We start from the raw sequence: 288,358 nt of genomic DNA on the forward strand, positions 1-288,358 counted from the left end.
AAGATGCAGCAGCAGAAGAGGACTCAGCCGAGGAGGTTATGGAAGAGGATGGAGTAGGAGGAGTAGAGGAGGTGGCAGCAGGCCTGCCTGCAAGTCGTGGCGGTGTCACCAACTCCTCTGCAGAGCCACGCATTCCATGCTTGGCAGCCGTCAGAAGGTTTACCCAATGCGCAGTGTAGGTGATATACCTGCCCTGACCATGCTTTGCAGACCAGCTATCAGTGGTCAGATGGACCCTTGCCCCAACACTGCGTGCCAGGCATGCCATTACTTCCTTTTGCACAATCGAGTACAGGTTGGGGATTGCCTTTTGTGCAAAGAAATTTCGTCCGGGTACCTTCCACTGCGGTGTCCCAATAGCTACAAATTTTTTGAACGCCTCAGACTCCACCAGCTTTTATGGTAAAAGCTGGCGGGCTAAGAGTTCAGTCAAGCCAGCTGTCAGACGCGGGGCAAGGGAGTGACTTTGTGACATTGGCTTCTTACGCTCAAACATGTCCTTGACAGACACCTGACTGTGGGCAGATGAGCAGGAACTGCTCAAGGCGAGAGACGGAGGGGCGGATGGTTGAGAGGGGGCAAGGAGGACAGCAGTGGTTAACGTGGCTGAAGATGCTGGACCAGGAAGAGGATGGCGGCTTTGAGTTTGTGTGCTGCTTGTACTCATGTGTTGATCCCATAGGCGTTTGTGATGTGCGATCATGTGCCTTCGCAAAGCAGTTGTACCCAGGTGGGTGTTGGACTTCCCACGTCTCAGTTTCTTTTGGCACAGGTTGCAAATGGCATCGCTGTTGTCAGAGGCCGACACACAAAAAAAATGCCACACTGCTGAGCTCTGCAATGACGGCATTCTGGTGGTGGCAACAGCATGCGTTCATTGGCGTGCTGTCTGGCTGACCCCGGGTGCCGATGCATGCTGTCTGACTGTGCCACTAGCTCCTTGCGACGACCTCCCCCTACTTCCAACTCGTCTCCTCCTCCTCCTCTCTGTCTCCCTATCTGAACTTTCCCCCTGTTCTTCTTCTCTTCTAGCGGGCACCCACTTGACATCCACGGACGCATCGTCATCATCAACCGCTTCACTTGTATCTGACAACTCAGCAAAGGAAGCAGCAGCGGGTACAACATCATCATCATCACACCGTACGTGTGTAATGCTGCCTGACTGAGACATATCCCTGTTATCTACATCCTCTGGCAATAATGGTTGCGCATCACTCATTTCTTCCAACTGATGTGTAAATATCTCCTCTGACAGATCAAGTGAAGCGGCTGTGGTGCCACGACGGCCCCTGCGGGGTGGCCTGCCTCTGCCTGTCATTTTTTTTTCGATTAGTGGTACTATGCGTGCAAGCTATTGTGACAACAGATATGAGTGGCAGTGGTGTGACACTGTGCCCTGGCAGGCCCTGAAACGCACATTTGTGAAGGAAACTGACTGCTATTATATTACAGTCCAAAAAGTTTTGTTGTTTTTTTTAAATGCAAGCTATTGTGACACCAGTGAGCGAGTGGTGGCACGGGGCAGGCCCTGAAACACACACTAGTCAAGGAAACTGACTGCTATTATATTACAGTCCAAATATTTGTTTTTTGTTAAATGTAAGCTATTGTGACACCAGATATGAGTGGTGGCACTGGGCAAGTGGGCACAGTATACGCTGTGAGCCTGACACACACGCTGGCAGACAACTAACTGCTATTCAATCTATTACAGTCAAAATTGTATATATTTTTTTTTAAATGTGCACTACTGTTACACCAGATATGAGTTGCACTGGTGTGACACTGTACCCTGGCAGGCCCTGAAACGCACACGCGTGCATGCTTTGTATTTTATGTGATTGTTTAAACTGCAGAATTTTCTCTGATGAAGTCCAAGTTGTATGGACGAAACGCATTAGATTGCAGTTATTTTTAAATTTTACCGATTGAATTCTTCAAGGCTATTTACTGCCTTTTGAATAAAGATTTTTTTTTTACATTTCAATTGGCATTCTTCCATTTCCTGTGAAAGACAGAGCAACCTATCCGTGGAAGGCAAATACCATTTCAGCCCATTGTGGGCTTAAAGGCGCATTACCCTACACCATCTCGTGAGTGCAATCTTTGTGGGTTAAATCCAATTATTGTTAATGTACTTCACTATGTGCTATGTATTCTTTTTTTTCTAGTTATTCAGCTGTATCCCATTTTTGTCTATACCCATATCTGTATTTGAGGTTCGTTTGGGGGAAACCTCTTGGGAAGCTGTATCCATCTTATACGCAGTTAAGTACCTCTGCATATTCCTACCATTGAGTTGGTTAGGTGTACTTGTGTATATATATTTTTTTGTGTATTTTTTCATACATACACGCGTGAAGGAAACTGACTGCTATTATATTACAGTCAAAAAAGTGTTTTTGTTTTTTTAAATGCAAGCTATTGTGACACCAGTGAGTGAGTGGTGGCACTAGGCAAGTGGGCACAGTATATGCTGTGAGCCTGACACACAGGCTGGCAGGCAGGCAACTGCAATTACATTACACACAAAAAAAACAGACTGATGTTCTAGCCCTATAAAGGGCTTTTTGGGGTGCTGTCCTTACAGCAGAGATCAGACGAGTCCTTCAGGACTGTAGTGGACACTGAATACACTAGCCTAGTTATCAATTTCCCTATCAAATCAGCAGCAGCTACACTCCTCTCACTAAGAATGCAGCTTCACAATGAATGTAAAATGGATGCTGTCCAGGAGGTGGTAGGGTCTGGGAGGGAGGGTCTGCTGCTGATTGACTGGAATGTGTCTGCTGACTGTGAGGTACAGGGTCAAAGTTTACTCAATGATGACGAATAGGGGGCGGACCGAACAGCGCATGTGTTCGCCATCCGTGGCGAATGCGAACAAGCGATGTTCGCCAGGAACTATTCGCCAGCGAACAGTTCGGGACATCACTATTAGGCTGTAAGAAAAGAGTTTTCATCTAAGGCAAAGAAAAGGTTTTTTTTACAGTGAGAGCAATAAGGATATGGAATTCTCTGCCTGAAGAGGTGGTTTTATCAGAGTTTAAACTGAAATTGGATAAATACTTGCAAAAACAAAACATACAGGGATATAATTTCTAATTAGTGGGGTAATAGCTGCTTGATCCAAGGAGACATTGGACTGCTATTTTGGGGTCAAGAAGTAATTTTTTCCTAGTTTGTTGCAAAATTTGAAGCGCTTCAGACGAGGTTTTTTTGCTTTCTTTTGGATCAACAGCAAAAACATATGTGAGGAAGGCTGAACTTGATGGACGCAAGTTTCTTTTCAGCTATGTAACTATGTAACTCCTAAGTAAACATTTATTTCTGATAAAACTTTTAACTAAATGTTGATATTACTTTAGTACTGTATATAAGATGGAAGTGGCAGAGGTATGGTGCAGAGTTGATATAAAATAATAAGGCAAATAGACATTTTGAAGGAATTGATCCTACCTACCCAAAAGAGTTAAATTTCCCCATCTAGGACTAGTAGAATACAGTTAAGCTAACAATGTTGCATGGTCGAGCTGAATCATAGTGTGTTTCATCTTAGTTAATTGTATACCCAAGTAGGAGATGTAGTTAGGTATCCAGTTAAAAAGGTAACTATTTTTATGATATTCCACCGTAGAATGATATAGAACAATAAGCATTGCATGCATTTTGCCAGGATTGTTTTTTGTAAAACAAAACCATTATGTAGTATTCCAGGAGGTGAAGAAATCCTGGCAAGGGGCATTGAGGATTTAACAGATAAAAGATGTTATTATTTTCAAACAATGCTAAATTTGTTTTCATCTGAGGGAATAGAAACTCAAGTAATCTGAGGGTCTTGTTTGATTTTATGATTAAGATAAAATTTAAAGGAAAAAGTGGGCAAACTTGTATGGTTCCATTAAAAATCAGAAAGGCCTAGAATGCTTTTTTTTTTTTTTTCAAAGAAGCAGCCCAGGTAGTCAAATGTTTTTTGGATGGGTATGGGTTTCATTTTTGAGATTATTCTATCTCAAAGAGTAAAGAAAAGCTTTTAAATTGACACTATAGTCGCCAGAACAACTACAGCTTATTACATTTGTTCTGGTGAGTATAATCATCCACTTCAGGCTTTTTGCAGTAAACATTGTCTTTTCAGAGAAAATACAGTGTTTACATTACAGCCCAAGTATACCTATACTGGCCACTCCCCAGATGGCTGCTAGAGATGCTTCCTGTGGCAGTGCTGCACAGTGTGCATCACTGCTATTCAGTGTCTCCACCCTCTGCATGGAGACACTGAACTTTCCTCATAGAGATGCATTGATTCAATACTGAGGAGATGCTGACTGTCCAGTGCTGTGTTTGGCTCTGCTCCTGATCTGCCTCCTTGACAGTCTTAGCCAATCCTATGGGAAAGCATTGTGCTTGGCTCAGAACAACACTTCTGATTATGTCAGCCAAGCAGGCAGATCAGAGGTAGAGCCAGAAGCTGCAGAGTTGAACAAAAGTAAGATTTTAATATATTTACGGGGAGGCAAGGGGGTCTAGATGGTGGTTTTAACACTATAGGGTCAGGAATACATGTTTGTGTTCCTGACCCTATAGTGTTCCTTTAATGTCAACCCCATCTTGTTCAGCAGGCACGATCAAAGGGAGCAGAGAATTTTATCTGGTAGCGGGTAGCCATTAATGCGATGTATATTTTAAAACCTGCATTTAAAAGAGATATGGATTTTAGGGAACTTATATGCATAGCATACTCTGACATCCCTAATAAGTCCTCACTCAATACCTTTGATTATTTTTGATACATGCAATTTCGCAGCCTAGCATTCTCTCCCATCATGCAACAAGTAGGCACATCACCAATTACCCATTGAACAAGACTGCATGAGTTTGCCAGCTAGAAAAGTTCCGATATCAGACATTTATTCACTAGTGACACACTCAACCCACATCACTTTACCATACATCTCTGCATAGGAATCAGGCCTGTTCTCCCCTTCCACCCCTCCCCCCACACCAATGTCTCATAATTTGGGGATTAACCAGCATGCTTTGTGAGAACTCCTAAGTAAACATTTCTTCCTGATAAAACATTTAACTAAATGTTGATATTTCTTTAGTACTGTATATAAGATGGAAGTGGCAGAGTGTCACGCAGCCCACCAGGTCCGCTCCTCTCAGAGAGCAGCATGGTTCCCAGCGGGCGCGCATCATTGCGGCAGCATTCCCACATGCTAAAGGGAATACCGCCGATCTCTTACCTGCTTGAACGCCGCCTGCCGCCACCATAATCCGGTCTTAGATTTAGTTAAGGGTGAGATTCATTCATGTGGTTCTACCTGCAAAGAACAATGTATTCTCCCAGTTAAACCTATAGGTCGTATCAATGTACCCACTGCGGCTCCCTTATCCACAGCGGTCCCTCCGCAATACATGCATGTCGAGAAAGTGTTTAACAAAACTAATGTTGAAACGTTACCCCCGCACTTCCGCACCAACCTTATGACTGTGCCAATTACCTTCTTCTAGGTACTATGCCACCTAAAGGAAGGGTGTATCCTCTATCCCCCCATGAGAGTGAAATCATGGAAAAGTATATCCAGGATGCTCTTGCCAAGGGTTTTATACGTAGGTCTTCCTCTCCTGCAGGTGCAGGTTTCTTCTTTGTGTCTAAGAAAGAGGGAGTCCTACGACCGTGCATTGACTATAGAGGCCTTAACGTCTATCCAATTCCTCTTATCATGGAACTATTCGATAGACTTAAGGGGGCCACTGTATTTACGAAATTGGACCTCAGGAGTGCATATAATCTGGCCAGAGTAAAAGAAAACCATGAATGGAAAACCACATTTAATGCCTTTAGGATTGTGCAAAGCTCCGGCGGTTTTCCAAGACCTAATTATTGATGTCTTAAGTGAATATATACATTCTTGTGTTCTAGTCTATCTAGATGACATCCTTGTTTATTCCCCAGACATTACTACTCACAACGTTCATGTATCTTAAGTACTTACAACACTGTTACGTAATGATTTAGATTGTAAACTAGAGAAATGTTTATTTCACAAGACAATAGTACAATTCTTGGGCTATATTATTTCAGCCAAGGGTTTTGAAATGGATCCCAAAAAACTTGAGGCAGTCTTGCAATGGCCCAGACCTAAAGGCCTTAAAGCCATTCAAAGGTTCATCTGCTTTGCCAACTATTATCTCAGGCTTATAAAGGGATTCTCCTCGGTCACATCCCCCATTACTAGTCTCACATGTAAAAGGGCTGAAACCCATGTCTGGTCTCCTGCAGCTCTGTCTGCCTTTGAGCAACTGAAGTCTCTCTTTTCAACTTTTCAACTGCCCCGGTGCTCATGCATCCTGACCCTTCCAAGCCTTTTGTATTAGAGGTTGATGCTTCGGAGACAGGGGTTGGAGCTGTCCTCTCTCAACGCGAGTCCCAAGTCACTCCACTCCATCCTTGTGGTTTCTTCTCCAAAAACCTATCCCCAGCAGAGGTTAATTATGATATAGGGAATAGGGAATTATTGGCGATAATCCTGGCTTTGAAAGAGTGGAGGCACTTATAGAAACATAGAATGTGACGGCAGATAAGAACAATTCGGCCTATCTAGTTTTTAAAAATACTTTCATTAGTCCCTGGCCTTATCTTATAGTTAGGATAGCCTTATGCCTATCCCACGCATGCTTAAACTCCTTTACTGTGTTAACCTCTACCACTTCAGCTGGAAGCCTATTCCATACATCCACTACCCTGTCAGTAAATAAATACTTCCGGATATTATCTTTAAACCTAAACCTTGGTAGAGGGAGCTAAAGTTCCAGTTATGATTATGATTAACGGACACAAGAATTTGGCCTAAACACCTCTCGTTTAGACAGGCTAGATGGTCCTTGTTTCTTTCTTGTTTTAATTGTATTATCACGTATAATAAGGCTGATGCCTAATCACGACAGTTCGAAACCGACTCAGATTGGAATCTAGAGGTTGTTTCTATCATACCACCAGAACGCACAGTGGCTACCACTATATTAATCATGTCCTCCACATTGATGGACAAGGTGCATAATACCCAAACCCAGGCTCCTGATGACAAACCTAACGATAAATTGTTTGTGTCACCTACAGAGAGGACAGAAATACTCTCCTTGTACCATGATACCAAGTCAGTCGGCCATCCAGGAATTTGAAAAACATTTCTGGTGGCCTTCTATACAGATGTCACTTATTATGTCCAAGCATGTACTGTTTGCGCTATGACCAAAACTCCTTGTAAACTACCATGTGGTCTCATACAGCCACTTCCTGTTCCTGAAAAACCTTGGTCCCACATCGTAATGGATTTTATCGTAGATCTACCACCATCCAAGGGACATACCACCACTTTAACAGTGGTAGATTGTTTTCTCGAAATGGTCCATTTAATTCCTCTCCGTAAGTTGCCTACCTCTGCTGAATTACTCCAGATCATTATTAAAGAAATATATAGATTACATGGGTTGCCACAAGAAATTGTATCTGATAGAGGAACGCAGATTATTTCACGATTTTGGAAGAAGTAATGTTCTGAGCTTGAGGTCACATTGTCTTTTTCTTCATCCTATCACCCCCAGGCCAACAGGGCTACGGAAAGGGTTAACCAATCTATAGAGGGCTTTTTGAGGTGTTTCATATCACAAAATCATGACAACTGGTATGACCTCTTGCCTTATGCTGAATTCACACGTAATAACGCTACACACAACTCCTCCCAGCATAGCCCTTTCTTTGTTACATGTGGTAGACACCCCCTTGTTATTCCTTCTCAGTTTCTTGAGACAGGATTACCTTCTCTTGGTTGCCACCTTCATGATCTTCAAGATATGTGGAAGCTTGTGCAGCGTGCTTTGTCTTTGGCTTCCTCTCGTCATAAGATCTATGCTGACAAACATCGCTCTATGGAGCCTAGTTATGTTGTTGGAGACAGGGTCTGGCTTTCCACTCGCAATATCAGATTGAAGGTTCTGACCATGAAGTTGGCGCCCAGGTTCATTGGCCTACATGTGATCTCCAGGAAAATGAATCCTGTGTCATATGATTTGGCGCTGCCCCCGGCCATATGATGTATCCCTGCTTAAGCCCTTGTTGTGCAACCGTTACCCCAGGCGCTCGTCTCGTCCTTCTCCTGTGTCCATTGATGGCCGCGACGAGTATGAGATTCAGTCGATTGTAGACTCTAGGTGGTCGCGGGGTGTGTTGCAGTATTTGATTCATTGTAAGGGTTATGGGCCGGAGGAGTGTTTGTTGGTTCCTGCCTGCGACATTCATGCAGCTCGTTTGCTGCGCTCTTTTCATGTCCGGTTTCCCAATAATCCGGCCCCTTCCCGCCCGGTGGGTGGTTTTTGGGGCGGGGGTACTGTCATGCTGACTGCCGGGTCCGCTCCTGTCAGAGAGTGGGCGCGCATTGTTGCGGCGACATTCCCACACGCTAAGGGGAATGCCTCCAGTCTCTTACCTGCCTGGTCGCCGCCTGCCAAGTCTGCTCATACCCGGAAGCGGTCTTAACGGCGGCACGTCGCGGTCCGGCGGCATTCCCACGTGGTTATTAGAATGCCGCCCATCACTCACATGGTGGTGGCTCCTCACCCTCCCCTCACAGCGGCCGGCTTCTTTAGCTCTGAAGATTTTAAGTGTTTTTCTATTTAACCCTTAAAGTGCCAGATCTATTTTATTATGTCAGTGTATCTCACACACACCCATGATCACGTGCTTCCCTGCAGCCAATCAGGGAGTACCTTAGACTATAAAAACCTGCTTTGTCCATTGCTCTGTGGTTTCCATTGTGGTTATCCGAGAGCGTGTTCCTTGTATTGATTCTTGTGTCATTGACCTTGCTTCCCTTCTGACTATCCGATCTCTGTATTCCTTGACATTTGCCTTTGCTCATGACTATTCTTATTTCTCTATTCCTTGACTCGTGGCTGGTTCATTGTTTCTGTTATTTCTATGTCTTATTCTTGTATTCTACTGTCTTGTGGTTTTTTCCTTTATACGTTAAATCCAGCCATTCTAAGGCCCGGTAATACATCTGAGGAATTGTCTCTATATTTACTTAAGTTTTGCGTGTTGGGCATCAGCTATTCCTGACACAGAGGTATGGTGCAGAGTTGATATAAAATAATAACGCAAATAAACATTTTGAAGTAATTGATCCTACCCAAAAGTTTTAAATTTTCCCATCTAGGACTTGTAGAATACAGTTAAGCTAACAACTCTCTGTGGTAGAGCTGAATCATAGTGTGTTTCATCTTAGTTAATTGTATACCCCAGTAGGAGATGTAGTTAGGTATCCAGTTAAAAGTCGTTTGGTGCCTTTAAGCTGTCCATTAAGTTGTAGTTGTGCTAGTGACTATAGTGTCCCCTTTAACAAACAACCATTTCAAGATTGAAGGAATACAATTCTTTAAAAGATTTTCTGTATGTGAGGAATGCCTATATAACAACACCTTTGACTTTGTGCTATCAACCTTTTCTCCAATTGTTAATGAAGAGAAAGATATGTTAATTCATCTTCCTGCCTTTTTACATATTGCCAGCCTCTGGGTGAAGGTGAAGGCAAAGAAGGCGGGGAGTCAGAATAATTATCTATTTGGATGACATTGTAATAATGTGACTGTAAGGTTATAACAGAAATGTTGGAACTGAACAGCAGAAATTTCGTTGTATGTACCTCTTTAAGAAAATTCCACAAAATAAATATTTGTATGCAGATTACTTTACGCAGAATAAGCAGGTAATTAGTTGCGAAGGAACAGTTTAGTAAAGAATAGCCAGGGTAATTGAAATATTTCAGGGTAGTAGATGCAGAACATGCAAAGGAATTGAGTCTTTAAGCAGATTGTCAGAAGTTCACAGAGAAAGTGAGAACAGCAGCAGCTTAGGTTAGTAGCAGGATAGAGTCTCTTAATAGTTTCCAGTTATGGTTATAGTTGGGTTTGATTACCGTAATAGGACTGAACAATCCCTTTTAATGTTGTTTTATGATGGATGAGGGAATTCCTTTAAAGGACCACTATAGTGCCAGGAAAACATACCCGCTGGGCTCTAGGGGGAGGAAGGGGTTAAACTTACCTCTTTCTCCAGCGCCGGGCGGGGAGCTCTCCTCATTCTCTCCTCCTCCTCGGCTGAATGCGCATGAGCGGCACGGGCCACGCGCGCATTCAGCCAGTCTCATAGGAAAGCATTTAGGAAAGCACAGTGAGAAGCACGCAAGCGCCTCTAGCGGCTGTTAATGAGACAGCCACTAGAGGCTGGATTAACCCTAATAAAAACATAGCAGTTTCTCTGAAACTGCTATGTTTAATGAAAAAAGGGTTAATCCTAGCTGGACCATGGAACCCAGATCACTTCATTAAGCTGAAGTGGTCTGGGTGCCTATATTGGTCCTTTAAGAGTAGTCGGTTTCCAATGGGCAGAAGTCAGCAAAATTGGAGAGTCAAACAGAGGTCGGTACACAGAGGTTCAAAGGAGTTTGAGTGAAACTATCACTTGTAATGTAAGTAACAAAATAACCTAGCGTCTAACATGTGGTGCGACTTCCCTATAAAGCGAGAAAAGATTGCGTCACAAAGGGGGCAGAGATTCCAGTTGGCAAAACCCAGAATTTACTCCGGGGGATCGCCGATCACTAAATTCTGACAGTGGCTTTGTTATGCCAACAAATAACTTGTACATAGAGCTTATTTTAAACTATAGTCTACTTATAAGCTCTAAAAATTTGCTACTAATTTCCAATCAAACAAGAAAGTTCTTGGATTTTCTGGTGGGTTCTCCCAAGACAACAATTAGTTTGCAACAGAGTATATAAAAATATAAATAATAAAAGAAAGTAATCAGAACTGTGTTAAACAAAAAAATTATTTACAGACTTAACGAAGTATAACTAAACTGCTTAAATCCAAGCTATATTTCTGGCACCACTTCCTTACATAGCTCTCCAACTACTGAAAAATAGACCTTTAACCCCTTAACGCCGTTACGGCGTTCCATGCCGTCGCGCTTTAAATGGGCTTTAAAGCCGTTGCGGCGGCATGGAACGCCGTAACGGTTTAAGCCCCCAGGAGCCAGCAACTACTCACCTCCGCCGCGATCCTCTTCTGGGGGGCTGCCTGAGAGCCCAGGCAGCCTCCCTCCGGCAAATGAGGCCCCCGGGGGCCATGTGATCGCTCTCAAAGAGCGATCACATGGCCCCCTATAGCTGGCTATGGATCTGCCAGCAGGGGGACTGTTTGAAATATCAGACAGTCCCCCTGCTGGTAGGAGGTGTAAAAAAAATAAAATAAACATGTTTAAAAATAAATTAAATATATTTTAATATATATATAATATGTATATATATTATATATATAATATATATACATATTATATATATGTAACGTCATGCAACGTGTATTTTAATATTAATATAAGTATATAAATTAATATTAAAATACACTTAGAATGACGTTACATATATATAATATGTATATATATTATATATATAAGAGATGTACATATATATATTATATATAAATACGTATAATTAAAATAATAAATAAATAAAATAATAAAATAAATAAATAAAATATTGAAACAAAATTTAATATAAATTATATATGCATATGTAATTTCATTCTAACTGTATTTTGTTATTAATATATATATATCGGTAACAAAATACACTTAGAATGACATTCTATATATATCTATCGTTGTATAAAATACAAATAACCGCAAATATATATATATAGATAAATACATATAATTACAGAAAAGATTACATTAGTATACACGTAGAATTTAAATACCTATAAATGCATATATATTAAAATTCTACGTGTATATTTAAATAATCTTTTAACGTAATTATGTGATTTGATTAATTAAAATTTGATTGACATGCCTGACAACACAGGGAGAAAGTGCAGAGAATTTAATTCGCAAGCACTATATTTGACCCTGTAACTCTCCAAGACACCATAAAACCTGTACATAGGGGGTACTGTTTTACTCGGGAGACTTCACTGAACTCAAATATTAGTGTTTCAAACTGGTAAATTGTATTACAACAATGATATTTTAAGTAAAAGTGACGTTTTTCGCATTTTTTTACAAGCGAACGGCACTTTTATGGTCTATATTATTGTTGTAATATGTTTTGCGGCTTTAAAACACTAATATTTGTGTTTAGTGAAGTCTCCCGAGAATAACAGTACCCCCCATGTACAGGTTTTATGGTGTTTTGGAAAGTTAGAGAGTCACATATAAGGCTTGCATTTCATTTTTTTCACATTGAAATTTGCCAGATTGGTTATGTTGCCTTTGAGAGCGTATGGTAGCCCAAGAATGAGAATTACCCCCATGATGGCATACCATTTGCAAAAGTAGACAACCCGAGGTATTGCAAGTGGGGTATGTCCAGTCTTTCTTAGTAGCCACTTAGTCACAAACACTGGCCAAATATTAGTTTTTTGCTTTTTTCACACAAAAACAAATATGAACGCTAATTTTGGCCAGTGTTTGTGACTAAGTGGCTACTAAAAAAGACTAAACATACCCCACTTTCAATACCTTGGCTTGTCTAATTTTTCAAATGGTATGCCATTATGGGGGTAATTCTCTTTCCTGGGCTACCACACCGTCTCAAAGGTAACATTACTAATCTGGAAAATTTCAATTTGAAAATGGAACGTTCTATATTTGACCCTGTAACTTTCCAAAACACCATAAAACCTGTTAATGGGGGGTACTGTTGTACTCGTGAGACATCGCTGATTACAAATATGCACATTTTTTTGCAGTAAAACCTAACAGTATTATGACATTCACAGCTAAAATGGCAGACGGAAATACAAATTTAAAAAAAAATCTTATTTTCTCACCTTTTTTTTTATTTTATTCATAATAAATTATGTTCCATATATGAATAGTTAATGATAGATTAAAGCCCTGTTTCTCCTGAACAAAATGATATATAATAAGTGTGGGTGCATATAATTTGAAAGAGGGGAACTACGGTTGAACAGACATATAGCGCAAATTCCAGTTTTTGTTTACATTTTGTTTTGATCAGAACGTGCACTATTGACTCCGTCCTGAAGGGGTTAAGGTCGGGTTGGAGTTATTCCAACAATATTTTGTTGTTGGATTCTGCTCAAAAAGAGCTACTGTGGTAGCTAAAATACATTGAAGCATAGAAAGGAAGAGTAACATTAAGTTCACTGCTGGAAGTAGTGAAGGCGTCTGACATGCTTTTGGAGAGCTTGCTGTAAATGCACATGAAAGAAAAGAAATGCTCCAAAGAAGAAGTAAATCTTTAAAAAAATATTTTAGTTTATTTGTATTTTGGTTGTAGGATAATTTTTATTAGATTAGTTTTCAGAATCCAAAGGTCAGCTGGTGTATTCTGCTAAAAATGGGCAACTGAATAAAGAAAATGAAGATAGGAAAATTTTGCTATATTTTTGGCACGTCGGGAATTGCAGTAAAGGCTGAATACCTTCTGGATGTATTAAATGTAGTGATGGGTTGGAATTCCGGGTTTACGAAGAATTTTTTTTTTACAAAATTGATCAAATCTATTAAATGTAGTTGTCTATAAATAGATGTATTTGCATTTGCAGGTTCAAGGACCATTTATGTTTACTATGATTTAGAAAGTTCCCCACTATATATTCTCTTATAAGGTGATGGAATAACTGAAGTGTGGTCAACTAGGCAATGGTTTACACATCTTCACGAGATGAGTTTAGATTTTCCAGTGATTCAAGTGATGCTATCATCAGAAAAAATATTAAAGAATCCTTAATGGGACCTTACTCATTGCATGCTGTTGAACTAACTAAGTTTGGTGGCTTGTTAAGTTTTCTAAAACTGAAAGGGACTTTTGGATTTAATGTGATTTTATTAGAAGTCTGCTTGCTAGGATAGTTACCACAGCTAATTTCAGATCAGCCAGATTATATATATATATATATATGTGTGCTGGATCGTGTGTATTGTATAAATTGCCCACCCCCCCAGCACCCCATTTATGCATGTTCAGGTGAGTGCAGCCCCCTGGTTTTATATATATATATATATATATATATATATATATATATATATTACACAAGATCCAGTGCACTCACTTATACACTAAACAGCAACCTCAATGTTGACAGATTTTATTAGTTTTATTTTTTTTTTAAAACACCTAATCTAGGCAAAAATAATGGGGGTTTAGTTACATTATATGATCAATGTACCCCATCTGTGGCAGGTCCTACTCTAACAGCCTAATGTCTGCTCTTATGAGATTAACCTACTTACTTGGGGGGGGGGGGGGGGGGGGAGGGGGAATCCATCTGGGGCTCTCTGCAGTACAAGGCTAAATAGGGCCCTGGGGTGAGGCCCTGTGACAGGGAGGGGTTAGACTCCCAAATATATATATATATATATAGTCTATGGATAGTTAATACAATGTTAAACAAAAATCTGCACACCAGTCAAGCCATAAGACTTGCTTTTCCCATAGAAATCACACATCTGCAGTAATGTTACTACCGCAAAGGATTCTGGGTGAGCATATGCAAATTAGTTTAACAAAGAATCACATTTTTGCCTCATTCCATTTTAAACATGGATTCCTTTTAGTCTGTGTTTGCTGTATACAACAACTTGGAACACAACTTAAGAAAAGATGCAAAACCAGTGAACCACTCATGGACAGCTGTTTCGTTATTAATGCAACTCATCAGCATGAGGTTGGTTGCTGGTTTGCTTATTGAGGCTTGGTAGTGCTTGGGAAGCAAAATCCAAATAGTTTATGGTGGGGAAAAATTGTGTATATATACAGTCAGGTCCATAAATATTGGGACATCAACACAATTCTAATCTTTTTGGCTCTATACACCACCACAATGGATTTGAAATGAAATGAACAAGATGGGCTTTAACTGCAGACTTTCAGCATTAATTTGAGGGTATTTACATCCAAATCAGGTGAACGGTGTAGGAATTACAACATTTTGTATATGTGCCTCCCACTTTTCAAGGGACCAAAAGTAAAGGACCACTCTAGGCACCCAGACCACTTCAGCTTAATGAAGTGGTCTGGGTGCCAGGTCCAGCTAGGTTTAACCCTTTTTTATATAAACATAGCAGTTTCAGAGAAACTGCTATGTTTATATAAGGGTTAAGCCAGCCTCTAAATCCTCTAGTGGCTGTCTCACTGACAGCCGCTAGAGGCGCTTGCGTGATTCTCACTGTGAAAATCACAGTGAGAGCACGCAAGCGTCCATAGGAAAGCATTGTAAATGTTTTCCTATGCGACCGGCTGAATGCGCGCGCAACTCTTGCCGCGTGTGCGCATTCAGCCGAATGGGAGGAGAGGAGGAGGATCGGAGGAGGAGAGCTCCCCGCCCGGCGCTGGAATAAAGGTAAGTTTTAACCCTTTCCTCTCCCCAGAGCCGGGCGGGAGGGGGTCCCTGAGGGTGGGGGCACCCTCAGGGCACTATAGTGCCAGGAAAACGAGTATGTTTTCCTGGCACTATAGTGGTCCTTAATGGGACAATTGGCTGCGCAGCTGTTCCATGGCCAGGTGTGTGTTATTCCCTCATTATCCCATTTACAAGGAGCAGATAAAAGGTCCAGAGTTAATTTCAAGTGTGCTATTTGCATTTGGAATCTGTTGCTGTCAACTCTCAATATGAGATCCAAAGAGCTGTCACTATCAGGGAAGCAAGCCATTATTAGGCTGAAAAAAACAAAACAAACCCATCAGAGAGATAGCAAAAACATTAGGTGTGGCCAAATCAACTGTTTGGAACATCCTTAAAAAGAAAGAACGCACCGGTGAGCTCCGGAAGACCACGGAAAACAACTGTGGTGGATGACCGAAGAATTATTTCCCTGGTGAAGAAAACACCCTTCACAACAGTTGGCCAGATCAAGAACACTCTCCAGGAGAACACTCTCCAGGTGTATGTGTGTCAAAGTCAACAATCAAGAGAAGACTTCACCAGAGTGAATACAGAGGGTTCACCACAAGATGTAAACCATTGGTGAGCCTCAAAAACAGGAAGGCCAGATTAGAGTTTGCCAAACATCTAAAAAAACCTTCCCAGTTCTGGAACAACATCCTATGGACAGATGAGACCAAGATCAACTTGAACCAGAGTGATGGGAAGAGAAGAGTATGGAGAAGGAAAGGAACTGCTCATGATCAAAAGCATACCACCTCATCAGTGAAGCATGGTGGTGGTAGTGTCATGGTGTGGGCATGTATGGCTGCCAATGGAACTGGTTCTCTTGTATTTATTGATGATGTGACTGCTGACAAAAGCAGCAGGATGTATTCTGAAGTGTTTCGGGCAATATTATCTGCTCATATTCAGCCAAATGCTTCAGAACTCATTGGACGGCGCTTCACAGTGCAGATGGACAATGACCCGAAGCATACTGCAAAAGCAACTGAGTTTTTTAAGGGAAAGAAGTGGAATGTTATGCAATGGCCAAGTCAATCACCTGACCTGAATCAGGTTGAGCATGCATTTCACTTGATGAAGACAAAACTGAAGGGAAAATGCCCCAAGAACAAGCAGGAACTGAAGACAGTTGCAGTAGAGGCCTGGCAGAGCATCACCAGGGATGAAACCCAGCGTCTGGTGATGTTTATGCATTTCAGACTTCAGGCTGTAATTGACAGCAAAGGATTTGCAACCATGTATTAAAAAGTGAAAGTTTGATTTATGACTGTTAATCTGTCCCATTACTTTTGGTCCCTTAAAAAGTGGGAGGCACATATACAAAATGTTGTAATTCCTACACCGTTCACCTGATTTGGATGTAAATACCCTCAAATTAATGCTGAAAGTCTGCAGTTAAAGCCCATCTTGTTCATTTCATTTCAAATCCATTGTGGTGGTGTATAGAGCCAAAAAGATTAGAATTGTGTTGATGTCCCAATATTTATGGACCTGACTGTATATATACACAATTTTTCCCCACCATAAACTATTTGGATTTTGCTTCCCAATCACTACCAAGCCTCAATAAGCAAACCAGCAACCAACCTCATGCTGATGAGTTGCATTAATAACGAAACAGCTGTCCATGAGTGGTTCACTGGTTTTGCATCTTTTCTTAAGTTGTGTTCCAAGTTGTTGTATACAGCAAACACAGACTAAAAGGAATCCATGTTTAAATACCCTCAAATTAATGCTGAAAGTCTGCAGTTAAAGCCCATCTTGTTCATTTCATTTCAAACCCATTGTGTTGGTGTATAGAGCCAAAAAGATTAGAATTGTGTTGATGTTCCAACACAGATCTGCAAATCAGTCAAGTCATAAGACTTGCTTTTCCCACAAAAATCATAAATTTGCTGTGGTTACAAATGCAAAGGATTCTGGGTGGGCAGACTATTGAGCTAAGAAAAGCTTACAGGACAAGAAGTGTTTATTACAATACTTTAAGTTGCTAATATTGGTCTGTATTTTATCCTGGAAGTGAAACATAAGTATATTGTCAGACATGAATTTGGGTACAATGACATTCTTTACCTGCATACCGAGGATGTGGACTTGATATGATACTCTTAGAATCTTGGAATGGTAAAAGGTTTTATTTTTCACTGAGCTCAACCTGGCGGTGCAGGGTTTAGTTTATCGGCTGAGAGTGATCTGTTAACACTCTCGGCCAATGCGCTAGCACTAAACTGCAGTGCTTTGCTCAGAAGAGCTAATGGAAGCTCTTTGTTATAATCTTATATGTTCTAGATTTAGAATGAATTTTTGACTAAATTTTTAATTGTGATAATAATATGAAAATTATTTTTTACCTTTTAGATGTAGCAGAGTTCCTGAGCAGATATGGGGATGATTTAATCCAGCAATCAGGTAAGTACAACTAAAAATCCTTTATTTTAAGGACAGGTAATCCAGAACAAAGATGCATAATGAAAGCTCTGTTTTTTTGTTTTGTTTTTTGTCAATCTTTCTTTTATTGAAGCATTTTTGATGGGGTACAGAAGAGAAGGAGGGAAACGCATAGTTTGATTACAGTAGAGGGTTTAAACATTGTCAGCTTTAAACTATTACATTTCTGGGATAGCGATGCTTCGTTTTTTAATAAATCAGGTTGAGAAAACAGGCTCATGAATCAGTCATAGAAAACAGGATTTTAAAACAGGCGTTTAAATCAAATTATTAAATCAGGCTATTAAATCAGGCTATGAAATCAGGCTATGAAATCAGGCTATGAAATCAGGCTATGAAATCAGGCTATGAAGTCAGGCTATGAAGTCAGGCTATGAAATCAGGCTATTAAATCAGGCTATTAAATCAGGCTATTAAATCAGGCTATTAATTCAGGCTTTTAACGACATGACATTAAGCATGCTAGGCTAGTAGTGAAAACGTCAGTTTTAGTCACGCTTAAATGTGTGATAAGTTGTATAGTATTATGCTATATAGACAGGCTAGTACATTTTACTTATAAGCGGTACATAGGCTAAATTTAAAGAGGTCGCTTCAGCACTATCCCCTCCGCCGACCGGGGTCACCCCTTCTGCCTTTGTGGGGAGTCGACTTCTTGACGGTCCTGGCACCTCATACACGGGGGGGTCCCGTTCCTGCATGGTACCTGCTCTGCCTGTTTTGCGTGGCTGGGGGCAAATGTCCGCCAGAGCTGGTATCAGAGTATCGTCCAGCCATGTCCCTCTGAGTGTCTCGTTGGTGTTTCTGGGGCTGCAGCTGCATGCCAATAGGTTTTTCTCTCTTGGTCCTCTGAGGGTCTGGGTCAGCCATCGTGGTGTGCTTGGTGTCGCTAGCTTGTGTTCGTCGGTTCGTGGGTCAGTTTGTCTCAGGCTGGGTGGGAGGTAGGTAAGAGGTCTGTCTCAGCGCCTTTTAATCCCATTTGTCAGCATTCTTTGATGGTGGTCAGCCGACATATCACTGGGCCGGCTGTGATTTCGAAAGGCTTCTCCCTCGCTCCGCTTGCGGGTAGGTCGCGCACATGGCTGGTGTGCGGCGGCCATCTTGATGAGGAATGCCCTTTGGTCTGCGGCAGGGTAGAGATTTGCATGCCCGCTTACTGCACCTCTGGTTGCCCGTGCAGACCGGGATAACCCCCCCGGTCCAGAGGGGGGGGAGGCCAGGTACCGGCCGGAGACCCGGGCGAGCGGCCGTCTCGTCCCGGTTCAAGCTCCCATGCGCCCCAGGCCCTTATCGGGACGGTGCTGGCGGTCTTGGCGGGTGTCTCCGCGTACCTCTGCAGATGGGGGTCAGGTTGGTTGCTGTTTCGGTGAGCTGGGTGGACTATCGCTAGCGGTTGTCGCCGGTTTTCCAGTCCCGGAGCAGGAGCTCAGACAGACGCGTCTGATCCCGCCGGCGCCCCGGCCCCGCCCCCAGCTCTGTTTTTTTTAAATAATAATAATTAAGCCCACTTACCTTTGTAAAGCTCATTAACATTAAAGATGAGTTATAATTTGGTGATTTGGAGAAAGAATGTCCAGGCAGAAAGAGTTATCCAGTGTTTCAAAGCCGGGTCAGAATCCAGCAAGTCATGAGATTTGTTGGACTTACTCTTAAAATGGAGCGCTTGGTTTGCCGTCATCAAATGAATTCACCCAGGAAAGTCAGGAGACAAGATGCAGCACTGGAAATATCACAGTTATCAGCATGTCAAGACACAGAAGGCGCACGTATTTATAAGGAACAGAAAAACCATTGGTGCCTCTTTTAAAGAGACAAGATAAAAAGTCAATTTTAAATCTATACAGCATAACAATACAACACTCCTGAACAAAAGCTTTTGGTTCTCACTGTACTGTGTAGGAGGCGTGATGCATTGTGTGTTTCTGTGTGTGTAAGGATTGCATGATTGTGTGATTGTGTGTGTGTGTGCACGGGGTGCATCGAGTGTGTGTAAGGATGAATTGTGTGTTTCTGTGTGTGTAAGGGTGGCATGATTGTGTGTCAATCTCTCTCCCTCGTCACTCTCTTTCTCCCCCTCCCTCCCTCCCTCGTCACTCTTTCTCCCCCTCCCTTGTCACTCTTTCTCCCCCTCTCTCCCCCCTCCCTGTTTCTTTCCCCCCCTCCCTGTTTCTTTCCCCCCCTCCCTGTTTCTTCCCCCCCTCCCTGTTTCTTTCCCCACCCCCTCCCTGTTTCTTCCCCCCCCCTCCCTCCCTGTTTCTTTACCCCCCCCTCCCTGTTTCTTTATCCCCCCTCCTCCCTGTTTCCTTCTTCCCACCTCCCTCCCTGTTTCTTTATCCCCCTCCTCCCTCCCTGTTTCTTTATCCCCCTCCCTGTTTCTTTATCCCCCCCTCCCTGTTTCTTTATCCCCCCTCCCTGTTTCTTTATCCCCCCTCCCTGTTTCTTTATCCCCTCTCCCTGTTTCTTTATCCCCCCTCCCTGTTTCTTTATCCCCCCTCCCTGTTTCTTTCTTCCCCCCTCCCTCCCTGTTTCTTTATCCCCCCCTCCCTCCCTGTTTCTTTATCACCCCCCTCCCTGTTGCTTTTCCCCCCCTCTCCCTGTTTCTTTATCCCCCTCCCTCCCTGTTTCTTTATCCCCCCTCCCTGTTTCTTTCTTCCCCCCTCCCTCCCTGTTTCTTTATCCCCCCTCCCTCCCTGTTTCTTTATCCCCCCTCCCTGTTTCTTTACCCCCTCCTCCCTGTTTCTTTATCCCCCCTCCCTGTTTCTTTATCCCCCCTCCCTGTTTCTTTCTTCCCCCCCTCCCTCCCTGTTTCTTTATCCCCCCTCCCTCCCTGTTTCTTTATCCCCCTCCCTGTTTCTTTACCCCCTCCTCCCTGTTTCTTTATCCCCCCCCTCCATGTTTCTTTATCCCCCCTCCCTCCCTGTTTCTTTATCCCCCCTCCCTCCCTGTTTCTTTATCCCCCCTCCCTCCCTGTTTCTTTATCCCCCCCTCCCTGTTTCTTTATCCCTCCTCCCTCCCTCCCTCCCTCCCTCCCTGTTTCTTTATCCTCCCCCTCCTTCCCTGTTTCTTTATCCCCCCTCCCTGTTTCTTTCTCCCCCCCTCCCTGTTTCTTTCTTCCCCCCCTCCCTCCCTGTTTCTTTCTTCTCCCCTCCCTCCCTGTTTCTTTCTTTCCCCCCCTCCCTGTTTCTTTATCCCCCCCTCCCTGTTTCTTTATCCCCCCTCCCTCCCTGTTTCTTTATCCCCCCTCCCTCCCTGTTTCTTTATCCCCCCGTTTCTTTACCCCCCTTCCCTCCCTGTTTCTTTCTTCCCCCCCTCCCTGCTTCTTTATCCTCTCCCCCCCCTCCCTGTTTCTTTATCCCCCCTCCCTGTTCTTTATCCCCCCCTCCCTCCCTGTTTCTTTATCCCCCCTCCCTCCCTGTTTCTTTATCCCCCTCCCTGTTTCTTTACCCCCCTCCCTCCCTGTTTCTTTCTTCCCCCCCTCCCTGCTTCTTTATCCTCCCCCCTCCCTCCCTGCTTCTTTATCCTCTCCCCTCCCTCCCTGTTTCTTTATCTCCCCCCCTCCCTGTTTCTTTATCTCCCCCCCTCCCTGTTTCTTTATCTCCCCCCCCCTCCCTCCCTGTTTCTTTCTTCCCCCCTCCCCTACCTGTGTTGTAGCGTGGCCGAGCTGTGTACTGTCCGCGGGTACAGGGAGCTTTTGTTTCCTGTATCCGGCGGACTAACAGGAAGTGCACACTCAGTGTTCACTTCCTTTTAGTCCGGCCGGGTACAGGAGACAGATGCTCCCTGTACCGGCGGACTATACCGCGCTCGGCCACGCTACATTGAGGGAGTGACAGGAGGGAGCGCTGAGCGCTTCCCTCCTGTCAGCCCCTCTCCTCTGGCTGCGCCCGGGCGGTGAGCCCTCATGGACGCACCAGCCCGGGCAGAGCTGCAGCCGCCTGAGGCTCTCTGCAGAGCGCTCGGGCGGCTGCAGCAAAAGGGGGGCCGGCGGAGCTGGGGGGGATTTCCCCATTACCTGTCCCCCCCGCATGATTTGCTGGGGGGGATACGTCCCCCCCATCCCCCCCGGTTCCTACGCCCATGGGGAGGTGTGACTGAAGCTGGATAAACAAATGAATTTAACTCCCAAATGTCCTAGAATTGAGCAGGCATAAGCTAGACACCAAAACGGCTCCATTAAGCTGTAGTTGCTCTGGTGACTATAGTGTCCATTTAACGCATAATGGGTGTTTAGTTTTGCAACAGTAAGTGCTTCATCCTTTGCATACACTTACTTTAAGAAATATATATAATATTTTTTTTTTAACTCACCAAATGCAGGGCTGTCAAGAATATATTTGGCCAGCTAATACTTTGCCTATATAATGAACTTATAACACAAAGTAATAGACCAGTGATGTCTACAATGATCCAACCAATCACTTTGCTCTTTTCCTATGACGTGTGGGGCTCATAAATTTATATTTTTTCCTGTTACCTACTTTGTGTGGTTAAGGAGTGGATCATTAGAATAATCTTGTCCATAGGTGGAGTGGTCTTTTTAACAGTATTACCTCTTTCCCACAATGCTTAAAGGATCACTATAGTGTTAGGAAAACAAACTTGTTTTCCTGGCACTATATATTCCTTAGGTGCCCCCTCCCGCTGGGCTGAAGGGGTTAAAACCCCTTCAGCCACTTACCTTTATCCAGCGCTGTGCTCCCTCGGTGCTGGTGACCTCTCCTCCCCCTCCGACGTCAGCTCCCGAGTGGAGCTGAATGCGCATGCGTGGCCAGAGCCACGTGCGCATTAAAAATGCCCATAGGAAAGCATTTTTCAAAGCTTTCCTATGGACGTTCTGCGTGCTCAATACAATTTTCACATTGAGCGTCGCGGGAGCGCCTCTAGCGGCTGTCAAGAAGACAGCCACTAGAGGCTGGATTAACGCTGCAATGTAAACTGCTATGTTTACATCTGAAGGGTTAAAATCTGGGGGACCTGGCACCCAGACCACTTCATTGAGCTGAAATGGTCTGGGTGACTATATTGGTCCTTTAAACTTTGACTACTTCTGGCCAATGCTCTCTGCAGTATTGCCAGCTAAGAGCAAATGAAAATATATTTTTTAAAAATCGATACTTTATCGGTGTTTCAGAAATGTTTGCTTTTTTAGATTTTCATTGTATTTTCTTTTACCACCACTAATGTGTTCCAAAAACAGGATGTTGTGGTGTTTTAATATGGGAATTGCAATTCCCTTGAAAATGTAGGAGGTTGTCACCAAATTGAAATTTCACAAATGTAAATCTGGGATCTTTTCCGAGAAAGGGCAGCTAGTGGCTTACCAGCAGTCATAGTTCACAAGCGTGTTTGTTTTGTTTGTATTCTATATTAATATATGAAAATCGTTGCTATTTTTTCAGATTTATGTGTTGGTGAACATCATACGACATTCTATGTTTTTTTTTTTTTTTTTATGTACCATTTAACTGGAAACCTGACATTTTCTTAATGGGAGACTATTTTTATGTATTTTCTTTTTTAATATATAGATTTGATAGGAATGTCTATGTAAAGTAAAAAATAAATAAAAAATAACCAAAGTCTAATACATGTCTCCTGAGTCTTCTAAACTAAAAACAGCATTTCTGAAAAATAAAGATTTATGAGCGGTAATCTATGGCAGTTCGGCAAAGGACTGCCACTCTCACAACTCGCAAGATCTCCTAGTCTATGTAAACCTTTCCCGTACATTAGGTTAGAGTAGACAATTCCAATGATATCCTGGTGGTTATAGCACGTCGTCTGTCACGTCATCTGTCATAACACTCTGTAAGTCTCTGGCACTAAGGGGGTTAAGGGTTTTAAAAAGTTATAAAAACAAGGTTGCGTTACTCATATTTCACTCCTCCTTGCTGTGTCGTGACTCCGAAAGGGTTAAGTGCAACACCAAATATAAGTCTCCGCCCAAGGTTCAGGGTGACTGTGCAGCCGGTGAATGGGGCACAAATACAGGAAGGACGGCCCAGATCGTCTACCACCCTCCTCTCCTCCCACTGCCGGGACATTCCCACCACACGGGGAAAGTTGTCACGTCCTCTACTGTGTTTTTCCCCAGTGCCTGGAAGAGAACATTGTCCGTGGTGCCGCCGGGTGCTGATCCAGTTCGGAGCAGTGTGTGAGCTGACAAGGTAAACTTAACTCCCGACCTCACAGATACATTGTATCAGCTGACACTTCGTTCCATTTTAATCATTGGCCAGAGCTGGGTGACCACCGCATTCTAGGTGACAGCCAGCCAGCAGACTCGATCAGATAAGGAGTAAACTGTTTCATTTACTTTTTTTCATGATGATATATGTAGTTGGGAAGATATTTTTTTAAACACCCCTTTGCCTACTACTAGGGATTACAGTGATATATATATATATATATTATTTTTATTAGCACATTTGCACAATCTAGTAATTTGTCTTTTAACATGGTTTATAAGACAAGAGACATGTCTAAAGAGTTCTGCTGTTTAATTTGCCCGTATTGAGTTTTTAACCATTTAGTTTAGCCACAGGGAAACTCAATCTGTCATTCAAACTTTTTTTTTCTTGCAAGCTTTTTATTATTATTATTATTATTATTATTATTATTACAAATATAATAATAATAATAATAATATTTATATTTTTTAAAATATATTTTATTTAGCTTACTTGGGTTCAAAAGATATCCTTTCTCCCCCATTTTGTGTAATAGGGGTTAAGTACAGCAACTTGGTTAATTGTATCCCTTATCCCGGGTAAATGTGTGATAATCTCTCATTTGCAGACTGTCACTTCGTTATGTCCCCTTGTTATTTGGTGTCTTCATTCATAGAATGTTTGTGATTGTGTACTTAGATATGATTTTTCCATTTCATGATCAAAATATTCCAGTAAGTGCTAATATGGTCTTGTGTGTACCTCAACTAAAATAGTTTTTATAGCATGGTGTTATCTTATGCATTTAAGTGTGGGTTTTTTTGACACTGTTTTTTTTCATATATGTATATTTGTCCAGGACATTGGTTTCCCATTTCATAGTTAAATATTCATTTACTGACTACATATGAAACTGTACAACCATAACAAAAGAAGTCATTAAGCATTTTAGTCCAAATGTATAAGTAGAGCATTGCACACGCAAGAGATTTAAAGGACCACTATAGGCACCGAGACCACTTCAGCTCAATTAAGTGGTTTGCGTGCCAGGTCCCCCTAGTTTTAACCCTGCAGCTGAAAATATAGCAGTTTCAGTGAAACTGCTATGTTTACACTGCAGGGTTAATGCAGCCTCTAGTGGTTGTCTCCCTGACAGACACTAGAGGTGCTTCCGCGATTTACACAGAGTAAAACGCACTTTATTTGACGCTGGACGTCCTCACGGAGTCCAGTGTCAAAAAAGAACCCCATAGGAAAGCAATGAGTAATGCTTTCCTATGGGCAGCTTTGAATGCGCGCGCGTGCCTCTGGCCGCGCATTCGGCTCCATTCGGGAGCTGGCGTCGATGGGGGAGGAGAGGTCCCCAGCGTGGAGGGAGCCCGGCGCTGGATTAAGGTAAGCAAATAAATGGTTAATTAACCATATACTCGCCGCGGAAGGGGTGACTAGGGCTCTGTAGCATTAGGAATACATATTTGTATTCCTAATGCTATAGTGTTCCTTTAATCCTAAACATCCCATCAACAGTTTGAGTATTGATCTTTGATATTTAAAGGGACAGTATAATCATCAGAACCACTACAGCTTAATGTTGTGCTTCTGGTGTTTATAGCCTGTCCCTCCAGGACTTTGAATGTAATTGCTGCCTTTTCAGAAAAAATGCAGTGTTTTCATTGGTGCCCAGTAACACCTAGTGACAGTCACTCCGATACCCACTAGAGAAGCTTACTAGTCCAGTGCTCTACAATGTGTGCCAAGTATTCCCCATGGAGATGTTTTGATTCAATGTATTTCTATGAGGAGATGTTTATTGGCACAGCGCACCGTTTTGCTGCACATGCGCAATAGCCTTCCAGTGCGTTCCTATGGAAAAGCATTGGATTGACTAAGATTGATGATCAGATTGATGATCTCTGCCATGGAGGCAGAGACAGTTTAGCAAGACCGACGTGGTGTGAAAAAAAGTAAAATGTACTTTTCAGCATGATTGGAGCCATCACCTAAAATGCCACTTTAGGACTAGAGTGTCAGTAATGCATGTTTGTATTCCTGACACTACAGTGTTCCTTTAACATTATGCCATACAGTAATTTTCAACTCCAAGTCCGCTCAGAGTCAAAAATAAAATATTATATCTTTCATCATATCTAATCATAGCTGTGAGCAATTAATATAATATTGTTCCATTATGGCAATGACTCAACGTTTCGCATAATGAAAATATTATCTTTTTTTACACAACCCCCAGTTTCTTTTGTCACACAAGTTTGTTTATTTTTAATTTTTTTTAATCTTTTTGTTTTTATTTTTTTATTTTTTTTGTGATGTACAAATACTGTCTGTATATAAAACAATGTGAAGCAGGTTAGTAGCAGGCATGCGAATAATTTGCTATGCAGGTAATGGCATTGATAAAAACCTAACCACTTACTGTAAAATGAAAATGCTTCATAATCACACCAATTTGAGTAGGAGTTCCACAGTAGCTTGAAAATGGATATCTTTATAAAATAGAGAAAATGACCATAGCATCAGACTTATTTATTTTAGCATTTGCAAGACTCCAGTTTCTGTATCTGATCATTATATATTTACATCTTAAAGTGACCGTTTAGTCATATTAACAACTTCAACTAAATTAAGTTTTTATAGTGCTCGGATGTCCTGGCGCATTCTTACCTTCAGGGGTTAAACCGTTCTCAAACGTTGCCTCCAGCGTCGCTATCAGCTCCCCTTCTTGTGGCATCTGGCTTCTGACATTTCAGAAACCGTGACTCCCCATTAACAAACCTGGCTTGGAAAGAAATGGACATTTTCCAAGTCAGTTTTAAGAATGGGAAGTCACTGATTGGCTGAGTGTGTCAGCTGACCACCGCTGCCCGGTGGCACTCCGCGATTCCCGAGTCTGAAATTAACAACAGCAGCGCTAGAAGTAACTTTGGGGTTAAATCGTTCGAGAATGGTTTAAGCTCTGAAGGTAAGAGTGTGCCTGAGGACCTCCTGGCACCATTACAACTTAATTTAGATTAAGTTGTTTTGGTGCCTGGAGTGCCCCATTAAGCACTAAGAATTAGACAGATCACTTCATAGCATGACATGTCTGATATTTCTGTGGTCAGTAAAATAGAATAGAATAAAATAAATAGAACCAGAACAAAAACGGTAAGGGCTGGGGAAGGGGGATGGGGGGGGAGGGGGGAGGGGGGTATTCTTTTCACTTATACATTGGAACTGTGCTTTAATTCTATCAAGACCATGTTAGAGAAAATATTTTATTGAGAGAGTTGTGACATGTGGCTTAGTTTAAATGACAAATGTAGGCGATGTAACTGATTCATGCCATTGAAGTGGTTATAGTGCCTGAAGTCCCTTTTAGTGGTGAACTGTTTTTAATGTTTATCCCCCTCGTGATGAATGATGGACCTGGTCCGTCATGCTGGGCAAGCAGTTAACGCCGGATGACGGACCGGGTCCGTCAGGCGCTAAAGTTAACCCCAGATCGTCTGGATCATGATCCACCTCCCTGCTCTTCCGCATCCAGTGTGAAGTGCAGGGAGACGGATCAGTGATTATCTCCTTCTCCCTGCAAAAAAAAAAAGTTAAAGTAAAATCCCATCCACCCTTTCACCTGCTTTAATAAAATTAACCCCTTCCCTGCCAATTGATCACGGACTATAGTGATCAATTGGCAGGGACTACATTTTACTGTCATCTTATTTTTTATTTTATTTTTTTAACTCTAGAGGGTCAACTTTTCCGTCACACATACACATACACACATACAGTCACACTGACACATACACATACTCACTGACAGACACACACTTGCTGACAGACACACACATACTGACTGACAGACAGACACACACATACTTGCTGACAGACTCACACATTTACACACTTACTTTTCATTATTGCTCCTTACCTAATGGAGCCAATGTGGGGCCTCTCCCTGGGATCCTTCCTGCTCCTCACTGCTACCTTGCGCGGTTTAGGGATGCCGGGTGCCGGAATATGACGTCATATTCCGGCGCCCGGCTTCACTTCAGTCAGCGTGCGCTAGGGAGCAGTGAGGAGCTAGAACATTGAGCTCCCTCGCTGGCCCTCCTCCCGGCCGGGTCAGTGTTAGCAGAGTAGTCACCTGCAACATGGGGGAAGCAGGTGCCTACCCTGCTATAACACCAGCATGTACTCGCGGCTCGCTGGGCCGCAAAGACGGTCCTTGTGGGCCCCATGCGGCACACGGGCCGCAAGTTTGACATGCTTGCTTTATGGTGTTGTCATAATATGTAGCCTGCTCAAGTGCTCCAAAGTGGTACACGGACACATGAAAACCCTCCATGAAAATTCACACTTAAAAACCTGAACTTGTCACGTCTCTTTTACAGCACTGTAACTTCACAAAATAGTGTCTAGGTCATACATTGGGCATATTGTTTTACTCAGAATATGTAACTGAGCATAATTTGGGGATTTTTGTGACAGTGGTACATATCAAGTGTAAGAAATACTCAGCAAAAAGGCAACATATATGAAAAAATGCCATATCCCCCCCTCACCACATATATTGACATAAATTGGTGAAAAAATGGTGACAAGTTACGGCACAATATACACCATGTAAGATACCCTGGGGTGTCTACTTTATCTAATGAAAGCCCTTTGTGGGGTTATTTGAACAATCACACTAATATAATACCCTAAAATGAGACATAGGCCCGTCAAATCCATCTATGAAAATTCTAACTATAGAAACTGAAATAGCCTTGTCTCTTATACGGCATTGAAGCTTTACAGAAAAGTACCAAAGGCATACAATGGGGGTATCGTTATACTCAGCAGATGTAGCTGAACACAATATGTTGTGTGCAGGAATAGCACACACCAGCTTTACGAAATAAACATTACAAAAACCTTGTTATATGTGTACATACCAAAATAGAGAAACAAAATTTTACTCCAATATTTTAGCAGAGATTGGCAATGAAATGGCTGTGTAAAAAGTGTCAAACTAACCTTAGGTAAATATTCCTTGACGTCTACTTTATATAAATATATACACTGTTCAAAAAAATAAAGGGAACACTTAAACAACACAATGTAACTCCAATTCATCACACTTCTGTGAAATCAAACTGTCCACTTAGGAAGCAACACTGAGTGACAATCAATTTCACATGCTGTTGTGCAAATGGGATAGACAGCAGGTAGAAATTATAAGCAATTAGCAAGACACCCCCAATAAAGGAGTGGTTCTGCAGGTGGTGACCACAGACCACTTCTCAGTTCCTATGCTTCCTGGCTGATGTTTTGGTCACTTTTGAATGCTGGCGGTGCTTTCACTCTAGTGGTAGCATGAGACGGAGTCCACAACCCACACAAGTGGTAGTGCTCAGGTAGTGCAGCTCATCCAGGATGGCACATCAATGCGAACTGTGGCAAGAAGGTTTGCTATGTCTGTCAGCGTAGTGTCCAGAGCATGGAGGTGCTACAAGGAGACAGGCCAGTACATCAGGAGACGTGGATGAGGCCGTAGGAGGCAACAACCCAGCAGCAGGACCGCTTTGTGCAAGGAGGAACAGGAGGAGCACTGCCAGAGCCCTGCAATATGACCTCCAGCAGGCCACAAATGTGCATGTGTCTGCTAAAACGGTCAGAAACAGACTCCATGAGGGTGGTATGAGGGCCCGACGTCCACAGGTGGGGGTTGTGCTTACAGACCAACACCGTGCAGGACGTTTGGCATTTGCCTGAGAACACCAAGATTGGCAAATTCGCCACTGGCGCCCTGTGCTCTTCACAGATGAAAGCAGGTTCACACTGAGCACATGTGACAGACGTGACAGAGTCTGGAGACGCCGTGGAGAACGTTCTGCTGCCTGCAACATCCTCCAGCATGAACGTTTTGGCAGTGGGTCAGTAATGGTGTGGGGTGGCATTTCTTTGGGGGGCCGCACAGCCCTCCATGTGCTCGCCAGAGGTAGCTTGACTGCCATTAGGTACCAAGATGCGATCCTCAGACTCCTTGTGAGACCATATGCTGGTGTAGTTGGCCCTGGGTTCCTCCTAATGCAAGACAATGCTAGACCTCATGTGGCTGGAGTGTGTCAGCAGTTCCTGCAAGACGATGGCATTGATGCTATGGATTGGCCCGCCCGTTCCCCAGACCTGAATCCAATTGAGCACATCTGGGACATCATGTCTGGCTCCATTCACCAACGTCACGTTGCACCACAGACTGTCCAGGAGTTGGCAGATGCTTTAATCCAGGTCTGGGAGGAGATCCCTCAGGAGACCATCCGCCACCTCATCAGGAGCATGCACAGGCGTTGTAGGGAGGTCATACAGGCACATGGAGGCCACACACTACTGAGCCTCATTTTGACTTGTTTTAAGGACATTACATCAAAGTTGGATCAGCCTGTAGTGTGTTTTTCCACTTTAATTTTGAGTGTGACTCCAAATCCAGACCTCCATGGGTTGAAACATTTGATTTCCATGTTTTAATTTTTGTGTGATTTTTGTTGTCAGCACATTCAACTATGTAAAGAACAAAGTATTTCAGAAGAATATTTAATTCATTCAGATCTAGGGTGTGTTATTTTTGTGTTCCCTTTATTTTTTTGAGCAGTGTACTTTTGTGTGGCAATTTATTTTTCTGTGATGGCTACTAAACCTACAAGACAAACATACCAACTTCTAAAATTGTTGCAAATTTAAATTTTATTTAAGTCCTTGTATTTTGTGAACTGTAACTTTCAAAATAAGCAGAAATTCTATACATATGATGTACTCTATAACTCAAGACACATAAATGAATTTATTCTGAATTACTTTTTCTAAGCTGGACATATTATGCACACACTATTATTGCCAAAACTGTGAAATGTAATGTAATTTTTTTGGGGGGGGGCGCTTTTTTTTTTTTTTTAATATAATTAATGAGAATGTATATGTGACATCAAATTAAAGCCCTGTTTGCCCTCTAAAAAACAATGTTTAAAGGACCACTCTAGGCACCCAGACCACTTCAGCTTAATGAAGTGGTCTGGGTGCCTGGTCCAGCTAGGTTTAACCCTTTTTTATATAAACATAGCAGTTTCAGAGAAACTGCTATGTTTATATAAGGGTTAAGCCAGCCTCTAAATCCTCTAGTGGCTGTCTCATTGACAGCCGCTAGAGGCGCTTGCGTGATAATCACTGTGAAAATCACAGTGAGAGCACGCAAGCGTCCATAGGAAAGCATTGTAAATTGTAAATGCTTTCCTATGAGACCGGCTGAATGCGCGCGCTGCTCTTGCCGCGCATGCGCATCCAGCCGAAAGGGAGGATAGGAGGCAGAGAGGAGGAGGAGAGCTCCCCGCCCGGCGCTGGAATAAAGGTAAGTTTTAACCCTTTCCTCTCCCCAGAGCCGGGCGGGAGGGGGTCCCTGAGGGTGGGGGCACCCTCAGGGCACTATAGTGCCAGGAAAACGAGTATGTTTTCCTGGCACTATAGTGGTCCTTTAATATGTGTTGGTGCAATAAATGACAGAGATGCAAATTGCATTTGAACACAAATAACAAAAAATGCAAAAATGTCTTGTGTCCTTAAAGGACCACTATAGTGCCAGGAAAACCCTCGTTTTCCTGGCACTATAGTGCCCTGAGGGTGCCCCCACCCTCAGGGTCCCCCTCCCGCCGGACTGGATGGAGAGGAAGGGGTTAAACTTACCTCTTTCTCCAGCGCCGGGCGGGAAGCTCTCCTCCTCCTCTCCGCCTCCTCTCCTCCTCCTCTCCTCCTCCTCTCCTCCTCTACGGCTGAATGCGGCAAGAGCAATGCTTTCCTATGGACGCTGGCGTCTTCTCACTGTGATTTTCACAGTGAGAAGCACGCAAGCGCCTCTAGCGGCTATGTTTATAAAAAAAAAAGGGTTAACCCTAGCTGGACCAGGCACCCAGACCACTTCATTAAGCTGAAGTGGTCTGGGTGCCTATAGTGGTCCTTTAAGCATAAGACAAGCTTCTGAAGCTGTGTCCTTAAGGGGTTAAATGCCATGAACACAAACATATATTCCTGACACTATAGTTCTAATATCCCTATTTAGGCCCTCACCCTCCCTCTGTCAGGAAAGTAAAAGGGTTAAAACTCACATTTTTCTCTTCGTGTTTGGCCCCTGATCCACCTCTTCACCTCCTTGATCTCAGCCAATCACAATGCCTTCTCATAGGAAAGCTTTGGATTGGCTGAGATTGTCAATTCTGATAATCTTAGCCATGGAGGTGGGACATCTCAATTGAGAAAGTTCAGCGTCTCCATGCAGTGCGTCAGTGCTGCACACTGTCCAATGCCGACACAAGAAGCATCTCTATTGGCCATGTTTACTTTTAAAAAGCCTGCAGGGACTGTGATTGTAAACTTAAGACAATCCCACCGGACAGTGAATTTTAAACGGTCTCCTCCTAGTTCTAAGGTGCATTCACTAACGTCAAAAAGCTGTAGTTGCTTTGGTGACTATAGTGTCCCTTTAATGCTATAAAAGAGTCTACAACCCCTTCATGCTGCAACGAGCTACATTGATAGGCTAAAATGTTAGCTGTCACTCTTAGCCAATCACATGTCCCATTGCTTGTAATGAATTGGTATAACAGAAGGAAGTGTGTAATCTCTACCTCATGCATTCCTCCATTAGAATCTGGGCTGTGGGTGGCCGGGGATGCTTATTAAGTGTTAAGCTGCTTGAGGACTGTTCCACAGGACTTCAGGGGCTAAAACCAATGCAATAAGATGAAATGGTTATATTGCTTCCAGTGTTCCTTTAAGCTGCCTATAGAAAAAAATGAATACATTGTTTAATGATCATATGCACATCAACTGGCTAACATGCATCAAAACAATATATTTTATATATAGAAGTCAAACCTCACAACTTCATAAAGTTGTCTGTCTCAAAAACTAAATACTATATAGCACCTTCTGGGTTCCTAAAAACATATTTGATGGGCTCTTTTTTATAGGTAAGTGGATCCAAAATCTAGCAAACATTTGTTATAGTGCAAATTTTGGGTAGATTGAACAAAATTACATTTAATAGCGCTTACCTAAATCAATTCTCATAGGAAATATTCTAATACAGATACCCCATACATTATTGCAAATACAAATGTACCTTTCAACATAAATCTGGGTGCTTAGAGCACATAGTGTGATTACAGAGTATTTTGTTAACTCTTCATTGATGTCACTCATAGTCTTTACTACTTAAAAGAACACTCTAAACCCCTAAAGCTGAAGTGCTTTAACCCCTTAAAGACACATGACATGTGTGACATGTCATGATTCCCTTTTATTCCAGAAGTTTTGTCCTTAGGGGGTTAAGGGTGAATAGTGTGCTCCCTCTTTTACATTTTATAATTGTCTGCTATTAGAGAGGCAGGAGGGTTGGCTCTTTGTGCTATTGGACAAATTGAAAGGTAATGGTTCTTGTAGAGGATTGTTAGGACGGTGTGGCAATTGCCGCGCATTTGCTTTGAAACTAGTGCTTCTGATTGGTGAGGAGCTACAATGAAGATTCTTCAGCCGTGGATTAAGTAGTAACTGCTTTATTTTGCAGGTTATGGTGGTAGATGAGGCATAATACACTCGTCAGTGCTCCATTAGTATAAATATATTTATTTATAACACTGGAGAGTTCTTTTAATAACAGCATTGATAATTTTTGCTTCCAATATTTGGTATCCCTTCTTTTTTGCCAAAAAGACCATCGTAGATCCCAATTTTAGCAACTATTTTCCATGGGTTTTAATCTGCTGAACTATATTTTGTTAGGTATCAGTGGCCCAGTTGCACGTCGACCTGCACCAACAAAATAACTAACAAAAAAAAAAAATAGGAATGGGAGATTTTAAAGCAGCTCTGCTTTGTCATTTTCTTTTTGTTTTAATTCTTTAATTTCTTTTGCATTTCTCTTATTCCCGCTCTTCAATTATACCACCTGTTGCCCCCAAACCATTATTTTATTACTTTTTTTTTTTATTTATGGACCCATGTCTTTATTCTATTTGTGCCTAATGTTCCGCAAATCACATGCATTGTGAAGCATTTTCTTGCCTTTTGCTGGTCATGTGCTTATAATCCGGTTTCCAGGTGTTTTACACAAGTCCATATACACTTGCTTTTGAGGTTCTACAAAACCAGACACCAGTAGGAGGTGAGTACTTCGAGACTAGCCCTGACAGAGCTTGAGTGAGGAAGTGGAGCTTGAGTGAAGTTATGCCTCTGTCAGGCAATACAAAAAGGGACAGTGGTGCTACATAGGGTACAGCAGGAACGGCGATGTTTACATGTCAGGGTTTAAATGCCTCTAGTGTCTGTCATACTGACAGCCAATGGAGGTCCTTCCACAGAATCGCCGGTTGAAACTTGGAAATTTAAATCACAAGCCTATAGGAAAGAATTGTATTGGCTGAGATTCTCAAGATTGATGATCTCCGCTATGGAGGTGGGGCCAGTTATGATGAGAGCAGCGTTACATGGGTGAAAGGTAAGTAAAATACCCTTGTATGAAGGTCCAGTCACCTAAACAGTGACTAAGACTCTATAAATTGAGTTGGGAATACACATTTGTATTCCAAACGCTATAGTGTTTCTTTAAAGGACTTCAGCTTGCAGATTACAATAGAAATTGGCACTTTGATAAATTAACCTTGTTACACCGCTATGGTAGTCAGTCAGACAACTGGTCCTGTTACTTCCTGGTTGCTTAGTTCAGTGGCGCTAAACTCAAGAGGCAGCAAATACTTCTCATTGAGCTGCATTCTGAAGTCTATGATTGGACAGCCACATAAAGTCTGGACAGGGTTAGAAGAGGAGGGCTTGCAAAGGCTTTAGACAAGAGTGCTACAGTTTTTGCAAACTATATATAACCCCAATGAAAAAAAATGCATAGTTAAATGACTGCATGATTTTATTTGGGGTAAATCTGCTAAACAGTGAATTTGTTTTTTTTATTTGGGCAGGATAGTGTCCCATTTAAGTACTAGTGCATTTCAGTGTTAGTAATTTAAATATTTTCCAGTTGCAAAACGAAACGCTCATGCTTATTTCTCAGCAATTCTACTCCTCCCTATATTTTGTAACCTTATGAGTAATTCATCTGTTGAAATACTTTTTATTCATTTGTCAGCATGCATTTTTTGTTTTGCTGAAAGCTGATCTAACAAGTATGTTGCAGGAGTAGTGGTTTAATCCAGTAAATAAAAGGAGCTATGCTTGGTGTTTTTATATAGTACAAACCTTTTGGTAGGCAATACTAGGACATATAATACATATCAAACCGCATTTCTTATTATATTTTGGGCAGCTTTGGCAAACCGTTTCCAAAAATAAGTCCCCACTACAGACAGCAATGACTCAAAATCATTAAGATTAACTGTGTTACAGGAACTATTGAAATTCAGGGCGACGTAGGTAGATTTTAGTGAGGAACAGGAAAATCTGATTATAACGTTTTCATTAGCTCATTACCTTGATAAGTTATCCTCCTGCTTGCACTTTGACAATATCGTGTACATCATTCGTGTTTACCGAGATGAATACATTGTAAAACATCAGAGATAGAAATACTACAGTTACTATTTAAAGTTTAAATGTCACTTCTCAGGAAGTGACAGTTCTTCGTTGGTAAATGCTATTTAGATTTTTACTGTGAAGAGCAATGGAGGTAAGTAAGAACATAATTATCTATGTTGCATCTCCATTTCCACTTTGTTACTTCGTAACACCTCTGTACACGTGCTCGAGCATCTAGACAGAAAATCTGTATGAATGAGCCCAATGCAATCTAAAACTTTCTTTTCTGAACTCTGCGAGCACTGCAATGCTTGCGTTAAACTAATTTACATTTCCTGTCTATTAGGCAGGGCATTTAAATAATAGGGGAAGAAAGTGAATTCTTTTTTTTTTTTTTTTGGAAGGGGGGGGGGAAGAGTTGTTAAATTGGTTTATCTAGTTGGTTGTATGTTTTTAGCTGTATGGTTACAGGTTGAATATGACCTGACAGTATACTCTGGTACCTGAAAAAGAGCTGAAAGGACCACTATAGTGCCAGGAAAACAAACTTGTTTTCCTGGCACTATAGTGCTCTGAGGGTGCCCCCACCCTCAGGGTCTCCCTCCCGCCAGGCGGAAGGGGGTTAAACACTCACCTTTCTCCAGCGCCGGGCTCCCTCGGCGCTGGGGACTCTCCTCCTCCTTCCGACGTCATCGGGGCAGAAAGCACCTTTGCGGCAAGAACCGCGCACGCATTCAGCCAGTCCATAGGAAAGCATTCTCAATTGGCGTCTTCTCGCTGTGAAAATCACAGTGAGAAGCGTGGAAGCACCTCTAGCGGCTGTCAATGAGACAGCCACTAGAGGCTGGATTAACCCATATGTAAACAGCAGTTTCTGTGAAACTGCTATGTTTACAGCAGGCATGGTTAATCCTAGATGGACCTGGCACCAAGACCACTTCATTGAGCTGAAGTGGTCTGGGTGCCTATAGTGGTCCTTTAATCCTAGTGCCATTAAGTCACCCTTCAGGATATATTAATGTACACTAAAAACAGATGGTGTATATCAACTAACTAGTGTAATAAGGTGACAACCAATTTGATAAATATCTGAGATGGGGGGAGGGGTGGGTGAAATAGTGTGATTAAGTTTTTATGCAAATTCAGTATTAAATTGATCCTATCATGACTAGTTAATTTTAAAGGGACACTATAGTCACCAGAACAACTACAGCTTAATGTATTTTTTTCTGGTGAGTATAATCATTCTCTGCAGGCTTTTTGCAGTAAACACTGTCTTTTCAGAGAAAAATGCTGTGTTTACATGATAGCCTAGGGATACCTCCACTAGCCACTCCTCAGACGGTGCACAGTAGAGATGCATTGGTTCCCCACAGAGATGCATTGAAAGGGAGAATTGTGTGTACAGTCTGTATCTCTGTAATGTAGATAGTGCCTTGTTTTTTATTTTTTTTAAAGGAACACTATAGGGTCAGGAACACAAACATGTATTCCTGACCCAATCTAGCCCACCGGCCTTCTTGCCCCCCTAAACATAGCAACAACCTACCTTTATTCAAGTCTGTTGCTGCTGGCTCTACCCCTGATCTGCCACCTTGGCTGATATCATCAGAAGTGTTCAGCAAAGCCAATCACAATGCTTTCCCATAGGAGTCTCAGCATTGGATTGACTGAGACTGTCAAGGAGGCAGATCTGGGGTAGAGCCAGCACAAGCCAAACACAGCCCTGGGTAATCATCATCTACCTATACAGATATATTGACTGAATTCATCTCTATGAGGAAAATGGTGTCTCCATGCAGAGGGTGGAGACACTGAATGGCAGTACTACAAACTGTGCAACACTGACCTAGGAAGTGCCTCTAATAGCTATCCGAGTACTGGCCAGTGGAGGTATCACTAAACACTACCTTTTCTCTGAAAACACAATTTTTACTGCAAAAAGCCTGATGGGGAATAATTATACTCACATGAACAAATACAATAAGCTGTAGTTCTGGTGACTAAAGTGTCCCTTTAATTTTTTTATTTTTTTTTGCTGCCTTAGACTCTATCAAGGACTTATTTCCATGCTTGTATATGAAACCAGGGGGCTGCACTCACCTGAACATGCAAAAATGGGGTGCTGCTAGGGGCCAATTTATACAATACACAAGATCCAGCGTACTCTCTTATCCATTAAACAGCAACTACAATGTTGACAGATTGTATTAGTTTTTTTTTTTTTTTTTTTAAACGAATACAATATGTCAACATTGTAGTTGCTGTTTAGGGGATAAGTGAGTGCGCTGGATCTTGTGTATTATGTCCATGCTTGCCACAATCATATAGTGACACGTTAGTAATTTGTTAAAATGACTGTCGCTATCATTGGTGATTACCAAATGTTTCCATGTACTGAACAAGCTTATATTCTTAACGCTATAGTGTCCTGAAACTTATTTAGGAACCTTCCCATGTGAGGGTTTGAAAGGTGTTGCGTATCTCCACGATAGCACTTCACCTTTTTTTGCTGAGATCGTCAGTGTAGATAATCTCAGCCAACCCAATGCTTCGCCATAGGGCAACATTGGGATGCTAGTCTGCAGTTTCTCTTTAGTGATGGAGCATTGTGTATTGTAATTGAATGAGCTAATGGGCTTGGGTCCCCCACTCCAACAACATGGGTAGAAAAATGGGTAATAATTACTCAGGTTGCTATCTCTGTTCCCTTGGTTACTATCTGTTTCAAAGCCAGGATAATGCATACCTCATTAATTTATTTGCAAAGATTTCTTGCATGTAACCCACTAGAAAGAAAATGGAGTAGCTTTAAATGTTCACGATCATTTAAAGAAGACCTATTGCCTTCAACCACATGTGTTTTGTGACTGAACTAGATTATTTAACCACTTCCCGACATTAAGGTGTGCTATACTGTCCTACAAAAGGAGGGCTTTAACGCCATTAGGGCAGCATAGATCAGGCCTTACCTTCAGCCCTTATACTTACCTTCCTCATCGGATCTGATCGAGGGACTGCCTGACCACAGATTCAATTGGCTTGAATCCAACAGATTACCTGCACTTCCTGGGTTGTCAGACAGATCCCCTAATATATATATATATATATATATATATTTTTTTTTTTTTTTTTTTATTTGATTCTACATGTATTTTTATGTATGATTTTTACATAATTATGTGGTATGTGATTTGATTGATTATATATTGGGGTATCTGCCTGACAACAAAGGCAGAAAGTTTTGAAAATTTAATTTGCAAGGTGTCATGAAACCTGTAAATCTGGTATTGTTGTACTCGTGAGACATTGCTGAACAAAAACGTGTATTTTAATGCAGTAAAAGCTAACAGTATTCTGACATCACAAATATATTTCCATGCAGACTAAGAAAATAACATTTCTTAATTTCTCACTTTTTTTATTTTTATTCATTTTAAATTATGTTTCATATATTTGATGTGAAATGAAAGCTCTTTCTCCTGAACAAAACGATTTATAATAAGTGTGAGTGCACTTAATATGAAAGAGCTAAATTACAGTTAAATATATAGCTCAAATTCTAGATTGTTTTGGTTCCGAACTTGAACAATTGTCTCCTTCCTTAAAGGGTTAAGTCGCATTATTTCAATCCACTGTTAATCCAATACCTCAGCAAACGTTCCAAGTTCTTCTAGGTGTTACCATAAGTATTAAGAGTTGCCTGCAGGGGATACACACTTGTTAAAGGGACACACCACTGCCTAAAGAAATCAAACAAAAATCACTGTTTAGTAGCTATATCTCAAATGTAAACATGCATTTAGTCTTTTTTTTTAAGTTTTTTTTTTATCATTATATCAAAAACCATGCAAAAAGATTTCTTGTCTGAAGCCTTTGCAAGCCCTCCCCTTGTTCTACAGCCCAAACTCTGTGGCTGCACAATCGAAGGTTTCCCAATGCAGCTCATTGAGAAGTCTTTGCAGGGCAGGTGCTCTGGGCAATTACCTGCTTCTTGAGTTGAGTGACATCATGTGAGGGGGGGAAGAGTGGTATAACAATGTTCATTTGTAAAACTTCCAATTTCTATTGAAATCTGAACGTTTTGTAAAATAGGTCGGAAAAAGGGGGACAAACTCCACATACATAAAGCACTTCAGCAAGCCAAAGTGCATTAGGTTTCAAATCATTTAACAGTTTAATAGATATTCCCTCAAATAAAACATGCATATTTTTGTTTTGGAGTAACGAAACTTAGTTTACAATAGCTGACGATCTAGCATCTGCTCCTCTTCTTCCATGACACAATTTCTTATTTATGCCAGAGAACTGACCTATTAATTAGAGGCTTCTTTTTGAGCAGATTTAAGGGCCAGCAGCTACCCAATCATCCTCCTCAGTCCGCTGTACTACAGCTCATTGCAAAGCCTAAAGGCAGGCACGCTCAGGACAAGTGCCTACCACGCGTTACGAAAAAATAAAAAGTTGTAATCGGGGAGATGAAAAAAGGAGAGGGGGGCAGGAGGCACACACTGTTTTTTTTTTTCTTTTTTTTTATAAAGCATTTAATCAAGCTGTTTTTAAAGTTCCTTTTTAATTGCTGATGTTTTTCCGTACTTACAATGAAATGTTGAGCTGTTTGACCTTCTTGTTTAAAGTGTTTTAGAAAAAAAAAAAAATGGCAATGCTAGTTTACTAAAAAAAGAAAAACCTGTAGATATCACAATGGGTTCAAGTAGCGTAAAACTCAGAAGGTTATATCTCATATAAATAAGTAGCAACAAAACCACTAATATGATAAAAGAAAATAGCTGTAGTGTAAAGTACAAGATGTTTTCCGTGATTTAATATATTCCTGCTATTTAAATTGTGAGCGGAGCAAAGTAACCTTTTGTATGCCAGCACTGCTTCAAGCTGTTGCTGAACAATATGGCAGCCCCCTTTTTTTTTTCTTTACTGTTGGAGGGGTTAAACTGATTGCTGTTTGCAGCATTTTGCTACCAGACTCCGTTCTGTGATAAATAGGCCACATGTGCATCTTTAGATCGGGGTGTTATATTTAGCTTGCTAATGTATACTTCTCAGGCTCGTCTCACTGCAGAGTTGGAACGGGAAACCTTGAAATGTGTTTTCATTCTTCCGTGCAAGCTGTAAACTACTTTGGCTTAAGGCAAGCGTGTCTTCTCTAGGCCTCCATTTTTATTTATTTTTTGTGTTTTCTTGATAATGCTATTGATTATTGGGGGTAATTGATTTAAAAGAGTGGTGTTATCATGCTGCACAATGACATCACAGTGTGTGATATTGTTGATTTGTCGTAGCAGGCAATGAGTTGTATATGTACCTCTTAATTTGAATTTACATGCTATTCTCAAACTTCGTCTTTAATGTGATGATAAATAAATTTATATCCAAAGCGCTCTGTAAACGTATATTCTGTAAAATGTATTCAATCTTTATTCAAATTGTAGCAAACTTTTAAAACCACTGGTTGTCTTTATGAAGCCATAGCATTTTTTTTTTTAATTTTTTTTTTTATTTATTTTTTTTGGCCCTACAATGTGCTAACCCCAAAGCTGGTGATGATATGGGCCATAAAGTATGCCAGTTACTTACAAGCTGAATAATCTAGTCGCTTTTTTTTTCTTTTCTTTTTTTTGGGAGGGAGGAGTTAGGGAAGGACATTTTGTATAATTGTAATATCTCTCTATGCATTGCGATCTCCGAACTGTTTTTGGTATAGACATAGTTTAATCTGAGAAACAAAAAACATTTCCTTGTATTTAATGTCATTTATTTTTTTGTTTGTTTTGTTACTTTTTTCTTTAAAAGTAGCTTAAAGAAACAGTTTGATCACCATAAGAACTTCATAAACATAAAGTTGCTATGGTGCCAGGATGTTCTTGGCACTGTCTCATCATTATGGGAGTCTGTATTCCAGCGCCAAATCTCCCCGTCTCTTTCATCTGTGTTCTCAAAATCTTTAAACTGGAAGGCACTTGCAAAGTCAGCCAGCGGCACCGCTGGTTGCATGAGAGTGGCGAGCTGATGCTCTTAGTCAATCAGTAACTCCCCATTCATAAAACTGTGTTGAAAGGAAACTTACCTTTTCCGAGATAAATAGATGATTGGGGAAAATAAATTAATAATAATAATCTGTCATCTGTATAGAGCAGGAAGTGATTGAGATTTCACAATCCTTATAATCTCATTGTCTTTGTTTTGTAAATAAATGTAAGTGTGGCACATGCATTTCAACTGAAATTGTTTACTAAAACTTGCAACAGGGTTGATGTTCCAGGAGGGATAAGCCAAAGGGCAAATGATTTAGATAAATTAGAAAAATGGTCGGAGCTGTGGCAACACAATGTGGATAAGTGCAAGGGCGCAAACCCAAGAGCAGAGTATAGAATATTTGATACCCTTCTAACCTCAACATCTGAGGAAAGGGATTTGGGGGTGATTATTTCTGATGACTTAAAGGTAGGCAGACAGTGTAATAGAGCAGCAGGAAATGCTAGCAGAATGCTTGGTTGTGTAGGGAGAGGCATTAGCAGTAGAAAGAGGGAAGTTCTCATGCCATTGTACAGAACACTGGTGAGACCTCACTTGGAGTATTGTACGCAGTACTGGAGACCGTATCTCCAGAAAGATATTGTGAAGGAGTATAAGCATGTGTGGGATAGCATAAGGCTATCCTAGATGTAAGACAAGGCCAGGGAATAATTAAAAGTATTTCGAAAATCGGGCAGACTAGATGGGCCGACTGGTTCTTATCTGCCGTCACATTCTATGATTCTCTGTATGTCAGGGTACCTGAAGTCTCTACCTCTGAGAGAGGTAGAGACTTAGAAGTTTATCCGTCCAGAAGGGCTGTTTCCTCCGTCCCTCGCGGTCCTCCCGGTCATTTACACGCCGGCCGCGAGGGATCCACTTCCTTTTGTAACACGACGCTCAGCAGTCGACGTCATGACGCCAACCCGGACCGACCTGTCACTCAATTGTCTGGAAACTAATCAGGACTCGTCGGAGGCGTGTCTACTCTCCTGAGCCAGGGTATTTAACAGTGCTTCTCCCATTTGCTCATTGCCCTGTCGTGGTTCTAGCCTGTCTAGTCACTCAGCGCTCTTGTATTCCAGTTATCCCTTTGGTTCCGACCCGGCTTGTTTGTATTACCCTGCTTATCTCTGTTACCCTTTGACTCGGCTTGTTCCTCGCTTACCTGTCTTCTCGTTCCCTCGACCTCGGCTTGCCTTTGACCATTCTCTATATCTCCGTACGTTAGTCCGGCCATTCTAAGGTCCGGTATACGTACCTTTCTACTGTCTGTACTCTGCGTGTTGGATCCCTGTCCCGATCCTGACACTGTAAAAGCCAGCTACATTTTAAAGTGTTTCTGTCATCGTACTCTCATTCTTAAAATGAAAGTATATACCTTTTGCTATTGAGAATCGAAAAATTATAATTTCTATCATGGTTAATGATTATGCTGGTTGCCTTGACTTGTATGCAGACAATTGTGTGAATGGAGAACCACTCTCTTAAAGGCATTGGAAGGAGGAAGAATGTTCCATTGCAGAGAATGGGGTGGGGGGGGGGGGGGCATAGGGAGTAGTGTAAGGGGTTTTATACACTACTGCATGTATAGCCAACCTTGGGCACTCCAGATGTTGTGGACTACATCTCCACTGATGCTTTGGAAGCATTATGGGAAATGTAGTACAAAACATCTGGAGTGCTGAAAGTTGCTTAGAGGATAATGCTAGGATCCAGGCTTTGCAGAGGAACGTCTTGAAACACCGCCAGATGTGAGATATAACAAAAAAATAAATAGAACGGAACCCAAACAAGGTCCCTAATTGGGAGAGTTGTGATGAGAAAGGAGTCCCTACCTTTAATAATCCTAGGGATATAAGGGGATAAAAATAGTCAGGAAGAAAAGACAAGGTACGGGGATTAGATGTGTAAATACACATGCAAATCCAAACAACTACTAAACAGGGAGATAGCCAAACGAAAAATGGTTGGTACTAATTGCTCCAAACTGTAAGGTTGTAACAGTATAGGTAGATAGAGGGAAAAGTAGAGGGTAAGGGGGAGGAACACCTCCAAAGGGGGAAAAAAAAAAGAGAACAAACTAAATCCCCCATAGACAACAGCCCCCAATCCCAATAAAGGACCTACTTCCTAAGAGAGGTCCCTAAAACTATTATACCTCGGCACAGTGAAAATCACAAGTGCCTACCTATTACCCTTCTGTCTTCCTGGCTAAGTAGCTAAAAATACAAATTAACTTAACTTAAACTAATCCATAAGTGCTACCTAAGTAAACCAACTGAACAAAATAAATAAAAGAAAACTCGACGCGCGTTTCAGCGTGCTAACACGCCGTCGTCAGGAGTAATGAACCTCCGTATGGCTTTATGCTCGTTTATATAGGGATTGTAACGATTAGCCTATAACAATTTGCCGGTGTGTATCCGACGTGTGTATTACCCCTCCGTAACCTGCGGTTCGTTGATTGGTCGCAGAGAGGCCAGCCCAGTTTCCTATTGGATAGCCGCTTGGACCATATGACCGCAGGCTATTACGGTCCGATTGGACAGTACCCACGTGGGGGCGTAGGGGGGGGGGGAGTGGCTTGATCGGGTCAATCAGTGACGCCGTTATCCTTCCCAAGTGACTCCTCCCATGTGGAATGCGGTCTACGTAAACTCCAAACACCTAAGGGATCCTCTGGTGACGTGGACTGTCAAACCTGATAAGACCTCCCATATTGTCCGTGTCCCGAGCAACCCATCATGGTACATTGACGGGGAATTTTGGCACATAAACGGGAGGTCACAGGGTATGGCTAGCCAGCCAGAGTTTATAGTCCAATTGCCACAGTATCCTAGTAGTACATTACTAGGACATCAATAAAGAGGATTCTTATTAGGTGTAATGACACATAGCCATATAGAGAGTATGTAGGATGTTCCCAACGTAAACCGAAAATACATAAGCGAGAGCCTAATGATGGGAGTATAATAAAGGAGCCTGCTGTAAGGGAGTATTAAGAATTACATAAATCTCCCTATTTTACAGCATAACGGGTGAATCTGGTAAATTGTGGAGAAAACCACATACAAGAACTGTCCAGATTTATGATCCTTATATTAAATCTCGCACCAGAGTAAAAGTGAAGCATGCGGAGGATAATATATACATTTACTTGAACAGTAACTATATACAAGTGTCCAATCTACTTATTATATACATAGGATTTGTGAGGGATGTCCCTAACTATATATTACATCTAAAAGAGTGATCATAAAAAAGCGGAAAATGAAAAGCCCTCATTTAGTCCAGCGGGGGAAAGGGTCTTCAATCTGTAGATCCAATAGGACTCACACTGTCTCAGTTTCGTATCCCAGTCACCTTTTCTTTGAGTCTGAGGGATATGCTCAATTCCCATAAACCTCAATTTTTTAGATGAGTTCTGATGGTGTATTTTAAGGTGGCGGGATATGGGAGTTTCTAGCGGTCTCCTAACTGAATTCACGTGTTCCATGATCCGCAGTTTAAATGCTCTAAAGGTTTTCCCCACATATTTGATACCACATGAGCAGGTTAGTAAGTAAATCACACCCTCTGTTCTGCAGTTAAAAAATGATCGAACAGGGAAAACATCTGTATTGTTGCTGTCAGTGAATTCCTTGGACTTCCTTTCCATAAATTCACATGCGCTGCAGTGCCCGCATTTATACGAGCCTTTCGGTAGATAATTATTGGTGCCTCTTTTCCTTGGTGCCAGGTGACTCTGAACCAAAGTGTCTCGAAAATTTCTTCCCCTCCTTGCCTGGACAGTTCTTGTATGTGGTTTTCTCCACAATTTACCAGATTCACCCGTTATGCTGTAAAATAGGGAGATTTATGTAATTCTTAATACTCCCTTACAGCAGGCTCCTTTATTATACTCCCATCATTAGGCTCTCGCTTATGTATTTTCGGTTTACGTTGGGAACATCCTACATACTCTATATGGCTATGTGTCATTACACCTAATAAGAATCCTCTTTATTGATGTCCTAGTAATGTACTACTAGGATACTGTGGCAATTGGACTATAAACTCTGGCTGGCTAGCCATACCCTGTGACCTCCCGTTTATGTGCCAAAATTCCCCGTCAATGTACCATGATGGGTTGCTCGGGACACGGACAATATGGGAGGTCTTATCAGGTTTGACAGTCCACGTCACCAGAGGATCCCTTAGGTGTTTGGAGTTTACGTAGACCGCATTCCACATGGGAGGAGTCACTTGGGAAGGATAACGGCGTCACTGATTGACGCGATCAAGCCACTCCCCCCCCCCCCCCCCCTACGCCCCCACGTGGGTACTGTCCAATCGGACCGTAATAGCCTGCGGTCATATGGTCCAAGCGGCTATCCAATAGGAAACTGGGCTGGCCTCTCTGCGACCAATCAACGAACCGCAGGTTACGGAGGGGTAATACACACGTCGGATACACACCGGCAAATTGTTATAGGCTAATCGTTACAATCCCTATATAAACGAGCATAAAGCCATACGGAGGTTCATTACTCCTGACGACGGCGTGTTAGCACGCTGAAACGCGCGTCGAGTTTTCTTTTATTTATTTTGTTCAGTTGGTTCACTTAGGTAGCACTTATGGATTAGTTTAAGTTAAGTTAATTTGTATTTTTAGCTACTTAGCCAGGAAGACAGAAGGGTAATAGGTAGGCACTTGTGATTTTCACTGTGCCGAGGTATAATAGTTTTAGGGACCTCTCTTAGGAAGTAGGTCCTTTATTGGGATTGGGGGCTGTTGTCTATGGGGGATTTAGTTTGTTCTCTTTTTTTCCCCCTTTGGAGGTGTTCCTCCCCCTTACCCTCTACTTTTCCCTCTATCTACCTATACTGTTACAACCTTACAGTTTGGAGCAATTAGTACCAACCATTTTTCGTTTGGCTATCTCCCTGTTTAGTAGTTGTTTGGATTTGCATGTGTATTTACACATCTAATCCCCGTACCTTGTCTTTTCTTCCTGACTATTTTTATCCCCTTATATCCCTAGGATTATTAAAGGTAGGGACTCCTTTCTCATCACAACTCTCCCAATTAGGGACCTTGTTTGGGTTCCGTCCTATTTATTTTTTTGTTATTTATAATTGTGGGTTATTCCCCAGTAGGGACGAGTTAGTAGGGCTTTTCTCACTTTTTTCAGATGTGAGATATGTATTTGTTTGCCAAGTTGTAACTCCACCATTTTTTCCAAACAGATTATGCAGATTTTATCCATGTTTTGCACACACAATTTGAGCTGAACCTTATATATACTATTTGTTTAAAAAATTGAATAGGGCATTGCCTTGTAGTTTCATTTGAGCATGAACTTGACCTCCCATGTGAACCAAAAAGGGTAGTTTTTTTTTTTTTTTAACACTTATTTTATTTAACCAATTTAATTATTGAGTTTGTCATTTTTAAACCTTGTTGCAACTCTTATAGATTTAACATTGTATCACTCCCAACTGTATGAATTTCTGTGTTTACAAATCTTTTTTTTATTTCTAGTAAAATGTGTCTATAGTTCTGCTTTGGAACGTAGTAGTAGCCTTTCTGTTTACAAATCTTTTTGTTTTTTTCTTTATATTGGCATTAAAGGAAGTGGTTTTCTTTTATGAACTTTCAGTGTATAACTTGGCTTTCTAACAAAGTATGAATAAATTATAATACTTTTCTTTGGAAACCTAACAGCTTAGCCCACATGATGATATGTTTTCATTTTTGAACCAGAATGACATCTAGGACTGAAACTATTTTGGAATCCCCCTTATTCTATATACTTAGCCACATAATTACCTGTGTGTGTGTGTGTGTGTGTGTGTGTGTATATATATATATATATGTGTATATATATATATATATATATATATATATATATATATATATATATAATCATACTTAACCCCTTAAGGACACATGTCATGATTCCCTTTTATTCCAGAAGTTTGGTCCTTAAGGGGTTAAAGGACCACTATAGTGCCAGGAAAACAAACTTGTTTTCCTGGCACTATAGTGTTAATAGGGTCCCCCCACCCTCATGGCCCCCCTCTCGTCGGGCTCAAGTGGGGTTAAGGGGTTAAACACTTACCTTTCTCCAGTGACGGGCTCCCTTGGCGCTGGGGACTCTCCTCCCTCTTCCGACGTCATCCGCCGGATGCGCATGTGCGGCAAGAGCCGCACGCGCATTCAATCAGTCCATAGGAAAGCATTTCTCAATGCTTTCCTATGGACGGCAGCATTTTCTCACTGTGAAAATCACAGTAAGTAGCGCCTCTAGCGGCTGTCAGTGATACAGCCACTAGAGGCTGGATTAACCCTAATGTAAACATAGCAGTTTCTCTGAAACTGCTATGTTTACAGCTGCAGGGTTAACACTAGGTGGACCTGGCACCCAGACCACTTTATTGAGCTGAAGTGGTCTGGGTGCCTATAGTGATCCTTTAAGGGCTTGATAAATCCAAGGTCGCCATGGTGACTAGAAATTTTGCCAGCCCATTGAGCGGCTCTAGGTCAGCACCCCAGAGGTGACCGGAAGAGTTAGTATAGAAGTGGATGCTAAGGGAGCTGTAATCTTCCACCCTGAACCCCAGGGAAAGGATCCATACTGCTTCTCCCAAATGTAGGGAGGCTGGGGGAATTATTAAAATAAAAATGTAATGTATGTCTGTCAGTCAGTATGTGGGAGCGTGTGTTTAGATGACTGTCCCCCCTCTCATCACATGGTAAAGGTGTTTTACTCTCTATTTTTCACCTTGACTGGGCTGGCTCCTCCTCTATGACTGAGTCAATCAATCTTAATGATATTGGCCAAGCCAATGCTTTCCCATAGGAAAGAATTTGGAGGCTATTGCGCATGCGTGGCAAAATGCCAGCACCTCCTCATTCAATCAGTGCATAACTATGGGGAACATTCAGTGCTCCATGCAGACTGTGGGGACACTGAGTGTAGGTGCAGCACATTGTTCAATACTGGGCTAAGAGGCACCTTCTGAGTGACTGTCACTAGAGGTGTTTCTAGACTGAAAAGGCAGTGTTTATATTATTATAAAAATAAAACTTGCAGGAAAAGGCATAAACACCAGCTGTAGTGGCTGTGCTGACTCTAGTGTCCCTTTAAGAATTGCATTTTTGTAATTTAAAATAATACTTAATTAGCTTAGTCTTTTTTTGTTTGTTTGTTTGTTTTATTTTTTTGCTGACTCCTAGATTCCAAGCAAATTTGTCAAGCCCTGATGTACATAGTATTTGAATGAATGTAATTTAACCTTCAAAAATGCTAGCATTATATATATTTTTTTTTCTCTTAAAGTGAGCATTGTTTGTGTTTTTTTTTTACATACACTGTATATCTGTGTCTATAATTAATGTTTTTCATTTAGTATAATTGCACTCTTATCCATTTTAGACCATTTCTGAATTGTGTATTAGAAATAGGTTTATTTAATTTGGCGTTGGTGTTATAATTCCGTGTTCTAAGAAAAGCATTCTTACGTAAAATCACATAACATTGTACATACTAGTTATATTACCTTTATTTTGCTGTGTCATACCTTATCTTTTGCAGCAAACACCCATCAGCTATTATGCTAGTGGAATTGCAAGCAAGGCTTGTAGACACACAAGTTTATCCACTTTTACATTTTTGTAACATAACAAGCCGTCATGAATTGACTTGTCCTTTAGGAGGAACTGACGGCCTGGGCACAAGCACTATGGCACCTTATAATTTCAAAGTTTTGGCCACAATAGCTAAACTGGAATCTTCGATTTTGGCCTATAATTTTAAGTTCAGAATTTTCACTTTTTTCAATAACTCTACAAATGTTGCACCAATTGCTGAGTTTAGCATGCATTGTCTTCAGTCTTTTTTTTTTTTTTCAAATTTGAATTTTATTGAAAGATTTTTCATTTTTCTCAACAAGTAAGGGGTAAGGGGTACAGAAAGGAAAAAAGGGGGCAGGGGGGGGGATAAAGGGGGTGATCACGGATCCATAAGATTTTATACAATTACACATTTCATACTATACACAGTGCCACATATTATTATACATATACACTATACACATATGCCACATATTATTCTACATCCTAGGAACAGCATTTTGTGGTGTATCATATGGAAATTCCTACGGTGTAGCCCACCGAAAGGTAGACCTCATCCCTATCGCCTGTTTACTCGGCTTGTGTGGTGATCCATTGCTGCCAGCTATAATGAGCATTCCTGATTTGTTTGGTTGTTTGTGCTGACATCAGTTCATATTTCAAAAACTTTCGAATATTTTGATGCAACAGTGGTAATGGTGGGCATGTGTTCTGTTTCCAGTGAGTGGCAATGAGGTTACGTGCGGCCATTATTATTATTGCTAATAATTGTTTGTCAGGTTGGGAGATATCGTCAGGCATTAAGAGAAAGAGGCATACCCTCGGTGTTAGTTTTAGTGTCTGAGAGTGAATTTTGTTCCATAGTGCCTTAATCTCTTCCCAAAGGGGGATAATAAGAGTGCAATCCCACCAAATGTGGGACATGGTGCCATTGCCTTGGGCACATCTCCAACACCGATCCGAGGTGCCCGGGTAAATTTTATGAAGCCTATCCGGTGTCAGATACCACCTAAATATTAACTTCTTATGGGCTTCTATGTGGGAGTAGCAGGAAGTAATTCCTTTTAACGCTAGTAACGATTTTAACCATTGGTCATCCGTAAAATTTAAGCGAAGTTCTTTTTCCCATTGGGATTTGAATTTAAAGTCTTGGATAGGGAGTTGTTCGTGCAATGCTGAATACCCTATAGATAAAGTCTTGGCTTTAACTGGAGTTCCCTGGCATCTATTATACAGTATGAGTGTGTGTTTACTGGGGGCCTGCTCCCTGTCCACATACTTCATTACTTTATCTTCTACTATGCTTTTTAATTGCAGATAGGGGAAGATATAGGAGTGAGGTAGTTTATGGGTGGATTGTAATTCCGGGAATGGTATGATACTATCTCGTCTGCATAGGTCAATAATACGTAGGGCTCCCAAATCTCTCCATTTATTCAGCGATAGCCAGGGTGAGATCGATTTGAGCGCTGTTAGTGGAGCCCAGGGTAAAAATTTATGTTCCGTCTTGCTATTCCGGTGTAGGTAATCCTGATTGGTCGTTGTGTACAATACGCGTCAAGATATGTTTCATTCTCTCAGCCAGGATTTTAGCATAAATTTTCGTGGCACAATTTAGAAGTGATATGGGTCTAAAGTTTTGACATAGCGTGGGTGGTTTGCCCGGTTTCGGCAGAGTGGAGACGTGGGCCTGTAACATCTCAGGTGGCATGGTGCCCGTGAGAAAACAATGATTCAGGAGCTTTGTGAGAGAGGGGGTGAGATTTTTAGAGAAGGTTTGGTAATAAATATTGGGGAGGCCATCTGGGCCCGGTGATTTATGTGCTGGCAACTGGCCAATCACTGTTAACAGTTCTGTCTCGGTGATTGGTTGTATGAGAAGATCAATTTCTGTCTGTGTTAATGTGGGAATGTGGATCGAGGCTAAGAATTTTTGTATCTGGGTCGCAGATGGGGTATGTGTGTTGGCGTCTTCTCGGAGATTGTATAGCTTTTTATAGTATTGTGCAAATTCGTCTACAATATGTTGGGGATTAGTCACTTTGCAGTTGTTTGAGGATAGTAGCCATGCTACTCGGGAGTTGGCCATGCGTGATTTTAGCTTGGACGCCAGTACGGAACCGGATTTGTTCCCATGGGCAAAAAATTTATATTTACATCTCTGTAGTATATAATTGGTTTTGTCCAGGTCAATTTCATGCAGTTTATGTTGGAGGTCCCTCAGTTCACTCTGTTGTTTCAGTGTAGGGCTTGTTTTGTTGGCGTGTGTGAGGGTTGTTATGTCTTTGATAAGGTTATTATATGTTTCTTCCCTTTTCTTTTTTGCGCGGCTTGCATGTTTAATAAATAACCCTCTGACTACTGCCTTATGAGCCTGCCAAATCATATCTATGGAGGAGTGTTGAGTGTTGTTTATTTCGAAATAGGAGTCAAGATCTTCCTTAATTTGGGCTAGTATATGGGGATCTTTCAGGAGTGTTTCATTAAGACGCCATGTACCCCGACCTATATTAGAAAATTTCTCTTGTATTGATATGGTGATAGGAGCATGGTCAGACCATGTTATAATTCCTATGTGTGCTGCTTGTATGTTCGGTGTTGTGGATGCGTGAATCAGGAAACGATCAATACGTGAATATGAGTTATGAACCTGGGAGTGAAATGTGTAGTCTTTGTCTGAAGGATGTAAGACCCTCCATATATCTAATAGGCCTGCTGTATGTATTGCTGTCCTGAGTTGTGCTGCTATGTTAGAGCGCTTTTGAGCTGATGCTCTTGCGACCGAGTTCTCGGAAGTTGTATCTAATCCACTATCTAGGACAAAATTTGTGTCCCCTCCCATAATCAGTGTCCCGAACGAGTGGGATTGAGCTAATGAAATTATCTTGTTTGCATATTCCACTTGATTATCGTGGGGACCATATACATTTAAAAGCGTGTATGGTGCATTATTTATGAGACATTGTACGAGGAGGAATCTACCTTCTTTATCCCGTATTATTTTATGGGTCGAGTAGGCCACATCTTTATGTATCAATATTGACACCCCTCTTTTCTTCTTAATATATGCTGTGTGAAATCCCAGCGGGAACGATTTGGAACAAAATTTAGGCATACTAGATTTCAAAAAATGGGTTTCTTGAAAGAAGGCAATACTCGCTTTCAATTTAACTGCTTCTGCTAAGGCGAGCCTCCTCTTGTGAGGGGAGTTCAAGCCTTTGGCGTTAAGGGATAATATGGTTAAAGCCATGGCCAGTCCTGGGTTGGGGTTAGTGTGTCAAGTGCCCATAGAGGGATCTCGACCTGTTCACTGTCCCTGTCTACTTGTACTATATACATCGTCACCTTTAAACATTGTAGATGAAATGGAATACCATAGTCTGACCTATTACAAATTACAAGTCGCCTCTTATATGGCGTCTGTGAGTACTTGCTTAGGACAATTGGAACAATTAGGCGTAAACCTGCTTGTGGACCTCTGGGGCTAATGATATTCAATAAGAGTTGCTTTTCATTGGTACATGAGAATGGAGTCCGTGATGGGGGGGGGGGGGGGGTAGGGTACGGAGGGAATAGGTAAAGAACTTTCAGCTCTAAGGCAACTATATACAGAAAGACAGACCAGGACATAGTGTCCAGTGTCAAAATAGAAAATATCGGCCCTATGGAGCCAGAGTGGGGGAGGGCAATTGTAGATAATATGGTTAACCTCTTATGCTTTTAGAGTGTGTTTGGAAAATAGTAATAATAATAATTCCAGCCACCTCTGGGTGGTTATCAGTCTATCTCATAAGACCCTCATATCATGGGTACAATTAAAATGAGAAACCACGTCACCGCTTTGTTACCTAGCAATCAAAGGTGCGTCATAAAGGGGAAAACATAAACATATAACGCATATTAAAACATTCTAAACAAAGCATAGCATATGTTAAATAACTAAATTAGTGCATATGACCAATCTCACGTGTCTCCGTGCGGCCTCATTTAAGAGGGTAAGGATTACACTGCGCCAGCCGGCAACTAGTGTGTTACAGTCTCATTTATGTCTTGTTAGTTGAGACCAGTCCTTAGAGATTTTCGTGGGCGATTTGCGTATGTCACTCGTGTGGGTATTATCTTCCGCGTGTTCAATAGCAATGTCCCAGTCTTTCAGTAATTTCAGCCCATCCGGTACTGACTTTATCTGGTGCTCCGAACCGTTCTTCTTGAGAAGAAGACACGTGGGGTAGCCCCATTTATATGTGATTTCGGCATTCCTCAGTGCCTTGGTAATCGGCATAAATTCTTTACGTTTCATAAGGGTGGCGGCTGATAAGTCCACAAATAATTTGATTCCCGTATATTGCGCCGGTATATTATTGGCTATCCGCGCCGTACGCATTATCTGTTCTTTGGCCGTAAAATGGTGCACCCGGGTGATCACATCCCTGGGTATAGATGGTGCCAGGAATCTTGGTTTCGGCAGTCTGTGTATGCGATCTAGGCAGAGATCCCGATCTGTAAGTTCCGGGCAAAGGGTTTTGAAGAATGTTATGGCGTAGTCCCGTAACATAGACGGTCCAATGTCTTCAGGTATTCCTCTTAGACGAATATTGTTGCGCCTGTCTCGGTCCTCATGATCAGCTATTTTAGCTGTGAGGAAGGCGACTTTCTCCTCTAATGAATCATGGGCCCCTGCCAGGGTGTTATGGGCCTCAATGATCTCCTCAGACTTGTCTTCTAATAAAGAAGTTCTCTCACCAATTGCCTGGATATCTGCCCTTACATCACGGGCCAATTTAGAGAAATCTGCTTGCAGAGATTGTTGCAGCTCTTGCAGCATTCTGTGGAGAGTTGTTTCCGACGCTGGGAGAGCCGTTCCCAGTGAGATGGAAGTGCTGTCGCTCCTGTCAGAGCACGCTGTGGGTGAGGAAGGGCCGCCGGCGCCATTTTGCGGAGACCGTCGCGGAGATGTTAGTGCCGCGATCTTCAGTGTAGCCGGGCGCAGTTTGTTCTTTTTCGCTGTTCTCTGTGCCATGGCGGTTCAGGTAACGGGTGGTTATGTTTGGTGGCTGGTAAAGGTCGGTAATGCTCTTCTAATCGCTGTAAGTTTGATACCCTCGTTGGAGCTGACGGCTCACACAACCATTTCCTCGAGCTGCCAGGCCACGCCGTCTTCAGTCTCTTTTATGGCATATTGGACATGCTATGCTTCAGAAGCATGATTTGATGTGAATTCATTTTGAATAGAACATGCAGAGAGCTCAGAGTAGCTGCAATCTGGAGATATGAGGATGTTTGTAATATACTAAAAGTACAAGCTCTCCTAATACCCCACTGCAATTTTGTGAGTAACTGCAAAACCACTGATTTAAAATGTTAAAGTTGAGGATAGGTAAAAACTGAAACTGAACCTGATGTGCCAATTGGCATAAAAAAACAAACAAACAAAAAACAGTTGAGGGAATGGTAGAATAATAGTGAGCGGGGATCTTGAACTGAAAGTGTGGAGTCGGGGGATTGAAGAGCAGCATAGGTTATAAAGTGGAGACTAAGCAACAGAGGTCAATACAGAGAGAGATGGTCCGTAAATGGCAAATAGATTGACGTACGAAGAAACTAGAAGCAACCTGTTGGAAGAGAATAGAATAAAATAAAATTTGGATACTCAGAGTAGGCAAACAGGATTTTTCTATGGAGCTGTAAAAGGCAGTTGATTTAAAAAGCAAGAAAAAAATAAAAAAATGATTTGACTACTGCAAACTACTATACTTTTTTTTCCCTTTAAGACCAGCTGCTGCCTATCCCCCTGCTACTTGCATGAAACATATCAGAATGGTGTGTGTCAACTCGCAGGATTTAGGATGAAAAGTTGGGGTTATATTAGGACATATGATGGTTGGGAGGTGTTCACATTGCTGTGTGCTTACATTTAATTTAGTTTAAGGGTTAGGCTGTGGGTTTTGTGTGTTAGTTAGAGGTTGTGTTTTAAAGTAGGAGTTAGCGGTTTTCATACAGAATACTGTGGAGAGCAGCTAGTTACATTCTTAGCATGGAATGATGATACTTGCAAAAACTTGAGTCTGGTAGATTTAGAATTGCGTGAATTATGGATGCACCCCACAAGTGTTAGACTGCAGATGCTGGCAGTTACTTTGTACACGCTTGGTGAATCTATATTAAAAACCTCCCCTGAATTCTATTAGTAGCCGCCTTAATGTTCTTACTAAATTCCCTTCCCTGTTATTATCTGATCCATTACACTCTTGGTACCCTCTCAAAACCCACTTAGAGCCCTCTTTAAAGTAGGGAACTCTCTATGCTTAATATATGTCTAGGCTTGGTAGATTAAGGTTGGAGATCGAGGAAGGGAGAAAGAAACTGGAACAGAGATAATGGTAATGTTCCCTTATAATAGGGAGTTTGTGACCTCACAAAACAGTGACGACCTTCTCCCTATAAGCTATAATATTGTATGTCTGTGTGGGTTTTATCACATTTCTTTCCAAAGCAAATATTAACCCTTTAAATACAGTGGGATTTGCGATCATCTGAATTTCAAAATGTTAATCAGAATAGCGAGGGAAGAGAATCTTGACCAGTCGTAGACTCCCATCAGCCTCAAGCAGCATCTGCTGCAGTCAGATTACACTGGATGCAGGGAAGCTGTATTCAAAAGCTATGGCAAAAGAAGGGAGGCTAATAGTGTATATATCCGTGTGTATATGCATACTGGCCAGCATACATATACCACCACTACATATCGAAACCCACAAACACAACCCTGTAATTCAATGCAAACATTATATATAAACACGCCATTCCTACATACAAACACACCTCAGCATTCAAACAAACACTGCACACGAATACACAACTGTAATCAAAGAAGTACTAGCACACAACTGCATTCAAAGGTCAACACTGCACACAAATATACCACTGCAAGCAAAACAGTGGATACAAACACAAGGCTACATTCACACTAGGGATCGACCGATTATCGGCCGATATTCTGTATTTTCGTTAATATTGGTATCGGCCAAAAAGATGCCGATAATACATATCAGGACCGCCGAGTTCAATACAAGCCCGGTGGTCCTGTGAGGCCCAGCAAGCTCTTACTTACCTTCCCAGTAGCTTCCTTCAGCTCCCCTGTGTAAATCTCGCAAGTCCCGCGGCTGTCTGTAACGAGATTATACCACAACACGCAGGATCCAGCTAAACAAAAGACAAAACAGAGGGAAGATACGTCTACCGGTCCTTAGAGTTGCCGGACTCGACGTATATAGGAGAAGTACAGAGTCAGGAACGATCCGAGATCAAGGGCACTAAGAGACAGCGTAAACTAGAACTAGCCGGGGTCTGGTACACAGTAAACAGTGAGCCGGCAAACAGAACAGATAAGGATAAAGAGTAAACGAAGTCAGAATACAAAGCCAAGGTCAAAACGAAGAAACACAACTGAACACCACAAGCGCTAAAGGGAACTGTAGCAGAAACCACGATAGGGCAAGGAACAAAGGGAAAGAGGTAAGTATATATAGCCAAACATCTATTATGATTGGTCCCTGTCATATCCACACCCCCAAAAGGTAATTGTATGGGGAGTGTGGCATGACAGGGACCAATGGGAGACCTTTTCTAATTAGGCTCCCACTGTCCCTTTAAGAGCGCGCCCGAGACTCGCGGCGCGCTCTTAGTGTCAGGCGGGACACGTGACCCTTCTCGCGGTCACTGCCCGCCCTCCATTTCCAGCCGTTGGATGAGCCACGCGCGGCTCGTGCAGCAGCTGAGCCACGCGCGGCTTGAATAGAGGACCCCGGCCAGCACCCGGAAGGGTAAGTACCGCTACACTGTCAGAGCATTGCCACGGGTTACCATGGTAACGCTCCGCGTGGCACGCAGGCCGCAAGAGTTAGACAGGGGAGCTGATGGGAGATGCTGGGAAGGTAAGAGCTTGCTGGGCCCCCACTGCAGAGTCCATGCCACTGGTCCACCAGGGAATGCTATATCTCCCCTCCCTGGCTAGGTAACAAGCAGGGAGGGGGGACTGAAACAAAACAATTAAAAATAATGTAAACTTAAAAAATGCCTCCTCCCTCATTTTACACAAATTACATACATACAGAAACACACACACTACATTCACTATACGCATACAACACACACTGAATTCAATTTACGCACACTACACACCCTGCATTCATTATATACACACTACACAAACACACTCTGCATTCATTATATACACACTACACAAATACACACTGCATTCACTACACAAACACACACAGCTCCCCTGTCTAAACACACTGCATCCACTACATGTGGCATGTATATTTTGTGCATTTACCTTTTAGAAATAGTTTATTTTTTCAAAATGGTAAATGTACAGAATATCGGTAAGTTATCGGCTATCTGCCTGGAATTTCACAGATTATCGGTATCTGCTCTAAAAAAATCAATATCGGTCAATCCCTAATTCACACATACACTCAATACAAAAACACGCTTGCAACCAGACACTGCTCTCAAATACAACCTTGCAAGGATGGGCAAATAGTAGATATCCAGTTAGCAAAGCTTTTTGGGAGTTGTACTGGTCAGGATTACTAGTTGATCCATCACGTAGAACTGCATCACACCTAGGACTAATGGGTAACGTCTTACCGGGCCTTAGAATGGCCGGACTTAACGTACCAGAGAATATTTAGAATACTTGCCGAGGTCGGGGACACAGAATGAAACACAACGATGAGGGAAAGCCAAAAGTCAAGGATACCATAATACAGGGAAGTCAAAACGAAGCCAAAGTCAATGACCAGAAATAAACGCTCAAGAACACCCTCTCGGGCAACCACCAAAGGAAACCACGACAGGGCCCAAGGTGAGGGTGAATGTTACAGCACTACAGTTAAGGATCTACATTTTGGCAATCATTTTGCTAGAGGGCCCAAGAGATGTCTTGCACTGGGGCTCTGTACATTGGCTCTGCTACTGGTTCAACCATTTTAAAATGGTTTGACCACTTACCTAGGCTCTGTCAGATCTCCGCCACTGACTTCCCTGCTCAAGGAGTTTCAATTAGCTCTACAGATTGCAGGGCCATGCTCATTGGCTGACCGTTTCTGCTGTGAGCTCTCTGTTAATGATGGCAGCTCTACATGGCCAGGCTTGGCTCAGGACAGAAGCTTCCAGCAGCACTAGTGGTGTTGGTGGCTGTCCAGCGGGCCCCAGGTAAGTTGTCAAACTAAATATATTCCTCAAATAACAAGGGACTGAAATGTCCATGTAGAGCGGAAGGGCCAGAAATCTTACAGTATTAGTGAAACTCCTTAAATATGATAAATACTGGTGGGACAGCACCCATAGCCCCACGGCTCTATTAACAAAGAACATATTATTATTTTTATTTTTTTATTTTTTATTTTTTTAATACAAATTTGGGTTTTATCACCAAACACTGAATTGTAGTGTGTTGAATACCAAATTACAAAATTTAGGCAATACTACCTAATTTTGGAAAGATTTCCATCTCTGTAAATTGTCGGTTAGGTATTTTTAATTGCAATGTATCCATTTCACTTCAGTTTTAATTCCCTTTAATTCAGTGTTTATTGAATAAACCTCAGTATCCATGACTGAGTGTATATGGACCGGCCATTTTTAAACCTCTTGTACTTATTATAGTCTAACATGAAGCAAGATGTTACGTTGTACATTGTCTAACTGCCTGATGAGCACTGAGAATGCACAGTTGCTGTTACACATTTATTTAGGTATTTATAAAATATTTTAGCAGGAAGGATACATTGAGATTTATCTTGTTTTCAAGTATGTCCTGGGTCCACAACACATTGCATTGTTACAATATTGTACAATAAAATACAAAAAACAATATTAATACAAAATAAATACAAAATGTAACATAGAACGGGTAGGAAATATATAATCAACCATGACACGTGCATTCTGTTTTGAGATATGTAGAAAGGGATCTCTTAAAGGACTTTAGGCTTGGGGAAGATTTGAAAGTGTGCGGGAGGTCGTTCCATAATTGTGGTGCTCTGTAGGAAAAGGAGGATCGGGACGCTTATTTTTGTATTGAGGTAGACTAAATAAAGTGCTGGTACTGGATCGGAGGTTATAGGAGGTAAGAACAGCATTCTGCTCATGTAGGGCGGGAGTTTCCCAGAAAAGCTCTTAAACACAAGGCTGGAAGGATGAAGAGTGCGTCAGGATTCCAGCGACAACCAGTTTAGTTATTTTAACATGTCACGATGGTGGGTCTTGTAATTACATTGTACCACAAATCGGCAGAACAAGTTAGACAATGTGTTGAGTTTATTAAGGTGGGTTTGCGGTGCAGATGCATATACTACATCCCCATAATCAATAATTGGCATCAGCATTTGCTGTACAATCTTTTCCTTTACTGTACGTCTTAGGCAGGATTTGTTTCTGTACAGGGCACCTAGTTTTGGAGAAAGTTTTAATGCAAGTTTTTCTATTTGCAGGCCAAAAGATAGATTGGGGTCTAACAACATACCCAAGTATTTGAAAGAGTGGACTGCGGTCAGTGTGCTATTTGAATTTGTTTTTGATGGATAGGTGGGAATTGTGTAATTTGTGTAATTTAGGTACTGTTCCAAAGATCTAGGTATTAAAGCAATAGTGAATAAATGCCTCTAGCAAGACTTACGAGCTGTGTCTCAGAGTCTTGTACACCTAAAATAAAATGCTTTCATATCTGTATAACTTACCATTGATATATTTTGTTAGGCTTGTTTACTCTATATCATAGTGATATACATAAATATAAATGCTATTTTAATATGGTTACTTTATCTTCACTTTTTTGGGGTTTTTGAATGTCTTTATCTTTTTTCCTGGAAAATTGCCTGAAAGGTGTTGAGGTGTGTGGTTTATTTATTTATTTTTTTCCCATATACATTTTTAGATTGAAAATGCCACTTATGGCTGAAAATTATATACCGTAAGAAGGGAAGGAGAGGATGAGAATAATGTGACTTTTCAAATCACAAGATCTCTAGTTATCTATAGATCATGATTCATCCATTAAACAGCCGCCTTGTGTGCTGTTACCGATTGTTTTTTTTTTTTTTATTTATTTATTTATTTATAATTTTTTTTTTTTTTTTTAGAAATTTCAAATCAAGGTGAATGTGTCTTCTCCTTTAACAAACTGCTATTGTAGCTTCAATTTTCAAGTCAGTTGTCAGAGTGTGAAAAAGAAAATGTGCCACTCATATGGAGTTATCCATTTGTGTGATTGGTCGGCACTCAAATTGAACCCAAACTGAGCCAAAATAGCCAAAGTAAAAACATAGCGGTCACTTTGTCTGGCTATTTTATTGTAAAAATATGTAAACCTTTCTCATCGTATACACTTTAGCACACAACCCCGTAGTTCTGCCAAAGAAATATGGGGTCTACGTCTGTCAAAAAAATGCATTACCGTAAGGGACATTATAGTCACCAAAACCACTTTAGCTTAATGAAGCAGTTTTTGTGTATCGATCAGGACCCTGAAGTTTCACTGCTGAATTCACTGCCATTTAGGAGTTAAATCAAGAGAGTAATTTTTTCTACATGACAGTGACCTGGGCAGTAAGTACTGCAGGTGCATGATCTAGACACCAAAAGTGCTTAATTAAGCTAAAGTTGTTTTTGTGACTAATGAGTCCCTTTTTAATGCTTGTGCAAAGTTAAACTCACAGCCATCAACTAGATGTAAAGTCCAAATTTTGACTTCAGTAGAGTTTGGAGGAGCAGTCTAAGCACCATAACCACCACAGGCAATGTAGTGGTTATTATGGCCACAAGACTTGAAAATGGTCTGACTATTTACTGTAGAATGGTACTGAGTGTTTTCGGTTATCACTTAAATTTAAGCTGTCACAATTGGATTACTTTGACATAAATCCCCCCACCACCCAAAAAAAATAATAATAATAATTGAATACATCATATACCACAGATATACGTGATTATTCTTTATAAAATTGTGAGATATAAACGCTTCTCATATCAGATCCAGTGCTACCATGTACTTATCTTGGTGGGTATTACACTTCTGTTGCTATTGTGAGCAAAAGGACGCCCTGTAGGGGATCCCATCTCCTCTCCTTGTTACTCAATTCTTCGGCACAGGGTCTATTTGGGCAGTGGAGTGTCCCTTTTAAATAGGTTTTTAGTGTGATAATATTTCTTACTCTAAAAAGTGCATTGTTTGCATTTGTTTAGGTTGAGTTGAAAATGTGTTAAAAAGTCTATCGGAACGATACCCCCAATATTGGTTATAAACACAAAAAATGCAAGTAATCATTATTGGTACAATGCTCGATACGTAATGTAAAGGAATATGTACCCTACCCCCCACCCTTTTCATTTCTGTTCCCCACCCCAATCCCCAGACAAAAAAAAACCAACAGATATCGACTAGAATGTAGAAAATGTTTATTTGCAATTAAAGCAGGTGGAAACCACCAACAGATATCTGATATACACGCTTGAACTATTTGCCTACCGTAAAAAGCACACGTATGTTTTGTGAAATTTGTACTACAAACTTTAACCTCTCGTTTTCTTTTCTGTACCCCCACCCCATAAAACAAAAATCTTTCAAAATAAAGAATTTATAAAAAAAAAAAAGTGCATGATAAGTACCATTTAAAAGAGCACTATAGGGTCAGGAACACAAACATGTATACCTGACCCTATAGGGTTAAAACCACCATCTAGCCCCCCTGTCCTCCTCATGCCTCCCTAAAAATAGTAAAAACTTATATCCAAGCCTGAAGCTGTAACTCTGCATGCTGTTTGCCTCCGAAAAACAAGCTGTCTGCTGACATCATCAGATGTGGTGGCCTGATCCAATCACAGTGCTTCCCCATAGGATTGCCTGAGACTGACAAAGAGGCAGATCAGGGGCAGAGCAAGCATGATTCAAACACAGCCCTGGCCAATCAGCATCTCCTCACAGAGATGAATTGAATCAATGAATCTCTATGAGGAAAGTTCAGTATCTGCATGCAGAGGGCGGAGACACCAAATGTTTGGATGCATTTTAGGCAGCCACGACCCAGGAAGGATCTCTAACACCCACCTGAGGAGTGGCCAATGAAGTTATCACTAGGCTGTAATGTAAACACTGCTTTTTCTCTGAAAAGACAATGTTTACAGCAAAAAGCCTGGAGGTAACGATTCTACTCACCAGAACAAATTCAATAAGCTGTAGTTGTTCTGGTGACTATAGTGTCCCTTTAAGTCCTGTTCTGTTTTAGCACTATGAATGTTCTCTATTTTGGCTCACCTAAAAACACACTATCGTCCGCTACCCCCAGTGTTCAAAGGGTTCAAAAACCAAAAACCCTCTACAGACTAACCTCTTTCCAGGGTCCAGTTTGTTTCCTCTTTTAAAGAAGGATAATATATTACTGAAGTAACTCATATTATTTATAACTTATTCTATGTTCAAGGTTTGTCATGTTTACCTAATGAGAATTATGGGCAATATAAAAGTGCCATAGTTCATATATTGCTGGAATTGCTGTGAAGACTGTATTTATCTTGAGAAATGCTGAGCGGAGTTTGTTACTGGTGCCAAAACCTTTTCATACTTGGAAATTTCCTTTATATAATTTTATGTGTAATTTTTGGGAGTCTTTTTGAAGTCACTTTAAATTGTGGTTTATTGTAAAATCTATTCTTACTGCAAGAAATAAAAGGAAGCTAAAATACCATTAGACATGGCATAAACACCCCCCTTCCCCCCCCCCCCCCCACAAATTCTATGAGGTTTGTTCACTAAAACCTGAATTGCAATTAACTCTAAGATATTAAGATATCGGAGTTGGAGAGTTTATTTTCCAAATAGACTTTCTCAGTTTTGCAATTTTGTTTCCTGAATAAAACTGAGTGGTCGAAATGTATATATTTTTTTTTCACGTATAATATAGTATATCTTTGTTTTTTTTCCATGACGTAAAAAACTGAAAAATTTAATCGCACACATTTTGCAGTACAAGAACAATCTAAAGGTGTACAATGGTAAAATGCAGAAAATTCATGACATCATATTACAGGAATGTCACTGTAACGGATCGACGGGCACCCCGACTGAGTACCTCCGTTGATGGATGCTCCTAGTGCTTCCCAAGGGCTACAAGCACTCCACCAGACACCATAAGCACCGCAGACCCCACGAACCGCCACAGCTTGGTTGGGGTCCAGGGGGTAAACCTCTCCTCCAAGATAGTGAAGCAGGAACAAGCTCTTACAAGAGCTTAGTAGAGATTACAGCAAGGGAATATGCAGAGCATAGCAATCCCTTGTAGCAGATTCCCCCAATAAGAGACAACACTTCAAATTGAGGGTGAAGAAGAACTGACTGTGCTGGCACACCCAGCCTGGTTTTTATTACGGTCTTGCACATACCGGACCGCCCACAGTGAGGTATAAAATAACCAATAAAATAACAGTTACAACCCACAGTAAAGTCCTTCCCTCTGCCTGTGATACAATTATCTTACACAATGGGAAATTTAATTATCACAGGCAGAGAAATACAGTTTTTACAAATATACTATAACTTTAAAACTATACATCACTTTCACATATTCACAATCAATCCATTCAGGGGAACACCATATGAAAAAATGGCACGAATCAGACCAGGGGTTCAAAAGTTAGCAAAAGTATTAATAAAACCCACTGCCAGCATGGCTTTCTGGCCCAAACCAGTTTCACAAGAGTCCTCTATCCTGGAGACAATGGAGAGGTAATCCAATTATATCCAGGGATAAAGGCAGACTCCATTGAGCACATGTTAGCAAAAGACATAAAAAGACACAAAAATACATAACTCCTATCATACTGAACAGAACCCCCACATTCAACCCATCGCCAGATGGCTTGGATCTGAGCGCTCAATATATCCGAACAGCGCTCAGATGCCACAAACACAGTCAAATCGCCATGGAGTTTAAGTTTAGCATGGGCTGATGAGAGGGCCATAGTCTGAAAGGGACATACACAGTCCAATAGAATTCCATATGCTGCTTAAAGGGCCAGTGGCAGTATAATAAAATACAGTATGCCCAAATGTTGCACTTGAAGGGCCAAATCTCCCAGGGACCATAATCACAGGGCAGGAGGCGGGCAAGCAGCCCCCTCCAAAAGCTCATGGCAAACTCTGTTAAAGGGGTGAGTTTGCTACAGTCACGTTGTGGAAAATCATGGTGAGATCCCAGCATTCTCTGTGACATTACCTCCTAGTTGCGAGTATTTTGTAAGGAGGCAATCACAGGCTGCAGTAGGGGACGGTTTGTGACTTCCCGTGTTTGGCCAGATTATTTCTTGCGGCTACCAGCATGTGCATTATGAGGCATTTAGATGGGTTTTGAATATCTGAAGGGAACATACCTAGGAGTGTCCATAATAATTATACTTCACATGCCTAGAATCGGCAATTTAATTAGCAAAAAAAAAGAGGAGAAGGAATTAGACTCTGACAGGATCTTTATGACAGATTGCAAATATGATTGACTAAATATATAAAATCACCTGTATAGGGCACACTTGGAGGTCTTATGTGAGTTATAGGGTTGGCCAAAATTCAGAGTAGGGTTTGAGGAGTCAATACATTTTTTTTTTAAATGTATGTATGTATGTATGTGTGTGTGTGTGTGTGTGTGTGTGTGTGTGTGTGTGTGTATATATATATATATATATAAATAGTATTTACTATAACTATTAATGAACCAATTTAAAGGATATTCCATACCATGAATACTTACTGTATGAAGATTTGTTTGACTAGTAGGTACGGAAGATGACCTATTTTAAATTGGCTCCATTTGCCACCTGGCAAAGTCGGACTCTTTCGATTGCATTGTTCGTAACATTAGTTAATGTTTGAGGCTCTAGCGCTCACATTTCTTCCCATTAACTTCCTCCAAAGTCACCCCGTGCCAGACAGTGCATTTGGTACTGTGCAATTGGCAATGAGGAAATATCTGTAGATCTCAAGTACCCTGAGAAACGACAGGTTTCCTTAACCCCTTAAGGACACATGACGTGTGTGACACGTCATGATTCCCTTTTATTCCAGAAGTTTGGTCCTTAAGGGGTTAATGACTAAGCTATTTCAATGAAAATGAACTTCGTCCTACATGATGAGTTTATGAATAAATTCATTTTTTTTTCCTCTGGCTCATTCGTTCTTTTGTGAAATTACCCATGATGAATCTCCAAGGTATAAGATGTACCTGCAACAAAATAATTGAACTACTAATAAGTTATTTACCTGTCAAAGCCTACTCTGAATTTTGGCCCACCTTGTATTTAAACAAGTCAATATTTCATTTGCCTTGTCTGGATTTTTAACAAGACTCTGGAGGGTGGAGGTAATGCAGGCCAGGAACCCTGCATGCAAGGCCAAGTGAGATGTGTATGTAATATATACTTTTTTTTTTTTTTTTTGCAATTCTTCCACTTGACCCAGTTGGATATATTTTACAAAACATGTAAACTACTTCCCACTGTCTTTAATGGAATGTCTAGACATTCCATTGTTACCCTGTGTCACGCACGGGGTGTTTAGTCATAGTGTGATTATCACATTAATTTCTGTATTAGGTTGATGAGTAATAGACCTATCTTTACACCAGATAGGATTTTATAACATGCATATATTCCAACAATATTTGAAGATTTCCACAAGATGTTGTTTATATGTGACATCTATTTTTCCAAATGAATAAAAAATAAATAAATGTAAACATTGTTTTGTGGTTATAATTTACTCTTCGGTAATATGCATAAGATATTTAATATTATTAAGGATGACTACACTTTTCTGGCATCCGTCGTCATACAGGTAAAAATGTAAAAGGTTTCTCCAACCCAATTTGTGTTTCACCATTGAATAATGACCTATTGGGTATTATTGGTTAGGGTTCCCCCCCAAAAAAATTTTTTCAGATATTTTAAAAATAATTATTATTTTACTTAATCAAGAGCCGTGCGGAAGTTCAATCAAAGGCTTCTCATATATAGAAGCATTTGCTTGGACCATTTAACATGCTCAGAGTGTGCTCTAAGCCAGCAAGCTGACAAGAAAAGTGCAATTACGAAGGGAGGCAGGGGAGACATAAGCTCACCTTGCAGGCTCTGCCTGCAAGAGAAGCAGTGAAGGTCTGTTCCAGCGCGCTGTGTACGACATACTTACAATTTGCACAGAATTGACATTAGGTAGCCTAGAACAAAGTTCTGGTATGCTTTGGTCACGTGTACTGGGGTTGCAGCAAGCCCCTGGTATGCAATAATTATCAAACTCGCAGGATGCGTGCGGCCCACAATGAATATCTTTGCATCCCAGCAAGCCGCAATTACATGCTTACTGTTAAGGCAGAGTAGGCACCTGCTCTCCCCACTTTGCAGGTGCCTACTCTGCTAAAATTTACCTGGCCGGGGGGAGAGGAAGCTGGCAGTAGCAAGGGAGCTCAGTCGGTTTTTCCTGTGCCTCACTGCTTCCTCGCACACCCTCTGTAGTGGTGTAGTGGAATATGACGTCCTTCCGGCCTGGCATAACTAAACTGCACATGTGAGGAGCAAGGAAAGGAGACCTCCAGAGAGAAGATCCCCAATGGAACCAATTGAGAAGCCCCACACCAGCTCCCAAAGGTGGAAAGCAATCAGCAATAAATAAAATGTTTGTGTGTGTGCAAGAATGTGTAAATCAGTGTGTGTGTGTCTCAGTGAGAGTGTGTTGGTCAGTGCTGCGATGGCCGCGACTGGACAGTGGAGGACCTGGAGGTGGTTTACATTGCCATAATACAGACTGGGGCTGTGGGGGCTGCAGAGAGTGTTACTTACCTTTCCTGCAGCTCCTGCCAGCTCTCTCCTCCTCCGCGCCGTCCGGACAGCTCTTCTGTCAGCTCCCACTGTAAGTCTCGCGAGAGCCGCGGCTCTCGCGAGACTTACACTGGGAGCTGACCGAGGTGCTGAACGGACGGCGCGGAGGAGGAGGGAGCTGGCAGGAGCTGCAGGAAAGGTAAGTAACACTCTCTGCAGCCCCCACAGCCCCAGTCTGTATTATGGCAATGTAAATTGCCATAATACAGACTATTGACTCGAGTATAAGCCGAGTTGGGGTTTTTCAGCACAAAAAATGTGCTGAAAAACTCGGCTTATACTCGAGTATATACGGTATATCTCAATTATGTCTATATGGTGCCTGGAGTCCCTGGCTGCTGTCTTGCGTTACATAGTTCAAGGGTTTTGGAATGTTTGAACAGACGTTGTCCCCCACACTTCTCAATCATCCTTCTGGCTCTACACTGATTTGCCTTGGTCACCGGGGATAGGATAAGCACATTATGTACTGTTATGGGCAGTTGGCAGTCAGTGATGGGCTGAAAGTGTCAGCTGATGCTCTCAGCCTATAACCAATGCTCAAAGCAAACTTTCCAGATCACGGCCAGAGGAGAAGGCAGTGTGGACAGGCACCCATGGATATTAAACTGTTTGTAAATGGTTTAACCCTGTAAGTTAAGACCGCTCCCAAGGACATCAACCCCCAAAATGACTTAATCTAAATAAATTGCTATGGGGCCTGGAGTCCAAAAGAGTGTTCCTTTAATAAGAAAAATAATATATATATATATATATATATATATATATACCTAGATTAGGTGTTTTTAAAAAAAAAAAAAACTTTTACAAACTAATAATCTGTCAACATTGAAGTTGCTGTTTAGTAGATAGGAGAGTGCGCTGGATCTTGTGTATTGTTTATTGTATAATATGGCCCCCAGCAGCACCCCATTTAAGCATGTTTAGGTGAGTGCAACCATCCCCCCATGTTTCATATATATATATATATATATATATATATATATATATATATATATATATATATATATATGTGTGTGTGTATATATATATATATATATATATATATATATATAGTAATTCTAAAAAGAAATAAATAAAATTCAAAAACAAAACAATAAAAAATAGGAAATAAGAATCAAATTTATAAAACAAAGGAAAAAAAGATATCCTAAGAAATGGATAATTTAGAAAAGAAAAAAATAAAGGGAGATAAAAAGGATTGAAGTTTGATAAATTAGTACTCACCTCTTAATGTGGTTGGCTAAATATCCAGAAGTCACACCAGATGAAGAATTCAGACTGGATGTCACCTGGTCAACGAGGAGCACTATGGAGGAACAGTGAAAGCGTTACACATCTTTGTTTTTAAAGTGGGGCATTATGAAGCCACATATCATGTGAAGTGTATCCGCTAATAGTCTACATTGATACCCGTGGGCATCAAAGGCCTCAATTTTAATATTTTTGTGTAAACATTTCAAATGACTTATCTCCAGAAGCCACCAGGGATGTCTATGGGAATTTAATAGATAAATCATTTGGAAAGTTTATCCAAAAATATCTGAAAAGCTTAACCCAAAATATTAAGTTGAGGCCAAGGTGTTCAAAAGGGTTACCCACTTGGTCTCCTTTTGCTTCAGGAGATCTTTCCTGCCGCCCTCTCTCTTTAAGGATGGGACAGAGTTAATGGCGGTTGTGCAGTAGTTCTCTATACCGATGGACACATAAAAGCCAATCTTGTTCCAGAGCTTGTTAGAAGTTCCATGTTTCATCTGTTTTAACGTTTTTTTTTCAATTGCATTTTTAATGAAACACCGCTATAAATCCACAGTACATTAGCTTTTTTTTTTTTTTTTTTTTTTTTTTTAAAAACCCACAAACCATTAAAAATAACATCTGTAATGGAACAAAATTGTGTTTGTATGGCTTTTTGTTGTTTTGTTTTTTAAATGCACTTTTCATTGAAAGGATTGCAGATTTGAAAATAAAAAAGCAGCAAACCTACATAATGGAACTTTATTTATTTTGGTAGGAAGAATATATATAGAGATTTATCTTTTCACTTATCTCATGATTGTGGAGTTTACACAATGGCAAACATTGAATTGCATATTTTAATATGTATTGGACCATGATGTACTTAGTGAAAATTATAATTGAAATGCTTATGTGTAATGCAATTGAACTGTTGTAGGTAAACTTTTTTTTATTTTTTATTTTAATCTGACTTTAACCCCTTCTCTCACATATGTGTATACTTGCTAGATCTTCTTTTTCATTGTAAAGCAAGATCTAGATTGACAAAAAAAAATAACTCAACATATGCTATCCTTAGAGCTGCAGTGCTGGTCTTCGCCTGGTAGCTTGAAATTCACTTAGTTATTTTTATTTTTCAGTAGCACTGCAAAAGCCTGCCTCACTCCATTTAATTGGATACGATAGTAATCAAAGTAACTTTAGCTCAATCAAACCATTTTTGTGTATAGATCATGTCCCTGCAGTTTCTTAGCTCAATTCTCGGCCATTTAGAAGTAAAATACCTTTTGTTTCTTTTTATGCAGCCCTAGGCACACCTACCCTGGCTGTGACTGACACCGCCTGCATGGAAACAAAAATGTCAGATGTAACTTAATTTAGTTTGTATCTCCTGCTCTGTACATTGGACTTTAATTACATACAGGAGGCTCCTGCAGGGTCTTACAAGCTATAAATAGAGCAGGAGACACACAATTCTAATTTAAACACAATTTGAAACAAAGGAAGTGTAAACATTAGATGATTCTTTACAGGAAGTATTTAGAATGGCTGTGTAAGTCACATGCAGGGAGGTGTGACTAGGGCTGCATAAACAAAGTGATTTAAAGGGACTCTATAGTCTACATATAAAAGCAAGAAAGACAGGTCCCCCAGCCTTCCTTCTTGCTTTTATATGTACTTGCAGCCCAAAAAAAATATTTTCAAGGCTTTTTTATATTAAAAACTTACCTCCATTCCAGCGCCAAGCTCCCAGCCATGCCGCGCCTCCTTTTTCGTCAAAATGACAAAATCGCGGGGCCCAATAGGACGCTTCTCTGAGAGAAGCGTCATCGCGATGTGGTGCGCATGCGCTGCACCAATCGCGTTCTTCATAGAGCGGCATTGACTGCCGCCCTATGAAGACACTCAGCGCTTTACCGCGGAATTCGCGTTCGCGAGCTGAGCTGAGTGACAGCTCAGCTCGCTGTGTGCCAGCCCCCCTCCTACTCCAAACTTTGCATGCAAACACTATATATAGAGATTTCTCTATATATAGTGTTTGCATACAAACACACACATATTGTTAAACATACACACACACTTTAAATAAATATTGTGAAACACATACACACTCTATTTCTACTTCTTTCTATTTATCTATTTCTTTCTATCTATCTTTTTCTATTTAATTCTTTCTATCTATTTCTATCTATTCCTTTCTATCTATCTATATCTATCTATTTATATCTATCTAATGCTTTCTATCTAGCTATATCTATCTATCTCTTTCTATCTATCTAATTCTAACTACCTATCTATCTAATTCTGTCTATTTCTAACTACCTATCTATATCTATATATCTATTTCTATCTCTATCTATTTCTTTCTATCTATCCATATCAATCTATCTCTATCTATTCCTTTCAACCATATACATCCCCAAATCCATCCACTCCCATCATCCATACCATCCATCCATTCCCATCATCCCCAAATCCATCCACTCCCATCATCCAAATCCATCCACTCCCATCATCCATATCATCCATCCACTCCCATCATCCATATCATCCATCCACTCATCATCCATATCATCCATCCACTCCCATCATCCACCCACTCCCATCATCCAAATACATCCACTCCCATCATCCATATCATCCATCCACTTCCATCATCCAAATCCATCCACTCCCATCATCCATATCATCCATCCACTCCCATCATCCAAATCCATCCCCAAATCATCCACTCCCATCATCCATATCCATCCCCAAATCCATCCACTCCTATCATCCATCCACTCCCATCATCCATATCCATCCACTCCCATCATCCATCCACTCCCATCATCCATCCACTCCCATCATCCAAATACATCCACTCCCATCATCCAAATACATCCACTCCCATCATCCATCCACTCCCATCATCCAAATACATCCACCCCCAAATCCATCCACTCCCATCATCCATTCACTCCCATCATCCAAATCCACCCACAAATCCATCCACTCCCATCATCCATATCATCCATCCACTCCCATCATCCATATCATCCACTCCCATCATCCATCCATCCTCACCCACTCACCCTCAGTCACCCACCCACACTCACTAAATACATTTACTTACAGTTTGAATCCTCTCCTCCTCCTCCTCCTCTTCGGTCTTCAGCTGTCAGCTCAAGCCACTCCCACAGCAGTGCTGACAGCCTCAGCACACAAAGCTCGTGCACAGTGCTTTGTGTGCTGATAGCACGTCTGAAGTATTCACCCATGCGTGAATACGTCAGACGTGAATGAGGCCTTTTTAGGGCCTCTGAACTCGGAAGTCCCTCTGGTGGCCGTCTGATTGACTGCAACAAGAGGTGTTCCAAGCTTCCAATGTAAACACTGCATTTTCTCAGAAAATACAGTGCTTACAAGAAAAAGGCTGCAGGGAGCTGTAGCGCTCACCTGAACAACCTCATTAAGCTGAAGTTGTTCAGGTGACTATAGTGTCCCCTTAACTCCTAAATAGCAGATAATTGAGCAGAGAGACTGCAGGGGCAAAACTGTTTAATTAAGCTAAAGTTGTTTTGGTGACTATAAAGTCCATTTTAGTTCTAGCAGATTGGGTAGAGTGAAGGAACCGATTTCAGCACAATGTCAAAATTACTAATTGAAACTGTTACGTCTTCATATTGGGTAGATATGATCTTAGATTTGCTGCAAAAAGCAAGTATATTAATATTTTGTGGTCTTTATCTAAAAGACCAATTTAGATGTAATAGATGACCATGGTCCCTGGCGACCTTGGACTCCTCCTAATAAAATCCAAATTTAAATATATTATTTATTTGGGAAAGTGGTTGCTCGCAAGGTTTCCCAGAGTTAAACTCCAGAAGCATGGTGCCCTCTTTTCTTTAAAAAACAAAAACAAAAAAAACAAAGAAAAAATACCTTGAAAAAGTGCAATTATCGGGAGTCTGATCCTCTTTGCTGACATCAATCATGATGACATTTGTTTAAACAGATTCTTATGATATAAAAGCACTGAGCACACAACACACAACATGCATGACAATCATCTGTCTTCCAAAATGATTCTTTGAGATGTTTTTGCCATATTCAGTGTTCTCATAAGACACCACCCTATAATTGATATAACTATTCTTTTATGCTTTTTTTTTTTTTGCTTTTTTTTTTCTACATGTGCATGTAGATTGGGTTTTCCTGCAAAAACTTTGTACTTTGATCTTGAGCAGTAGATTGGGATTTAGCATGCCTCCTAACCATCTTGATATCAGTGGTATAGTCCAGATTTTCAGGTTCTGTCCTGAATTTTGGTCCCTGCTGTCCCGCTTTTGGTGACACCAGGTAACAATCCCCAAATATCATAAGATGTCCTTGCACTGTGATTAGGTCACTAGGACTTTGAGGGTGGACTCATACTGTGCTCCCTGCATGTCCTACCGTCAGAGGGAAGGCCTGAATGATGGACAGGTAGTCTTGCATGCATTAACTCCAGTGTGATCTGCCATTAACTGTGGCAGACGCAATCACACCAGTGACCCGCCCCATTACCTCCCTCCCGTCAGCATCCCAATTCTCAAGACGGTGTTGGGAGGTATGGTTTTAGGGGTGGTTTAATAGAGCACACAGGCCAGACTTTATTATCATGCAGTCAACTGAAAGCCTGAGATCTATAGAACAGTTTACAAAGGAATACCTCATTGAAAACTGTGTTAACAATTTATTGTATATACCCACAAAGAAAGTATGCATGTACTTGTTTTCTGTGGTGGTATATTAAAAACATAATCGCTTGCAAAACCTTCCCCTCTCTACCTGACACAGGCTTTTACTCTGTGCTAAGAAATACACCAGTCTGAAGCTTCGTATTGCACCTAACAGCCAGCGAGGTGTTTCTTCCCCCTTTTATAAAATGTCTCAAATAGGAGAGACTCCAGACTACACCAGTCAGCAATGTGACATATATCATTTGTGTTTTCATACAACATATGACCCACACTTGCAGTATTTATCAGTTACCTGTATTACACCCATAATAAATATATAATAATAATAATAAATATATATATTGCTAGCAGCAATATGTGCAGAGACCGTTAGATGCAGCCATAAAATCTTTTGGACACCCGGAAAAAATTACTGTTCAAGCTGTACAATGTGAACTTAAAGGAACACTATAGGGTGCAGGAACACAAATGTTTCCCTGATACTACAGACTACAAAACTGGACAGATAGTACTATGGACAAAAAAAAAAAAAATGAAAAATAATAAATAATATACAAAACACAAATAGGTAAAAACAACTGAAGCTGTTCCACTAATGAAGGTGGTATAGTGAGTGCCCCAAATAAATTGTAGATAGAATATAATATAATTGGTATACTTGACTCCATAGCCTGTATTCAGAATCATACAGGATGACCGTTTTATAAATTGTTGTTAAATAGGGAAACACTCTGTTTTTAATATGGAGTTGTGTTAGATATACTGTGGTACCTAAAAAGCTTGAGCACATTACCTATAGTGGTAATAGTGTAAAATGACTTTACCTCCAACACAATGATCCTAGTCTGTCTCAGTGAATTATTGTTGATAAATTACACTAAGTATTAGATGTAAAGTTGCAAATAGGCATACTTTCAGTCATTGGTATAATTTTATCAATGGCAAAAATTGCTCTTTGTAGATGTTGCTGTTGATAAATTGTATATATAACACATGGAATATGGCTAGATCTCCTGCTGATAGTAAGGAGAAAGGTCTGGATAGTAACAAATACTAAATGGGGTGGGAGAAATGGGGGGTTAGAAAGGTGGATCAGGGACAAGGGGGGGGGGGGGAGGTTGATACAAGGAAATACAAGACAGAAAATAACTTTACCTATTTGGCCTTCAAGGGCACCCTTTACCCCTAAATAAAAAAAAGCCCTATCCTATTGAGCAATGCTCGTCACCCCAACCACCCCTGTGTTGAAATTACTAGCCAAATCCAAAAAAGCCTAATTACCAATAGCACAAATAAAACATGAGCTGCTTTAGCGAAACGTGCGTCAGGGGCTTTGCTGTTCCCACTCATTATCTTATGCAGAGCCACTTGGCACCAAATACTTAATACCTCCACCATTGGAACACGGCACTTTTATTTGTTTCAGTTGTTTTAACCTATTTTTGTATATTATTTATTATTTTCCATTTTTTTGTCCATAGTACAATCTGTCCAGTTTTGTAGTCTGTCTTTGTCTTTGTCCCATTTTGGACTTTTTAATTTGTATTTATTAAAAGCTTATCATAGGTATTTTACTTTCTTAGTATTCCATTTTTTAACACCAGGTGTTGCATCCTCCTTTCGTTTCTTGTTTGTTTATTGCTCACCACAGGGGTTATCCTCCACCCAGGAGGCATGCACATACTTTAGATTTTCCATCTTTGTTTCTTTTTCTTTCTTCCTTTTTCTATAGTCTCATATGTAGTGTTAAAACCACCATTTAATTGGCATACTTCACCTCCCTCCCTTGAGCCCTTATTTCCAACTGTCCATTGGCCCTACCCCCAATCTGCCTCTTTGGCTGACCTCATCAGAATTAATAAACTCAACCAATCCAATGCTTTCCCACAGCGAACGTCAGATCGTCAAGGAGGCGGAGGTGCGCCAAACTCTGCCCTGGTCAATCAACATCTCCTTATAGAGATGCATCTCTACATCACAGCACTGTCCTGGGGTGCACCTCCAGTGGCCGTCTGAGGAGTGGCCGCTGGAGGTGTCCCTAGGCTTTAATGTAAACACTGCCTTTCCTCTAAAAACAACAAAAAGCCTGCAGGGACATTACGCTGTACTTGTTCTGGTGACCATAGTGCCCCTTCAATGTACTTGATTCATTCTTTTTATTTTTATTTTCCAACATAGATATTATATTGGTCATATTTAACTTAATATTTCAAACAAGTTTTTTTTTTTTTGTCCGTTTTTCATTTGTTGCTTCTAAAGAAAGATAAGCAGTACATGGAGACAGGTTGGCGTGCAATTGTTACGCCATGCTTTTTTTTTTTTATCCATGGACCTGGGGTTAAAGTTTTCCTCTAATCCTTCAGTTTAAGCATGACTTGTTTACTTGTAAAGCTTGTTCTCCCTGGCTTTAACTTTGAACATTGTGCATATGAGGAAAAAAAAAGCTATTTTTATCTTTTTACTTCACTAACACATACCTGGGTGTAGGAGTGCCATTATCTCATAAACATAGTAATTAAACCTTGATACACTGTGGGCTATAAATAGCATATTATAAATATAATAGTTTCCATTTTTCCTGAATGTGAGTTTAGAGCAAACGTCCAATCTTGTTTCTTTTTCTGTTTCTTTTTCTTTTTCTTTTTTGCTTTTTCCTTTAGTTTATTGACCAGTAGATCCTATCCTAAGAAAGCAATCAATTTTGGAATTAAATTATAAGAATTATTATACAACTGTGTTATTAAAATTCTTATCCTAAATAACTACATATTATAAGAATCTTACTGTGCAAAAGGTCTCCTGGGGGCTATGCGAACACTCAGTCTAGAAAACCATAGTTCTGTATTACTCTGTGACAACAAAAAAATCAGCTAGTTAGAGACATCTTTAAAGAATGATAGCTATTCAGGGCCCAAATATTCCCCAGGGGGTAGTTATCCATGTGAAGTAGGTACATGAGCATTGTCTGTTTATCAACGTATGTTACTGGCAACAGAAGCAAGTATGGAGATTCATAATGTGACAAAATATTTGTAAGTGCTAAGGAACAGATCTCTAATGTAGAAAGGAGGTCCTAGCTGAGTGACCTATCGTGAAGGGATGCATGCTAACGAGAGGTTCTAGGTAGGTTGGGAACCGGTCATATAAGGACTGTTTACTGAGAGAGGTACATTCAATGTTAGCGAAGTTTGTTTCACACGAAGGTGACCTTTCACGAGGGAGAGGAGGTTGACATATAATTGAAATGAGTTGTGATGGTGTTTTAGAAATAAAAGAAGGTAATACCTGAAAAGGTGAGTTTCTGGGATGGAGTAGATGCTGGGATGTTGTAGTTCCTATGTGAAAGTGGAAGGAACACTTGCAATGTCACCAGATCAGCCTTTCACCCACATGATGTTGAGGTTTTATGTTATTTTATTTGATTGCTTTTTTGTTCCTCAATGTGCAACGTTTAAGTTTGAGGATTGAGGATCAAGAAGTACAAAGTGGTAGGTAATTCCAAAAGTAAGTGATTTCACATAAGTAATCTTAGTATAGTGAATCCATACATCTGTACAACAGGAGCAGAAGCATAGGGAATAATTCCAGTTGAAGTAGTAAATGCTGGTTAAGCACCATTAGAAAACAAATGCCATATGTGTGACTCAGTGAACATAGTACCTTTTAATTACCTTTTATTACATAGTAAAATATGCTTTATCACATTTACAAATCTCAGCTTGTTCTAACGAGTGGGTAGTTTACCTCTTCAGTATTACTTTGGCATACACTGTGAATATATTTATATCAAGAGAGAAAGAAGGTAATTAAAGGAGTTTACCAGGCACCATAACCACCAATACTTACTGTCCTGATGATATGCAACCACTTTATATGTGTTATATGGAGCCTGAATTAATTCTGGTCCAAAAGCGTTAGCAGAGATTTGGCACTGCCGTATTATCCTTACCTGTGCACATTTTTTGGACGTTTCAGGAGGACGGTGATCTTCCCTCATATGACATGTCAAGATGATGGAGTGGGTTTTTGGGTCCAAAGAGCACTTTATAACGTACTCTCTATTAGTCTTAAATTATTTTTAAAGGATTCCGTAAATATTATAATTAGGGACTTTTAAAGATGTAAAGATGACTACTCCCTACTTTGCCTCCTATAACTTGCTTATAGAAGTTATTGATCATGCTAATTTATATACATTATTTAGTACTCAAGAAGGCTTTCTGAGCATCTCAAGGCCCTTGTGAATAAAAATAATTTGAGCATAGGAGGATTTTTTTTTTATTTTTTTTTTAGATTACTGTTTCTGAACTGTGAGGAATCCACTTGTCCCCCTGGGGGCCAAGTCTATAGTAAACACAGTCGATTGTGCTGTTTGTTACAAAATAATTGTCCATAAGTATGTTTATTCCTACCCTGAAGCAAATCTTACACTCAAGAATGTTGGGTGGGAATGAGAACGGTTTCTTAAAGGCACACTATAGAGTTAAGAATACACACATGTATTTCTAATAATGTAATGTCATAATATATTTTTAGATTCAGAGCCCCCCCCCCATTATTGAAAAAAGAAAAAAAAAAAGCTGTTTTACATAACTTTTTAATGCCTTGGTATGCTTTTCTACAAAGTTGAAAGCTTAACATTTTCCAAAATGTCTTGGTAGCTAAAGCATTAAGATTTCCCTTCAGTAGAATCACATCTCAACCCTTAAAAACCAGCCCCATACCACTATTCTTCCCCCACCAAACTTTACAGTTTGCACAATGCAGTCAGGCAGGTAGCAGCATCCTCCTGGCATCTGCCAAACCACACTCGTCCATCACACTGCCAAACAGAGAAGCATCATTTGTCACTCCACAGAACACGTTTCCACTGCTCCAGGTGGTGCAATGTTTCAGCCCCAAATGTTTTCGGAGAGAGTACTTTGTATATGCCATATCCCAGCTCAATGTGCTTTATGGTCTGTATATAGAGCACTTTCATGCATGAAAAAAACTTGAATGAAACTATGTGGTACAGTCATGGGTACCCCTAATTAATTATAACAAAGAATGGTGGTGCGATGAATAGGGTAAAGAGACCATGAAAGGGAGTTTGTTATGCAATAACCTATTTTATTGGGAGACTATAGTCACCAGAGTAACTACAGCTTAATGTCGTTGTTCTGGTGAGTATAGCTGGTCCCGGCAATCTTTTTGAAGTAGACCCTTTCTTTCAAGAGAAAAAACAGTGTTTGCACAACAGCCTAGGGACACCTGCAGTGTCTACTCCTCAGATGGCTATTAGAGGTGCTTCCTGGGGAAGTGCTGCAGTGTACAGCACTGACATTCCATGTCTCCACCCCCCTGCATGGAGACACTTTCCTCATAGAGATGCATTGATTCAGTGCATCTCTATGAGGAGATGCTGATTGTCTAGGGCGGCGTTTGGCTCTGCCCTCACATCCCGCCTCCTTGGCAGAGATCATCAGAATTGGCAATCTCAGCTAATCCAATGCTTTCCTATTGGAACGCATTGTGATTGGTTGAGATCATAACTTCTGATGATGTCAGCCAAGGAGGCAGATCAGGGGTAGAGCCAGCACCAGCAGACTAAAATAAAGGTAAGATTTTACTATATTTAGTATTTGTATTCCTAACACTATAGTGTTCCCTTAACTATCCCGAAAGTGACAGTTGTCATTTATTTTACACTGCATTCTGATATGTTTCAACCATAAGATAGTTGAAATGATTTGAAATTTTTGGTAAGGAAAAGGTTAATAGAATAAGCCCTTTGGTTCTGAAATATTTTTAACCCAAGGTTGCACATTTACAGCATTTGTCCTTTGGCACTGTTCCCAAATTCAAGACTGATAATACATGTGTCCAACACCCTAAACCTTTGAGTAGTAACCTGATATTTACTTATTCTCTATCTTATGTAACCTATTAATGCTAAAATATATTTTGGGCAAGTATAAAGGACATTGTGCTTCCATTTATTTTGTTTTAATGTAAATTGATTTGTGAATTTAAAATGTCTTTACAACATCTTGTGTTTGAGTTTTTTAATTTATTTATAAATTCTTTCATTTTGCCCTATAAAATGGTTGTTCATATTCATGTTTTTTACCTTATGTTTTATTGTAATATCTAATCTGTTTAAATTGTCTTGTCATCACTGTATAAAAGTAGGGGTGTTATTTTATGGGGTTCATTGTTTGTAGCAGTATGATACTGTTAATTGGCTAATATGAACAAAGTTTACAAAGTAGAGTACTTTCTATTTACTGATTAATCACTTGATAATGGAAAATTTAAGACATATTTAAAAAAAAAAGTAGAATAATCATATTACATAGTAAAATCAAATCCACTTTACCATTGCTGTTAACGTGTAAAGAAGGCACCTTTTGACCATTATTTCTAAACAATAGAAATGAGCTCAGGCGATGGCTAACTGAGTGTGTTTATTTCAGAAACTTTTTTTTTTTTTGTAGTATGCAAATAACCTTGGATGGGGAAAAAAGCAAAAAATATTACATATGGTAATATATGGGCTTACACCTCTAGCAGCAAAGTAGTTAACCCCTTAATGACACATGACATGTGTGACATGTCGTGATTCCCTTTTATTCCAGAAGTTTGGTCCTTAAGGGGTTAAACACATTAAATATGCTAATGCCATTCTTTTTATGGTTAATTATACCTTAAAATCTAAGCTCCAGGCACCATAATCAGACAACCAAGTAATAACCACCCCCTCCATCCGTTTTTGAATAGTTTGACCACTTACCGTTTGACAACTGGGTACCACTCTGTGCCTCCACTACAATCTCCCAATCTGTTAGCAGAATCTTTCATTGGCTCTCTTAGGAGTGAAGCCCTGCAATGTTTTGTTGCATTTTTTTTGTACATTGCTTTTTAATTACTTTCTATTTTAAAAAATGAAACAATTATTTATTTTTGTTAAATTTGGTGCACAGTTCTGTTTGGTGCCACTGTGCGGCCCTTCATCTTTTCTACTGCAGACGCGTTTGCTTCTGTGTGCATGCAGAAAACCAGCATAATAACCATTCAAATGAAATGCTGATGTCATGATATGGTTATAAACACCAACTTTCAATTATAAATAATTTGGGGTTTTTTTGTGGGTCAAAAAAGGGAAATTTATGTGTTGTCTTTTGTTAGTTGACAAGGGCGCCATTCCCCTGTTTCCCCTTGTTGGTTTGCTAGATGATGGCTCTTCGATGTAGGCAGGTTTACGACACCCAGCTTTGGATATTTAATTTGGATGTCAATCCTGCTGCTCATACAGCGCAACAGCTGTCCACTTTCAGCCAATAAATGAGAATTTCACAGTGAAACAATGCACATCCATGACCACTTCATACCACTGAAACGTTTTATCAGGTGCTGAAATGTGGACAAAACCCAAATGTTGCGTAGCAATATGTATAAAGTCTGGGGCTCAAAACAGCATTTATATATACAAAACAATGATTAAAAAAAACACAAAAAAACAAAAGGGATCTGGGAGGGCTTTTTAATTCTATCTATCTACATGCATAACGATCTACGTGCATAGCTATCTACATGCATAGCTAGCTAGATATTTATTATTATTTTATTATTTATATAGCGCCATCAGATTCCGTAGCACTGTATAATGGGTGGACTAACAGACATGTAATTGTAACCAGACAACTGGACGTACAGGAACATTGAGTTGGAGGGCCCTGCTCAATGAGCTTACATTCTAGAGTGAGTGGGGTATAGTGACACAAAGGGTAAAAGTAGGGGTACGAAGTAGGTTGTTAGAAAAGTATTCACTGAGGGCTTAGTAGGTAATTTTGACAGTTGCAGGAGATGAGTCATGGGGGATGGGGGATAAAACCTGCTAACAGTTTAATTGATATGCTTTCATAAAGTAAGTTTTCAATGATTTTTTTTGAATGAATGGGGAATGGGTGAAAGTCTTACGGAGAAGGGAAGGAAATTCCACAGAGGAGGTGCAGCCCTGGAGAAATCTTGGAGGCGAGCATTAGAGGTGGGAGTACGACGAGAGGATATACGTAGGTCTATGGTTGAGTGTAGGGGCCTCGACGGGACATACTTGTGTATTAGGGAGAATAGGTAGGTAGGTAGGTTGGAGTAGCATTATGTTGGGACTTGTAAGCAAGCACCAGAATTTTAAATTGAGTCCTATATCGAACTGGAAGCCAGTGCAGGGACTGACAGAGTGGGGAGGCGTGGGAGGTGCAAGCGGACAGGAAAATGAGCCTATTCATTATAGATTGCAGTGGTGCAATCTGGGAACACGTAAGTGAGAAAACAGCATGGACCAGCACCTTAGCCACATCTGGAGTTAAATGCGTGCTATGTTTTTGAGATGGCAGCGACCGGATTTGGCGATTGATTAGACATCAGGGGTGAAGGAGAGGTTGGAGTCAAAAAGAACACCCAGGCAGCGAGCCTGCAAGGTAGAGGTGATGGTAGCATCGTTGACTTGGAGGGAGACGGACACAGGAGTGGAGCAAAGACCAGAAGTTCTGTTTTGGACAGGTTGAGTTTAAGGAAGTGAGCAGCCATCCAGTTGGAAATCGCAGAGAGGCAGTCAGAGACTGAGTTTACCAAGGGAGGCGGTATAGATAGAGAACAGTAGGGGCCCAAGGACAGAACCTTGGGGGACACCGACAGAGTGGTTGGGAAAGAAGAGTCAGTGTGTCTGACTGCCTGCCTCTGTGTGTGTGGATGTCTTCCTGTGTGTGTATGGCCGTCTGACTCTGCCTGTGTGTGTGTGTGTGTGGCTGTCTGCGTGTGTGTGTGTGTGTGTTTATCTACCTGTAACTGTGTATGTGTGTTACTGCCTGGTACCTGTGTGTTTCTGCCTGATCCTGTGTATGTGACAATCTGCCTGCAACTGTGTGCATGTGGTGGATTTGACTGTGTATATGTATAACTGTGTGCATCTGACTGTGTGCACATAACTCTGCAAAAATATACACATGCATTCACACACAGGCTTAAATGCATGTTTTTATCTGAATTAAATAACCATCACATACATCCAAAACACACATATCACACACTGTTAATACACCCATTACAAATATCACACACAGCCAAAACATAGCATACATATCACACACAGTCATCACAAATACTATCACATACACAAACAACACAAACATTACATCATACATGGATGACTGGGGAGGGCGCTGTGAAGATTTTTCGCACAGGGCGCCTAAAGGCCTAAGGCCGGCCCTGTAAACACAAACTTATACACACATATACTAAAGATCTCTCTCTCATACAGCATGTCTGCAGGTTTTTGCAAGATGTTTTTTTTTTTTTTATTTGTATATATACTGTTGTGTATTAATGTTATGTTAGAATCAGCAGATGGCAGCATTAGGAAACTGTTCCCTATTGTCATGTGATACCTTATCGTATCATTCAAAGCTATGGTTGTTGATGTTATAAAAAGCAAAGAAAGTTGTGCTACAGGTTAATAATGTCTGTGCCTTATACTAATGCATACACTGATCAGCCACAACATTAAAAACACTGACAGGTGAAGTGAATAACATTGATTATATCGTTAGAATTTGAGTGAGTTTGACAAAAGCCAAATAGTGATGGCTAGACGACTTTGCCAGGGCATCTCCAAAACTGCAAGGACAACTGGTGAACTGGCATAAGTCTCATTGATGCATATACAGAACAAAAGCTGTGTGCTCTGATCATACAGAGAGCTGCTGTAGTGCAAACTGCAAAAAAACCTTAAAGGGACACTAAAGTAACCAAAACAACTTTAGCTTAATGAAGCAGTTTTGGTGTATAGATCATGCCTCATTTAGAAGTTAAATCACTTTGTTTATGAACCCTAGTCACACCTCCCTGCATGTGACTTGCACAGCCTCCCTAAACACGTCCTGTAAAGAGTAATCTACAGTTTACCTTTCCTTTATCCTAAATTCTGTTTAATTTAGATAATGTTTTCCCCTGCTATGTTATTAATTGCTTGCTAGACCCCGCAAGAGCCCCCTGTATGTGATTAAAGTTCAATTTACAGAGAAACAGATACAATTGTTTAAGGTAAATTACATCTGGTGGAAAGTGAAACCAGTTTTTTTTGTTTTTTCATGCAGGCTGTGTCAATGAGAGCCAGGGGAGGTGTGACAAGGGCTGCATAAAAAGAAACAAAGTGATTTAACTCCAAAATGGCAGTTAATTGAGCAGTAAAACCTGAGAGGCATGATCTACACACACAAACTGCTTCATTAAGCTAAAGTTCTTTAGGTGACTATAGTGTTCCTTTAAATGTACACTATATGTAACAATATAGATCATGCATCTGCATGTTTTGGGATATAGATCATGTCACTGCTCAGTTCTCTGCTATTTAGTTAAATCACTTTGTTTATAAATGCCCTAGTCACAACTCCGTAGATGTGATTTGCGGAGCCTTCCTAGACACATCCTGTATAAAGAGATCAAATGTTTACATTTCCTTTCCACATTATGTTTAATTTAAAATGTATTGCCTGCTCTGTTTATAGCCTTATAGACCCTGCAGGAGCCTCCTATGTAGAGCAGCAGACTAAACCGTCTAAAGCAAGTTAACATCTGATTGAAGATGAAACCAAACAAAAGTGATTAACTCCTAAATGACAGAGAATTGAGCAGAGAGATTGCAAGGGATTGCAATTGTACAGCAGAACTACTTCATTAAGCTAAAGTTGTTTGGATGCCTGTAGTGTCCCTTTTAATGCTGGCCATACTAGAAAGGTGTCTGAACACACAGTGTATCACAGCTTGCTTGCATATGGGTCTGTGTGGCCACAGATTTGTCAGATTGCTTATGATGACCCCTGTCCATCACCCAAAGCACCTTCAATATGGAACGTGAGCGTCAGAACTAGACCATGGAGCAATAGAAGAAGCTTGTCTGATCTAATGAATCACATATTCTTTTAGTTCAGGTGGATGGCCGGCTGCAGGTGCCTTGTTTATCTGGGGAAGAGATGGCAGCAGGAAGCACTATGGGAAGAAGGCAGGCAGTGTTATGGTCTGGGCAATGTTCTGCTGGGAAACCTTTGGTTCTGGCATTCAGGTGGATCTTACTTTGACACGTACCACCTATCTAGAAATTGCTGCAGACAACGTACACCCCTTTATGGCAGCGTTGTTCCCTGATGGCAGTCTCCTCTTTCAGCAGGATAATGCACCCAGACACACTGCAAGAATTGTACAGGAATTGTTTGAGAAACATGACAAAGAGTTCAAAGTGTTACCTTGGCCTCCAAATTCCCCAGATCTCAATCGAATTGGGAAACTGTGGGTTGTGCTAGAACAGATCCAATCCATGGAGGCCGCACTTTACAACTTGCAGGACTTAAAGGGAAACTCCAGTGCCAGAAAAACGATCAGTTTTTCTGGCACTGGAGGGTCCCTCTCCCTTCCACCCACCAATCCCCGGTTACTGAAGGGGTAAAAAACCCTTCAGTCACTTACCTGGGACAGCGGCGATGTCCCTCGCCGCTGTCTCCGCCTCCGCGACGCTCCTCCCAGTGATTGTGTCGGCCGGTGGGCGAGACTGATCTCGCCCGCCGGCCGAGGAGACCTAATGCGCATGCGCGGAAATGCAGCGCATGCGCATTACGTCTCCCCATAAGAAAGCATTGAAAAATCATTTCAATGCTTTCCTATGGGGTTTTGAGCGACGCTGGAGGTCCTCACACAGCGTGAGGACGTCCAGCGACGCTCTAGCACAGGTTTCCTGTGCTAGAACCCAGGAAGTGACCTCTAGTGGCTGTCTAGTAGACAGCCACTAGAGGTGGAGTTAACCCTGCAATGTAATTATTGCAGTTTATAGAAAACTGCAATAATTACAGTTGCAGGGTTAAGAGTAGTGGGAGTTGGCACCCAGACCACTCCAATGAGCAGAAGTGGTCTGGGTGCCTGGAGTGTCCCTTTAAAGGATCTGCTGCTAATGTCTTGGTGTCAGATAACACAGGTCACATTCAGAGGTCTTTTCCTTTTACCTATCTTTTATTGTTGCAGTTTAGGGTGCGTATTTTCAAAATAGAAACAACATTAACTAATAAATCTAGTGCACAAGGTGAATTCTAAAAAATCATTCCAGAGAATTTGTTATGATTGTGGGGAAAATCGCAGATGTAGTACATGCAATTTCCAAATTGTGTCATCAAAGTGAACGTGCAGGTCATATACAGAAAGTTGCCAAAGAAAAACCTGTGAAAATAAAAAACAATAGAGGTGAGTATAACCTTTTATTAGGGTTCCCACCTTTCTTGGGAAAAAAATGTATGGACATGCTAATTTGCATAATTAATTTATGCATGACATGAAATTGCATCAGAGCATGTTACATAACACATAATAGTAATATCAAATACATTCTTTAAGTGTGTCAGTCGCTCTACTTTGTGTGTTTGTGGTAATGTCTATGTAATATTGTGTTGTTTGTTTAGCAGCAATGCAGCATCCTAGCAGGGCCGTCATTAATGCATGCAGCTTCCCCAAGCCCAGTTACTCCAAGGGGGCCCAAGGCTGCAGCCCTGTGGGCTCTGCTGCCCTCACTAAACTCTATTTATACCCCTTGGTTCCGCCTGTGCAGCCGGAGGCCCACACACAATTTAGCCCATTGGCTGGGCTTGTATCAGCAAGGGACCGGTTGGGCACTGTAGCTCTGTAACAGCACAACCAGGTCCCTTTACTTTTCGGCAGTGCTGGAAGGAAGTGACAGCAGTGAGTCACTTCCTCACAGAGAAAAAGAGAGCCGTGTGGGAGGGAGGAGGAGGCAGGAAGAGGGGGGCTGAACTCCCAACAGCCTCAGGCACCACATTAGAACCCAGGGAAGCTACTCTACAGCAAAAGGTACACAACTGGAGGGTGGGTTTACAAGTGTAGATTTTGCAATGTATGTCTGTCAGCGTGGCAGTGTATGTGTGCATACAAATGTCAACACTACACACAAATACACCCCTGCCTTCAAGCTTCAACACTACATACAAACACACCTCTGTATTAAACAACATGATTATATACAATATGCAATGGGGGAAATGGGGGCAAAACAATTATTGTACCAGGGTCCTTTCTACTTTAGTTCCACCACTGCGTTGGAGTAGAGGGCATGTTTGCATGCCAATAAGTTAGGGGGGAGGAACAAGGGGGGCCCAAGCAAATCTTTGCCCAGGGTCCAATCAATATTAAAGACAGTCTTGCATCCTGCTAACATTCCACATCAGTTTTAATGGTGAAATGTCTCCAAATATTTATTCAAATAGCTACATGAATGAAGGTCCATACACTGAGGTTGTAAGTGCAAATTAGAAGTAGATTCAGACTGTGCATATTCCTTCATTTCAGGAGGTGGCCAAAATAAAAAAAGTTGAAAAAAATTCAAACCATTTGTAGTGTGCCGAAATCCACCAATCTTGCATTTCTTTGCTTTAGACGAAGCTCAAATAGTGTATTAGCAGTAAAAGCTCAAATAGTGTATTAGCATATGCATGACTGTGTGTACTGTACATTCACTTACATTCATTTGCATGAACAGCCAGACATTTAATGTAAATTAAAATAAATACATATACATATATATATATATCTCATACTGAACATTTACAAAAAAAAAAAAAAATATATATATATATATATATATATATATATTTAAATGTTCAGTATGATATATATATATATATATATATATATATATATAATATGTATTTATTTTAATAAAATAATAACAAAATAGAGAATGGGAGTGTGAAAAACCATGTCACAAGATAGAACACTACAAAACTCTGTGGATATCCCAAAAGCCCACACTAAAATCAATAAACCAAAATAAGTATGTGTCAAATATGAAAGACATGAAAAATAATGTGAAAGACATAAAAAATATTAAAATATCCACAATAGTAAAATACAGTAAACATTGATATTTTGAAGTGATACGGGGTAAAAGCATACTCATATATGACGGAGCCAACTCAGGACCCGCTCTAGTCTACAGCACAGATGGGTTAGTAAAGCAACAGTAGCCTTCCTCGAACTGATATATGTATGTAGACCAAAACAGAGAACATTGAACAAACGGAACCTCCAATGGTGTAGCATAATTCACTTATATCTAGATGGCAATATAGTCCTAATGTAGCCTCTCACCTGAAATTAAGTATATGTGAATAACAGAAGACCTCAATTGATATTAAAAAAGATATGTAACTTATTAGATTACCGTATATACTCGAGTATAAGCAGAGTTTTTCAGCACATTTTTTGTGCTGAAAAACCCCAACTCGGCTTATACTCGAGTCAGTGTCTATCTATATTATGGCAATTTACATCTATATTATGGCACTTTACATTGCCATAATACAGACTGGGGGCTGTCAGCGAGCGCTTACCTCAGCTGCTGTCAGCTCCCTTCTCCTCCGCGCCGGTCCGTTCAGCACCTCTGTCAGCTCCCAGTGTAAATCTCGCGAGAGCCGCGGGGTCATAGTGCAGCTGTCGCGAGACTTACACTGTGAGCTGACAGGGGAGCTGATCGGACCGGCGCGGAGGAGAAGGGAGCTGACAGGAGCTGCAGGAGAGGTAAGTAACAGCTCTGCCAGCCCCCTCCCCCCCCACTGAACTGCCAATGCCACTGGACCACCAGGGAAGGAGAGCCCCCCTCCCTGCCATGTATCAAGCAGGGTGAAGAAAAAAATAAATATTAATAAAATAAAATAATATTTATAAAATAAAAATAATAATACAAAAATATTAAAATAATAATTTAAAAATAAATAATAATAGAACAAAAAATGATTAAAATAATAATTAATAAAATAACAATAATCAAAATGCCCACCCCCCACCAACGCATACACAAACACACACTGCATCACACACACACTCACACTTCATTCATATACACACACTGCATTCATACACACACTGCATTCATACACACACACTGCACTCATACACACACACTGCACTCATACACACACACACACACTGCACTCATACACACACACACACTGCATTCATTATATACACACACTGCATTCATACACACACACTGCATTCATTATATACACACACTGTAAATAAATATTCAATTAACATAATTGTTTTAGGATCTAATTTTATTTAGAAATTTACCAGTAGCTGCTGCATTTCCCACCCTAGTCTTATACTCGAGTCAATAAGTTTTCCCAGTTTTTGGGGGTAAAATTAGGGGCCTCGGCTTATATTCGGCTTATACTCGAGTACATATGGTAATTCTATAACAAAAAAAAATACAATTTAGAAAAAACAATATAAAAATGTGATAACTGTTTGATTTTGGGTCTCCATACATATATCTATATTCTATAGCAATGATATTTCAGTTTAGCTGACACAAGCCTTCCTTTAACCAATATATGTATGTAGACATGATGTGGCAACTGACTGGATGTGCGGGTTAAAGGAGAAGTTGGACTCGAAGAGGAAGCAAATGCATCAAACAATTTACTTTTTATATAGTATGTCATCCAAAGTATATTTCCCCCTCTCCCCCTTTGGGGCTGAAGGGGTTAACCACTTACCTGAATCCAGCGCCGATGTCCCTCGGTGCTGGGTCAGGCTCCGCCCATGCTTGGCGGGGGAGATCTAATGCGCATGTGCGACAATGGCCGCACGCGCGCGTTAGACCTCCCCATAGGAAAGCATTTTTCAATGCTTTCCAATGTGGAAAATCTGACGCTGGCGGTCCGTGAGGACGTCCAGCCAGATAACAGACCAAAGGTTGGTTTGGATTCCGGAAGCCCTCTAGTGTAGACAGCCACAGAGGGCAGACTTAGAGCTACAAGGTAAACATTGCAGTTCTCTGGAAACGCATTGTTTTACATTGCAGCAGTAAGTGCAAAAGAATCACAGCACCCAGACTACTTCAATGAGCTGAAGTGGTCTGGGTGCCTACAATGTTCCTTAAGCTTATAATCTTGAAGCTCCACCACCTGGAAAATATATCTAAACCAAACCTAAATCTAAACCTCTTAATTTATATTTTCATATTTCCATAGTAAAAATTATTTTGTTTCTTTTGTCAAGTGCAAATCCCACCAGAAACCAACATTGTTTTATTGTATAGGAGCTGAAATTCTACAGTTGGATAGCTAGCTAATCTGTAGCATTGGACTTTGTCGACTTTAGTGTCATGTTGTTAGATAATAGAATTGCATGTTTGCTGACGGTGTAGGATTGCTAGGGAGAGCACAGTTCATAAATGAAGATAAATAGAGCAATATTGTTTTTCTTTGCAGGTTAGCTTTGCAGGTTGCAGAGTGTTTGCGTTCTATTATATAATCCGTTCAGTGAAATATTTTTGAATCCATATTAAAAATGCATCTGCACTATTAATCTGGCATATGTAATTTAATTCCAATATTGAAATAACAATTCAGTATAGTGTGCCACAATGGATTAGATTTCAGACACAATGGAATGGTTATTTGTATTGATTTATTTTTATTGTTAATCCTGACTCGTTATATAAATGGCCATTTTCCAGTTTTGTTGACTAAATTTTCTCTAATTCTTTATGTGTATAACTTAATAACTTAATTTGGGTGGGGGGGCTTCAACACTAAAGGGAGCAGACGCATGTCAGCTAAGCTCCAGAGGCTTTCACTGAACATACAGTGTTTGGGGCATTACCCTGATTCTGCCCAAGCTTGGGACCTGCACTTCAGCACTTAATGTGGAAGAGAGCTAAGAAGCTTAAAACCCTCATGGGAGAAGGCTTCCACAACATCACCGACCTCCTGCAACAATGGCCTAGGCCTAAAATGGTGCCGCAGCCAGATCCCCACTATTCCTCCTCCGAGGAACAACTGCTCGATGCACCTGGCGATATACCTCATGCAGAGGGTCTAATCACTCCTCAACAGGGGGAAGACCTGACAGCCCCAGCTAATAAGGGGGATATCAAGGCTCTCATTGGACAACATTGGAGCCTTTTTCAACGCTGATCTCAAAATAATGCGGGAGGATATCACAGTGGTAACAGCCAGAGTACAGGCCAACGATGACAACATGTCCTCCATAGCCCAAAAGCAGACTGGCACCAGTGAGCTAATACAACAACTTCAGGAATCCCACAAATCCATTGTCATGATTACTGTATGACCCAACACGCAGAACTATGTAACACACCATGAACAAGGGCAGCATATACCGGGCCTTAGAATGACAGGACTTAACGTAATAAAGAATGGTCAAAATACTAGCTGAGGTCAGGGACACAGAAAGACACAATGAAGAAGCAAGCCAAAGGTCAAGGATACCATGAATAAGTGAAATTCAAAATACAAGCCAAAGTCAAATACCAAGAAGATCTGAAACAAGAACCACAACCGGGCACTGACCAAATGCTATTTTGAGTTTAAATAACCCTCCTAAGGTTATGATTGGTTGTACATTGTTTTTGACACCAAAATGTGCGTGCACACACACGTTGGAATTATCTTTTTTGAGGACAGAAGCGGGGCTATAATGCTTTGTGGGACTGCAGCGGCCAGCATTTATTAGAACGCCGCACCGTTCGGGGATCGCTCCACGAGGGTGCTGAATGGCAAGCTGACTTGCCTCAGGTAAGTAATTTATTATTTTAACAGCGTTATATATTCCATGTACTGCATGGTTTTGTTGATCGATCCATCTGGAATGTATATTGTAATATGTAATTCTGTAAGACATGCCCTGTGGATTATTGATGAACAGTGGGGGTGGCCAAAATGCAAGGTTAAAATAAGAGGAAGGAGAAAAACGGTAGATTAGACCATTTCAAAATCAATTTAGCAAATTGAGAACATTTCCTTGCAGAAATCCATGCTCCTTTCCATCTCTGCTAAATGTTTTATTTTCTGAAAGCCACAAAATTTGTTGATGGTTTATGTAATGTAAAATGTGTCATGCATTACCGCAGCTGTATTTGCCTTGGAATTAGCTTTTGACATCAAGATTGAATCATGTTCCATAGGTACAGAATGTTTGCTCTTAGCTCTGCTCATTGCCCTTCTGCAATGGCAATAATCTTCTTGCTTCCAAACCAGATCCTTTGTGTTGTTTTAAACGTAAAAATCCGCACCTATTTCCCCATTTTAATGTAACAATAGAGGACTTGGGTTTTATGTTCTATAGTTCTTATAAATTATGGTTATCTGCTTGTGGGATTATCAACACTTGTTATCATCTCGTGATTGCCTGAACAAACACTTCTATAGGCCACAGGTACATTCCATTTGCAGAGACAATGATAAATCATGTTTCATTTTTATCCACCATCTTAATAAAAAATAGAATGTCAAATAAATATACATGGTATCAGACCTAAATATACTTGGGACTCTATCAAACGAGAGCACTATAACTGTGTTGAAGATTTATCCTAAAATCCTTTCACTTTGGCATTGTTTTGTCTATCTTCTCCTTTCTTTTGTAACACCCCAAGAGGCTGTAGTTACGACTCGTGTCTGGCTTTCTTCACAGACTATGTTGAAATTCAATGTAATGTACCAATTAAATCTGCAATTTATACCTATTTATTCCTATGTAATGTATATAATGTATATAATGCCTGTTATTGGAATCTTGAAAACTATAACACGTATAAAGTATTAAATAAATACATTTTATATATATATATATATATGTGTGTGTGTGTGTTTTATATATATATATATATATATATATATATATATATATATATATATGACTCAGACTGACCATGCAGCAATAAGACTTTTACACTGTTTCCTGTATTAAATTGATATTATATCCTAAATTTTTTTCATTAGATGTTTGTTCATCTACATGCATTTGATGTACGAGTGAAAAAAAGATATAACAATATTTTGAAAGGACATTCTAAGCAACAACACTAAACTTTTTGTAGTGGTTATGATTGCAGGAATGGTTAGATAACCTTGGTCTCCCACACTGTCAGCAATATGTGCCAATGAGAATCAATATATTTTGCTATTAAGTGTTTAGAAAAATTCCCCTCTCTGTCTCATTAGAGATTTTTTTTTTACCTGACGCTAAAGGAATCAAGGTGAATTGTTAGTGTAGGACTCACCTAAGAGGTTTGCCTTGACATGGCAGGTGAGCTTCCACCTAATGACCATTGGAGTAATACTAACAACCTCCAGTTATATAAATATGGATTTGGGGTAGTGCGCAGGTAACTTGTTTCTTTGTGTAAAGCTTTGTTTGTGGAGTATGCTGAACTGAGAGAGCTTTCATGTGGATACAAGCAGGTTCTAATCAAATAGTGACAAAGGTCCTCAACTAGTGCACTATAAAGTTCTACGTGGAACATGCAAGGATCATACATAGTTATTTAGGACACATTTTCTAGATTTAAAAGGACATATCTTCTATGTTTAGTACTGACGAGTGACGAGAGAAGGAGAACTCTTCTACAGGCAGTTTTTTTGCTCTCACGGCAACTTCTGCACAGGTGTCACTATTCCCTAAGTCAGTAATGGCGAACCTATGGCATGCATGCCACAGGTGGCATGCCAACCCATCTGTGGGCACGAGGCCATAGGTCTCCGGGGGGCGCTGGCGCTGGTCGGCAGCAATGCAGATAATGCTTTCGTATCGGGAGGACCTGGAGGCAGGGGGAGGGATCTGGAAATAAAGATTTTATTTCATTTTTTGTAATAAATGTTTATTAAGAATTTTGTTGTTTTTTACACATAAAACATATACAAAAAATTCATTATGAGTATCATAACAATGAGTATATTATACAGATTTCAGTATAAATAAATAATACGTCGGAGTTATGATATATCCAATGGCAATAATAATATTAGAATTTAACAAAACAAAAAACTGACGAAATTTATTAAACAAACAAATACACCCACACCCCATCAGAGTAGGAGAGAGTTGCTGATTATGTCGTATCAAAATTCTATCCACAGACTAGCAAATACCTCACATACCAGTTGTGATAAACCATATGTCTCGATCACCTTTGACACTAATAAATATATATAGATATATATGTGGCCGAAAGTTGATATAGTTGTTTCTAATGTGTTGCATGGCCAATCGATTCCCACAGATAAGCCGTTACTAAGAACAATTGGCCTTATATTTAGGAGAGCTTTGATAATAGTTCAGAGAATAATTCTTCTTTCTTTTTTGAAAGAAATCCCATGTTGTTTATTAGACCTTTTTCCATTGTCACCTGGAACCTAATTTGCTTAATTAAGAGAGATTTTTGGAAAGAAATAGACGATCTCCAATTTCTGGCAATTAAAATTTTAACGCCCACAAAACAATGAGTAGCAATTGAAACATCTTTTGTTAATTTGAAGTTCCAATTCAAATGCAGAAGAGCTATTGCCGGGTTTTGCTCTAATGATCTGTAAGACAATGTTTGAAAAGTAGAGAAAGCCCAAGACCATAAAGAGCGAACCATCGGACAGGACCACCATATGTGTATATAGGACCCTGTGTGGCTTCCACATCTACAACATGTAGGGTCATAGTTCTCATACATCTTAGCGATTCTTGCTGGGGTGAAATACCATTTAAAAAGAAGTTTGAAATGGCATTCCACGAAGTTTAAACAATGGATATGTTTGGCGATATGAGTTAGTGAAATACACCAATCCGCCTCGGAAATCTCTATATTTAACTCCTGTTCCCATGTTTTAATAAGTTTATAAGGAGTGACATTTAATAAATCCACCAAATGGTTAGCAATTGAAGTAACCTTGTTTAAAGACTTATAATTGAAAATACTTTTTATGACATTTTTATCAATATACTTTTTTATTCGAAGGTAGGTGAAAATTTCCCGACGAGAAATATGTAGAATATCAACAATCTGCTGGAAAGGAATTATATTGTCTGCTATCATAAGATCGGAAATTCTCATCTTATCTCATCTTATCAGTATCTGCCCAATGGCTTAATGAAAGATCTTCAATATTTATCTCTAATAGCTTAAGTCTAGTCGATCTTGGTATACGTTGACGAAAACCCAAATTTTTCTTAATTTCCTCCCATACCTCTAAGGATTGCAACAACGTAGTGGAATTAATTTGAGACCTATTGATTTTTTTAGTATCCTCTATCCACATAATATATTGCAAATTCGAGGTAGGGGAGGCATCAGACTCTATAATAAACCAAGGTTCTTGGATCATCAAAGGATCTTGTAATAAGTATATATGTCTAATCATATTAGCATAATAATTATAGGTAATATTTGGGACATTTAAACCACCCTTCGATACTTTTTTTGACAAAACTTTTCGACTAATCCTAGGGGTTTTATTCTTCCAGATAAATTTAGAAAAACCTACTTGTATCATTGTAAGCCATGAATTTTAAATTTTAAATGGAATCATAGAAAAAAGATAAGACCACTTTGGGAGTATATATGAATTAATAATATTTATTTTGCCCAACCATGAAGTTTCCAAGTTTTTCCATGTTTTTAGTTTCAAGTTTGTGTGTTTCATTAGATATAAAATGTTCTTCTCCATTGTATTATTTATGTCTGATGGAATAATTAAGCCTAGATAAATCAGTTAATTTTTAGTCCAAATAAAATTAAATTTATGTGATAGAGTTTCTATAGTAGAATTATCTATATTCATATGTAGGGCAGTAGATTTCATAATGTTTAGCTGAAAATTAGAAACCTTAGAGTATTTATCTATTTCCTGCATTAAATATTGTAACGAAAGTTCTGGAGAGGTAAGAGTGATTAATGAGTCATCCGCATATAAAGAGATTTTTAAATCATTGTCTTTTATTGAAACACCCTTAATCAAGGGATTGTATCTAATATAGATAGCAAGAGGCTCGAGGGACAAGATGTACAATAATGGGGATAAAGGACACCCCTGCCTCGCACCATTACGCAGATCAAACCAACCAGCAACTATATTAGGTCAGACCGAAAGATTTTATGTATAGGTGAGAAAAAAAATGTGCTACTTGCAGCACCCCACCCCCTCATACACAGCACTCATACCCCCCACAAACACAGCACCCCCCTCACACACTGCACTCCTCAAACACACACACACCCCTCACACACACACTCTGCAAACATAAACACATACACTGCACCCCTCAATGCAGTATGTGTGTGTGTGTATGTGTGTATTCAGCAGTCTGTATGTATACAGCAGTCTGTGTGTAAGTTTGTGTATTCAGCAGACTGTGTGTACGCTGCATTCTGTGTGTGTATGTATTCAGCAGTCTGTATGTATTCAGCGGACTGTGTGCGTGTATTCCGCAGTCTGTTTGTATGTATTGTATGTATGTATGTATGTATTGCATTTGTTGGAGATACTAATACTTACATAGTTACATAGCTGAAAAGAGACTTACATCCATCAAGTTCAGACTTCCTCACATTTGTTTTTTGCTGTTGATCCACTTCAGTTTTACAATAAACTAGGAAAAAAAATCCTTCTTGACCCCAGAATGGCAGTCAGATTTATCCTTGGATCAAGAAGCTATTACCCTACATTGAAAAAGTATATCCTTGAATATTCTGTTTTTTGCAAGTATGCATCTAGTTGCTATTTGAACATCTGTATGGACTCTGATAAAACCACTTCAGCAGGCAGAGAATTCCACATCCTTATTGTTCTTACAGTAAAAAAAACTTTTCTTTGCCTTAGACGAAATCTTCTTTCTTCCATTCAAAATGCATGACCTTGTGTCCTATGTAAAGTCCGGTTTGTGAATAGATTTACACACAATGGTTTGTATTGGCCCCAAATATATTTGTATAATGATATCATATCCCTCACAGGCAATGTTTTTGTAAACTAAAGAGGTTTACATTTGTTAACCTTTCTTCATAGCTGATATGTTCCATTCCTTTTATTAATTTTGTAGCCTGCCTCTGCACTTTTTCTAGTGCCATAATATCCTTCTTTAGAACAGGCTCCCAAAATCGCACAGCATATTCAATATGTGGTCTAACCAGTGATTTATAAAGAGGCAAAATTATATTCTCATCCCGAGAATGAATGCCCTTTTTCATGCATGACAATTCCTTACTGATTGACATTGCACATTGTTGCATAGTTTGTTGTCTATAACAATTCCCAAGTCCTTTTCGTGTGTTGTTATCCCTTATTCGCTTCCATTAAGGGTATACATTGCTTGTGCATTCTTTATGTTGAAGTGCATAACTTTTCATTTTTATACATTAAATTTCAACTGCCATGTGAGTGCCCAGTCCTCCAGTCTATCTAAATCCCTCTGCAGCAAAGTAATATCTTGTTCACATTATATTACTTTACAGAGTTTTGTGTCACCTGCAAACACTGAAACATGACGTTCAATTCTTTTTTCAAAATCATTTATAAACATGTTAAATAGAAGAGGTCCCAGAACAGAACCATGAGGAACACCACTTGCCACTTCTGTCCAGCTTGAAAATGTACCATTAATGACAACTCTTTATACTCTATTTTAAAGCCAATGTTCTACCCAAGAATAAGAATTTTCATCTAGACCAATTTCTTTGAGTTTGAACACTAATCTATTGTGTGGAACTGTATCAAATTTCTTGGCAAAATCCAAGTAGATCACATCCACAGCAACACCCTGATCTATACTTCTACCTACTTCTTCGTAGAATGCAATCAAGTTAGTTTGACATGACCTGTGCTTCATAAAACCATGCTGATTTTTGCTGATAACCATGTTCTTCTCAAGGAATTCTTGAATATTATTCCTTAATAACCTTTCAAATACTTTACCAGCCACAGAAGTTAAGCTCACAGGTCTGTTATTTCCAGGCAAGGATTTTTAACCCTTTTTGAATATAGAAATCACATCTGCCTCCCTCCAATCCTCCGGAACACTTCCTGAAAGAAAAGAATCTTGAAAGATTAAAAACAGAGGTTCACTAAATTCTAATCTTAGTTCCTTAAGTACTCGTGGATGAATACCATCAGTCCCTTGACCTTTGTTTATTTTAACTTTCTTTAGTTGCTGCAGCACCTTGTCTTGAGTTAACCAATTACAGTTTTAGCAGCAATTATTTGCACATCTATTGCCATGGGTTCTTCCTTAATATATATGGAGGAAAATTGTTATTTAACATTTCTGCCTTTTCCTGGTCTATATTAACTAACACCCCCATTCCAGTTTTTAATGTACCTACACTTTTACTTTTTGTTTTTCTAATAAATATAAGCTTAATTTATATTATTATTTATAATTTGTATCAATGAACTATCTGTTGTGTTCTTCTTTTAAAACAAAAGATGTTAATTAGTTCGGACAACTGTATGAGTTTTTTGTTTTTTTTTAAACTTAAACCTCATTATTAAGATTTAATTGCCGTGTTGGCACTTTGAGGGAAAAAAACATTGGCATGTATTGCGGTTTGGGCACTCGGGCTCAAAGATTTGCCATCACTGCCTTTAATGTACTCCTGCGCTCTTCTGGGGTTTTAAAATGATGGAAGGACACATATCACTCTCTTCTGATGCAAATGTGGTGGCAAGCACGCAGGGCCTATTAAGTTAGAGGACGGCAGAAATGCACACACTCATTTTCACTGATGCTAAATACACACACATATACAAGCACATAGCAACATACATATTAGTGCATTAACCCCCTTTCTGTGTGTCATAACCTTACTTAAGGCCATAACTGTAATTTTGCCACCGTAATTCTTCTATCTCCGCTCCTGGTACTTTGCAACGCCTGGTCCTATTTGTGGTCTGAATCTAGCCCTGTTCTACTGTTCATAGTTTAATTTATTAAAAATTTTATTACATGTTAGTTCCTATTTATTGCCAAGTGTAAGATCTTTATTGCTTGTCGTACGCAAAGAGAATGTGAATTCCACATCTACCTCCATTCTCTACCATCTGGTTCCCACTGAAAGCTCCAATGGCCACTAATGAAAAGTAGATGGAACTTGAATTAGTTATTATTTAGCTCCAACATATTCCACAGAACTTTACAATAGGTAAACAAGACAAACAATTCTAACAAAACAAGTTTGATATATGAGAACAGTAGCTGAAACTTACAAACTGAAAGAATGAGGGATGAATGCACAGAAGGAAGCAAGGGAATCAAATGATATGTATACACTTCAGTGGCGGCTGTATACTTTGTGTTGCCTCAGGCGAAGCACAAACACAAGGCTGTGACAGGGTGCAAGTGGGGTGGCTGTGACAGGGTGTATGTGGGGTGACAGGGTATGGTAGGGGCTGTGACCGGGTAGGGTGGCTGTGAGAGAGGGTGGATGTGACAGGTTGTGGAGGGGCTCATAAATACACTTTAAAAAAAAAAAAAAAAAAAAAATCCTTCACCCATTCCCTGGTGGTCCAGTGTCTCGGTACCTAGAGGTCCGGCGGACAGGTTATCTGGTCTGCAGCTCCGCCGGGTGCAGACCTTCAGACCACATGGTAAGTCTCACGATCTCTAAAAGTATGAGAGCGTTGCTGTGGTAACCCACGACAACACTCTGATACACTGGAGATCGGGAGACCGTTCAGTCTGCAGCTCTCCGCCTGGCGGAGCTGCAGACTGACTGTTGTGCTGGGCGGCTCTCGATCAGCGGCGGCATAAAGGGCAAGCTGCCGGGCCCCCTCCTGTGTCGGGTCATCGGTCAGAGACCAAAGACCCGACATGTCACTCAGCCCTAACCTGACCGAGGCCTTAGGCGCTCGCCTAATTAGAGAGCCGCCTCTGATGCACTTGTAGGGTATGCAGTAGACGAAAAGCAGCAGAGGAAGGTTGTAAGGAATGTGGAGTTAAGGGCTGATCTGATAGTTCTCTAATAATAAATGTATTTGTATTATACTTTTAAGCCTTTCCTAAATGTGCTGGTACTGAATGTTAATTTTATTTTTTGGTTTTTTATTTGTTGGCTTGGTATTTAAAAAAATATAATTATTATTATTATTTATATAGCGCCATCAGATTCCGCAGCGCTGTACAAAGGGTGGACTAACAGACATGTAATTGTAACCAGACAACTCGACTTACAGGAACAGAGGGGTGGAGGGCCCTGCTCAATGAGCTTACATGCTAGAGGGAGTGGGGTATAGTGACACAAAGGGTAAAAGTAGGGGTATGAAGTAAGTTGTTAGAAAAATATACGCTGAGGGCTTAGTAGGTAATATTTGACAGTTGCAGGAATGATACATAATTAATAGCATATGCTATGTTTTTCTCTTTCATACATTTTTGTGAATTACTGATCAATACAGATTTTTTTTTATTTATAATGCTACACTGAGCAGTGGGTAAACTACAAACTCTCTAAATAAATTGGGACAAATATTCTAACTGAGTCCAAGTCCAAGGTTCTCAACTACTCTGCACCTTTCGCTCTCAGACTCATCTGCTATTTACGACACCCCACTTGCCAACATATTCTGCAGCACTGTACAATAAATAAAAATAAAGATGTACATTAGGTGAAGAAGGCACTGCCCAAACAAGCTTACAATCTAAAGGGAAGAATGCCAAGAAGTGATGAGATCAAATTCTCTGTATATTCCTGAAGGAAGAGAGGGTTTTTTGGGAGGGGAGCACAGCGGATGGAAGATAGCAGATTAAGGTTCTAAGGAATGAGAAGTTAAGGGTTAACCTCAGGAGTTATGGGGCTTCTCTAAAGAAGTGTGTTTTTAGGGATTTTTTGAAGGACTGGGAAAGTTGCATGTGCCACAACAGGGCACATCATTGTTTTTTTTTATTATTATTCTTTATTTTTGTAGTGCACAAAAAATACATACAATTTTGTCAAGCCCCAACAGCCAATGACAAAAGATTCACAATAGATAGCTTACATGTAGTAGGGCAATGAGAAAGACATGCACAATTTTTAAAAAGGTATAACAATAGGGTTAATGACTTGCTTTGTACATTTTGTATGATTATAGGCATTATATAGACATTTCGGCAGGAGTATGCAACCTACGAGACAAAGCTTTGCTTAAAATGTCACATGAGCTGCACTATTTTATACGTTAACAGGTTGGTGCGATGAATGCCAGAAGATAAGCAAGTGTGATTAGTAATAAAAGTTATGCTAATTTATAATAGTCAAACAGTAATGGTAATAACGTGCTTCAACTTTTAGTGCCGATGCAAGCGTTTCAATAACGTAACCTTTTCATGGCAGATCAAAACAGCACATTTTATAAGAGTAGTAAGTAGCAGTTGGAGACAGGCGTAAATCCCTAGGGATGCCCCAGGCCGGTGACCCTTAGAGCTTGGGACAGTAGTGCTATGCTATGCAGGCCTCAGCAAAGAGGGTTAACTTTAAAGCAATAGGCCGCATGTCTAGAGGTGCATTTACTGAGCAGCGTTATGGTAGCCTTCAGGGAACGATCAAGTAAGCCACCCTCGCCTCGGTTTGAAACCAAATAGTAGCGTTATCCTGTATTGTGGCCAATGTCGGTTATTATTGGAGCTATATGTCTGCCCTACTGCCGTTCCCTGCACTATGATAGCTAGGAAATAGAGAAAAATCAAATAGGAAAAAAAAAACAAAAAAAAAACAAGGAGACAGGAGCTCAGAAGCCTGGCCTATAACATAAAGTTAGTATAAATCTAGAGCTTTTTCAGTAAGTCACCAGTCATCCGATTCCCCTGTTTTGGAAGAGCCAGGAACGTGATGGTGGGCATTGAATTGGGCTGTGCGCTCTGGGGGTCCTGAGTCCACCTTTCTGCATGCTCGGGCGCCTCCTGCCCCAAAGTTCTGTGTGTTCCTTCACTGTGTCCACCAGCAAATAGCGGAGTTGATTATCTGGGCTATGGTCTTCTCAGCGCCCGTGAGCAGTGCTGACTGGTGAGATTCTCCTGGTAGGGAAGTGTGCAGGTGCATTTTTGTGCCCCTCCGAGGTGTCGCACGGCGGAGCTCCGGCTGTGCGGTAAGGCGGGTTTGCGGCGATGTGGTGCTGCTTTACGTCTGGGTGTCCGGGGAGACCGCTGGTACAGGGTGGGCGCTTCTCCTTACTTGGCCCCTGTCTTATGTGAGCTGCCGTTTCCACTTCATGTGGCATTGTGGCGGATGAGTGAAACGCTTTGGGTCTGCGCTCTAACCGCCTCCAAAAGTCTTCACAGATCTTATTGAACCTGGCCTCAAAGCCCTCTCTCCAGGCCTACAGGCTCTCATGAGGTTGTGGCTCGGCGGCCATCTTGGTTACTGTATGCAAGCTTTGTTCCGGCCGGGTACTCCCCTGCTGTAGGTCTGAGGGTTTTTCCAACTGGGACCGGGATGACCCCCACCGGTCCAGAGGGGGGGATGCTGGGTGTTTGTATAGTTGCTGCTCAGTTTGGTTCTCATGTTGCTGTTTCTCCCAGGCATCAGGCCGCCTGTCATGCTAGGCCTTAGGTATGGAGTGTGGCAGATCTCGACGGAAAGTCACTTTTTTGGTGTCCACGAGCTCCCACTCGATGCAGCAATAAGCCTCCGTTATGTTGGTCTGTAAAAACCACAATTATGACGAGTTTTCATTGCTTTTAGGCTTAGCTGTGCCAGAGCTCTCTGCAAGTATGTCTGCCCCCCCCCCCACTAGTGTTTTTAAGTGATAAATTCTGCCATATTCGCCAGCTTTGTCTCAGACCTGCGTAAGAGAGAACAAGTCTAGAAAACATGACTTACAGCTTGACTTGGTATGTGTGTGTGTTTGTGTGTGTGTTTGTGTTTGTGTTTGTAGATCAGTATCCATCATCCATCCATGTGTGTTTCATTGAGATGAAATGGTCTTGGTACCATCAGTGGTCCTTTAACCCCTTAAGGACACATGACGTGTGTGACACGTCATGATTCCATTTTATTCCAGAAGTTTGGTCCTTAAGGGGTTAAGCAGTATGATCATCTTGATAACTGTTACTGTTATTTAAACAGTGAGGGAAGTGACTTGGATAGTTTAATGCTCAAAAGGTAAGGATATCAGTCCTTTAATCTAGGGAAAAGGTATCCTATAGGGAATCCATTTGAGATTTATACAGATTAGTGAAAAGGGCCCGTGTCTTACTTTTGTTAAGATTATTAGTATTACACAACCCCATATTGCTGAAGTTCTTGGAAACACCTTAGGATTTCAAATTTTAATCAATATATCAATTGCAAATTTGTTATGAAGATACAATTTTGCATTCAGATAAATCCATAATTGTCAGAATTAGAACATAAAACATGAGCCAGTGTTTCCAGAGATAAAATAACCAGAAGCGTGAGAGAGGAATTCCTCTGGTAGTGCCATGGAAAATGATGAAGAGAAAAAAACCTGAGTCTAACATTTCTGCCGTAGGCTTGGAGTAAAGAATTGCTTTATAGTGGGACCTGGAAAGCTAAATAGTAGTAAAAAAAAAAATGGTTAATGAATCTCCAATTAAGCCTAGTGAAGGAATCTAAAGACCTCAAAATGCAGGAAATTGTAGAGTCTGCAATGAGGTGGTGAGTGTTGATGACTTTCCTCATGCTGTCAGGATCTTGTTCCGGAGAATTCAAAATAGGAATGTGGTTTTAGCTTAGTCTCAGGCAGTTTAGCATCTGTTTTGAGATTGCAATTTAAATAGTTACTCCAATCACCATGACCATTTCAGTGATTTGACATGGTCATGGTGATAGGAGTCAGGATGTACAGTCTTCCAGCTTGGTACACTGCACATCCAAGGTTTTATTTTTTTATTTTTTTTAAAGGTTTTTAAATTGTGTACTAGGAACTAGTTGAACACCTAGCCAGTGGCGGATCCAGAGCCTGATTTCGGGAGGGGCACTTGTAGATTATTTCAAGAAATAATCCAGGCACAATAACCACTACAGCTCAGTGAAGTAGTTATGGCGCAAGTAGTGCCAGGATCCCTTCCCAGAGTAAGTAGTCAAACCATTTAAGAACAGTTTGACAACTTACCTGGGGTCTGCTGGGATATAGGGCATAGGAGCAGTGGTATGTGTTAGGGGTGAAGTGTGTGTGAAAGGTGCAGTGTGTGTGTGCGAGTGCGTGAGGGCGGCAGTGTATGTCAGGGTTGCAGTGTGTGTGTTAGGGGGCAGTGTATGTGTGGGGCAGTGTGTGTGTGTGTGAGAGATCTGCAGTGTGTGTGTGTGTGTGAGCGATGCAGTGTGTATGTGAGGGTGGCAGTGTGTGTGAGAGTTGCAGTGTGTGTATGGGAGCAGTGTTTGTGGGGCAGTGTGTGTATGGGGCAGTGTGTGTATGGGTGCAGTGTTTGTGGGGCAGTGTGTGTATGGGTGCAGTGTTTGTGGGACAGTGTGTGTATGGGTGTGCAGTGTGTGTATGGGGGCAGTGCTTGTGGTGCAGTGTGTATGGGGGCAGGGTTTGTGGGGCAGTGTGTGTATGGGTGCAGTGTTTGTGGGACAGTGTGTGTATGGGTGTGCAGTGTGTGTATGGGGGGCAGTGCTTGTGGTGCAGTGTGTGTATGGGGGCAGGGTTTGTGGGGCAGTGTGTGTATGGGGGGCAGTGTTTGTGGGGCAGTGTGTGTATGGGGGCAGTGTGTGTAGTGTGTATATGGGTGCAGTGTTTGTGGGGCAGTGTGTGTATGGGGGACAGTGCTTGTGGTGCAGTGTGTGTATGGGGCAGTGTTTGTGGGGCAGTGTGTGTAGTGTGTGTATGGGGGCAGTGTGTGTATGGGTGTGCAGTGTGCGTATAGGGGGAAGTGTTTGTGGGACAGTGTTTGTGGGGCAGTGTGTGTATGGGTGTGCATTGTGTTTATGGGGGCAGTATTTGTGTGGTAGTGTGTGCAGTGTGTATAGGGGCAGTGTTTGTGGGGAAGAGTTTGTATGGGGGCAGTTTCTGTGGGGCAGTGTGAGTATGGGTGTGCATTGTGTGTATAGGGGGCATTATTTGTGGGGCAGTGTGTGTAGTGTGTGTATGGGGGGCAGTTTTTGTGGGGCAGTGTCTGTGGGGCAGTATGTGTATGGGTGTGCATTGTGTGTATGGGGGCAGTTTGTGTAGTGTGTGTATGGGGGCAGTGTTTGTGGGGCAGTGTGTAGTGTGTGTATGGGGGGCAGTGTTTGTATGGGAGGGAGGAGGGTAGGGAGGCTTTTTAATTATTTTTTTATTTAATAAAATAAATATACTTTATGTCCCCTCCCTTCTTACCTTTACTGGGAGGAGGGGGGACATTTCTGGATCCCCGGTGGTCCGGTGGGGAATCCCTGGTGGTTCCAGTGGTAGGATTGAACTGTAGCCCGCACTCACTCTCGTGAGATTTGGAGCATTGCCGTGGTAACCGCTCCCGGGTCCTCTCTCCCTCTCTTCCCCCGCCAGCTGCCAGAACGGTGCCTGCGGACCGCGGAGGGAGATCTCTGATCTCCCTCCCTGGTCCGCAGGCACATTGCAGGGCTGGCGCTTGGACAATGCCAGCCCTGCATTAGCCGGCAGAGGAGAATCTCAGGGGGGGGGGGGAGATAGCCCCGTTGCCCCCCCAGATCCACCACTGCCCCTAGCTCGCGTGACATTGGCAGCTCAGAACTCTGTTCCTAGCCACCGAATGTCAGTTCTGTGCAAAGACACCATCTTTTGTCGGCATGCATTGCACACTGGGAAACAGGCTTAATAATCTTCCCCCTTACAGGCAGAGCCCTCCTAACCCATCTGTTTTTAATCTTCCCACCTCCTTCCTCCTTCTTCCTCTTCCCCCTCCACTCCCAGAAAGCATAGTGCAAATACATCATTAGACACGTTTGTGCTATATTCGGGGCAATAGAACCTTGCAGAGAGCACTGAAATAGTTCTCCTTGCAGGCTGTGCCCTAGGTGGGTTGTCTTGGCTGAATGGCAGTCATCCTGGTGCGCATTCAGCCTGTGGAATGTTATAATAGTGACCTCTATAATCCTAGTGGGAAAACTACCAATAATGGAGCATTACTTGAACATTATTGCTAAAGCTTTTGAATGAGAGTTTTCTCAAAGTGATGCATATCCTTTTAAGAAAGCAGTCACTAGAAAAATATATTGTAATATCAGGGTGATGTATTTTTGGCTGTTGAGTTCATTCCTTTTTTTTGTGGTGTTACAAAAACCTGTCTAATAGATTTCTGTACCATTTAGGATTAACAGGTGCATGTATTGGTTTAAGGATTTTGGTTTAAACCCTGCAACCTTTAAACTCATAATAGAGATATTGAATTCACTGAATCAATGACTTGAGAGGAAATTGTTCCTCTAAAACTCTATATTCATTGACTTAGAAACAAATCCTGGTATGTTTCATTGTTGACAGGAAAACATCATTTTGCAATTGTCTCTATTGTTAATTTTATACCAGTAGAAACATGCATTGTGAACATTAACTGTGATCTCTGTCCCTTTTATCCTAAAGGGGAAAATGTGTACTTTTCTTTTTAGTTTACATTACATTTGTATTTTTTTTTTATACTAGAACTTTCACTGCTTTTTTTTTTTTTTGCCCAGCATTTAGATTTGCAAACCACTAATTAAACGTGATTGGCATTAGTTATCTCAAAGTACTGTGTTAGTTGTGGAAAGGACAGGTTTAATGTCATTCCATGAAGCAATTGTTCTCATAGTTATTATGGAAATCACATTTAAGAATAATAAAAACCATGAAGTGAATAACCATGCAGAATTAATCGCGATGTGACCACTAATGAAGTACAGCCATATCCCATGTTTTGTTTTTGTGAACAAAGCATTTTTAAAGTTACACTAACACTTAAAACCATAACATGATATTAAAGCAACATTCCGAGCACAATACCCACTACAAAGATAAGGATGAGACAGCGCTAGGTAACTTAAAAGCAGCAACCTATTAAAAGGGGATCCCTCAGACCCTTTAAAACTAGATAAGTAAAAAACAATAGAAAAGGCTGCGCTTACAATAAAAACAAATTCGGAGTAAAGTCCAGAGAAAAAAGAAGAAGAAGGAAGTCCTGCTGTAGTATTTCTGGTGTCAGATGAGCCCTGGTACCTCCCATAGTAAGTAGTGGCATGACAACTTTTCTAGGGTCAACTGAGTGTCACCACCTTGCCTCCAACGAGGAGTGTCTGTTACCTTCACAGTGATAAACACTGCAGTGCAGTGTCGGCCCATTAGCTGAGAGCATAGCTTTGGGTCAGAGCTGTGTGAAGGTGTATGGTAGTCCAAGAGTAATCCATCAAAAAAACACTAATTTAACATATGGAAACAGGGCAGATGCCTCCAGGTCACTGGCTAAAGGGCTTGTGGGCTGCAGTCTTAACATCATAGCTCTTCTGCTAAAGCAGGTGAAGGCGTGTTTGGATATATTTTGGTAGAGTAGTGCAGGAGTGAGGCAAAAATTCTGAAAATATTGGGCTGATCATGACATTTAAGATGAACAATAAATATTGGTTATGAGTGAGGAAAATAACTGTAAATATTTTATGGTGTGTTATTGCTCTAGAACAGTGGTCAGCAACCTATGGCAGATGTGCCATGCCTGGCACTGCAGGTGCTTAGGGATGGTACTCAAGGCTGCCAAAGCCAAACAGGCTTTGACCTATCAGGAGTTCCAGTGAGACTTCAAACACCTGCTAGTGCAAACCGAGATGTAATTGCAGGTGGTGAGGGACAATCCTCAATTTACGTATTGCAGCATTTTCTCAAATCACTTCCTCCCAGCACTTGTGAACGGGAATCCTACTAGAGTAGAGCAGCTCGCAGCAGCTATCGCAGCTTCTGCACTTTTTAAATCCATTTTTCAATTTGCTGTAATTCCCTGTTTCACAATTTCACATCCATATTCTGTGGTTTTCATCATTTTGGAGGTTCTCATGTCCCTCTATTTCTCGTACCAAGATACTGTTACTGTGTGAGAGGTGCCGTAGTCTGAAATATGTGCTTTCTTGTAAATTCACGTGGTTGACTCACCCTTATCAATGTGTCCTGGCACCTCAGGCACCACACACATCATCATTATCACTCTCTCAGTTTGTTAAAGGGGCACTATAGTCACCAGAACAACTACAACTTAATGTACTTGTTCTGGTGAGTATAATCATTATATGCAGACATGTTCATACAAACATTGCCTTTTCAGAGAAAAGGCAGTGTTTACATTGCCTCTAGTGACACCTCCAAGTAGCCACTCCTCAGCTGGCCACTGGAGGTGCTTCCTGGCTCAGTGCTGCACAGTAGGCAGCCCTGCCATTCAGCATCTCCACGCTCTGCATGGGTACACTGAATTTTCCTTTTGAATCCTTGTCCATTGAATCAATGCATCTCTATGAGGAGGTGCTGATTGGCCAAAATGTCGTTTGGCCCTGCTCCCTTGCCGGTTTTAGCTGCTAAAAATCTGCAATTCTGATGTTTTATTACTTTACAAAGTTTTGGGTCATCTGCATCCTTTTTCAAGATCATTCAGAAGTATGTTAAATAGAAGCAGTCCCGAAACAGAACCCTGAGGGACACCACTTACCACTTTTGCCCAGCTTGAAAATTTACCATTAATAATAACCTGTTGTACTCTATCCTTAAGCCAATGTCCTACCAAAGAGTAAGAATACTAATATATTGTGAGGAACCATATCAAATGCCTTGGCAAAATCGAAGTACATCACATACATTGCAGTTAAAGGATTAATTATAGATACATTTTAAACTTCAAGGCTGTAGGTCTTTTTCCTAACAGGGACAGTCTTAAGCCTTTCCAAAGTCTGTAAAATAAGTAGAATTAGATTGTTAGCCTATGTACCACAGGACAATCTCAGTGGCAAAGCACATCATTATTATTATGTTCGTAAAGATATCAGCACAGATACTTGAGGAACATGTTCATTTTCTTCCAATAAAAACACTTCTAGACTTGTTTTTATAAATGTATTAACAGTATAAAACACCAAGTAGTAGCGTAGATGACACTAAATCATTTTATAACATAATTTAATAAAAATACAAGACTCTTCCAAGAGTCCAAGATAAAGATTCTATTTGTCTGCATGACATGCATTAGGAAAGACTATTCAGAAGTGGACTTACCGTACCTTTTGCTGTGTGGGAGTTATTTTTTACACAATCAACTGTCAACAGCTGTAGATCTGCCACCCTATTTTTCCAAATACTTTTTTGTTCTTTTGTTTATATTTTCTTAAGAGCTAATAGCAGTATATTTACAAATGATATGCAGAAGCCTAAATTGCTTCAGTGTGAATAGTTTTGAATAGTAACTCAAAGCAACAAGCCAATGTATGTAGACAGCATTTAGGTAGCATTCACAGCATCCTTAATGGTTTATAGTATTAAAATAAATGGATACTGCGTGATCTACATTATATGTATAATGATGCATGTAAATAATATATAATAAAAAAAGACTAAAAACCTGTTAAAAAAGACCAACTTTATTTATTTTTTCTTTTAAGAAGAAGATAAAAAAATCTGCATCCGTTTCTGATTTATTTTTATTTTATTTATTTTTTATAAAAATTGGTCATGTTGTCTGTTTTAAAAGGTAGGACAACACAAAAGTGGTCAGAAAGATAAAACCTTTTCCTTTAAAGGCCAACTTTCCAAGTCTAAATAACTCAATGAAATAAATTAAGCACGCAATTATAAAAAAATGTTTAAGAGAGCAGACACAACAATATTTTAATATTTTTACAAACCATAAATATATGATGAACTGCATCATAGGAGATTGTAAATATTTTTGACTGATTTAAGTATTGAATTCAATTTCAGTCATGGAGTACACAGCAGCAGGAGCATCCATGTGTAATCCTGATATGGAATTTGATCGGAACGTACCTCGAATATGTGGTGTATGTGGCGACAAGGCGACTGGCTTTCACTTTAATGCAATGACGTGTGAGGGATGCAAAGGTTTCTTCAGGTGAGTGATGTCTGAGTATATAATATTTCCAATTTGTGTCTTCGCTTAACTTTTTGATGTTATTGGAGGCCAGCGTGATACATTAACATTATTTGTTGCATGTTTATGATTTAATAAGTAAAAAGTTTCTAAAAAGGCGTATGTCCATTACTAGCATAACTTTTGAAATAAATAGCGTTGCAAAATAGTCACAACATTTGTAATTCTGTAAAATGTTATTTTCTAATTCCAACAGCAATACAGACTATAAGAGGGATTATTAAACTCCATCCATTAATAGTTATAAATATAAAGATATAAAATGCATTGCACAGACATACTAGGACAATAGACCACATATTGTCATTTCTTTCTACACAAACTATATTGCACACACCAGAGTGATTCACTTTAATCTTGGTACTTTAATGAAAAGCCACTTTAAAGAGGAATTGTCGCTTCTGTTGGATTCATACCTTTGAAAATAGATTGAAAATTAGCTAAAATTTGTGTTTACTTCTTTTTAATTGAATGTTCTGTTTTTTTGGACTGTGTATTAAACATTTAGCAAATTACATTATAATCCAGTTCAGACAAGGCAAAGCCAGTGCAAAAATTATGAATGAAAAGGAGAAATAGCAACATCGTATGCATCCTCTAAGCTGCCTGCCAGTTGCAGGATCAAACGCTGTGTGGAATTTTACTTTGAATTTTATTGTTCACTCCTCACAAATACAACTTTGTTCAAAATAGTGACATCTGGGGTGGAGCCTAGCCGGTAAACGGAGCAGATGTGTATTGCCAGTGCTCTTGACTTTTGGCAGTTTTTGGGGCATCTACTCCAGCTTTTAAGCGACTTAATCTACTCACAGATACCTCTCAGATTGGGCATGCCCTACTAAATAGCCTGACACTTCACACGAGGCCACAGTCTGCAGGTTACACGAGGTACTGATTGCGGCCTGCCACAGATGGGGTTGAGGAGAGGCGGCTGATCTCCTTAAGCTTCAATCCTCCAGCCTGTTATCCCGGGTACCACTGGGCTATTCTGCACCAACTACACTGCTCCTACCTTGTACCGCAAGTTCGCCGCAGCACTCTGCAAAAAAGATGGCGGCTTCCCCATGATTGGCTGAGCAGGGTCTGCGTACATCCCATGAGCCTCATCAAGGCTCTACTGCAAGCATGCTTCTACGCCTACATGAAATTTTCCAGATCTTCTGGATGAGGATCCTGGAATGACAGGAGCTGGCTTACCAACACAGCAAGGGGGTCGAGAGGAGAGCAAGCTGCCGAAGCCAGTTGGATCTCCTCAAGGTGATACTGTTGCTCAAGCACCCCACACATCGTTTACCCACCGTTCTAGGCCGAGAACCATCCCAGGCACAGCCTCACTGCATCGACCTCCTACACAGAGGACAACACGCCGCCTGCGATTGGCAACACCTGGAAGGGGGAAGGACTTGGCCCCTGAGCGCACCCGAGTCTGAGGGTATATAATGCCGCCCCTCATACAGGCCTAGAGCCATGGAAGAGCCATGTCATGGCGCGAAACCGCAGTTCCCTACCCGAACTTTCTAAGCTGCATGCCTCCTTTGCCAGTCTTAGGGATCGGCTGATCCACCTGCAATAAGGGCGGCCATCGTGTATTCTGCAACACATATCTGAATTATTATTTTTTATATATATTTTTTATGCTTTAATGTTTATTTTCATGTGTTTCTGAGCTACCCTTTCTTAAAGTTACATAGGCTGAAAAGAGACATGTGTCCATCAAGTTCAACCTTCCTCACAATTGTTTTTTTGCTGTTGATCCAAAAGAAGGCAGAAAACCCCAGTTTGAAGCACTTCCAATTTTGCAACAAACTAGGAAAATAATTCCCTATTGACCCCAGAATGGCAGTCAGATTAATCCTTGGATCAAGAAGATTACCTTACATTGAAAAATTATATCCTTGAATATTCTGTTTTTGCAAGTATGCATCTAGTTGCTGTTTGAACATCTGTATGGACTCTGATAAAACCACTTCTTCAGGCAGAGAATTCCATATCCTTATTGTTCTTACGGTAAAAAACAAATTTCCTTTGCCTTAGACTAAATCTTCTTTCTTCCAGTGTAAATGCATGACCTCGTGTCCTATGTAAAGTCCTGTTTGTGAATAGATATACACATAATGGTTGTATGTTATCATATCCCCTCTGAGGCAAAGTTTTTCCTAACTAAAGAGATTTAAATTTGTTAACCTTTCTTCATAGCTAAAATGTTAAATTCCTCTGCCCGCCTCTGTACTGTTTCTAATGCCATAATATCCTTTAGAACAGGTGCCCAAAATTGCACAGCATATTCAATATGTGGTCTTACCAGTGATTTATAAACAGGCAAAATGATCTTCTCATCCCGAGAATTAATGCCATTTTCATGCATGACAATACCTTACTGGCCTTAGCCACTGCTGATTGACATTACACATTGTTGCATAGTTTGTTGTCTATAACAATTACGAAGTTCTTCTCATGTGTGGTTATCTCTAATTCGCTTCCATTAAAGGGACACTATGGTCACCTGAACAACTTCAGTTTAATGGGGTTGTTCAGGTGAGTACAATAGCTCCCTGCAGCCTTTTTCATGTCAACACTGTATTTTCTAAGAAAATACAGTGTTTATATTAGAACCTAGGAACACCTCCAGTGGCAGTCACTCAGATGGCCATCAGAGGGACTTCCGAGTCAATTCCTGCCTGATTCGCATTCATCATGTTTGACATCTTCAAGCTTGGCTGAAGACATCAAACGTGCTATCAGGACACAGGAGGCACTGTGAACATGCCTGTGTCCTGTAGTAACCCGGAGCCTGTAAGCAATCAGAGCCGACAGTGTGGGAGAGAACGATCTCCTGCACACAGCATCGGCTCGAGCTGACAGGCAGAAGGCAGGAGGATGCAGACATCTACTGACTGCAAACAGTAAGTACACTTATTTTAAAAATTGAGTGTGAGTGTGAGAGACAAGAGATAGATAGAAGAAATATAGATAGATAGGTAGTGTGTGTATGATTAACAATATTTATTTACAATTTGTGTTTGTATGCAAACACTATGTATAGAGATCTATATATATATGTATAATGTTTGCATACAAACTTTTGGCTTAGGAGGGTTGCGGTAGGAGGGGGGCTGGCATAAACAGTGAGCTGAGCTGTCATTCAATGCCGCTCTATGAAGATCCCAGATTGGTGAAGCGCGAAGCTACGCATGCGCAGCAGAAAGTGATGACGCTTCTTAAAGAGTCCTGCTATATTGTCATTTTGACGAAAAAAAGGGGGCACGGTTTGTCGAGGAGCTCGGCGCTGCAATGGAGGTAAGTTTTAATGATAAAAAGCACTCTGATTTTTTTTTTTTTTTTTATTGGGAAGCTAATATAAAAGCAAGAAAGAAGGCTAGGGGACCTGTCTTTCTTGCTTTTATATGTTGACTATAGTGCTCCTTTAAGAGTATAAGTTGCTTGTGCATTCTTTACGCTGAAGTGCATAACTGCATTTTTCTACATTAAATTTACCGGTAATCTGCCATTTGAGTGCCCAGTCCTCCAGTCTATCTAAATTCCTCTGCAGCAAAGTAATATCTTGCTCACATTGAATTACTTTACAGAGCTTTGTGTCACCTGCAAACACTAAAACATGACTTTCAATACTTTTTTTCAAGATCATTTATAAACATGTTAAATAAAAGGGGTCCCAGAACAGAACCATGAGGCACACCACTTGCCAACTCTGTCCAGCTTGAAAATGTACCATTAATGACAACTCTTTGTACTCTATTTTTAAGCCAATGTTCTACTCAAGAACAAGAATTTACATTTAGAACAATTTCTTTAAGTTTGAACACTAATCTATTGTGTGGAACTGTATCAAATGCCTTGGCAAAATCCAAGTAGATCACATCCACTGCAACACCTTGATCTATACTTCTACTCACTTCTGCATAGAATGCAATCAAGTTAGTTTGACATGACCTGTGCTTTATAAAACCATGCTGATTTTTGCTGATAACCATGTTCTTCTCAAGGAATTCTTGAATATTATCCCTTAATAACCTTTCAAATATTTTCCCAGCCACAGAAGTTAAGCTCACAGGTTTATAATTTCCAGGCAAGGATTTCGAACCCTTTTTGAATATAGGATCCACATCTACCTTCCTTCAATCCTCCATAACACTTCCTAAAAAGAATTTTGAAAGATTAAAAACAGAGGTTCACTTTTTTTTCCCACACTTGGTTCCTTAAGTACTCGTGGATGAATACCGTCAGATCTATTCTTTATGAAATACTTATTTTGCAGGGGGCGGGGCAGTGCACTTAAATAGTTGTTGCTCTCCACTCTCAAAATGTACCTTAAACTAAATTTAATCTTATACATGTTGTATATTTTTAATGTAGACACATGATTGGTATGTTTGAAGAACCCACATCACTCAACACAGTGTAGTATGATTTTCCTATTTTGAGTGCTTTCTTAATGTGAATTTTGAGCTTCTCCTCTCCTAACCACTAGTGGAGGGAAGTGTGGGTAATTGTCTTTTTTATATGTCCACACTGACAGCCCACTTATATTGTAATATTTGATTTTCTTTTTCAAGATAATCAAGTGGAACGGTTTTGCTGTCCATCTTACCACATTTGGCCTTTGGACTTTAATGATAGAAATAAAATAAAATTTCCACTTTAAATTAACTATAAACTAAGCAAAATCATTATATAGTTAAGCTCCCAATAAAAACAAAAGCCAAGTACATTATCCTTACAAATACAAACACATTTTCCCAAGGGTGCCATTTACAATGTGTGTATTTAGAAGAAGCCCATTTCACAACTACAACAAGTCCTCACTTGCCAAAAGTGATATCAGATCAGGGGGAGGAGAAATAGATTTTTTGAATGGTGTATTAAACTGCAATGTGTACTGACCCAAATTGACCTTGGGCAAGTAATATTATCCCTGTGCCCAACAAGCGCCCAAATTAGATTGCTTAGGTTTTGTAACATTCCCAGTTACAGTTTACTCTGGGTATTTATAGATTGCTTTGCAATGGGAATGAAGGCTTTATTGATAATAAACTTTGGCCAATAGAGGCTAAACAGAGCAAACACCACAAGCCTAACCACGTTTGCCAAACATAGTGCATTGCTTGGTATGGGCACACATATTAAATTAAGTCTGTCCTAAACTCCCTGTATGTTGTACTGATAGAACTTTTGATAACGTCTTTAAAAAAGATGGTTTAACAAGGACATCATGGCCCCCATACACACACACTGCCCCCACACACACCATACACATTCACATACCACCCCCCCACACACATTGCCCCACGCACATACACTGCCTACCCATACACACATTGCCCCACACACCCTACACATTCACACACTACACCCCCACCCACACACACACTGAACCTTTCACACACACTGCACCCCTCACACATTGCACCACTCACACATCACTGCTCCTATGCCCTACTACAGCCCCATATCCCAGCAGACCCCAGGTAAGTTGTCAAACTGTTTTTAAACAGTTTGACTACTCACTCTGGGAGGGGGTCGTGGCACTCTTGGCACCATAACCACAAGATCAGGCTCTGGATCCATCCCTGCATCATGGTATATGTGCACTAAACATTTGTTTGGTCACTGTTAAGTCAACATACCCCATTGTTTTGTTTTTGTTTTTGTTTTTTAAAAATCTCAATTTTTCATTTTATTTGTTCATGAAGTTACAAACATGCAGGTACCAGCTTGACAACAGGTACCAGCTTGATCAAGCATGACCTGACCATCAATATTATGGCAAATGGCAGAACTGCACCTTTTGAGTTAACGTAATAGAGAAAATCTCAAGCATAATATGTCAGTAAACAGGTCAGACATTCAGAGAGTGTTTAGATAGTATGGTTGGGATTACATGATAGTAGAGAATGGCAGAGATTGTCAAGATCACTGCACTGTGTGTTTGAAACAAATAACATAATAAAAAATAAAAATCAAGCAATTCAGATATGTCTACTTGGTGTTTGGCTATTAGGACTTGAGCACGTAAACACCAAAGAGGAAACTCTTCACTGCACGTGTCATCAGAGTTATACTCCATGCGCGTCTTGGTAGTGAGTACGCTATCTACTGGGCCATACTACAGTATTATAGCATAGATAACTTCAGAGTATCCTTAGACATTATAGTGTCCGTATAGTGTCCGAACACGGCATTCTAAAGTTAATGCAAGAATACTCAGTACTGTAATAGGTATAAAGAAGAGCTAACATTAAAAAAACAAACAAACGTTTAGCTAAAAGGAAATTCCTGTGCCAAAGACACCCCTTAACACTACCTTCACCACCATCAGAGTAGGTATCAGGCTGTGGCCTCAGTTAGGGTTAATAATGTTAACTATTAGTATATAAGAACAAACTATATGTTTGATGTGGTCTATGGCAAACTATCTCTTGATACTGTAGGTTTTAGACTTAGTAGGGTGACCATGCCTGGCCAGGCTCAAATTGGCATTGCAGTGTGGTTACAGGCACTCCTTCAGGTTACCACAACGGGTAATATTCATGTATAGCCACCCTGAGGAGCTACCCATTGGACAAATTAAGAGCCACCTCGCTTAGCATAGTACACCACAGAATGTTGTGCACTTGGTTGTGCGACCCAGAACTAAAAAACGAAAACTGTTAAAAATCAAACCTAATATGTTCAGAGTCCCTTGGGACCTCAATTGAGATCAGTCTCTGTGTCAGAGTGGAGAGCCCCACAGAGGGACCTGCAGCCTTGGCAATTAGTTCCTCCCCATCTTTGGTTTGTCTCCTGCCGGGAATGCGGCCCCTTCTGTCCATTATAAGGGGGTAATTGCAGGGCACAAAGAAATTCCGTCGGGCTTTTGTCGGCCGCCAGGGTCAGCATCATGTCTTTGCGAGGCACCACCAATGTTCCTGAAGCTTCCCAACGGTACCATGCTGTGTTCCCTTAAAAGCTTTGTGACCGGCATAAATCTGCGCCTCTCCATCAGAACTGAGAATGTCAAATCGTCAAAGCCCGTAATGGTGGGTTGAGTCCTGAAAAGGGGTTGTAAAGCCGTTTTGACAGCAATGTCTCGAGTGACCGCAATGATATCTCTGGGTGCATCCGTAGGGGTGGTCTGAGCCCTTCTGATTTGGAACACTGTGAGACTAGGCAATGCCTCGCTGGCACATTTCACCCCCAGTGCCCCAGTGACCTTATTGGCAAAGTCTAGCAAGGCCTCCAGGCCCACCATTTCCAGGGCCATTCGTATCCTGACGTTCCTCCGGTGGGGCTGTGCTTCTAGCAAGGCATCAGGGCGGCTGAGTTGCTGTACCCATTGAGACAGAATTTCCACCCGGTTTTTAGTCTCCGTGATCCGGCCCTCCCATGCCTCCTCTCGGGTCTCCACCACAGTTATTAGTTGGGTTAGGCCCCCCATCTCAGCCTGTACACCCACCAGATCTGCCTTCCATACCTCCCGGAGATCTAGAAGGAGCCTATTAATATTGCCCTTAGTGAACGGAAAGGCATCAGTGTCTGAGTCGGTCTTTCTGTATACTCCGCTCTGGACCTGTGAGGCAGTGGGTCTCTCTTCGTCTTGGGAGAAGTCTGAATCATTTGAGCCTTGTGGCCTTTCCTGTGCCATTTTAGGCTGGGCCTGCGGTTGCAGTCTGTCGAAGGACCAACGTATGTCTAGTCAGCGGGAGCCCTCTGATTGAGCTATCTTGCGATGTTTGCGAACCACCTCTCTGTAGGGGGGTTCACGTCCGTGTTTGTCTAATTTTATCTCAAATCTTTTCTGTGGCATTCAAGGTATTTGCGGTTAGGAAGCCAGAGCTCCATATTAATTATTATTATTATTATTATTATTATTATTATTATGATATTTATATAGCGCCGTCAAATTCCGCAGCGCTTTACAATGGGTGGACAAACAGACATGTAGTTGTAACCAGACAAGTTGGACACACAGGAACAGAGGGGTTGAGGGCCCTGCTCAATGAGCTTACATGCTAGAGGGAGTGGGGTAAAAGGACACACAAAGGTAAGGATGGTATTAGACTAGTGACAGTTGCAGAAGAGGAATCATATAGACACATCTGGTTTGTTGCACTGCTAGCCACGCCCATCGCAGATAAGGATTTTGATGTAAAGAATATTTATTTTAGGAGCTAGGATTCTGCGTCTGCAAAAAACTAACCAACTTATTTTTTGGGTGTATTTTCCATGTCTATGACTTCTGTGAGGAAATGTCAATTTTAACAGACCCCATTGTTAAATACATTTTTTTTTTTAAAACAGCAAAAATTCTGTGGCAGAAAAAGCTCTATCGTCCACACACCTAATGTTCCCAACTATTATATATGGCTAAAATAAATTAGTATAACATACATAATAGCAAAACTTATTTGTTTTTTTCAAATCATATTTCATATAAATTGCATACATATTGATATACTTCATTTGATGATTGTACATTATTTAACAAAATGAGACTTTTTTTTTTCATGTAAATATCCTTTACATAATTTAGCAACTGTAATTACACCAACCATTTAAGTGCTAGTGCTGTATTGCTAATTACCTCCTTCAGACAGAGTACCTTACAGCATAAACCAATTAATAAAAACTGAAAACAAATGTTTGGCAACAACTAACAATTTTCTCTGTTATTGGGATTGACAAATTATTATTTTTTACCTGCCTACACTTGGTAGATTTATAATCTAAATGTCAAAACAGAGTGGCTGGTATTAAGGGTGCTACTGTATATAATAATGTTTTACTTGCACATCTCTACATAACAGTGTTCTTATCTATCCTCACTAATACACAAATATGTCCAATACAGCCCACCCCATACACTCAGATGAAGATCTGTGTCTATCCTCCCGCACCCCTGACACTTACTCTCAAGACATTTCTAGGACTGCACCGTTCATATGGAACTCCCTTCTCTCCTCTAATATACTAACCATGAGTAGACCATTGAATTGCTAAATTAAGTTGGCCATTTTTGCTTGCATTTCTTTCAAGTCACAATAACTTACTGTTTAGTGAATCGTTCCCTATGTATTCCATGAAAATACATTCAGCCCTGTGTGATTTCTTAGTATTCAAGGTAACTTGCTATTCATAGGTATAAAATAGGATACACCTTTTTTTTTTTTTTTCTTGTGGCTGTTTTTTTTTATTGTGTTTGAATATACTCTCACAGCATGTCAACCATTTTCTTCTCAGCATGCACACTGCAGTGAAATAACTAGACTGTAAACAGTAATGAATGTTGAACCATGCTTCATACGGTAATTAAGTTGGATATGGGGCAAGTCATACACTTTTATGACAGTGTTTAATAGGTGAGATGTCACATACTCCAGGGAAAATATAACCATCAGCATTTACTATCATAAAGATACTGTATTTTTTCAATAATAAACAATAGTGGTATGAGAGCACTTTTATTTTTCTTACGGTTGCAAGGACTCTGGCTCCACCTTCTCGGGTTTGACATCAGCAAATCAACAAAAAAGAGATTCCATCAGTCCTTATTTTGAAAAAAACATTTCTCTTTATTGACAAAACAGCAATGTTTTAACTGTGTGTCTTTATCAAGCAATGTGGACCCCTCCCCAAGCCACACTTGGTTTATACCATCTTAATCACCACACAATTAATCACATACCACAATTAATCACATGATCAAGTAAGGCATGTGCAAAGCCCAACAGTGATAGTTTCCATAGTGATATAACCATTGTTATGTAAACAATATCAAAGTGCATCAACAACATCACAGAAAAATCACCCAAGGCAATGAGATATATAAAGTGCGTAATACATCTGTATGCATGTAATAGATCGGTATCCAGAAATGAGGATTATAGTGCATATTGCAAATACATATTAAAAATATACTTACCGTATATACTCGAGTAAGTTTTTCGGCACATTTTTTGTGCTGTAAAACCCCCACTCGTCTTATACTCGAGTCAATGTCTGTATTATGGCAACATTGCCATAATACAGACGAGGACCGCCGGGCTCATTACAAGCCCGGCGGTCCTGTTGGGGGCTGGCAGCGAGCTGCTACTTACCTTTCCTGCAGCTCCTGTCAGCTCCCTTCTCCTCCGTGCCCGCCAGCTCCCTTCTGCTCCACTGTAAGTCTCGCGAGAGCCGCGGCGTCTGAGTGTTGCCAAGGGTGATTTACAGTGGAGCTGACAGGGGAGCTGACTGGCACGGAGGAGAAGGGAGCTGACAGGAGCTGCAGGAAAGGTAAGTAACAGCTTGCTGCCAGCCCCCCTCCTGCACAGTACACACCACTGGACCACCAGGGAATGAGAGCCCCCCTCACTGGCCATGTATCAAGCAGGGAGGGGGATGAAAAAATATAATTACAATTTAAAAAATATTAAAATAAAATAAAAATATTAATCATATATATATAAATAAATAATATTAAAATAATAATTTAAAAAATAATAAAAATGCCCACCCCCCACCAAAGCTCTGCAGCACATACACACACTACACTCATACACACACACTGCACTCATACATACACACACACACTGCACTCATACATACACACACACACACTGCACTCATACATACACACACACACTGCATTCATACATACACACACACACACTGCATTCATACATACACACATTGAATTCATTATATACACACACTGTAAATAAATATTCAATTAATATAATTTTTGGGGGATCTAATTTTATTTAGAAATTTACCAGTAGCTGGTAAACCCTAGTCTTATACTCAATACATCAATACATTTACAAAGTCAATACATTTTCCCATTTTTGGGGGGTAAAATTAGGGGTCTCGACTAATACTCGAGTATATAAGGGAAATGCTTGAAGTTTTTGAACATACACAAAATTTTAAAATTTTAACACTTAATATGTATCCTATACAGATTATATTTATTTTAACTAGAAATGTTTAAACACCAGTAAAGGAGAGGTAGATCATTTGGGAAATGCATTTCTATCTTTATTATTTGGATTTTAGTTTTCACACATATATACACTGACACACAGATGCACACACCTTGACACATATGAAATAAAGAAAAAACATTGACCTAGGAGCCATAAGTTTAACCCATAGGTCAGTGTTTGAGGGGAAAAAAAGCCCCAATAACTCTTCCCAATGGGGAATAACCCACAAATTATAAATAATAGAAAAGTATGGAACCAAAGGTCCCTAGTAGAAGAGTTATTCAGAAGAAATCCCTATCTTTAATAATCCTAAGGGTATAGACAGTAAAATAGACAGGAAAACAAATAGAGGAGCCAGGGTAGAGGGGGTGAGTATGACTGAATACACACAAACCCTAATAATTCCTTAACAGAGAAATTTTGTTGAAGGCTAATAATTAAGCTTAAATCAAATAACATACAGAAACTAGATAGAGGAAAAAGTGGGTACCTAGATAGAGATAAAGGTACCTAGATAGAGGAAAAAGTGGGTAAGTGAATAAGAAACTCCCACCAAAACCTAATCCCATAAGGGTCCACTCACTAGGAGAGGATCCTATAGCTAAGTACCTCGGCACTGTGACAATCACAAATGCCTACCTATTACCCTGTTCCCTTCCTGACTAAGTAGCAAAAAGACAAATTAAATTAAATCCATAACGTGCTACCTAAATGAAAAGAAAATGCAATTGAAAAGAAAAGAAATAAATAAAACTCGACGCGCGTTTCGGCGTGCTAACACGCCGTCGTCAGGAGTAATGCACTGCGGTGTAACTTTGTTCATTTTTATACACATTGTAACGATCATGGTTGCCAGGTGTGTAGCCCACGTGTGTGCACTACGTCACTTTACCCGTCCGCTGATTGGTCAGAAATTATCAGTGTATCCTGATTGGTGTCCTTTCCGGACCATGTGACCAGGGGGCGTGTCGGTAGGTAAAGTGGGGCCCACATGGGGAGTCCATCAAGTTGAGTAGGAGTGGTATAAATACGTCACTTAGTGACGATACCATCAGTCTTAATAGCCCTCCCACTAAGTGGGACGGCGCCTGCATAGAGGAGACCCGCGTCAAGGAAAAGGGGAGTGTCATAACTCCGTTACCTCGGTAACGAAAAAGACAGTCCCTTGTGAACTCCTACATTCTCTAGGACATCGTAAATGCTCAGTTTCCTTACAGTTTCTGTATGTTATTTGATTTAAGCTTAATTATTAGGCTTTAACAAAATTTCTCTGTTAAGGAATTATTAGGGTTTGTGTGTATTCAGTCATACTCACCCCCTCTACCTTGGCTCCTCTAATTTTTTCCTGTCTATTTTACTGTCTATACCCTTAGGATTATTAAAGATATGGATTTCTTCTGAATAACTCTTCTACTAGGGACCTTTGGTTCCATACTTTTCAAACACCTTGACACACAAACATACACACTGGCACAAACACACCGACACACCGATACAAACACCTTGACACACAAACATATACACTGGCACAAACACATACACACTGACATGCAGATACACACACACTGATACACACACACACTGATACACACACACAAACAGAAACACACAGTGACACATACACACCTTGGCACTCAGATATACAAACTGTCAGGTACACATTGACATACAGATACACACACTGGCACATACACAAACTCAGGCTCACACATTGGCATACAGATAAACACAGTGACACATGCACACCTTAACACACAGATGTATAAACACACACACAGGTCATAATGTTTATATTTGCAATCACCCTCGTGTAAGGTTATCTTTTTTCTGTAGGAGGGTGACTTGCTTGGAGTGCTGCTGGGGCTGAAGTGCTGTTGGATGCTGCTGGGGGCAGAAGTGCTGCTGCTGGGGGCTGGAGTGCTGTTCTCTCCCTTCTCCTGCCTTCTCTCCTGTCCTGCTCAGCGCACTTTTTGCCTGGGAGGAAGTGACATGCTATCAGTTCCTCCCAGCATCCCACATTACAGAGGCATGGTCGCGTTCTTAAACGACCATGGTGTCTGACCGGGCCCCTGTTAAACGATGCCAATCATGTGGCCCTAAGTTCATGAGCCACCCATTGGGAAAATCTTTGCGGAACCCCAATTTTGTTATCGCGGAACCCTAGGGAACACCAATTAGGAAAAGCTGCCCTAGACAAAACCATGACTAGACAAAGACCCCTTTGTGGGTCAAAACGTTGCCCTTGTGTGTGCTGTTGCCAAATAAATTGAAGAGCTGATCACTGAAAAATAATTATTGGAGTGCTGAACCCTTTTCTATGTGTTGGACTTCTGAACCCAATGTCTGAAGAGAACTACTTTTTATTTATTTTTTTCCTCCTTCTTTTCTCCTGGACCTATTAGCGTGTGCTGTTTTTTTTTTATAAATTTTTTTTTTTTTTTTTTTTATCGAAGGCAGCTGGTTGACTTGAAATGAATAGGTTAATGACTTCTGGCAAAAGGTAAGTAGGGACATGAATTCTCAGCCATGGTTGAATTAAGTGCACATTGGGCTCAGTGCTGACAATTATAATGGGCCTAATTACAGAAGCTTATCGACAGAAAACACTTAAACTCATTTTATTGGGGGAAATTAAGTCAGATATAGAAAAAGGGACCAAGTTGAACCTTTGTTGCTTTGGTATAGCACATGTAGTTACAATGAATCTGATCCTAGAATCTTATATGTTATTCACATATTACCAAATTAAGTCCCCAAAAGGTTTTTCTTGTTGTAAGAACTTTTTATGGAACAGGAAAAATTACCGGCTGGGGTATTCGTGTTTGGGGTGGAATCGGGCTTGAGTAATAAATTGGAATAATTCTAGTAAAGCATGGATAGAATTTGAACAAAAGGCTTTTAACATACCCATTATGGTGGGTCCTTCGTTATGTAAAACTCAATCGGTTTTAGAAGGTAAACCTCATCCTACGGCGGGGTGCACCTGTAAAACTATAAGGACATGTGTAAGCAGGAAGATAGTTCCCTCAGGGTTTAGAGAGAGGGGCTATCCAGAGGGTTTTTTTCTCCCTGTGGTCCCATACCCCAGATTAGGTAATGTTTTTGTTAGATTATAATAGAGTATCAATGGATACCGGTCAGTTTGAGAACTACTTTCATATTATACTAATGCCAGTGGCCTACATATCGCTGTTGCAGGGGTCGCAGCTGCGACTGGGCCCATCACTCTAGGGGGCCTGGCCGCCCTGTGGACCCCTGCGACCAGGTACCTGTGCGGGGCTGCCATTCAAGGGGTTCATCGGGTGGCCCATGCTGTTAAGGCCACCCGATGGAGATGGATTGTCAGGGGGTCCGGTCAGTGCTGGGCGCTTTCACAGCGCAACCGGGTCCCCTGTGATGACAGCACTGCTGGGAGGAAGTGACTGCCCCAGTCACTCCTCCCAACAATAACACAGAGCCCGCTAGGGAGGTAGCAGAGGAGGGAGTCAGAGTGGGAAATCTGGCTCCAATCAACCTGAGCCACAACTGGACCCCAGGGAATGTCACCCCCCTGCACCTAAAAGGTAGGAAACAGGAGAGTGATGTAAACATTGTTTGTTTGTGTGTGTGTGTTTGTGTGTCTGTCTGTGTGTCTATGTGTCTGTATGTGTGTGTGTGCCTGTCTGTTTGTATGAATGTATGTGTCTATGTATGTATGTGTCTCATGTGTGTGTCTGTCTGTCTGTCTGTCTGTGTGTCTGTCTGTATATGTGTGCTTGTCTGTCTGTATGTATGTGTCTTTGTATGTGTGTGTGTCTATCTGTATGTATGTGTGTCTTTCTAAAGTACAAAATTCTGGTATTCAAAAATTGAATATTTCAGAAAGGTAAGAGGGAATAAGACAAAGTTGATAGATTAGCTCTAAACCTGGAAAAAGGAATTCCCCCAAATCCTGTAAAACATAAATAAAGTACACCATAAAATATAGTGTGGGTCCCCTATACACTGGATTATTTGCTGCCCCTATACACTGGATTATTTGCTGCACTCTATTTTTATACTTTTAATATTTTTAATTAAAAAATGTATCTGTTTTATTTACATTTCCAGTTACTTTTTTTCAACACTGGCACCATTGCAATTCAATATTGAGCAATTAGTTCCTTATACTGATATGCTCTGTTACATATCATACTTATCTTTTATATATAAAAAGAATATTATCTAACATAAGTACCATCAGCCCTGTGTTGTTTTCACAAGCAGGGTTAGGGTTACTTATGCTATAGGTACTCCATATAGGACTTCTATATTACTTTGGACTTTTCTATTTCTCTGGACTTTTCAATTTATGCTATAGTTATTTCACCAAGGACGTTTATATTACTTTGGATTGTTTTATCTGTATTTTATCCCTTCTATATTATTTTAGCTCCTGGATACACACACTATATTTTATGTGTGCCTGTCTATGTGTCTGTGTGTCTGTATGTATGTGTCTGTGTGTCTGTATGTATGTGTCTTTGTATATATGTGTGTCTTGTGTATGTGTCTGTGTGTGTCTGTATGTGTGTATGTGTCTGTATGTATCAGTCTGTCTGTTTGTGTGTGTGTCTCTATGTGTGTGTGTGTATGTGTGTGTCTGTTGGGGGGGCACGGATCAGTTTCGCGCTGGGGCAAATTTTGATTGATAACACAAAGCACTCAGTTAGGTCTTATAGCAACTCTTACAATTAGCTTGATTAATTTGGCTAAGATATCAATACCAAAATATTGGAGGCAAACACCGATTCCATAATTTGGGGAATTGCTTTGTTCAGTTGACAGGATTTGCGAAATGGAAGACATAATACTTTTAACCCCTTAAGGACCGGACTTTTTTTGCGATTTTGTACATTTGCGACCAGGCATCTTTTTGACACTTTTGTGGTGTTTGTGTTTAGCTGTAATTTTCCGCTCTCTCATTTACTGTTCCCATACAAATTATATATTGTTTTTTTCAGGACAAAAGGGGCTTTCTTTACATACCATTATTTATATAATCTCATGTAATTTAATTTTAAAAAAATGAAAAAATATGATGAAAAATTGAAAAAAATACACGTTTTTTTGAATTTTATGTGAAAAATCTTTTACTCATCTACAAAAGCGAATGAAAAAAACTGCTAAATAGATTCAAAATGTTGTCCTGAGTTCAAAAATACCCAGTGTTTACATGCTTTTTGCTATTTTTTTGCATGTTATAGGGCTATAAGTACAAGTAGGATATTGCGGTTTCAAAACATACATTTTTAAAATGTATCAATAGTGACATTGTAACACTATTATCTGTCATAAATTGCTAAATAACACCCCACATGTACATATTTTTTTAAAAGTAGACAACCCAGGGTATTCAATATGGGGTATGTCCAGACTTTTTTAGTAGCCACTTAGTCGCAAACACTGGCCAAAGTTAGCGTTCATATTTGTTTGTGTGTGAAAAAAGTAAAAAACTAAATTGAACGCTAATTTTGGCCCGTGTTTGTGACTAAGTGGTTACTAAAAAAGACTGGACATACCCCATTTGTAATACCTTGGGTTGTCTTCTTTTGCAAATGGTATGCCATCATGGGGGTAATTCTCATTCCTGGGCTACCATACGCTCTCAAAGGCAACGTAACCAACCTGCCCATTTTCAATGTAAAAATATTTGACCCATATATTTGACCCTGTAACTTTCAAAAACGCTATAAAACCTGTATATGGGGGGTCCTGTTCTACTCAGGAGACTTTGCTGAACACAAATATTAGTGTTTAAAAACTGGAAAATGTATCACAACAATTATATCATCAGTAAAAGTGCTGTTTGTGTGTGAAAAATGCAAAAAAAGTCACTTTCACTGACAATATCATCGCTGTGATATGTTTTACTGTTTTGAATCACTAATATTTGTGTTCAGCGAAGTCTCCCGAGTAAAACAGTACCCCCCATGTACAGGTTTTAGGGTGTCGTAGAACGTTACAGGGTAAAATACAGTGATAGCAAATTAAATTCTCTGTACTTTCGGCCTGGGTTGGCAGGCAGGTCCCTTAAATTGCAATCAATAAAATAACTTAATTATGTAAAAATATTACATAAATATGCACGTAGAATTTAAATATATATGCATATTTATATATTTGAAGTCTACGTGTATATTTATATAATTGTTTATGTAATTTTGTATATGGACATATGAATAGTTCGCATTCTTTTTATTTATTTATATATACATAGATATATATACAATTTCATTCTAAGTGTATTTTGATATAAATATATATATATTAATATCAAAATACAGTTAGAATAAAATTTCGTATAGATATATAATTTTTTTAAAATTTTTATTATTATTTTTAATTTTTTAAATTTAATTTAAATTATTTATTATTCATATTTTATATTAATATATATATACAATATATATAGTTATTATATATATACGTGTGTAAATTAATTATAAGTGTATTTTATATTAATATATGTACATATTAATATAAAAATACACTTAGCATGACATTATATATATATGATATATAGACATATATTATGTAGGTATAATATATGTCTATATATCTTATATATACACATATATAATAATAATTTTTTTTTTATTAACTATAACTTTCACATTTTTTTTTATTTTACAGTTGCAGGGAGACTGCCTGTCAGCACAGACAGCCCCCCTGCAGGCAGAGACTAGGACACCTATTGTGACCATGTGGTCGCCCTGTTGGGCGATCACATGGCCACAGGGGTCCTAAACCGCCATGGGGAGACTGTCTGGGCTGCAGGCAGTCTCCCCACACTGGGAGCACCGCCGATCGCCGCCGGGGGAACGATGGCGATCGGGTAAGTACATTGGACGGTTAGGACGGTTCAGGACCGTCACCGGTCGGCAACGCAAAAATGCCGATGACGGTCCTGAACCGTCCTCCGTCCTTAAGGGGTTAAGCAAGGGCAAGAGCAGGGAAAAAATAACAAAAGATGGTTACCTTGGATTATGTATAAAGAAAGTGATGAATGCAGACGATTATGACATTGATTGTGAGGTGACTATATGGCTGGTTATTTGAACACTCAATACGAAGGAAAGATCGAACTCTGAATAATATGGGTTTATACAACTGATCTTCTGTAAAGGAATGAGAGAATAAAATGTTTATATAGAGTCTGTGTTTGCTGTATACAACGGCTTTGAAACACAACACATATATATATATATATATATATATATATATACACACACACACACAAAATCCAGCGCACTCACTCCTCATTCATTAGACAGCAATTTCAGGTCTCACAGAATGTAATAGTTCTATTTAAAAACACCTCACCTAGGCAAAAATAATGGGGGTTTAGTTACAGTATAAGATCATACATTGCATAAGCCGGCCACAACGTCAATGTACCCCATACTTTGCAGGTATAGCAACCTAATGCCTGCTCTAATGAGATTGATCCAATTACTTGGCAAATTCTTCCTCCTGGGACATTCTATATATATAGTATTTTATAAATCAATGCACCTATTCCATGGGTATGGGCCTGGAGTTGCACCTCTGTTAGCCCCTATGTTAATCCTATGTTCTCAGCAACACAGTATAAAGAAACAAATATTTTGTAGTTTGCCTGACAAGTTAATTTCTCCAAAACCTTACCCGCATTGCCTTAAAATAAAGCATTCATTTTTATTCTATTTTTCTTCGTAAATTAAATAGACTATTTCAACTGAGCATTTAACATGGAAGGTTTGGGAAAATCGTGGTTACCCTAGATTAATGTGCCAGACAAACTACAGCTTGTTTACTTTATTGCTGAGAATTCAGGTCCCTAGTTATCTAAACCTTGCCACAACCCATTAACCTACCGTATTCATTTCAAATTAACCATCTGCCTTCATTAAATACACACACTAAGCAACATTATTATAAAATCTAGCACAGAAATGTACTTTTTAACTTACTAAGCTTATTAAAAATAGCTTCGTAAAAATACCTTTAGCATGCATGTAAATATTTTATACCAGGTTGAAAAAAGTAATTTTGCTGCAGTGAAATAAGCAGAATGTGAAACATGTGTACATGACAGATGTCAGGCATTCAAGATTACGTTAATGATTCTGTTTGTCCTACAGTTTGAGCATAATATCAGCATGTATAGAATGATCTAATCTCAGTTTGTACCTTTAACCACTGAACAACCAAGACTCTTTTGAGATGAGGTGTACCAGTGACTAAGTATGTGTATATATATATATTGAGAGAAATTGGGGTTTATCTTGATATCCTGCATGTATATATAACACAACATTAGATATGAATAAAATGTAAAAATGGGGAAAATAATAGTTTAATATTTCAATAAATTTTTTGAAGTTATTAAAACCAAATATTGCAAAGAGTGAGTTATGGTTTTAAAGCCATGGAAAATTTAGTATGCTGAAATTACAACGTTAAAGGAACACTCTGGCCACCATAACAACCTGTCTCAGCCTAGCGCTCTGGCTCCCCCCACGCCCACAAATTTGATACTGAATACATTGAGTATAGTCGAAAATAAAATTAAATATATAAATATATTTAAATATAATATACTTTGTATATTGGGCTATCTTAAAATATGGCACATGCGTAATGCAGAAATTGATTTTGCAGATACAAAACCATTCTTCGAGACAAATGGATTGTGTCATTATATGCATATAATGGCATGGTAAAAATTACTTTCCATTAGTGATTTTCTGTATTTTGTATGTACGTGTCAGTTAAGTTGCAGTAAATTTGATTGCAAACCTTATTATAGCAGTCTAATAGGTTGACGCAATCTGTATATAGTATATATTAATTTCCATGTAAAAACAATGTAATTGGCCATTGTTCTGAAAGTCCTGCCCAGTTGCTTAAATAAATAACAGCATAAAAGTCCAAGTAGAATGCGTTGTCCAAACCACCTCTCCGGTAGACTCGTGATTTTTAATGTCAGTTTGATATCCGTAAATGTTTTTCTCCTCACTCGCCATGCTCTTACCACATCTGTTCAGAATATCCATGGTATCACAGCTGGATTTTAGCTACACATCGTGGGTAATGATTTCAATTCTCTGACTATCTGTGAGAGCAATGTGGGATGTGGTGTAAATATAACCGTACAATTTACAAAGTACTCTTTTATAATTCTGTGGCTCTGCAGGAATTTTGTAATGCTGTGCCAGAGTGGAAAATGTAATAGCATTTTCTTTAAATAAACTAAAATGGCTCCACAGTGTTGTGGTGCCTTTCCCCAGAAGTACACTAGCGGTTGTTTTGAATAATATTTTCAGAGACATGGCATTTTTAGACATTCATGTGGCTCCATAACAGTTTGCATAACCAGTCCTTGTCCTGATCTTGGTTAGAACGTGTTATTTTTCCAGATTCTGAGCAGAGATCATTCTTATTCTTCCATGCTCCAAAATACTACTTTACAATCCTGCCACATCTTTTTTTTTTTTTTGTTTATCTGTGGTTCCTACTTTCCTGTTTTGTAAATCATGTTATAGTAGTTTTTATCTGGCACACCGAAATGTTATGTATTTTTTTATTTTTTATTTTTTTTTATTATCTTTAGAAGGGGACACGTGTGCTTTGCTGAGGTATCATGAAAAATAAGTAATGACATATACAAGCACTTTAATGATACACACATTGTGTTTTGTACAGTAACACATCACGTAAAAACAGTAACTGTATTCAGAAACAAATGCATGGACTTGTGTCACAGATAAAATGGACGTAGGCACATTAATAATTTATAATACGAAAACCATAAATGCTGGCTCCATATTCCAATGCAGTAAGGTATTTATGACCGTAAGGTCGATAAATTGAGGTGTGGTATAATCCCAAGAAAGTTTACTATGCAGTAGAAATTGCTGGTTTCTGCACAAAAAAAGCAACAGAATGGCTAGAATATTTTTAGCTAGTGGATGAATTTTTTGTAAAGGTTTCAGATTTTGTGAACAATAATTTGCAAATGTGTCGATGAGGATGATTGAAAGGAATACGCTAAACTCCATAACCACTACAGCATTGCATGACAGGGAACGCGGTTTATGAATAGTTTGACAGTCACATGGCTCTTTAAGGAATGAGGGTTAAGAAGCACGTGCTGTGGAAAATGACATAAGCAGACATATTTTGGTGTTGAAGACTGAAATAAGGAGGAAAAGGCAGATGAAGAAACAATTAGCAATAGGAACACAGAAAATAGATGAGGGAGGAGAATAGGGAGGGTAGATTGTAAACTGAAGGACATGGCCCACTTCACCTACATATGTCAAACTTGTCTTTTTTAAAAAATCTGTTGTACAGCACTGCACAATATGTTGGCACTATATAAGTCACTATAATTGTAGAGTGCAAAGAAACAAGTGAAGGATATGTAGAGGCCAAAAAGTACAACAAAGCTCACACTGAGCAGTGGGTTGAACTTTGGGTACTAGAAAAAAAACTCTACTTTCTGTCACACTGCTTGAAAACCATTTGTCAAAAAATTGAGGAAATGCACCGTTTTTGAGTGTCCACATTTATGGGTGTCCAATGAAAGATCCCACGCTGGATGCCATATACCCTACATACAGCTCCAACTCATTTTTCAATTTTTTTATTTTATGGCAAATTCTAAAAGAATAAGGTTGAGCAATCCAATAGCATTTGTTGACTTGCTAGATTGTGTGAATAAAATATTTTTTGTTGTTTTTAAAAGCAACAACAGACAAAGGGTGGGCCGTAAGTGTTGAAGGACTACTATATTTTAGAGATAGCTGGCATACCTATACCTTTGTGTATTATTTTAAAAACTAGTGTTTTCCACCTTATGCAGTGTTTGTTTCCTCAACCAGTCAAATTTCATACAAATAGTATATTAATTTGAGCCAACTTTCAGGACATTTTAGTGGGTAAAGTCTAAAAATATAAGTCCATTTGGGCAAGGACTACTATATTTTAACCTCTCCGCCACATGTCGTGGGGGAAGATGAGAGCAATGTCCTAATGAAAGTTTTAATGTAAAACTGAAAAGTTGTCAATAAAAGTTAAGCTTTAGTTTTTAAAAGTCTTCCTCCCCCCTTTTTTGTGCGACAGGAGAAGCATGAAACGGAAGGCAAATTTTACGTGTCCTTTTAATGGTGATTGCAGAATAACCAAAGATAACAGACGTCACTGTCAATCCTGCCGGCTGAAGAGGTGCATTGATATTGGCATGATGAAGGAATGTAAGTAAAAATTTGCAGATTTGTGCATTTTTCACAACTGTTGTTTATCATAACAGAATAGTAATGATTCATAGGGTACAAGTGTACGATAAAAAGAAGCACCAGCTTTATTTTTGATCATGATTCCAAGCTTTTTGGAACTTTGCCTTATTAATAGATATTGGTAGAAGATACCAATGACCATGAAATGTTGATGGTCCAGCCCCTAAAGCAAGAGATTGGTAGAACGTATCTTTGTGTCTCCAGACTACATAATGTTCTAGGTTTGACTCTACAAACCGCCCACTGATTTGGAGCATCTATATCACCCTTCTGTTTCTAGTTATGGTATTTGCATGCAAAACCTATTAAATGAAGAAAATCATGATATTCAAATTAAATCTGTAAGTAGACTGTTTTCAGTTACAATAATATGTGCTTCTCTTCAAATGGTCACAACATGTAGGACCCCATTTAAAAGAAATGTGGCTTGCATATTATCCCTTAAAATAATGTCTGGTAAGACCTCTACTTGTTTTTCTTTACTAAATACCAATCAGACCGATGACTATGCCATGTTTAATGCCAACTAAAGGTTTGGTTCCAGTGTAAATATTGACAGTAACAATGCAGAGATATGCAGCAGTTTTAATCATTTTGGTTGAGGGTATACTCACTTAACTTGATTTGTGTTAAGTTGACAACTCACTTTTAAAGTATAGACTAAATTAGCTGGGTTTGAAATAAAGAATACATGACTGCTCCCTGGATGCAATATTTTGGGTGAAATTTTTGGGCACCCTTAAAAGGCATAACTAAACAGTGATTTAATCATTTGTCTTTTTTCTACTGGACCTTTCCCTCTAAAGGAAGGCTGAAGATGCTCTCCACCAGCAGTAGCTATACTAGCATTTTTTTTATATACCGTAGGTTTTCTTATTTACTGCTGTGGTAACCCAACAGAAGCAGAGAGCCCAATAACAATACATTGCATGTATAAGTAATGAGCAGACTTAGTAGGCAATGTTGAATACTTACTGTTTGCCAAAAAAAATCACGTTCAAAAGGTCTTGGCTACGGGAATCTGCCTTGGTCACTTATTAATCCCAATTGAGCTAAAGATTAAGCTTTTATTTACCAACAAACTGATTATAAAATGTGTATTAGAATTTGTAGTGCAGAACAATTTTATTGCTGTTGAAATAATGAGCAGGTCATGTAATTTAAGAAATCCTATGCTTATGTTTGTGTTTGTATATTTCAAAAGAAAAGTTAATCAGATCTGTGGGAAGTAACAGGCAGCGTGTAATTATACATATTATAATTATAATTATACGGTTCTGCTTTCTATCATTGGAACAATGTTAGAAGAAAAATATGAAATAAAACCTCAGAAGCACTCATACAACAACGCTGTAGACATTTTGACAATTAAATACATTTGAGAAAGTGTTCTATCAGCACAGGAACAGGATATGCATCATATCATCACCCTCATCATATACGTTTACGATTACGTTATTTACTAACATTACCAGAATGCTTAAAAAAATCCTGGTACAAAAATGTTGAGAAAAAATAATGCTTATCTAAAATATAATGAAAGGAAGTCAGATCAGCATATAATGTTTTAGAGAGTTCCTTCACACTCAAAACCCTTTCCTCTATATATGCTAGAACCTCCAACCTTTTTTCCAATATATATTTTTTATTGAAGTTTTGTCATAAAAATACCAGGGAATACATTCTAACAGTAGTGAGACCTAGTGCTTGACTTTTGTGTAGACAACAATGTGAGTACGTTGTACAGTTGTTTCATACATTATACAGTGTTTTCCATGAGTACTGGTCTTAACCCACATGAGAGCAGGAACTAGCATCAATAGACATTCAGATATAGAACACATCACAAGATTGGTTTGTACAGAAGAGAAAATTGGTTCGTTAGACATGCGATATGGCATCCTACCTCCACTACTTCGTTACTCAACATACATGGTCTGCAAACGTATCCACGCTAGTTACAACATTCGGCTTAGGTTCGTCAGAACCGCCAACCTATTTAACGTGATACTCAAACGATCTACCCTTTCATTTCCAACATCTGCCACAAACCTATTGACCAATGGATCCAATAGATGGAGTTGAGAAAAGAGAATAATACTATATGCAGGCTGAGGATGATCTGGTTAATGCTCACATGAGACACAAACAAAAATAGAAAAAAAAATATAACATAATTTACAGTACAGTGTGCACACACATTAAAGGATCACTATAGGATCAGGAACACAAACATGTATTCCTGACCCTATAATGTTAAAACCACCACCTAGCTCCCTGGGCCCCTCATGCCTCCATAAATATAGCAAAATCTTACTGTATTCAAGCCTGAGGCTGTAACTCTGCATGCTCTTTGTCTCAGAAAAACAAGCAGTCTGCTGACATCATCAGAACTGGTAGCTTGACCCAATCAGAATGCTTCCCCATAGGATTGGCTGAGACTGACAAAGAGGCAGATCAGGGGCAGAGCCAGCATGATTCAAACACAGCCCTGGCCAATCAGCATCTCCCCATAGAGATGAATTGAATCAATTAATCTCTATGAGGAAAGTTCAGTGTCTGCATGCAGTGGGAGGAGATACTGAATGTTTGGATGCATTTTAGGCAGCCATGACCCAGGAAGGATCTCTAAAAGCCATCTGAGGAGTGGCCATTGAAGTTATCACTAGGCTGTAATGTAAACACTGCATTTTCTCTGAAAATACATTGTTTACAGCAAAAAGCCTGAAGGTAATGATTCTACACACCAATAAGCTGTAGTTGTTCTGGTGACTATAGTGTCCCTTTAAGGTTTCATATTTTGCTTTCTTCTACTTGTAGCCACGAAATGTATACTACCTGAGAGCATAGGATAATGTATTTTTTTACCACTGTAGCAGAAGCAGAATACATGCGGAGTCTAGCAGCCACATGTTGTGCCTGTGCTGATGTGCTAGAGTTGTGTCTTGTAACGATGGCCTCAATTTTAAAAAGCATTCCAAATGACCCAATACTACGAGAAATGTAGTTTCCAATTGATTTCTCTACAGAAGTCACCATTAAAGTCCATGGGGATTTTCGTATATAAATCATTTGGACATTTTTCGAACTGTATTGAATCATTTGGAAAGCTTATTAAATCAAGGCCAGTTGTGTCCTATCATTCTTGTGTCTGCTGCTTTCCTGATTTTCCTAATATGCTTTCCAAGTATTGTCCACACAGACTCCTTCCTGAAATAGAAATAGAGTGTGTGTCCCAAGCTTCAGTTACTTGTCACTGTGATTATCGAATCAACAGTATTAGAGAACTATGCAACCCATATTTGTCGCTTTCTTATCTGGTCGGTGGCCTTAGGTCTTACACTTTCTTAAAACATTTATCTAGTTAAGTGTTTGTTTGCTGGCAGATCAATGCTGAATGTTGACTAGGTTGTTATTAACATCACTATTGTTTGATTTTTGGCAGATGGCTTTTTGAAGTTGACTGTCAAGGAGCATCCTTTTATATCCAAATGCCAGTGAAAGTGGAAAGTGGATTTTTTCTTTTTATCAGTGCAGAATAGCTCAAGCTGACTTTAAAAGTTCTTATGCCAGTGTATTTTACCCATACTGGATAATTAATGATAAGAGTATTTTCCCCACGCTATTTTACTCTATACTAGGTACTTAAAAATTAAATTGAATATGAGCCATCTCCAGGCAGCTATTTTGAACCTACCTGCAATTAGCATGTAGGATGCTCTATCAAATGTATTCTTGCTGTACTTGGCGTGATCATTTCATATTTCATTTACAGCACTGCATTTCAACTTTTAATGAGTCCTCTTATAATATATATTTCAACAATGTGGCATTGCACTTGGTGGAACAACAAGACTGATCTCAGAGTTTTGTTGGGGAAACAATTGGTTCTATTAAAGTGAGCTCTTTTTAAATTTAATAATCGTAGACACCAATATAAGATGCAACTAAATTATTTAAGCAAGAGTTTCAATAGTTAATAAAAGATGACATTTCATGGAAATTTCGAGTGGTTCATATTCAGGAACTGTAGGGATATTTAAAGTTCATCAAATTTTACTTGTGCCTCTCTAATCAGAGTCTTCAACATTTGTCCAGAATTACAGTTGGTACTTTAACCCCTTAAGGACCAAACTTCTGGAATAAAAGGGAATAATGACATGTCACACATGTCATGTGTCCTTAAGGGGTTAACCAACTGAGCTTTAGCATCATCTTTTATCTATGGTTATTTACTAAAGTGAAAACTTTTAGAAATTTTAAGGGAATTTCAAATGTAAGAAAAGTACAAAATAATAAGTGGGATTAAAAAGGGGGGGGGGGGGGGGGGATTCAAATTTAAGGCCAAAATATCTGAATTGGAAAAATGCTTCCAGTTTGAATATTTTGGTCCAAAACATAAAATTCACTTTAAATTCCTGATGATTCTGACTGTGAATAACCCTGAATGTTTTTTTGTTTTTCCATATTTATACTGTACAGGGTTGATGAATATTTTAAGGCCTTATGAACCATAATGTACTATTGTAGTATAATAGTATTTTTTTTTTTTTATATTTTTTTTTGTGCAGTCATCTTAACAGATGAAGAAGTCCAGAGGAAGAGAGATATGATCATGAAGCGTAAGGAGGAGGAAGCATTGAAAGAGTCAATGAAACCTAAAATGTCTGAGGAGCAACAGAAAGTTATCAATATACTTTTGGAAGCTCATCGGAAAACCTTTGACACAACCTACTCAGATTTTAACCAGTTCAGGGTAAATTCTTGAGAATTTGTATTTAAAGAAGTGAAACTATTATTCCAATATGTTTAAAATGTAGCATAATAATTTTTAATAAATTAATTTTACCTCAAAAAATTGTCATACTGCCGCCAACTACAGACATTTTAAGAACTTGTTCCAGCCGCATTTATTCTACTTCTTGAAGACATAGGCCTTGATTAGTAGCCCACAAATAAAGGCGTAGATTCAATATTTTTGGACAAGCTTTTTAAATGATTTAATATTTTGAAAAATATTTAAATATTTTAGTATTTTGATTTTAATTTTTTTGATATATTAAAAAAAAAAAATATATATATATATATATATTTTTTTTTTTTTGAAAAAAGATTATTTTAAAAGTTCATCCAAAGGTTTTAAATCTTTTGAAAAACGCATCCAAAAATATTGAATTTAGATTCACTTTCCCTAAAATAAGGCGGGAGGTTGTTTATATACAGGTTCATCATTAAACTGCAAATTGTTTATAACATTTTTTACCATTAAACCAGTATAGTATATGTATTATGATTATAAGAAATATATTATTTATTGTAATAAAAATGTTAGAAAGTTTAAAATGTCTTTCTGTTGACACGTAACTAGAGATATGACAAATGCAGAACATTGGAAAAGTACATCTGTGTTACCAAGGGTTTCTGAATACAGTTAATTGTTTTTTGTTATAATACAATTTGAAGCAGTGGCAATTCATTATCATAAGTCTGTTTTGAATGAAAATAATATTAATAAAAATGCACTAAAGAGGATTGCTGTAAAGTACGTGTGTGTTTTGAAGTAGAATAGAATTGTAGAGGGAAGAAATTAAATATATTTTTCAATGAGCAATTATGTTTTACTAAGTTCAGGGAATAAACAATTAATTATTCCATATATATCTGGATTGCTACGACCTGTACTGGCATAGTCATCATCCTTGATGGTGTATTAATACAAATTATAGACATGAATCACTGGCCTATCTACTCTGCCCACTATAAAATTAGTTTTCAAGAGAAAGTATTGCAAATCCAAAGCAATTTTGAGTTTTTCAGACGCTGTGACCAATTTTATTATATAATTGAAATTAATTATTACGTATTTCATATAATAATTGTATGTTATGTACTGCCTGAAGCCAATAAATCTACCCACACCTCAGTAGGGCTGGTTAAGTCTTGAGGTACATCATGTTACTTTGGGCTTGTATTTGGGCCACTGGAATCTCTCTTGCCTTTATTTATTTTTGATTTGAGACAGGTTTTCCATGGCAGTACCAACCTAATGTGGTGATTATTGATCTAACAGTGCTCTTTATTGTGATTATTGATTGGCTAAACGGCAAATCAAAAAGTCTATATTTTGACTGATACGGACTGTGTCATATGGCAAAAATAGAATGATATAGGAGTGTGCACACTATAATGTAGCAAAAAACAACTTTCACCTAGCACAGCATAGGTATATAGATTGCTATGGTTAACTTAGCCAGTGGGCAGAGGCGTAACTAGAATACCCACAGGATCTCTATAGAATTGCTTCTGCAAAGCCTTTTACAACAGCCATCGATGGTGAGGGCTACTAGGTAATTTCAGAAGTTGGTGGAGGAAGCTCTGTTTTTTGTCATCTTCAGAATTTACTATAAATCACAACACAATCAGCATGAAAATGTATCCACGTAAATATGTGCCTTATTGCACTGCATTGCCAGTACATTCTTGGCTAATGTAATTGACTTTATTGCTTGTGATATATATTTCTGTCCTTCTTTTCAATAAAGTCATTTTTGACTGCATACATTGCATGTAAAACTAATATACAGCTCTTCATATTGATTTTTCTGCAGCCTCCAGTTAGAGAGAAGGAAAATCCTTTTAGAAGAATTACACGATCATCATCTGTACACACTCAGAATTATTCATCTGACTCTGAAGCATTTAATTCATCTCCAGGTAATTGACATGGTTTAGATTTTATTTTTAAATATAATGTAACATAGGCCATGTAGCTCAGACAAATAATAAACTTAGAACAAAAAAAATTATAAACCTAAAACAGTGTGAGATTTAGAGGGGGAAATCACACTCTTGGGTAATCAATTAAAACGCTTAAAAGAGCAATAAATTAAAGGCATACTATAGACACCAGAACAACTAGAGCTTATTGTATTTGTTCTGGTGAGTATAATCCTTACCTTCAGGCTTTTTGCAGTAAACACTGTTTTTTCAGAGAAAAGTCAATGTTTACCTTACAGCCTAGGGGTACCTCCACTGGCAACTCCAAAGATGGCTGCTGGAGGTGCTTCCTGGGGCAGTGCTGCACAGCATGCAGCACTGACATTCAGTGTCTCCCCCCTCTGCATGGAGATACTAAACTTTCCTCGTAGAGATGCAATCTCTATAAAGAGATTCTGATTGGCCAGGGCTGTGTTTGGCTTGTGCTGGCTCTGCCCCTGATCTGCCTCCTTGCCAAGCTTAGCCAATCCAATGCTTTGCTATGGGAAAGCATTGTGATTGACATGGATTATCACTTCTGATTATATCAGCCAAGGATCAGATCAGGGACAGAGCCGGCAGCAGCAGACTGGAATAAAGATACAATTTTACTATATTTAGGGGCAAGGAGGGCCCAGGGGAGCTAGATGGTGGTTTTAATACTATAGGGTCAGGAATACATGTTTGTGTCCCTGACCCTATAGTGTTCCTTTAAGCTTAATGGTGAAAGCTTGAGGCCTAAAGGAACACTATAGGGTCAGGAACACAAACATGTATTCCTGACCCTATAGTGTTAAAACCACAATCTAGCTCCCATTGCCCCTCCTTGCCCCCCTAAATATAGTAAAATCTTACTTGTATGCAAGTCTGTAAGCTGGTGCCTCTGTCCCTGACCTGCCTGCTTCTGTTGACATCATCAGAATTGATTATGTAAACCAATCACAATGCTTCCCCATGGGATTCAGAGTGTCAAGGAGGCAGATCAGTGGCAGAGCCAGCACAAGTCAAACACAGCCCTGGCCAATCAGCATCTCCTCTTAGAGATGAATTGAATCAATGCATCTCTATAAGGAAAGTTCAATGTCTGCATGCAGAGGTTGGAGAAACTGAATGGCAGTGCTGTATAGTGTTCAGGACTTCCCCAGAAAGCACCTTGTGTAGCCATCTAAGGAGTGGCCAGTAGAGTTATTACAAGGCTTCTCTGAAAAGACAGTGTTTACTGCAAAATGCCTGACGGGAATGATTCTATTCACCAGAACAAACAAAACGGGAGAGAACTGGAAGCCTGAAAGGAGCACTCAAAGGCAAGGGGTTAACCCTAGGGGAACTACCAAAGTAGTATGCAAAGGAGAGAGGAGGTTGAGTGCCCTAATTTGATTAATAACTTAATGTGGGAATCGCCACCATAAAGGTAATAAACTTAAACTTAATGTGGGGATCGCCACCATAAAGGTAATAAACTTAAGGTTATGAACTTGGTGAAAGAGGAACTGTTCAGAAGTTTTCAGTGTCCTCAATACAGAAATCTATTTGCGCAAAAACAATTATTTGCCCAGTTGAGAGATATAAATAAGATTGTATGCAAGAGCCTACAGGATAACGTCAGCAAAACAATTGCTTATTCGTATTGACATGGGGCTAGTGTAATGCACAAGTGCAGCGTCAATCTTAATAACTAGGTAGTGGTGAAAGGCTGAGACCTCCTACATGGAGATCGCTAATCTGCCCAAAGCTTGGTATAACACCTAGTTAACAATGTATCAATGCTAACATAGTTAGTAATAGGCAGCCTTGAAAGGTGCCTAGTAAAAGCCTTATATGTGAATATATGCCGGGGATCGGTCACGGTCAACAGTAAACCCCAACAACGACAATTATTTAAGTTTGATTAATACATAACCTTTAATATAGTACTTAAACTTGATGTGGGAATCGCCACCATAAATGTAATAAACTTAGTAAAAGAGGAACTGTTCAGAAGTTTTCAGTGTCCTCAATACAGAAATCTGTTGCGCAAAAACAATTATTTGCCCAATTAAATAGGCAGCCTTGAATGGTGCCTAGTAAAAGTCTTATAAGTGAATATATGCCGGGGTTCAGTCACGGTTCAGTCAACAGTAAACCCCAACGACGACAATTATTAGTGCATGAAATCAAAGACTAACAGCTGAATAGGAGGGACGTATACAAAGAACCGGCAGAATGGGCAATAAACGGTGAAGTAATGCGGCTAGTTCATAACAGAGAGAACGCAGCCGTTGGTCCTTGTCCCTCCAACAGGAAGCTGGAAGTCAGCTCGAGAACCGGAGTGCCACATAGACCGTGGTACGGGAAAGTTAGGTGTAGCAGTAAATGGCAGCAGCAGTGGATCATCGAGAAGCCCCTGACGCGCGCGTTTCCCCCGCAGCTCATCAGAGCTCATCACATATAAGGCTTTTACTAGGCACCTTTCAAGGCTGCCTATTACTAACTATGTTAGCATTGATACATTGTTAACTAGGTGTTATACCAAGCTTTGGGCAGATTAGCGATCTCCATGTAGGAGGTCTCAGCCTTTCACCACTACCTAGTTATTAAGATTGACGCTGCACTTGTGCATTACACTAGCCCCATGTCAATACGAATAAGCAATTGTTTTGCTGCCGTTATCCTGTAGGCTCTTGCATACAATCTTCTTTATATCTCTCAACTGGGCAAATAATTGTTTTTGCGCAAATATTCACCAGAACAAATACAATGAGCTGTAGTGGTTCTGGTGACTTTAGTGTCTCTTTAAGCAAATTACTCACTGCATTGTTGGTAAATCAATCTGTCATTGTAGGGGTGGCGAGAATGAGATGCTGCTTGATGTAGAATCCACTCATTTAGAAGCTTTCTCTTGTCTTTGGCCACAAGGAATCTGTCACATTTTGCCTCTAGATCCTGCCACGTGAGATGTGCAGTATAAACGTAAAAAGAAAATGCAAATGCAAAACACAAAAAAGTGAAAAATGATTCTGACATTTGAAGTTCTTGCATTTGTTGTAAATACAACTGAAGCTTCTGCAGTGAGTTCATCCTAAACAAAGAAGTCACTTACAGGGATTCTATAGTGTACTCCACCCGATACCATGTCTCTCAGTGCTTAGGTTGCCGCTCCGCCTCCTCCGATGTCATCCGATGGGGGAACCTAATGCGCATGCATTGCCTCACTGTTTTCCTATGGGGATTTCACTGACACTGGATGTCCTCATGCAGAGCGTGAGTACGTCAAGCATCATTTAAGGAACTCAGAGTCTAGTAAACTCCCGGAAGTGTCTTTAGCTTTAGCTCGATAACTGCAATCAGGGACTGGGAACTAAAAGCAGTCTAGGAAATAAATTCTATACCAGCCCAGTAATGCGTCGCGCCAGCATAGTGTGCTGATATAGAGGGTGAAAAAATGTAAATTGAAAACTCTTACTCCAACGAAAGAACGCATATAGGGCTTCAAAATAAACAAAAGAACGCCTTTATTTTAAGTAGACGTACATTTGCATGTAATCAATGTTTCAGTACAACTACTTTGGCCTATTAAGGACATTTTAGCAATGGGACTGAAATGCTGAATGTCTGCAGTTGCACAACTGAAAAAAAAATGAAGTGATCTTGTTTATTTTGAAGTCCTATGGGTGCGCTCTTCACTTTGAATATGTTATTGTGCATGAGTATGCAACTAGCAACAAGACTGGGCCAATACGTGCTCATTACATATATATATATTAATGAAATTTATGTGTGTATTATGCATATATAAATGTATATTACTATATGTGTAAATATTATAGGCATAATTCTATGTTACTAATACACACATCAATATACATGCATATATATATATATATATATATGTGTGTATTACTGTCAGGATCACATCAATTTACATCTATTACGTTTACCTCGTTTAGTGTATCTTGTCTCCAATTGTCTCCTTCTTTTCTCTTACAGCGACCCTTGTGTATCTTTTACTTCATCCCAGCCCCGGTGTGTTTCTTTTTACCCCTCTCCAGCCTCTGTATTTCTCTTTCCCCCAGCCCCTTTTGTGTTGTTTTTAGCCCCAGCCACTTTGTCTCTTTCTCCCCTTCCAAATCTCATCTGTGTGTCTCTTTCTAACTCCAGACTCTGTGTGCCTCTTTCTCTTCTCCCAGCTACTCTCTGTCTCTTTTTCCCCAGCCCAGCATGGCCTCCCACAAATCTTGTGTCACTTTGTTCCCCTTCCCTACTGTATGTCTTTGTCCCCCCAACAAACCTTCTGTGTGTCTCTTTCTCCCCTCTCCTCCCTGTGTCTCTCTTCCCCATCTCCTCCCTGTGTCTCTCTCTTTGTTCCCCTTCCCCTGTGTCTCTATTACCCCTCTGTCTCTTTGTACCCCCATACCCTGTGTCTCTATTACCCCTCTGTCTCTTTGTACCCCCATACCCTGTGTCTCTCTATTACCCCATCTGTCTCTGTGTCCCCCCTTGCCCTGTGTCTCTCCATTACCCCTCTCTTTGTCCCCCATCCCCTGTGTCTCTCTATTACCCCTCTGTCTCTTTGTCCCCCCTCCCCCCCAACCTGGTGTCTCTCTAATACCCCTCAGTCTCTGTGTCCCCCCTTCCCCTGTGTTTCTATTACTCCTCTATTTGCCCCCCCCCCCACCTGACCTTGTCACAGGAGGACTGAGGGAGGGGCAGAGCTAACTACCATGCTCCCTCACGGTTCCCATGATTCCCAGCACAGCGACATCATAGAGTAGTGATTACTCTATGATGTGGCTCTGCTGGGAATTATGGGAACCGCGAGGGAGCATGGTAGTTAGCTCTGCCCCCTCCCTCAGTCCTCCTGTGCTGACAGTTTGACAGTTGTACTGCTGTCAGTATCAGTGAGTGTGCCGCCGAACAGGTTAGGCGGCCGCCCGGCACACTCACTGATACTGACATAAGTCATGCAGCACAGGAGATGGGGCCGCCGGCCGCAAGGTAAGTATCCCCCTCAGAGTGTGCCGCCGGACCGGCCACCCGGCGGCACCGACATGCGGCCGGTGGCCGCGACATTATTAAAATATAGGGAGCAGGTCTCCCTCTTTATCTCCAGCCCCCAGGTGCCGCGGCCCACCGGTAAATTTCCCGGTATCCCGGTGGGCCAGTCCGGCCCTGATTGCAATGATTTACATTGCAGGTCTAAGGGGGACAGGGACTGTGCACCCAGACCATTCTATTAAATTGAAGTGGTCTGGGTGCCTGTAATATCCCTTTAACCAAAAATATCTAAATCTTCTTGGGGTACTTGGAAACATTCTCCGCATATCTCTATTTCAGTAGTAGTTGTTGTAATATATCTATAGTGCTATCTGCAAATTCAAATTTTACTGTGGAATCCAGATTTAAAAAGTTAACAATGATTTTGAAAGCAGTTTGTGAATAATTTCTAATTGTTAAAGCAAAAATTGATTGTTCTTACTAGTCAGAGCCAGGATTATTGGAAAATGTTAACAATGTAAAAAAAAATATTGACCTTGATTTTCCAATATTTGTAGAGTAAGTTAAAAAAAACTGTTTGTTAAAATAGCCCCATTCTCTACTTCCATTGATAAAATAATATGTCTGCTTTCTAGGCTGTTGACTGTTGTTTGTGCCCAATGTTTGTGTTTGATTCATGAGACCTTCGGTTGGAAAAAGAAAAAAAAAAGAGAGTAGACATTAGCTGTTAATAGAACAACCCCTTGATGCCTAACCACTATAGTTTATTGTAGTGTTTATTTTGGAAGAGCATTCTTCCTGCAAACATTCCTGCATAGCTCCCTTCATTATAAATAAACAAAGAGAGTGTACTTTAATTGTAGATATGTGGCGAGGTAAGGCGAAGCTGAGAAACTTTAGGTGGCCTATTAAAAACAATTTATGAAGCTAAAATGTAATTTAGAACATCACAAAATATCGTATTTACACAGACTGATTTTGATAAAACATAACAATATCATTTTTTTTAATACAAACAAGTAATGAAGTACAATTAAGGGAAAAACAAAAGTAAATATAAAATGAGTAAAAATAAACATGTTTTTTTGTAGTTTGAAGATACTTTATTGTGAGTATTATTGCTGTGGAACACTGTTATGCACTCAAGAGACATGAACAATATAGGATAGAAAAGAGGGATTTGGGTGCAAGATAGGGACTGTCCCTAGGAACACTTGGCAGGTATGTGTGATGTCAGTGGGTATGGCGGTGGAGCCTGGAAATAAAAAGTGAAGAAAATAAAGAAAATGGCTAGAACTTAAAAGGTATGTTTGTAGGGATAGCTTCTTGGCACCATAAGTGCCACAAAAAGCTGTATTGGTTGTTGTGTTAGAATATTGTACATGTACTTTCAGCAGGAATTGTTGGCCTATACTCTGATTTATTTTTTATTTATTTTTTTAACTGCTTCTATATTCCACACCACACTAACTTTGTAATAGAACACTTTAGTAACACTAGAACATAACATAACACAAAATATTAAGGGGATTCTATAGTGTTAGGAATACAAAGTTGGTCCCCTATGGTCCCCCCTCCCTGCCACCCGACATGTAAAGAGCTGCAAAAATCTTTATTTACTCACCCGATTCCAGCGTTGGGTCCATGCGACGAGGGGCGCTAATGCTCATGCGCGTCAAATGGCAGCGAGCGCATTAGGCCCTCCCAGTAGGAAAGAATTGCTTCACTGCTTTCATATGAGCATTTCGCTGATGCTGAATGTCCTCATGCAGTGCCTAGCAAGCAAGAAGTGCCTCTAGTGGCTGTCTGACAGCCACTAGGGGCAGTTTTAGTGCGGCAAACTAATCATTGCATTTCTCTAAACCTGCAGTGTTTTACATTGCAGGACTAATGGAAACAGGGACATTGCACCCAGACCACTTCAATCAGATGAAGCGGTCTGGATGCCTACAGTGTCCCTTTAAGGACCAAATATGATAAAGCTCAGTTTGTAAAGAGTGATGTTTTGGAATCTTATGAAACATAAATATGTGTTTTTGGTTTGTTTGTTTTTTTGTTTTTATACAACACATTTTTTTTTAACCGATATAAAAAATTGATGTAACACTGTTATATGCCCCTACATCTACAAAAATTGTAAAGTAAGTTTCAAATCCATTTTAAAAGTAATTATTTTCACTGAATCTTTAGGCTATCCCAAACACTGATGAAAAAACTATTTTTGTTAAACTGTGTGCACCAGAGCCAGACAGAGGTAATTCATCTTCTCGTCACTTTGGTGGTGGACTGGCTAAAACAGTCACTGAAGAGACTTAAACTCTGATGAATTGCATTTTTTTCATTTTCAAATTTGTTTAAAAAATTACCTGCATATCAGTGTAAGTCTAAACGTACCAAACCCCCTGATTAGTGGACAAACATCTACATTTGTAAGAAGCAAAAAGAGCTTTTCTACAGCCCAGCATGTTTTTAAATGTTGACTCATAAAATAAATTGCGTGGGAATAATTGGTATTGCATGGGCTCAGACAATAAACACTTCTTGGAAATCTTGGCTTCTCTGGGAATAATCCATTGTTCTTAAGAAAGCAAGACAAAAGTACTCTAGATCATATTTGGAGACAATTCAAATGAAATGAGAAATTCCCTCAACAGAATTGTACTCCACTAATCTAGTATGAAGTAAATTTATTAAATGCATCATAAATTCTATGCCTCCATATATTTTAGTTATGAAAGCAGCATTTAAGCCCTGAAAAGGGAAAAAACTAAAAAGAAAAACAGAAAACAAAACATTGTGTGATTTAAAAACTAGAAGTAGCATGACACTATAGTTATATTATTATGAATGTATTGAAGTCCAGGAAGACACACAGGAAGAAAATGAGGAAAAAAACACAACAAAATAATGACAAAAAAAAATAACCTGTTACACTCTCTAGGTCATAGATATCCTCGAACCATCCATGGTAGACAGTGTAACAGAATGGAATAACATTTAGTGTAGCCCACTTATTCATTTTTTCCAAGCTTTCTAAATAAACACAGTGGCTAGTTTTTTTGGGTTTTTTTTTCTTAAAAAATGGTCATGTATATTATTATTGCTTTATTTCAGATTTGCTACATGGAAATTAATAAATGGTTAATTAAGAGTTTGTTATTGGGTCGTGAACACAAGGAAGAAAGATAAATTAAGGTGACACATTTGTGTCAAATCATAAGATTTTATAGTATGACACACAGACGAGTCACACAGAACAAACATCTATAAAATATGAAACCTGGAATTTAGGGCCATTTTCATTAATTATAGTTAATTGCATCCATGTCCATAATGTGGCTATACCAGCTGCCATGTGTCAAACAGATTAAACATATTGTAGCCCTTTGACAAGAGCTTATGTGCTGACCTGATTGAGAAACATAAAAAAAAAGATACAAACCTTTATTAAATCACTATAAGGATAAATGAGAGACAAAAATCATACATAACAGTGTCAAAAGTGTAGTGAAGGTGCAAAAGAGAAACAAAAATTAATAAAATTGGACAAACTAATGGAGCCTTATTAAAGTACCAGTTAGTTCTCCCACTTTAGAATATAGACATAATAGCGGGTAAGCCTGATTAAATACTATGTTGCAAAAAGTTGCAGTAATTACAAGTAGGTGTACCAAGCTGGGTCTACAAGTTGGGATAGGCTGATATAGCACCAAATATGCAGTATAAATTATAGTACTAGGGGTAACTATATATCCCTATTACTGGGATATAGTTATAGGGGTAACTTTACTTCCACTGCTAGTCTCCCAATTGCCATTATCGTCAATTTGGGGTTCACTGCCTTGGATTTCCCCATATATTCCTTAAACCTTCTCACGGAATTGATTTACCCTTTCAAATTAAGGTGACTTCTAGTCAGTAACACTAGTATTATTTTTTTTATCTATAACTACCTTCCTGACTACTCTCTATAACTTATACTGCATTTTTGATACTATATCAGACTATCCCAACTTGTAGACCTAGCTTGGTACATCTACTTGTAATTACTGCAACATAGTATTTAATCAGGCTTACCCGCTATTATGTCTTTGCTAAAGTGGGAGAACTTACTGATACTTTAATAAGGCTCCATTAGTTTGTCCAATTTTATTCATTTTTGATTCTTTTTTGCACCTTCATCACACTTTTGACACTGTTATTTATAATTGTTGTCTCTTATTTATCCTTATGGGGATTTAATAAAGTTTTGTATCTATTTTTAAGGTTTATTTTTCCATTGTTGGATCAGCACTTTTCATTAGGGTAAAGGGATTGGTGTTGGACTTATTTTTTGCAAGTCTGCTCTAACCTTCTTACTTATTTCTACGTTGGGTTATGCTCTAATTACCCTACAACCGCTACAAACCCAGTGACAGATTTTCTCTCACTGTGTTTGTACCTACCTTGGACTACCTTTCCAAGCATCCTATCACCTGGCATGCATGCACGCCAGATGAACACGACCCCTTTACAAGCAGGTATGTCGCCAGTGATGCTAATTTAAAACAAATAACTTTTCAGAAAAAAATTGTTTGGGCAAACCAAATGTTCTCACCATGCAAAACTCTAATTCTAATTGCATCAGGGGAATGTCCGACCATCCTCCTTCACACACCTGTAGACCTGTTCTATGTGGCTGACCTGGAGAACTTATAGAAATAGTTGTTTTAAATGAGTGGGTGATTTAATGAGATAATAAGGCAGAAGATGGGAATGCTAAGTTGCTTACTTGTCAAAACAACTTAGACAATTTCTTTATTGAAAAATATTCAATGAATGCAGTAGCTACGATTTGGTCCAGTTTTATTTTTGTTTTTGTTTTATGACACTTTTTTTTTTTTAACTTACATTTGTACATTGTTACAACCAAGGTCATTGTTGTAATTTGAAATAGAACATGACTCAATGAATGTACCATATGTTGTGTCATAAAAGTTTTGACTATTAAACACCTACCAGTTACTTGTTTATGTGACTCACAAACAACAGGTTCTGAACTCGTTGTCCGCACTTGTGGCATTAGCAACATCATTTTTTATTGTTTATCTTGGAAACTAAGCATGGGGATATAAATAAAAAAAAACTTAAACCCTTGATTAAACCAGGATGTAATCGATCAAAATTCTGCACAGGATTGGAAATTGGAAACACTCCGTATGGAAATCACTCCCATGCAGTTTCATTGTATAGAGAATAGTGATGTCCCGAACGGTTCGCTGGCGAACATAGCATGTTCACGTTCACCACCGCGGGCGAACACATGCGATGTTCGGTCCGCCCCCTATTCTTTATCATTGAGTAAACTTTGACCCTGTACCTCACAGTCAGCAGACACATTCCAACCAATCAGCAGCACACCCTCCCTAGCAGACCCTCCCACCTACTGGACAGCATCCATTTTAGATTCATTCGGAAGCTGCAACCATTTTATTTTTTCAATGTATTATTATTATTTTTTTTCAGTGCATATAAATGTTACAAGCAGATACTCCCCCCAGACACTCTGTATTACTGCAGATACTCCCTCCAGACACTCTGTTTTACTGCAGATACTCCCTCCAGACACCCTGTGTTACTGCAGATACTCCCCCAAGACACCCTGTGTTACTGCAGATACTCCCTCCAGACACCCTGTGTTACTGCAGATACTCCCTCCAGACACCCTGTGTTACTGCAGATACTCCCTCCAGACACCCTGTGTTACTGCAGATACTCCCTCCATACACTCTGTATTACTGCAGATACTCCCCCCAGACACTGACACAGAGCAGAATAGGGACTGTTCCCCCTACATAGGGTCACTTGGCAGATATGGATTGCCACCTATCCTAAGGATCCCTGATACACACTGACACAGAGCAGAATAGGGACTGTTCCCCCTACATAGGGTCACTTGGCAGATATGGATTGACACCTATCCTAAGGATCCCTGATACACACTGACACAGAGCAGAATAGGGACGGTTCCCCCTACATAGGGTCACTTGGCAGATATGGATTGGCACGTATCCTAAGGATCCCTGATACACACTGACACAGAGCAGAATAGGGACTGTTCCTCCTACATAGGGTCACTTGGCAGATATGGATTGACACCTGTCCTCAGGGACCCTGATACACACTGGGGAGGACCTACTGTCCTCCCCCCGCCCCCACCCCTGCATGGTGGGTGGGGGCCATGAAAATAATGAGGGGGGGGACCTCCTGTCCTCTCCCCCGGCCCCCACCCCTGCGCGGTGGGTGGGGGCCATAAATCACAATGGGGGAGGACCTACTGTCCTCCCCACGCCCCCACCCCTGCGTGGTGGGTGGGGGCCATAAAAATAATGAGGGGGGGGCCTACTGTCCTCCTCTCGGCCCCCACCCCTGCGCGGTGGATGGGGGTCATAAATCACAATGGGGGGAGGACCTACTGACGTCTTCTTTTTTTCTAAAATCTTCTTTTTTCAGCCCCAAAAAAGGCCAAATAAAAAGCCATAAGAACCGACGCAATTTAAAAAAAAAAAAAAAAAACGAGCTCAAAAAATAATAATCCATCTTCACCCATGGAGGGCTCCGCGCAGACTGAGCTCTGCAGGGCGGGGGAAGGCTTATAAAGCCTTGCCACGTCCTGCAATTAGGCTAAGAACACTCTGATTGGCTGGTTTTACACAGCGTGGGAAAATTCCAAAGAACTTTCCCACGCTGTGTAAAATGACACAGAGCACTCTGATTGGTTAGATTCCAAACCCACCAATCACAGTGCTTTGTGTCATTTTACACAGCGTGGGAAAGTTCTTTGGAATTTTCCCACGCTGTGTAAAATTACAAAGAGAACTCTGATTGGTTAGATTCCAAGCCCACCAATCACAGTGCTCTGTGTCATTTTACACAGCGTGGGGAAATTCCAAAGAACTTTCCCACGCTGTGTAAAATGACAAAGAGAACTCTGATTGGTGGGCTTGGAATCTAACCAATCCGAGTGCTCTGTGTCATTGATTGGTGGGCTTGGAATCTAACCAATCAGAGTGCTCTGTGTCATTTTACACAGCGTGGGAAAATTCCAAAGAACTTTCCCACGCTGTGTAAAATGACAAAGAGAACTCTAATTGGTGGGCTTGGAATATAACCAATCAGAGTGCTCTGTGTCATTTTACACAGCGTGGGGAAATTCTAAAGAACTTTCCCACGCTGTGTAAAATGACAAAGAGAACTCTGATTGGTGGGCTTGGAATCCAACCAATCAGAGTTATCTTTGTCCTTTTACACAGCGTGGGAAAATTCCAAAGTAAAATGACACAGAGCACTGTGATTGGTGGGCTTGGAATCTAACCAATGAGAAAAAAAAAAGTGTCATTTTACACAGCGTGGGAAAGTCCTTTGGAATTTTCCCACGCTGTGTAAAATGACAAAGAGCACTCTGATTGGCATAAACCAGCCAATCAGAGTGTTCTTAGCCTAATTACAGGGCGTGGCAAGGCTTCATAAGCCTTCCCCCGCCCTGCAGAGCTCAGTCTGCGCGGAGCCCTCCATGGGTGAAGATAGATTATTTTTTTTGCGCTCGTTTTTTTTTGTTTTTTTTAATTGCGTCGGTTCTTATGGCTTTTTATTTGGCCTTTTTTGGGGCTGAAAAAGGTAGATTTTAGAAAAAAGAAGACGTCAAATGGTAAGTTGAATTTTTCTTTACAGGTTAGTTATTTTATTCCCCCTTCACTATTTTTTAGGGTGAGGGGGGTAGGTAGGGGGTAACTTTTTTGGGGGTGGGGGGGGGTGACTAGGGGCTTGGGGACCCCTAGTCACCTTTGATTTGGGGGGGGGATTTTTATTTAGGGCCCCCACCCACCACTCAGGGCTAGTGTACCTTCTTACCGACTCTTGTGGGTTAAAATATTTTGGCAAGACAATCAGACCGTTTAATTGTCTGATCAGAGAGCATGTTAATTCAGTGAGAAGAACCTTAGAGACCCCAATTTTTCTACATTTGAACCAATGCTATATTAATTCATCAACTGGTATAAAGTTCATGGGACTGAAATGGAAGGGTGATTAGGACAAAATAGCCAGACAATGGGAATCCTATTGGATTTACAAGTTTGGTACTCTGTCTTCGCTAGGTCTGAATGAAGGTTAAACCCTTCTTGGCCTTTCTACGACTCTCCTAGGAGAGTCTATTGAGAGATATAATTTGCTATACACTTTTGTTTTCTTTGTTCTTTACATATAAGGTTAAGCTGCTTACGTCTTTTTCTTGACTATTGATTGTAACCATTGGTCACACCTTTAGCAACTTATTAATGTAGATGTTTAGGTTTCAGTTTTTAGATGTGATGTTTTCGCCTTGCATACCAATCATCAGCTGAGTATTTTATATATCTGTCAGTGGTAATAGTTAAACGCCTGTTATTACTGTAACCTAAACCTATTTCTATCCTACCTATCTTAACTTTGTCTGAGGAGTGTTTCTTCTTTCTTCTTATACCTGATTACACTCCAGTTTATAGAATGGCAGTAATGGGTATCAAAAGGACAGGATGTAGCCCTGCTCCCATCCTTCCCCGAGGGTCGTTCTGCTTCATAGTGCCACTCCCAATTTCTGGGAGGGAAGTGTGTTGCTTCAGTATTTGCATTGCCTCCGGGTGCTACAGGGTTCCACCTTCCTGTACCGCTAGAGTCAGGTGTGGCTTGCCGCGGATGGCATGCTGGTGGGATGATGCCATGGATTGGCTGTGCCCAGCCCTGTCTCCTCCCGCCATACCCTTCCCTTCTCATGTTTGGAATCCTTACATGGACAGTGACTAATAGGAATGTAAGGCGGATAGTGGTTCACTTACTAAGGGTGGTACTTTTTTTTTTTTTAATGCACTTTTAGTCACACAAATAAAAGTTGGTTTAGGTAGGCATTGGTGGGTCTCCCACGGTCCCGTGGTTTCTAGGGTCAGCGTGTCTGGCTAGGACTTTGGGGTTTGTGGCTGTTCTGAGAACGGGGAAGACCCTCCTCATCTTGTACCTTCCCCATTAATTGTCCCTATTATATATACACAGTGGTACCTCGGTTTACAAACGCCTTTCAGTATTCCATTGAAAATAATGCCTTGGTTTACAATTTGTTTTTGCAGTACAAAGCAAGTTTCCCCAGGATGCTTTGCACCTGGGAGGTTTATAGCGCTGCCGCCGTGTTTGAGGTGTTTGAGCGGCTTTTGCATTGAGTTTTGGAGCCATTCTGGAATTTTTTTGCAGTGGTTTTGGGACTTTTTAAAAACTTTTCTGGTGCATTTCTCAAGAGGTGGAAAGGTATGGAGCTGAGCTTCGACATTTGCATGCTTTTTACTGTGTGTTCTGCATTGTGGGTTGGTTTCCATGCCAGCTCATTTTGATTTAAACTGATTAATTGGTTTTCAATGCATTCCTATAGGAAAACGCATTTCGGTTTACACATTTTTCGCAATAAGAAACGTCCTGGAGAACGCATGAAATTCGTAAACCGAGGTACCACTGTACTAGTAACTCTTGGTTTTTGAAAGGATTTCTTCTGAATTAATACGTTTCCCTGATTTGGGGCTTATTAGCTTCATTGTGCTTTTAATCAGCCTGTGTTATCCTGTTTAATAAACATTGTGGTAACTGTTACTAGGACTGCTTGGGAATTAGTCCTGCCCTTGTGGTAGACACAGCTCTCATAGCAGTTACCCACAGGCTTTTTCCCAGAACCACCCATTTTCTGGTTTCAGCCTACCCTTCTCTTTTATATCTGGCAGCCTGTGGCTACCTTGCATATATTAGTGTAAGGCTTCCTCAACCTCACCTCAGATATTTTATATAATAGAATAAAGTTATTTTCTACCCACCTTAGTCAATTAAGGTTGTTTTTATATTTACTGCCTTCACCCCTCCCCCCTCCTCCTTTCAAAGTGTCTTAATACACGTCAGGTTCCTTTTTTGTTTTATCTCATAACTGACTTTTGTAAATGTTGTACCTGCACATGACCATTGACCTCATATGGCCCTCTGAAGCATTTATTGTGATTATTTTTTACTGTTTATCAATTCTGGCCTCACTTGTTTTTTAGTCCTTGTATTTTAATCTCTATCCCTTCAACCTGGGTTTCTTTCTTGACTACTGTACATGTTTAGTGGTTACCTTTTTCAATTCACCATAGGCAATAGTTTTAGTATAAATTACAAAAAGTATTTTGCCTTGGCAGCTATTCCCGTACCTGTTAAACCATGTGTTGCTTTTCCACTTGGTATCTTCCTCAGTCCTAACCTTAAACTACAATTTGTAACACAGAAATTATCTCTATTTTCTAAACATTATAAAATTGTGCACCAGGAATTGATAATATCTATACAATATTATATAACATTACTAATACATTTTACAATTTTCTTGCCACCTTCTGAATGATATATGCTTAGGGGGTTAATGCTAACATCACTATGGCAACCACAGAACTTGATCTCAAACATGGCTAGGATTTGTCCTCCAGTACATGACTCCTTCATTACATTCGGTAGATGAAGTTGTTATGGTGCCTAAACTGTCCCTTTAACTATATTATTAGTTTATATATTAATGACAGGAGGCATTCGGGTGTACTCTTACCTCAAGGGATTAAACTTTCCTTGAACGATTTAACACCTAAATGAGCCTCTAGCGCCGATCTGAACTTCCCCCAGGTTATATAATATATATATACTATTTTATTTTACACTGTTTTTAACCTTTATTGAACTTTATTACAGGCAGCAGGGGGGCTACCTGTCATTCCAGGCATCCCCCTGCTGGCACTGCTATGGACGGCTATTCCGTCCATGTGATTGTGAGGTCCTTGCAAGGACCTCGCGAACACTTGGCCCAGGAAGGCCAAATCGACAGCAAGTCGTCCCGTCCACCCCCGCCCCCACCCTCCCCATTGCGATCACCAGTGGGGGATCGCCAGTGAGCAGGTAAGTCCCCTGGACAGCGGGGACATACTATGTCATCTGCCGGCATTTAGAGCCGGGTCCCCAAGGACGACATAGTACGCCCGCCGTCCTTAAAGGGTTAAATATAATTTACTTTGTTTTGCTACACATCATGGTATCACGGGTCCTAAAATTTAATCAGAATGAATTATTTCATTGGGATCATTTCCTGTAATTACTGGTTAGATGTTATTAACATAGTGTATAACCATTTATTATGGGCTTCTCCTGAAAAGTTAATTATCAGGTGGATATTGCCAACCATTTTTAAGTGGCCAATGAAGCCTGCCATTGTATTAGTCACCAAGCTTATTTTTTTTCATTGTTCTTTCTTTTGAAACAGACATATTAAAACATTTTAAATATATACAAATGAAAGTTAATTCTTTGATGAAAGGGTTATTCCAAGCACCATGACCACTTCAGTGATTTGGGAGGTATATGTTGTTGCTTAGATTTGCATGAGTTGCGAGATTGGGCTAGGACTGTATGTGTCAGGATTGGGATTACCCCTGCCGACAGGGAGTGGGATATTAGCCAAAATAGAAGGAAGAACAGGATACCTTGCGTATACCGGACCTTAGAGAGGCCGACCTAACATATGCCTAAAAAGGCAAGAAATCGTAGTAATAAAGGATGCCTAGGTCAAGGAATACAGAGATACACAAGAACGCGAAAACAAGCCAAGGTCAAAGCGATACAGAGAGTCCGATTAGTCAAAATACGGAACCAGGTCAGCAACAGGAAAAACAGAATAATAATAAACACACGCTCAGGCTAACAAGAACCACAACAGGGCAATGACTCCCAGCAAGGTGGGAACTTATATAGGGCTAGAAATGGACACCATCATCACCATGCACCAGGACACACAAAGGGGTGTAACCTGTGCAAGGCGTCCAACACATATGACATCACTAAAAGGTGAGTATAAAGTGTAACACCTACAGGGTCCTATAATTTCAAAGGACGCCTGTAGGTGGCGTGAGGTTGCAATGGAAATCCGTCAATCTTGCAGATAGTGCAGAGCTGTCTACAGTTATGTGGAGAGAACGGCGCGTGACCTCTGAGCTGGAGGTATCCAGGAATGTGGCATTCACCCCAGTAAGAGCGGCGTGAGACCGGGATCTTTGTGGCTGCCACATAGCACCCCTAGATATGACAGTATGTCACATCGCCTAAGGGAAGTGCCAGTGGTAGGAGCCCGAGTAGCCCTTTACACTGCATTCCAATACATGACTTGCATAGAACCAATAGTAGTAACATAAGACAAGGTTTTGTGACATTTAAATTATTTTAATAGATCTGTTTCAAAATAAATTACAATGGAAATAGTCTATGCTCATTTTTTAATACCCTGATAGGCTTCATTGACCACTTAAAAATGGTTGACAATATTCACCTGGTGGAGACCCAGGTAAAAGGTAAAAGGCTTTGAGCCGGGATAATCTCACATCAAAACCACTAGAGTAGGGTTTAAAGACACATCGTGAATTATGCTCTTTCAAACTGCATCATGAAATCTCCAGCTTCATTAACTTTGGAGGCTATTCTAATAGAACCTGGTTAACTGTTGTCTGAATACACTTTCTAAAGTTGTGAAGTATACATCATGCAGAGGGTTGTAAAGCTATATTTAAAGCACTTTTTTGATATAACACACCTCGTTGACGAGTTTCGCTCTAGTTTCCTCATGCAGAGTGTAATTTACTAAAGTGACAATTTACTGTGATTTCAAAGGGAATTTCCCAATTTTGTTTTGTTTGAAACTTTTTATTGGTTTTCTGGATTGACAGGAGATTAATTTACAATATAGAAAGTAGTACAGCATCAGTGTACAACGACATATGTGTAAAAAAAATGCAGTCGTCAAATATTATATAGTGCGACATGAGAAGGATATAATACACATTGCACAAAAACACAGTCAATCCTGTTTGCTAATGTCAATTAAATTTAAGGCTAGAGTAGTTGAATGTGAAGCATAGCGGGTTTAGAGAATTTTTCCAATTCGGCTATTTTGACCTCAAGCTTGAAATCCACTTTGAAAAACCCTGATAATGTAGGAACAAAAGAACAAGAAGCTCCACTGGATGCTTCCATATTGCTTTAGTATGCCTATTACAGTGATGGCGAACCTTTTTGAGCCCGAGTGCCCAAACCGCAATACATGCCAACTTTTTTTCCCTCAAAGTGCCAACATGGCAATTAAACCTGAATACTGAGGTTTACGTTTAGAAAAAACTACTCGTACAGTTAACAACTTTTGTTTTAAAAGAACACAACAGAGAGTTAAATTATAAACATTTAAAATAATGATATAAATTAAGCTTATATTAGTATCTCCAACAAATGCAATACATACACACAGACTGCTGAACACATTCACACACCAACTGCTTAATACAAACACACACACCGAGACACAGACAGACTGCTAAATACACACACAGCCCGCTAAATACACGCACACTGCTGAGTACGCAGGCTGCTGAATACACGCACGCAGTCTGCTGAATACACGCACGCAGTCTGCTGAATACACACACACACACACACACACTGCTGAATACATAAAGACTGCTGAACACACACACATATACTGCATTGAGGGGTGCAGTGTATGTGTCTGTGTGTAATGTTGTGTGGGGGGTGGGGTGCTGTGTGTGGGGGGTTGGGGTGCAGTGTGTGGGGGGTAGGGTGCTGTGTGTGGGGGGGGTAGGGTGCTGTGTGTGTGGGTGGGTAGGGTGCTGTGTGTGTGGGGGGGTAGGGTGCTGTGTGTGGGGGGGTAGGGTGCTGTGTGTGTGGGGGTAGGGTGCTGTGTGTGGGGGGGTAGGGTGCTGTGTGTGTGTGGGGGAAAGGGTGCTGTGTGTGTTTGGGGGAAAGGGTGCTGTGTGTGTTTGGGGGAAAGGGTGCTGTGTGTGTTTGGGGGAAAGGGTGCTGTGTGTGTTTGGGGGAAAGGGTGCTGTGTGTGTGTTTGGGGGAAAGGGTGCTGTGTGTGTTTGGGGGAAAGGGTGCTGTGTGTGTTTGGGGAAAGGGTGCTGTGTGTGGGGGGGGTAGGGGTGCTGTGTGTGTGGGGGGGGTAGGGGTGCTGTGTGTGGGGGGGGGTAGGGGTGCTGTGTGTGGGGGGGGGTAGGGGTGCTGTGTGTGTGGGGGGGTAGGGGTGCTGTGTGTGTGGGGGGGTAGGGGTGCTGTGAGTGTGTGGGGGGGTGCTGTGAGTGTGGGGGGGGTGCTGTGAGTGGGGGGTAGGGGTGCTGTGTGTGTGGGGGGTAGGGGTGCTGTGTGTAGGGCTGCTGTGGGTAGGGGCCCTGTGTGTAGGGGGGTAGGGGTGCTGTGTGTAGGGGGATAGGGGTGCTGGGGGTGCAGGGGTAGGGGTGCTGTGTGTAGTGGGGGTAGGGGTGCTGGGGTTAAGGGAGGGTAGGGGTGCTGGGGTTAAGGGGAGGGTAGGGGTGCTGGGGGTAGGGGAGTAGGGGTGCTGTGGGTAGTGGGGGTAGGGGTGCTGTGGGTAGTGGGAGTAGGGGTGCTGGGGGTAGGGGTGCTGGGGGTAAGGGGGTAGGGGTGCTGTGGGTAGGGGTGCTGGGGGTAAGAGGGGTAGGGGTGCTGGGGGTAAGGGGGTAGGGGTGCTGGGGGTAAGGGGGTAGGGGTGCTGGGGGTAAGGGGGTAGGGGTCCTGGGGGTAGGGGTGCTGTGGGTAGTGGGAGTAGGGGTGCTGGGAGTAGAAGGAGTAGGGGTGCTGGGGGTAGTGGGAGTAGGGGTGCTGGGGGTAGGGGTGCTGGGGGTAGTGGGAGTAGGGGTGCTGGGAGTAGGGGGAGTAGAAGGAGTAGGGGTGCTAGGGGTAGTGGGAGTAGAAGGAGTAGGGGTGCTGGGGGTAGTGGGAGTAGAAGGAGTAGGGGTGCTGGGGGTAGTGGGAGTAGGGGTGCTGGGGGTAAAGGGGGTAGGTTATTAAATCAGTATCCCCCCCCTTCCCTTCCCTTCCCTTCTTGTTACCTTTGGTGAAGGGGAGGGGGGAACACAGTCATCCCTGGTGGTCCGGTGGTGGTGGTATGCAGGACAGGACAGGTCCTGCAGCTCTCCTGTCCTCCCGCGCGATGCTGTGTGGAGCGTTGCCATGGTAACACGCGGCAACGCTCCACACAGCTCGCGGGAGGACGGGAGAGCTGCTTCCTCGATCCCTCCCCCCTGCTTCCGGTCCTGCCGACACGGAAGCAGAGTAGGCGCCTGCCGTTTTGGGCAGGCAGGCGCCTACTCTGCAGTGATGGCAAAGCTATGGCCGCGTGCCCACAGAGAGGGCCCGGCGTGCCACCTGTGGCACGCGTGCCATAGGTTCGCCATCACTGGCCTATTAGAAGGGTTGTGTAATAGGTAGATACCTATCTTTTAACCCCTTAAGGACCAATCTTCTGGAATAAAAGGGAATCATGACATGTCACACATGTCATGTGTCCTTAAGGGGTTAAAGAACTACAAATACACTGTCAGCTTTAATGATTAATGGATCATAGTTCAGCAACAGTTGAACTCTTTTGTCTATTGTTTTTTTTTTTTGTTTACAGTATTCAAAAACATTTGCTTCTCTTGCTAAAACCACAAAATACAAATCAGTAAAATACAAAAAATGTGGTGATAAGCGTGAAGCAAAGTGAAATCTATTAGGTGTTCCTCACCAAACACACCCGAAATAAAAAACAAAACAAATAAGTGTAGAATCCCAATGTATAGAAAAGATCTATCTCCTCAGTTACACAACCTCGTGTACGTAATGTAAAGCCATATAAGACATGAGGTATGAGGGAAGGGATGGTAGAAAACTCACAAGAAGTGAAGAAATTCCAGGCATACAACTGAAGACAAAAAACATATAGGATGAAAATCCATTAGAAAAAAAATGCATGAGAGAGAAAATATTTCTCTATAAATAATATCTATCTGTATGTATGTATGTATATACCGGTATATTTATATTATATACACACACACACACACACACACACACAAACATTAGACAAAAAAGGGGAAAAGGACACAATCAAAAACCAAAGTATATACAGAGATAACTAATATGTTATTATTGTGTGGTTTGTTAGGATATATCTATGTGGGTACCAAAAAGACCGTACAAATGTTCTGCATTAGACTCGTAAGCTACAGAATAGCTACAATTCATAACAAAAAAGTAACAAATTAGCATCACCAAGTGGTGTGTCTAATATCACACTGTAATATTGAGTGGAATTGTAGCAAGATACCGGCTTGGAGCACACAGATAATATATACTATAAATCAGATTTAAAGGACTACTATAGCCACCCAGACCACTTCAGACCACTTCAGCTTAATGAAGTGGTTTGGGTGCCTGGTCCATCTAAGGTTAACCCTGCAGCTGTAAACATAGCAGTTTCAGGGAAACTGCTATGTTTACTTTAGGGATAATCCAGCCTCTAGTGGCTGTCTCATTGACAGCCGCTAGAGGCGCTTCCGCGCTTCTCACTGTGATTTTCACAGTGAGAAGACGCCAGCGTCCATTAATTGAGAATGCTTTCCTATGGACTGGCTGAATGCGCGCGCGGCTCTTGACGGAAGAAGAGGGAGGAGAGTCCCAGCGCCGAGGGAGCCCAGCGGGGGAAAAAAGGTAAGGGATTAACCCTTTCTTCCCACCTCAGCGCCACGGCACTATAGTGGTCCTTTAAGTAACAAAGCTGAGCTGTCTATATCTTAGTAAGTGAGATTCCTGTGCCTTCGAGGTCAACTAATCTTATCATGATTTTCCCCAACAGTCCAAAACTATCTCCCACAAAGTAATATGAGGCAACGGAGTCTCAAAACAATCAAAAAAATGATCAAAAACAAAAATGTATTCAACATGTGGATTATATACATATATCAATATAATAAGAAATCACCATCAGTGGTATGATACCTACATATATAATGTTAAATAAAAATAAGGTAAAATGATAAAAAGTTAATTTATTTAAAAACAAAAAAATATATATTTTCTATTTTTTTGAATTTACATGTGGAACATGTTTCACATTCATAAAAACCCTGAAGCTGTGGACTAAAGCTATCTTGTTTCGTGGTAATAGAGGGGAATAAACTTGGGGCTAGCTGATTCTTTGTTTTTGGCTCTTTTATATATAACTATTATCCTGGATAATTGTCACCAAAATGTCATCTTTTATTTTAAATACGGACCAATGTTTATTTAAGATTTTTTTCTGTGTTTTGGCATATTGTGTATAACAAAAGCATATTTAAATCTGTCATTATTGTGCCATGTTTGTTTTAGTAAATAGATCTGACCTTTCCAGGTTCTTAATAGCTAATTCCTACCTTTCCATTTTATCCTTACTGTATCCCTTATGTGCATATCTGCATATCTTGTTTTCATTATTTGAGACTGGGTTTCAAAAACTTCCTTAGCTGAGCAGTTTATTCTCATCTGAATTAATTGAACCCTAAGTGTGCTGGCCAGTCACAAAGGATGATGTACCCACAATCTGTGGGTTTGAAAAATGTTTTGGATTTAAGTGTACCCTCTTCCACATTGAAGAAATCAATGAATTGAAGACATTCTAAGAAATCGATATGTTCCGGGTGAGAATGAAAATAAGTGAAACCTAAATTGTAGTTGTTCTGATTGATATGGTTAAAAAATCAAACTAAATCTGCAAAATCTCCATCCCATGTTATGAGTACGTCATCTATGTAGCACCGCCACAGGACAAGGCCACCCATACAAGAATCCCCCCAACCCAACATGTGATGATTCCCAATGGGACATGTACAAGTTGGAATCATCACAGGTCGGGTTTGCCTAAATATATTATCACATCTGCAGTGTCACATTAATGTGACCTAGCCAGAATCTTAACTATTACTTGGAGCTCGAAACTGGGGCCCCAGTGGTTGGGAATAGTGCATCAGGTCCCATGAATTGCCATAACTGCACCATCATTCCCAGTACAGTGGAGGCCCCGTTGACAATGAGAAGAGTATAATGGCGTTTTGCAGAATTTGTTATATGTGCAGTGTCAATTTAAAGGAACACTATAGGGTTAGGGATACAAACATGTATTCCTGATCCCAAAAGTGTAAAAAACACTATTTAGATGTCTGCCCCCTCCCCTTCCACCCTTAAGTAGGGTGAAAACTCACCTCTATTCCAGTGCCGTGGGGGTCTGCCGGCACTGGTTCGGCCCCCGCCTACCTCCTTGGGTGAGATCATCACTATTGACAATCAACCAATCAAATGCTTTCCCATAGGAAAGCATTTGGAGGCTAATACACATGCGTTGCAAAATGCCACACTGGACAATCAGCATCTCTTTATAGATACAGCAATGCATCTCTATGAGGAACATTCAGGGTCTCCGTGATGTTGTGCAGCACTGACCTAGGGAGAACCTCTAGTGGCCCACTTAGTGAATGCCACTGGAGATGTTCCTAGGCCGCAATGTAAGTGTATACAGCAAAAAGCATGCAGGGACATACTATACTCATTTTAACAATTATATTAAGCTGTAGTTGTTCTGGTGACTATAGTGTCCCTTTAATAATGTGGCACAGAGCTAACATTGAAACTAAAGAATTATTTGACAAGTTAATGCCATGTATTTAATTAGGACCCCTTTCATAAAAGGCTAAGGACCACTGGATTAGCCTATAATAAAAAAAGAAAAACTTTTATTAAAAAGTTTATGCATTAATACTACATTTTAAAGTATTCTTCTTAAGTATGTTTTCTGTTTGTTCTATGAATTTCTAAATGCCTTTCATGACACTCTGGGGTTAGCTTAATAAAAAGGCCTCTAATACAAAAGTAGGACACAAATTCTAAAACTGTAAACCATTGGGATATCCCTACTAATTCTAATGAAGTCCATGAAATCTCTTAGATTATTGCACTCCTATGTTAAATATTGTCATTATAGTGCAGCTCTGTACCTTGTAGTTTTCATGAGATGGGGTTGACCCATTACATATAACTATGGCCCATGTTAATGTGAATAACAATAGATTGTGCTTCATCTTTCTCCACAGAACCATCGGAATACAGTTTCACCAGCTCACTGTTTGGAGCTTATAGCAGTGAGAATTCACCCTTTAGTAACGGAACATCAGAGCTGTCAATGCTCCCTCACGTTGCAGATCTCGTTAGTTACAGCATCCAGAAAGTCGTCGGCTTTGCAAAAATGATACCTGGATTCCAGTGAGAAATTTATTGATGTTTTTTCTTTTTTTTTACCACAAAAAAAATCGCCCTCAGATTAAACAAACAAATGTCTACTTTACCATTTCCACTCAAAGTATATATGTTCTAATTCGAGGGAAATACATCTGAGAAAATGTATATGATAACAAGATCTATAAGACTAACAAGTCCTGATGCAGTTCTCATTTTATTGTTTTATAATTAATGTTTCAAGATGTGGCACTAATGTTGGGCCCCTGAGAAGTTTGTGATTTTGATTGAATATGACTCTAAATTCACGTAGCTTTTTCAGTTTTCCAAATTAAAAATTGGTTCAGCTGGCCATAGCTGCAGACCCTCTTCCTTAAACCTTGCATTTCACACGTTTTGCAGTCAACGGAGTGCCCAGGCATGTGAGTCAAAATCAGTCATTGGGCCATCCAACCGTTCCCTCTGATGCTGCAGTGCATGCAACAAAAAATGTATAGAAAAAAAAGCAGGGACCTACCAAATACATGGCTTATTTGACAAACAGCCCACTGGGATCCTTGTTTGGCTGGCTCTTACTACAACACATAAAATACACTCTCCTAAGTAGCACTCAATGTAATATTCTATTTAAAATATCATCATTTAACACACAGTATAGAGCATTTGAGAGAGAGAGAGAGAGTGCGTGCGTGTTGTGTGTGTTGTATGAGTTGTGTGTGTGTGTTCCTGATCCAGTGTTGTTTTTTTTTCGTTAAACCCTAGAGACCTTATTGCAGAGGATCAGATTGCCTTACTGAAGTCCTCTGTCATTGAAGTCATAATGCTGCGCTCTAACCAGTCATTTAATCTGGAAGATATGTCTTGGACATGTGGTAGCGAGGAATTCAAATACAAAGTTGATGATGTGACTCAAGGTAAGATTTATATGTTGGAGGTTTTCTGTATAGTTAATGACAGCTCATCTGAAGCTTTGAAACACTACCTAGATCTTGATAAAAACAAACAAGCAGCCAGCAGTTCTCCAAAATACATGCATTCATTTATATAACGAATAAAATGATGGGACTACAAATAAGTTTAATTTAATTAGGTGTTTATGTTCTGCTGTTTGAGCAGTTTGCACGGGAAAGTTTGCAGACACACATATATTTCATCTGTGTATAATACAATCAATAAGAGCAGTGAAAGTTTAAAAAAAATCTTAATATAATTTTTGTGTTGGACATGAGTAAGGGTGGTAGCGTTCTGAGATATAGTATTTTAACTTTTGAGCTAGATACTTGACCTAAATAGGAGTCCAGACACTAAGCTGGCCCTATTTAATGGTTTCCCCTCTGGCTTGCTGCTGAATGGATCGAGACTGACATTCTGTTACAAGATTTGCATGGCCTCCCGTCTTGGCCTGACATGGAGAGGTAAGAGAAGGGCTTATATTATTATTATTATTATGTGCATTATACACACACACACACACACACATTACTTACAGCCAGCACACCCGACACACACATTATTTATAGCCAGCACACACATACAACACTCACCCAGCACACACCAGACACATGCAATATACAGCCTGCACACACCAGACACATTCAATATACAGCAAGCACAGACCAGATCCACATAACATACAGGCAGTATACACTCAAAATACAGCCTGCACACACACCAACACACACCAGGCACATACAGCCAATACACATACACACAACATATAGCCAACTCACACTAGGAACACACAACATATAGCCTACCTTTGCACTCAGCATAGAGGCAGCGTGCGCATGCACGCTAGCACACACATACAGCCAGCACATACCAGACACTTTTGCCGGCACACACAAACATTACATACAGTCAGCACACACTATGTACAGCCAACACACACACACATACAACCTACAGACAGCCCACAAACATTACATACAGCTAGCACACACTACACACAGGCAGCACACACATTACATACAGTCAGTACACACTATGTACAGCCAACACACATACACATACAACCTACAGACAGCCCACAAACATTACATACAGCTAGCACACACTACACACAGGCAGCACACACATTACATACAGCCAGCAAATACCACACAAATTACACCAAGCCAAAACACAGCACACAAACACTATGGGGAAGGATAGAAAAACCTAACTCCAAAATTTTACACATTAAATCCAAATGGAAAAAAAATAGCCTGTTGTGAAAATTGTAATAAAATTGCTTCTTCTAAAATTCAGTTTAGTGAATAACCCTACCATTGTAGATCTAAGCAGGGTACCCAAACTTTCTAATTTTACATTTTTTTGTCAGGACAAGTAGATTGTTGTGACAGACAAGTAGATCTATTTCTAGATTTCCACACCCCTGCTTCCAGTAACAAAAAATAATCACTAAAACATTTTTCATCAAGTTTGGTCATCTAAATTTTGCAATTTAGCTGATAATTCACCACAATGTGCTTTTTGTTTCCGTAAAGTACCCTGTAATGAAATGAATAACTGTGAATCGAAATAGAATATTAGATCGTTTTAGACAATAGGACAATTTGAAATCTTCTGAATAAGATATGTGGAAAAATGGTGCAAGGGACGTACTCAAATGAGGTATTATTTATGAACCAGTTTACTTCCTTTCAGTTAGTTGTCTGCCAATGTATACACAGTACAAACAACGCACTAAAAATGGCCAGAGGGTTAGCCTACAATACATAAAGCTAATCCGAAGAATGCACGTATAGGCTGTATTTTCTTAGTGTTTTGCTTCATGCAAATATAGAAGCTGACTTCATAAGTCCTTGTTGTGATCAAACACGCATTTTCTGCTGTTAATCATTTCCCTTCTGTCTAATGAGTCCATATGTTCACAAGGTGCTTGGCTTTCTTATTGGTGGAGCCGAGATATGATCTGTACCATTTAACTTTAAAATATGGATTGCGGGCTAGAAAGGACATGGACAGGTGTGAGAGAGGTGTTATTTTAGAAGCTGATTTGCATTCACTCAGCAATGAAATATATATCTCTGTCTCAGTGCAGTAGAGCAAAACTCCATTCCAGTTGTTGCATTGAAAATGTTTGCATGGAAAGGGACGTATTCACTCAAAGTTAATGCTAAAAAGAATTTCTTAAATTGCTGTGTGTGTTGCAAAGATATGCTATATACTTTAAAATCTAATGTGAAAATCCCACAAGTGAGAATGCTAATGGTAGAGATAAGTACCAAGTATTTAATTTGATTTCATTTTTTTCTCAACCTAATGTCATTTGATATGTTGTTGTTTCTGCAATTTTAAATTTGCTGGAGTCAATCCTATTTTGTGAATCCTATACAAACTCACACAATAGGCTTTCATGCTTTTGCAGAAGAATATGTTGTCATCCCAACTATTTGCTAATGCTTCCAGCAGACAAATAGAGTGCAAGGGTAGCTACAGAAAAAAAAAGCGTATTGGGAGGACACAATTTCTCCTAACTGCCCTGACATACCGGAGGTGGGGACATGTCTGCTAAAAGGTTGAGCAGGTAGCATTCAATCACCTGGTAATATCCCATCATTTTACTAGTTCAGCTGTGAATAATAATGGTATGGGGGACCTGTTTCTAGTACATGTGAGTCCTGTCTTTTGTAACATCTTGACTTCCTTCCATTTCCTGCAATTTCTGGATTAAACATACCGTATTTTTCGCTCTATAAGATGCACCACACCATAAGACGCACCTAGTTTTTAGAGGAGGAAACCCAGAAAAAAAAATATTTTGAACAAACTATCCCATAGTGTTTTTTACTATGGGAAAGTTTGTTCAGAATATTTTTTTTTTCTCCCCTATCCAATAGTGTTCCTTACCACCCACTCCCCTCTCCTGTCCCATAATGATCTTTAACCCTCCTCCCCTATCCCATAGTGATTTTTAACCCCCCCTTCCTCTGTCCCATAGTGATTTTTAACCCCTCCTCCCCTGTCCCATAGTGTTCTTTAACCCCCACCCCCTTGTCCAAGTGTTCTTTAACCCCCTCCTCCCCTTGTCCAATAGTGTTCTCATCCCATAGTGTTCCCCCCTCCTCTCCCCTCCTCCCATATTGTTCCCCCCTCCCCTCCTCCCACAGTGTTCCCCCTCCCCTCCTCCCATAGTGTTCTCCCCCTCATCCCATAGTGTTCCCTCCTCCCATAGTGTTCTCCCCCTCATCCCATAGTGTTCCCCCCTCCCCTCCTCCCATAGTGTTCTCCCCCCCCCCCATAGTGTTCTCCCCCCCTCCCATAGTGTTCCCCCGTCCCCTCCCCTAGTGTTCCCCCCTCCCCTCCAATAGTGTTCTCCCCCCTCATCCCATAGTGTTCCACCCTCCTCTCCTCCCATAGTGTTCTCACCCTCCCCTCCTCCCATAGTGTCCCCCCCTCCCATAGTGTTCTCCCCCCTTCATCCCATAGTGTTCCCCCCCTCCCCTCGTGTTCCCCCATCCCCCCTCCCCTAGTGATGCCCCCTCCATCCCTCCTACAGTGTTCCCCTCCTCCCATAGTGTTCCCCTCTCCCCTCCCCTTGTCCCATAGTGCCCCCCCTCTCCCCTCCCCTTTTCCGCCCCCTCTCCCCTCGTCCCATAATTACTTACCTGTGTTGTAGTGTGGGACGGCTTCACAGCGCGCACTGCGGTACTGAAACTTCAATTTCAGGTTCCGGTTTCCGGCGGGACTGAAAGGAAGTGCGCACTCAGTGTGCACACTTCCTTTCAGTCCCGCCGGAAACCGGAACCTGAAATTGAAGTTCCAGTATTGCGGTGCGCGCTGTGAAGCCGGCCCACACTACAACACAGGTAAGTAAAGCTTCATATTCGCTCCATAAGACGCACAGACATTTCCCCTCACTTTTGAGGGGAAAAAAGTGCATCTTATGGAGCGAAAAATATGGTAATTGTGGCTGGTTTTTCCCCTAACTCCCACCTGTCATTGGATTGCACAGTATAATAAATAAAGAAGATTTATCACTGGCTTCCAGTGATGGGTATCAGGTGAATGCAGTTAAATAATGATTGGCATGTAATAGGAGCAGTGTTAGAAGTAAACAAGGGGGTGATCTGCCAGTAGTTAAATGTGTTGATCCACGCACTGTTAAGAATTTTTTTTAAATGTATTTTTATTTTTAGTAGTTTATATTTTAGACATCACATTGAAATCTGGTGGACATTCATGTATTTCCGGATGCTGTTATCCAAAGCTGAACATTGATGAATAGCGAGATCAATGTCAGGATTTTGACTTCTGAATGCCCCCTGATGGCAATGTTTTTTTTTTTTTTTTTTTTTTTTTTTATTAATCTAGACTGGGATCATTCAAGCATTACAAAGGAACTTTGTTGATGTTATATTATATGTTATATTAATGCAACAATAAGCATTTTAGTGTTATTTGGTTTCTTACTTTTGACTCGCACTGTACATTATCAGCATTGCTTACAGACTACCAGATTATACATTGTAATTGCCTTACAATTATACACTCATTGGTTAATTCATATCTGATTCCAGCTGGCCATAACATGGAGCTTCTTGAACCTCTGGTTAAATTCCAGATTGGCCTGAAGAAATTATGTCTACATGAAGAAGAGCATGTGCTTTTGATGGCCATCTGCATTCTTTCACCAGGTAAATTGATTATAATGAATGGTCTCTAAGCTTATGTGACAAAACTGTACATTTAATTGAGGGGGCCATCTAATTTAAACTTCCACTTACATTCTAATATGTAAAGCAACAAACAAGTTGGGGAAAAAAAAAACTTTCCCAAAAGTTTTTTATTGGACCACCATTGATTGATTTCATGTTGATAGGGGGAAGTCTAAGAGTTTCTTTGAAGAAATTAAAAAGTGCTATTTCAAGACATTGTTTTTATTTTATTTTTACAAAATGCACGAAGTGTAATTATTTGGGATTAGAATCCATGCATACCTCTTTTCGTCTTCAAAGAGGCAGCAATAACAAACAGCCAGTAGAGATTGTTTTGATGTTTTATTTAATTATGTATTGATTTATATGTCTATTCAATTTCTTTTTCTTTCCTTATTTAAAGACCGTCCAGGTGTACAGGACAAAGAACTTGTGGAAGCCATTCAAGATCGCCTCTCCTTGGTACTACAAACTTACATTATGTGCAAACACCCATCACCAGGAAGTAGATTACTCTACCCAAAAATGATCCAAAAACTGGCCGATCTCCGCAGTTTAAATGAAGAGCATTCCAAACAGTATCGGAATCTCTCCTTCTTGCCAGAAAACAGCATGAAACTCACGCCGCTAGTGCAGGAAACTTTCGGCAATGAAATCTCTTAAATTAAGACATTTGCTTATATTGATGTGTGAGTAATTGGATTTGTCCTAGACAATAACTGTGACGGCAATTCATATTAATTCTTTTATTCTGGGAAATGTTTTGGAGTCTTTTCAATCAAAGGAATAATTTGTGGCAGTTGTATATAATGCATAATATATTTAAGCTGATATCTATTGACAATCTAGGATGGGAACAAAGCTTTCTATTATTCCCTGCTAGAAACAATGTCTTTGTCCTGTATTTTTATTCTGTAGTGCTCCGATTGAGAATATTTGTCTTGGGTACCTTTAAAACTTTAAACTACAAACGCACAGACATGCATACACACACATATTTTTTAGAGATTTATTTACAAAATACATATTTTTTTAGCTTTTAAGAATCAGATTTGTCAAATATGTGCGCTAAATGCCAAAAGAAACTTTAAAGCCTTAATTAACCACAAAATCATTTATTTTTTCTACAATATTTACAACTTTAATAAGCAATCTTTTCCAATTATAAGCAAAGTAGACATAACTGTGTCATATCCACTTAAAATACACACATTAAAAATATTTAGTGATAGATTATATTATTAAAAGAATATATTTGAAATATGTCTGTCTATATATATATATATATATATATATATATATATTTATATATTTTCTTATGAGTACAGGGAAAAAAGCAAAAACATTTTGCATCTATTGTGTTAAGACACTAAGGCCTATATCACAATCCTGTATTGTTAATCAGTTGATATTGTTTTCTGACATTTGGCCAAAATTACACCACTATTAACAAAGCAATCCCAATCCAAAAATATGAACTACCGTATTTATCGGCGTATAACACGCACAGGCGTATAACACGCACCTCATTTTTAGAAAGAAATTCCAGGAAATTTCCCCCCTCATCCCATAGTATTCCCCCCCCTCATCCCATAGTATTCCCCCCTCATCCCATAGTGTCCCCCCTTTCCATAGTATTCTCCCCCCTTTCCATAGTATTCTCCCCCCTCCCATAGTATTCCCCCCTCCTCCCATAGTATTCCCCCCCTCCTCCCATAGTATTCTCCCCCCTCCCCTCCCATAGTATTCTCCCCCCCTCCCCTCCCATAGTATTCTCCCCCCCTCCCCTCCCATAGTATATAGTATTCTCCCCCCTCCCCTCCCATAGTATTCTCCCCCCCCTCCCCTCGTATTCTCCCCCCTCCCCTCCCATAGTATTCTCCCCCCCTCCCATAGTATTCTCCCCCCCTCCCCTCCCATAGTATTCTCCCCCCTCCCCTCCCATAGTATTCTCCCCTCTCCCCTCCCATAGTATTCTCCCCCCTCCCCTCCCATAGTGTACTTTCCTCCCCCTCCCCTCCCATAGTGTACTTTCCTCCTCCTCCCCTCCCATAGTGTACTTCCCCTCCTCCCCTCCCATAGTGTACTTTCCTCCCCCTCCCCTCCCATAGTGTACTTTCCTCCCCCTCCCCTCCCATAGTGTACTTTCCTCCCCCTCCCCTCCCCTCCCATAGTGTACTTTCCTCCCCTCCCATAATTACTTACCTGTCCTGAAGCGTGGGCCGGCTTCACAGCGTGCACCGCGGAACAGGAACTTTAATTTAAGGTTCCGGTTTCCGGCGGGACTGAAAGGAAGTGTGCACACTATTGTGCACACTTCCTTTCAGTCCCGCCGGAAACCGGAACCTTAAATTAAAGTTCCTGTACCGCGGTGCGCGCTGTGAAGCCGGCCCACGCTTCAGGACAGGTAAGTAATTATGGGATATCGGCGTATAACACGCACCCACGATTTTTCCCCTATTTTCAGGGGAAAAAAGTGCGTGTTATACGCCGATAAATACGGTAGTTATTCAGCCGATAACAACACAAAAGACAGAAAATGTTTTTTTAAATGCTGGTCTAGATTTTGTTTTAATCATCAATATCCCAATGTCTAGCTCTAAAGGCTGATTATCACAAAGTTAACTACAAATAAAAATTGGCCCATTTGAGAGGTTTTTGATTACAACACACTCTCAATGCTATGAACATCCAATATCATTGATAATAGTATGTGACAGGTGTGCCATTAAAGGGACACTATAGACACCGACATGGGGCACTTTTGGTTTATAGATCATGCCCCTGCAGTCTCATAGTTTACAGTCTCTGACATTTAGGAGTTAAATAACTTTGTTTATACAACACTAGTCACTACTCCCTGCATGTGATTTGCAGTCTTGTCAGCCTTCCTGAGAAGTAACCTAAATATTCTAGGTTTCTATGTTGCACGTCTGTTTAATCTAGAATTTATTATCTCCTGTCCTGTTAATAGGCTCCAAGATTCTGCAGGAGACTCTTGTGTGTGATAAAAGTTCATTTTGTAGAGCAAGATATGAAAACTTGTAAAGTAAGTTAAGGTCTGATTGAAAATGAAAAATGTATTATCAGGCACAACAAGGGGAGGTGTGGCTAGGGCTGCATAAACAAAAACAAGAGTGGTTTGACTCCTACATGAAAGAGAAATGATCAATGAGACTGCAGGGGCATGACCTATACTTCCAAACTGCTTCATTAAGCTAAAGTTGTTTTGATGCATATAGTATTAAGAAACACATAGAATGCAATATCCATGAAGAACACAGGTGAAAGACCTGTGTTCTTCATGGATATTGCATTCTATGTGTTTCTTAATTTACCTCCACAGGACATTGCAGGTGTTTTTTGCATGTGTGTTTATTATACCATCAATTATGCTAGTTATGTTTAGTTAATGTACTTATGTGTGCTTTAATTGATGGAATTTATTAATGAAGAATCATTAACCTTGCAAGTACATGTCATCAAGTCAGTAGGTGTTTGTTGTGTTCATTCTGCTAATGTAAATATTTTTGGGTGTTTTTTATTTGTTAGAAATGTACTTTGTAAGTACTTTGGGTGTTAAAATTGCTACAATTTCCATTCTGTTCTATTCTTAATTTAAAAAAATGATGATAATGTTTTGCCAAGTAACCATGTAACTCCTTTTGCTGTGTTTTGCTGAGGGGCAGTTGACCAGAGTCAGTTGTAAGCAGCGAGTCAGAGATAAATAACACCAATACATAAAATGCAAAGAGCACATTGTACAAGCAACAATCTTCAGTGATTCTAGAATTCCGTGCTTTTTATTATAGAACACCCTCTAGAGACAGAGAAAAAAGTTTAGAATCAAAATGATAAGGGTAAAAAAAAATAATCAAACCTCTAAGTAAAAGTTACCTACCTTGCCACATGCTGTACATGAGTTGGGGCCACAACAAAATTGAGTAGCAAAAAAGCAACACAAACCTATTGATATCAAATTGGTAGCACCAACTCGTCTCTTTGTGCTGACCATTACTGACTCTTTAATGAATAAGTGCCAAAGGATTTAGTTCTGCAATATCCGTGAAACTGGTGAGGGAAAATATTACATTTCATCTCAGGCTACATTTATATTATCCTGTATTATTTTAATTGAATTTTTTAACAAACGCTAATTAAAGGGTTAAAATTACTTGAATAATGCATCCTAATATAATGCATTTTTGTGTTTCAGCCATTTTTTCACATTCAACATTAATATTTTTCAAAACCCCTTCGCCTGAGAATTGAATGTTTTTCTGTTGGAATAAATATAGACATAAAATATGAATCCATTTCTTCATCATAAAATACACAACCTTTATATCGCTTGGTAATATTGCTCTATTGTGGTAATTGCACATGTAATTGGTTGCAATAATAAATAAATTAAAACCTTCATTAATTTAAATGACTGCTCTTTGAACATAGTATATTTGACCCTAAACAGAGTTCCAATGCAGATAACAAGGAATCCTAAACCATAAAGTTTGCAAACTGCTATAAATAGAAATTACTGCCTGTATGAAATGAAAGGGTTTATTCATGAAACATCAAAATGTAGGACATTGAAAAGCAAATTAAAAACTGTGCCTGTAGTAGAATTGTAGAATATCAGCTATTTAAAGGAGCACTATAGGGTCAGGAACACAAACATGTATTCCAGACCCTATAGTGTTAAAACCACCATCTAGCCATCTTTTTTTAACATTTACAGAGTTTTTCACTGATGTGTGAATTTTCAGGAATTCAACGTGAATTTCAGATTTAAGACTAACATTGCAAACTAGAAAAATGTGTCCAACTCAGCTATGATTCCAATTTGGCGACTTTGTCCTTTTATTTTTGAAATTCCCACTTTAGTGATTACCAATGTATGTTTATATTTTATTAAGCTCAAAAATCTTTCTGGAACTGTTGCTGAAAAATGTTTGTTTGTTTTTCCTTTTCGGGACATGCATTTTTAAGGTTAAAGTGGCATAGTAGTGTCTGTAGTAATAAATACTATACCATTAATAATAATAGTCTAGTAAAGACTAGAAGAAGGATAAACAATTTCTGGCAATCTCACTCCCCTGATTTGTAGTTTCTATTAGTTTATCTATCCTACCAGTTGGCTTATTGAGCTTTATAAGGACAAATAGCTCACAGCAGCTCTAGTGATGAAGATTGTGAAGCCCTTAAAGGGGCACTCCTCTGCCCAAATACAAATAAATCAGTTGCTATTTAGTAGATATATTCTGAATGAAAACATGCTTTCATTTAACTATGGATTTTTTTATTGGGGGAATATAGCTAAAAGCAGCTTGTAATAACTGCAGAACTTTTGTCTGTATCCTTTGCAAGACTTCCCCTTTTTTCACAGCCAAGACTTCTTTGACCGTCCACTGATTTAAAAGCCAAATGAGGAACTGCACTAATCCATCCATAGAAATCTGTGTACAACCAAACCTAGGGCCAGCACCAAGGCCCAAAAGGTAATTTGTATTCACAGAAAAAGGAAAATGGTCCAGTCACTACCATGGTTTAGATAGGCAACTTTATTGGAAACAAAGTTTTGACCAAAATGGTCTTTTTCAAGCTTGGACTGACTGCCCAGTCACAGACTTCCCAATGCAGCTCACTGAGATGTTTTTGGTAGGGCTGTGGCTCTGTGCAAAACGCCTACCTTTTCAGTTTAGCTTCACGGAGTTAAACAACTAGGAATAATAGGGCTGGTTGTCTGACAGTTAGATTGGTGTAACCAGGTTGATTTCTAAAAGCTCCAATTTCTATTGAAATATAATTTTTTTGTTCCATGAAAATAAGGACACATTGTTCCCACAAGCTAAAGTGCTCTAGGTGTTAAGAGTGTTGCGTTAAGTAAAGATTTGTAACTGTTTTAGTCCGAGATAATGAAATGGATGGATGCTTACCAGTTAGAGATGCTGAACGTCCGTGCACAATCCACCCTGTAATATGAATTTCCGATAGCTGATCTTTTAACATGGAAAGAACATCCACCAGCATCAATAGTGGTTTAAATGCCAGGGACGTTGAGCAGTGCATCAAATGGTTAAATATAAAAATTGGTTCACATTTGCTTCATTTTAAACCTTAGAACCTGTGTATTTAAACGACAGAAACTTGATTTTAAATGTATACATTGTAATTATAGAACGCTACCCAAGCACACCAAATTGTTGTACTTTAAACGGTTTGTTAAGTAGCTCGCAAGGCTGGTTTTGAAGTGATCGTGATCATTATTGCAGATAATCACAGAATGTTTACAGTTTTTTCTTTTCGCAACCTTTTTATTCTTCTTTCATGTCATGTTTTTCTTCCACAAATTGCAGTCACTGGAATCATTATACTGGTATTTTTGGAATATTATATTCTATATCCTATGTAATGCCAAATTTATTACAATAACCTTCGATATAATTATATTGAGTATAGCTCCTGATACACAGAACATATTTGCAATTCATAGGGTTATACATGCACTTATCATTCTAACAATATGTTGACTAACATAATACTTAAAAGTTCGTAAAGTGCAAGCAAGTATGATGTGATAACTTTACTTGCAGTTACCTTATCTTATCTTCATCTTAAAATTAAATAGAAGTAAATTATTGAAAGTGCTAAAATACTAACTAATTTCAAATTTTTATGACATTATATAGAGGTAAACAGAGAAAGGATAGGGGGCACTCCCGAGACCTGAATTTTGTATGAAAGGTGCTGCCGCTGTGACCAAAACTTCATGAATGAGAGAATAAATAATTGCGGTGCACTCAGACTACAAAAAATATAAGAAACAAAGAAGGCTACTAAAATGCCTAACTAAGTATAAATATGGGGATTTGGTTCCACCATATGGCCATATAGAGGTAAAGCACAACCTGCATTCAAATATTTTATTGTGTATACCTAATTGTGAAATAAATATGAATAATAAAATACTATATATGTATTTATTTCCTCTTAATTTAAATTATTAAACAGTGTTTTACTTGAATCCTTAAATTTTAACATTCAAAGAATTTAGTTCACACGCAAATATTCCTGAAGGAAAATATTTTTTTAAATAGTAAAAAATATATTTTTTAGTAGTTTACTTGTATACAAGAAACTCAAGAAGTGACCTCACTTTTTTTTTCTTGAATTTCCTCATATCTTCATTTTAAGTTACAGTGTAGCTCTCTTTAAAATTAAAAAAAATGAATTTCACCGTAACCTGGGACTTCTTTGTCTTATGTAAGGTAATTCAAGAATTGGGCCACATCAAATTCATGTTTGTGCCAAAGGGAAGTACTATGGATTGTCACCTTAAATATTTAGATGCTGGAACATTCATATCTTTTCTTGCATGTTTGGGAGAGGAGCGGGCATTTTCTCAATGTCCTAGAAGCCAAAAACGTTATGATTGGCTACAGGAATGTCCCTTTTATTTTCCACATCAAGAAAGTGTTGCGTTATTATTTATTTTAGGTTACTTTCCGTTATTTCTCAACAAAAATTAATTTTTTGTATATTTTATGTTCACATTTGTACATTCCCATATTTTTAAGCTATAATTTTTAAAAGAATATTATTATTATTTTTTTTTTTACTGAAAAAGTGTGATCGTCAATAGATTTTGTAGTTCTACATCTTTTTGTACAAAATCGAACTCCGTAATCCGTGTCCTTTTTTAATAATCATAATGGACAAACTGTCAATAAGGAATAGTACATAACGAATACCTAGGATGAAAATTTTCCTATCAGGACATGTATAAATTTACATATCTGGCCACAAAGTGCACACCCATTGCCTAGCCGTATTTCTGAAGCTTATACTTTTACTTCTTATAAAAAAGAAAAAAAATGTGGCATAGAAGAAATTTAATACCATCTAGCACAACTTCAATGGTTAGATTTGAATAGTTACTTCAGTAATTCAGTAATGTTTGTATTGCTGTTTAATGAATGCACCTTAAAGTTACAGAATTGTTCCATTTATGTGAACATGATTGAGCTTGATTGTCGTTGATTGGATTGTGGTTGGTGACATCTGTTCCTTTATAAAGGAGATTATCCAGAGCGTGCACTGTCAGCAGTCATATCTTGGATCCTAGATACCCCTGAGTTAGTTTACATATTTACACTAAGATTTGCTATATTTGCATACCTTCATCATTGGATTCTCTGATTCATAAATAAACAAAAACATCTACCAAAGATAATAAACAGCCAAAATTGCATGACAAATATACATTGTTCGGGCAATGATCTTCCAATGTTCTTTAGTATTGGGCGCCCTCTGAAGACAGAAACCTAATTTGCAAGAGAAAAAAAAACCTTGTCTTCTTGTTTTATAAATAGTTTTTGTTCTATAAGTTCCCAATCAGCGGAAAGTCTGTACACCAAAGATAGTGGCGTTGGAAAGATTTCAAACAACATTTTTTCACTTTTTTTGGGGGGTTAGACATTTTAAATTGCCAGTTTTTCATTTGCTTGAGTTAATTCCTAATTTATGTTTTTTAGGGCTCATCTAAGCAGCTGAGCTTAAGGAGCCTTCATGTGATTTGCCTTCCAGTTTAAATGCTTCAATCCATTTTGACTCATTTTTTTTCTGTTTTATTTGGTTATGCTGTCTATGCTGATCAGCTGACCATTTTCCTTGCCACTGCACACCAGATTCAGATCAGTTGCACCATAGTTTGTTCTCCGACAGCAAGGTGGACACATGCCCATTTTCTACCTTGTATTAATCCTAAAAAACATGCTTGTTACACAAGAAAGCATTAGGGCTAGTCAATTATTGTGTTGGAAAAAAAAACACTTTTAGTGTTCTTTGAAATTAGTTTAATGGAAATATGTACTTCGTATAGCTTATTCTTCATAATTGGATTCTCAGTAAACCGCAAACGTTCAAAGCACTTTAAAAAGTTACCTCAAAGGAAAACTAGCATTACAAATACAAACCTGTATTCCTAACACTATAGAACCCCTGTCCATTCAGATCAGTTGGTGCCCCATGTGTAATAAAAATTAGATTTACAAACGTTTTCCTTATTGGGGACTGATGTACCTGTACGATGAGCACCACGCACACATCCAATTCTCAGTTAATTAGGTGCATTTGGTCACCTGACTTAAACGCGGCCGTTGCTGGAGAAGGGACTCTAGTGACTGTGTATTCATTGCATACTGTAAACCTACTCAATCTAATGTCATGGCTCACAGAGTGCTTTTGCACATATTGAGAAGATGTGGCTAATGCTAACTGGTGAAAAACAACTTGTTCCGGCTTTATCATATATATTTGAGCTTACTTGTTGAACAAACATGACTTATAGATTCCATTTTGATGGCATACCACATTATTTTATTTAAAAAAAACTCCTTGTGCTTCACATACACCACTATATGTATATGTTATACACATATTCCATATGCTTCTTGTTCATAACCACCAAAGGGAATGAGTATAAACAGCACAAGGTTTGAAAAACAGACATTTGACCTATTTTTTGGTATAAATTGATTTCATTATAGAAAGGCAAGGATACAGCAGATGCAGACAAATATGTGGTCTTGAATCTAGTACAGATGTCCTGACTAACCTATTCTAGTGCTTACAATATGGTTTCTCAAATATCTGTGTCTAAACGAGGAACTGTCATTTCTGTGAAAACTACACCAATGAAGAAAACATCGAAAAGCGCCCATAGTGTGTATTCGCTAATTTTTTCACCATGATGCTTTTGTTTTTGACAAAAAAAAAACACAATCCAGTTTATTCTAGACACAACCAGAGTAAACTGTAATGAAGAGTATAACTATTATTTAATTTCTCCTATTTGTATTCTTTATCTATGCTGACTACCAGGTACAATGGCTGACAGGGAGCTAAGATGGAGGTCCACCAGTGGGAATATAAACTGGTGTGGATGTCTACAATTCTTTTTATTTTCCACAGCTCACAATTACATATTTATTAACCGAGGGATAAGTAAACATAGAAAATATAATATTAAAATTCTTGCCCTGTAATAAAGATCCATTGGGCACAGGATTTTCAATATATATTTCACTTTTTGTAGTCTTGATTTAATGATGTAATGATTAAATTAATGGATGCAGGATGCAGGAGCTTATTGTTACTGAAGAAACAATGTTGTTATTATTACTATTTATCTAGTTCTAACATTTACTACAGCATTTTCCAAATATAGAATGGGGATATTTGACAATAATTAACTGACAAGAAATAAAGATATATTTCTCTTATATTATCAAGACATATATAGCCAGGTATGTGTGCACAAAATAAATGTGTCTCTTTTACTTGTTAATAGATTTTTGCAGGTATTCTAGCAATAAAAGACTTGGTAGTGCAATTGTGTTAATGGTGATCTCATTATAGTGAGTCTGTAAAAACAGGTTAACCTGATTCTATAACAGCTCCTAGAGCCATAAATATATGCTATATACAGTTCCACCATCACTGCAGATTCTTAGGGGTTACAGTAATGTAACACACATCCTCAAGCAAGATATTCCTCTTCCATGACACTAGCATGATGGCTACAGTGCACGCGCATTGTTATTGGATCAGAGTGACGTATATTACTCCATTAATATATTCCTCAGGGAAGTTTTGAAAGAGAGCACCGTAATGGTGAGCAGAAAAAAGCATTTACAAGTGTTTTCTTGCTCGTCCTTTTACCTCAATCCTTTTGATTGACAGGTGAATGCAGGTACCGAAATCTTTAAGGTGAACCTGTTATGAATACATTAAATCACCTTAAATTGCTCCCATATATATATATATATATATTGAATGCACTATATATCATAGTTACATAGTTACATAGCTGAAAAGAGACTTGCGTCCATCAAGTTCAGCCATCCTCACATCTGTTTTTTGCTGTTGATCCAAAAGAAGGCAAAAAAAACTGCTTCCAATTTTGCAACAAACTAAGAAAAAAAAACAAATTCCTTCTTGACCCCAGAATGGCAGTCAGATTTATCCTTGGATCAAGCAGCTATTACCCTACATTGAAATATTATATCCTTGAATATTCTGTTTTCGAAAAGATACATGGTGTATTCAGTGTAAAATAGATTTGCTTATCCTCCGTTGCTTCGCCACCGTCTTTATGCATCGTAGGTGTTACGCTTTGTGCTCCTCTTCTCTTCTACTTGGCTATTAGAAAGCAAACAAAATGTTTAGCTTCATTGTTTTACCTTAGTATTTCCGGAAAAGTTTAGATGGGTATTTTCTTTTGCGCAACCTATGTAATGCACCTCACATAACTATGTTCATACGAAGGTCTACAGACACAGATAACACAATTCCTACATTAAATAAAAAAATTGCTCATAAACGTTTAGATTTACTTAAATAAATGTTCTCATGAAATATATATAATGGTATAGTAAATATGTGATTCTAAAGTAATTATCGTTTCTTAGCAAACAAATAACTTCAAATGATGTCAAGCTAGGGCAGCTTGTCAAACTTGCTGTGTTTAATGTACAAAAAAGTTGTAAGTGTATGTATATTAAATGTATTGTGCAAAAATAAAATTTATTTTTTAGATTGTCTGTCTAGATTGTAAGTTTATGCTATATATATATATAATATATATATATATATATGAAAAAAATATTTAATTATGGTTATTAATTACAGTTTCGCTCTTTCCTTGCCTTATCTTGTAACATTTAAACTCAATGTGTGAATGTGATACCTAAATATAATGGGGAATGAGACTAAATTATGGATTTCATGCTGTTAATAATAAACTCTGTTTGTGGCTCTTCCTTGAGTTGTTTTTCATGTTGTGTTTTGTTTTTTTATGAAAATTATTATTATTATAAATTATACATTTTAAATTATTTTTTTATTATGATTCTGTCTCACAAGTCTTTTTAAATACACAATTCTTGTTTAAGATCCATAAATGACAAGCTTCCATTAGGTGATATACACTACTTTTTGATGAATCTCTAAGTTTCATGACTAATGTTATAACAGCAGACAAAAAGTATCTGACACTTCACTATTCATTAAAGAAACACTACAAGCAACATAATCGCTACATGGCGCTTTAGTGGTTATGGTGCAAAGAAGTGCTCTGTAATCCCTCACTGTAAGTAGTAAACCGTCTTTAGAATTGTTTTACTTCTTACCTCCACAATGTCCTATGGAAAGCAATATCTCATAAGCAGTATTTTCTGTTAGCTCTCCTCAACTAACCGGGTTTAGCCAATGAGCTTAGCTCTGAAAGAGAGCTTTCGCCTCTTACGAAAGTAGTGCTCTGCAGACCAAAGGTAAGAATTCAAAACGTTCTAAAACAGTTTGACTCCATACAATGGATGTCATACTCCTGACATAATTGTTCCTTTCTAAGGATACTCCAAATGCCATAACCGCTACAGCATGACCCAAAGGTAAGTTGTCATACATCCGCATTACCATACCAAATATAGCATCCTCTAGTGATTATGGTGCATAGAATGTCCCTTTAAGAAGTCAATGTGCACCAGCTTTTTAACTAAAATGGATGTATCTTGGGGTAGAATCTATAAGTTGGTTACTTACTAAACATGATTTGCAAAATAATGTAATGTTACGGACTCATCCTGCCTATGTATGTTACAATGAGGTACAGGCAGAAAAGAGATCTAGCTGTTAGAAAGGCTTCTCTGAGACGTCTGTGATTGGACCATGAGAGGACTGCTGTGACGTTGGATGGAGGAGGTTAGAGCAGGATGATTCACATGTGTGTATCTGCATGTCTATGTGTGCATACCTGTGTGTTAGTGTGTGTGTCAGTGTGTATACATTTGGTAGTCGTGGCAATATTGCCATAATGGTTAACGCATAATTAGTAATACACATTACAGTTAATAACACCAGTCGGTTGTGGTGTGCCGGAACCGACAATGCAGTAGGCCTGTAATAAAAAGTGATATGAAGAGAGACCAATAACGTTATATGAGTGAGGATTGGAGGCCTTAAAAAGGGGATCTAAGCCCCTCTCACAACTACAGGCACAGCCTTAAATTTGTGGTCGGGGCAATATTGCCGTAATGGTTAGATAACGCATAACTAGTAATAAACATCATAGTTAATAGCACCAGTTGGTTGTGGCGTGCCAGAACTGACAATGCAGTGGGCCTGTAATAAAGAGGTAAAAAGAAGTGTACCATACAACCTTTATTTGTTCTACAATACCTCAGTTACTTGGATAAGTCACGAAATCCCTTTAAACGGTTCTGGTATATATATGTATAAGTGGCTGATTTCCAGCGTCCCATTGACTTGATGATAGGTGCCGGAAAGTGGTAGGAGGAAGCAGATGGTGCCCCTGTGCGGAAAGAGTGGCCTAAGTAGTGAGTTGAATTAAGGCCAAGTCTTGTCAAAAGCATACGAACATAAAGCATAAATTTGGCAGGAGTGAGTGTGGAACTGTGCAATTCTATTATTGGTTGGTATGGTTGTTTGTAAATGGTGCTGAAATATTTAACCAAAACCTTAACTGGGCACCATTTGTTATAGATAGGGTAGAAGGTTATGTTGACTGGGCGCCCCATCTGGCTGGTTTAGAGTGGGGAAGTGAAAGGATTTAGTGATCTATAGATTCATGGATATTTAAAGTTTAACCCCTTCCAGACCTCGGATATATCAGGTGCGTCCGACAAAAAAAAAACGTCCTTAAGGACCGCGGACGTACCTGATGTGTCCTGGGGTGATTAGAGCTCTGGAAGCGATCATGATCGCTTCCAGTAGCTCTAATGGTACTACAGCGATGCCGCCGGCGATCGGTTTTCTTCTTTGGGGGGACTCTCTGGACTCTTTTTTTTTTTTTGGCATAGTTTGGTGGTAAAATGGTTGCATGAAAAGAGCATGAAATGAGTCAAAATACCCCAAGTTTAATACCATAGGTTTTCTTCTTTTAAAAAATATATACATGTGAAGGGTTATTCAGGGATTCCTGACAGATATCAGTGTTACAATGTAACTTGTGTTAATTTTGAAAAAAATGTTTTGGAAATAGCAAAGTGCTACTTGTACTTACAGCCCTATAACTTTCCAAACAGCTAAGAACATGTTAACATTGGGCATTTCTAAACTCAGGACAAAAATGTAGAAACTATTTAGTGTTTTTTGGCGGTTGTAGATGTGTAACAGATTTTGGGGGTCAAAGTTAGAAAAGGTTAGTTTTTTTAAAAAATTTCATAATATTTTTTATTTTTTTTATAGTAAATGGTATCATATGATGAAAATAATGGTATCTTTAGAAAGACCTTTTAATGGCAAGAAAAACAGTATATAATACAGTAAAAGTAAAATTACAGCTAAACACAAACACAGCAGAAATGTAAAAAGAGCCCTGGTCCTTAACAGTAAAAAAATTGAAAAACGGTCTGGTCACTAAGTGGTTAAAGGTAAACTGTAGAAGTAGATTAAATAGAGGTGAACTCTCTTGGTCATAGGAATCCATAAAAAGCTAGGTATATGGCGGTTTTAATTACCATATTGTTGACAGGTTTGAAAGGTGACATGACTAATAAATCAGATAGAGGGTAATGTATAAGATTTTGGATTCATTTCAGTTTAATTTGGTGGTTTAATTTGGTGGTATGATAGGACTCCTGTTTTGTGAGGGTGTTGTATCAGCATGTGATGTTGAATGTTAGGTAGAGTTTGATAGTGTTAAATTATAATTTTTAACTTAAGGTGGCAAAAGGAAGTAAATACTCTGTATCAAACATGTCATGAATTTGATGAGAAGCCCTATTGTATAATTTCCTAGTGTTAACCGCGAGTGCTAGGTGGGTAAGATTCAGTGTGTGTGATAATAAAACATTTAAAGCATTAATATGTCTCAGAATGGAGGGGCAGGAGTAGCCAGAAAGGAAGTGGATTGGCAGAGTATCGCGAAATGACCACAATTGGAGACGAGACAGGTGATCAGCCAATACCTTAGTGACCCCTGGGATGTGAAAATAAGTAATGAAAACTGATAATTGTACACCACCCAAGTGAGTCTCCTCAAAACCTCATAACAACCAAAATGATGCTGGTCTTTGTTTATCATGTGGCAGACAGCTAGGTTGTCTGAGAAGCATCTTACCGATTGACCTGCCCAGCATGGACCCCAGGCAATTGCTGCCACAACTATTGGGTAAGGCTCGAATAAGGCCGATGTTTTAGAAAACGTGCGTTCCATTTGCCGACACCGGAACCCGGAAGTAGCCGCAATAAGTGGCATAAAAGACCAGCAAGCAAGACAGAAGACATCACTGACTGAGGAAGCCCCACATTAGGGGCGAAACGCGTATCAGGACCTTGGAGGACATTTGTGCCTAATATACTCAAGACCAGTAAGGACTTTTTCAAGCCTACCTTATCTGCACTTTATTTTTAGGTGCTTTCCATGGACTTTAACAGCCACTTGGCTATTGGACATTGCTTCTTTTAACTTTATGTTACCTAAAGCAGTCCTGTGTAATTTTTATACTATTTATCAATAAATTGATGAACAAGAAAGAAGTTGTTTCTCCGCTGTTCCTGTTATCTCCAGAACAGCCCAAGAGAGGATAGGGACGTCCTACTAAGTGTCCCACTGCCCAACTCATGGGAGCCTTATGATTTTATTTGGCTCCCGGCTTGTGAGTACAAGATCTATATATCTTCCTTTTTCAAACCCATAATTTACTGTATTACACTATATGGTTTTATGTTCGTTTTCTTTTAGGAAGTTATAAGAAGTGTGATCCACCGTTTGTACGTATTTCAATTGTTATTTTTAAAGTGGTTTAAGGGGTCCCACTTAGGTGGTCACAACAATCTGTGTTGTCGCACTTTATCACTTTCTCTACTGTATTTATTTTATTTGTGTTTTAGAAAACTTGTTAGGGACTTGACTTCATCAGTCCCAGGACCCCAGAGCAATTGATTGCCACAGATGGCTGTAAAACCCGAATTGGCCGCAGCATCTGTCCAGAGTGTCGGGGACTTGTCGGAGATTGGGGAAGATTTATTGAGCCATGCACCCACCCTAGTTTCAAGAATGGCGCATATGGCAGTGTCCATGGTGGAACATTGCAAGGAGAAACCATCAGAGGGTATGTGGGGGTTAAGACTAGGAACCATGGAGGAATGTGGTGCTGATAGGTCAATGATCAATCTATGTTTATGTGAAGATTTACCAGTGACTATAAAAATACGATTTGTCCCCCAAGAAGTAAAAGGAGGGGACCTAAAAGGCCCAAAAACAATTCCCTGTTCCAGCTTAGTCTTTATCAATTATCCACTGATTCTGGATCTGCTAGCGCTGCCTGCAAATTATTATATCCCAGCGTAACAGATGGCAAGTGTATGATACCATTGTGAAACCCCCGCAATAACCAATCAAAGAGAACGTTAACCATGTGAGGTTTAATACCATAAATAGTTCAGCTAAACACATAACATTAATACCTGTAAGGTAGGTTTTAGGGAACATTGTACTTGGCATGAGTTCGGAAGCAGTAGGAACAAACTTGCAATAACCTGCAAGCACAGAAACCGCAAGTACCCACCTTAAAATTATTGCACATTTGGGACTTGCCCAAAAAATCAATGTCCCTACCCAGCTTATCCTCAAATACCTAACCAGATTTTGCAGGTGTGTAAGAAACCGCACGGCCCCGATAGACTTCTGCTGTGTTAGGGTGCAAATTCGTTGAGTGGGACATGGATGTGCAAACTGCACAAGCCGAAGTCCTAAGGCCTGCAAAGTGTCTGCAGAATAACTCTGTATATAGTCTACTCCAATCCATACTGAAGTTAAACCGAGTCAGAGCTGCAGACACTTTTGAAGAAAGTGAACGGTGGTAATCATAGAAGGCCGTACCACCGTACTTGTGCCCCAGATCCCCAGCTTGTGCATATACAGATCCAGTTCCTCTTGTTTCTTGGGATAGACAGAGCAATACCCATCCCTACATTTGGAAACCTGAGACATACTGAAATATACACTTACCATTAATGTAAAACCAAACCAGTACTGGCAGACTAGCTATTGCCAAGCGGCTAAAAATTCCACTAAAAGGGTGACATGTGAGGCCCTGCTAGTTGCCAAGTGGCTTGAGAGGCTTTAACTTTGCATTGGCCCGAAGGTATTTTGAGGCACCAAATGTTGTGGCGGGGTGTCGGCCTCTCTGTGACAATTAAAGCAGAAGATAGTATGGGAGTGACAGGTGAGGCCCTATCTATGCAACCACGCAAGGCGGATAACTATGTTTTGGAACGATGGGCGTATACCTATGAGTATGAGAATGGGTGTTGGCCTCGCAGGACCACTAGCCTATGGCATAGAGGCCGGAAAATATACACTATTGGACACCTGGATTCCTAATAGCCAATAACGCAGAGCAATACACATCCCTATATTCAGGAACCTGAGACATACTGAAATATACAATTACCATTAGTGTAAAACCCATCTAGTACTAGCAGTATAACTATTTCCAAGCAGCGAAAAATTCCACTAAAAAGGGGTGACAGGTGAGGCCCAGCTTGTTGCCAAGTGGCTTGAGAGGCTCTAACTATGTGTTGGCCCGAGGGGATTTTGATGCCACCAAACGTTGTGGCAGGGTGTCAGCCTCTCGGTGACAATTAAAGCAGAAGATAGTATGAAAGTGACAGGTGAGGCCCTCTCTATGCAACCATGTGAGGTGGATAACTATGCGTTTGACCAATGGGCATATACCTCTGAGTATGAGGATGGGTGTTGGCCTTGCGGGACCACTAGCTTATGGCATAAAGGCCAGAAAACATTCTATTTGGACACCTAGATCCCTGAAAGCCTGTACTCTCCACTAATAAGGACTATGAACTTAGAAATTGAAAATGTCCTACCTGGGACATCTGAAATGATGATTCTCTGTAGGAGTAGAGTAAGGAGGGTGTGGGTAGTAACGTACGGCAACCTAAAGATGAAACCGTAAAATAGTATCTGAGGATGTGGTAAAAGGTGGGCCAGATCGTGGACCCAATTAATATAGCATAACCTACCCAGATTGCTAGACATAAAGTGCAATTTGGAAAATGCTGCCACGAATTGACGAATGCCTCTTGAAGTGTTTTCCAAACGGGAACAATTCCCCTGAATAACAGTTCTGATCCAAACCTGCGGGTAGAACATTAACAAGACATCTAGATGTTAATTAAATAGCAGGTTTTAGTAAAATTTTAAAATAAACATCCCCTCTTATCCACTATTACAATATGCAAATTTAAACTGTAATATCGTCCGTAACCAGTAGAGGGCACCTTAACCTAAAATCAGTCAAATACATATTCAATTTGTATCTATTTGTGGAGTTGCTGGATTTAGATATAACAGACAATCAGGAGTAATCGTGTGAACGTGACCATCCTTGCAGGGTTGTATGTTTGTGTTCCTGTAAGGGTGTGTTTGTATGTACTGTTGTTGTTTGAATACAGGCATGCATTTGTGTGTAGTGTTAATTTTTTAATGCAGGTTTTTTTTATATATACAGGGAGTGCATAATTATTAGGCAAGTTGTATTTTTGAGGATTAATTTTATTATTGAACAACAACCATGTTCTCAATGAACCCAAAAAACTCATTAATATCAAAGCTGAATATTTTTGGAAGTAGTTTTTAGTTTGTTTTTAGTTATAGCTATTTTAGGGGGATATCTGTGTGTGCAGGTGACTATTACTGTGCATAATTATTAGGCAACTTAACAAAAAACAAATATATACCCATTTCAATTATTTATTTTTACCAGTGAAACCAATATAACATCTCAACATTCACAAATATACATTTCTGACATTCAAAAACATAATAAAAACAAATCAGTGACCAATATAGCCACCTTTCTTTGCAAGGACACTCAAAAGCCTGCCATCCATGGATTCTGTCAGTGTTTTGATCTGTTCACCATCAACATTGCGTGCAGCAGCAACCACAGCCTCCCAGACACTGTTCAGAGAGGTGTACTGTTTTCCCTCCTTGTAAATCTCACATTTGATGATGGACCACAGGTTCTCAAAGGGGTTCAGATCAGGTGAACAAGGAGGCCATGTCATTAGATTTTCTTCTTTTATACCCTTTCTTGCCAGCCACGCTGTGGAGTACTTGGACGCGTGTGATGGAGCATTGTCCTGCATGAAAATCATGTTTTTCTTGAAGGATGCAGACTTCTTCCTGTACCACTGCTTGAAGAAGGTGTCTTCCAGAAACTGGCAGTAGGACTGGGAGTTGAGCTTGACTCCATCCTCAACCCGAAAAGGCCCCACAAGCTCATCTTTGATGATACCAGCCCAAACCAGTACTCCACCTCCACCTTGCTGGCGTCTGAGTCGGACTGGAGCTCTCTGCCCTTTACCAATCCAGCCATGGGCCCATCCATCTGGCCCATCAAGACTCACTCTCATTTCATCAGTCCATAAAACCTTAGAAAAATCAGTCTTGAGATATTTCTTGGCCCAGTCTTGACGTTTCAGCTTGTGTGTCTTGTTCAGTGGTGGTCGTCTTTCAGCCTTTCTTACCTTGGCCATGTCTCTGAGTATTGCACACCTTGTGCTTTTGGGCACTCCAGTTTGAAATATGGCCAAACTGGTGGCAAGTGGCATCTTGGCAGCTGCACGCTTGACTTTTCTCAGTTCATGGGCAGTTATTTTGCGCCTTGGTTTCTCCACACGCTTCTTGCGACCCTGTTGACTATTTTGAATGAAACGCTTGATTGTTCGATGATCACGCTTCAGAAGCTTTGCAATTTTAAGAGTGCTGCATCCCTCTGCAAGATATCTCACTATTTTTGACTTTTCTGAGCCTGTCAAGTCCTTCTTTTGACCCATTTTGCCAAAGGAAAGGAAGTTGCCCTATAATTATGCACACCTGATATAGGGTGTTAATGTCATTAGACCACACCCCTTCTCATTACAGAGATGCACATCACCTAATATGCTTAATTGGTAGTAGGCTTTCGAGCCTATACAGCTTGGAGTAAGACAACATGCATAAAGAGGATGATGTGGTCAAAATACTAATTTGCCTAATAATTCTGCACTCCCTGTATATTATGTTGGTGTTTTAATACAGAGGTGTGTTTGTATGTAGTGTTAACGTTTGAATGCAGGGGTGTATTTGTGTGTAGTATTGGCATTAGAATACACATACACCGACACATGCGGAAACACAGACACATATACAAACACTTACACACAGATACACCCACTTGCATACATGCAGACACACATATACAAACACACACATACAGAAACAGAGATACACATGCAGACACACAAGCACACCTAGAGATACAGATAGACACACGTGCTGGTCAAACCAGTTTCCTAACTTTTGGGTGCAAGATGGTGGCTTTTCTGGGGTACAGTTGGATATGCTGGCTGTTGGGAGTTAGAGGCTGTCTCTCACTGTTCACACCCCCACCTTTCTGCCTTCTCTGTGTCCTCTCTTCCGGTGTGCCTCAGTCTGTATTATCTAGGAGGAAGTAACAGGCTCCTCCTAGGGCTGCAGTGTATGACCTGCCCCTTGGAGACACATGCCTATTGGGTGGTTGTCCTAAGTGCTTGGGCCTACGAATGGGCCCCAGTGCAGCTGCACCAGCAGTGGTTTTGCCACTGTATATTGTGCTGTATTACCAAATTAATATTTGTGTACATTACAAGATACAGTTGTGCTCAAAAGTTGGCATACTCTTGGAAAATTAGTAATATATGTACCATTTCTAAAGATAACATGAGTGAGCAGGCAAAACACATTAATTTTATTTCTTATGGGATTCATATTCCCCTGTAGGTTACAAGAGAATGGCACGATCATAAAACAAAACATGGCAAGAAATAAAATGATGCCTGTATAAAATTCTGCATACCCTTACTTCTTAATACTGTGTATTGCCCCAGTGAGAGAAAATGTGGAATGGTTGTTGAGGGAAGATACATTAGGCCTGATTTACTAAACGGCAGCCTGAGGTTTCTCAATTAAATGCCCCAGGGAGAGATTTTAGGTTTGCAAGATACATTGTTGGTACTCTGCAAACCATGGTAAGGGTCCCTGTGGTGGAGCATTTGGAGAGCAGGGTGGGCCAGTGCTCCAATAGCACTAGTTGCTATATAACAGCCAGATCAGAACTTGTATGTGAACTAATTGATACTCACCTGTAGCTCACCTGTATTCTACTCACCTGTACTCACCTGTATTCTACAAGACCTGGTAAGACTGTTCAAGAGGGGAGCTGAAGAGCTGCAGCTCTATACACAAAACACCAGGGACAATACATCCAAAACCAGGGGGGCATTCTGGTCTAACAGGCCTGGGAGAGGAACTAATTGGTCAGATTATACTGTGAAATGTTTCAAGTGCAAAGAGGATGGCCATTTGGCCAAGGACTGTCCATTGAAGGATGAACCTATGGAATGCAATATGGGCAAAGATGAGGGAACACATTCATTTTTGTTCAACTGTTATGGTGCTATTAACAATGACTATGATAATAACCCTCATAAATGCTGTGTAACTGTGAATGGAAAAATGTCTAAAGCATTACTTGATTCAGGTAGTATGGTTACGTTGGTAGCAGAGTCTATAATACCTTGTGTAAAACCTGATCATGTCCAGAAAATAGGCATTATCTGTGTTCATGGTGATAAAAAAGAATACCCCACTGCGGAAGTAAATATTGGAACCCAGTATAGGGATTTAAAGTACCGAGTGGGTTTAGTACCTAGATTAAAAACAACAAATGATACCGCACTCAATGATATTGAATATAAGTAATTGCTCTATTTAATAATTCATTAATTTTACAAATATAATAATATTTAATTATATATATGCAAAAAAAGAATAAGAAAATACTATAAAAAATAAGCTTTGTGGAAATGATATATCTTGTGACAACCAATGTTACTCCATGTGTATATACAGATAAACCCCTACGAAATCCGACTTACTTAATAACAATAGTGCTAAACTGCATTAAGGTATTCGAGAGCCCAGATTGCTATCTGAAAGATTTCTTGGAAAAATGCAATATATACAGTCCCAGTGTGTACACACTATGATGTTTGGGTGGATCTCACCAATATTTCCATAGAGGCAGGTCCTGCTACAGGTAAAGCTGTGGTATGTACAATTCGATGGTACAATGAACTGTTCACAGTCTTTGTAGTTGTATCTTTGTAGTTTTTTGTAATCCTGTTATTTCTCCCTGGATGTATATAAGGTCTCCCCGTTGTCAGTGAGGTACCGTCTCTCCAAATGTCGGTGTAGGGTGCTGGGCCAGAACAACAGTCTATTGGTCCCAAAGCCAATTTAAGAGAAAGGGGGAGGACTTGGAGTCCCAATTTTACCTTCAGTCACATTTTATCTGGCCTGAGTCTACCTCATAGTCTCTTGTTGTTGACGTACGTCTCAGTCTCCTAACTATTCTCATCTGTTGAGTCTTGACGCTCTAATTGGGCAAGTTGGGCTCTTTGAAATCTATCCCACCATTCCCATGCCTTCTTCCAGAACCTTTATGAGGGTCTGCTTGCTCTGGCCATGGTTTCATAAAGTTTGTATTGTCAATTATTGGGATATAGGAACTTATGTGTGGGGGATTTGGTTGTAACCAATTCCTGCTGATGGCCATAAGCACTGCAGAGGTAACATGGTATATAAGATACCTCTCAGTTTTGGGTAAATGGGTTGGCATATTTTGCAGTATCTTATTATATTGAGTGTATCTGCCCATTGTTGCTCTAATGCGGGGCATGTCCATCCCCTTTTTTTTTTTCGGGTTTATGTGTTTCATTTGTATGGGAACTAAATACCAGCGATATAGTATTTTCCGTGCAATCTCTATATGTGAAGTGCTCAGCATGAGTTTTTTTTATTTGCACATAATATTTGTGCCCACTGCTCATCCATCAATTTTTTACCCAATTCCTTTTCCCACGCCTGCACAAAGGGGTGGCTATGTGTATCAGGTGGTTGATAAGAGCAGTTATATAGAGTGTACATTATTTTTTGTGGTCTCTTTGTGCGAAGGCACATTGTTTCCAACTCAGACGTATGTTCCTCAGTCTCTTTTGTAGGGAGTACATTTTTATTTTTCCCGAACCAAGATCTAATCTGCCTATAGGCGAACTCTGCCGAATTGGGTAGTTTGTATGTGCTTTGTAGTGACTTAAATGGGACAAGCAGCCCTTGTTCTGACAGTTGGTGAAGGTGTGTCACGCCACGTGTATGGACCGATATTCATAGAGGGTGTCAGTGCCGTAAACGAATGGAGTAGCAATGCTGGTGATAGGGTCATGTTGGAATTGCGTGTCATGTTGTACTTATACCATTCTTTCAATGTTATGGATGTTAGTGGTGACATGTTTTTGTACTTCTTTCTGTGTTATGGCAGCAACCAGGCCAGGGATTTTATGTTGTGGCCCTCAGTGTATTCTGCTTCAAATACCGTCCAAGGAACTGGTGTGGCATGCTGATGTAGTGCCATAATAAAAGGACTTACGATGGACGTCCTGTAATAAGTAAGGATGTTTGGCAGTCCCATGCCCCCCTGTCTATGTCTATAGGGGAGATAGATGATCCTGGTCGCTATTCTTGGGTTTTTAGACGCCCATATGAATGTATTGAGAAGTTGCTGAGCCTCTTTAAAACATTTTTGGGTAATGCTATCTGTAGGTTGCGGAACAAATATTGAAGTTTAGGAAGAATTTGCATTTTTACTGCAGCAATTCTCCCCATCCAGGATATGTATTTTCCCTTCCAGCCTAGTAGCTGTTGCTTTATTGTTTTGAGAGTTTTGGTGTAATTTTCTCGGCGCAGACTTTGAGCTTGTTTAGTGAATTTTATGCCTAAGAAGGTGAGGCTATTGTGCCTCCAGTCATAAGCATGTGCCTGTTGTAGGTCTCTGAGTAGTTGTGGGGATGCGTGGAGACACATTGCCTGCGTCTTTTTATTGTTTAATTTATAATAAGAACAGTCGATGTACTGTTGTAGGAGGATGTGTAGGGCAGGTATGGAGGTGGTTGGGTCGGTGAGGGATAGCATTACATCGTCAGAGAACATAGTAATTTTATATTATATTGTCTTTGATTTTTACCCCTGGATCAATTTGTTGTCCTGTATTGCTTGTGCTAGGGGTTCCACGACAGGGATGAAGAGGATCAGGGATAGCGGACAACCTTGGTGCTTGCCGTTCGACACGTTGAAGGGACTTGACACAAAGCCCCCGTTCATTACTTGGGCGGAGGATCTGGAGTAAAGTGCTGTAATTAAGGATAATATTTGTGGAGGGAAGCTGAATTTCTGCAGAACGTCTCTAAGGAAGTTCCAGTGCTTTCTCAGCATCCAGAGACATGAAAACCCTGGGCTTCCTGGAGGTTCGCTGGCCATAAAATAAACTATACATTTTCCTCATACCGTCTGCTCCCTGTCTTCCGGTTACGAATCCTACTTGTTTGGGATGTATTAACGAAGTGTCAGGATCGGGACAGGGATCCAACACGCAAAGTACAAACAGGACAGGGTACGTATACCGGACCTTAGAATGGCCGGACTAACGTACGGAGAGTAAAGAGAATGGTCAGAAACAAGCCGAGGTCGAGGGAACGAGAGGACAGGTGAGCGAGGAACAAGCCGGGTCAAGGATACCAGAGGGAAACAGAGTAAGTCAAACTAGCCGGGTCGGAACCAAAGGAATAACTGAAATCGCCAGAGCACTGTGTGACTAGACAGGCTAGAACCACGACAGGGCAATGAGTGAATGGGAGAAACAGGTTTAAATACCCTGGTTACAGTGAGTATACCCGCCTCCGACGAGTCCTGAGTGGCTTCCAGTCACTTGAGTGACAGATCGGTCCGGACTGACGTCATGACGTCGGGCAGCGTGCGTGACGTCATAAAATGAGACGGATCCCTGGCGTGAGCCGGCGTGAGAGTGTCTAGGAGAGCCGCGAGGGATGGAGGAAGCCGACCTGCTGGAGGAGCAAACTACTAAGTCTCTACCTCTTTCGTAGGTAGAGGCTTCAGGTACCCTGACAGTACCCCCCCTCTCAGATACGCCCACCGGGCGGAAGGAACCGGGACGAGACGGAAAGCGTGAGTGAAACGCCCTGCGAAGGCGAGGAGCATGAACATCCTCTTGTGGTACCCAACTTCTCTCCTCAGGACCATATCCCTTCCAGTCGACCAAATACTGTACTCTCCCCCGAGAGATACGAGAATCAATGATGGAGTTAACCTCATACTCCTCCTGACCCTCCACCTGAACAGAGCGAGGAGGGGCGATCGTGGAGGAGAATCTGTTACAAACTAGGGGTTTCAACAATGAAACGTGAAATGAGTTAGGGATGCGTAAGGCAGCTGGGAGAGCTAGACGATACGCCACTGGGTTAATTCAAGTCAAGATCCTGTAAGGGCCAATATATCGAGGAGCGAATTTCATGGAAGGAACTTTAAGCCGAATATTCCTAGTGCTTAACCATACTCTATCGCCTGGAACGAAAATCGGAGCCGCCCTTCTACGTTTATCGGCGTGTTTCTTAACCAGCATAGAATTGTGTAGAAGAATTTGTCGAGTCTGATCCCACAACTTCCTCAAATTGGCAACATGTACATCAACCGACGGTACACCTTGGGAAGGAGAAACCGAGGGAAGAATAGATGGATGAAAGCCATAGTTCATGAAGAAGGGGCTTGAATGAGTAGAGTCACAAACGAGATTGTTGTGCGCAAACTCCGCCCAAGGAATCAAACCGACCCAATCGTCCTGGTGTTCGGAAACAAAACAACGTAGATATTGCTCAATCTTTTGGTTAGTACGTTCAGCAGCTCCGTTAGACTGGGGATGATAGGCAGAAGAGACATTTAATTTAATACCCAGTTGAGAACAAAAGGATCTCCAAAAACGGGAAACAAATTGGGACCCTCTGTCAGATACGATTTGGGAAGGTATCCCATGTAAGCGAAAAATCTCCCTCGCGAATATCTCTGCCAACTCTTGGGAGGATGGAAGTTTAGGCAAGGGAATGAAGTGGAACAGTACAAAAAAATCAAGTAAAAAAATGGCGCTGTACAATTAATAAAAATAATTAGAATATCACAACAAAGGCTAGCAAGCACTAATAAAAGTGAAAATAACTCTAAAACCACTCCAATAGTATGTGCAGAAAAAAAGTGCGCAAGGGAATGAAGTGGGCCATCTTGGTGAATCTGTCAACCACGGTGAGGATAACAGTCTGTTTTTTAGAGATAGGTAGATCGACAATAAAGTCCATGGCCAAACAAGACCATGGTTTCTCTGGTACCTCTAAGGGATGCAGGAATCCACTTGGGAGCGTATGAGGTTGTTTGGTCTTAGTACACACTTCACACGCAGCGATGAAATCTTTAGTATCTTTACGTAAAGCAGGCCACCAGAAGTCTTTAGAAATCAAAGCATAAGTCTTGCGGATGCCAGGATGTCCCGCCATCTTGCTGTTATGGAAACATTGCATCAGCTCCAGTTGAAGAGTAGGAGGAATGAAATGTCGACCCTCAGGAGTCTGTTTAGGTGCTAGATGTTGCAGCTTAATGATCTCGGCCAGTAACGGGGAATGAATCCTGAGATTCGTATTAGCAACAATCTTGCATTTAGGAACTATAGAAGAAAGAATCGGTTCAGATACAGTGAAAGGTTCATATTGTCGAGACAAAGCATCGGCCTTAGAGTTCTTAGAGCCAGGTCTGTAAGTAAGTACATACTTGAAATGAGTCAGGAATAAGGACCAACGAGCTTGCCTAGAGGACAAACGCTTAGCCTCCCCAATATAGGACAAGTTCTTGTGGTCCGTCAAAATAGTAACCGGATGTAAGGTGCCCTCCAATAGATGTCTCCACTCTTTCAAGGCTTTAATGACTGCTAACAATTCCCTGTCTCCGATGTCATACCTGCTCTCAGGACCAGAAAGTTTCTTGGAAAAAAAACCACAAGGATGTAACGGTTTATCCACCCCCAACCTTTGTGAGAGAACGGCACCTACTCCTGTCTCAGAGGCATCGACCTCAAGTAGGAACGGCAAGGATGTATCAGGATGGACTAATATTGGAGCAGAAGCAAAAAGTTCTTTGAGATTTTTGAAAGCAACGAGAGCTTCAGTAGACCAAGTCTTAGTATCAGCCCCTTGTTTGGTCATATTGGTAATAGGTGCAATAATAGAAGAGTAACCCTTAATGAAGCGCCTATAATAATTGGAGAACCCAATAAACCTCTGGATAGCCTTGAGTCCCTTAGGCAATGGCCAATCTAGAATAGACTGGAGTTTGTCAGGATCCATCTTAAAGCCTTCCCCAGAAATCACGTATCCAAGAAAATCTATCTGGGTCTGGTCAAAGCTGCATTTCTCCAATTTGCAGTATAAGCCGTGTTGTAGAAGTTTGTGTAATACCTTTCTGACTTGTCTATGGTGGGTCTCAATCTCTCTAGAGTGTATGAGAATGTCATCCAGGTATACAATAACACAATCCTGTTGAAATTCCCTAAGAACCTCGTTAATTAGATCCTGGAATACTGCCGGTGCGTTACAAAGGCCAAAAGGCATGACCGTGTACTCATAATGCCCATAGCGGGTATTAAACGCCGTCTTCCACTCGTGACCTTTTTGAATTCTCACCAAGTTATATGCCCCTCTGAGGTCCAACTTGGTGAAAATCTTAGAACCTTTTAGCCGATCAAAGAGCTCGGTAATCAAGGGGATCGGATAGGCATTCCTAATGGTTATTTTATTCAAACCTCGGTAATCAATACATGGTCTGAGTGAGCCATCCTTCTTTTTAACAAAAAAAAATCCAGCCCCGGCGGGAGAAGAGGATCTCCTAATGAATCCCTTGTCTAAATTCTCCTGAATATATTCCTCTAAAACAGAATTCTCTTTAATGGATAGAGGATATACATTACCCCTGGGGGGCATGGTGCCGGGCAAAAGATTAATTTTACATTCAAAGGTCCTGTGTGGGGGTAGTGTATCAGCGTTCTTCTTATCGAACACTGCTTTCAAGTCTATGTACAGAGGAGGTATCTGTCTCTCTGTAGACTGGGTAGAACTATCTGGTGTGTTAATCATAGCCAATGGAGACACCCTGCGTAAACACCTCTCCTGACAACCCTGGCCCCATGAGATTATCTCCCCTAATTCCCAATCGATAATAGGGTTATGTCTCTTTAACCATGGGTAGCCCAGGACTATGGGAACAGAAGGAGATGAAATGAGCATAAGTGATAAGTTCTCCTCGTGTAAGATACCAATAGTTAAGTTAATGGGTATAGTCTCACGAGAGATAACAGGCTCAAGTAAAGGTCTACCATCTATGGCCTCAACGGCCAAGGGTGTATCCCTTAACTGGGATGGGATAGTGTGTTTAGTAGCAAAGACTTGGTCGATAAAATTCTCAGCAGCTCCGGAATCTATCAAGGCCATGGTCTTTAGCATTCCCTTCTCCCACGTTAAAGAAATTGGTAGCAGAAGCCTGTGATCTTTATAATTATGCGTAGAGGACAAAATAGAAACACCCAAGGCCTGTCCTCTAGAGAAACTTAGGTGCGGGCGTTTCCCGAGCGAGTCGGACAATTCAGACGCAAATGACCTCTGGCTCCACAATACATACATAAACCCTCCCTTCTCCTGTACTGCCTCTCCTCTTCAGAGAGGCGAGTATTGCCTATCTGCATAGGTTCAGGATACAGTGAGGTATTGGAATCAGGACTTTGAAATGTAGGGGCTAATTTAAAGGCAGGTCTGAAGTTCCTCTCTCTAGTATTCTGTATCTCTCTTAAACGCTCATCAATACGAGAAATGAACGAAATTAAGTCCTCTAAATTCTCAGGAAGCTCCCTAGTAGCAACCTCATCAAGGATAATATCTGATAGCCCGTTCAAAAATACATCTATATAAGCCTGCTCATTCCACTTGACTTCTGCCGCCAGAGACCTGAACTCTAGTGCATAATCCACAAGTGTTCGGTTCTCCTGTCTCAGGCGCAACAGTAATCTGGCTGCATTAACCTTCCTGCCAGGAGGGTCAAAAGTTCTTCTAAATGCAGCTACAAAGGCATTATAATTATATACCAATGGGTTATCATTCTCCCATAGTGGGTTGGCCCATCTCAGAGCTTTCTCAATGAGTAGGGTGATAATAAATCCAACTTTCGCCCTATCTGTGGGATAGGAGCGAGGTTGTAGTTCGAAGTGGATACTAATCTGGTTCAAAAAACCACGACACTTCTCCGGTGAACCACCATAACGTACAGGTGGGGTAATACGGGAAGAGGCACCTACAGTGGCTACCTCTAGGCCAGAACTTACAGGAGAGATGGAAGTAGTATGGATCTCCTCAGGTGGGTTATTGGCACGAGATAATAGCGCCTGTAGTGCTAGTGCCATCTGGTCCATTCTGTGTTCCATGGCGTCAAACCTGGAATCAGAGGGACCAACCTGACTGTTTGTACCTGCAGGATCCATTGGCCCTGTCGTAATGTCAGGATCGGGACAGGGATCCAACACGCAAAGTACAAACAGGACAGGGTACGTATACCGGACCTTAGAATGGCCGGACTAACGTACGGAGAGTAAAGAGAATGGTCAGAAACAAGCCGAGGTCGAGGGAACGAGAGGACAGGTGAGCGAGGAACAAGCCGGGTCAAGGATACCAGAGGGAAACAGAGTAAGTCAAACTAGCCGGGTCGGAACCAAAGGAATAACTGAAATCGCCAGAGCACTGTGTGACTAGACAGGCTAGAACCACGACAGGGCAATGAGTGAATGGGAGAAACAGGTTTAAATACCCTGGTTACAGTGAGTATACCCGCCTCCGACGAGTCCTGAGTGGCTTCCAGTCACTTGAGTGACAGATCGGTCCGGACTGACATCATGACGTCGGGCAGCGTGCGTGACGTCATAAAATGAGACGGATCCCTGGCGTGAGCCGGCGTGAGAGTGTCTAGGAGAGCCGCGAGGGATGGAGGAAGCCGACCTGCTGGAGGAGCAAACTACTAAGTCTCTACCTCTTTCGGAGGTAGAGGCTTCAGGTACCCTGACAGTACCCCCCTCTCAGATACGCCCACCGGGCGGAAGGAACCGGGACGAGACGGAAAGCGTGAGTGAAACGCCCTGCGAAGGCGAGGAGCATGAACATCCTCTTGTGGTACCCAACTTCTCTCCTCAGGACCATATCCCTTCCAGTCGACCAAATACTGTACTCTCCCCCGAGAGATACGAGAATCAATGATGGAGTTAACCTCATACTCCTCCTGACCCTCCACCTGAACAGAGCGAGGAGGGGTGATCGTGGAGGAGAATCTGTTACAAACTAGGGGTTTCAACAATGAAACGTGAAAGGAGTTAGGGATGCGTAAGGCAGCTGGGAGAGCTAGACGATACGCCACTGGGTTAATTCAAGTCAAGATCCTGTAAGGGCCAATATATCGAGGAGCGAATTTCATGGAAGGAACTTTAAGCTGAATATTCCTAGTGCTTAACCATACTCTATCGCCTGGAACGAAAATCGGAGCCGCCCTTCTACGTTTATCGGCGTGTTTCTTAACTAGCATAGAATTGTGTAGAAGAATTTGTCGAGTCTGATCCCACAACTTCCTCAAATTGGCAACATGTACATCAACCGACGGTACACCTTGGGAAGGAGAAACCGAGGGAAGAATAGATGGATGAAAGCCATAGTTCATGAAGAAGGGGCTTGAATGAGTAGAGTCACAAACGAGATTGTTGTGCGCAAACTCCGCCCAAGGAATCAAACCGACCCAATCGTCCTGGTGTTCGGAAACAAAACAACGTAGATATTGCTCAATCTTTTGGTTAGTACGTTCAGCAGCTCCGTTAGACTGGGGATGATAGGCAGAAGAGAAATTTAATTTAATACCCAGTTGAGAACAAAAGGATCTCCAAAAACGGGAAACAAATTGGGACCCTCTGTCAGATACGATTTGGGAAGGTATCCCATGTAAACGAAAAATCTCCCTCGCGAATATCTCTGCCAACTCTTGGGAGGATGGAAGTTTAGGCAAGGGAATGAAGTGGGCCATCTTGGTGAATCTGTCAACCACGGTGAGGATAACAGTCTGTTTTTTAGAGATAGGTAGATCGACAATAAAGTCCATGGCCAAACAAGACCATGGTTTCTCTGGTACCTCTAAGGGATGCAGGAATCCACTTGGGAGCGTATGAGGTTGTTTGGTCTTAGTACACACTTCACACGCAGCGATGAAATCTTTAGTATCTTTACGTAAAGCAGGCCACCAGAAGTCTTTAGAAATCAAAGCATAAGTCTTGCGGATGCCAGGATGTCCCGCCATCTTGCTGTTATGGAAACATTGCATCAGCTCCAGTTGAAGAGTAGGAGGAACGAAATGTCGACCCTCAGGAGTCTGTTTAGGTGCTAGATGTTGCAGCTTAATGATCTCGGCCAGTAACGGGGAATGAATCCTGAGATTCGTATTAGCAACAATCTTGCATTTAGGAACTATAGAAGAAAGAATCGGTTCAGATACAGTGAAAGGTTCATATTGTCGAGACAAAGCATCGGCCTTAGAGTTCTTAGAACCAGGTCTGTAAGTAAGTACATAATTGAAATGAGTCAGGAATAAGGACCAACGAGCTTGCCTAGAGGACAAACGCTTAGCCTCCCCAATATAGGACAAGTTCTTGTGGTCCGTCAAAATAGTAACCGGATGTAAGGTGCCCTCCAATAGATGTCTCCACTCTTTCAAGGCTTTAATGACTGCTAACAATTCCCTGTCTCCGATGTCATACCTGCTCTCAGGACCAGAAAGTTTCTTGGAAAAAAAACCACAAGGATGTAACGGTTTATCCACCCCCAACCTTTGTGAGAGAACGGCACCTACTCCTGTCTCAGAGGCATCGACCTCAAGTAGGAACGGCAAGGATGTATCAGGATGGACTAATATTGGAGCAGAAGCAAAAAGTTCTTTGAGATTTTTGAAAGCAACGAGAGCTTCAGTAGACCAAGTCTTAGTATCAGCCCCTTGTTTGGTCATATTGGTAATAGGTGCAATAATAGAAGAGTAACCCTTAATGAAGCGCCTATAATAATTGGAGAACCCAATAAACCTCTGGATAGCCTTGAGTCCCTTAGGCAATGGCCAATCTAGAATAGACTGGAGTTTGTCAGGATCCATCTTAAAGCCTTCCCCAGAAATCACGTATCCAAGAAAATCTATCTGGGTCTGGTCAAAGCTGCATTTCTCCAATTTGCAGTATAAGCCGTGTTGTAGAAGTTTGTGTAATACCTTTCTGACTTGTCTATGGTGGGTCTCAATCTCTCTAGAGTGTATGAGAATGTCATCCAGGTATACAATAACACAATCCTGTTGAAATTCCCTAAGAACCTCGTTAATTAGATCCTGGAATACTGCCGGTGTGTTAATCATAGCCAATGGAGACACCCTGCGTAAACACCTCTCCTGACAACCCTGGCCCCATGAGATTATCTCCCCTAATTCCCAATCGATAATAGGGTTGTCTCTTTAACCATGGGTAGCCCAGGACTATGGGAACAGAAGGAGATGAAATGAGCATAAGTGATAAGTTCTCCTCGTGTAAGATACCAATAGTTAAGTTAATGGGTATAGTCTCACGAGAGATAACAGGCTCAAGTAAAGGTCTACCATCTATGGCCTCAACGGCCAAGGGTGTATCCCTTAACTGGGATGGGATAGTGTGTTTAGTAGCAAAGACTTGGTCGATAAAATTCTCAGCAGCTCCGGAATCTATCAAGGCCATGGTCTTTAGCATTCCCTTCTCCCACGTTAAAGAAATTGGTAGCAGAAGCCTGTGATCTTTATAATTATGCGTAGAGGACAAAATAGAAACACCCAAGGCCTGTCCTCTAGAGAAACTTAGGTGCGGGCGTTTCCCGAGCGAGTCGGACAATTCAGACGCAAATGACCTCTGGCTCCACAATACATACATAAACCCTCCCTTCTCCTGTACTGCCTCTCCTCTTCAGAGAGGCGAGTATTGCCTATCTGCATAGGTTCAGGATACAGTGAGGTATTGGAATCAGGACTTTGAAATGTAGGGGCTAATTTAAAGGCAGGTCTGAAGTTCCTCTCTCTAGTATTCTGTCTCTCTCTTAAACGCTCATCAATACGAGAAATGAACGAAATTAAGTCCTCTAAATTCTCAGGAAGCTCCCTAGTAGCAACCTCATCAAGGATAATATCTGATAGCCCGTTCAAAAATACATCTATATAAGCCTGCTCATTCCACTTGACTTCTGCCGCCAGAGACCTGAACTCTAGTGCATAATCCACAAGTGTTCGGTTCTCCTGTCTCAGGCGCAACAGTAATCTGGCTGCATTAACCTTCCTGCCAGGAGGGTCAAAAGTTCTTCTAAATGCAGCTACAAAGGCATTATAATTATATACCAATGGGTTATCATTCTCCCATAGTGGGTTGGCCCATCTCAGAGCTTTCTCAATGAGTAGGGTGATAATAAATCCAACTTTCGCCCTATCTGTGGGATAGGAGCGAGGTTGTAGTTCGAAGTGGATACTAATCTGGTTCAAAAAACCACGACACTTCTCCGGTGAACCACCATAACGTACAGGTGGGGTAATACGGGAAGAGGCACCTACAGTGGCTACCTCTAGGCCAGAACTTACAGGAGAGAAGTAGTACGGATCTCCTCAGGTGGGTTATTGGCACGAGATAATAGCGCCTGTAGTGCTAGTGCCATCTGGTCCATTCTGTGTTCCATGGCGTCAAACCTGGAATCAGAGGGACCAACCTGACTGTTTGTACCTGCAGGATCCATTGGCCCTGTCGTAATGTCAGGATCGGGACAGGGATCCAACACGCAAAGTACAAACAGGACAGGGTACGTATACCGGACCTTAGAATGGCCGGACTAACGTACGGAGAGTAAAGAGAATGGTCAGAAACAAGCCGAGGTCGAGGGAACGAGAGGACAGGTGAGCGAGGAACAAGCCGGGTCAAGGATACCAGAGGGAAACAGAGTAAGTCAAACTAGCCGGGTCGGAACCAAAGGAATAACTGAAATCGCCAGAGCACTGTGTGACTAGACAGGCTAGAACCACGACAGGGCAATGAGTGAATGGGAGAAACAGGTTTAAATACCCTGGTTACAGTGAGTATACCCGCCTCCGACGAGTCCTGAGTGGCTTCCAGTCACTTGAGTGACAGATCGGTCCGGACTGACGTCATGACGTCGGGCAGCGTGCGTGACGTCATAAAATGAGACGGATCCCTCGCGGCCGGCGTGAGAGTGTCTAGGAGAGCCGCGAGGAATGGAGGAAGCCGACCTGCTGGAGGAGCAAACTACTAAGTCTCTACCTCTTTCGGAGGTAGAGGCTTCAGGTACCCTGACACGAAGGGATTACTGCTGCTACTCTGGTGGCATAGAGCTTAGCTAACATTTTTGTGTCAGTGTTCAGCAACGAGATGGGCCGTACATTTGAGGTTTATTGGGAGGTTTCCCAGGTTTCGGTAAGGTGGCAATGTGTGCCAGTAGCATCTCTGGTGGCACGTCACCCAACGCTATTATGTGGTTCAGAGTCTTAACTAGTTGTGTGCCTATTGTGGTATGAAAGGTTTTATAATAGTTGTTCATAAAGCCGTCAGGTCCTGGTGACTTGCCATGGGGTACTGAAAGAATCATTTGTGTCAGCTCTCATGGAAAGCGGGTTCCTTTTGGGCTTGCGTTAGCGTTGTGAGGTGTATCTGAGAGAGGAAGCATTGTATTTCCATGTGTTTTGGTTGGTGTGTCTGTGAGTCGTCTTTTAAATTGTAAAGCCCTTTATTATAATCGGATATTTCCGCATTGATCTCTTGAGGGTTGTAGGTTTCCCCCCATTGTGGTTTATTTAGAATAAGGAATCCTTTACTGGGCTTGTTTATGTTGTAACAGTGAAGCCAGTGAATTGCTGGCCCTGTTGCCTTGCGTGTAGTGTCTTAGTTATATTTTTTGGAGATTGTGTGCTGTCTTTTGGAGAAGCAGATCATTGCTTGGGTACATGGTGTATTTCTAACAGTGATGTAGCATTAGGGTGCTGAAAGTGGGTATTTGTAAGGTCCCACAAGTTTTTAAGTAAAGTTAGATATTTTTCCTGGGTACAGCGTTTGACATAGGACGCTCTGCTAATAAACAGCCCCCTAATAACTGATTTGTGGGTTTGCCAAGTAGTGGTAGGTGAAAGCTCAGGAGCCGTATTGGTCTGAAAATAAGATTGTATTTCATTTTCTAGTTTAGCCTTAAATTCCACATTGTTCAAGATGGTGTCATTCAAGCGCCATGGAGCCTTCCCTCTGTGTTTAAACTGGTCGTGGAGCGTAAGAGACATCGGAGCGTGGTCCAACCACACAATATCTCCAATTTGACAGTTTTCAACCAACGGCATCACATCTCTTGACACCAGGATGATGTCTATTCTAGAGTGTGTTTTATGGACTGAGGAGTAGTATGAATATCCTTTATCATTGGGATGGTGGGTGCGCCATATATCATATAAGCCATCTTCGGATATTAGTTTGGTGAGAACCTTGCATTGTGGTAATAGTGACTTAAACCAAGGGGTGAGTGTAGACAACGTTGTGTCCATGTGTGGGTGCAGAACTTTGTTCAGGTCACTGCATATCAGCAGGGAGTTCATGATTTGTCTGTGAATTGTATTTAGCACCTTATGTAAGAAGTTATGTTGATTGTTGTTCGGGCTGTATATGCCCACTAATGTGTATAGTACATTGTTAATATTACAGTGTAGGATGAGGTAGCATCCCTGGGGGTCTTTCCTTATCTGTAAAAGTTCAAACGTAAGTGATTTGTGGAATAAAAAGGATACCCCCCTTGTTTCAGAAGTGTGTGTGTGTGTGTGTAGCGTGGTATTGGATCGTGTAGGCCTGCTTCCCAAAGACAGGCACTTTGCTATGGGCGAAATGGGTTTCTTGCAGACAGATGATATCTACTCCATCCCTTTTGGCACTGTCTAATACGACTCTTCTTTTATGTGGCGTGTTCAGCCCTCTAACATTATGGGATTGTATCTTCATAATACAGGAAGGTGAAAGTAGTTTTAGCTGTGACATGGATTATTATGGATTATCATGGATTCTATAATATGTTTAGTAGGTAGGTCCAGGTTTGGACTCCTGTATACATTCATGTCGGGTCATCCGGTAAGGGGGGGGGGGGGGGGGGATGCGAAAACTTGGAGAAAACAGAAACAAAATATTTACAAAAACTCCCATTATGAGGTGTGATACATGTCTGTGGTCCCTGGGGGTGGGGGGTGGAAACTCTTCGTCTCCGTGTAGGTGGCTATGGGTCTTGTTGAACCAGTGTAGCTTAGTAGGGCAATATGAGTGGGCAGCCTTAGTAGGAGTAGTACCGCTATACTTGCTGTGTGTCAGGGGTGTACCGTGTATTCGCTGTAGGAAGTTAAACGTATGGTAGCCACGTGGGCTAGGTGCCATGTCAAAATAGTTACATAGATTCAAGCAAATTTTTTCATCTACAATACAATGTACCATGTGACTGCATGTGTATGAAGTTAAATGTATGGTAGCCTCATGGGGTGTGTGTCGTGTTAGAGTAGTTACATACATGCAATCATTAGTTACTTCCTATACAATCTGTAACATTTAGCTGAGTAAGACACAAAGCCTCCACCAATATATTGTGGGAACATTAAATGCAGTGTACATTGTTGCTCATATTAGGGAGAGGTTTTAGCCAGTCAGGATAACTGTGCGATCATGCTGTAAGTATAGGGTCTCTCTGTTGTATTACTGGGACTAGAGGTGTAACCCAGGATGCAAGGTACTCCTATATCTCCCTCATCAGAGGATAATGTAATTGGGTGTCAATATGGTAACTGGGTCTACCCTGAGTCCAATGTGCATTAAAAGTGTCGGCAAAGTTAATCTGTCATGTGTGCACGTTAGAATGTGTGTGCACATGCATACTTGAAGTCCTTATCGTGCATCTCTCGTTGAGGGAGCTCTGTTCCATCAGGCAGCCTGACAGTGAGGTACGGGTTGCTCCATAACCCCCAGGAGTGCAGGTTGCGGTGGCCATCATCCGGTGATGATATTAAATGTGTAGCTCCATCTTTGGTCACCAGCATCTTGGTCGGGAATCCCCAGCAGAATCGGATGCCATGTACTCTCAGCGTGCCAGCAACTTGGGAGAAGTCCCTTCTCCTGTACAGGGTGGAAGCCGATAGATCTGCAAATAATTTGATATTGGGAAAGTCCTCCAGAGGTTTCACCTTGTTCTAACTCGCCCAGAGTATGTGCTCTTTGATGTGGTAGTAGTGGGCACGCATCAACACATCTCTCGGGCGGTTTCTGGCAGAAATCGTGGGTGTGGTGTGGGAGTCGATGTACTCTGTCTGTCTATGAGTAGCATATCGGCCGGTATTTCGGGAGCATAGGCTTGGAGAAGGCCTCTGACGTAGGCCTGTAAGTTTTCAGGCAGTATGGTTTCTGGAATCCCCCACAGGCGCAGATTATTCCTGTGTGCTCTGTCTTCGAGGTCTGCTAATTTATTATTATTATTATTAATATTATTATATTTATAGAGCGCCATTAAATTCCGCAGCGCTTTACAATGGGTGGACGAACAGACATGTAGTTGTAACCAGACAAGTTGGAGACTGGGTGAGCATCTAACGGAGGAGGGAAGCGAGTTCCACAGGAACGGTGCACCCCTCGAGAAATCTTGAAGGCGAGCATCAGAGGTAGGAGTACGGACAGAAGATAGACGTAAGTCTTCAGCAGATCTTAAGGGCCTAGACGGGACATACTTGTGTATAATGGAGGATAGATAGGTGGGAGCAGCATTATGTAGAGATTTGAAAGCAAGAACCAGAATTTTAAATTGAGCTCTATATTTTATAGGAAGCCAATGTAGGGACTGACAGAAGGGTGAGGCATGGAAGGTGCGGGCAGACAGGAAGATGAGCCTCGCTGCCGCATTCATTGTGGACTGTAACGGCGCAAGTTGGGAGCACGTAAGACCACTGAGAAGCGGATTACAGTAGTCAAGGCGAGAAAGGATAGTGGAATGGACCAACACCTTAGTCGCATCTGGCTTTCAGTAGGGGCGGATGCGCGCAATGTTTTTGAGATGGAAATGACAGGACTTGGCGATAGACTGAACATGAGGCTTGAAGGAGAGGTCGGAGTCAAAGAGAACACCTAGGCAGCGAGTCTGTGTGGTGGAGCTGATGGTAGCACCGTTGACTTGGAGGGAGACAGACACAGGAGTAACAACACTTGAGGGAGGAAAGACCAGAATTTCAGTTTTGGTCAAGTTTAGTTTAAGGAAGTGGGCAGCCATCCAGTTAGAAACAGCAGAGAGGCAGTCAGAGACACTGGTCAAGAGGGACGGGGAGAGATCAGGAGAGGACAGGTAGATTTGCGTGTCATCTGCATAGAAATGATATTGGAAGCCAAAGGAGCTAATGAGTTTACCAAGGGAGGCAGTATAGATGGAGAACAGTAGGGGACCAAGGACTGAACCTTGGGGGACACCAACAGAGAGGAGTTGGGGAGGAGAAACAGAGCCAGAGAAAGAAACACTGAAAGAGCACCTCTGTTGCAGTAAGTTTTTGCTCTATTTGTTCCAAATGTGTGGCTAAGTCGTTATGGGCATAGGCAAATTTATCCATCTTGGACTCCACATGGGAGGTTCTTGTACATCTTTCCTTAGCGAATCCATCGAGTGTTGCCAGGTTGTTATCAGCTTTTGAAAGAGGGCATCAAGTGCCGTTTGTAAATGGCTTTTGGTGAGTTTCAGGGTCTGGCTCGTTCTCCGCGGGTGCTTTAAAGTCAAGGCCATCTGAGCCGGTGCCGCCATCTTGGGAGAAGGGACGATTTTCTGCTTGCTCGTCTTGTGGTTTATTTCCAAAGAAGTTAATCTTTTCCGCTTTAGAAGAGTTCTTTTTGCTGAGCCATAGTAAGGAAAGGGGAATGTGAAGTGCCCTAAACGTCAGGATGGTGATGGATTGTTGACACTGTACGCCGGAGCTAGGAATTATACGTACATTACTCTCACCGGTTAGCCATGCCCCCCACATTTTCCACTTCTTAATAAGTGATTGAACAGTACTGACTGGCATGTAACCAGCCCCATGCACCAAAGGTAATATATCTCTGAATATGCAGCCTTTCAAGCAAAACTAGACATGTGCTATTCGTTTCGTTCCGAATGGCAATTAAGACAAATTTGGGGAAATTCTGACATTCGGATACATCCAAATGTCCGAAGTGTCGAAGTGCCGAAGTTCCGAAGCACAGTATTGCCCAAGTACTAATATACCCAGTGGAAGAATAAGGAATGTTACACTGTATACAAGTTTAAATAAAAAGTATACAAACATAGCCAGGATTCAGCTGTAAGCATTTGCAACACTTGCAAAAATCAAGTAACATACATTCATATAAAATGTAAGTTACTTAGCCAGTCAGTGGAATGACAGGGAGTTATCTACTTATTCATTCCAAATTCCCACGGTATTAGGGATCTATCTACTAAAAGGCTGAAAGATCTAAATTGGTCTTTCAGCCAAATTTACTAATACTAAGTAAAAATTACTTGGTATTAGTAAATTATGCCCCTACACGCTATAAAAAAAACAACGGTTGGGCCCTAAATAAAAATTTAAACCCCTCCCCAAGGTGACTAGGGGTCCCCAAACACCTGTCAGGGGTGGGGGCTGGGGGGGAGGACAATAGGTCCCCCCCTTATTCTAATTTAGGGCCACCACCCGCCGCTTAGGGGTGGGGGCCAGGGGAGAGGACAATAGGTCCTCCTCCCCCTTATTGATATTTAGGGCCCCCACCCACTTAGTATTAGTAAATGTGGCTGAAAGACCAATTTAGGTCTTTCAGCCTTTTAGTAGATAACTCCCTAATACCGTGGGAATTAGGGAGTTATCTACTAAGCGGCTGCAAGAGAAGTCCCGCAATGCCGAAAGTTCAGAAGAACCGAACCGAAGTCCCGAATAGCCGAAGTCCCAAATTTCGCAATGCTGAACCGAACCAAAAATTTTCCCCATGCACATCCCTAAACAAAACTGCAACTGCCATGACCACTTCAAATCACTGAAGGGGACATGGTGGTTGGAGTAACCCTTTATTTTTTCAAATTAGGGATAATTAGGTTAGATGCTTCTGATGCTTTATGAGTTGTGCACAGCAAAAATGCAAATAATCATGTTGCCTAGGCTGATGAACAGATTGTGGTTTAAAGAAAATAGGTGAATCATTATATACACATATAATATATGCATAATATATCTAGTCTGTTGATTTCTCGTTCACTGATGTTCTCATAAATTCTGTTAACACGTAACCCACCCAGTTGAGTATCTACAGGGATCACATAACTATATTAATGGAAAACTCACTGGGAGGTGATAAGTACAGGTTCTCCTGTGTACCGGTTTCCACATGAAAATCTCTGCAGGGATAGTTTTGGAATCATTATGAATTGGATAGCTATAAAAATGAAAATAATTATAAGACTTTTAATTATTTATTTTTTTATAGAATGACATGCTACATACACATCTGACCTCCTTTTGCAGAATATCACCAATGTTAGCTAAACTAGTGGCTGTGTAAAACCAGAGGAATCTATACTTTCCTAGACAAATGCATATTAACTGTCCAGCTCTAAAAGCTTTGCATACCTATCTATCAACACTTCATGCATTTTATACAGTGATAGCATGTTTGAGAGAATTAAGCAAATGTGGGGAAACCGGCTCACAAACTATTTATTTTTAAATCCGATAGATATTCAAACTGTCAAAAGTTTTATCACTTAACACCAATTTTAACTCCGAATACTTCAATTCCCATATACAGCATATTATCAACACCCTATGCTTTGAATCACTGATAAGGTCAGCAGCTGCAGGCTAAAAATACTTTTGAGATGATGATGCATACATTTCTTGTTTGACTAAAGGTCTAGTTCTAACCAGAAACCATTTGGTTCCCTGCATGGGGAAATTTACTATTTCTTGAGAAAACAGATGATATTTTTATCAGAGTTCAGCATTCCATTCCTCCTCCACACAGTCCTAGCTAATTTACCAATGATACATAGGTCTAATATTTCATCCAAATGAGAAATACTTAAAGGGGCATTCCAGAAGGTTGCTGAACTTCTTACTAACTTTCTGTGCATAATTTGAGTGTAATACATATTGGTAAACTCATTAGCTCCTTTGGCTTCCAATATCCTTTGGCTTCCAATATTATATATATATATATATATATATATATATATATATATACGCTTCCCCCCCCCCCCCCCCATTAAAAAAAAAAACAAAAAAACAAGATCCAGCACACTCACTCATTCAGTAGACAGCAATTTCAAAGAGCACAGAATGTAACAGTTTTATTTATAAACACCCCACCTAGGCAAAAACAATAGTGGTTTATATACAATTGTGCTCAAAAGATTTCAAAACTATCAAGCCCCAATACTGCTGTAAGAAAGTCTGTGCTCCATCAGCTGAACGTCTGCAATAAGCAAGGTAGCCTTCTGGAAGACCACACTAACACTCTATCCGGCACAGCATCATTTATATTTAATTTAACCACCCTGGATATTCATTTTATATATCCTGTGTGCAATTGTATATTTTCTTGCCTTTATATAAGGTCTGTTATGCTAAAGTGTAGTTTTGCTAGCCCTGTAAGTAATTGTTTTATTCACCTATATGCATTCCTCTATTTTCCCTCTGATTTCTGACTGACCTCTGACCCCTCCCTTCTTTTATTTATGTTTGTTTTTATTTTAATAACCATCCCTTTATCTCTGTGCCTAGATACATATCTCCCTCCCTCAGCTTTATTGCAAGCCTATCTGACCCTCACATATCTTTATTCAACAGCCTGATTTCAAAACTATCAAGCCCCAATATTGCTGTAAGAAAGTCTGATACCCGCCCTCCCCTCACCAACCCACCCCATGCTCATTATTACATTGATTGTCTGTCACACTTAAATTTTAGATAAGTAAAAATAACAGGTGTGCACACTGTCTCTTATTAGTGCACTCCTGCACGTTCTTAACCCCTTAAGGACTGGACTTTTTTTGCGATGTTGTACATTTGCGACCAGGCATCTTTTTACACTTTTGTGGTGTTTGTGTTTAGCTGTAATTTTCCGCTCTCTCATTTACTGTTCCTATACAAATTATATATTGTTTTTTTCAGGACAAAAGGGGCTTTCTTTACATACCATTATTTATATAATCTCATGTAATTTAATTTTAAAAAAAATGAAAAAATATGATGAAAAATTGAAAAAAATACATGTTTTTTGACTTTTATGTGAAAAATCTTTTACTCATCTACAAAAGCGAATGAAAAAAACTGCTAAATAGATTCAAAATTTTGTCCTGAGTTTAAAAATACCCAGTGTTTACATGCTTTTTGCTATTTTTTTGCATGTTATAGGGCTATAAGTACATGTAGGATATTGCGGTTTCAAAACATACATTTTTAAAATGTATCAATAGTGACATTGTAACACTATTATCTGTCATAAATCGCTGAATAACACCCCACATGTACATATTTTTTTTTAAAGCAGACAACCCAGGGTATTCAATATGGGGTATGTCCAGACTTTTTTAGTAGCCACTTAGTCGCAAACACTGGCCAAAGTTAGCGTTCATATTTGTTTGTGTGTGAAAAAAGTAAAAAACTAAATTGAACGCTAATTTTGGCCAGTGTTTGTGACTAAGTGGTTACTAAAAAAGACTGGACATACCCCATTTGCAATACGTTGGGTTGTCTTCTTTTGCAAATGGTATGCCATCATGGGGGTAATTCTCATTCCTGGGCTACCATACGCTCTCAAAGGCAACGTAACCAACCTGGCCATTTTCAATGTAAAAATATTTGACCCATATATTTGACCCTGTAACTTTCAAAAACGCTATAAAACCTGTACATGGGGGGTACTTTTATACTCAGGAGACTTTGCTGAACACAAACATTAGTGTTTCAAAACTGGAAAATGTATCACAACAATTATATCATCAGTAAAAGTGCTGTTTGTGTGTGAAAAATGCAAAAAAAGTCACTTTCACTGACAATATCATCGCTGTGATATGTTTTACTGTTTTGAATCACTAATATTTGTGTTCAGCAAAGTCTCCCGAGTAAAACAGTACCCCCCATGTACAGGTTTTAGGGTGTCGTAGAACGTTACAGGGTAAAATACAGTGCTAGCAAATTAAATTCTCTGCAATTTCGGCGTGGGTTGGCAGGCAGGTCCCTCAAATTGCAATTAATAAAATTACTTAATTATGTAAAAATATTACATAAATACGCACGTAGAATTTAAATATATATGCATATTTATATATTTGAAGTCTACATGTATATTTATATAATTATTTATGTAATTTTGTATATGGACATATGAATAGTTCGTATTCTTTTTATTTATTTATATATACATAGATATATATACAATTTCATTCTAAGTGTATTTTGATATAAATATATATATATTAATATCAAAATACAGTTAGACTAAAATTTCGTATAGATATATAATTTTTTTTAAAATTTTTATTATTATTTTTATTTTTTTAATTTAATTTAATTTACTTATTATTTGTATTTTATAATAATATATATATACAATATATATAGTTATTATATATATTATATATATATGTGTGTAATTTAATAATACGTGTATTTTTATATTAATATATGTACATATTAATATAAAAATAAACTTAGCATGACATTATATATATGATATATAGACATATATTATATAGGTATAATATATGTCTATATATCATATATATATATACACATATATAATATTTTTTTTTTATTCACTATAACTTTAATTTTTTTTTTATTTTACACTGGCAGGGAGACTGCCTGTCAGCACAGACAGTCCCCCTGCAGGCAGATACTTGGACACCTATTGTGACCATGTGGTCGCCCTGTTGGGCGATCACATGGCCACAGGGGTCCTAATCCGCCATGGGGAGACTGTCTGGGCTGCAGGCAGTCTCCCCACAACGGGAGCAACGCCGATCGCCGCCGGGGGAACGACGGCGATCGGGTAAGTACCTCTTAAATTTAGGACGGTTCAGGACCGTCGTCGGTCGGCAACGCAAAAATGCCGATGACGGTCCTGAACCGTCTAGCGTCGTTAAGGGGTTAACCCATGAAACTTAGTATTTACCCTACCTTCACCTGCTCTTGATATTCCAATTATTTCAAATTTAGTTTTTCCTAGTTTAGCAATGATCTGTCTACTCCTCCTCTTTATTTCCTCAGTCTCCCTCAGTATAAAAATCTCTCCTTACACCAACTTCACTCATCCTCCATCCACATTTACAAATGCCCCTCTCTGCTACACTCCCCCCTTCTCTAATCTCATGCCTTGTATTTATTTTTCTACTCTCTCACTCCTAACCACAATAGATCTCATCCTAGACCCGATGCATACAAAGCCCATTTACACCTCCTGTCACTTTCTCTCCTTCTGCTTTTAGAAGCTGGTGATGTCTCTCCCAATCCAGGGCCCTTCACCTTTTTCACACTAAGAAAACCAGAAACCCCGCAAACCTCATCACAATACCCTGCCCTTTACCCTCACTTACCAAAATTCAGTGTGCATCCTGGAACACCCGCTCCGTCTGCAGTAATTTAAAATCAACAGCCGTATACGACTTTTTCATCTCAAACTCACTCACACTACTTGCACTTACAGAGACCTGGCTGTCCCCTCTGATAGCACTACTCCTGCCTCTTTATGTTTTGGTGGGCTACAATTCTCTCACACTCTCAGTCTGAACTGTAAAAGAGGTGGTGTAGGCATCCTTCTCTCCCCTCAACCCCTCAACCAATTAAAACTGCCCCGCCCTATCCTTTTCTTCTTTTGAAGTTCACAAGTTCACACCTCTTTAAACCCACTTCTTTAAGAATTACTATCATCTACAGCCCCCGCCCTCCCCCCCCCGGTTCATCCTAGGCTATTCATTGAGCATATTTCTTCCTCACTTCCTCTCATCTAGCACTCCTTCCCTTATACTTGAGATTTCAATATCCCAATCAACAACCCCAACTGCACTGATGCCGCTTGTGGCGAAAGTAACCTCGCCACTGTTTTTTGTAGGGGCCTGTTTGCCAGCCTCCTACCCTGTGACAATGGCCCCTGCAATATACCTGGCTAAAACACTTTAAACAGGCTCTGTTCATGTGAGTTATGTACTTTTGTACTCCAGACAGAGAGACCAACCGTTAGCCCTGATTCCCCTGGAACTATTTTGGTCATAGGACCATGTGCACGGTCGGTTAAAAATAAGACTTCAAGGAAATTCCTGAACCCCTGAACTGATCTGGGTGATCTTTTGATATGTTGGTCAGATCAGGGCTATCAGGGGATGTAACATTTGTGAGGTTTTATGTATTTTTAGGGTACTTTTGGGGTGTTTTAAAAAAGTTTTTTTTTTTTCCTGTGCTTGCAGATAATTGGATTAGAATTAGTACAGTTACTGACTCAATTATTTCGTAGGCAGAGGAGAGGGATTGTATGTTTGTTATGGGAGTGTCATACATTTAATTACTGTTCTGATTGGTTTGTTAACTTTTTTGTCCCTGTGCCCATCAAGGTCCACCTGGGCGTCACCCTTGTTGAGAAACTTGCATAAAAGGCCAGTGTGCCTGCATTAAAATTGAGTTTCTGTTTAACCCTCTACATAGAGTCTCATCTCATGTGTGGGGGAAAGGCTGTATCTTCCCTGGGGATTGCTATATCACTATACTGTGTGGGGGAGGGGGACCTGGAAGGGGGGGCGCTGTGAAGATTTTTCGCACAGGGCGCCTAAAGGCCTAAGGCCGGCCCTGTACAGTGGAAGAGGTTTCTGCTCTGCACCAGTCCTCCCACCCCACCACCTGCTCCCTAGATCCAATTCACTCGTATCTAATCCATACTCTGTCTTCTTCTCTTTCTCTACCTCTCACTAAAATTCACAATCTCTCTCTCTCCTCTGGCATATTTCTATCGCCCTTCAAACATGCAACTGTTACCCTAATTCTAAAGAAGTCTAACCTTGACCCTAACTCCCCGTCCAACTAGTGTCCTATCTCGCTACTGCCTTTTGTGTCCAAGATCCTTGAAAGAGATTGGCAGACTTCCTCAAGTCCAACTCTCTGCTAGACCCACTTCAGTCTGAATTCCATGCTAAGCACTCTGTGGAAACGGTACTGACCAAAGTATCCAATGATCTACTCATTGCAAAATCTCATGGTCACTACTCTATCCTAATTCTCCTTGACCTTTCTGTGGCTTTTGACACTGTTGATCATCAACAGCTTCTTCTCATCCTCCGCAATATTGGTCTACAAGATATTGCTCTCTCCTGGTGCTCCTACTACCTCTCCCAGCGCTCTTTCAGTGTTTCTTTCTCTGGCTCTGCTTCTCCTCCCCAACTTCTCTCTGTTGGTGTCCCTCGAGGTTCAGTCATTGGTCCCCTACTGTTCTCTATCTATACTGCCTTCATTGGTAAACTCATTAGCTCCTCTGGCTTCCAATATCATTTCTATGCGGATGACACGCAAATCTCTGTCTTCTCCTGATCTCTCCCCATCCCTTTTGACTATTGTCTCTTACTGCCTCTCTGCTATTTCTAACTGGATGGCTGCACAATTCCTTAAACTCATTTTGACCAAAAATGAAATTCTGGTCTTTTCTATCGCCAAAACCTGCAGCTTCCAACTCAAAAACATTGCGCGCATCCGACCCTACTTAACGCCAGATGCGACTAAGGTGCTGGTCTATTCCACTGTCCTTTCTCGCCTTGTCTACTGTAATCCACTTCTCAGTGGTCTTACATGCTCCCAACTTGCACCGTCACAGTCCATAATGAATGCGGCGGCGAGGCTCATCTTCCTGTCCGTCCGCACCTCCCATGCCACACCCTTCTGTCAGTCCCTACATTGGTTTTCTGTAAGATATAGGAATTTAAAATTCTGGTTCTTGCTTTCAAATCTCTACATAATGCTGCTCCCACCATCTATCTATCCCCCTGCTGAAGACTTACTTCTATCTTCTGTCCATACTCCCACCTTCGATGCTCGCCTTCAAGACTTCTCGAGGGCTGCACCATTTCTGTGGAACTCACTCCTCCGTTAGATGCTCACTCCTCCGTTAGATGCTCACCCAGTTTCCACTCCTTAAAAAAATCATTAAAAACAAATCTTATGCACAAGGCTGTAAAGATGAAGAGTGCGTCAGATTCCAGCAACAGCCAGTTTAGCTCTTTTAGCATGTCACGGTGGTGGTTAAAGTAATTACATTTTAGTACAAAGCAGCAGAACAAATTATATAATGTATTAAGTTTATTAGATGGGTTTGTGCTGCGGGGGCATACACTACATCCCCACAATGACCGGCATTAGCATTTGTTGCATCTGTTTCCTTACTGTAGGGCTTAGGCAGGATTGGTTTCTGTACAGGGCACCTAGTTTTGGGTAAAGTTTTGAAGAGATTGTTTCAATGTGAAGGCCAAAGAATAGATTGGGGTCTAGCAACATACCTAGCTATTTAAAAGAGCAGACTGCTGTCAGTGTGCTATTTGAATTTGTTCTGATACACAATTGTTGATTTTGTAGTTTACGTTATTTAGGTACAGTTCCAAAGATCATTGTAACGGTTTTGTCAGTGTTTAGAAAGAGTTTGTTTTCCTCTATCCACTTGTCTACCTATGTGAATTGGTTTTGGAGCACAGCCTCAAGCTGCGGTAGCTTGGGTTTACTAGCGTAGATTACAGTGTCATCTGCATACGTGTATTCAGTTGAGGATTTCCAGACGTTAGGAAGATCATTAATATATGTGAATAGCAGGGGGCCGAGTATGGAGCCTTGAGAAACACCACACGTGACTGCAAGGGGGAGGGAAGCGCTATCAGAAATGGCCACATATTGCAATCGGTCTGAAACATACGATTGAAACCAGGTTAGCGGATGATCACCAACACCTGAGTTTTTAAGTTTTTGCAAAAGAATGCCATGGTCTACTGTGTCAAACCTTTCTATCTGTAGACAGGTTATACCGATTTAAGCATACGTGCTGTTCTGTATCAGAAGCAGGACAGTCTAAACAAAGTTATTGCATATGCTAGAAAAACTTTGTCATCTGTTGAAGTTAAATTCAACACATGTGAGAAGGCATTATGGTCCACTGTTTGGGCAGTACAAAATTTTCGTAGCTATATCTAAGGTGAGAAGATAATTGTAGAAACTGCTCACCAACCTCTACAATATCTGCAGAGTGAAAGAATTAGGGACGGTAATCTTTCTAACAGTCGGATTACTGCATGGACTCTATCCTTACAGGAATGGCCGTTAGAAGTCCGTTATAAACATAATAAGAGAAGCCCAGTTGCCCAAGGTTTAGCAGAATTACATGACTGTACTGCTCCTTCTCTGGATGATAATGACACCGGAGATGACTTCCTAGAAGAGCAATTGCTATCCCCTTATAAAGTTTATGACGAGGAATACTGTCTACCACTACCGTGGGTATACATTGATGGTTTTCATATCATCACACTGTTGGTAATGAACGGAGGTTAGTTGCAGGTATTGGAATCGCTTGGACAGATGATCATCCCAATATATCTATAGGATACAATATTGGTCCCAAGAGCACTCAGATAGCCGAACTCTGTGCAGTATATAAGACCATACAGATGTTAATAGAATATGGTATCACAGAATTCGTTATCATAACTGATTCCAACTATGTTTGCAACAGTTTTGTCGAATATCTGCCTAGCTGGAAACGGAACCAAATGCTTAAAAGCAATAACAAACCTGTTAAATCTGGGAAATTGTTTTGTAAAATCGATGAGCTGGTTAGGGAAAATGGTTTAACCATATATTGGAAGAAAACCAGGCCATTCTAAAATACAAGGTACTGACAAGAAAGGTAACGACTTCACTGGCAAAACAAGCTGCCATTAATGATGAAAACCTAAACATCGACGATCTTATGGGTTCAATTCATGTTGAAATCATAACTAGACGACAGGCTAGAGATAATGCCGACTTAAATGTTGTGCAATGGAGTCAAGAAGCTCAGAGTGAGGACCTGATCACCAGTCAATAGAACGATCCCGTTCTAGGCAAATTCTATAGACCTATAGAAGACCCTACTGCCAATCCCATCACAGATGAGGATTGCAGAGATAATGAAGATTTATGTATCTTGATAAGATCTAAAGTCCAATTTAGTATCATGGATGGGTTGCTTATCAGAACTTCTAAACATGGCATACAACAATGGGTAGTCCCAACTGTATACCGAGGGTAAATGCTACAACATGTACATGATGCACCTACATCTGGGCATCGTGGTGACAAGATCACATATGAGATATTACGTGATTATGCATATTGGCCACACATGTTAAGAGATGTAAAGACATACTGTCAGTGATGCTTGATTTGTCCGCATGGTCCAACCCATCATGCACAACTTCAGAAGATAGGGTCTGATATTCAAATTGACTTTATAGGTCCTGTAACAAGATCTTCAAGAGGTAACAAATACATGTTAACCGTTACATGTATGTACACAAAGTGGATAGATTGTTTGCCTTGCAAAGAGAACACAAGTACCGTGTGCACCACTTTGTTGATTGACCATGTCTTTTCCAGGTTGGTAGAATTAAAGAGGCTTGCTATTTTAGTGTAATATTTGATGAAACTACAGATATTTCACATATAGAACAACTTTCACTTAACTTTAGATATGTTTACAATGGATCTATTCGTGAAGATTTTATAAAATTTGCAGATGCCTATGAGTTTGCAACTTGGAGTGAGTCAGGATTGGATAGTTCTGATTCAGAACTAAGGCTTACAGGACAGGTTTTAGGCCAGATGGTAATTCATTGTGTTGGCATTGGAACAGACAGTTGCAGTGTTATGTCTTCAGAGGTGGCTGGTGCTGTTTCAGAAATTATTAGAGCAGCACCCAACAGTTGCAGATGTCCTTGCTATAACCATTCTCTGAACAATTCAATTTCAACGTCCTCACAAGTTTCAGCAGTTCGCAATGCAGTAGCAGTAGTAAAATCAACCATTTAATTTTTTAACCAATCAGCAAAGCGTCATTTTGTTTTAAAGCAGGAGTTAGGCTCTCAACTGACCAGTCTTTGTGAAACTAGATGGGTAGAGCGCCATGATTCTCTTATAAGATTTTGAGATGGACTAGTTAAAGTGGTGAGTGCACTATCAGCAATATCTCAATGGAAATGCTCAAGCTCTACTTTATCAGCCTCTTCTCTCATCCATTCTCTGTGCAGTGCAGAATTCATCTTTTCCTTGATTTCACTTATCAATGTTCTGAAAGTACCCCTACCTCTGAGTCGTTTTCTTCAATCTCCATCACTTGATTTGACAAGCGCATCTGAATGTCTGAATGTCACCATGAGAACCCTGGAGAATATGCGATGTAACGCTGATCATACTTTTTCCACTTTGCATATGGAGGCTACGGAATTGGCCTCAGAACTTGGAGTGGAACAAAAATGGCCATGTCTTGTAGAAAGACAAGTGCACAGATATAATTACAATGCAGGATCAACTGAAGAATTCTACAGGAAATCTTTGTATATTCCTTTGCTGGATAACATTATTAACGATTTAAAAGCTTGCCAGAAAACTCGATGCAGTGTTTTCAGATTCAAATATTGATGCCACCAGTACTTGTAAAAAACAAAATGGAAACCATGGATCTGGTTGCTATCCACTCATTATCAAACCGTTTCCACCCTCTTCTAGCTGATGGCAGCCAGAGGATAGTGGAGACATTGCTTCAGGGAGAAATTTGTCTCCGGCTCACAAAGTGTTAAAGCGAGTTATCCCAAAACAAGGAAATTCCACAAACAGTCCTTGAAGTTTTAGATTTGTGTGACCAGGACCTCTTTCCAACCATCAGAAGTTTACTTCTGATCTTAGCAACTCTACCTGTAAGGGTGGCATCTGCAGAGAGATCATTCTCAACCCTCCGCCATGTTAAAACATGGCTTTGGTCACGAATGTCAGTGTCACGACTAGTAATGTGGTCCAGCACGCAGAAACTATGTAAACATATACATAAGTCAGAAAAGGAAAAATAACAGGACAGAGCGTAAACCGGACCTTAGAATGGCCGGACTAATACGCTAGAGACAGAGAATGGTCAAAGGGAAAGCCGAGGTCAAGGAAGCCAGAAAATACTCAATACCGATAAGACAAGCCAAGTCAGGGAAACCAGAGATCAGAATAACCAGGGAAACGCCAAGGATCAGGATACCAGGAAATCAGAAACACGAAACTAGCACTTTCAGGAAACCAGGAAACTGAAACGACATGGCAAAGTACTAGGGTGAATTAGGGGTTTAAATACCCCTCTCTAAGCTATGATTGGTCAGAGGGCGACCTCTGACCCCAGAACGTGCGTGTGCGTTGACGTCGTGACGTCACGCACACGTTAGTATAATTCTCGGGGGCGGGGCTATCCATAGACGCGACCACGTGGTCGGCGCCATATTGGATTCGGGCGTGATGCCCGGAAGAACTACATGCGCGGTTCCCGGTTCGCCGACGAGCAGGTAAGCTCGTGTAGTCGGAGCGGTCATGCCGGTCGGGCACGACTGTGAGGCTCGGCGGGCCGGTGACCGCAACAGTACCCCCCACTCGAAGACCGCGCACCGGGCGGGAAGGACCCGGCTTAAGAGGAAAGCGGTTGTGAAATGACCGGATAAGACGGGGCGCATGGACCCGGTCAGCAGGAACCCAATAACGTTCCTCGGGACCATAACCCTTCCAGTCAACGAGATAGGACAAGACACCTCTGGATAATTTGGAGTCCATGATAGAACGGACTTCGTATTCTTCTTGATCACCCACTACCAAGGGCGGAGGAGGAGTGGATACCCTGGTGTAGCGATTGCAAGTAAGGGGCTTGAGCAGAGACACATGGAAAGTATTCGCTATTCTCATATGAGCCGGTAGTGCCAAAGTATAGGTCACTGGATTAATACGTTGGGTAACTCGAAAGGGACCAATGTACCGAGGGGCAAATTTCATGGACGGGACCTTAAGCTTGATATGTCTTGTGGAGAGCCACACCCTGTCACCTGGAAGATAGACAGGATTAGCGCCCCGTTTCTTGTCAGCTTGGACCTTTGCTCGTAATGAGGCTTTTTGCAGAGCTGAATGGACGGAATCCCAGGTATCATGAATCGATTCTAAACGAGTGTTCAAAGCGGGGATTTCTGTGTCTGAGAATGCAGAAGGAAAAACAGTGGGGTGATAACCCTGATTAACAAAGAATGGACTGTGATTAGAAGATTCATGAGTGGCGTTGTTTCTGGCGAACTCAGCCATGGGTAAGAGCTCGTACCAGTTAGATTGATTGGCATTTATAAAGCAACGTAAATAGGCTTCTAAAGACTGATTCGCCCTCTCTGCTGCTCCATTTGTTTGAGGGTGATATGCTGACGAAATGGAGAGTTCGACGCCCAATTGTTTGCAAAAGGAACGCCAAAACCTAGAAACAAACTGGGTACCTCTGTCAGATACTATGCTTTTGGGTACACCGTGCAACCGAAAGATCTCTCTCAAGAATATTTGAACTAGATCTTGAGCAGATGGTAATTTTTTAAGTGGGACGAAATGTGCCATCTTCGTGAATCTATCAATAACCATAAGGACTGTATTAAACCCGTTTGAACTGGGTAGATCCACAATGAAATCCATGGCCAAGTGGGTCCATGGAGCACTAGGTATGGGCAGTGGTTGTAACAGTCCAGGAGGTGACCTAGGAGGAACTTTAGAAACGGCACATATTTGACATGCCCCAACATAATCTTTGATATCGTTTCTAAGAGCAGGCCACCAAAATCTCCTGGAGATGGCAGAGAGAGTTTTATGGACTCCAGGATGGCCCGCTGTGAGGCTGTCATGGAACAAATCTAGTACCTTCTTTCGAAACTGAGGTGACACATACAGTTTGTCCGGAGGTTTTCCCACAGGTGCCTGAGTTTGATCTGCTATTATGGCACAGAAGAGTGGAGAAGACACTTCGGAAACTGTAGTGGCAATGAGGCATTCAGGAGGTACAATAGGATATATCACCTGTTCCGGAACTTCATCTGTCTCAAACTGCCGAGAAAGTGCATCTGCCTTGGTGTTTTTAGTACCAGGTCTGTATGTAATTACGAAATTGAATCGGGAGAGGAACAATGACCACCTAGCCTGACGAGAGGACAGTCTCTTAGCGTCCCCAATATAAGCCAAATTCTTATGATCAGTAAAGATCAAAAGTGGCTCTTTGGAACCTTCCAAGAGATGCCTCCATTCCTTAAGGGCAAGTACAATGGCCAAAAGTTCCCTATTCCCTATGTCGTAATTCCTCTCTGCAGGTGTGAGTTTGAAGAGTAAAATCCACAGGGATGTAAAGGCGTATCAGGACTTTCTCTTTGAGACAGAATGGCTCCAACTCCTGTCTCTGATGCATCCACCTCTAGGATAAATGGTTTGGATGGATCAGGATGGGTCAGGACAGGTGCTGAGGAAAATAAAGATTTTAATCGTTCAAATGCCTCTCTTGCTTCTTTGGGCCAAGATATACAATTTGCTCCTTTCTTTGTTAAATTGGTTATAGGGGAAATCACGGAGGAAAATCCCCTTATGAATTTGCGATAGTAATTCGCAAAACCTATAAAGCGTTGAGTAGCTTTAAGGCCCTTGGGTAATGGCCACTGTAAGACTGCCTCCAGTTTGCGAGGATCCATCTGGAAACCAGACGGAGATATAACGTATCCAAGGAATTGTATCTCCGTTTGGTCAAACTGGCATTTCTCCAGTTTACAGTAAAGGCCGTTCTGTAACAGAGTTTTTAGTACAATTCTCACATGTTCGTGATGTGTCTCTAGGTCTGGGGAATAGATGAGAATGTCGTCCAAATACACTAGAATGAACATGTGAAGGTACTCTCTTAGGACATCGTTAATAAAATCCTGGAATACCGCTGGGGCGTTACATAATCCAAACGGCATAACCAGGTATTCGTAATGTCCCATTCTGGTGTTAAATGCGGTCTTCCATTCGTGACCGTCTTTAATCCTGACTAGATTGTATACACTTCGGAGATCAAGCTTGGTAAAGACTCGAGCTCCCTTCAATCTGTCAAATAGCTCTGATATAAGGGGAATAGGGTAGGCATTTTTTATGGTAATCCTATTCAAACCCCTATAATCAATACAAGGGCGTAGGTCTCCTTCTTTTTTAGAGACAAAGAAGAATCCAGCCCCGGCTGGTGAGGAGGACCTACGGATATGACCCTTTCTGAGAGCATCCTTAATATATTCCTCCAAACAAAGATTTTCCTGGGGGGACAAGGCATAGACTCCTCCCTTGGGAGGCATAGTCACTGGTAATAAGTTTATAGTACAGTCATAAGGTCTATGAGGAGGTAACCCTTCTGACTGGACCTTGTTAAATACCTCTTTCAAATCCATATACTGCTGTGGAATTTGTGTGGTCAAGGGAGGTGTAACAGGAACATTAATGGTGCCAATAGGTTGTGGGATTTGCTTAAAGCAAACACCTTTGCATCTCTCACCCCAACTCACAATCTCTCCTTCAATCCAATCCAAACGTGGATTGTGTTTCAGGAGCCAAGGGAAACCGAGTATTATCGGAACTGTAGGTGAAGATATGATTTGAAAGGTCATTTCTTCAGAGTGGAGAATACCCACTGAAACAGTGATTGGCAGAGTTTCGTGTGTGATGAAAGGCTGGGTAAGAGGCCTTCCATCAATGGCCTCGACTGCTATAGGTTTCTCTTTATGTCTTAAGGGCAGGAGATGTTTTGCAGAGAATTCTTTGTCTAGGAAATTCTCCGCTGCCCCAGAGTCAATCATAGCCTCACACTGAACAGTAGTGTTCTCGAAAGATAAGGTTACTTTGACAAGGAAACGGTTCTTAGTCAATTTAGGGGACATATACATCACACCTAAGGTCGGTCCCCGTACGTGCCTTAGGTGTGCAAGTTTTCCGGCCGAACCGGGCATGACGATCTTAGATGTCCCTTCTTGCCACAATACATACATAACCCCTCGTTACGTCTGTGTTGTCTCTCTGCCTCAGTGAGTTTAGCACTACCCAATTGCATGGGTTCAGGTTCTGGAAGAGGCGTTTGGCTACTCACCACTGGGTTAGAGAAACGAGGAGCTATGGACAAATTAGAACGTCTGTTACGTTGTTTGTTTTTCTCTCTCTCTCTGAGCCGGTTATCAATGTCTATCATGTAGGCAATAAACTCATTAAGATTAACCGGAAGGTCTCTAGCTGCAGTCTCATCTTGTATATTCTCAGCTAAACCTTCAGAGAAAGCAGCCACCAGACCGCTATTGGTCCAATCAACCTCAGACGCTAATGTCCTGAACTCTATTGCATAATCGGCTACAGAACGACTGCCTTGCTTGATTCTCATAAGGGCTTTGGCAGCGTTCTTCTCCCTGCCTTTAGGTTCAAATGTAGCCTTAAAGGCCGTAAGAAAGGTACTGTAATCACGGGCTATTGCGTCACCACTTTCCCATAAGGGGTTAGCCCAAGTCAAGGCTTTTCCAGTTAATTGGTTCATCAGATAGCCTATTTTAGATCTATCTGTGGGGAATGAACCTGGGGAGGCCTCAAAGTGGTATTCTATTTGGTTTAAAAAACCTCTAAATTCCTTAGAATCACCTCCATAACGAGGGGGCGGTGACAAGGTTATGGACGGTGGTTTATGTGGTATGGGAACCACTACAGGTGGCGGAACCACAGGTGGTACAGGAGGGACCTCTAAATAGGCAGTCCTCTGGAGCAAGGTCTGAAATGCCTGGGCAAATTGGTCTAACCTGTGGTCCATATCCTCCACCCTATTTTCACAGGCGATCATATGTTTGCATAGTTCTGCAGGATCCATGGCCATGTCGTAATGTCACGACTAGTAATGTGGTCCAGCACGCAGAAACTATGTAAACATATACATAAGTCAGAAAAGGAAAAATAACAGGACAGAGCGTAAACCGGACCTTAGAATGGCCGGACTAATACGCTAGAGACAGAGAATGGTCAAAGGGAAAGCCGAGGTCAAGGAAGCCAGAAAATACTCAATACCGATAAGACAAGCCAAGTCAGGGAAACCAGAGATCAGAATAACCAGGGAAACGCCAAGGATCAGGATACCAGGAAATCAGAAACACGAAACTAGCACTTTCAGGAAACCAGGAAACTGAAACCACGACATGGCAAAGTACTAGGGTGAATTAGGGGTTTAAATACCCCTCTCTAAGCTATGATTGGTCAGAGGGCGACCTCTGACCCCAGAACGTGCGTGTGCGTTGACGTCGTGACGTCACGCACACGTTAGTATAATTCTCGGGGGCGGGGCTATCCATAGACGCGACCACGTGGTCGGCGCCATATTGGATTCGGGCGTGATGCCCGGAAGAACTACATGCGCGGTTCCCGGTTCGCCGACGAGCAGGTAAGCTCGTGTAGTCGGAGCGGTCGTGCCGGTCGGGCACGACCGTGAGGCTCGGCGGGCCGGTGACCGCAACAGTCAGAGGACAGATTAAATAGTTTGAGTTTGCTTTACATTCACAGAGATGTTTCTGTGAATACTGACCGAATCATTGAGCTGTTTGCAAAGCAAGGAAAACAAAGACTTGAGCTAATTCTGTAAATTGTACATGTTATTTAATGTACAAATGTTGTGTCTGTTGCTTTTGGTGTTTGGAAAGTGACACTGTTATCGGTATATTTCTACCTTTTTATGATTTTGTCTGGGAATATCCTGTATTTCAGTATACAAACTCCTGATGAAAATGTCTCCAAAACTGTTAAATAATATAAGTTATATGTGGTTAAATGTCACCTGTTTGTTTGTAATTTTTAAAATCCGTAATTTGGAAAGACAAATGTGACTGTTTTTAAATAAGGTTAGAGCTGTACGATAGGTTAAATAAAATTGTCTGTTCTATAAGCACCTCATTATTTTCTGTTCGCCGCCACAAAACAATCTGGTCTGGTCATCAACAACAGTCATTCAGGACTTATAAGAGTTTGGCTGGATTCTAAACTTTAACAAGTATCAACTGCAGCCATCACAGGGAACTATGTCCCCAATTATCGGTTTAGTGAAGTGGACACACTGGAACCTGAGAATTACACAGAAACAATTCTTAGAGCAGTTCAATCAAGAAGATCAAGAATGGAAACATAAGTTCTGGATCACAGAAGAAGTAAGAATGTCTCTTCAGTGGTGGATGAATGTAGAAAATATCAGGAGAGGCTTCCTGCTAGAGGACCCAGAGTCGGAATTAGTGACCACAGATGCCAGTGGAAAAGGTTGGAGAGCTCAATACATCTTCCAACTGAATAATGTTGCTGACACTGTGCACATCCAGGAGAATGGAAGCTGAGTTAGGATACATTCAAACAGATATGCGATCTTTGGGGAACTCCGGATATAGATTTAATAGTGAACTACAGAAACATACAAGTTCCCCTTTTTTTTTTTTTTATTCCATAAGATTTGACCCAAGGGGAAAGGTCAAGATGCCTAACACAGAGATGGAATTTTTGGCTGGGATATGTATTCCCTCTCCTTCCATTAAGCCAGATAACTTTCAAAAAGACCTTGTAGGAAAATGTAGAGGTGATAGCAATAATTTCTCATTGGCCAAGGAGGCCTTGGTTTCCACTGCTGTTAAGTCTGTCATAAGGAGTTCCTTGGGAACTGCCAATCAAGAGGAACCAATTCTCACAGGGCCAAGTTCTTCACAAAGATCCTGCAAGACTCTGTCTGAAGGCCTAGAGATTGAGAATAACTTTTTTTTTAAAGCTACAGGCTTATTAGAATATGTAGTAGAGACTATTCTCAAAGCTAGCAATCACACTATGTCAAAAAGATACAATAGAATCTGGAAAGCTTATGTTGATCTTGGGAAAGTTTCTGAAACTCTTAATCTTCCTGATTTGTTGGTCAAACATTTAACAAAATGGTGTGAATGACGGTTTGAGCCTTCGTTCTCTTAAAGTACAATTATCTGTGTTTTTTCGGTTATGCTACAATTAAACGTTTTATTAAAGTAGCGTTAAGAATTAGACCATCTGTTTAAGAACTTCATCCCAGCATGGGATTTTCCTACGGTTTTGCATAGTCTGACAGGCACACTCTTTGAGTCTATAGATTCTTCATCTTTATGGGTCTTAACGCTGAAATGTGTTTTCCTTGTTGCCATCACCTCAGTCAGGAGAGCTTCAGAATTACAAGCTCTTTCATCTGATCATCATTTTACTCAATTTGTTGGAGATATGTATCCAATTACAAACAGTGTATCAGCTTAATGTCAGGCTAAAAACCTACCATATTATAGGTAGGAAAGCTCTGATAAAGCTGCAGATCTTAGTATAGTATCAGTTTAATACCTAGTACTCTGAGAAAACTGATACAGAGATTAACAATATTATACCCAAAAAATGACAGTGTTTGGTACTAAAAGGGTTAAAATGCTTGCCGACCAACAGGGATATTTATTAATAACTGGCTATATGAGAATGTCACTGCCACTAAAATTCTTCTTTATTTCCTTAGTTGTGTACATGTTTAAGCCAGGGAATCTGCCTATATTTTCAAATATTGTTTATTTTGTTTCACTGTAAGCTGTTGGAGGTTAGTCCTTGAGTTGAATAAAGCCTTATGGGTATCCTTGCCCCTTCCCCGCACCGAAAAAAACAGGAATGTTGTCTCTGTCAATTGGGGAGGGGGTGGTGGAGCAAGGTAACAAAGTCTGTAGATTTACCTAAATTGGTTGAACATGTGAGCCAAAGCCATCTTTCTAAGGTCGGCATTGGAAGCAACCAGAAGAATTTATTGCTGTGTGTAAGAAGTCCACTTGGTAGATGTCCATACCTTACTCTGAAGAATTGTGGAGGTGGTTTCTGGTGCTAGAGGAGACTGGGCCGGCAATCTAGAAGGACTGGATGAAATCCCAAGCCAGGAACCAGTCACATCTATTCCTGCTTCATGATTAAAATGAGAAATGCCAGGAATTCAAAGGAATTTTAATAGAATTTAAGAATTTAGGACAAAACAGCCAAATTCGAAAAAAGCACTTGCGTGTAAGCATTCATAAAGAAACAGTAAATTACCCTGGTATAGAATTTACAATAACCAAAGTGTGGATAGTGCTAATTGATGTAACACGCGTCGCACACAATAAATTTGTGAAAGTTAACAAATAAGATGCAATCACCTCAAAAACTGAAATAGAATACACAACCTTAAAACAGGTGATGCACTCAAAACTTCAATAATAATAATCTTTCAGGATTAAGGGTCCCCCTAATGGTACAAGTGTGGTATTGCAGTGTTAATTCATTATTGTAAGTTATGTTTTATTTGGTACAATATATAAGGTTACAATTGGGATATTCACAGGATGAACTTTCTAAAGATTATAATCTATATATGATGTTCAGATTATATACACTGGTTCATTCAAAGCCTGATACTGGGGTTTAAATTGTTCCTGCCATTTGTCAGCTCTTCAAACTTGTCACTTTTAGGATGCTCACGTTTTCTGTTTTATTTAAATGATATGGCTTACAACACTCCTCAGATGTTCTTAGTCATTTTACTCTATTATTAGATGGCATTCTCTGGCAAGCTATTATCAGGTTACAAGGTGCTCGTCATTACAGGGCAGCATGTGCCCATTATACCTCCTATTTGGCAAATTGGGTAGGTTATTTTATATTACTTGGGTCCACGATCTGGCCCACACGTATTTCGACTTTCTCATACACTATCCTATGTTATCTCATTAGGTTACTGAGGCTTGCTACCTCTCCTAATCAACTTCTATAGTGAATTGACCATTTCAGACTTTTACAGTCTCAGGTACGTCATTTTTCCATGGATCATTACATCTATTAATGACCCCTTTTTAGCAGCTGTTACTGGCTAATAGGGATCCAGATGTCTAACAGATTGCATTTTCTGGCCTCTATTCCATTTGATAGTGGTCCCACAAAGCCAACACCCATCCTGAGGTATTAGCAGTAGAAAGAGGGAAGTGCTCATGCCATTGTACAGAACACTGGTGAGACCTCACTAGGAGTATTGTACGCAGTACTGGAGACCGTATCTTCAGAAGGATATTGATACCTTAGAGAGAGTTCAAAGAAGGGCTACTAAACTTGTTCATGGATTGCAGGATAAAACTTACAAGGGAAGGGTAAAGGATCTTAACATGTATAGCTTGGAGGAAAGACGAGACGGGGGGATATGATAGAAACATTTAAATACATAAAGGGAATCCACACAGTAAATGAGGAAACTATATTTAAAACAAGAGAAACTACCACAACAAGAGGACGTAATCGTAAATTAGAGGGGCAAAGGTTTAAAAATAATATCAGGAAGTATTACTTTACTGAGAGGGTAGTGGATGCATGGAATAGCCTTCCAGCTGAAGTGGTAGAGGTTAACACAGTAAAGGAGTTTAAGCATGCGTGGGATAGGCATAAGGCTATCCTAACTATAAGATAAGTCCAGAGACTAATGAAAGTATTTAGAAAATTGGGCAGACTAGATGGCCGAATGGTTTTTATCTGCCGTCACATTCTATGTTAGAATCAGCAGTGGCTAAGGCCAGTAAGGTATTGTCATGCATGATAAAGGGCATTCATTCTCAGGATGAGAATATACATTTGCCTCTTTATAAATCACTGGTAAGACCACGTATTGAATATGCTGTTCAATTTTGGGCACCTGTTCTAAAGAAGGATATTATGACATTAGAAAAAGTGCAGAGACTGACTACAAAATTAATACAAGGAATGGAACATATTAGCTGGGAAAAAAGGCTAACAAATTTACACCTCTTTAGTTTAGAAAAACGTCACCTGAGAGGGGATATGATAACATTATACAAATATATTCGGGGCCAATACAAACCATTGTGTGGAAATTTATTCACAAACCGGACTTTACATAGGACACAATGTCATGCGTTTAGACTGGAAGAAAGAAGATTTCGTCTAAGGCAAAGGAAAGGTTTTTTTTTTACTGTAAGAACAATAAGGATGTGGAATTCTCTGCCTGAAGAAGTGGTTTTATCAGAGTTCATACAGATGTTCAAACAGAAACTTGATGCATACTTGCAAAAACAGAATATTCAAGGATATTATTTTTCAATGTAGGGTAATAGCTGTTTGATCCAAGGATAAATCTGACTACCATTCTGGGGTCAAGAAGGAATTTTTTTTTCTAGTGTGTTGCAAAATTGGAAGTGCTTCAAGCTGTATTTTTTTGTTTTGCCTTCTTTTGGATCAACAGCAAAAAACAAATGTGAGGAAGGCTGAACTTGATTGACGCAAGTCTCTTTTCAGCTATGTAACTATGTAACTGTGTTTCTATGTTTCTTACTCGGAGGTATACGCCCAACGCATAGTTATTCGCCTTGCTTAGTTACATAGAGAGGGCCTCACCTGTAACTCCCATACTATCTTATGCTTTACTTATCACTGAGAGGCCGACAACCCGCCACTACGCTCTTTGGCCATGAACACCCCACCTCAAGCCTCTTGGCAACTAGCAGGGCCTCACCTCTCACCTCATTAGCGGAATTTTTTCACCGCTTGGCAATAGCTAGCCTGCCAGTACCTATTAGGCTTTACGCTAATGGTAATATATATTTCAGTATGTCTCAGGTTCCCAAAGTTGCAGAGGAACTGTCTCTTCCCAGCACCCCCTCTAGGTCTGGTACTCCTTCTTGCAGGCGGCACACACCTAGTCCATCTTCCCTTAGATCATGGACTATTCAGGATGCTTAATACTACCACCGACAACTCTGTTGCCGGGGAAGGGTCTAGTAGTTCCCAGCTGCCTGATGTCCACACCATCATGACCTCATTGTTATCCTCTATCGGGCCAATTATCTATAGATTAGAGAAGTTAGAGTCTGGCAGTACCACCAGCCTATCTGCTAGACCTACTTATCCTTTGCCATCTGAATCAGCAACAACACTCCCAGGTAATTCTCAGGTTCCACTAAATGTCCCTGCTGTGATTAACCCATCGCATATGGTTGTGGCTAGCCTCAAAAAAGACATCCTAGAAGGCAAGGATGTTAACCTTTTCTCACTCCTAATTTTCTCCCAGGATGTCATTGAGAATATGACATATGCGTATGGGGATATTTCAGTGATGCTAAAAGTGAACACCCAAAACTGAATAAGAAACGGTCTTTACCAGAATTTGGATTAGCTTTAGGTATGTATAGGGATGTATTTTGCACTGTTTAGCTTGAAATACGGGAGAAACTGAACGTGTATTTACACAAGCTGGTGGACCTGAGGCACAAATATGGTGGTACTGCTTTCTACAATTACCACCATTCATTTTCAGCAAAAGTTCAGCTCTGACTCAATTTAACGTTAGTACTGATTGGAGTAAACTGGATACTGAGTTATTTTGCAGACACTTTGCAGGCCTCAGGACTCCAGCTTGTACAGTCTGCACGTCCATGTCACACTCAACAAACTTATCTGAGTCAAAAGGTATGGGGGGGGTATAAAATTGTTTTTTTTTATAAAAAAAAAATCATATTTAATGTATTTAAATTTCTCTCCTCACACACACAATCCCTCCCCTCCAAACAAATTCACATACAGCACCCTTACACGCACACACACAGCACCCTCACACACAGTACCCTCACACACAGTACCCTGACACACACAGCACCCCTCACACACACACATGCTGCACCCTTCACACATACACTCAACACACACTGGGCCCCTCACACATACAATACTTACAAACATATATATAAGTCCGGCCCTGTTGAGCAGAATTTATTTGTTTATTTGTATCAATATTAGGTTAATTATAATTTTCATCATTCAAGTCATATAAAGCTAATGTTTTATTATTCTTATAAAAAATAGCTTGGAATGTAAACAAACACAGTTCTGATAAAGTATGCATGGTATGTGGAAGCACCAAACATATAAAAAAACATATAAAATATGCAATGTATATAAAATATAACCTATATTACAATTATAGTGAATACTTTTAACCCCTTAAGGACAGAGCTTCAGAAGCTTGTCTTTCACTTAATGACAACGGCATTTTTTGCATTTTTTGCTATTTGCGTTCAACTGCAATTTGCATTTTACTAATTTATTGCACCGACACATATTATATACCGTTTTTTAAAGGACAGAAAGGGCTTTAATTTGATGTAACACATGTATATATAAATGCTTATTTATTATAAAAAAAATACAGAAATATGCAAACAAATGAATTTTTTTTTTTTTTTTTTACAGTTTTTGCAATAATAATGTGTACATAATTAGTGCAGGTTAAGGAAAGTAATTAAAAATAAATTCATTTAGTTGTTCTGAATTACAGAATATATAATGTGTCTGGGATTTTCAGTTTTTTTTGGTAGTTACAGGTCACAAAGCACAAGGAGTAAAATAAACTTTTTATGTGGAGCGATTTTAGAATTTGGTATGTTTGTCTTGTAAGCCTAATAGCCATAAAAGAAAACAAAATTGCCACACAAAAGTATATATTTATATAAAGCAGACACCACAGGCTATTTACCTAAGGTTGTTTTGACACTTTCTACGTAGCCATTTTACCGCCAACCTCTGCTAAATATTGGAGTAAAATTGTGTTTTTTGGGGGTTTTCGCACACAAACTTATAACAAAGAACTTCTCATGTGTATTTTGTAAATTTGGTGTGTGCTATTCCTGTACAAAGTTTTATTATGTGTTCAGTTACTTCTGCTGAGTACAACGGTACCCCCATTGTATGTCTTTGGCACTATTTCGTGAAGCTACAGTGCCATATAGGAGACCTGTCCTTTTCAGTATTCACAGTAGAATTTTGAGAGACGGATTTAATGAGCCTATGCTTCCATTTGGGGTTTTATAGTAGTTTGACTGTTCAAAAAAACCCCACAAAGGCCTACCATTTGTAAAAGTAGACACTCCAGGGTATCTCGTAAGGTGCATATTGTGCCTTAACATGCCCCCATTTTTTTACCATTACATGCCAAAGTATGTGGTAAAAAATAATTTTGTGCATATTTTACATACGGATTGCATTTTTGCTGGGCATTTTGTATATTTCATGTGTGCCACTAAGTTCAAACCCCCCAAATTATGCTCAGCTAAGTCTTCTGAGTAAAAGGACACCCCCATTGTATGTCTATGGCACTATTTCGTGAAGCTACAGTGCCATACAGGAGACCTGTCCTTTTCAGTATTCACAGTAGAATTTTGAGAGACGGATTTAATGAGCCTATGCTTCCATTTGGGGTATTATAACAGTTTGACTGTTCAAAACACCCCACAAAGGCCTACCATTTGTAAAAGAAGACACTCCAGGGTATCTCATAAGGTGCATATTGTGCCTTAACATGCCCCCATTTTTTTACCATTACATGCCAAAGTATGTGGTAAAAAATAATTTTGTGCATTTTTTACATACGGATTGCATTTTTGCTGGGCATTTTGTATATTTCATGTGTGCCACTAAGTTCAAACCCCCCAAATTATGCTCAGCTAAGTCTTCTGAGTAAAAGGACACCCCCATTGTATGTCTATGGCACTATTTTGTGAAGCTACAGTGCCATATAGGAGACCAAGCCATATCAGTTTTGACCGAACTTTGAATTTTGACGCCGGGCCTATGTGCAATTTCCAAGCATCTTTGCAGGTTTTAAATTCAAACTACCCCACAAAGGCCTACCATTTCTTAAAGTAGACACCCCAGGGTATTTCAAAAGGCATATTTTGAACCTTAGCGTGGGATCATTTTTCCGCTAGCTTGTACCAGGTGTAGTGGTAATAAGCGTTTTTTCTGCCTTTTTGACACACAAAGTGCGTTTGCACAGTATATTTTGCAAACCTTATGTGTACTACCATTGTATAATACTTCATATGTTGCTCAGCTATGTCTGCTGAGTACAAAAATACCCCCGTATGTACCTTTGCCAGGTATATGTGGACATCGGAGGGGCACATTTGGGACAGAGCCATTCCATTTTTTTTCAAATTTTGAATTTTTACGCTGTGCCCATGTCCCATTTTAGAGTATTTTACCAGGCTATATAATCCAAATACCCCATAAAGCCATACCATTTCTTAAAGAAGACATCCCAGGGTATTTCAAAAGGCATATTTTGAACCTTAGCGTGGGATCATTTTTCCGCTAGCTTGTACCAGGTGTAGTGGTAATAAGCGTTTTTTCTGCCTTTTTGACACACAAAGTGAGTTTGCACAGTATATTTTGCAAACCTTATGTGTACTACCACTGTATAATACTTCATATGTTGCTCAGCTATGTCTGCTGAGTACAAAAATACCCCCGTATGTACCTTTGCCAGGTATATGTGGACATCGGAGGGGCACATTTGGGACACAGCCATTCCATTTTTTTTCAAACTTTAAATTTTTACGCTGTGCCCATGTCCCATTTTAGAGTATTTTACCAGGCTATATAAACCAAATACCCCATAAAGCCATACCATTTCTTAAAGAAGAAATCCCAGGGTATTTCAAAAGGCATATTTTGAACCTTAGCGTGGGATCATTTTTCCGCTAGCTTGTACCAGGAGTAGTGGTAATGAGCGTTATTAAATGTATTTTTTTACTTTTTAAAACTTTTTTTACTTTTTAAAACTATTTTTTAAACTTTTGTTTTGATTATTCATTTTTTTAAAGTTTCCTAAACTTTCGTAAAACTTTTTTTTACAGATTTAACATTTTTCTAAGCTTTTTTTTTACGTTAACCCCTAACTAGCAGTAAGCAGCACTAACAGTAAATTCCCCATTTTCCCATAACTCCCACCCACCCCAGCTAGCAAAATATTTAATTATACAATATTTAAATTAGTTAATTAAATAAATTTAACCCCTGAGGGTTAAAAAATAAATAAAAGTTAATCGTCAGGGGTTAAAAAAAAAATTAGAACAGTATAATACTGTGATCTGTATTTTGATCACTGTAGGCAGTGATCGACTGGCAGGGAAGGGGTTAATTTTTATTTGGACTGGGTAAAGGGTTTATTTTTTTACATTTTTTACTTAAATGTTATTAAAACTTTTTTTTTAACTTAATTTTTTAACTTTTTAAAGCGTATTTTTAAACTTTTTTTAACGTTAACCCCTAGTTAGCGTAATACTAAATCCCCCAATTCCCCACTAACTTCCACCCTCCCCAGCTAGCTAAATTTATAATTTTAAAATATTTAAATTAATTAATTAAATAAATTGAACCCCTGAGGGTTAAAAAAAAAAAGAATTAACCCTCAGGGGTTAAAAAAAAAATCAGATCTTAGTAAAATGTAATCCCTGCCAATTGATCACTGTAGTCAGTGATCAATTGGCAGGGAAGGGGTTAATTTTTTATTAAAATGGGTAAAGGGGGGGGTAAAGGGGGGGGGGATTTTAATTTGACTATATTTTCTTTCCACCAGGGGGCAGGATCACTGAAGATCCGGCTCCCTGCACTTCACACAGAACCAGGAAGTGCAGGGAGGCGGAGGTGAGTATAGAGAGCACATGTGCCCGCTCTGGCATGCTGTCAGAGCGGGCACATGTACTCTGACAGCCCGATCCGGTGCTCCCGGTCTGCCTCTAATGCAGAGGCAGACCGGAGCACCATTAACCCCGCGATCGCCGCGATTGCGGCGATCTGGGGTTAATTTTAACGGGTGACGGACGAGGTCCGTCACTCGTCATTAACGCATTCCCCTGAGTGACGGACCTCGTCCGTCACTCGTCGTTAAGGGGTTAATCTTAGGCTTTGAGCTTTATCCAGATACCCCTTAGACTTTTCCTCTTAAGCTTCTTTTACAAAACATCTATAGTGAAGTCTGTATATACAAAAAGACAAAACGCGTAGGACCTTGTTTTTGGCAAGGTCTGACACATTTTTAATCTAAAAAATACCTAATCACATTGGTGTTCTGAGTTTGATGGAGAAAAATTAACCCCCTGAAACACCATGGGAAAGCACCTTTCAAAATGTGTAACCTGAGATATTTTGTGAGTGGAATTTAAGTAATTACAGTAGGAATATTTTGTATCTGTATAACACTATGATTATGTTTGTATCCTTTTATGAATAAGCTGAAACACTATATTTCTTGTATATACAAATAAAATATGCACTCAGTTTCAGACATTTCAACTATGTGTGGTCTTAGCAGATGACTGATGCCCACCACCAAGGACTCTTGGTTCTAAATCCACTACATCTTAATATGGTGGATCTGGTGCAAGAAGACTGTCCCTGTCATCGCTACAGTGCACTTCCTTTTCTGAGAAAAGGCAGTGTTTACATTTGTCCATAACACCCCCTCTACTGCCTGTCACTCTCAGCCACTAGATTCCAGTAATTAAAAAAAAAACGCTGAAAATAATCATTTAACTGAAACAAATAACACCAAATGCTGTTAGAAATTTGAGAAAGCTGCAGAATCCAATATTGTTGCCACTTGGGGGCAGTGTTACCCATGGTAATATGACATTTCTAAAGTTACTAATTGGCTCGCATAATGTGTGCAATTTTATGGCAAGACATGAGGCTTCATATTTGCTTTAACCTACTTTACTGATCCTCCCAGCAGCAAAGAAACAGTTAAACAATAGTATAAAAAAAATCAACCAATCAAAACACATCTAGTCAGTATATTGTGGCTGTGAGACTCCTCACAATTCCTCTTTCTTTGCTGCTTGCAAATCAGAGGCGGCTCTAGACTTTATGAGGCCTTAGGCGAAACGCAAACATGAGGCCCCACTAACAAAAAAAAGTGTCACATATACACATTGATGCACTGTCTACCTGTGTATGTGCCTGAGAGTGTGTCTGACAGAGAGTATCCTTGTGTGTGTGAATGTATGTCTCTGAACATGTTTGCGTTTTTGTCTGAGACCCTATGTGTCTGGGGTAGCTGCTTGAAGTGTTTTGTGTGTATGGGGGGGGGGGGGGAGAGGCGGGTGATGGTGAGAGGGGGGTGATGGTGTGGGGGTGATGGTGAGAGGGGGGTGATGGTGAGAGGGAGAGGGGGGTGATGGTGAGAGGGAGGGGGGGTGATGGTGAGTGGGAGGGGGGTGATGGTGAGAGGGAGGGGGGGCTGATGGTGAGAGGGAGGGGGGTGATGGTGAGAGGGAGGGGGGGTGATGGTGAGAGGGAGGGGGGTGATGGTGAGAGGGAGGTGGGGTGATGGTGAGAGGGAGGGGGGTGATGGTGAGAGGGAGGGGGGGTGATGGTAAGAGGGAGGGGGGGTGATGGTGAGAGGGGGGGTGATGGTGGGAGGGGGGGTGATAGTGGGGGGGGTGATGGTGAGAGGGGGGTGATGGTGAGAGGGGGGTGATGGTGAGAGGGGGGGTGATGGTGAGAGGGAGAGGGGGGGTGATGGTGAGAGGGAGAGGGGGGGTGATGGTGAGAGGGAGAGGGGGGTTGATGGTGAGAGGGAGAGGGGGGTGATGGTGAGAGGGAGAGGGGGTGATGGTGAGAGGGAGAGGGGGGTGATGGTGAGAGGGAGAGGGGGGTGATGGTAGAGGGAGAGGGGGGTTGATGGTGAGAGGGAGTGATGGTGAGAGGGAGAGGGGGGGTGATGGTGAGAGAGAGGGGGATGATGGTGAGAGGGAGAGGGGGGATGATGGTGAGAGGGAGAGAGGGGGTGATGGTGAGAGGGAGAGGGGGGTTATGGTGAGAGGGAGAGAGGGGTGATGGTGAGAGGGAGAGGGGGTGATGGTGAGAGGGAGAGGGGGGGTGATGGTGAGGGTGGTGGGGGGTGGTGAGGCTGAGGGTGGTGGGGGTGTGAGGCTGAGGGTGGTGGGGGCTAGGGGTAGTGATGCTGAGGGGGGTGAGGGGGTGATGCTGAAGGTGGTGGGGTGACGCTGAGGGTGGTGGGGTTAATGGTGAGGGTGGTGAGGGGTGGTGAGGCTGAGGGGGGTGGGGGGTGATGGTGAGGCTGAGGGTGGTGGGGGTGATGCTGAGGGTGGTGGGGGGTGATGCTGAGGGTGGTGGGGGGGTGATGCTGAGGGGGGTGATGCTGAGGGGGGTGATGTTGAGGGGGGTGATGCTGAGGGGGGTGATGCTGAGGGTGGTGGGTGGTTATGGGTGATGCTGAGGGTGGTGAGGGGGTGATGCTGAAGGTGGTGGGGGGTGAGGGTGGTGGTGGTGGGGGTGATGGTGAGGGGGTTGGGGGGTGGTGAGGGTGGTGGGGGGTGAGGCTGAGAGGGGTGGGGGGGTGAGGCTGAGGGGGTGGGGGGTGAGGCTGAGGGGGTGGGGGTTGAGGCTGAGGGGGGCTGGGGGTGAGACTGAGGGGGGTGAGGCTGAGGGTGGTGGGGGTGGTGGTGAGTGTGCTGGGGGGGTGAGGCTGAGGGTGGTGGGGGCTAGGGGTAGTGATGCTGAGGGGGGTGATGATGAGGGGGTGATGCTGAAGGTGGTGGGGTGAGGCTGCGGGTGGTGGGGGTGATGGTGAGGGTGGTGGGGGTGAGGGTGGTGGGGGTGAGGCTGAGGGGGGTAGTGGGGGGTGATGCTGAGGGGGGTGAGGGGGGTGATGCTGAAGGTGGGGGGGGGTGAGGGTGATGGTGAGGGAGGTGATGGTAGTGGGGGTGATGGTGAGGGGGGGTGGGGGGTGGTGAGGCTGAGGGTGGTGGGGGGTGAGGCTGAGAGGGGTGGGGGTAAGGCTGAGGGGGTGGGGGTGAGGCTGAGTGGGGTGGGGGGTGAGGCTGAGTGGGGCTGGGGGTGAGACTGAGGGGGTGAGGCTGAGGGTGGTGGTGGTGGTGGTGAGGGTGGTGGGGGCTAGGGGTGGTGAGGCTGAGGGTGGTGAGGGTGGTGGGGGTGGTGAGGCTGAGGGTGGTGGGGGTGATGGTGAGGGGATGAGGCTGAGGGTGGTGGGGGCTAAGGGTCGTGAGGCTGAGGGTGGTGGGAGGTGAGGCTGAGGGTGGTGGGGGTTGAGGCTGAGGGGGTGATGCTGAGGGGGTGGGGCGTGAGGCTGAGGGGGGCTGGGGGTGAGATTGAGGGGTGATGCTGAGGGTGGTGGGGGCTAGGGGTGGTGAGGCTGAGGGTGGTGGGGGGTGATGGTGAGGGTGGTGGTGAGGCTGAGGGTGGTGGGGGGTGATGGTGAGGGTGGTGGGGGGGTGAGGCTGAGGGTGGTGGGGGCTAGGGGTAGTGAGGCGGAGGGTGGTGGGGGTGATGGTGAGGGTGGTGGGGGGGAGGCTGAGGGTGGTGTGGGCTAGGGGTAGTGAGGCTGAGGGGGTGGGGGGTGAGGCTGAGGGGGGCTGGGGTGAGGCTGAGGGGGGCTGGGGGTGAGACTGAGGGGGGCTGGGGGTGAGACTGAGGGGGGCTGGGGGTGAGACTGAGGGGGGTGATGCTGAGGGTGGTGGGGGCTAGGGGTGGTGAGGCTGAGGGTGGTGGGGGGTGATGGTGAGGGTGGTGGTGAGGCTGAGGGTGGTGGGGGGTGATGGTGAGGGTGGTGGGGGGTGAGGCTGAGGGTGGTGGGGGCTAGGGGTAGTGAGGCTGAGGGTGGAGGGGGGTGATGGTGAGGGTGGTGGGGGGAGGCTGAGGGTGGTGGGGGCTAGGGGTAGTGAGGCTGAGGGGGTGGGGGGTGAGGCTGAGGGGGGCTGGGGTGAGGCTGAGGGGGGCTGGGGGTGAGACTGAGGGGGTGAGGCTTAGGGTGGTGGGGGTGGTGGTGAGGGTGGTGGGGGCTAGGGGTGGTGATGGTGAGGGTGGTGGGGGCCAGGGGTGGTGAGGCTGAGGGTGGTGGGAGTGATGGTGGTGGGGGGTGGTGAGGCTGAGGGTGGTGAGAGTGGTGGGGGGATGGTGAGGCTGGGGGTGAGGCTGAGCGTGGTGATGGTGACTGGGGGGGTGAGGCTGAGTTTTGTGGGGGGTGATGGTGAGCCTACCTTGATTTCCCTGGTGGTCCAGTGGGCTCCCTGGTGGTCCGGTGGCCACTGCTCCCGGTCTGCAGCTCCGCAGAGCTGCAGACCGTGTAGTCTTGCGAGATTTCAGAGCGTTGCCGTGGTAACCCGCGGCAACGCTCTGATTGGCCAATTCTCGCGAGTCACATGGTCTGCAGCTCTGCACACTGCGGAGCTGCAGACCAGTGTCTGCGAAGGTGGCCGGGCAGCCAGGGGTGGCCTCGCACCCGGCGGCATACCGGGCAAGCCGCCGGGCCCCCTCCTGGTGTCAGGTCCTCGGTCAGTGACCGAGGACCTGACACACTCTGCCAACAGGCGGTTTAGGCGGCCGCGAGGCCCCAGCCAGCGCGAGGCCTTAGGCGGCCGCCTAAACCGCCTACTTAGAGAGCCGCCTCTGTTGCAAATTATATTGGCCTTCAGGGTTAAATATACATTGTTCTTTCTTTTGCTCTATGTAATTTTTATTTATGTTATAGTATTAATATTATTCGTTTACTTTCTGTGTCTTTAAATAAATTTGAACACTCTTGGTAATTTTTTTTTCTTGTCCCCTGGGCCCACAGGACTCCTTTCAGCACTTGCACTTCAGCACTTGCTGTCTCTTCCCTATAACCCTTTTTCCTTTTATTCACCCTGCCACAACCTAGATCGTGGCTTATTTTATTTCCCAACACTCTGTATCAGTGCCGCGACTAGTAGTGGGTCAATTTTCAATTTTCCCGCCCTTTTTTCCCACGCCTCTCTGTGAGGCGAGTAGATCGCCGCCTTGATATCAGTGCTGGCGGCCATTTGGTAGGGTAGGGTTAGAGGTAGAGTTAGGGGTATTGATAAATTATATATATATATATGATCTAAGTATATATATATACACATATACATACACACACATACACTGTCTAGGTGTATTTTACTATTAATATATATATAATTATATATATATTAATATCAAATTACACGTAGACTGATACTGATTAAATATATATATATATATATAAAAAAATATGTAAATACGTAAAAAAAAAAAAAAAAAATTACAAATAAATAATTAAAAAATATATAGATGTGTGTTATTTGGTTCTAACTGTATTGTGATATTAATATATATATATATCAAAATACACGTAGAACAAAATAATATATATATATCTATAGACATAAATATATACGTATATATCACTCTATATATATACCTATATATAAATAAAAATATTTTAAATAAACTATATATATATATATATATATATATATATATATATATATATATATACATATATTAATTCTACACATATATTTATGTAATATTTTTACATAATTAGGTATCTTAATTAATTAAAATTAGCGGGACCTGCCTGACAACCCATGCCGAAAGTATAGGGAATTTAATTTGCTAGCACTATATTTAACCCTATAACTTTCCAAGACACCATAAAACCTGTACATGGGGGGTACTGTTTTACTCGGGAGACTTCGCTGAACACAAATATTAGTGTTTCAAAATAGTAAAATGTATTACAACGATGATATCGCCAGTAAAAGTGACGTTTTTGCATTTTTCACGCACAAACAGCACTTGCACGGACGATATTATTGCTGTGATACTTTTTACTGTTTTGAAACAAAAATATTTGTGTTCAGCGAAGTCTCCCAAGTACAACAGTACCCCTCATGTACAGGTTTTATGGTGTTTTCAAAAGTTACAGCGTCAAATATAAGGCTTGTGTTTCATTTTTTTTTACATTAAAATTCACCAGATTGCTTACGTTGTCCTTGTGACCCTATGGTAGCCCACAAATGAAAATTACCCCTATGATGGCATACCATTTGCAATAGTATACAACCCAAGGTATTGCAAATGGGATATGTCCAGTCTTTTTTAGTAGCCACCTAGTCACAAACACTGGCCAAAATTGGCGTTTTTTGAATTTTTCACACACAAACAAATACTAACGCTAACTTTGGCCAGTGTTTGTGACCAAATGGCTACTAAAAAAGACTGGACATACCCCATTTGCAATACCTTGGGTTGCCTACTATTGCAAATGGTATGTCATTATGGGTGTAAATTTAATTCCTGGGCTACTATACAGTCTCAAAGGCAACGTAACCAATCTGGCAAATTTCAATTTCAAATGTAATGTGCTATATTTGACCCTGTAACTTCCCAAAACACCATAAAACCTGTACATAAGGGGTACTGTTTTACAGGTGAGACTTTGCTGAATACAAATATGTGTATTTTATTGCAGTAAAAGCAAACAGTATTATGACATTGACAGTTAAAATATCATGTAGAACTAAAAAAATAACAACATTTCTTATTTTCTCCCATTTGTTTCATATTAAATTATGTTTCATAGCTAAATATTTGATATTAAATGAAAGCCCTGTTTCCCCTGAATAAAATGATATATTATAGGGGGGGTGCATTTAATATGAAAGAGGTGAATTACGGTTGGACAGACATATAGCGCAAATGCCAGGTTTTGTTTACGTTTTGTTTTGTTCACAACGTGTACATTTGGCTCAGTCCGTGCAAGTGCTGTTTGTGCGTGCCTTATGTTTGCTAGGAAATACCAATGCGGCAATCTCCACGGATCGGTACAAAGTATAGTAATAAGATTGAGGCAAAGTTGGCATATTTCAGTTCAAAAGGACTTGGCCCTGAAGCTAATGACCTTTTGTTTAGCGACCAGTTTATGAGAGATCTTAACAAACATGTCTGTTTTTACCTCTCTCAACAAGGCTCAAACAACCCTACAACAAGTTTTTCGCCCCATCGTTTTTTTTTGGGAGGGCCGGTCACCAAAGAGGCCGAGCTACTGACAGAACCGCCTTCATAGGTTACAGGCCTTGCCCCTCTGAGCCTTGGAACCCGCCCTTACCACAGACAGCTCTGTACCAACAGAGGATCAATCACAGGGCGTGGATCCACTTCACTCAGGGGTCACACTGCTCCAGGTAATCAACTTGCCTTATTTTCTAATACCTATTGCAGGCCGTCTAACCCATTGTTTCCCACAGTGGTCTCTCCTTACTCAAGATTCTTTGAGCCTTCAGATAGCGTCAGGGTTTCATAAATTTTACATCAGACCCGCTTCAAGAGTTCCCTCCGTATCCCCTAAATATGTCCCTGTCGGACACCGCAATCCTACACTCTGAGCTCTGCAATCTCAGAGACAAGGGGCGCGATCGAGCACTCTCCTTGTCCACCCAGATTTATCAACAACATTTGCCTGGTTCAGAAGAAATCCAACAAATTTTGCCCTATTATCTATTTAAAAGATTTGAACCATTTTGTGGTATATTACCACTTCAAAATGGAGGGCATCATTCTATAGTTTCTCAGCCAAACAGGACCTTTCCCAAATTCACTTGCCTCCCTTTTGGTCTCTCTTCCGCCCCTTGTTGTTTCACGAAACTGATAAAACCTGTTACGGCACTTCTCCTGTCGCAAAATATTCGGTCTATTGTCTATCTAGACGATAGTCTACTCATGGCTCAAGATCCAGACACCCTTCAGAAACACACAGAGATGACCAAACCTCTCCTTCAGAACCTCGGATTTGTAATCCATTTTGAGAAATCATCCTTTCTTTCATCTCACTGTATTCTATTCCTGGGATTCCAGATCAACTCCGTCCTTTTGATTCTTCAGCTTCCACTGTCGAAGATAAAGTCCATCAAAAAAGACATTCGATGACTACAGTCCTCTCATCAAACCCACCTTCGCAATTTAGCGTGAATCATAGGACTACTCTCAGCCTCCATCCAGGCAATTTTCCCAGGTCCTTTACACTACAGGGTGATGCAGCACCTAAAAACAGATTATCTTTGCAGATCCAAGTCATACGATCAAATAATTTTTCTAATGGAAGAAGCCTGATTAGAATTAAACTGGTGGCTCCAGAACATGGAGGCTTGAAATGGGAAAGCTATCTTCGGATGCCAACCCGAATTTATTCTGAAATCGGATGCCAGGTTTCTAGGCTGGGTGGCAACCTGTTCCGACCTCTCCACAGGCAGACTCTGGACACAGTCAGAATGCACAATGCATATCAACTGCCTCAAACTGCTGGCCGGATTCTTTGCAATTCACAGTTTCGCCAAGGACGCTTACAACTGTTCTCTGATTCTCAGGATGGACAACGTTTCCACTGTCCATTATGTCAATCGTTTAGGAGGATCATGTTCAAAACTCCTCTCAGACCTCACAAGAGACCTTTATCAGTTCTGTGTGGTCAGGAATTGTAATATTTTGTAGAATTTTATTAATAACTATATTCTTAACACCCTCCATCACTTGTCTGTAACTGAAACTTGTCTCTCTTTCTGACTGTGCTACCCCTGGTTTCCTATCATATAGATACTTCTAACTTTCATATACTCCTAGACCTGGTGACCACAAGAGTGGCAGTGTGGGTCTCCTTTCACTTCATTGCACTTCATTGCACGTTTCAGCTAATTTACTCTATGCCTCGGCCCTTTCTTAGAAAACACTTCTCAGCTTTGTTCCCTCACTTACTGTCCTCTCCATCATAATTGGAGACTTTAACATTGCTATAGATGCACCGACTAGCTCAGAGGCTTCAAACTTTCTCTGTATGACCACCTTCGTGGGACTCACGCATTTGTCTAAGTAACCCAGCCATCAAAATGGCAACACTTTAAACTTTATCTTCTCCAATCTTTGTTCTCTTGCCAAATTTATTAACATATTACTCCCTCTCTCTGATCACCAACTCCTACCTTCTAATATTATCTTGCCCCCACCCAACCACCCTCACACTGTAGAAATGTGAAATCCCTTGATCTGTAAGGTTTCCATTGATACTCAACCTCTCCTCTCACACATCTCTGGGGAGGGGGGGGTTATAGCACTGCAGTACTGTATGGTGCATTTTTACCGCTTATAATAGAAATTTGAAAGTTAAGCCTTTGTCAAAGGGAAACAATATCACTAGTTCTCTCTTTTACCACTGGGAATATATATATATATGTGTGTGTGTATGTATGTGTAACGGAGCTCCCTGTACCCCGGCTTGGTACCTCCGCCAAGAACCGCTTCCTAGCTAGAACAGGGGACAAACCGCAGCACTTCTGCCCATAGTCGCCGTGGCGTGACTGGGCCCTGGAACCGCTCCTTCCTGAAGCTGAATGGGGAATTAACTCTAGTCCTTACAAGGACTTTCCCCGCTGAATCTCCTGCAAGCTGGAACAGCAGACACAGGAGTAAATCTTCTTTCCCTCCAATAACAGGATGACATACAGTTTTGGAGTGTAAGCTGGAATAGGATTTTAATGGAGACACACTGGCTTTTTTCCCAACAAGGGTGACACCCAGGTGGACCTTGTTGGGCACAGAGACACAAAGTGAATAAACCAATAAAAACAGAGTAATACAGTGAGACACTCCAATACGCAAACAATAGAATCCCTCCTCTGTGCTTGGAAGATAATTGAATCAGGAACCAATCTAACCCAATTATCTCCAAGCACAGAAAAACATACAATTTTATGAAACCCCAAACAGTACCTTAAAACACATAAAACCCCATTACACCCCCTGATAGCCCCGATCTGGGTGAACAACATATCCAAAAATCACCCAGATCGGTTCAGGGGTTCAGGAATTTCCTGTAAGTCATAGTTTTGACTGGCCGTGCACATGGTCCTAGTTCGGTAGTCTTTTACAGGTTTCCCTGCAGGGCCCATAGTCTGTGGGCATGAGGCTGGCAAGCAGGCTTCTCCAGGAGCTCATGGCAAACACAGGTAAAAAGGGGAGTTTGCCACAATATATATATATATATATATATATATATATATATATATATATATATGAAACCAGGGGGCTGCACTCACCTAAGCATGCATACTGTTTATATATATATTCAAATTTTAATAAAAATATTTTTTATGACAACAAATATCTGGTGGAAACGTGCTCCTATGGACAAGCCAACATTGCCTCCACGTATAAATTCCCAAGTAGTGACATTGTCAAATTATAGTATTTTACACAAATAGCACCAATCAAACTGGAAAGGCAAATTAGTTCATATCTATCATCACAATGTATGAACAGGAATGTTGAGTGACCAGCTGAGGTTGCATTCCACTGCAAATATAGTTCTGTAGTTATCTTAGTTGTTGGAAAATAAAGCAAACAAAAAAATCATGTTATTTTTAAATTTGTCTTAAGGGAGAAAATTTTGTTCTCAACTAAAAAGACAAACCACATTTTATTGAGCGTTGCTTTATGTTAAACAATCATGTGGCTTTCAGGTATCCCATGGGCTGCAAAGGCCAGACCAAGTTTTAGGATTTGAGCTAAACTTATTGTCAAATGCTCGAGCAGTTAGACTGCAGAAGCATTATCTATACACCAAAACTGCTTCATTGAGTTAAAGTTGTTTTGGTGACTATAGTGTCCCTTTAACTGTCAAATTCTCACAATGCATTAGCATTAGGGATTTGCCATTTGCCCATCCTTGCAGGGGTAAATTTGTGAACAGTGTCTGCAAGTGTAAATGTAAGCATATTAATGTATGGAGTAGATGTGTGTGAATGTAGGTATGTATAGTGTTGCTGTTTGAATGTAGGGGTGTGCTTGTGTGTGGTGTTGTGGTTTAATTGCAGTGGTGTATTTTATGTAGCGTTGTTTGATTGCAGTGGTATATTTGTATGTAGTGTTGACATATAGAATGCACTGGTGTATAGTGTTGGTGTTTGAATATGCTCAGATGGATGCACATACACTGACACACACACATAATGACACACAGATATACACACACATACACTTCCACTCAAACATAGGTACACACTGTGGCGGAACCTACCTCGCCACTGGGCATTGGAGGGGCCTGGCTGCCTGCCTCTTACCTGCTGACTATGGCCCCTGGAAAATTGGTACACTTAAAGATTTATATTTGGGCATATTGTACTGTATATTGCTGCTACTGGCCCTTTTAACAGCATCTATGGACACATTGGGACTTTTGGGACTACTGTCCCTTTAAGACTGTGAAGCATGTTCTAGTGTGCTGCCTGTAATATTGTATATGTATTCATGTGTTAAGTTTAACCTGGGTGATATGTATGCAGCATTCAGCTGATTGTTCGGTAGAATCACTCCATTCATTATATTGAGTGAAACTACCGAACAACCAGACCACCCAGGAATAAGTGTGCCTCCAATTACAGTTTGCAACAATGTTGCAAACGGGTAATTGGCAATCAGTGTAATGTAGTCTTTGTCCTCTGGGTGGCCGCCATTCGGGAAACAAACACGTGGCGGCGGCCATCTTAAACTACCGAACAGCGGTGTTTTGCCGTCGAGTGTCTGGAACTAAAATCGGACACTTGACTAGGCAAACACCGCTGAGACCTCCATACTTCCAGGAATTCGTATAGAAACTACAGAATGACCCCCCGTTCGGTAGAAAGAACCCCACAAACAAGGGAATTCATTCAAACCCTCTCCAGGCTCTATAACACAGGCAATTCGTCTGTTTTCATTCCCTTGTTTGTGACCGACCGCAGGGCCAAAATGCATGGAACTGTTTTCGGATACTTTATTTAGCGATGCTGGATTTAAAGGTGTACCCCCTGTTTTTGGGGTACATCCAGGAATTGGGGAAAAGTGTGTACTGTATAATTGGGTTAAGTGTTAATCTAAGGGGAGGAAATGTGTGGGAGGTACATCCATGTGATTGGTCAATTTCATCCTCCCCCTGGGAGTGTCCTGTATGTACCTGTTTGTGAATAAAAGCCAGGCTGGATGAGCCAGTCCAGAGTTCCTGTTTTTACCCTCAAAGTGATGTGTCGTCTCATTATTGGGGGAAGGATTTAATGTATGCTGTTCCAGTTGACTGCTAGGAGTACAAGCCTATTCGTATGGTTCCTATTCAATGGTCTACAGCATTCATACGCTTCGGAGAATTTAAAGGTTTCTCGGATTCGGTGATTATGGTGTCTGCCAGAGTGCTTGGAGTCCTCAGGAAGCGCTAGGAGCATCCATTAACGGAGGTACCCAGTCGGGGTGCCAGGCGATCCGTTACATTGGTGGCAGCGGTGGGATGGCGTCCTGGTGTGAGAGGAACAACACCCTGGAGACACAGGAATTATTATGGAGTGGCATAGAACCAGCGAGTCCCTGGACAGTGCTCCAAGTGGAAGAGGAGTTTAACTGGAGATTACAGAGCATCTTGGCCACACTGGATAAGTCGATAGCAGAGGCATCCAGGTTGGCATGCAGAGAGGATGCCCGACAGGGGATGTGGGAAGAAACCCTAGAGGGTGTCCAGCGTTGGCGAGGGGAGCGTCTTCCCAGCAAGGAGCAGCGGTTACAAGGTAGAGTGGCCCTACGGATACCTATGCTGGGAGAACAGGCTCAGGAGGAATGGGTGATGCAACTTGATTCACTGGCATGGAGAGAACTGGGTCTCGAGGACGCATACCAAGCGCTACGTTGGTACGCGGTTCAGCGGGTGCCTGGAATGGCCAAATTTGGCAAACCCGAGGGCGAGGATTATAATGGCCCTGGCTTATTATGGGGGACATTTGCAGAACCAGAATTTGGGAGTGCGGCAGAGTCACGGCTTTGGGACATATTTGACTACAGAGAAGCCGTGCTGGATCTCCCTATGGCCGAGGACCTAAGGCCAGACTTGACTGAACTGGCTGTCCAGGAATGGGAGCTGGAGCAGGATTACCAACACCTGTTCAGCGCCAGTCAGTTACCATATACCCCACAAGTACCACCAGAGCAGTGGGAGATCGAACAGAATTATGCGGACTTATATGATCCAGTGACACCGCCTGTCTCTAACCTGATGGGGCTTCTGGACTGTACACCATTGGGAGCGGTGAGTTTTGTTCCCCCTCCCCAACAACTAAGCCCGCCAGTAGGAGACCTGCATTTAGTACCTCCTACTGCCCAACCAGCCCCAGAAATGGGGGACCTTATCGACTGGTCCTGGGAAGACCCACAGATGGCAGGTGGAGATGGGACCGTGGTCTCTCTGCCAGCCCTACAGGGAGGCTGGGCAGTTGGCCCAGATACCCAGCGGCAGTGTGTATTACAGGGGGCTAAAGGTGCCATCCTTGCCCCCCAGCGGCAGCCTAACACACCAAGGGGAGACAGTAAGCCCCACACCAGCACAGATGGGACCGTGGTCTCTGTGCCCAAGCTACAGGGAGCTGAAGGAGATGTCCTTGCTCCCCAGCGGCAGTCTACGGTTCAGGGAGAGGGGTTTGTTGTTTCCTCTCCCCAGCGGCAGCACAGCTCACCAAGGGGAGACAGTAAGCCCCACACCAGCACAGATGGGACCGTGGTCTCTGTGCCCAAGCTACAGGGAGCTGAAGGAGATGTCCTTGCTCCCCAGCGGCAGTCTACGGTTCAGGGAGAGGGGTTTGTTGTTTCCTCTCCCCAGCGGCAGCACAGCTCACCAAGGGGAGACAGTAAGCCCCACACCAGCACAGATGGGACCGTGGTCTCTGTGCCCAAGCTACAGGGAGCTGAAGGAGATGTCCTTGCTCCCCAGCGGCAGTCTACGGTTCAGGGAGAGGGGTTTGTTGTTTCCTCTCCCCAGCGGCAGCACAGCTCACCAAGGGGAGACAGTAAGCACCACAACCATGCAGATGGGACCGTAGTCTCTGCACCTACACCACTGGGGATAGGGACAGTCGGTCCTGGTCCCCAACAGCCAGACAAAATATCGGAAGGGGAGACAGTCATTTTTCCCCAACCACAGCTTTGTTCAACCAGAGGAGAGGACACTCTGGGTACTTTTTCCCCAAGCCTTGGACCTACAACTGGACACAAGTGGCAGGGGGCCATCTGGACAACTACCCCCTGTGAGAAAGGCCAGCCGACTATCAGAGCCCCAGACCGACTAGAGGTCTGGAGTCTGGATAGTCTAAATGGGAAAGGGGAGAAATGTGGCGGAACCTACCTCGCCACTGGGCATTGGAGGGGCCTGGCTGCCTGCCTCTTACCTGCTGACTATGGCCCCTGGAAAATTGGTACACTTAAAGATTTATATTTGGGCATATTGTACTGTATATTGCTGCTACTGGCCCTTTTAACAGCATCTATGGACACATTGGGACTTTTGGGACTACTGTCCCTTTAAGACTGTGAAGCATGTTCTAGTGTGCTGCCTGTAATATTGTATATGTATTCATGTGTTAAGTTTAACCTGGGTGATATGTATGCAGCATTCAGCTGATTGTTCGGTAGAATCACTCCATTCATTATATTGAGTGAAACTACCGAACAACCAGACCACCCAGGAATAAGTGTGCCTCCAATTACAGTTTGCAACAATGTTGCAAACGGGTAATTGGCAATCAGTGTAATGTAGTCTTTGTCCTCTGGGTGGCCGCCATTCGGGAAACAAACACGTGGCGGCGGCCATCTTAAACTACCGAACAGCGGTGTTTTGCCGTCGAGTGTCTGGAACTAAAATCGGACACTTGACTAGGCAAACACCGCTGAGACCTCCATACTTCCAGGAATTCGTATAGAAACTACAGAATGACCCCCCGTTCGGTAGAAAGAACCCCACAAACAAGGGAATTCATTCAAACCCTCTCCAGGCTCTATAACACAGGCAATTCGTCTGTTTTCATTCCCTTGTTTGTGACCGACCGCAGGGCCAAAATGCATGGAACTGTTTTCGGATACTTTATTTAGCGATGCTGGATTTAAAGGTGTACCCCCTGTTTTTGGGGTACATCCAGGAATTGGGGAAAAGTGTGTACTGTATAATTGGGTTAAGTGTTAATCTAAGGGGAGGAAATGTGTGGGAGGTACATCCATGTGATTTGTCAATTTCATCCTCCCCCTGGGAGTGTCCTGTATGTACCTGTTTGTGAATAAAAGCCAGGCTGGATGAGCCAGTCCAGAGTTCCTGTTTTTACCCTCAAAGTGATGTGTCGTCTCATTATTGGGGGAAGGATTTAATGTATGCTGTTCCAGTTGACTGCTAGGAGTACAAGCCTATTCGTATGGTTCCTATTCAATGGTCTACAGCATTCATACGCTTCGGAGAATTTAAAGGTTTCTCGGATTCGGTGATTATGGTGTCTGCCAGAGTGCTTGGAGTCCTCAGGAAGCGCTAGGAGCATCCATTAACGGAGGTACCCAGTCGGGGTGCCAGGCGATCCGTTACATTGGTGGCAGCGGTGGGATGGCGTCCTGGTGTGAGAGGAACAACACCCTGGAGACACAGGAATTATTATGGAGTGGCATAGAACCAGCGAGTCCCTGGACAGTGCTCCAAGTGGAAGAGGAGTTTAACTGGAGATTACAGAGCATCTTGGCCACACTGGATAAGTCGATAGCAGAGGCATCCAGGTTGGCATGCAGAGAGGATGCCCGACAGGGGATGTGGGAAGAAACCCTAGAGGGTGTCCAGCGTTGGCGAGGGGAGCGTCTTCCCAGCAAGGAGCAGCGGTTACAAGGTAGAGTGGCCCTACGGATACCTATGCTGGGAGAACAGGCTCAGGAGGAATGGGTGATGCAACTTGATTCACTGGCATGGAGAGAACTGGGTCTCGAGGACGCATACCAAGCGCTACGTTGGTACGCGGTTCAGCGGGTGCCTGGAATGGCCAAATTTGGCAAACCCGAGGGCGAGGATTATAATGGCCCTGGCTTATTATGGGGGACATTTGCAGAACCAGAATTTGGGAGTGCGGCAGAGTCACGGCTTTGGGACATATTTGACTACAGAGAAGCCATGCTGGATCTCCCTATGGCCGAGGACCTAAGGCCAGACTTGACTGAACTGGCTGTCCAGGAATGGGAGCTGGAGCAGGATTACCAACACCTGTTCAGCGCCAGTCAGTTACCATATACCCCACAAGTACCACCAGAGCAGTGGGAGATCGAACAGAATTATGCGGACTTATATGATCCAGTGACACCGCCTGTCTCTAACCTGATGGGGCTTCTGGACTGTACACCATTGGGAGCGGTGAGTTTTGTTCCCCCTCCCCAACAACTAAGCCCGCCAGTAGGAGACCTGCATTTAGTACCTCCTACTGCCCAACCAGCCCCAGAAATGGGGGACCTTATCGACTGGTCCTGGGAAGACCCACAGATGGCAGGTGGAGATGGGACCGTGGTCTCTCTGCCGGCCCTACAGGGAGGCTGGGCAGTTGGCCCAGATACCCAGCGGCAGTGTGTATTACAGGGGGCTGAAGGTGCCATCCTTGCCCCCCAGCGGCAGCCTAACACACCAAGGGGAGACAGTAAGCCCCACACCAGCACAGATGGGACCGTGGTCTCTGTGCCCAAGCTACAGGGAGCTGAAGGAGATGTCCTTGCTCCCCAGCGGCAGTCTACGGTTCAGGGAGAGGGGTTTGTTGTTTCCTCTCCCCAGCGGCAGCACAGCTCACCAAGGGGAGACAGTAAGCCCCACACCAGCACAGATGGGACCGTGGTCTCTGTGCCCAAGGTACAGGGAGCTGAAGGAGATGTCCTTGCTCCCCAGCGGCAGTCTACGGTTCAGGGAGAGGGGTTTGTTGTTTCCTCTCCCCAGCTGCAGCACAGCTCACCAAGGGGAGACAGTAAGCCCCACACCAGCACAGATGGGACCGTGGTCTCTGTGCCCAAGCTACAGGGAGCTGAAGGAGATGTCCTTGCTCCCCAGCGGCAGTCTACGGTTCAGGGAGAGGGGTTTGTTGTTTCCTCTCCCCAGCGGCAGCACAGCTCACCAAGGGGAGACAGTAAGCACCACAACCATGCAGATGGGACCGTAGTCTCTGCACCTACACCACTGGGGATAGGGACAGTCGGTCCTGGTCCCCAACAGCCAGACAAAATATCGGAAGGGGAGACAGTCATTTTTCCCCAACCACAGCTTTGTTCAACCAGAGGAGAGGACACTCTGGGTACTTTTTCCCCAAGCCTTGGACCTACAACTGGACACAAGTGGCAGGGGGCCATCTGGACAACTACCCCCTGTGAGAAAGGCCAGCCGACTATCAGAGCCCCAGACCGACTAGAGGTCTGGAGTCTGGATAGTCTAAATGGGAAAGGGGAGAAATGTGGCGGAACCTACCTCGCCACTGGGCATTGGAGGGGCCTGGCTGCCTGCCTCTTACCTGCTGACTATGGCCCCTGGAAAATTGGTACACTTAAAGATTTATATTTGGGCATATTGTACTGTATATTGCTGCTACTGGCCCTTTTAACAGCATCTATGGACACATTGGGACTTTTGGGACTACTGTCCCTTTAAGACTGTGAAGCATGTTCTAGTGTGCTGCCTGTAATATTGTATATGTATTCATGTGTTAAGTTTAACCTGGGTGATATGTATGCAGCATTCAGCTGATTGTTCGGTAGAATCACTCCATTCATTATATTGAGTGAAACTACCGAACAACCAGACCACCCAGGAATAAGTGTGCCTCCAATTACAGTTTGCAACAATGTTGCAAACGGGTAATTGGCAATCAGTGTAATGTAGTCTTTGTCCTCTGGGTGGCCGCCATTCGGGAAACAAACACGTGGCGGCGGCCATCTTAAACTACCGAACAGCGGTGTTTTGCCGTCGAGTGTCTGGAACTAAAATCGGACACTTGACTAGGCAAACACCGCTGAGACCTCCATACTTCCAGGAATTCGTATAGAAACTACAGAATGACCCCCGTTCGGTAGAAAGAACCCCACAAACAAGGGAATTCATTCAAACCCTCTCCAGGCTCTATAACACAGGCAATTCGTCTGTTTTCATTCCCTTGTTTGTGACCGACCGCAGGGCCAAAATGCATGGAACTGTTTTCGGATACTTTACCCATGCGGTCGGTCAAATCTTTGGAAACCCATATCTGCCGAACTGTTCATCCGACTGACTTGAATTTTGGATATGTTTCCCCCCTGAATAAGGGCTATCCAGTGATGCTGGATTTAAAGGTGTACCCCCTGTTTTGGGGGTACATCCAGGAATTGGGGAAAAGTGTGTACTGTATAATTGGGTTAAGTGTTAATCTAAGGGGAGGAAATGTGTGGGAGGTACATCCATGTGATTGGTCAATTTCATCCTCCCCCTGGGAGTGTCCTGTATGTACCTGTTTGTGAATAAAAGCCAGGCTGGATGAGCCAGTCCAGAGTTCCTGTTTTTACCCTCAAAGTGATGTGTCGTCTCATTATTGGGGGAAGGATTTAATGTATGCTGTTCCAGTTGACTGCTAGGAGTACAAGCCTATTCGTATGGTTCCTATTCAATGGTCTACAGCATTCATACGCTTCGGAGAATTTAAAGGTTTCTCGGATTCGGTGATTATGGTGTCTGCCAGAGTGCTTGGAGTCCTCAGGAAGCGCTAGGAGCATCCATTAACGGAGGTACCCAGTCGGGGTGCCAGGTGATCCGTTACACACACATACATACTGACACATACATGCACATATATAGATATACACTAACACAAAGATACACATGCACTCTGACACACACACACATAGAAGTTACACTTGCATATATTTAGCAACCCCCCTGTTTTCACACCTTTTGGGTGGCTTTCCTGCAATCCATTGGATCTGGATGCTGACTGAAGCCGAGTCTGGGGCTTGTACAGGCTCTACTTCCTCTCTCCCTCCTATCACTTTGCCTCATTTTAGCCCATGTGTCTCTAACTGTAGCTGGGAGAAGTGACCTGAACTCACTTCCCACCAGCACTGCCAATGTGGCAGGGGCCCAGTTGCACTGTTAAGGGGCCACAGCTCCCAAATGGTTCCCTGATTAGAGATGAGGGCCACTAAAAGGGCGCCATGCAGCACAGTCTACCTGTGTTTTTTTGGTATTTGTTTTTTTTTGTTTCTCTTTTTTGGGTATCTGCCACTGTATATTATGGCACAACAGCCGAAACAGTCTGCAGCAGTGATATGGATCCTGTATTCTGAGTCTGATAGTTAGGTCAGGACAACCACCCTCCAATGTTGACTGAACCCTTGGATTTGAGTGTCTGCAATACAGGGGCAGAGAACTCCTTAAAATGACACTTTTGCATTCACCAAACATTTGTTTAGATATATTTAGATATATAAGATAACTATGCCTGTCATTCTTATACATCATCCTTTTAATGCTAGTGGTAATGGTGCTGAACAAGTAGCCGATGAATATATAGACACATTGCTCAGTTTTAATTCATCTGTGGATGATACAGAAAAATATAGGGATAGATGTGTAAAGTCAATGGAAGCATCAATGCTGTCGTGAACAGTTCCCATGGCTTCGGTTAATATCATATATCCACTGGGACAGTCATTGAGAAATGACAGAGGTACAATCTTATCCTCCTATTACACGGTTTTGTTTTGGAATCATTATGAATGTTCAGATGGCTTTGAAGATAAGATGTGTTTCCCTCCTGCCCGCTTCACATACAGGATTAACTCTTCAATCCATTGGATGACTGCCAATACATTGGAGGGCAACGTCTAAGTAGCCTATTTAGTGGTTAAGCACATCTTCAGACAACCAAAGGCCTGTATCTGATAAGGTTTCTCTTTTGTTTTTTGCTACAGGTAGCACACCGTGGGAAACCTGCAGCCCTCTTAATATCCGCGTTTCTGACATATATCACAATTCAAGCAATTCAAAGCTTTGAATAACACTGAAAACAAGATTCTCATGAAGGATAACAACAGAAACCTTATACCTGATAGTCCTGGGTTTTATATATTACTTTCTGAAGAATGTTTTGAAAGAGTTTTGAAAAGCGAGTTAAGTATGAGATGCATTAATAGGCTGTTTTAGGGATTTCATGTTTGCTTCTATAATCGGTATTTAAATATGTTGCAGGATGTTCACATGTGTATGAGCAGGAAAACCCTCTGAATAACATTAAAAATAAATGAGTACCTTAATTATATTCAAAAGGAAACAACAGTTATTAGTGATAACTAATTAGCTAAACAAATAACTAATTAGGTAATAGTAATATTTATATGAAATAACAAAGAATACAATATAACAAACAATGTTGAATTTAAACAATGATTATGCAACAGGTTCCATTCTGAATGTGAAGCCCAAAAGAAAATGATGGTAGATGATAGAAGAACCAAGTTGGTCATATATACAAATATTACAAGCAGAGTAGCGACCACTGACAGCTCTTAACAACGTAAATTGGAGACATCGGGCAAGGACCCTTGATTTAAGATCATTTTCATACTGCATAACTATTTTATCATATATTTGTTTGAAGTAATGCAACAAGCTGATGCAAGAACGATATAGCTCAAACTCAACCGCATTTCAATATTTTTTTCAATATAGACAATAAGTACAGATGTCACAGGACATGTTTCTCCAGAATGAAGATACAGGTTCTTAGCACTTTTTAAAAAGAAATCTAGCTCTGTAACACCAAGGATTAATGGTACTTAAGCTCACAATAAGATTGGTTTGTTTCTTACTGGATACGTAGTGTTCTAATGTATGCTTACACTATAAGCATGGTTCAAATTGTTTTCTCAATATTTCTAGGCTAGTAGCCACACAGTATAAAACTCCCAGTATAATTGACAAGCACTTTTGGTGGTTCCTGGAAAAAAGTAAGAATACAAATCTAGTTATATCATATTTACAGGTATCCGTCCTGTTGGCATGTAGAACTTGGTTGGGTCTGGCCATTTCATGTTCAGCGGTGGGAAAGAGCACCACAGGGCTGTCTGACAGACCGGTGGGGAAGAGCCATCGATATCTGTGGTGGGATTAACACTCAAATTTACACGAGGCAGTGGTGCAGGAAAGATTTAAGCAGCCATCTTCCTTCAGAGCCAACCCCCGCCCTCAGTTTTATTTATTTTATCAATGTTCTACTTTTAATTATACATATATTTTTAATTATACATGCACTCTTATCTTTATTTCTTTTTTTGAAATTCTTTATTTTTAGGACGTTGCCATTGGCCCTGTGCGTGCTTGTTTTGTAGTGGGTCAGTAGAACTATAAGGACTATTTTTGTTGTTGTTGTTGTTGCTCCAGGTGAGGCACAAACTCACAACTTATCTTTATTTCTTAATTACACATGTATAGTTTTTTCTGGAGTGTATATGGAGATAACCATTTTTGAAGGACTATAAAAGTCTTTCTATCTAAGTCTATTGCCAGACGGTCTTTTTAAATATAACATTTTTGACATAAAATATAGTTTTTATATGGTTTTATTACATATATATGTATTTACATATGTATTTTATATATTTTTATGTGTATATTTTTTAAACTGGAGTAATCTGTGGGATTTTTTTGTATAATGGAGTAACCCTTTTGGAGTGTTACCTCTTTTATTTACCAAAAAGAGAAGAATGTATTTGAAGCCAGATCAATCTACACAGATCTTTTTTAAATGAATACCCATATATCTATATTTGTATATCTTTCCTGATGGAATTGGTTTCGTTTTTTTTTATTTTCGATTTAGAGCATCCCCCTAATATATATATATATTATATATATATATATATATATATATATATATATATATATATATATATATATATATATATATATATATATATATATATATGTTGTCTTTAAGGGGAAGATGTACCTGTACTATTTTTACTGTATTTAAGCATATGTGTTTTACATTAGTTGCGTATGTGTTATACAGGTGCACAAATGTATATTAGGAATACATATAGATCAAACAGTGACTATGAATAACATTAGTCCTATTTTTATATGAAAATACATAAAATGGACTTGGACACTTTAAACCTCTACTGTATATAAACAAAGTGGCCGCCACATTATCTTGAAAAAGCCAGAGCATAGAGGGCAAAACCCGTAGATACGTGAGCAGTTTGTTTGGCACTGCGGGACAGAACAGCGGGAATCCACGTCTGCATTCTTCCGAACAGGTAGCATCACCTTTCGGTGGTTGATCCGCTAAGCGCTCACACATTCTTGCTCTTTCAACAATATATTAAAGGGTGGACAATATATCAAGCACAATGCTTATAAAATAAATAAAATAATAACAATCATGAACACTGAATGCTCAATTTCCATAAGTTTTCATAACATTGAATGTTGCTGTCTTGCTGTCTGTACTTCATCTAAAACCATTTGGTCGCAAATACCAGGGGCACAGTACATTAATTAATAGAAAAGAATGTAGTTGTAAAGAAATATATATATTTGTTTATCAATTATATACTTACATCTTTGATGCCATAGTTTACAATTGGTGAGATTAGTCACATTTAAGCTAAGGAAAAACAAATGCACACATGTCTGCCTTATTTCATACGCACTGAGGTCGCCGCTTCTATTTCAAGAACAAAGTCAATTCTATTGACACCTCAGGCAGGGGACTTTTGAATCCACTAGAGTGTTTAATTAACATTGTGACAACAAGTGTAAATGTAAAACGAAAAGCCTTGTATAACACAAAAGAACAACCAGAATGCACTGAGGCGAAAGAGGCATTTCTGTCTTGAAGGTTTACAATGTTCCTAAATGCCAATCACAATACCTAGACACATACTGACACTCCCAGTTAAGACCTCCCCAAAAATAACTGAGCCGGTTCTAAAAACAAAGACATTCCACAAAGTTAAATAGTCTGCTCTATTATCATTCTCCTTGAGAAAGTATGTATATTAACCATTGGTGTTTCCAGTGAATGTGGATCTAATAATACATTGTTGAAAGGTTGTGCCTTTCAATCACAGTGACTTACAAATCATGCGGAGTATAGCAGCTTTTCTGTGTTACTCACTGTTTTGGACATTTTCAGTAACTGACCAGGGAAATCCATTTCTAGGCCAAAACAGCCAAGCTGGCAATGTAGCTGGGTTTAAAATGTTTAACAAATAATATTGTTTGGGTCAGTAAGGGATAGGCTAGTTTGCAGGGAATTGCAGCGAATTGACCAGGAAATTATGGATTTTAATGCAAAAAAAAAAAAAAGCTTAAATTGAAAAAATCTCTGAATCACTAGTTTTTGAGGTTTGGCTATTTTGTCCTGAAATGTACATTTCCCTGGTCAATCCCCTCAAATTCCCTGTTTAATGAATAACATGTGAATGTTTTAATTAAACCTCTCACATGTAAAACTTGTTAATGTTTGCAGCCTGAGGAAGTTGTATTAACAAAATGCGTTGAGCCAAGGGTTCCACAAGTGAGACATCAGTACTAGCGGTCTTCCTGTACTCTATCCTGGATGGTTGTGAACTACAAGCTCCTGATGTACAGAGTGTTGTCTGCTGCTCCATGTGGGACTAAGCCCATAGTGGCTATAGAGCGTGTTTTGCACATTTAAATTTTAGTTAACTGTGCCATTGTATAATGTGAGTGTTGCATTTACTGTTTTTATATGGATATTTTATTATATTAAAGTACTGCACACTTGTTTTGTCTTTATTTCTCTTTTGCATATGAGAATTTTTCCAGTGGAATTGGTAACGACACAGTGACTGTGGCGCCTTGATTTGTTTATAGAAATTCTTTTATACACATTGTGTTTTTTTACTGACAACAATATTATACTATCATTACACAAAGGGGTATTGATTCACATTATCAAAATATATTTTTGCCTCTTCATAAATTAACGATAAGACCCCACGATAAGACCCCACTGGACACCAGAAGTATATAGAAGAACCAGAATAAGTGCAGAGACGATATATTTAAAAAAACAAAACAAACAAAAAAAAATACCTGGATGCTTGTTTGCAAAACAAGAATATTCAAGGATATATTTCAAATGTATGTGAACAGGTTGTTGATCCAAGGAGACATCTGATTGCCATTATGGAATCAAGAAGGATTTGTGTCCCTTTTTATGGCATAATTGGAAATGGCTATAATTCAGTTCTTCGCCTTCTTTTGGATCAACCGAGTAAAAGAATAAAAGAATTGGTGTCAAGGTTGAACTTAATGGACTTTGTTTTTTTTAACCTATATTGCTAAGTCTCTATATTGTCATGAGACGTGATCAATTTCCACAGGGTGATTAAAACATATGATGGAAAAAAAGATGTAATAGTCATGCACTTAGTTCCATATGTTTAATAAGCAATAATTAACAGCATTTTTATTTTATCCATCATCATGCCTACTAATGGGAAAACAATTGTATGATACTTTTCACATTACTAAAACAACAAAGGAAACTTATCTCAGAATTTGCGAAATTTCCATAAGCCTGTTTCCATGAGCTTATGGTATGTTAAGAGGAGAGATAAAAATATGTCAATAACAGTTTCTAAATGAAAAGTTCTCTCTACCTTTGGTGTGTTGGGGCTGTTTGTAAAACTGAATCACAGATTTTTGTGTCCAATGTAATTGTCACAATACTTTCCCAATCAAAGCTGTTGATTCGGTCCTCTTCAAAGGTCAAACATGTTGTGCTCACCGTTCAGCCTCTTCCTCTATTCCCGTAGCATTTCAGACCCTGTCCATTCGGATGGTGTGTCTTTAAATGTCAAACGTTCACAATTCATAAGTGTCCATGTCACCTATGCGACCCCGTCCTTTTACTTTTTTTGACATGGTCCAATCAGAGCATAGATGACACTATAAATATCCTATTTTTACCCTAGTTCAGTGCCTTATTTTGGTTTCTACCTTGCTACCCGATTACTGCATTCCTTAAGTCTGTTTGTTTTTCTGGCTTTGACCTCAGCTAGTGATTTGATATTTAGGTACCTCTGAAATCCAAGCTCAGTTTGTTTATCATATTTCCATCTATCTATAATCCTGACCTTGATTGTTTTTTGTCTTTGTGTATCTCTGTTTATTACATTAATTCTGACCACTCTAAGGCCCGGTAATAGGTCGAAGTTTGTCTCTCTTTGTTTAGGTTTCCCATTTCCTGTGAGTTTGGGTATACTCCCCTGACACTTATATAGGTAACTTTTCCGAATGAATAGCCTAATTTCTACAAAGTTCAACATTGATGCGCTACAAATATTTCTCTGGTAGACTATACATGTCCTTAATCTTCTGGGTACCCTGACACAGGATAGATGTACCACCTGAAATTTAAGAAATAACCTAGTATAATGAGGTTAGTCAAAGTAAGTACCCAATGGCAGCTGACTGGCTATATCATATAGAGGCACCCATTCCTCCTTTTTAGGGCTCAAATTCCAAGAATAGTATAAGCAGCAGTAAGAAGAAGAACCCATATAGATTCAGTTTATTCACTAAATCATGAATTGTTTGAAAATGACCAATAAACTTCAATATTAATCCAAAGCAGCTGAGCTAGAAACACAGCTGAATTGAAGAGTAATTTCAATTTATCTGCTTTGGCGTCAAATGAGAAACTTACTGGTTAGTTCCTGATAATTCCTGGTTTAGTAAATAATCCTGATACACCATACCCACTGATAATTATGCTTAATGGCTGCTATTTACCAACAAGCATGGAAATTTACCCTGCACAGTGTTAGTCATTAAACTGACCTTTGTCAGAATTTAAATTGTATTAAATTCTAGGCCAAAATACCAAAAATGGCCTAACATTTGAAATTCTCTTTGAATTCAAAATGGTTTCCTATCAATTCACACTTTAGCAAATAACCCTGTCTGGATCTAACGAGCTTTGAGCTTGAAATGCACGGTGACAGATTATTTTAGCTATTCATATTATTATACACAAAGATTCAGTGTGAGTTTAAAAGCCCAGAAAATCACAATGAGATGGAATAATCATAGAAAAATAAAGTAATCAAACAGATGATACATTATCCTCAAACATTAGTTTGAAAATAGACTCTTAAGTTTTATGTGGATAATAATTCATATTTTTCTGGCATATAAATTACTCAGATATTTGGTGATTCATTCTCTTTCTGAAAGTTTCCATCCAAAAATATAATACAAGAAACATAACATACTCTACTGGGATCACTTAACTAGACTGGCATTTTAAATATTTTATTTTATCGATTATAAATGAAAGTTCATAGTTATAATCATTTAATAACCATTGTTATTTATTAAGTGCAAACATCCCAAGGAATGCCATTCTGGTATCCTTTTTCACGTCTTAGATTCAGAATAACAGTGGCTCATGAATGCATGCTTAAACCATATTTATTTTAAAAGGGACACTATAGTCACTAAAAAAAAACTTATTGGATTTGTTCTGGTGAGTAGAATCATTACCTTTAGGCTTTTTGCTGTAAACATGGTCTTTTCAGAGAAAATGCAGTGTTTACATTACAGTGATAACTTCACTGGCCACTCCTCAGATGGCTGTTAGAGATCCTTCCTGGGTCAGGGCTGCCTAAAATGCATCCAAACATTCAGTATCTCCTCCCTCTGCATGCAGACACTGAACTTTCCTCATAGAGATTCATTGATTCAATTCATCTCTATAAAGAGATGCTGATTGGCCAGGGCTGTGTTTGAATCATGCTGGCTGTGCCCCTGATCTGCCTCTTTGTCAGTCTCAGCCAATCCTATGGAGAAGCATTGTGATTGGATCAGGCTACCACTTCTGATGATGTCAGCAGAATGCTTTTTTGTTGTTGAGGCAAACAGCATGCAGATTTACAGCTTCTGGCTTGAATACAGAAAGATTTTGCTATATTTATGGAGCCATGAGGGGCCCAGGGGGGCTAGATGGTGGTGTTAACACGACAGGGTCAAGAATACATGTTTGTGTTCCTGACCCTATAGTGATCCTTTAATTTCAGACCAATCAGCTGGGATGTCTAAGCTTTGTCATGGTCTCCATCTGCTGAGTAAACAAGAAAAAATGCTTACTAGTAGGACAAAGCCAATCTAACTTTGCATTCTACAATGTTTCACGTACCTGTTGCTATGAATAAAAATCAGAACTATTATTTTCATTAAATTATACTTCCCATGTTTTTGTGCCAGCAGTTAAAATAGATAATTATTATAAAGCAGAGCAGGAAATAATAAGAGTCTTGGGTGGATCCATATCATTCACTTTAACTGCCAATTCCCAATATCATAGAAAAACATTAATGTCTTGATTTATTAGTGCACATAAAAACCAGCATAAGCAAGGAAAAGATTTACGCTTGTCTTTCTTTTTAAATATAAAAAGCTAAGATCTATTCTGACTCACAGTATCGTTAAATTGCGCAAATGTACAGCTCCAACCTAATAATATTCCTGATGTGAAACCTTCAAAGAAACAATAATATTAGATATGCCAAACCAGCCTTATGTTCATCAATGGGAAACAGACTCTCTGACTTACCTGATCCTGATGGCGATCTTACTCTTCCGATGTCAGCTGATGGGGGAACCCCAAGGCACATGCGCAATGAGCTTGATACATGCATTAGGCCTTCTCCAAAGGAAAGCATTGAATTGGGAGCTGACATCACTGCTGCACTCTTTATTATTATTATTATTATTATTATGTTATTATTTATATAGCGCCAACAAATTCCGCAGCGCTTTACGGTGGGTGGACGAACAGACATGTAGTTGTAACCAGACAAGTTGGACACACAGGAACAGATGGATTGAGGGCCCTGCTCAATGAGCTTACATGCTAGAGGGAGTGGGGTAAAATGACACAAAAGGTAAGGATAGTATTAGACTAATGACAGTTGCAAGAGAGGAATCAGTTGGGAGCAATTAACCGTTTAATTGATATGCTTTTATGAAGAAGTGGGTTTTTAATGATTTTTTGAAGGTGTGGAGACTGGGTGAGCATCTAACGGCGGAGGCAAGCGAGTTCCACAGGAACGGTGCAGCCCTTGAGAAGTCTGAAGGCGAGCATCTGAGGTGGGAGTACAGACAGAAGATAGACGTAAGTCTTCAGTAAAGTGTAAGGGCCTAGACGGGATATACTTGTGTATTAGGGAGGATAGATAGGTGGGAGCAGCATTACGTAGAGATTTGAAAGCAAGAACCAGGATTTTAAATTGAGCCCTATATCTTACTCTTGCGCATGCAATCCCAAGACTGCAGGATCCACCATAGATATAGCTAATTCCCTGCATCTCTCACTGGTGACGGCTGTCGGGATTGACTCTTGGACTTTGTGAATTTAAGAAAGTCAGGCGGAGGAAAATACAGTCTCTACTTTGGCTCAGTATATCTCTTGATTAGGTTGGAATTTCAGTTTAATTTAAACAAAGTCAAACTAAGTATTTCATAAAAATTCTATCTTTATGAAATACAATTACTATTATTTTTTTTGGGGGGGGGGGGGAAAGCAATGCCGCTTTAATGTGTAGGCTGATCAGTGTATTTCACGCTGTAATTTTAAACTTACCGTTCCCCTCACAGAATTGGGTTCTGGTTTCGCCTCTGTCCCAAACAATCTTTCCTCCTTTTTTTTGGCCGTCGACAGTGCAGTGTAACTGATACACTTGTAGGCACAGTGAGCAACTGTAAATATCATTTTATTATGGGCTCATAACACGTTATTTTTTATCAACAGAAAACAAAACGCTGTACTTTCCTGGCTGATGGTGCAGCCCTTTTAATGTGTGTGGGGCAAAATACGTAGGGTAAATGTTATTTATTATTTAATACACGGTGTGCAGGTGTAATCAGAACCAGTCATGAAACGCGTAGGAGCGTACGAATACCGATCTGTTTCCTTTAGACATCTGACACCTTGGAGTTCCTATCCCCCCTTCTTCCCGTAACTGCACAGCGCACAACCGGCGGGAAATATAAAAGGGTACAGAAACAGCCGCAAGCAGACTCTAGTACAGAGACACAGGAGAATGCAGACCATCTGGACTTATCACTCTTATTACTTCTAACCACCAGCCAAGCACACCAGCTACAGAGACTCTCTCTCTCTCAGCTACATATATATAGCTGTATATGTGCACAATTGTTTTTCTTTGTATTGTGACTTGCCTATATTTGACAAACTCCTGACTTTTATCCAACTTTCTTGCAATATATTATTTTGCATTTTAATAAATTTTACTGTTTTCAATTTTCTATGTCTGTTTTTGTGTATATATTATTTTGTAACCTTTTATTGTATCAATAAATTTATGCATTTACTATACTTTTTAGACACATTGCATGCATACTTTTATTTATATATTGATATATTTTATACATGACATTTTTTTATATTTTATTATTTTGGAAAACATTAAATGTTTATCCAAAAAATATTAAATCATTTGACAAGGTCATCCAAAAATATTAACTTGAGGCCTTTATAGGGAACCCCATTACTGGCATGTTAGAAGTAATAATAAACAATTACCCCCTCTTGGGGATTAGGCTGTAACAGAGGAGGATCCAATATAAATGAAAAAAAAATTGTTACAACATAAAATACATTTATCTACAAGAGACAAGCATAGATACCCCAATTTATAGTTTTTACTTCTAGGTAGAGGCTGTCAGCAATTGACGGCAAGTGACGAAGTGACAAATTCTATTGACAAAAACATTGCTTGTCAGATTACTTTTGTGTAAGGCCATGCTTCTGCCAATACTTTCCTGCAGTCAAACTAACAACTATTATATGTACTTTGCTGCTGTTATTTATTTACCCACAAAAATATTTAATTATACTGTGGGATACTTATAGCTGTAGAAATGGGATGTATATCTGCCAATGTTTCCTTAAGTCCTCTGAGGATCTAAAATGCTTTCATCTCTTCTATTTAATTTTTTATTTGTATATCAGTGGGCTAGAGATTTTTTGTAACGTTAATAAAAATTAACCACACTTTCTTTATGGCTGAGACAAAATTCCAGTTCAACCCCAGATAAGTGGATTGGTTATTGCAGTTATTTTTGGTCACCAGGAAGTTTGTGAACAAACCAGAATACCTTTTATTCATTTACTTTGTGTTTTTGTGGTTACACAGCCAAAGCCAAAACTTACTCGGGCAGACTGTCATTATCACTTCCATCTTACAAACTATTCATAAAAGTAAATGGAAAAAAATCATATTTTTACAATTTAGTTAAAGATATATTTTATAGGACGTAATTACTTTACTATTTATCTTATTTGAGTCAGAATGTACCTGGAAAGACTTGATAGTACCTTGATCCACTGGGATATAAATTATGACAGACAGCCACCAGGAACGGACAGGTTCGGGTGAAAGAGACACATAGAGACGGGAACAACAAAAGGATATAATTAATTTGTATGTAAACAGGTTGTTGATCCAAGGAGAAATCTGATTGCCATTATACAGTCAAGGAAGAATGCTTTCCCTTTTTGTGGCATAACTGGAAATGGCTACATTTTCTTTTTGTCTTCTTTTTGATCAACAGCATAAGAGAATGGGTTTCGAGGATGAACTTAAGATTTTTTTTTCAACCTAGACAACAATGTTAACTATATAATCAGAACAGTCCCTATTTCAGGGGCCTGTCCCACCATCCTGCATTTATTCCCTGGTTTCCCACGTCTAGGAACAATTGGAAAATGCACAGTGTAATGTTGGGACACTGAGCCCATGTGCAGAGCATTTCAGAAACACTCCGTGCCTAATCTTTCCTGTCAGTTGGAAAGTTTGTTAGGGTAACAAGTCCTTTTCTTGGAATCAAGCCCCTTTTTTAGGGTGGGCCCACCGACAGCCAATACCCCATCTACAACTTCCAATATTGAAGGGTATAGACTAGACACAAGCTTGTGGTTAGTGTGCAGATCTACACTGAACATTTTGTGGACTAAAACACTCATCACTCTTCCCTGGATGAAAGTGATGGAAGCTCTAAATCACAGCATCTCCAGTGTGCACATTAGGTTAGGCCCTATCCAAGAGTTATACAAGATTAGAGGAGGGAGTAACATCATAAGAATTTCTCAGTTGTTGGTAAATATGCAATGAGACAAAAAAAACAACAACAGAACAACAGGTATACAGTGCAGTATGTCCGATGTAAATGGATGAAAGAAAAAGAAGAGGAAATATACTTACAATGTGTAAAGCTATCTGTTAGCTCTACTTCTGTACGCCTGGGCAATACAATAACTGAATTTCAAGTAAGGGATACACCATATATCCTCAGGCGGGGATTGTACCACCCAGGTGTAAAGAGATACACCATATATCCTAAGGTGGGCATTTACAGCATTTACAGAAGTAGAGCTAACTGAGAGTTCTACACATTGTATTTGTATCTCCTCTTTTTTTTTCACACAAAAGCAATCCTGCTCTAAGGCTCAACTTTACGAACCATTAACCCACTTCTCTATGCAAACCTTGGCAGCTATGCAAAATGGGATGTACACTCAAATAATATCCAGAAACAAGAAAATTCTGCATTGCCAGGTATTTAATGTAGTCCTGTAGATGTACTTATTAATGGAGAAGGAGTACCAGTGCAGCCAGTTTTATACACCACTCCATTCCTTGCTGTCAGCTGGTAGAGGGATTATCTTCTCCCCCTTAGGAGCCTGGAGGAGCATTATGTTAGTAACTTTTTTATATCAAGTGGCTGCATAGATAATCATATGCCTGCTGTAAATTGAAAAGAAAAAAAAAAAAAAAAACACACTAGTATCATGCTGACACTCTACCACCTGAAGAGAGCTGGGGCTAAAGAACCCAGCAAATTGGGTTTTAGCCCCAAATGCCCATTCTCCCTATTAACACCACAGATTACATCTATGAATCATGTCTGCAACATATAGAGTTGAATAATCATTTCCACTACCCCACAAAATAAACCTTAAAGAGACAGATGCTCATTGCTCAGTTGTTTTAGAACTACAGTAAGCACGGGTAGGAACCAATGCAACAACTATTTAAGAAGGCCCTATTTCATTGATCTCTTCCTTTACTTTTATGGCTAAATTTGCATCATGTCTAATCTGCGTGTATATGGGTGTCAGGGTACCTGAGGTCTCTACCTCCGAAAGAGGTAGAGACTTAGCCGTTCATCCATCCGGACGGTCTGATTTCCCCCTTCCTCGCGGTCTATCCGGTCATGCAAAGCCGGCCGCGAGGGAGTGACTCCCTTTTATAGCATGACGTCCGGAAGTCGACGTCAGGACGCCAACCCGGAACGACCTGTCACTCAATTGCTTCAGGACCAATCAGGACGCCTCGGAGGCGTGTTTACTTATCTGAACAGGGCATTTATCAGTGCTTCTTTCATTAGCTCATTGCCCTGTCGTGGTTCTAGCTTGTTCTAGTCACTCAGTGCTCGTGTATTCTAGTTATCCCTTTTGGTTTTGACCCGGCTTGTTTGCTCTACTCTGCTTATCTCTGTTACCCTTGATTCGGCTTGTCTCTCGCTTACCTGTCTTCTGTTACCCTCGACTTCGGCTTGTCTTTGACCATTCTCTACTGTACTACTTACGTTAGTCCGGCCATTCTAAGGTCCGGTATACGTATCTGGCTACTGTTTGTACTCTGCATGTTGGATCCCTGTCCCGATCCTGACATTACGACAGGGCCAATGGATCCTGCAAGTACAAACAGTCAGCTTGCTTCTCCTGATCCTAGGTTTGAAGCCATGGATCACAGAATGGATCAGATGGCGCTAGCGCTACAGGCGTTATTATCTCGTGCCAATAACCCACCAGAGGAGATACGTACTACTCCTATCTCTCCTGTAAGTTCAGGCCTAGAGGTAGCCACAGTAGGTGCTTCTTCTCGCATTACCCCACCAGTACGTTATGGTGGGGCTCCTGAGAAATGTCGTGGTTTTTTAAACCAAATTAGTATCCACTTTGAATTGCAACCTCGCTCCTATCCTACAGATAGGGCAAAGGTAGGATTTATTATCACCTTACTCATTGAGAAGGCTCTGAGATGGGCCAACCCACTATGGGAGAACGATAACCCGTTAGTATATAACTATAACGCATTTGTAGCTGCTTTTAGAAGAACGTTTGACCCTCCAGGTAGAAAGGTTAATGCAGCCAGATCACTGTTGCGCCTGAGACAGGAGAACCGAACACTTGTGGATTATGCACTAGAGTTCAGGTCTCTGGCTTCAGAAGTCAAGTGGAATGAGCAGGCGTATATGGATGTATTTTTGAATGGGTTATCAGATGTAATCCTTGACGAGGTTGCTACTAGAGAACTTCCTGAAAATTTAGAGGATTTAATTTCATTCATTTCTCGTATAGATGAACGTTTAAGAGAGAGACAGAACACTCGAGAGAGGAACCGGAGATCTTCCTTTAGGTTAGCCCCCGCATTTCCAAGCCCTGACTCCACGGTCCCTCTGCTTCCTGAACCTATGCAGATAGGCTATACCCGCCTCTCTGAGGAGGAGAGACAGCACAGGAGAAGGGAGGGGTTATGTATGTATTGTGGAGCCAGAGGTCATTTACTCTCGAACTGTTCTAACCGCCCGGGAAACGCTCGCACCTAAGTTTCTCTAGAGGACAGGCCTTGGGTGTTTCTATTTTGTCCTCTACTCCTAATTATAAAGATCACAGGCTTCTGCTACCAGTTTCCTTAACTTGGGAGAAGGAAGTAGTAAAGGCTATGGCGTTGATAGATTCCGGAGCTGCTGAGAATTTTATCGACCAAGCCTTTGCCACTAAACACAATTTCCCATCCCAGTTAAGGGAGACACCCTTGGCCGTTGAGGCCATAGATGGTAGACCACTACTGGACCCTGTTATCTTTCGTGAGACCATACCCATTAACTTAAATGTTGGTATCCTACATGTGGAGAATTTATCTCTTATGCTCATTTCGTCCCCTTCTGTTCCCATAGTTCTGGGGTATCCATGGTTGAAGAGACATAACCCTATTATCGATTGGGAATTAGGGGAGATACTCTCGTGGGGTCAGAGCTGCCAGGAGAGGTGTTTACGCAAGGTTTCTCCTTTGGCTAATATTAACACACCTGGTAGTCCTACTCAGTCCACAGAAAAACAGATACCGTCCCTGTACCAAGACTTAAAGGCAGTATTCAACAAGAAGAATGCCGATTCTTTACCTCCACACAGGTCATTTGATTGTAAAATTAAGCTTCTACCTGGGACTATGCCCCCGAGGGGTAATGTATATCCTTTATCTGTTCAGGAGAACTCTGTTCTAGAGGAATATATTTGTGAGAATTTAGAGAAAGGATTCATTAGGAGGTCTTCTTCTCCTGCCGGGGCTGGGTTCTTTTTCGTTAAGAAAAAGGATGGCACGCTGAGACCTTGTATTGATTACCGAGGCTTGAATAAAATAATTATCAGAAATGCTTATCCTATCCCATTGATTACCGAGTTGTTTGATCGTCTTAAGGGCTCCAAAATCTTCACCAAGTTAGATCTCAGAGGGGCATATAATTTGGTGAGAATCCAGCATGGACACGAGTGGATGACGGCGTTCAATACCCGGTATGGCCACTATGAATACACAGTTATGCCGTTTGGACTTTGCAATGCTCCTGCAGTATTTCAAGATTTGATTAATGAGGTACTTAGGGAGTTTCAACATGATTGTGTTATTGTCTACCTGGACGACATACTGATACACTCTAGGGAGATTGAGACTCACCATAGACAAGTCAGAAAGGTATTACACAAACTTCTGCAACATGGCCTATACTGTAAATTGGAGAAATGCAGCTTTGACCAGTCTCAGATAGACTTTCTTGGTTACGTGATTTCTGGGGAAGGTTTTAAAATGGATCCTGACAAACTCCAATCTATTTTAGATTGGCCTTTGCCCAAAGGACTCAAGGCTATTCAGAGGTTTATTGGTTTTTCCAACTACTATAGGCGCTTCATTAAGGGATACTCTTCTATCATTGCGCCTATTACCAATATGACCAAACAAGGGGCTGATACTAGGACCTGGTCTACGGAGGCTCTTGTTGCTTTCAAGACTCTCAAAGAACTTTTTGCTTCTGCCCCCATTCTAGTCCACCCTGATACGACTCTGCCGTTCTTATTCGAGGTCGATGCTTCTGAGACGGGAGTTGGGGCTGTTCTGTCTCAAAGGTTAGGGGTGGACAAACCGTTACACCCTTGTGGGTTCTTCTCTAAGAAATTATCTGGGCCTGAAAGCAGATATGACATCGGCGACAGGGAACTGTTAGCGGTCATTAAGGCTTTAAAGGAGTGGAGACATTTACTAGAAGGGACATTACACCCTGTTACTATTTTAACGGATCATAAGAACTTGTCTTATATTGGGGAGGCTAAGCGCTTATCCGCCAGGCAGGCTCGTTGGTCCTTGTTCCTGACTCACTTTAATTATGTACTTACTTATAGACCTGGTTCTAAGAACTCTAAAGCCGATGCTTTGTCTCGTCAATATGAACCGTTCACTATAACTGAGCCAGTCCTTTCCTCCATAGTTCCTAAGGGTAATATCATCGCTAACACGAATCTCAGGATTCACTCTCCGTTGCTTGCCGAGATCATGAAATTTCAGCATCTTGCGCCCAAACAGACTCCTGGGGATCGACACTTCGTTCCTGCCACTCTCCAACTAGAAGTGTTACGCTGTTTCCACAACAGCAAGGTGGCTGGACATCCTGGCATTCGCAAGACGTATGCTCTGATCTCTAAAGATTTCTGGTGGCCTGAGTTACGTAAAGATATTAAAGAATTCATCGGGGCATGTGAGGTTTGTACCAAGACCAAGCAACCCCATTCGCTTCCATGCGGATTTCTGCACCCTTTAGAGGTTCCTGAAAAGCCATGGTCCTGTTTGGCTATGGACTTCATTGTTGATTTGCCTATCTCTAAAAAGCAGACTGTTATCCTCACTGTGGTGGACAGATTTACTAAGATGGCTCACTTCGTTCCCTTACCTAAACTCCCATCTTCGCCCGAATTAGCGGAGATATTCGCTAGGGAGATTTTCCGTTTACATGGGATACCTTCTCAAATTGTATCTGACAGAGGTTCCCAATTTGTTTCCCGTTTTTGGAAATCCTTCTGCTCTCAACTAGGCATCAAATTGAATTTCTCTTCTGCCTACCATCCTCAGTCCAATGGAGCTGCTGAACGCACCAACCAAAAGGTTGAACAATATTTACGTTGTTTCGTTTCTGAACACCAGGACGATTGGGCCGGTTTGATTCCTTGGGCGGAGTTTGCACACAACAATCTCGTCTGTGATTCTACGCATTCTAGCCCCTTCTTCATGAATTATGGCTTTCATCCTTCCATTCTTCCTGCGGAGCCCTCTTCCCAAGGGGTACCGTCGGTGGATGTCCATGTTGCCAATTTAAGGAAGTTATGGGACCAGACTCGACAAATTCTTCTGCACAATTCTATGCTGGTTAAAAAACACGCTGACAAACGTAGAAGGGCAGCACCGGTGTTTGTTCCAGGCGATAGAGTATGGTTAAGTACTAGAAACATTCGGTTAAAAGTGCCTTCCATGAAGTTCGCTCCTCGGTATATTGGACCTTACAGGGTACTGACTCAAATTAACCCAGTTGCGTATCGTCTAGCTTTGCCTAATGCCTTACGCATTCCTAACTCATTTCATGTTTCCTTGCTAAAACCACTAGTATGTAACAGATTCTCCTCCACGATCGCCCCTCCTCGCTCTGTTCAGGTGGAGGGTCAGGAGGAGTATGAAGTCAATTCCATCGTCGATTCTCGAATCTCCCGGGGGAGAGTACAATATCTGGTCGATTGGAAAGGATATGGTCCTGAGGAGAGAAGTTGGGTACCTCAGGAGGAGGTTCATGCTCCCCGTCTCCGCAGGGCATTTCACTCTCGCTTCCCTTCTCGTCCTGGTGCCTTCCGCCCGGTGGGCGTATCTGAGAGGGGGGGTACTGTCAGGGTACCTGAGGTCTCTACCTCCGAAAGAGGTAGAGACTTAGCCGTTCATCCATCCGGACGGTCTGATTTCCCCCTTCCTCGCGGTCTATCCGGTCATGCAAAGCCGGCCGCGAGGGAGTGACTCCCTTTTATAGCATGACGTCCGGAAGTCGACGTCAGGACGCCAACCCGGAACGACCTGTCACTCAATTGCTTCAGGACCAATCAGGACGCCTCGGAGGCGTGTTTACTTATCTGAACAGGGCATTTATCAGTGCTTCTTTCATTAGCTCATTGCCCTGTCGTGGTTCTAGCTTGTTCTAGTCACTCAGTGCTCGTGTATTCTAGTTATCCCTTTTGGTTTTGACCCGGCTTGTTTGCTCTACTCTGCTTATCTCTGTTACCCTTGATTCGGCTTGTCTCTCGCTTACCTGTCTTCTGTTACCCTCGACCTCGGCTTGTCTTTGACCATTCTCTACTGTACTACTTACGTTAGTCCGGCCATTCTAAGGTCCGGTATACGTATCTGGCTACTGTTTGTACTCTGCGTGTTGGATCCCTGTCCCGATCCTGACAATGGGGTACAATTAATTTGACTCTGCTTTTAAGTACTCTATTTTATACATTTATTTTTCAGTCCTCATGTACACATATAAACTTACTCTATTACAGATACAGCCACACAAGTTCACTACTTTAAACATACATACACACCAACATTCTGACATATAAATAGGCACTCTCTCTTGCACATGAGGTTGACATTAGGGCTCTTTGCATGATGTCACTCAAATTCTGTGGTATTGTAAACAGCAATTGATAGTGGAAAGAGATTGCCAAGGGCTGGGAAGTGTCGATGGGCAGACATTTACAAAAGCTGATATGTAAGGAAGAAAGTACAGGGAGATTGTGGTTATATTGTCCCTGGCTCCCTGAACTGCATTACACAAAAATGAAGTAATGATTATCATTCGGAAAATAAATCTCATGCTGATTAGGTCATCTAAAAAGTAAGTTATCAGAATCTGCAGCCAGGTATCATGTGACTAGCAGTAGAGAAGCTGCTAGTTAAAAGAAAATAATACAAAAGAGGTATTGAAAATATAAATGAAAATAAAAAACAGACAAGCAAAAAACTGTTAAGACACCTAAACAAAAGTGCTTTATACTTCCATATAAAATGTAAAAAAATATTTTGAAGGGTAGTTTGGTTTCTACGTACAGGCATGCCAGCAACAAGCTTGCAATGAAGAATTTCATTATGTCCATTGCCAGCGTGATGAAGACAGGTGTAATTGTTATACAGAATTAATATTAGTCAACCTGGAACAGTGTTATGGGCTGAATAGATAAGTAAATAGTGTGTGGCAGGCATTCCAAAAGCACCGCAATTATGGAATGACCTTCCGCACACTTTCAAATCTTCCACAAGCCTAAAATCCTTTAAGAGATCCCTCTCTACATACCTCAAAACAGAATGCACCTGTCATGGTTGATTATATATTTCCTACCTGTTCTATGTTAAATATTTATTTTTATGGGCTTACTGAGTCATGTGTGCCAGGCTGGAATTCCACCCCTTCTCAAATTAATATATGTATCTGTATAGGAAGTATTTCAAGCTTGAACATACAGCTGCACATACAGATTGGTACCACTACGACCACTTCTAAAAGCAGAAGTGGTCATGGTGATTATAGTAACCTTTTAAACAAAGTAATTCATGCACTATCTGGAGCCTAGAGAAGAGTGTATTGTCCTTGGTAACTGGCTGTCTCTCCCACCTATCCCATTACTGATAATGGGATTGTTAAGTAATGCAAAAACGTGTTCCGTCCATAAACTAATCAATTTGTCTTAATCATAAACCTTTTAATCCTCACCCGAATAAATCAATTTATCTAGGAAATAAATGGACAAATCAATTTACTTTAGAGTTGATTAATAGGCTATCGATTTGGAGAAATCAATTTGTTTATGTCCGAAGCTAATTTTTGCACATGTCTAAAGAATACCCTATAAACAGATTATCAGGTGTTACTAATGATTCATGATGTAGTTCACATAGCCGTAGTTCAATTTGTCAAAAAGTGCCAAAGAAAACAACATCCTAGGCTAGTAGCTCCATTTGTAATTTAATAAATGAAGCTATAGATGCAACCACACACAAACATATCTGTTGCAGACATTGCTTTATAGAAAATGTCAGAGATGCTGAGATAGGCGATAGTTTGCATAATGTGTGCACACGCCATATTAATGCTTGTACGTCAAAAATGTAGTGTTACTCACCTCTGGCATAGTCAGGGGCGTTTTAGCCGCAAGGCAAACAAGGCATTTGCCTTGGGCGGCATTTTCCAGGGGGCGGCAAGAAACGCCGCCCCCAAATGCCCAGGGCAAGTGCCTTGTTAGCCTTGCGACTAACTGGGCTGCCGGTCGGGCTGATGGGCTGGTCGGGCGGCTGGCGAGGGAGCTCTTCCTCTGAGCTCTCTGCTCAGCTCCCTCGCGCGCCGCAGAGTGAGGCTGGGAGCCGGAATATGACGTCATCTTCCGGCTCCCAGCCTCACTCTGCGGCGCGCGAGGGAACTGAGCAGAGAGCTCAGAGGAAGAGCTCCCTCGCCAGCCGCCCGCCCAGCAACCAGCCCAGCAGCCCGACCGGCAGCCCCACTAGACCCCAGGGAGATAGAGAAACCCCCCCCAGCATTCCCAAAGGTAAGGAGGCTGGGGGGTAGGTTAAATTAATTATATATATATATATATATAAAATATATATATATATTATATATTATATATATTAAATATATATAATATTATAATATGTAATATAATATAATAATATAATATATAATATAATATATAATATAATATAATAATATAATAATATAATATATGTCGCGGGGGGGGAGGTGGGAGAGGGGCGCCTGAGTTTTGTCCTGCCTAGGGCAGCACAAAACCAGGATATACCACTGGGCATAGTGTGCAGGTTTCTAGCGGCACATATATTTCCAAATAATTTCTAAATAACTAGGAGAAATAACATGCCGGGGGGGGGGGGGGGGGGGAGGGGGGGGGGTGAGGTGGGTCTTGTTGTACCATCAGTTCTTCATGGGATATGAATTGAAATTGGTGTTTGCAGTATCCCTTTACCAGCAAAGTCTGTAAAAAGTATTTTACACAGTTTTCCTAAAGAGAATAATTCTGTTTCATCTAAAAGCTTAAGTTTATGTCGTATTTGAATATATTACCCTAAATCTTTAAGACATTTAAGAGGTACCAACATAAATGTCTGAGTTGTGTTTTGGCAGATATCACCAGAAAATAATCAATGTAACGTTCCTTTGGTTTCATGTCACACACAACTTCACAAAGTTAAATCCCATGTGAAACCATTGTTAACTTTCTGAAGAATGTCATAAAAAAAAGACAAATATTTTTCATATTTCGGTAGCTTAGCAACACGAAGGATAACATGCTGGGGATTTCAGATGTTTTCTGTTTAGAGTGCTCTTGGTGTATTTAAAGTTCTGTAGCTGCAGACAAACATTTCTGAATTGTTTATGAATAAAACAAAGGCAGTCAGATCTTCCTCTAAATAGTTTCCAAAGTAACAAAAATAGATTGCTGTTTTGCAATGTTTAGTGAAAACAGGAAACAGCCCGACTTTTTTGCATTAATGTGCTCTTAGGGTGGAAGAGAAGCGTTCATCATGTGCTATTTATTTTTATCGCTCAGAACTGAAAGTACAAACACACGTATCTAACTGGCTCAAGCCTTACAGAACAGGTTCTTGCACTGGCTTTCAAGGTCATAGCACAAGCATGGCCGAAATGGAAAGGTATTTCAGGAACATTATAGCCTAAACTTTAGTATATTAAATATACTGACTTTTTAAGTTTTGTACAGTATTTTAACAAAGATTGTCTTCTACAATTATTTTCAAATTCTTTATTTAAGCACCAAGATGTTTTACCAGAATCTGTTTTAAGAGTTGGATGAAAACTCTAAGGGCTTGCATCCAATGATGTTCATAATTTTTACCAACCAGCTGTTATTTGATGTTGCTAACATTTGTTTGTTTGTTCCATGGGAAAAAAAAAATCTCCCTATTAGCATATTACTGGCTGACGTTGCTGTTAAAGACTTGGATTTGCCTGGGCTCATAATCTTGATTAATATATCGGGATCAGGAGATCCAACCATCCAATGCATCCTGGTATGGAGCCCAGGAAGTTCAGAGCCTCCTGGGCCAATAAATGTGCCCAACCTCTTTCTGGATGGCTAGGTATGTCTCTGTCTACCCCATTTACACTATATTAAAGAGGGAGTCCCATATTATCTGAAATAAAAACAAATAATCATGTAACAAAAACTTCTACTCTTACCCTTTGACGTCTTGATTTAAGAGGATTTTTCTTACTGAGTATTTTCACATTTGAAATGCTCAGTCTGTGCAGAGCATTTGATTGGCTCAGGTGGATACATTTTTCAGTATCCTAACTTTATCTTGAAGACATTCTCTGTGTTTTTAATATGCCTTACCTATTTACATAAGCAAATAATTATTGAAGGTAATTTCTGCCTTGCCATTATAAATGTTTTTTTGGAGCATATAACTTAACCCCTTAGAGGGATATGCATCACTTTGAGACAACTGTCTCATTAAAAAGCTTTAATTTTAAATGAGACAGTTATCTCACTCTGCAGGCTGAATTAAGCCTTCTTTCTTACGCTTTCCACGCCAATTTAAGAGGAACACTGATTTAAGCAAGTTAGGACCTCTATCCTGCTACACAAATAGATGAATGAGCCTGACCCACAGGCAGGGAGGGAGGAAGGAGAGGACCCGGGGAGCTCTAGCCAGCAGCTCTGCCGGGTTCCTCTCGCGAGGTTGGAATGGTTCAGATCTCCCGCTGGCTAGAGTTCACTCACCACTGGACCAGCAGAGATGGCAGAAGCACGGTCCCCCCTCCCTACAAAAGGTAAGAAGGGAGGGGGCTATTAACAAAATACACACAGACAGCACCCTCACACACACAGCACCCTTACACAGCACACACAAACAGCACCCTCACACATTCAGCACCCACACACACACAGCACCCTTACACACACACAGCAGCCTTACACACAGCACACTTACACATACACACATACAGCACCCTTACATACACACACCACCCTCACAAATACACCACACCCTCACACACACACAGTGCCCTCACACACACACACCACCCTCAGAAACACACACACAGCACCCTTACACACAGCACCCTTACACATACACACAAACACACACACCAACAGTGCCCTCACACACATAGCACCCTTACACACACACACACATACACACTAACAGCACCCTCACACACACACACAGCACCCTTACACACAGACACAAACACACACACTCCACACCCTTACACTCACACAGCACCCACACACAGCACCCTCACACACACACACACACACACACATGGCAGTGTGTGTGCGTATGTATGAGTATATATATATATATATATATATATATACGCGGCGTGAGTGTTTGTGCTTTAGGGTGCACACCTTTATGCACTAGACTGCGCACGTCTATGGAATGAGTAGTAGTTCTGCCACACAGCTCCCCCTTAACTGGCTTAGCGATGTCCGGGAAGTACTGCTGTCCGTACAATCAATGCTGGAGTTTCCTGCTCAGATGCGAACAGGCTCATTACTTCACCCCATCCATACATTCAATCATCTGGACCTCAGAATGTAAGTAGGTTTCTGTGATGTGGGCCTGGGATCTGGGACGGCTGGGACGCTGAGGTCATCTGGCCTAGGTTGTTCCCCAGTAAGGCGTTGGTGGGGAGCTCCTGTATTAATCCCACATCAATCAGACCTGACCCGGCACCCCAATTCAAGTGGACCCTCGCAGTGGGTAACCGGTGTCCTGCTCTACCTGCTACCCATACAGTTACTGAACCTCCAGTTTGGATGGCATCTGGGACCAGGTGTCGTTTGACCAAGGTGAGGGTGGCTCCCGTGTCTCAGAGACCTTGCGCTGGCTTTCAGTTTAACTAGATGGATTGGCGGTGGTGCTGTTGGTTCTCTGTGGCGGCTTGAACCGGGTCAGCTTCATGAAAGGTACCCAAGAGCTCCTCGTGGGTTTGACCTTGGGTACGACTGGTGGAACCTCTGCATGACAGTAGGGAACCTTTTTTCGTGCCAGAGGGGGCGATCCTGGTCAGATCCATGCCATTTGGTTCCTTCCCTGGGTTCCCTGGGTACAGTCTTTCTGATAGTGCCCAAGCTGCTTGCACATGTGGCACTGTACCCCACTGCGGGATGGGTATCTGGGTGTCTGTATGCTGGAGGGGTTCCTTTCCCTCTGTGGTAGTTGTGGTCCAGGGTGGGTGTGGTCCAGGGTGGGTGATCCAGAACCTGAGCATTGGTCTGAGGCTAGGTCAATGTTAGTATATTAGTATTAGACTGCAGGTGGCCCTGTTCGAATCCATGCAGCTTGGTTCCTGCGCTGGACACAGTTTCTCTGGTAGTGTCCGAATCCTTTGCACCGATAGCACTGTTTTCCGCTGCGTGCTGAGTGTCCGGGTGCTTGTGGGTTGAGGATGTGCTCTTCCTGTTGCTGTACTGGCGGCCCGGGTTGATGCTCAGGGGTCTGGGCATTGGCCGGATACTGTGTTGTTGGGTCTCGGGGCATCCAAATACTCATCCACCCGCTGAGCTGCTTTGGTTAGGGTTAGGGTTCGTCTGTCCCTTACCCATTCTTGAACTTTTGAGGGGAGGCCATTCTAAAACTGTCCCAGCAGAAAGACTTGTAGTATCTCCTCTGGGGTCTTTGTCTGTTGAGCTTGCATCCAGATGTGGGCTGCTCTGGTGAGACGGCAAGCCCATTCCGCATGCAAATCTCTGTCATTTTTCTTTAATTTGTGGAAGGTTGCCTGGTCTCCAGGTAACAGATACTGAGCTGCATGGGAGGGAGAAGAGGAAAAGACAGAAAGGGGGGAATATGGACCGGGAGAAATATAATCTGACTCCCAACAGCCTCAGCCAGCAGACTGGACTCGAGGGAAGTCACCCTGCTGCACCCAAAAGATAATTGAAGAGTGGCTAAAAAAGTGTAACGTTTGACTGGCATGTGTGTCAGTATGTGTGTCTGTGTATCTGCATGTTTATCAGTGTGGGCATGTGTGTGTGTGTGGTAGTGTATGGGTACATGTGCATACATCTCATCATTCAAACACCAACACTACACACAAACACATCCCTGCATTCAAACATCAACACTGCATACAAACACACATCTGCAATAAAACACCAGCATTATATATATAAACACACCCCTGATTTCAATACCCAAAACTCCACACAAGTGTATGCCTGCATTCAAACGCCAATACTATATACAAACACAGCCTTACATTCATGCACACATACTCCATACAAAAAAAATGCTTACATTAAAAACACACAAACACTGCTCAGTGCTAAATACAACCCTGCAAGGACGGGCAAATTGTAGCTTGCTGGCTGGCAAATATTTTGGGACCTACCTTTGGGCCACCCCTGTCATGCAGGGGGAGGGGAGAAAGATATTCTTGCACCATAACCCTCTCTACATTAGTTACGTCACAGAGCAAGAGTGTTGTAGTGTAAAAACAGTGAGTTGGAGAATATGAGGCAGGGTTAAGAGTCAGGGTATTATAAAATATTGTTTTCTTTAAACGTGAGCATACACACAATATAGGTAGTGATGTACCGAACTATCCGCCGGCGAACAGTTCCTGGCGAAATTAGCGTGTTCGCGTTCGCCACGGCGGGCGGACACATGCGCAGTTCGATCCGCCCCCTGTTCGTCATCATTAGGCAAACTTTGACCCTGTGCCTCTCGGTCAGCAGACACATTCCAGCCAATCAGCAGCACTCCCTCCCTTCCACACCCTCCAACCTCCCTCCCAGCATCCATTTTCGATTCATTCGGAAGATGCATGCTTAGTGAGAGGAGGGAAAGTTTAGCTGCTGCTGATTAGATAGGGAAATTGATAGCTAGGCTAGGGTATTCAGTGTCCACTACAATCCTGAAGGACTCATCTGATCTCTGCTGTAAGGACAGCACCCCAAAAAGCCCTTTTTAGGGCTATAACATCAGGCTGCTTTTTTTTTTTTTTTCTGTGTAATGTAATTGCAGGTGCCTGTCTGCAAGCTTCTGTGTGAGGTTCACATTGGATACTGTGCCTACTTGCCCAGTGCCACCACTCATATCTGTTTTAACAATAGGTTAAGCTTTACATTTAAAATATTTTTTTTTCACTGTAATAGAAGAGCAGTTGCCTGCCTGCCAGCTTCTGTGTGAGGTTCACATTGGATACTGTGCCCACTTGCCCAGTGCCCCCACTCATATCTGTTTTAACAATTGGTTAAGCTTTAGATTTTAAATAAATAATTTTTTTTCACTGTAATAGAAGAGCAGTTGCCTGCCTGCCAGCTTCTGTGTGAGGTTCACATTGGATACTGTGCCCACTTGCCCAGTGCCACCACTCATATCTGTTTTAACAATTGGTTAAGCTTTAGATTTAAAATAAATAAAAAAATTTCACTGTAATAGAAGAGCAGTTGCCTGCCTGCCAGCTTCTGTGTCAGGTTGGATGCCTTGCCCATTTGCACAGTCAGTGACACCACTCATATCTGTTTTAACAATTGGTTAAGCTTTAGATTTTAAATAAATAATTTTTTTCACTGTAATAGAAGAGCAGTTGCCTGCCTGCCAGCTTCTGTGTGAGGTTCACATTGGATACTGTGCCCACTTGCCCAGTGCCACCACTCATATCTGTTTTAACAATTGGTTAAGCTTTAGATTTAAAATAAATAAATTTTTTTCACTGTAATAGAAGAGCAGTTGCCTGCCTGCCAGCTTCTGTGTCAGGTTGGATGCCTTGCCCATTTGCACAGTCAGTGCCACCACTCATATCTGTTTTAACAATTGGTTAAGCTTTAGATTTTAAATAAATTATTTTTTTCACTGTAATAGAAGAGCAGTTGCCTGCCTGCCAGATTCTGTGTGAGGTTCACATTGGATACTGTGCCCACTTGCCCAGTGCCACCACTCATATCTGTTTTAACAATAGCTTAAGCTTTAGATTTTAAAGAAATCATTTTTTTTTCACTGTAATAGAAGATCAGTTAGTTGTCTGCAAGCGTCTGGGTGTCAGGCCTACTTCAGCGTGTGCTCTGCAGACCTGTGCCAGCGTGCTTTGACAGTTGCCAATCATATCTGGTGTCTCTTTAGCGTGCTTTTACAAAGAAAAAAGGTTTCCAGTGTAAGCTAATAGCAGACAGTCAGTGTCCTTCAAGCGGCTCTGTCAGGCCTTCCTTCAGCGTGTGCCCTGCACAACCCTGCCAGCGTACTTTGACAGTTGCCACTCATATCTGGTGTCTCTATAGCGTGCTTTTACAACCAAAATTTTGTTTCCACTGTAATAGAAGAGCAGTTGCCTGCCTGCCAGCTTCTGTGTGAGGTTCACATTGGATACTGTGCCTACTTGCCCAGTGCCACCACTCATATCTGTTTTAACAATTGGTTAAGCTTTACATTTAAAATAAATATTTTTTTTCACTGTAATAGAAGAGCAGTTGCCTGCCTGCCAGCTTCTGTGTGAGGTTCACATTGGATACTGTGCCTACTTGCCCAGTGCCACCACTCATATCTGTTTTAACAATTGGTTAAGCTTTACATTTAAAATAAATATTTTTTTTTCACTGTAATAGAAGAGCAGTTGCCTGCCTGCCAGCTTCTGTGTGAGGTTCACATTGGATACTGTGCCCACTTGCCCAGTGCCACCACTCATATCTGTTTTAACAATTGGTTAAGCTTTAGATTTAAAATAAATAATTTGTTTTCACTGTAATAGAAGAGCAGTTGCCTGCCTGCCAGCTTCTGTTTCAGGTTGGATGCCTTGCCCATTTGCACAGTCAGTGCCACCACTCATATCTGTTTTAACAATAGCTTAAGCTTTAGATTTTAAAGAAATCATTTTTTTTCACTGTAATCGAAGATCAGTTAGTTGTCTGCAAGCGTCTGGGTGTCAGGCCTACTTCAGCGTGTGCTCTGCAGACCTGTGCCAGCGTGCTTTGACAGTTGCCAATCATATCTGGTGTCTCTTTAGCGTGCTTTTTCAAAGAAAAAAGGTTTCCAGTGTAAGCTAATAGCAGACAGTCAGTGTCCTTCAAGCGGCTCTGTCAGGCCTTCCTTCAGCGTGTGCCCTGCACAACCCTGCCAGCGTACTTTGACAGTTGCCACTCATATCTGGTGTCTCTATAGCGTGCTTTTACAACCAAAATTTTGTTTCCACTGTAATAGAAGAGCAGTTGCCTGCCTGCCAGCTTCTGTGTGAGGTTCACATTGGATACTGTGCCTACTTGCCCAGTGCCACCACTCATATCTGTTTTAACAATTGGTTAAGCTTTACATTTAAAATAAATATTTTTTTTCACTGTAATAGAAGAGCAGTTGCCTGCCTGCCTGCCAGCTTCTGTGTGAGGTTCACATTGGATACTGTGCCTACTTGCCCAGTGCCACCACTCATATCTGTTTTAACAATTGGTTAAGCTTTACATTTAAAATAAATATTTTTTTTTCACTGTAATAGAAGAGCAGTTGCCTGCCTGCCAGCTTCTGTGTGAGGTTCACATTGGATACTGTGCCTACTTGCCCAGTGCCACCACTCATATCTGTTTTAACAATTGGTTAAGCTTTACATTTAAAATAAATATTTTTTTTTTCACTGTAATAGAAGAGCAGTTGCCTGCCTGCCAGCTTCTGTGTGAGGTTCACATTGGATACTGTGCCCACTTGCCCAGTGCCACCACTCATATCTGTTTTAACAATTGGTTAAGCTTTAGATTTAAAATAAATAATTTGTTTTCACTGTAATAGAAGAGCAGTTGCCTGCCTGCCAGCTTCTGTGTCAGGTTGAATGCCTTGCCCATTTGCACAGTCAGTGCCACCACTCATATCTGTTTTAACAATAGCTTAAGCTTTAGATTTTAAAGAAATCATTTTTTTTCACTGTAATAGAAGATCAGTTAGTTGTCTGCAAGCGTCTGGGTGTCAGGCCTACTTCAGCGTGTGCTCTGCAGACCTGTGCCAGCGTGCTTTGACAGTTGCCAATCATATCTGGTGTCTCTTTAGCCTGCTTTTACAAAGAAAAAAGGTTTCCAGTGTAAGCTAATAGCAGACAGTCAGTGTCCTTCAAGCGGCTCTGTCAGGCCTTCCTTCAGCGTGTGCCCTGCACAACCCTGCCAGCGTACTTTGACAGTTGCCACTCATATCTGGTGTCTCTATAGCGTGCTTTTACAACCAAAATTTTGTTTCCACTGTAATAGAAGAGCAGTTGCCTGCCTGCCAGCTTCTGTGTGAGGTTCACATTGGATACTGTGCCTACTTGCCCAGTGCCACCACTCATATCTGTTTTAACAATTGGTTAAGCTTTACATTTAAAATAAATATTTTTTTTTCACTGTAATAGAAGAGCAGTTGCCTGCCTGCCAGCTTCTGTGTGAGGTTCACATTGGATACTGTGCCTACTTGCCCAGTGCCACCACTCATATCTGTTTTAACAATTGGTTAAGCTTTACATTTAAAATAAATATTTTTTTTTCACTGTAATAGAAGAGCAGTTGCCTGCCTGCCAGCTTCTGTGTGAGGTTCACATTGGATACTGTGCCCACTTGCCCAGTGCCACCACTCATATCTGTTTTAACAATTGGTTAAGCTTTAGATTTAAAATAAATAATTTGTTTTCACTGTAATAGAAGAGCAGTTGCCTGCCTGCCAGCTTCTGTGTCAGGTTGGATGCCTTGCCCATTTGCACAGTCAGTGCCACCACTCATATCTGTTTTAACAATTGGTTAAGCTTTAGATTTTAAATAAATAATTTTTTTCACTGTAATAGAAGAGCAGTTGCCTGCCTGCCAGCTTCTGTGTGAGGTTCACATTGGATACTGTGCCCACTTGCCCAGTGCCACCACTCATATCTGTTTTAACAATTGGTTAAGCTTTAGATTTAAAATAAATAATTTGTTTTCACTGTAATAGAAGAGCAGTTGCCTGCCTGCCAGCTTCTGTGTCAGGTTGGATGCCTTGCCCATTTGCACAGTCAGTGCCACCACTCATATCTGTTTTAACAATAGCTTAAGCTTTAGATTTTAAAGAAATCATTTTTTTTCACTGTAATAGAAGATCATTAGTTGTCTGCAAGCGTCTGGGTGTCAGGCCTACTTCAGCGTGTGCTCTGCAGACCTGTGCCAGCCTGCTTTGACAGTTGCCAATCATATCTGGTGTCTCTTTAGCGTGCTTTTACAAAGAAAAAAGGTTTCCAGTGTAAGCTAATAGCAGACAGTCAGTGTCCTTCAAGCGGCTCTGTCAGGCCTTCCTTCAGCGTGTGCCCTGCACAACCCTGCCAGCGTACTTTGACAGTTGCCACTCATATCTGGTGTATCTATAGCGTGCTTTTACAACCAAAATTTTGTTTCCACTGTAATAGAAGAGCAGTTGCCTGCCTGCCAGCTTCTGTGTGAGGTTCACATTGGATACTGTGCCTACTTGCCCAGTGCCACCACTCATATCTGTTTTAACAATTGGTTAAGCTTTACATTTAAAATAAATATATTTTTTTCACTGTAATAGAAGAGCAGTTGCCTGCCTGCCAGCTTCTGTGTGAGGTTCACATTGGATACTGTGCCTACTTGCCCAGTGCCACCACTCATATCTGTTTTAACAATTGGTTAAGCTTTACATTTAAAATAAATATTTTTTTTTCACTGTAATAGAAGAGCAGTTGCCTGCCTGCCAGCTTCTGTGTGAGGTTCACATTGGATACTGTGCCCACTTGCCCAGTGCCACCACTCATATCTGTTTTAACAATTGGTTAAGCTTTAGATTTAAAATAAATAATTTGTTTTCACTGTAATAGAAGAGCAGTTGCCTGCCTGCGAGCTTCTGTTTCAGGTTGGATGCCTTGCCCATTTGCACAGTCAGTGCCACCACTCATATCTGTTTTAACAATAGCTTAAGCTTTAGATTTTAAAGAAATCATTTTTTTTCACTGTAATAGAAGATCAGTTAGTTGTCTGCAAGCGTCTGGGTGTCAGGCCTACTTCAGCGTGTGCTCTGCAGACCTGTGCCAGCGTGCTTTGACAGTTGCCAATCATATCTGGTGTCTCTTTAGCGTGCTTTTTCAAAGAAAAAAGGTTTCCAGTGTAAGCTAATAGCAGACAGTCAGTGTCCTTCAAGCGGCTCTGTCAGGCCTTCCTTCAGCGTGTGCCCTGCACAACCCTGCCAGCGTACTTTGACAGTTGCCACTCATATCTGGTGTCTCTATAGCGTGCTTTTACAACCAAAATTTTGTTTCCACTGTAATAGAAGAGCAGTTGCCTGCCTGCCAGCTTCTGTGTGAGGTTCACATTGGATACTGTGCCTACTTGCCCAGTGCCACCACTCATATCTGTTTTAACAATTGGTTAAGCTTTACATTTAAAATAAATATTTTTTTCACTGTAATAGAAGAGCAGTTGCCTGCCTGCCTGCCAGCTTCTGTGTGAGGTTCACATTGGATACTGTGCCTACTTGCCCAGTGCCACCACTCATATCTGTTTTAACAATTGGTTAAGCTTTACATATAAAATAAATATTTTTTTTCACTGTAATAGAAGAGCAGTTGCCTGCCTGCCAGCTTCTGTGTGAGGTTCACATTGGATACTGTGCCTACTTGCCCAGTGCCACCACTCATATCTGTTTTAACAATTGGTTAAGCTTTACATATAAAATAAATATTTTTTTTCACTGTAATAGAAGAGCAGTTGCCTGCCTGCCAGCTTCTGTGTGAGGTTCACATTGGATACTGTGCCTACTTGCCCAGTGCCACCACTCATATCTGTTTTAACAATTGGTTAAGCTTTACATTTAAAATAAATATTTTTTTTTTCACTGTAATAGAAGAGCAGTTGCCTGCCTGTCAGCTTCTGTGTGAGGTTCACATTGGATACTGTGCCCACTTGCCCAGTGCCACCACTCATATCTGTTTTAACAATTGGTTAAGCTTTAGATTTAAAATAAATAATTTGTTTTCACTGTAATAGAAGAGCAGTTGCCTGCCTGCCAGCTTCTGTGTCAGGTTGGATGCCTTGCCCATTTGCACAGTCAGTGCCACCACTCATATCTGTTTTAACAATAGCTTAAGCTTTAGATTTTAAAGAAATCATTTTTTTTCACTGTAATAGAAGATCAGTTAGTTGTCTGCAAGCGTCTGGGTGTCAGGCCTAGTTCAGCGTGTGCTCTGCAGACCTGTGCCAGCGTGCTTTGACAGTTGCCAATCATATCTGGTGTCTCTTTAGCCTGATTTTACAAAGAAAAAAGGTTTCCAGTGTAAGCTAATAGCAGACAGTCAGTGTCCTTCAAGCGGCTCTGTCAGGCCTTCCTTCAGCGTGTGCCCTGCACAACCCTGCCAGCGTACTTTGACAGTTGCCACTCATATCTGGTGTCTCTATAGCGTGCTTTTACAACCAAAATTTTGTTTCCACTGTAATAGAAGAGCAGTTGCCTGCCTGCCAGCTTCTGTGTGAGGTTCACATTGGATACTGTGCCTACTTGCCCAGTGCCACCACTCATATCTGTTTTAACAATTGGTTAAGCTTTACATTTAAAATAAATATTTTTTTTTCACTGTAATAGAAGAGCAGTTGCCTGCCTGCCAGCTTCTGTGTGAGGTTCACATTGGATACTGTGCCTACTTGCCCAGTGCCACCACTCATATCTGTTTTAACAATTGGTTAAGCTTTACATTTAAAATAAATATTTTTTTTTCACTGTAATAGAAGAGCAGTTGCCTGCCTGCCAGCTTCTGTGTGAGGTTCACATTGGATACTGTGCCTACTTGCCCAGTGCCACCACTCATATCTGTTTTAACAATTGGTTAAGCTTTACATTTAAAATAAATATTTTTTTTTCACTGTAATAGAAGAGCAGTTGCCTGCCTGCCAGATTCTGTGTGAGGTTCACATTGGATACTGTGGAGGAGGGAGCCCTTGCTCTGCCATTTGTCTCTCCTCTCGTTCAACATCTGCTAATATGTCAGAGAAAATATCATCTGGGATATCCAAACCTTCTTTATGTTTCTTGGAAGATTTTTTGGGATAAGCTGTCCAGGAAGGATGGCTTGGAAGAAGCAAGATCAGAAGCAGAATAGGATGGTTGTCTTCCAAACCTGGACCTCCCAAAGGACGCAATCTTTGAGGGATGGGTTGGCCGGCAGGTAGAGGCACTAGGAACGCCTCCATGCCATGACTTCTGATGATTGCATATCTCAGCTTCCGATTAAGATAAGAATACAGCCGAGCATATGAAACTGCATCACTTGACGTTCTTTGATTCAGTCGGATCACACACATGTCCTTGGTGCACTCTGGCCAGATACGATCCACATATTCCCAAACAGACTCTTGCAAAATGCATCCTTCGGATGTTAACACTTTTGGTAAATCCTGGCAAAGATGACTGCTATAACCAGACTCTGGTGTGGCTGTAACTTTAAACTGCTTTATAGAGAACATGTGAAGGAATCCCTTCCACACACTTGAGTCTGCTGGATCTGTGAGTCTAGTATCTGGATCATACAATTTCTTGTTCTTCTTTTGCATGAAGAATGTTGATTGCCATTAGTTATATGGTGTTTCCATATTTTCTCTGGTTTCTTGGTAATTACCCATTGGCTTAAGTCAGCATCACCTGGGGGGTTTATCAGCCCTTTGCATATAAGGCAGTCCTGATCTAAAAGGTGGCTCTTGTGTTGGGATGTTGTGTCCCTTTTCTCTGAGATGCAATCCTGCTGAGAATCCTGAGGCTGCCACACAGAATCAGACAGATCCTCTAGGGTCAAGTTCTGATTGGGCACGGTATCAATTTCAATTAACCCCTTGTGTGTCAGCTTTGTCATCTGAATCTGGTATGGCTGTCTTTCCTCTTTCTCGATTAGTTCCAGTGCATGTTTTCTCTTTTGAATTCTCCAGTTGGCCAGCTCCTGTGCAGCCATTTACGTTGCACTCATTAGAACCAAACACTGTGGGGTGATTTATGGCCCCCACCCACCGCGCAGGGGTGGGGGCCGAGGGGGGGAGGACAGTAGGTCCCCCCATTGTGATTTATAGCCCCCACCCACCGCGCAGGGGTTGGGGACGACAGTAGCTCCCCCCAGTGTGTATCATGGGCTTTGAGGACAGGTGTCAATCCATACCTGCCAAGTGACCCTATGTAGGGGTAACAGTCCCTATTCTGCTCTGTGTCAGTGTGTATCATGGTCTCTGTGGAAGGGGAACAGTCTCTATTCTGCTCTGTGTCAGTGTGTATCATGGACTCTGTGGACAGGGAACAGTCCCTATTCTGCTCTGTGTCAGTGTGTATCAGGGGTTTTGAGGACAGGTGTCAATCCATATCTGCCAAGTGACCCTATGTAGGAGGAACAGTCCCTATTCTGCTCTGTGTCAGTGTGTATCAGGGGCTTTGAGGACAGGTGTCAATCCATACCTGCCAAGTGACCCTATGTAGGGGGGAC

General features: G+C 41.0%; 1 protein-coding gene across 1 annotated transcript; it reads left to right on the forward strand.

The window, feature by feature from the left end:
* The first annotated feature begins 23,930 nt into the window (after positions 1-23,930).
* Positions 23,931-169,130, forward strand: VDR (vitamin D receptor). The gene is made up of 9 exons (XM_063444793.1): positions 23,931-24,101; positions 108,908-109,058; positions 131,192-131,322; positions 135,936-136,120; positions 137,973-138,078; positions 162,123-162,291; positions 163,027-163,178; positions 167,790-167,906; positions 168,331-169,130. Exons 2-9 carry the CDS (start codon positions 108,910-108,912, stop codon positions 168,588-168,590), a joined length of 1,269 nt encoding a protein of 422 aa, XP_063300863.1. The 5' UTR covers positions 23,931-24,101; positions 108,908-108,909; the 3' UTR covers positions 168,591-169,130.
* The last annotated feature ends 119,228 nt before the right edge of the window (positions 169,131-288,358 follow it).

The sequence above is a fragment of the Pelobates fuscus genome, chromosome 1, assembly GCF_036172605.1.
Source record: "Pelobates fuscus isolate aPelFus1 chromosome 1, aPelFus1.pri, whole genome shotgun sequence".
Classification (NCBI taxonomy): domain Eukaryota; kingdom Metazoa; phylum Chordata; class Amphibia; order Anura; family Pelobatidae; genus Pelobates; species Pelobates fuscus.

Bases quoted from the DNA above. Each gene is read 5' to 3' on its own strand.
- VDR (XM_063444793.1), top strand. From the start codon at position 108,910: ATGGAGTACACAGCAGCAGGAGCATCCATGTGTAATCCTGATATGGAA. The intron at 131,323-135,935 runs GTAAGTAAAAAT...TTTTTTGTGCAG, and splicing joins TATTGGCATGATGAAGGAAT to TCATCTTAACAGATGAAGAA. The intron at 138,079-162,122 runs GTAATTGACATG...CTTTCTCCACAG, and splicing joins AGCATTTAATTCATCTCCAG to AACCATCGGAATACAGTTTC.